Source organism: Engystomops pustulosus, chromosome 4 (genome assembly GCF_040894005.1).
Source record: "Engystomops pustulosus chromosome 4, aEngPut4.maternal, whole genome shotgun sequence".
NCBI lineage: Eukaryota > Metazoa > Chordata > Amphibia > Anura > Leptodactylidae > Engystomops > Engystomops pustulosus.
The window spans coordinates 208,418,481-208,661,552 of NC_092414.1; the positions used below are offsets into that span (position 1 = coordinate 208,418,481).

At 43.5% G+C, this 243,072-nt stretch overlaps 3 protein-coding genes and 1 pseudogene across 5 annotated transcripts; all 4 read left to right on the forward strand.

The window, feature by feature from the left end:
- Positions 1-10,418: 10,418 nt before the first annotated feature.
- On the forward strand, positions 10,419-188,340 carry LOC140128232 (A.superbus venom factor 1-like). 3 transcript variants are annotated; one of them, XM_072149786.1, is made up of 41 exons: positions 10,419-10,487; positions 126,848-127,034; positions 128,768-128,930; positions 129,861-129,931; positions 131,189-131,274; positions 131,380-131,462; positions 133,082-133,169; positions 133,309-133,411; positions 134,847-134,967; positions 135,290-135,405; positions 138,036-138,182; positions 138,583-138,789; positions 140,410-140,613; positions 147,223-147,384; positions 147,464-147,593; positions 147,697-147,771; positions 147,858-148,058; positions 151,413-151,524; positions 152,506-152,591; positions 159,487-159,626; positions 159,927-160,133; positions 161,310-161,370; positions 161,573-161,659; positions 161,796-161,999; positions 164,035-164,110; positions 165,826-165,985; positions 166,857-166,958; positions 174,747-174,897; positions 175,119-175,282; positions 176,203-176,361; positions 177,281-177,340; positions 178,109-178,199; positions 178,600-178,651; positions 181,019-181,106; positions 181,493-181,582; positions 182,458-182,563; positions 184,209-184,298; positions 184,435-184,518; positions 185,608-185,691; positions 187,333-187,468; positions 188,009-188,340. In XM_072149786.1, exons 1-41 carry the CDS (start codon positions 10,423-10,425, stop codon positions 188,151-188,153), a joined length of 4,944 nt encoding a protein of 1,647 aa, XP_072005887.1. In that variant the 5' UTR covers positions 10,419-10,422; the 3' UTR covers positions 188,154-188,340. The 3 variants fall into 3 exon arrangements, with proteins under 3 accessions (XP_072005887.1, XP_072005888.1, XP_072005886.1); XM_072149787.1 differs by lacking the exon at positions 10,419-10,487 and adding an exon at positions 125,265-125,356; XM_072149785.1 differs by lacking the exon at positions 10,419-10,487 and adding an exon at positions 125,283-125,356 and having other exon boundaries at positions 161,573-161,655; positions 161,792-161,999.
- On the forward strand, positions 20,529-78,388 carry LOC140125845 (venom factor-like). Its single transcript, XM_072144721.1, has 24 exons — positions 20,529-20,823; positions 20,929-21,011; positions 23,049-23,136; positions 23,271-23,373; positions 24,905-25,025; positions 26,027-26,142; positions 27,290-27,436; positions 27,834-28,040; positions 40,851-41,054; positions 42,174-42,335; positions 42,414-42,540; positions 42,644-42,718; positions 42,818-43,018; positions 44,141-44,252; positions 51,230-51,315; positions 55,413-55,552; positions 57,271-57,477; positions 58,502-58,562; positions 59,200-59,286; positions 59,414-59,617; positions 59,666-59,682; positions 75,350-75,451; positions 77,072-77,222; positions 78,270-78,388. Exons 2-24 carry the CDS (start codon positions 20,936-20,938, stop codon positions 78,386-78,388), a joined length of 2,913 nt encoding a protein of 970 aa, XP_072000822.1. The 5' UTR covers positions 20,529-20,823; positions 20,929-20,935.
- Positions 83,899-112,848, forward strand: LOC140125846 (complement C3-like). The gene is made up of 17 exons (XM_072144722.1): positions 83,899-83,998; positions 84,760-84,918; positions 85,454-85,513; positions 86,183-86,273; positions 87,178-87,229; positions 88,966-89,053; positions 91,384-91,473; positions 92,459-92,564; positions 93,748-93,837; positions 93,980-94,063; positions 99,007-99,090; positions 99,912-100,047; positions 100,924-101,056; positions 101,157-101,308; positions 112,458-112,542; positions 112,591-112,665; positions 112,732-112,848. Exons 1-17 carry the CDS (start codon positions 83,915-83,917, stop codon positions 112,846-112,848), a joined length of 1,686 nt encoding a protein of 561 aa, XP_072000823.1. The 5' UTR covers positions 83,899-83,914.
- A 6,072-nt stretch (positions 188,341-194,412) lies between the features above and the next one.
- Positions 194,413-211,685, forward strand: LOC140128562 (complement C3-like; annotated as a pseudogene).
- The last annotated feature ends 31,387 nt before the right edge of the window (positions 211,686-243,072 follow it).

Consider the following 243,072-nt stretch of genomic DNA (forward strand, 5'->3'; position numbering starts at 1 on the left):
AAATGCAAGTCCTGCTTGTTACAATTCTGAAAGTAGGGAACCCCATAGAGGCAGTCATCTTGTAACACAAAAATTCCCAGAGGAAAGGTGTCCTGTGACACACGGTGGTGCTCAGAGGCTCGGCAGGATATATGTTATATAAGATATCTTACTCTAAATGTTATACTTACTTTTAGTGTGACACAGACTAGTTTATCTATTGTGAAGTTAGAACTTAACAATATCTACTAGTATCACTACCCTATGCTGTACTAATATGCTGTACTGCAAAGCTACACTGCGGATCTGTTCAATTTGCTTGGAAATGTCATTTATCTTTTGTTTGCCCTCCAGATCCGGGGCCAGAGATCCCAAAGTGCAATTAACCACATCATTAACCACATCATAGGCCAATACTGTCCCCTGTAAAAGCAAATATTTAGCAGTACAATGGGGTAAAAGTCCTATGTGTATAGATATTGGGGCACATTTACTTACCCGGTCCAGTCGCGATCCAGCGGCGCGTTCTCTGCTCTGCATTCGGGTCCGGCCTGGATTTATGAATGTAGTTCTTCAGCCGTCCACCAGGTGGCTGCTGCGCTGAAAGTCATCTCATCGCGCTGGAATGCACCACCTCGGACCAGGTGAAGGTAAGCGCTCCCCAAGCGACACTTTTTCGGTTTTTAAATGCGGCGGTTTTTCCGAATACGGTTTTCGTTCGGCCACGCCCCCCGATTTCCGTCGCGCGCATGCCGGCGCCGATGCGCCACAATCCGATCGCGTGCGCCACAATCCCGGGGCAATTCAGGTACAATCGGCGCAAATCGGAAATATTCGGGTAACACGTCGGGAAAACGCGAATCGGGCCTTTAGTAAATGACCCCCATTGTGACAAGTCGTGAGGTCACTGTCCTGATGATCTCCTAGGTGATGTTATGGGATAGATCCCTGTACTGTATTAATAACGTTCATACATAAGACGTGTGATATTCCCTCCGTAGAGACAAGGAGGTGTCTCATAGCACTAAAAACTGAAGGTGTTTGGACCCACGAAATACAAAGAGAAATTGTCCCCTGTGGTGGTAGTTCTTCCATCAACCAAACATTTGGAGGAGTTTATGTCTATTCTAGAGTCTGAAGTAACTGGAGCAGAATAGTATCTATAGTATCCATCCATATAACAACAAGATATACAGTAGAGCCTATGTACTGTACCATCGATGATGGTCTGGAAGTTGGGTTATGGCACTTTGCATTGGGTTGGGTTCTGAACCTGCTAGAGAGGTGAAGCGCTAATCTGCACCACAATCCCTTCTTCTTAACAAAAGACCAACCATCTGCTTTAACTTTATATATTCTGTGTTCAACCACAATAGGAAATCTATCCATTACATTTTCTCGGGGGATGTCCCTTCACTTACTAAAATGGACAATGTAGCCAGTGACACTGGACAGTAGCCATCTAACTCATGTTTCTGACATAACACGTTATAACTTTGGTGGTGCGATTTAAAAAAAAAAATATATGGTGCTGGTTGCAGTAGTGGATTATAATACATGCAGTTTAGGGAATAGCCCGGGCCCAAGCATTCTAGGGGGCCCATGGCCACCCAAACCACCCATCAAATTTTATACTGAGAAAGTCCTTCACCCATGAAATTCTCTTATATCTGTTCATGTTCTCAATACACATGTGCACAAGAGCCATTTCAGGTCCTGAGACCTCAGATTGAGAGTAGGCTGAAGGGACACATCCACCATTGTCCAAGCTTAATTCTGGTACCATATGTAGGAAGTGATTCCAGACTTGTAGGGGCAATAATATTCATAGGGCCCAGGGCCCATGACAGTCTTAATCTGCCTCTGGCTGGTTGAAGTTCTTGAAGTGCCAGTGCATTTCAGTGACAGGTCTATTGTCCCCTTTTATCTGTGACTAGTGTTGAGCAGAACCCAACACACAAAGTTTAGGTGTGCAGAACTTCAGTAACTTCGGTGGTAACACCCAATGGTGACAAATTATGGGTGTTTATTAATGCTGAGCAGACCTGACTTTGTTGGGGTCCAGGTTCGGATGAACCCTCCCACTGGTAACGCTTTAACTCTTTAGATCTATGCAACGCGAGCACACTGGCAGAAGTATGATGTCATCGGGAGCAATGATCCTCACCAAAATGCTGAGCATAGCGCCACCAGCATATTCCCACCACATCATAACTGATCTTCAGAAATGACAAAGTCAGGAGTCTCGTACAGAATCCAGGTTCTCATGGCGACAGACCAATATCAAAGCCAAGATAGTGACGTCCATCTGCCACCACCAGCTTGGCCAGCAGCGATCGTGGGTGTTTGTTGCAATATGCAGCAAACACCCGGTCTGTATGTAGCGGGCTTAGCTGGTGAGCCCTCATAGGATTACATCCACATGGCTACACTCAACACTAACTTTTCAAATGCGGCTGACGTCATTTAAATCAATGTGCTGTATGCGTGTCACCACTTATATGCCAGCCACAAATTTGCACTATAATTTGAGCCTTCCAACAAAGGGCTCCCCCAAAATGGTGGTGACACCGCTGAGATGTAAATGCCACTGACAGGTTTGCGGCATTTACTGAGTAATCACCCGCGATCAGTGCCGAATATTATTGGGTCCGCTCATCACCATCTGTGAAGTTCCAACTTGCTGAGCCATCTGTATGAGCTGTACACAACAGCCAACAACTAGACCACCCCAGGAAGATGTGTTATTTTGGGATATGGACTGTGTAGCAGCTAATAATCTGCCTTCTGTTTTGGACTATACATTTCTATTCTTCAGGATCTCGCAAGCTTTACTACTGCACATATCACCAACAATTTCAGATTTCATTATATACTGTATGGAACAAAAATTCAATTTACTGAAGTCCGTGGTGGTCCTGTAAAGTTTTTCATCTGTTTTGGAAGGATCGGTTGTACATACCTTGCGGACCTCATCTTGGTTTGAAAACTACTGTTTTTAGTAGTACCCAGGTTCACACAGACACAGTAAAGCAGAATGTAAAACATTTTTTTTAAAAATCAGTGAAAAGAATTATACAAAACTTTACCTGGCTCCGTGCTAGCTTTCTTCCTTGAGTCCCAGGGGTGTGTTGAAAGAAATTCCCCTCCCCCTGTAAAACATTTAGCATTTACCGTCACCCCTGCCAGAAAAACCCACAATCGGTACCATTTTTAACCCTTTAGATGCCCACAGAATGTTCCCTAGTATCTTTGCTCCCCCAGTGATTTGGTATAGGGTCAAGTACCTGAACATGAAACAAACTTTGAGGTTTGGGAGCTGCCAAACTCGGCAAACCCAAACGGGTCTGCTCATCCCTATTAGTGACCAAGAGGTCCATTGAAGAGGCAAAAATCACTCTTGAAGCAGCAACATTAGGAGTAATTCATTAAGACTTAAAATTCCCCCCACTGGCACTGTGGAGCCCGTATTTACTAAGAGGCTCCATCCTCCTAGTAAATGGAAGTGCCGTCTCTGCCAAGTTAGATGTGCCTAAAACAGGTCTGATTTGCTCTTGTCTCCATTGGTTTTTCAGATCAGAGAAGCCAGAAAACGGATTGAGAGGGGGAGATTTATGTGCCTACCCTGCCAGTTTTCTGGCATAATAAATATCCTTTATTGTGTCTTTAGCCTTTAGGGAGCAGCTTTCCAAATCTTTCTCAGGTTTTAGGTTCCTGAACCAAAGTATAAGGAACATTGTCAGTCCTTGTGTGCCCTGCTGAGGACAATAATTGATATATTTGCTGGAACTTTCTGTCAGACACCCCCAAAAATTAAGGCTTTGGTCTAATAACAAAAAGAACTCTTCAAAATGTTGATAAAGGTGCTCTGAATACTGATGAATATTGAATTTTCCAAAGCCTTATCTTGACTTTAGAGAAGGAGATGGAGGACTTTTATAATACACAACTTCTCTCCTGTGGGTATAACCAGGGCCCTCAATGATGGCCAGAGATTTCATAATGAAACTTTCGCTGAGGAAAGGTAAACAAGGACTTTGGATCTAATCTTCAAATACACTCACCAGCCACTTTATTAGGTACACCATGCTTGTAACGGGTTGAACCCCCTTTTGCCTTCAGAACTGCCTCAATTCTTCATGGAATAGATTCAACAAGGTGCTGGAAGCATTCCTCAGAGATTTTGGTCCATATTGACACGATGGCATCACACATTTGCCGCAGATTTGTCGGCTGCACATCCATGATGCGAATCTCCCGTTCCACCACATCCCAAAGATGCTCTATTGGATTGAGATCTGGTGACTGTAGAGGCCATTTGAGTCCAGTGACCTCATTGTCATGTTCAAGAAACCAGTCTGAGATGATTCCAGCTTTATGACATGGCGCATTATCCTGCTGAAAGTAGCCATCAGATGTTACAGGGTACATTGTGGTCATAAAGGGATGGACATGGTCAGCAACAATACTCAGGTAGGCTGTGGCGTTGTACCAAGGGGCCCAAAGAGTGCCAAGAAAATATTCCCCACACCACCACCACCAGCCTGAACCGTTGATACAAGGCAGGATGGATCCATGCTTTCTTGTTGTTGACACCAACTTCTGATCCTACCATCTGAATGTCGCAGCAGAAATAGAGACTCATCAGACCAGACAACGATTTTCCCATCTTATACTGTCCAATTTCGATGAGCTTGTGCAAATTGTAGCCTCAGTTTCCTGTTCTTAGCTGAAAGGAGTGGCACCCAGTGTGGCCTTCTGCTGCTGTAGCCCATCTGCCTCAAAGTTCGATGTACTGTGCATTCAGAGATGCTCTTCTGCCTACCTTGGTTGTAACGGGTGGCGATTTGAGTCACTGTTGCCTTTCTATCAGCTCGAACCAGTCTGCCCATTCTCCTCTGACCTCTGGCATCAACAAGGCATTTCCACCCACAGAACTGCCACTCACTGGATGTTTTTTCTTTTTCGGACCATTCTCTGTAAACCCTAGAGATGGTTGTGCGTGAAAATCCCAGTAGATCAGCAGTTTCTGAAATACTCTGGCACCAACAACCATGCCACGTTCACAGGCCACAAATCACCTTTCTTCCCCATACTGATGCTCGGTTTGAACTGCAGGAGATTGTCTTGACCATGTCTACATGCCTAAATGCACTGAGTTACCGCCATGTGATTGGCTGATTAGAAATTAAGTGTTAACGAGCAGTTGGACAGGTGTACCTAATAAAGTGGCCGGTGAGTGTATATCACATTCTGCTTCAATTCTGACCTTGTCTAGACCTGGTGCTTTATCCTCCACTATTAGTTTAAAGAGATACTTATTAAAATGAGGTTATTAAATTATTGCAGACAATTATCACCTCCAAACACATCACTCGTCCTTCCTTCCTTGGTGAGAACTTCTGCACTGGTCGTGGGATCATTACTGGCTCTGGGGAATTGGTGGCTCAGTTCTTCCATACACCGTGCAGGTCACAAGATATTTCTAGCTCTCTGCCCTTCCATGTTGGCTGACCATGTAGAACTATGGGTCACTACTATCTCTATGTGTTATGTTTTTAGCAAATATAGGATCATGTGGGGTCTCACTTCAAATGTTAGGCTTAGAACAAAGACTTCACATTCGCCTTACCCAATAATACTACTTATTTGCTTTGAAAATGTTTATCTTCCATTTTCCCTTCATCCCTTCATTCATTAAGCAGGAAATAATGTTTTTTCTCCTTATTTTTTTAATATACTGTTCTAGTGACCTGCTGACCCTGCAAAAAATCCATAATGTGTTGATCATGGGACATAACACTGATCAAAAAGTGATCATACATTCTTCTCTAACTTTGGAGATATCATCTCCCAGGCAAGAGCCGGCTCCCATTGAAAAGAGTGGTTGGTCACAAACAACCCATCACTACTCTCTATGCTTTCACAAGGCTACAGTCAGGTGACTTTATTTAGTGAATTAATATATGTTAATTACATGATGTAAGGATCCAGTGATATGTGCTGTCTGAACTGAAATTCTTTAAAATGCAGTTTCCTTTTTGTATGTTTTTATATCCAACCTGGACAATTCCCGATAAAGAATGTGAGCAGATTATAGAGAAATCCAGGGAAAGTCTGGCTGGCTGGTTTTCTTCAGTCTGTACATCTAGTCAAACCTCTGCTCTTGGTAGTAAAGGTCAAACAATACAGGAAATTTTGTGACACTAAACTGGTTAGTTACTCACACTTCATCACTCAGGGCAGGGAAGAAGGGTTTTATTGGGTTGTCTTTGATGACCCCTTTCTTGAAACTGATTCCACGGATTTCTCCAGGTCAATACCAATCCAGGCGAAGGATACAAAAACATTGCAGCCAGCAACCATTTTTACACCCAGGAAGGCCAAAATACATACAGTAGTTGCAGGCACTACGTATTTCCTTCTCAATATTAGACATACTTTGACCTAAGTCTTGCAAGTGGTAGGAGGGAACCTTACATTTATGGCTACTACATCTGACAAAACGTTGATAGGTCGGTCAAATTTCCATGTTGGGTCTTACACATTTCATTGGTTTACCAATGTAAATGTCTCTGAATAAGTGCAAATGGTCAAATGAGTCTGAAAAGTAATGAGACAACAAAAACCAGGGCACAACTGCTTATCTCCACGTCCATTGCCCTGAGTTGATCTCACTTATCTGCACACAAACGTAGAACTTCGCTTTATGTACTGGGAGAAGTTCAAATAGGGATTGTTTGAAGAGAACCAAATTACATAAAACAGGTGACCTAAGTATAGAAATTTCAAACAAGTAGATTGCCAAATGTGTTATTGACACTAGATTATCACCAGATGTTGATAACAACCCACCCAATCCACAGCGGTAAAGAAATCATATCATACATGTCCATAACTAAGGTTATGGGTTACACTGAGAAATTACACATAGAACAAGTATTGAACACAGTTACTGAAATGTAATCATACGCTTGGTGTTTATTGCGGCATCCAGGAGTTCAATATTGGTCTCTGTATTGGATCTGATTATATTCTCTGTCAGGGCCATATTTGCCATTAAGCACATATGGACCTATGCCTGGGGCATCCAATTAGGGAGAGCAGAATGGTTTCCCCATTTATTCATTTTCATACTTGGATCTATTGATGCTACATAATGAAGCTTTCATAAACTAAAGGAGATTTGCAATCGGGGCAGAGGGGGTGTTACAATGTATGGGGCCATAGGGGAGTGGCAGTCTATATTGTGGACAGGGAGGTTAATGGTCTATTGGAAAGCATATTGGAGATATATATATATATATATATATATATATATATATATATATATATATATATATATATAAAAATTATGTTGCTAATTAATACTGTGCATTAATGCCAATATTGCAAAAATTCTATTTTCAGTGAATTGCATACGTACATACCAATAACATGCTCCTGCCATTTAATAGTGTGTACTAATACCTAGATCATAAAAGTTCAACTGTTATTAAACAGAGTGCACTAATACCTAGGTTGTAAGTTTCTGCTGTCAGTGAATAGCATGCACTAATTCTTAGATGATATAGATCCTAGTGTAAGTGAATAGTATGTTGTTATATGTGTGTCAGTCATGCTGTATGATGACTCTCCTGGCTGCGATTTTTGGCCCATTCCCCTACACCGGTCCCAGTAGCACAGATATGGTTCTACGATTCAGAAGAAATTTTAATGAAGGATGACTGTGTACACAGTGGACCATCAGAAGAGACCGTTGGCAAAGGTAAAACACCTGAGAAGGGAGGCAGCAGTGAGGGCTCCGTGGCAGAAGGGGTGATGATGAGGTAATAGACTCAACAAGCGTGGAAAACAGTGATACTTTGGTCAAAGAGGTGGTGATCAAGAAACCCCAGGCAGTCTGCAGAGCAAGCAGATGGGGGCAAGTTGCAGAGGTTAACTCATAGCGACATTGTCATTGCCCGCTACTGCCCACACTGAGAAATCAAGGAAATAAAGGCCATGCTGTGTGGCATTTCTTTTCACAGTAGGCAGATAAGGTGTTATTTGCACGATGTGTGTCACAAGTCCATAAAACATGACCAGTAGCTTAACAATCTGTGCACCTCATGCATGACCAGGCACCTGCGGAGTAAACAATAGCTGCAGTGGCTGAAACATGGAATTTGCCTGAAAACACAAAGTCTTCCCATGCATCTTCAGTTTAGGGTAGTATTGGGGTACTGGAAATAGTTGCGTTTGTGTGTATAATGGCCTTGCTTGTGTGTTGCTGAAAATCCCTCCTTCCAGCAAAAAGAGGCTAGATAATTTAGACCAGAGTTCCCCAACCACTGGTCTGAGGCCCAAGACCGGGCCGTGGAACACCTGGTTCAAGTCCGGGGCCACCTTCTGTAAAACAAAAAAATACTCCCCTTCCCTGTTCCCCTGCAGCAGTCTTCTCTTCCTTTACTTAATTTCCACGCTAATGCTCTGCTATATTAGAAGGAATAGAACACTACTGCAGTGGCATGAGTAAGGTAAGTTTTTTTTTTCTGACAGAGTTTGGCTTGGAAAGGGAACATTGGAAGCAGTGGGTAGGGGCAGTTAAAAGAAAGGGGATATGAGAGGGGCATGATGCAGGAAAGGTGACAATTGGGGGGGGGCTTCTTCAGGAAATAAGACAAATTAAACTAAGTACACAGGTGCCAAGGGTGGTCCCTCGATCCATGTCTTGGGTAGCGGGCTCACCCGTGCCCCTCCGTGTGCCGCGGCTCCGCGCCATAAAAAATTAACTGTCCTCACTCCTGCTTCTGGGTCCCTGGCTGTGTGCACCCATCCCTGTTTCCCCGCGCACTGGCTTCACAAGATTTAGAGGGCCAGCGCGCCTAACCCAGAATTCTATTTAACCCAGCCTCCCCCACACACTCTGCCACATCTTTGCTCTTTATGCCTTTGAGAAAGCTGTTATTGAACTGTGTTTTGACTTCCCGTTGTGACCCCGTACCTCTTCCCTTCTGCTCCATATCTGACCCCAAACCTTTGCCGCCTGTCTTGACCTCGGTAATGCCTGCTGACTTTGCACCTCGACCTTGGCTACCAAGGCGGACAAGTCGGACCTGTGGAACCACCTGGTGGTACCACGCCGCAGCAAGTCCAATAGGCTCTGGTGAAAACCACTTAGATTCTGGCCCCAGGTGTCGGCCTGCGTCACCGTCTGCGATGGTCCAGGGGGTCCACTACTCCAGAAGCCTGACAGCAGGGAGTAATGGTGGGACATGCTAACATACATTTTTGGCTATGAAACTGACGCCAGACCACATATCCCTATCCACCGGTCCCTGGAGAAAATTTATTTTTACAGCCGGTCCCTGGGCAAAAAAAGTTAGGGACCACTTATCTAGACTGCAAAAACATATCAAGATACAGTCACTCCTGCGCAGGAGTTGCTGTATCTTTATATTACCAGACATTGAACTTGAAATTTTGTGTTTTTCCGATACTTGAACTTGAATTTTTGACTTTTCCTATTACCCAATTTTATTTTAACAATCTGTATTGTTGGAAATTGAAACTTTAATTTTCCAATAGCTCAAACTTGAATTTGAAATTTTGACAGTTTGTACTCCAGGAACTGTAACTTGAAATTTTGGCTTTCTGTAAATGATTTTCTCTTTGTTTTTGTTATGTTTATTTTATTATTTCAAGTACTTTACCTTTCCAAATTTTGCAGGGAAACTGCCCTTTTTGGAACATTAAAATTGAGGTCCTGGTTCGTGTTCAAGTCAAAGTTTGGGCTCGAAGTTTGGCTCCCAAACCGGTTTTGTCACATAAATGCCCCTCAGACACTTTAGCATAATTTTAAAAGTTGATTTTAGAAGGAAGGAGGAAGGCCATGGATAGCAAGTATAAGAAGATTACCACAGTCATGGTGTCACGGGTGTCTCTGCACTCCACATCTCGGATAGCAGGCACTCCCGTGCCCCTCTCTGTGGCAGCATCCGGCTCACTTAATTCTCCACTCTCCTGCTTCCTGCTCATCCAGCGGTGTGCTGGCAATTTGAATCAAAGATAGAAAGGGCCAGCGCAACGCTGATTGGCGCCGGCCACTTCTGGGTTTTCCATATATGCCGGCTGCTTCCATCAACCCCCCACCGTATCTTTGAGCTCATAGCCCCCTAAGATCGGACCCCACACGGGATGTGGATCAATGAGTAAGCAGCAGGGTGGCTCCTACATTGGCTGCGATACATAGGTGTATTGCATGCAGTCTTTTCTGGTTTGCTGTAATATTTATAATCTATTAATATTGACTTTTTACTCCCGTGTCCCTGACCATCGGCCAATTGTTTCCAAAAATCAGCCTTTTATTCTCTCTGGTTACTGATTAAAGATGTAATTTATTCTAAAAACACACATAAATAAATTGAGGTCTACAAGGCAGCACATACTCCAGGCAGCATCATGAGGTTTGGAGCCTTGTGCCTTATTCTTCTATATGGACTCATTGGATCCTACGCAGATCAACCGTGAGTAGCACCGGACTCTGTGATCAGTTACTACATATGCAGGATTTACAGAGCCACATACATAACGTGATTGTTTATTACTCTGTAAAGCCAAGTTACACCACAATCTAGCTGGGACTAGAAAACATAAAGTGTAAGGCAAATAGCATTGTTTTTGCATTTTAGAATTTTTCTACCATTTAAAAAAATATATGTTTTTATTACGACAAAATAACAAAACAGAATCAGCAACATAGCTTAATGTTCTACATATATTTCCTGAACTCTTAGGTGAGAAGCTTAAGGATAGCACCAGCCCCTATTATTCTTTTGGATTGTGACTGCTGTGTTTTTCTCTTTTTATATCATTCCTCTATGCCATCATTATCTGTCCTCTATCATTATCTACCAGGAACAAAAGTTTGAACCCCGAGTCGCTAATACTTGTGTTTGGTGCTGTCTGCAATTAATGGTGATAAATTTTCAGATGCTGTCTACAGAGCCACTGATGGGATTTACATGCTATTGATAAGGTGCCTGTCATCTTCCTAGGATTGTTGCTTCCCTTGATATCATTGGGGAGCAATAATCATAGCGAAAATGGTGAAGTGCACGCCCCACTGCCATTTCAATGCTACCGGTAAAGTCGTTGAAGTGCTAACACCTGCAATCAGTGCTTTAAGTGGTACATGTGAAAAACCGGTTGATGGGTGACGCAAACCCAAACTTCTGGCTTGTGTCCCGGTATGGGGAACCAAACCCATAATGTTTTGCAAAGACCTGAACATTCTGTCTCGGGTCCGCTCATCACTACTTATAATCTTTACAAAGGATGTAGAATCCAAGGTACATTATTCCCATTAAATAATCCTTGGACAATACACTAAAGCTACATTTGCATTGACAATGGTAAGGCGCACACACCATGGCACGGGGAAGAGGAGGAGTGGATGAAAGCTGCTCAAAACTGCCCCTCGCAATAGACGAAATTAGCGCATGGCGCCGTATTTGATGAAAAGATAGGACATGTCCTGTCTTTTCACGGGGTACGGAATGATATGGCGCCGCACTTGTGCTACATTTGAATTACATTTAGGGGATGATGCAACTGTTTCCAGTTTAATACTGGGCTGCCGTAGTACCGAGAAAATGTACTCACCTGAGCGCCTCATGTCTCCTCCGCTCCTTAATTATGCACACCCTCTTTAATATTCACCCGTCTGTCTGGAAATCCTGCACAAGAGAACTTATCCGTTGCGCATGCGTCAGGTTACCAGGGCGGCTGCGCAAGGAATCTATGCATCTGATTCCCAGACAGCTGGATTACGTCACTGTCTGTCTGAGGAGAGGGAGTGGATTGGGGCTGAATATTAATGAACCGGGAAGGGGGGGGGCATAATTAAAGGGCGGGTGTCCAATGAGGCACTCAGTTGTCATGAGCCGGAGCACCTAAGGCTAATTTAAATATTTTAATTTTTTTTTTTTTTTCGCGGTACTACTGGGAGCTCAGGATTAAGCTGGAAACAGTTGGAACATCACCTAGAAGTAATGACCATCCATTATAGGACATCTGATAATCTGGGGGTAGATGTCCTTTAACACTAGAGCTCTGCTATTTCCAGGAGGACAACATCTAAACTTCTTCTCTGTGGACCTATTTTTCTTCCCCCAGATGCCTCCTGATAACACCCAATGTGCTCCGTCTAGAAAGCGAAGAGACCATTATAGTAGATGGACAGGGGGCTGAGTTTGAAGCGGACATCACAGTCCATGACTTCCCTCGGAGGACATACATTTTAGCTACCAGCAAAGTCTCTGTCAATCAAAATAACAAGTTCTTTGGAAATGTTAAGGTTACGGTAAGGTTCGAGTCTCATAAAAGTATCTTAATCACCCCAGTTACTTACGTTACTCTTCTGTTTATTTTGCTCTTAAAGTTCCCACCTTATAGGTTTCAATCTCTGAGTTTGCGCCGAGGACCAACTCGGTCAGAAATTAAATCGCCCCTTACTGATGGGGGGAGTAGTGTAGCTAATCCATCCGCAATCCATATTATGCATAGAAAGGGCAGAGGACTTCTATAGTGACCAGTCCGCCAGTGCTCCTCACACACATGGCTGGTGATGGGCCAACACAGAAAATGTTCTCCTGTGTCAGACAAAATTAAAGATGCAAGAACCCAAAGTGGGGATCAGGGTAACCAGTATTTTCAATTTGTATTAGTTAGAAGGCAAAATACTATGTAAGTCTTTAGCAAATATAACTTTCATTTAAACTGAAAAAAACTTAAAATTCCCAGCAGAACCACTGAAGGAATGATGGAACATCACTCACTTATCACTGAGAGACATCCCTATAACTTGCACCAGTAAAAATGTCATCATGATGGTTTTTATTTACTTCAATATGATAAAGTTTTTGTTTTCTACAGATTCCCTCCGATAATTTGGGAAAAGACCCAAATAAGAAGCAGTTTGTATACGTCAAAATGACGTCTCCAGTTTGCTCCCTGGAGAAAGTTGTCTTGGTGTCTTATCAAAGCGGATTCATCTTCATACAGACCGACAAACCAGTCTACACCCCAGGATCTAGAGGTACAGACACCTAACTAAGAGGGAGACAAGAATAGACAGAGGGAGATTGACTATCTCTTAAAGAGGACCTTTCACCACCCCAGACTTATAAAAACTTATCATACCAGCATCCTGATTCTGGGGCACTTGGAATTTTCCTCCTAGCCTTTGTTCCAGTGATATGAGCCCCGGGATCTGACGATTCCGAGGGCTGTATGGTCAGAAAGGAGGAGCTGCAACGCGGGTGGGGGTGTGTTACTATGCTAAAATCTTCTGATACCATCCAATCAGCGTCAGATAAGAGACTCCTCTGTAATGGGCTGATTATGTGCCGATCAGGGGCTACGCACTCCCGGCATCATGTGTCTGCAGTACACAGCACATGGGCACAAGCTTAAATTCTGTACTGTTAGGGATTGATAGTGAAAAAAGTTGGATGGTCCTTTATAAAAGCCATGCTCTTTAAAATTTAACCTTCCTTTGTCAGGGCAATTTTTTCTTTATATTCCCAACCCCATGCAATGTTGAAGGTGAATGGCACACATTCTCCTCTCTTTGGGATTAAGAATGGCACCAGCCAGGGTTGTCCTCTGATGCCAACCCTATTCATTTTAGTTGCTGAAACCCTGCTACAGCGTGTAAGAGAAGTTTCCTTACTTCAGGGGTTATGGGTAGGAGAGCGTCATATCAAAGCCACTGCTTTTGCAGAAAATGTGCTTTTTAGGTCTACCAACCTTGAGAGGGGTCTGCCCCATCTGGTGTCATTTCTCTCTTCATTTGCGACAAATTTCAAAGTAAATTTAAGAACTTCTGAATGTATCGATTCCAGTGGGGGAAATCTGCTCAATTAATCACACAGTTGACTTTCAAGGTCCAATCTAGCTTCCCGAAGTACTTGGGAATACAAATTCTTAGGTACATCTCTAAATTGTATAAATTGAACTATATCCACCTCTTTAGAGAAGTGGAAAGACTCCTCAAGACTCCTCAAGACTTATGATCTTCTACTTATCTCCTGGGTTTACTGAAAACATATATTTTACCTATTATATTACATGGAGATGATCCACGTTGCCTTATCAGATCTCTTTTTCTTGAAAACTCTTCTTTCCAAATTTCTATGGAAGCAAAAGAAACCCAGACTGGTGCATTCTCTTCTTTCAAGAGCAAGGAACAAGGGTGGTATGGGTCTCCCAGATCTAGTGCACAACTAAAAAGAAATACCAAAGCAATGGCTATCAATGGTTGATACACGTAAAAATAGAGAAACATTGACTTTGACTTCCCAGGCCTATGGACCCTTGTTCCTCAAGGTTTATGGTTTCCCTAAAAGTCCCATGCCTTGTAAAAAAAAATGGGGTGCATTAACCACTGGAGTACAAGAGATGTGGAGGACCTTAGCACATGTTTTGACATCCTCCCCCCCCTGGACCTGCAGCCACACTTTTAAGACCCAGAGACAATCCTATGTGAGACATCTTTGATACACATTTCTCTCATCTGAATCTAAACCTCCTTCATTTCCAACACCTTAAGCATATTCACTTCTCTAGGCCGAGGACAACAGAGAACCCAAGCGACCCCACAAAATTCAAAAAAGCTCCTTGGTCCTTTAACATTGCCAGCAGACATGGTACAGACCTATTTCTTCCACCATCCCCAATAAAGCAAATCTACCAGCGGCCAAATCTTTGATCCCTCAATTTCTTGCCATCTCATGAACTTTACTAGATGGATTACTAAAGTAAATGAAATCTGTAGCTTAGAGGATCCTGTATTTTTAGAGATGTCGGTATAGTTCTTATTATTCTCATACCTATTCTTTCTACACGCCCTCGGTTCTAGAGTGCACACTAGTTACATGCCCATTGGCTTGGAATTATTGCATATTACTTGTTTGGTTTTTCTCTCCGTGTTCTAACTTAGATCTAGTTTTTGCTTAGGCCTTAGTTGGTGACATGTTGGGTGGATTGACGCCACATGTGGTCCTTCACTCCAGGTGTTGGTGTTACAATTCCCTTCATATTGTACAAGGTTGTTCTCTGCTATACTGTATAGATTAATGTATATATGAATTTTTCCTCTTTAAAATAAATACAAATTTATTAAAAAAAAGAGGGTGGCAAGAAGTGAGGTGGTCCATGGTATGAATGAAATATATTGCCCCTGTGTAGTGCTGGGGGGCATGACATTTGTCATTATGCTTTCAGATCTACTGCCTCAACAAAACGTTTTGCATCATTTCTAAAATACAAAAAGAGGAAATATGTGCCTGTAGATCCACCTGCTTTGCACCGATGAGGGGCAGCAACCTCAAAATAGTTGAGTGGAATTTTGTTCCAGTGCTTTTGAAAGCAGCGATAGTACACTCTACATCTACAAAACCGAACAGAACAGAAATCGAAAATTGTCACATCATCCGTATAGGGCAAGAAAATGGAGGGAAGAGGAACAATCCAGATGACAGAATCCATGTCAGGAGTCCCATCTGCAACCGGCAAATTCACTGCACTTACGGAAGTATTAAAGTGGTTGTCCAGGCTTTTAAGAAAATGTATATGAGGCTTAGGAGTCTAATGAAAGTAAGAAAAATCTTATACTCATCTCCTCCAGCTCTCCTGTTTATCCAGGGCACTGCCCATCCCTGGCCACTGCCTTGTGCCTGCTACAGCAACATTTTCCATCTGTAGCAGGTGTACATCAGTATTTGGTACAGAAGCACCACATGGGTGAATGAATGTGCATGATGAAGTAAGTATAACCCCTCCTCTCCCCTCGCCAAGCCTTATATCAATTTTTCTAAATGCCCAGACAACCCTTTTGAGAGTAGGAGACAGGATATACATGGTATATATATATACCAGTCTCTTGTAGTACGATAGCTCTATCTCATGTTGCTCTAGGGATTTTAACATATCAATAAAGTGTTTTTACTCAGTATTCATTGCACTTCCTCTACTCTTGGTGGAACTTACTTCTCCATATATGACCATGTACGGTGGGCACTCACTTTACTTGACTTCTTCTCTTTTGCCCTGCAACAGAGGCCAAACCTCCTCATACTCACTGCCCCCATCTCTAGTATTTCTCTACACCATTTTACCCAGAGATCACTACAAAGAAATGTTCCCAGATCAAAAATTCCTATCAGAGGTTCTGCCATTAACTTACTGTATTTGAGGTCTGCAAAAGAGGCCCCGGTGCTACGTCTACGTGTCGGTGCACAACATGACATTATCTCTGAGAATCAAATTTACAAGAATAGAAGCGGATTAGGATCTGAGTTGATTATTCTACAATTATTAAGTTGGAAACCACCTGGAAGCCATTAATCCCAAAAACTTCTACATCGCTTGACCTGGACCTTAATAGTACAACCTCGAATGCTACAGAGGCACATTCCAACATAGACAACATGATACACATTAAATGCAAATATAAACCTAATGCCAAACCCTGGTGCCCAGGGCCCATAGAACCTTCTCTTACATTAAACACCATCATCTTTACATTGACACATTGTAGGTGAGAGAATGTTATAGATTTTGCATTGGGTCTTGGATATCTCAATATATTGAGTATTTTTAATTACAGAAGGAAGAATCTGAATATACTTTAACTAAATGGTGATAATATATAAATAAATATATAAACATATTTTTATACAATTATTTCTTCATTATTATTAAGTTTTATACAGGCTTTTTACTATGACCCCAAATCTTAATCCAACAAGCAAGTCAGTGATCGTCGAGTTCTGGGTAAGATATAATTTTTCTCCATTTTATGTTATATTAGTAAGATGTTTATACTGGGGGTTATTTATCATACGCCGGCAGTCGTAATATATACAGTATTAGCTCCACCGATTTACGGACTGGAGGGACTCACATGAGTAGGGTTTGCAACAGAAGTATTTGCCATAGTCTCTGAAATACCCATCTGGGAAACATTCAAATAAGTTTACCAGCATGGGATAAGGAAAACAATGCCTCTTATGCTACCTTATAAGGCAGCCCCTCACCATCAAGCATGACTTCCAGGAAGCCTAATGACATGATGTGGGATTAAAGACCAACCAGTATATCTTTTCCACAAGGATCTTGGAAAAGTGTCCATTAGGAGAGCTCTTACTCCCTGGTCCTAGTAAAAAGCCTCTCACTCTCCCAGCTAAACCTAATCCCATGTTGAATCTTAAACCTAATCCCATGGGAATCTGTTCCTGCTGGATAGATAATTGAGTTGGCTTTTATCCCACTTGATGTCATTAAACTTTGTGAAAGTCATGTTTGATGGTAAGGGATCTGCCTTACAAGGTAGCAAAGGAGGCATGGTTTTCCTTGTCCCTTCCTAGAAAACTTATTTGCTAATTTCCCAGAATCCACTTGTGGAGCATCAATGGCTTTAAGTCTCCACAGGCCTACAATGCAGTCTTAATTGTCAAAGTCTATATAAGGTGAGTGCTCCACAGCGGTACCCTTCTAACTGCCAAAAATAACATTGCTCTATGCTCTAGACCAGGGGTCGGGAACCTATGGCTCGCGAGCCAGATATGGCTCTTTTGATGGCCGCATCTGGCTCGCAGCCAGGGCTCCTATCCAGGGGCATTACTACAGCCGTGGCATCTGCTGCGCTGCCTGTCAAGACCAGGGGCCCTTACCTGGCTCCTGTTGTGCCCCTGGCTGTAGAAATGCCCCTGGATGTAATGGGCAGAGCAGCGCAGGGTCCGCGGGGTTAATTCTGGGGCGGCACCTCCGTCTCCCTCCCTGCAGCAGTCTCCTCCGTGTGTGAGAGAGGGAGGGGAGGAGACTGTGTGCCTGCAGCCAATCCCGGGGCTGGATGTAGCAGCGCGGGAGATTCAGACAGAGGAGACCAGAGAGCTGCATACTGAGGAGACATCCAGCACCTGAGGAGAAGGATTCAGCAGCCGGGGATCAGCCACAGATAAGTGCTCCCTCCCCCAGTGTCTCCTCACACTCTGCACTAACCCCTTAGTGTCCTGTGTGCAGGAGCAGCTATGAAGCTCCTAAGTGTCCCTTACAGACCCATCTGCATCATCCCCTCATATCTTCCCCCACCACTGCATTTCTACATTAATGTGAGGTTCTGCAGCAGCTGAGATACAAAATAGCTAGGACCTAAGACAAAATTGTGGTGCATGTCAGTAATAAATGTGGCACATGGTCCGGCTTAGCAGTAACAGCAGTCTAGCAGTCTTGTGGGACACAGAGCAGCCGCCACATAAAACTGGCGCAGACACTTTAACAAATGTGTATTGGGATGTTCTGCGGGGGGTGGCGTGTGTATAATAATGTTCTGCGGGGGATGGCGTGTGTATAATAATGTTCTGCGGGGGGTGGCGTGTGTATAATAATGTTCTGCGGGGGGTGGCGTGTGTACAATAATGTTCTGCGGGGGGTGGCGTGTGTACAATAATGTTCTGCGGGGGGTGGCGTGTGTATTATAATGTTCTGCGGGGGGTGGCGTGTGTATTATAATGTTCTGCGGGGGGTGGCGTGTGTATTATAATGTTCTGCGGGGGGTGGCGTGTGTATTATAATGTTCTGCGGGGGATGGCGTGTGTATAATAATGTTCTGCGGGGGGTGGCGTGTGTATTGGGATGTTCTGCGGGGGGTGGCGTGTGTATTATAATGTTCTGCGGGGGGTGGCGTGTGTATTATAATGTTCTGCGGGGGGTGGCGTGTGTATTATAATGTTCTGCGGGGGGTGGCGTGTGTATTATAATGTTCTGCGGGGGGTGGCGTGTGTATAATAATGTTCTGCGGGGGGGTGGCGTGTGTATTGGGATGTTCTGCGGGGGGTGGCGTGTGTATAATAATGTTCTGCGGGGGGTGGCGTGTGTATTGGGATGTTCTGCGGGGGGTGGCGTGTGTATTGGGATGTTCTGCGGGGGGTGGCGTGTGTATTGGGATGATCTGCGGGGGGTGGCGTGTGTATAATAATGTTCTGCGGGGGGGTGGCGTGTGTATTGGGATGTTCTGCGGGGGGTGGCGTGTGTATAATAATGTTCTGCGGGGGGTGGCATGTGTATAATAATGTTCTGCGGGGGGTGGCGTGTGTATTGGGATGTTCTGCGGGGGGTGGCGTGTGTATTGGGATGTTCTGCGGGGGGTGGCGTGTGTATAATAATGTTCTGCGGGGGGTGGCGTGTGTATAATAATGTTCTGCGGGGGGTGGCGTGTGTATAATGTTCTGCGGGGGGTGGCGTGTGTATAATAATGTTCTGCGGGGGGTGGCGTGTGTATAATAATGTTCTGCGGGGGGTGGCGTGTGTATAATAATGTTCTGCGGGGGGTGGCGTGTGTATTGGGATGTTCTGCGGGGGGTGGCGTGTGTATTGGGATGTTCTGCGGGGGGTGGCGTGTGTATAATAATGTTCTGCGGGGGGTGGCGTGTGTATAATGTTCTGCGGGGATGGCGTGTGTATAATAATGTTCTGCGGGGGGTGGCGTGTGTATAATGTTCTGTGGGGGGTGGCGTGTGTATAATAATGTTCTGCGGGGGGTGGCGTGTGTATAATAATGTTCTGCGGGGGGTGGCGTGTGTATAATAATGTTCTGCGGGGGGTGGCGTGTGTATTGGGATGTTCTGCGGGGGGTGGCGTGTGTATTGGGATGTTCTGCGGGGGGTGGCGTGTGTATTGGGATGTTCTGCGGGGGGTGGCGTGTGTATTGGGATGTTCTGCGGGGGGTGGCGTGTGTATTGGGATGTTCTGCGGGGGGTGGCGTGTGTATTGGGATGTTCTGCGGGGGGTGGCGTGTGTATTGGGATGTTCTGCGGGGGGTGGCGTGTGTATAATAATGTTCTGCGGGGGGTGGCGTGTGTATAATAATGTTCTGCGGGGGGTGGCGTGTGTATAATAATGTTCTGCGGGGGATGGCGTGTGTATTATAATGTTCTGCGGGGGGTGGCGTGTGTATTATAATGTTCTGCGGGGGATGGCGTGTGTATTATAATGTTCTGCGGGGGGTGGCGTGTGTATTATAATGTTCTGCGGGGGGTGGCGTGTGTATTATAATGTTCTGCGGGGGGTGGCGTGTGTATAATAATGTTCTGCGGGGGGTGGCGTGTGTATAATAATGTTCTGCGGCGGGTGGCGTGATCCCCGACAAAAATGTGGCCTCGGGACCCTCAGTAAATAAGCCCCATTGTACGGCTCTCGCAGAATTATATTTTAAAATATGTGGCGCTTATGGCTCTCTCAGCCAAAAAGGTTCCTGACCCCTGCTCTAGACAATGTATTCCAGTTGTGGAGGGTGGCCACATTGATTTGTGTAAAATTTGTGATGGAAATTTACTCCACTATGAAGCTATTTGGACAACTCTCATAAAGTGCATCTATATAGAAAATATGATTCTGATACTATAACTATGTGGTGGCATTACCTGTAAGATGTGGGTGGCATCAGGCGTGGTCAGTCACTACAAAGCACGATCTGTTACCTTAATTTACCACGTACTGTACTAGGAGGTAGTGCAACAGAAACTGGCCTATGCAGTTACACACAGCACAGTTATTAGCTACGTGGCCACCACCAGGTCCCGATGGCAGATGACATCATGCTAGGGTCTTCTGCTTGATGTGTCTTCTAATTGAACATTTATATTATAACCAACATGTTTGACCACTATCTAGACCAAAACTCTATGATTAGAATATTCTCTTTTCTTCATAGACTCCGGGGAATATATTGGTCAAAAAAGATCTCATTCGTTCGACTGGAATCACTTCCTTAACTTATGCACTTTCTGATCTTGTAAGGTGAGAGACAAACCATGGGAATAGAGGATCATATATTTTTCATGGGGACAGTCATTATAATGTTGCTAATTATAACAATTACTAATTTTTACCTTTATTTTTTAGTTTGGGAATGTGGACCATATCTGCAAAATTTGAGGACACCCTGATACAGAATTTTACTGCACAATTCGAAGTGAAGGAATATGGTAAGAATGGGACTTAAGTAAGTTGGGGTAATTAGGTGCAACAATTGAAAAATCTAGATTCTCACTTCATCCTCCCATCTTAGCGCTCAAACCAGGTGAATTATCTAGATTATCTCCAGTAGTCCTTTACAAGTGAGTGGAGAACTAGACATACAAGCACATTGATGATTACGGTAATTTGCAGAAGAAGTCAGGAGAACTTCTCCAGTGGTTGGATCCCCTGCAGTCTGATATTTAACCACTATCCTGTGGATAGAAGATCCTTGCGGAAAAACTCCTGTGTAGAGATTGTGATATTGATTTCACATCCTTTTTTATATCTACCTTCTCAAAACGAGTACACCTACTGCAAATCAGCTGTTACTTCACTAAAGACAGGTTGCAGAAGCTTATTACACCTGCAGTGCAAATCTGCCTTTCTGCCTTTTCTAAGCATTTGCATTTGCAATTGTGTGTTCTAACTTACTCTTTCATCCTGACAAAATCCTGGGGTAGTCACAGGGGTTGGGCTTTGGTTTGGATGCATTTCAAAAAACAACAGGTGACTTGTCTGTGTTACTCACTCCTCAGAGCTTTTCCCCCACCTTTGTGCTCCTGTACAGCTCCACCTCCTGCTCCTTCTCAGAGGTCACAGCCTTGCTAGCCTGGCATCAGTGGGAGAGGGACAGTGCTGTACAGGAGCACAAAGATGGAGGAGCCTGCAGCTCAGACAAGTCACATGTTGCTTTTGAAAATGCATCCAAAGCCCAGCCCCTGGGACTACCCCAGGATTTTGTCAGGGTGCAAGAGTAAGTTATAACACACAATTATGTTGTAATGCAAATGCTTAGAAAAGAGAGGCATATTTGCACTGCAAATGTAATGGGCTTTTACAATCTGTCTTTAGTGAAAATGAGGTCCCTGGTGACAGGTTTCCTTTAACCTACAGTTGTAACATCTGTCCTGGCATCATCCTCTCCCTGAAAAGTACAGTTGAGGATGCGCAGATCGGGTTATAATGTTTCACTCTGAAACCAGTAGTGTTAACTGTAGTTTATCTTTGCTGAATTGATTTGCACCACTCTCATGCAACTCTGCTTCTGTTTATGAATAGTTAATGCACTTCTACTGACAGGTTCTCCATCCACTCATATCACTCCTTGCTGTTCTGTTTGGTCTGGATGTCAGATTTCTGCTCCAGTTTTGGGGGTCTGGAATCTGGCATTCCATAAGCCATCTGCTCACACTTAGTTCTTATTCTCCTTCTATTCTCCTTGTATCTAGGTATCATGTTATTTCTCACCTCTGTATTCTGGTATCTTAAACTTCTGCTTGTATTTAGATTTATTTCTGCCTTGCGATTTGGTATTGCGTTTTCCTCTTTTGCTGTAACTCAACTCTGGTGACTATTCTTCCTTGTATGTTTTGTCTTTTCTTTGTTTTGATGTTTTGAACTTTGGCAAAGGAAGGGAACATCTTAAAGTTGTCCTTCTAACCTAAGCTAAGTGAGGCAAGTAGGTAGGGACAGTTGAGAAGAGATAAACCTCAGGGCACACCGTCTAATTTTGTGTCCTTAAGCTGTTACAGACCCTCTGATACATTGATATAGTTATTATACATGCTGACAACAACAACGATATGGCTGTTTTTCATTTCAACACTTCTGCTGCCTCAAAGAAACACAGATGACTGTTGCTCCTACCTTTGAATGACTTGTTAGACCTCCCTCCCACATGTGCAGGTCTTGTTTTCATTATGTATAATAAAATATACCATGGATTGAAGGGTCCTACAGAGGATGTGTGCCATTAATTTCTTATTATTATTATCTTGGACTTGTACATTCATTAGAGAATGATCCCTACTCCCTACTTCTATACCCTGTGCAGCAAACACCCCACCACTACCAAGGCCACTTTTGCTCTTGCAGTGCCTCTTCTATCTCTACTGTGATATTCTTGTGATATGTCAGCTATAATCTTCACACCCAGTGGTAACTTGTGGTACTGCAAACCATTACAAATCCTAATTTCATGCCATATTTTACTTTTATTTCAGTTCTACCAAGTTTTGAAATAAAACTCACTACAAGTAAAAAATTCTTTTACATAAAAGATGAAGAGCTAAGGGTGGACATAGAGGCAAAGTAAGTGGAGGAATTGGGTTGGGTTGGGCTTACGAATAGATGCGTCTGGGAAGTTTCTGTGTGGAGCATCGGTGACATATATGGAGACATCACTAATGAGACTGGTGGTAAAACATTATTATATTTCTCTCTAGTTATCTCTATGGGAAACATGTAAATGGCAAGGCCTTTATTCTCTTTGGAATCAAGAGAGACAACGTGAAGACCAGTCTAGCAGATACCCTAAGAAGAATAGAGGTAATGATGTTGTATCTCTTTGCCCATACGACAGGTATTTACCCATTAATTCTTGGAAAGCACATACAAAGCAGCTCTCCATTAAGAAGGAGCAACACTATTTTTAGGGGTTTCGAAAGTCCTTTTAGCATCTCACAGAATAAGTGGAGATTATAGTTGGAGTTTTCAAATTTTGACAAGAAAATGTTTATTTAGCTCTGAAATGCTGGATAAAGGGGAAAACAAATCTCAGATTGTGTTATATACTTCTTCTCTATATGAATGTTACTGCACAGCTGTGCACAGAAGGGACGGAGCACAATTAAGATTTTGGAGGGCAGATTTGATGGAATTGTTTTCACAAGCTATAACATATTTGAAGAGTCACGAAGATAGTACAACAGTGGAAATCCCCAACAAATGACCCGATTGTGGAAACTATATCCCTCAGTTTCATGAAGCTTGACTAACTTTGACTCAAGGGGGGTCATTTACTAAGGGTCCGCGGACCACACTTTCATCAGGTATTCCGACGATTTACGATTTGCATCGCATTTAAAAGGGGTTTGTGTCAGATTTTGGCGCATCGGCGCTGGCTTTCATGCAACACAAATTGGGAGCGGGCCGGTGGAAGATCTGACTGATTAGGACTAAGCACGAGATTTCACTTTTAAACTGCGCCACAGTCCCAAGCACTTACATGTACCGGGAAGAAGGTGAACTCCAGCGGACCTGAGCGGGGAAGCGACACATGCAGGATATCGGGCGCACTATCTACGTGGATCGCGCCATAGTGCATCATCGTCGGACAGTCCGTATCGGGGATCGCGACTCGGACAGCTAAGTAAATATACCCAAGATGTTTTGAATATGGAAATACCCCACTTTTGGTCGTCAACTGTTGCAGTGGGATGGAAAAGGGAAGGTGCGACAATTTCCATTTTCTAAGAGGAATACCATTTTTTTGTTGAAATAGCTGCTTAATGCTTATTTTTTGCTGGGGTGAGTTCCACTGTTTATTAGAATAATTCTTAGGTAAATGTGATTTTTTTGATCACTTTCAATCCTTTATTATGTAATCTTCAATTTTGATGGTTATTTTACTTATTTATGTATTTTTCAATGTTCACTGTGAGGGTTCATAAGTGATTTTTTATTTGATTGAACGGGTTGTTAGAGATGTGGCATTTCCAAATATGTTGGGTTTTTAGTTCCATGGAATTTTTAAATGGAATGGGGCATTTAGGGAACTTTTATTTTATTTTGATTATTTTTATTGTAAACTTTATATTTATTTTTTTTTTACTTTTTTGTCCCACTATGGGACCTGAACAAGTGATCAACTGAGTTACAGTTACACTTGGCAGCCAACACTCATTACACTCATTTGACCTGTGGGAGACATTTGGCACTCCCCAAACCTGGCGATCGCACATGCTCTGCTTCTGAGCCCGTATAATCTCTTATCTGTACATGGAAGGTGAAATGTGAAGTTTACATTAGACACCCATGTATATAGTAATTGTGATTGCTTAGTTCTTTTTCGATACAGATCACTGATGGTGAAGGTTTTGCTACATTGAGAAGACAAGACTTGGTGAACTATTTTAAAGAAGAATTGGACATGTTACAGTGCACCTTATATGTGTCTGTCACTGTCATTACTGATACAGGTAGGTGAGAGTAATACTGTATCTCCATAACCTTCCATTCATCCAGAATATATGTAATGCAGCATCAGTGGGACTTTATATGGGCCAAATGATGAAATATACTTACAAAAATTGATTTGTCCACATTTCACTGTATTCTTGCCCTTTTTGTCTAAAACGAAGAAGATGGATGTGATACTATCATTATACAACCCCAATCACAAACCAAATTATACCATCATATAGTGCCAAACACGATGCACACTCTCCGATCACGGGTTCACCCGTACTCCTCTCCGTGCTTAGCACACCAGCAGTCCAACTCACCTGTCCTCATTCCTGCTACTGCTCTGGCGTTCTGGCATGCGTGTCCCACCTCCCAGAGTGCGAGCGTGAGCTGGATCCCAAAGATTTAAAGGGCTAGCTCACCATTGATTGGTGCTGGCCATTCCCGGAATCCCTGATAAGCCAGCCTCTTCTTGCACACTCCGCGGGATCTTCATGCCTTGCATCCTATAGAAAACTTTGTTCCTGATACCCTGTGCTTATATTGTGATTTCCCATTATGACCCCGGTTCTGTTATTGACTTTGATCCTTTGTTGCCTGTCCTGACCCTCGCTATGTCCCCGACACTGATACTGTGCTGTCTGTCCTGACTTCCTGTCTGTCCCTGACTCCGATTTTGTTATACGATTTTGTACTTCACCATGGGCGCCACTGCAGACAAAGTCACACCTGTGGAGCGACCTGGTGGTACCACGCCGCAATAAGTCCAATCCGCTTTGCAGTGGGCTCTGGGTAAAATTGGGTGCCACTTACACTCCCCTCCCAGGTGTCGGCTTACATCATCGTCCCCAGTGGTCCAGTGGGTCCACTACTCATGGTGCCTGACACACACAGCCACATACTGGCAGTTGGATCCCCTGTGATCAGGCATTCATGCCTTTTCCGGTGAATAAGAAATAATTGTCCATAGAGGGAAGACCTCATTAATAATCCTCCACAATGGTTTCTCTTCCAGGCAGTGACTTGGTGGAATCTGAGCTGGAGAATATTTTTATTGTGACGTCTCCATACAAAATCCTCTACACAAAAACCCCCAAGTTTTTCAAGCCGGGCATGCCATTTGACCTTATGGTAAGTGTAAGGATTTTGTATTACAATATAATATTGTTCCCAACAAAATAACTGATCTCCAATTTTTCCAATTATTTTCAATACATCGACAAAGTTATCATATGTCAAAGGCCTCATGCAAAGGACTGTGTGCAGAAGGAGGCCAGAAAAATGGGCAGGAATGGGACCTGCTCTATATTTTACATTGTGGGTTGTAATAGGGCTGCCACATTTTGTGTGACTTGGATCTGAAGAAGTTAATCAGTACAGCTCTGCTCAGATATAATATATAATAAGGAAAAATATACATAAGTAAAATAAACCCAAGGGTCTCTTAACCCTTTAGCCCTCCGTGCCATACTAGTATGGTGCTGGCTCCCGCAATAAGCACTCAGCACAGCTATAGTACGGCTCAAGCTCACCCGGGCTCTTCCATGTCACTATGTCACATGACAGGGTGATATTGCGATGGGACGCAGGTAACTCCTGCCCACGTCACCCGACCAGTCTGATCGGTCCCACGCACCAATCACTGTGATTTGCCAGTCATTCCTGACTCACCAATTGCAGTGTTTTTCAGCTAAAAACATGTTTTTAGCTCCTTCATCTTTCTCCAGTGGCACCATTTTGGTTTGCTATCACTGGAGAGAGGAGCAGAGCGCTACAGTTTGCACCAAAACACTGCTGCCGACGTCACCTGACCAATCGGATTGGTCCTGATCGCTGCGATTGGCCAGTCAATACTGACTGCCCAATTGCAGCCTTTTTTGGCTAGAGAAAGGGTTGAATAATAATAGTTTTGGGATCTTCATCAATCACCACAGACAGTAATATGTTGGATCTGGGTGTGGAAAAATAATGGTTCTTGATACTATAATCCCATATAGGGACCTTGAGTCATTCACCTGCCCCTTAAGGTCTCTAGACCTCTAGACCTCAGGTCTCAGCGCACATTTGTTCATTCTTGACTTTTTCCAGTCTCTTCATGGTTAAATTTTTATTCGTGATAAGTGGACTCAAACACACAATTTAAGACCCTTAGGACACTTAGTCTATTAGGGCATTTTTAAATGCATTTCTGCTCTGCCAGTCCTTGTTAAAAGTATTGTTAATATCACATGATAGACTTGATGCTCCTCACCCTAATTTCTATCCTTACCCATCTTAGGTATATGTCACTAATCCTGATGGGTCTCCAGCTCATCGTATCCCTGTCGTAGCAGAACCAGGAAATGTAAGAGGAGTAACTCAGGAAGATGGAACTGTTCGTCTGAGCATAAATACTGCCTCAGACCTAAATCAGTTGAATATAAAGGTAATATTCCTGTGTCAGTAAGTCTCACCATTTAGAGTAGAGTTTAGTAGAGAGAATGGACGGTCTCATTGGTATGTGGTGTTGACTAATGTACCTTTACGCTTTGATCACACTTATGTTGGTCTTTTCTGCTAAAGTTTTTGTTACTTTTGATTCTTAAATAATCGAAGCTCCAATACAGCATCATCAGGCACCAATATAAGACAATGTGGCGTCAGACATTGTTTGTGTCCTACATAAAGCTTGACTTATTTATTCTACATGTGAGAAGAACTTAATTCAAACCAAAGCTGTGTGTTAATTTTAGACAGTTTTTAGATTTTTTTTTTCTATTTCACCACTATGTAATTATTACATCACTTTGTTGTAATGTGTAATTTCATCTATTTGCTTCTAGGTGTCAACCACAGTGGAACAATTAACCAAGGACCAACAAGCTTCTGCCTCCATGGTGGCCTCTCCATACAAACCCACTGGTGGTAACTACCTTCATATCGGTGTCACCGGAGGGGAATATAAAATAGGAGAAAATGTAGTTATCAACTTCATTATCAGGAACACCGACCCCGATGTCCAGACTCAGATCACCCATTACAACTATGTGGTAAGTGATGTGTGTTTTTGACTCTTATTTGTTAGATTAGGATCTAGGATTAAGATCTTTCTACTGCACGTAAAGTTCATGGAGGGGACCAAATGGGATTATATTAGGGGGCTCACATTTTAATATAAGAATGTTATTATGAAATATCACTAAATGGGTTCTTAATTCTGTGAAGTAATTTTTGGTAGAAGGATTCCCCATAGATAAGATGATCATTGATGTAATATAAAGATCTGCATATGGCTCTTTACAGTCAATGTGATGTCTTCAAAATAGATGGACATACATCATCTGGCCACCTTATAAGTTTGGCTGTTGAACTTCTGCATTATTTATTTTTAACAAAAATTCCCTGAAAGAATTTTCAAAAGTACAGGCTCGTAGGTCAGTCATTTTTTTTAATTTTTTTTTTATCCAAACTTTATTAATGACAAATTTACATTCCATATAATATAATATGCAGGGAAAGAAGGAGCCATGCAAATTTACTACAATAATATACATATAAAAAAAACAGCATGGTCAACATCTCGGTTTATCACAAAAATACATATATAAAAAACTTGGTTACTATCTTGGTCTACCACAGAAATATATTAATATTTTTTATATTTTTCAGAAAAGGGACCAACAATAAACCGTCAGAGGTTCCAGCTCATAAATTACCTCCCTCCTTCCCTACCTCATTCCTTCCCCCTCTTGCCCCCCCCCCCTAACCGTGTGGTCAGAAAAGAAAAAAAAAAAAAAAAAGAAAAAAGGAACATCTTTTCCTTCTTCTTTCCTTCCTCCCTCCTTTGATCTCAAACAATCCTCCGGTGGATCGGGCCATGCTCCGTTGCTCCATCAACCCTCATTCCCCCATACCTTCTCCCCATATTCCCCTTTCCCAATTATTTTATAATATGCAATCTCATACCTCCCAACCAGATTCTTAAAAATTGTTGGGTCTATACTTCCCCATTTCCTAACCACAAGTAATCTTCCCAGGAACAGCAATTTGTTGATCCCATTTTTTTTCGACTCTTGAAAGCTTCTCTGGACCGACCACCCCAAATAATGCTTCCATTATTGACACCCTCCTATCCCCAATACTTCTCTTTTGTACTTCGTCTATAACTTTTTCCCAAAATACTCTAATTTTCGGACATTCCCATATTTTATGAAGGTAGTCGGCTTCTGGCATTTGGCATTTCTCACAATTAGCGTTTTCCCTCAACTTCATCCTAAACATCTTTTTTGGTGTATAATGTAGCCTTTGAACAATATTGACCTGAACTATTCTATGGTTTCCATTTAATGAGGAACACTTTATATTCCTATACATCTGAGCCCACATCTTTTCTTCTATTTCTCCTAACTCTTGAGTCCACCCTTTCCTTGCTGGGAAGTGCTCACCACTACTTTTCTTTTTCATATTTTTATATAGCCGTGACATTACCCCTTTGTGCCTAACACCCATTCTAATTATTTCCACACTCTCGTGGGTCTCTACTCTAAGTCTATCTTTATTTATTTTCAGAGCTGCATGATATACCTGCAATGCCCTAAATATCCCCATCCTACTTACCCCCAGCAATTCTCCCAGTGATTCCATAGTTATCCTGCCTTCCCTATCTAATAATTGAATTATGTGTCTAATCCCTTGCTTTATCCAGAAACCTTGTTCTGGAATAGATGAGAATTCCTCAAAATTAAAATTGTGCCATATAGGAGAGAAAGAGAACACCCCCCTTATCTTCAACCATTTCTTTAGTGTACCCCAACAATTATGTAATAGTCTACAAATGTGCATTTTTCTATATACCCCATGTGCCAGTACGCCGCTCTCCAAGACTTCAAGTAACTCTGAATATCTCCCTTCCCCCATATAGACTAATCTGTTAAAGGCCGAGCAACCTTTTCTTAGGACCATCATGCTCAATTGTGATGCCAAAAAATATCCCTCGAAATTCGGAATGGCCAGCCCACCTTGGTCTACAGGATTATATAGATATGATAGTTTCAATCTAGACTTATTCCCCCCCCCCCAGATTAATTCCCCGAGGACCTTCTCTATGTTTTTAAATATTTTCTGTGGAATCCAAACAGGGGAGCAGCTAAGCGGATAAAGTGATTGGGGTAAGACCACCATCTTTATAAGGCTGACCCTATCTGCTTTTGAGAACGAAAGTTTTTTCCATCCCTTAACCCTATCTTTAATTTTTTCTATTGAAGGGACAATGTTTAAATCTGTAAATCTACTCAGATCCTCCGACACCACAATCCCCAGATATTTGTATGTTTCCCCCTTCTCCAATTTCTTAATTTTACAGTCCGTTAGATTAATTTCCTTCCCCAGTGGCAGTACAATAGACTTTTCCCAATTTATTGTCCACCCAGAGAACTTCCCAAATTCTTCCATTTCTTTTACCACTCTGGGGATTACTGTCTCTGAATCCTGTAGAGTGAACAGAATATCATCTGCGTACAGGGATATCTTATCCCTCTCCCCACCACTTTCGCACCCACGAATGTCCTCCGTCTCTCTCATCCTCATAGCCAGAGGTTCAATATATAATGCAAAAAGGAGCTGGGAGAGGGGACACCCCTGCCGCGTACCCCTAGTAAACACAAAGAAGGGAGAGCTACTTCCGCCTATCCTGACCCTAGCCTTTGGGGACTGATACATTGCCCTTACTCCTCCTATAAACCCTGGCCCAAATCCGCATCTCTGTAACACGGCCCATAGGAAGCGCCACTCCACCCTGTCAAACGCCTTAACCGCGTCAAGTGACGGGATGGAGCAGCACTCCCCACCCCCCAGCTGAATGTCAGAGAATACCCGGTGCAGGTTGTAACTAGTGCTCCTACCTGGTATGAATCCATTCTGGTCCGGGTGCACCAGTGAGGTTATCACTGTTTTAAGTCTATTTGCTATTGCCTTGGCGTATATCTTCACATCTGAATTTAGTAATGATATAGGTCTGTACGATCCTACATCTCTTAGATCCTTATCCTTTTTTGGAATTACAGTTATAACTGTCTCCTCCATGGAGTTTGATACTCGGCCCAGCCTCCTTACCTCCTCAAACACCCGGAACAGAAGGGGTCCCAAAACCTCTCAATACTCTCTATAGAGTCTATATGATATATTTTCCAATATATCTTCCGTAGCACCCTAATTTCAGATTATAACACTATATTATATAGAACAATATTAAGTCCCGTATACATCCAATTGATGAAGAGAAATCTTTAAGAGTGTAAAAAAAGAAAAAAAAAAAGGTCAGTCATCTTTAGTGCGCAGGCAGGTTTGTAACCCATCTACACATGTGGGGACTACGAACAAGCTAGTCCAACAGTTTATGATGAGGTCATGTCTTCTTCTATTAGGAGAAACCATTTCTTTGCCTCGGGATATGATATTTTTTATTATGTTAGAATAAGATAAGTGATTGTCTTTAAGTATAAAAGAATATAAATCTTCCACGCCAGGTTCATTCCAGTTTGAAAAGTCTTTTCTCGGTGAGATTGGTCGGGACTGTATGTATTGGTGCATTAGAAATGTGTGTAAATAGGGGAAATCAGAAGATACTAATTTAGACCATAACAACAAGCTCTAACTGTTGCCGTAGTAGGTCTACGTTTTTTTAGTGATACTGATAGGTCGAGGTAACATCTTCATGGAGGGAACCTTCATTAATTCTCAATTCATTTTCACCCAGTGTTTTGTATTATCATTTTGAGATTGGTCTGTTATTTGGATGTCAGATCAGTAGAGATGAGTGAGCACTAAAATGCTCGGGAACTCGTTATTCGAGACAAACTTTTCCCGATGCTCGAGTGCTCTTCTCGAATAACGAGCCCCATTGAAGTCAATGGGAGACTCGAGCATTTTTCAAGGGGACCAAGGCTCTGCACAGGGAAGCTTGGCCAAACACCTGGGAACCTCAGAAAAGGATGGAAACACCACGGAAATGGACAGGAAACAGCAGGGGCAGCATGCATGGATGCCTCTGAGGCTGCTTAATCGCACCATTATGCCAAAATTATGGGCAACAGCATGGCCATGACAGAGTGTCAGAATGAGGCTAGATAGCATCTAAAACATGCAATAATTGACCCTGACACTATAGGGGACGGCATGCAGAGGCAGCGGCAGCAGTGGCAGGCTGGAGAGTGTCATGGCGACATACTCTAAATGGACTCAGGTTTCACCAAAGGAGGTGAGCAAGAAGCGCAGAAATGATTTCCTATGTGAACAAAAGGTTGACGGTATATTTAGTCGATAACAGGCGACATAGTGACCAAGTTCCATAACATATCTGGTGAAACACCCGAAAAATGAGCCTGACACAGCTCGTTTGATAAAGGGACGACATGTGGAGGCAGCCATGGAGACGACTTCCATGATTAAGAGTAACTACTGGGGCATCCATATTGCTTCTATGCTTGAAACTTCAGGTCTCCACCACGGTGACAGATGGGCCGAGTTCCACTATGTATCTGGTGAAACACCTGAAAATTCTGCCTGACACAGCTCGTTTGATAAGGGGATGATGTGCTGCATATCCTCTCGTGCTCCAGCGTCTAGGGTATAGAGAGTTGAAATGAGACATTGGTGGACACTGTGGAGGATCGAGGAGGCAAAATGGACAGGAAACAGCAGGGGCAGCATGCATGGATGCCTCTGAGGCTGCCTAATCTTGGGATGAAGCTGGCGGTCCACTGCCAGGCGAGCTTTCGCCTGTCCAAGCCCCGGGCTCTCGGCTCCTCCCCACCCAAAATTGGCCTGGGGGCCAGAAGCGTTTACTTTGAAAAAATTATAATTTTCAAAGCAGGCCGGGTCATTTGAATATTTCACCCAGGAATAATGGAATAGCATAGTGGTTCTATTTTTAATTGTTTTTACGGAAATGGTTCCATGATTAAGAGCGACAGTATGGGGCATCCATATTGCGCTGCTATGATTGCAACTTCAGGTCTCCAGCATGGCGGCGACAGATGGGCCGAGTTCCACTATGTATCTGGTGAAACACCTGAAAATTCTGCCTGACACAGCTCGTTTGATAAGGGGACCATATATGGAGGCAGTGAACTAGTAGTAGATTAAAGGTGCTGCAGTTAAAACTATGTTAGTTGGATCTTGAGATGGAGCTGGCGCTCCGCTGCCAGGCGAGCTTTCGCCAATACAAGCCCCTGTCTCTAGGCTACTCCCCAAACAGCACTTCTAAGAACCTTTTGTATAAGATTAAGTGTAGTAGCGTTCTTATAAGTTTAGGATATGGCGGGTAAGGGGAATGTAAACAGATGCGCAAGAAGCGCTGAAATAATATCGGTAAATGATAAAAGTTTGCCAGTATATTTTGTGGATTACACAGCAGGGTGGCGACAAAGTTAACAAGTTTGATGTGGAAGCCATGAAAACAACCCAAAATTCTGCCCGACACAGTTCGTTTGATAAGGAGACCATGTATGGAGGCAGCTATATGGACGACTTTTGGAGGCAGCTATGGCAATGACGTGTGGAGGTAGCAATGGAGACAACGTGTGGAGCCAGCTAAAAAGACGACATGTGGAGGCTGCTATGGAGACAATTTAATTTGGATAGTGCCTGTATGTGGCAGTCCAAAAAAGTTTTCAAACCAGAGGAGCAGGTAGGTGGTCCTCTAGAAAAATTAAATAAATTGAGTGCCTGTATGTGGCAGTCCAAAAAAGTTTTCAAACCAAAGGAGCAGGTAGGTGGTCCTCCAGAAAAATTAAATAAATTGAGTGCCTGTATGTGGCAGTCCAAAAAAGTTTTCAAACCAGAGGAGCAGGTAGGTGGTCCTCCAGAAAAATTAAATAAATTGAGTGCCTGTATGTGGCAGTCCAAAAAGTTTTCAAACCAGAGGAGCAGGTAGGTGGTCCTCCAGAAAAATTAAATAAATTGAGTGCCTGTATGTGGCAGTCCAAAAAAGTTTTCAAACCAGAGGAGCAGGTAGGTGGTCCTCCATAAAAATTAAATAAATTGAGTGCCTGTATGTGGCTGTCCAAAAAAGTTTTCAAACCAGAGGAGCAGGTAGGTGGTCCTCCATAAAAATTAAATAAATTGAGTGCCTGTATGTGGCAGTCCAAAAAACTTTTCAAACCAGAGGAGCAGGTAGGTGGTCCTCCAGAAAAATTAAATAAATTGAGTGCCTGTATGTGGCAGTCCAAAAAGTTTTCAAACCAGAGGAGCAGGTAGGTGGTCCTCCAGAAAAATTAAATAGATTGAGTGCCTGTATGTGGCACTCCCAAAAATTGCTTAAAACAGAGGACCGGGTAGGTGGCCCTCCAGAAAAATTAAATACATAGAGTACTATAGCTAGAGCCAGAGCCAAAAAATAGCCAGTTTCCGATGCTTTAGTGTACAAATAGGAGGAGAAGGAGGACAATGAGGAGGAGGAGTGCATACATTATTCAGGTTGAGCTTCTTTCACCTGTTGGAGAAGGTAAATCCGGAGAAATCCAGGCTTTATTCATCTTGATAAGCGTCAGCCTGTCAGCGCTGTCAGTCGACAGGCGTGTACGCTTATCGGTGATGATGCCACCAGCAGCACTGAAAACCCGCTCGGACAAGACGCTAGCGGCAGGGCAGGCAAGAACCTCCAAGGCGTACAGCGCCAGTTCGTGCCACATGTCCAGCTTTGAAACCCAGTAGTTGTAGGGAGCTGTGTGATCATTTAGGACGATGGTATGGTCAGCTACGTACTCCCTCACCATCTTTCTGTAAAGATCAGCCCTACTCTGCCGAGACTGGGGACAGGTGACAGTGTCTTGCTGGGGTGACATAAAACTGGCAAAGGCCTTGTAAAGCGTACCCCTGCCAGTGCTGGAAAAGCTGCCTGCTCGCCTACTCTCCCTCGCTACTTGTCCCGCAGAAGTACGCCCTCTGCCGCTAGCGCTGTCAGAAGGGAAATACTGTTTCAGCTTGTGCACCAGGGCCTGCTGGTATTCCTGCATTCTCACACTCCTTTCCTCTCCAGGGATGAGAGTGGAAAGATTTTGCTTGTACCGTGGGTCCAGGAGAGTGAATACCCAGTAATCGGTGCTGGAATAAATTCTTTGAACGCGAGGGTCACGGGAGAGGCAGCCTAGCATGAAATCTGCCATATGTGCCAGAGTCCCAACGCGCAAGAATTCACTCCCCCTCACTGGCCTGACTGCCCATTTCCTCCACCTCCTCCAACTCCTCACTGAACAGTGAAGGACTGAACAATGGTCCCCTCTTCTGTCTCGCCAACATTCTCCTCATCTTCCTCCTCATCCTCCTCCACCTCCTCCGATATGCGCTGAGAAACAGACCTAAGGGTGCTTTGGCTATCAACAAGGGAATCTTCTTCCCCCGTCTCTTGTGACGAGCGCAAAGCTTCCGACTTCATGCTGACCAGAGAGTTTTTCAACAGGCCAAGCAGCGGGATGGTGAGGCTGATGATGGCGGCATCACCACTGACCATCTGTGTTGACTCCTCAAAGTTACTCAGCACCTGACAGATATCAGACATCCACGTCCACTCCTCATTGTAGACTTGAGGAAGCTGACTGACCTGACTACCAGTTCTGGTGGAAGTTGACATCTGGCAGTCTACAATCACTCTGCCCTGCTGGTAAACTCTGGATAACATGGTTAATGTTGAATTCCACCTCGTGGGCACGTCGCACAACAGTCGGTGAGCGGGCAGTTGGAGGCGGCGCTGCGCTGCCCTGAGAGTGGCAGCATCAGTGCTGGACTTCCTGAAATGCGCACAGATGCAGTGCACCTTCGTGAGCAAATCAGACAGATTGGGGTATGTCTTGAGGAAACGCTGAACTATCAGATTTAACACATGGGCCAGGCATGGCACATGTGTCAGTCTGCCGAGTTGCAGAGCCGCCACCAGGTTACGGCCGTTGTCACACACAACCATGCCTGGCTTCAGGTTCAGCGTTGCCAGCCACAGATCAGTCTGCGCCGTGATGCCCTGTAATAGCTCTTGGGTGGTGTGCCTTTTATCGCCTAGGCTCAGCAGTTTGAGCACCGACTGCTGTCGCTTAGCGACGGCACTGCTGCTGAGCCTAGAGCTACTGACTGATGGCGCCATGCCCACGGATGGTAATTCGGAGGAGGAGGTGGAGGAGGGGTGGAAGGAGGAGGAGGCATAGTTGGCCTTTGAGACCTGGACCGAGGTAGGCCCCGCAATCCTCGGCAGTATATGAGCAGCCCCAGGGTCAGACTCGGTCCCAGCCTCCACCAAGTTAACCCAATGTGCCGTCAGCGATATATAGTGGCCCTGCCCAACAGCACTCGTCCACGTGTCCGTGGTCAGGTGGACCTTGTCAGAAACGGCGTTGGTCAGGGCACGGATGATGTTCTCTGACATGTGCTTGTGCAGGGCTGGGACGGCACATCGGGAAAAGTAATGGAGGCTGGGGACCGAATACCGAGGGGCGGCCGCCGCCATGAGGTTTCGAAAGGCCTCGGTCTCTACCAGCCAATAGGGCAGCATCTACAGGATAAGCAACTTGGAGATGTGGACGTTGAGAGCTTGGGCGTGTGGGAGGGTTGCGCTATACTTCCTTTTGCGCTCCAGCGTCTGGGGTATGGAGAGCTGAATGCTGGTGGATGCTGTGGAGGATCGTGGAGGCGAAGATGGGGTTTTCGCACGGGAGGTGTTTGGGCCGTGGTCCTGGGCAGGGGGCTGACTAGCAGATGACACAGGGGAAGGAGCAGTGGTGTGCCCGGCCGGAGGTGAACGGGCTTGGTGCCATTGAGTGGGGTGTTTAGCATTCAGATGCCTGCGCATACTGGTGGTAGTTAAGCTAGTAGTGGTGGAACCCCTGCTGATCCTGGTTTGGCAAAGGTTGCACACCACAGTCCGTCGGTCATCCGGTGTTTCTTTAAAGAACCTCCAGACTTCTGAAAATCTAGCCCTCGCCACGGGCGCTTGACTACGGGCAACATTTGGCGCTGATGCACCAGCTCTGGCCCTGCCTCTCCGTCTGGCCCCACCACTGCCTCTTCCAACCTGTTCTGCTATAGGACTCACCTCCGTCTCAGAAGCACTGTGTTCACCCGGCCTATCAACCCGCTTGGGTCTGTCACCTCATCATCCTCCGATCCCTCAGTCTGCTCCCCCCTCGGACTTCCTGCCCTGACAACAACTTCACCACTGTCTGACAACCGTGTCTCCTCATCGTCCGACACCTCTTTACACATTTCTTCCACTACGTGAATAATGTCATCATCACCCACAGACTGCAACCAGTGGAAAACCTGGGCATCGGAAAATAGCTCAGCAGCAACCGGACAAGTGGTTTGTGACTGTGGGAAGGGTCCAGAAAACAGTTCCTCAGAGTATGCCAGTTCAAATGCCAAATTTTGCTGGGAGGGGGCAGACTGGGGGGAAGGAGGCTGAGGTGGAGGAGCTGGAGGAGTGCTGATTTCGGTGACATGGGGGGACTGCGTGGAAGACTGACTGGTGGACAAATGGCTAGAAGCATTGTCCGCAATCCACGACATCACCTCTTCGCACCTTTCTGACCTCAACAGTGCTCTACCACGAGTCCCAGTAACTTGAGACATGATGAACCTAGGGAGTGTAGCTCTGCGGCGTTCCCCTGCTCCCCCATCAGCAGGTGGTGTCTCACCCCACCCAGGACCACGGCCTCTGACCCCTGCAGTAGTTGGACGCCCACGTCCACGCCCTCGTCCTCTACCCCTAGCCCTCGGGTTAAACATTTTCAAAATTAAAGTGTAAACTTCAAATTTTTGTTTTTTTGTGTTTTTTTGTGTTTTTTTGTGTTTTTTTTAAAAACAAAACGATGCTATCCTATTGCTATGGCTAGTTTCTAACCTACACTGACAGCACACAACTGGATTTTGTGCTGTGCCTGATGACTTTGAGCTATAAAAAGAAATAAAGATAAAAAAAATAAATCAGCAGACTCTGCCTAATTCTAATCAAACCCCTAATAAATTGTCCTACTTCGTTGTTTGAGGTGGATATGCGTGTCACTAAGAGCTAAATACAACGGTCGCAAGTCTCCCAGCAAATTCCTCACAATATGGTACTAGCTGCACTACTAATGCCAGCAAGCCCAGCCACAAGCAAACAAAAGAAAGGAAAATATAACGCTATTGTAGGCCTAAGTAAGCCGTTGGGGGTCTCCTATGGCTATTTTCTAGCCTACAGTGAAAGCACACTGCTTTGCAATATGACTTTGAGCTATAAAAAGAAACAAAGGTAAAAAAAAATAAATCAGCAGACTCTGCCTAATTCTAATCAAACCCCTAATAAATTGTCCCACTTTGGTGTTTGAGGTGGATATGTGTGTCACTAAGAGCTAAACACAACGGTAGCAAGTCTCCCTGCAAATTCCTCACAATATGGTACTAGCTGCACTACTAATGCCAGCAAGCCCAGCCACAAGCAAACAAAAAAAAGTAAAATAAAACATTATTGTAGCCCTAAGAAGGGCTGTTGGGTTCTTGTAGAATCACTCCTGCCTAACACTATTCTAATAGAACACCCTAACGCTTTCCCTGACCAGCAGCAGCTCTCTCCCTGGCGGCATCCAGACAGAGAATGATCCGAGCAGCGCGGGCAGGGGCTAGTCTATTCCAGGGTCACCTGATCTGGCCAGCCAACCACTGCTATCGACGTGTAAGGGTACCACGTCATGCTGGGTGGAGTGCAGAGTCTCCTGGCTTGTGATTGGCTCTGTTTCTGGCCACCAAAGAGCAAAACGGCGGGAGATGCCATTTTCTCGAGCTGGCGAAATACTCGTCCGAGCAACGAGCAGTTTCGAGTACGCTAATGCTCGAACGAGCATCAAGCTCGGACGAGTATGTTCGCTCATCTCTACAGATCAGGGTTTTTTCGTGGCTTTGCTAAAGTAGCGATCGTTGCCTCTAGAATCTCAGGAGGAAACTCAAGTAAATTGAGTAACTTCTTTTAAAACTCTGTAACGGTGTAGTATTCTAGTATTATTCTAGCTCTATGGGCCGTGTAGGAATCATTTGTCAGACCATCAGGTCCTGGGAATTTGTTAAGTTTAAGAAAATGAATAGCCATGACTATTTTCTGTAATATCCTTGGATAAAATTTCTCGGTGATGAGCTAGAAGCTTTAGTAGAATGTAGAGAGGGGTAAATCCAGCAACCGGGCAGACATTAAGGAGTCTGTGTCTCGAAAACTTCACATAAATCTAAAAATGGTATCATGATTATGTAATATGTCTGACACATTTCTGGGTCCATGACAAAGAACTTTTTGTAAGTTCGAAATGCGTCAGTCTTTGCATTATCATGGTACCATTTTTAGATTTTTTTTTTTTCAAAGTGAAGTTTTAAAGACACAGATTCCTTAATGTCTGCCCGGTTGCTGGATTTACCCCTCTCTACATTCGATTGAATTGATTTGGCTCAGTATATTCGCATACATTATATGGCTACTACGGGCAGGTAAGCTGACACTCTTTTTTTCTCATTTTCGTAGAAGCATTGGTGGTCTGTCATCTCTAATAAAGGCTTCAATAGAGTTTGAAAAATTTGATCTGACCGGTCAGATCAAATTTGTAATTTGGATGACTGTTGTTTTTTTTTGAAGCTCTTGTCTTAGTTTGATTTATCCTTACAGTTCAACAGAGTTTATTTGGTTGTTGTATATTTGTGTTTTGGCTTTTATTGTAGAGTGAACGAATAGTATTTATTGAATTTATCTTCTATTCCTTGCGGGTCAAGGATCTTGGAAATTTTAGTTTTGAGAAACTGTGCTTTTAGTTTTGGGGCAGATAATGTTTCTTTGCCAGTACCGATTGAGTTTCAATCTTTTTCGAGGTCTACATAGATTTCACATAGATTTCAGAATTTTACAAATATATTCTGCTCTTTGATGGCAAAATTTTTTTTTTTAAGAAAAGTCTCCGGGTTACATACAACATAGGTTCCATAGGTTTGTTCTGGAGTTGAATTTGTATGTAAGTCAAAACTGTATATTTTATAATTGTAGTTCCAGACAAAAACATTTTTGTCTCAGTGACAACTGGATTTTCAAATTTTTTTGTGCTGTATTAGGACCAAGATTTATCAATAAAGCTTCATTACAGACCCCTTACAGCTGATCAATGTAGCCTGGGACTAAAGTAACATCCAGAGAGCTTCACCAGAGGTTACAGGGGGCAGAGGGGTCTGTATGTAACTAGGGGTCATCAATTTCTATTAGTTTGATATATAATGTGTTGATAATAAAAGTTTTTATTTGTAGATGAAAGCTTACTGTAAAATAAGATGGGTGAGACAGGGTCAATATATTACTTTGGCCATGTGTCTTACTCAACAGATCATCTTTTATCTACTGTGCTCCAACTATTTCCATAGGTTTTTGGAATGTGAATCCATATGAAGTAGAGGTCCATATATTTTTATTTGTAAGTGCATAGGTATTATATGGCTGTTGGCATGATTCTTGTCCATATAGTTACAGTATATGTATCACTAATTAGCATTTTTAGTGTAAGTAATGAGCCATAAAGGTCTTGAGCACTCACCCTCACTGATAACAACCTCAATTTGTTCTACAATCTGTGTGTAACCCTAACTTTCTGCCACCAGCCGGTGGCACCGGTTCTGGGGTTGTTAGTTTGTGATTATATTCGAAACCGAACTTCTGACTTTTTGGAACCCAACTGGTAATATTCACCACAAACCTGAGCATCTGGTCATCCCTAGCAGTAACCATTACGGCTATGCCGCTGATTTCCTCCTAGAAGGTAATGAAGAAATTTCCTAGATTCATCACTCATTTCTCTAATATTCTTGTATTTGTGTAGATAATGAACAAAGGTCGAATAATGAAGGTGGGGACACAGGAGAGGAGTAAAGGCCAGACTTTGGTTACTATGTCACTGTCGGTAACAGAAGAATTTATCCCATCCTTCCGCATTTTGGCTTATTATACCGTGACCACTGGATCATACCGGGAGATTGTAGCCGATTCTTTATGGATTGATGTAGCAGATACCTGTATGGGAACGGTAAGATGTGTGACTATAAGACTGTAGCAAACCCTACATTATTTTACTATGTGTCTACGTTATAGTACTATAATAATAATCGTTATCTAAATAGCGCCATCCAATTCCGTAACACTACTTATCATTGGGGACATATACAAATATAATATTCCATAATATTCCATTCCAACAGTCTTTTGGGATTGTTAGAGAGAGAGGATATTATAAATTATAAATTAGACCTGTGAAGGGCAAAGTTATAGGTTTTTAGCATAAATTTAAAGTGTAGAAAGTCTGCACGATTTTCTCCATAGACGTTCAGCAATCCTGGAGCACTGTACTATATTAGTCTACCTGAATTGCCCCTTCCATCTTCTTATGTTTCAAAAAATTTTGTCCAATCAGTTCTCCCTGCACATCCCTAGAGTTATAACTGCATAATGACGTCTGGAAAGGTGCATTTGACTTCTGACCTTACATTGAATAAAGAATGAGTATTGTATACATACATTGGGGGTCATTTACTAAGGGCCCGATTCGCGTTTTCCCGACGTGTTACCCGAATATTTCCGATTAGCGCCGATTTTCCCTGAATTGCCCCGGGATTTTGGCGCACGCGATCGGATTGTGGCACATCGGCACCGGCATGCACACGAAGGAAATTGGGGGGCGTGGCCGAATGAAAACCTGACGGATTCGGAAAAACTGCCGCATTTAGAAAAAAAAAACGCGAAAATTTCACTTACCTTCACTCAGCCCGGCTCGGTGTATTCCAGTGCATTCCGATGCTCTTCCTCCGGTGGACGTCGGAGGAACTACCTTAATAAATCCCGTCCGAACCCGAATCCACTGCAGGGAACGCGCCGCTGGATTGCGAATGGGCCGGGTAAGTAAATCTGCCCCATTGTTTAATATACCCTAATAAAAACTACCCTAATAAAAACTAAAATAAATGATTGCCCTCTGCCTCAGAGGATGTCATAATGACATCAATTCCTGATGAGGTGCATAGAGAGACATCACTTAACTGCTGTGGTCAACCTAACATATTCTTAAGTATCACAGAGAATCCACCCATTCGAAAAAGCAATGATGGAAGATAATTGGATTCTAAAGTTGACAAATGAATTATTTCTACAGCTGCGAATAACAGGTGAAAAAGACAGAGACAATGCGATTCAACATCCTGGATCCTCCGTAACGCTGAAGCTACAAGCAGATCATAAGGCTACTGTAGGACTGGTGGCTGTGGATAGAGGCGTCTATGTGATCAACAGTAAACTAAAGATCTCCCAGGGCAAGGTGAAATTTTGGAATTACAAAACAATATTTTAAAATGTTTTATTTACAGTTTTCACAGAGTTTTCTCCTTCTGTAAAGGTCTGGGAATCGGTGGAAAGATACGACATTGGCTGCACACCGGGAAGTGGTGCCGATACGCCAGGCGTGTTTTATGACGCCGGCCTTGCCCTACAGACAAATTCAATTACGACTCCTCAGAGATCAGGTGATCAATTGTAAATGTTTTGAAAATGATTGGGGATTGGTCACTTAGTGTCACCACTGATCAAAAAGTAGATCCTTATAATTTTTGTCACATTTTCTTACAGAGCCTTTATGTCAGCCTCAACTGAAGCGAAGACGACGTGCCTCAGCCATACTGATTCAAGAAAGGAACAAAAAAGGTAAAGTTTGGACAATAAGTGGTCACCTGCTTAAATTCCCTGCTTGTGTATGTGCTGGAGAAGTAACTATGTTCACAAGGATCTTCCTTCTCCCTCCAGCATCACAATACTCAGGACTGGAGAAGACATGTTGTATGGATGGTATGCATAAAAACCCCATGGGTCATACCTGTGAACGTCGAACACGCCATATTCAGGATGGACAAAAATGTATCGACGCTTTCCTGGACTGCTGCAAACACATCCAAAAGCAAATAGAACTTGAGAAAGAACTTCATAAAGATGATGACGATGCAAGAAGTAAGGATATTATACTCATAAAGCAGGAGATGTAAGCGAAGTGGCAGGTTTATTTTTAGCTGACTTAAGCTGATAATTTTTTATGTGGACAGCACATGTTTTATACTTCTCTATTTTGCTTCATTTTGCCAATTGTGCGCCAACCTCCTCCTCCATATTTAGACTGGTTCATGAGAGAAGAAATATGAAGGAAGAAAGATAACTTTCACCTCAAGAAACTCTCCTTTTTCGACAATTCATACTTTTTTTGAGTGGTTCCATAACAACAAATCGAGGACCTTTTGTCCTTGTCTGTAGATTTGACCTTGAATGCTACAGTCCGACTTGAAAGTTGGCCACTTAACCACGGCTATTGCCCATTCACATTTATGGAGGCACCAACAATAGTTGCATCTATTTGCTATGTTCAGTGCTCCCATATACTAAGATGAAGTGTCACGCATGCTTGGCCAACTCTAATTTTCTAGTCATCAGGAAAGGGTTCAAGGAGTATGGGTCCTGGAGTTAGGATCAACTTCTGCATTGTATTTATGACATATCCAGTCATTGGGGCTTATTTAGCAAGGTTCCTGCGGACGCACTTTGCTCGGATAGTCCAACGATTTCCAATCTGCGCCGCATTTAGCAGAGGATTTTGGCGCACGTGATCGGATTTTGGTGCATTGCCGCTGGGTTTCATGTGACGCAAATTTGGGGGGGGGGGTCAGGCCGTTGGACGATCCAACTGATTCGGACAAAGTGCGGGATTTAACTTTGAAATTGTGTCACAAGCCAAGCACTAACATGCATTGGGAAGAAGAAGGTGAACTCCGGCGGACCTGAGCGGGGAAGCGACACATGTAGGATATCGGGCAGAGTTCACGTGGGGGTCGGGTAAGTGAATGCGCCTCATTATGTCCATGAGATAACCCCTTAAGAAGTTCCTCTGTTGAGGAGCATTTGGTGTAGTAGTTTTCTAATCAAACCCATAATTTTCTCAAATTTCTAGTCTCATTGCTACTGTAGGAATGACCCTCACATTTATTGTCAAAATCGAACATGAAATTGAGTGGTTGCCATTTAATTTCTCTCATCTAACACACTACATGTACTTTTTTAAGGATAACTATTTTTGTCCATCAGGTGATGACGACAGCGATTACATTGAGGATGCGGATATTATGGTCAGGTCACACTTTCCAATAAGCTGGCTCTGGAAAATACAGACCATGAATGAGCGGCCAGATGATAAAGGGTGAGTATAACTTATGGCGTGTCAAGTCGTTAATCTAGGGATTATGAAATCGATGGGCTTTAGTTATGAAAGTTCATCATAATATTAAAATGTTGTGTGGTCCGGTCTTCAAAGCCGAGCAGCTTATTGGTTTCCCAGTTATATAAATAGTGATGAGTGGTACCAAATTTTGTGGCACAAACAGACCTATAACCTGAAAACACATCATTATTCAGGATCTGTGTTCATATTCAGGTAGCTACCAGCCCCTTTGCAACCAAAGAAATGACCTCTCTAGGCATGCCTGTTATTGAATGGTCTGGACATGCGACTTTGCATGCATGTCCAGATGCCATTACACACAGGAGTCAGCTAGAGAAAGCTTGCTACTCATCATAGGTTCAGTCATCTAGGCAGGGAATAGCAGAGGGGCACTGACGTGTATAGAAGAGGCTTCTATTATTAGGAACAGGTGGAAATCTGTAATAAGTGCCCTTGTCAAGGAGATATTAATTGTGAATGTATAAGATTGGTTTAACTACAGGGTAATTACAAACTTTGTAGAAATATATGGCATCCATTGAAGCGTCCAGGCCTCATTTACAACATCCTGGACATCCTTACAACCTGATAAACTCTGACCTGCAGAATGTTCTCTGGTGACCTCAAAAGCCATTTGGTCACCTCTCCCCTGCACCTACCCCCACCCCTGCATCTAGGAATTTGGAAACAAGGAACTGTTTAAATATTCCTGGACTCTCCCCCCTCATTAACACTTTGCCCAATTGTGAATGACCCTCTGGACTAACTAATGAATGGGAGGTTCTGAAATCTGAACCAAACTGTAAAGATATAAAACAATATGAAATCCAGGAATTGGTGTTCACATTTTGGGGGCTGCTTGACAAGCGGAATGTGTCCCTTATTTCTCCCACCTCCAGGGATCAGGATTTACATTAAGTTGTAAGTTTCTGTTATTTTTCTCCCTTTTTATTTTATAACTGTTTTGCCGTGTTGTGTGTCATTTTATTCTGTAATTCTTTTGTTTTTAATATCTTTTTTATGCACTGACCAACTTTTCGTGATTAAAGCTTTTCACTTTAATTTTGGTCCCTGTATGCTCTGCGAACTCATAGCCTTGTGAAGTGTGGTTAACTGTGTGACTGCTGGAGTGCTGAGTGTGACAAGGTGACTGCTTGAGAGCAAGAGTTGATGTAGAGTGGGATACTTATTGGTCCCGGTATAAATGCAATAAGTGGTGGCAGCGGGTCTGGTTCTGGTGCTGGAGCTGTATGAGGTGTGATTTAGGCTCAATTTGTGTCCTGAGTGAAAGGTGAGCGCAAGTTTGAGTAGGCTAAATTAACCCGTATAGTTGCACCCCACGTCACGTGACGAGGCGGCGGCGTCCTCGCCGTGACAAATTGGTGGCAGCGGTGGGATGAATTCATTTTTGTCAGAGCATTAAGTGTTGGGATTAAGTAACTAACCCCTGCACTTAAGGACTAGTGGAATCCTTGCGAGGAGTACCCTAGTTTTACACGGACCAATTCAGTGCTGTTCTAAGACACACGTGCAAACAGTTTCCCTTCCCCGTTTTTCTTTTCTATCTTTTATTTGGCAAAGTTTGCACTCAGTGATGGCAACCATCTACAAGAGACAGAGCGAGGAGGCTCTAGTCCACCTCTGTGAGCAGAGAGGTATCGACCCGGCTGACAAGTCCAAAGAGCTGCTGGTTTGTGCTTTGATGGAGCAAGATGCAGAGCAAGGATCTGGCACGGCTCAAGGGAGCCAAGATATGGACATTAATCCTGGAAAAGTTTCCCCTGAGGCTACCCACAGCAGGAGCCCTCAGGAAGGCATGGATGTGTCTCTACAAATGGCCCTACAGCAGCTAGGTGAATGTGATCCTAGCCTGCGCCTGCAGCTTATCCTTCAATTTAATCAGGCGGCCGCAGCGCGAGAGAAGGAGAGAGTGGCCGCAGAGCGAGAGAAGGAGAGAGCGGCCGCAGAGCGAGAGGAGAGAGCAGCCGCAGAGCGTGAGCGCCAGGCTGATAGAGAATTCAGGCTGGAAATGGCGCGTATTGAAAGGGGTATCAATTCTGTGCAACCCCAATCCCAAGATGTAGACCCCAAAAGACCTCGTCAAGAACGTTTTCCAGTACTGGACAAGGATGGGGACTTGGACATTTTTCTGCGGTCTTTTGAGAAGACCTGCAGACAATACCATCTGCCCCGTGAGCAGTGGGCACAGTATTTGAGCCCAGGGCTAAGAGGCAAAGCCCTGGAAGTATTTGCTGACCTTCCTCTTGAGCTTGATGAGGACTATGATGCTATAAAAGCTGCTTTGATTAAAAAGTACAACTTAACTCCAGAGGTGTATCGCAAGAAATTCCGGAGTGTAAAGCGAGAAACAACTGCGAGCTACGCTGATACAGTAGGCAACTTACGGACTACCTTTCTACAGTGGACCCGAGGACTTTCTGTCAACAGCCGTGAGGACCTGGAGGATCTCATGATAAAAGATCAGTTTCTGCACATTTGTCCTGTGGATGTACGACAGTTTGTTTGTGACAGGGAGCCTAAAACTGCGGATGAAGCTGCGCAGATTGCAGACTCCTACACCGCCAACCGGATGCCTGAAGCCAAGAGGGAAACATCCCCCCAAAGGTCCACCAGCTGGAAGGAGAAACAAGCCAGGACAACATCACAACCTTCTGTCTTCAAAGTGGGTGAGAACATTACACTGAGGGAGTCTATAAATCAGGGGGATATGCGCAAATGTTTTATTTGTAACAAAGTGGGTCATCTGAGGTCTGCGTGCCCAGAGAGAGGGGCAACTGTCTACTCTACAGTACCAGTAGTCATGCTGCTTTCTGGTGATATGGACAAGTTACAGCACCATATGCAGACTGTGATAGTGGGTGATAGAGTCACCCAGGGATGAAGAGACTCAGGGGCAAGTTATTCATTGGTTCGTCCTGAGGTTATAAACCCTAAGGACATCATTCCAGAAAAGACTTTGCCTGTGAAGGGGATAACCGGATGCCATCCAGGAGTGCCCGTTGCCAAGGTTTTTATGGACTGGGGTTCTGGTAGAGGTATCAGACAAGTGGGAGTGTCACAAGAATTGCCTGTGGATGTATTGTTGGGAAATGATTTGGGAAAAATGACAACTGTGTATGTGCCTGATGTACAACAATCATATGAGAAAATGGGCAGAAGCCCAAGGGGACTGGTCTGGGAAGGAGGACAGGATAGCAAGAGCAAGGCTATGCCTGCTCCAGAACCAGAGGTGTCCCAGTATGAGGAAGCTAGGGGGGAGGGGGTGGTGAATGGGCCCCCAGAGATAACCCTGCAGTCAGCAGATATGGTGAAGGGTGTGAGAGGCTGCCAAGATGGAGTCTCTGAATCTGCACCTCAAAGCTCTAAGGTCCTGAGTGTGGATCTGGTGGAGGCCATTACTCAAGGAGAGGTCCTAGAGCAGACAAGAGGTGTCAAGATGAGTAGGGCTCAGAGCATGAGCCACAAAGATGCCTCTACTCAGATTGGGGAGATGCAGTGTGTCTATGAGTCAAAGACAGCGTGTACACTAGAACCAGTGCTGAGAGAGGAGACTGGGGTCCACAGTGAGGTCGGGTTCCTAGTGATGAGTGTTGCCAGTGCAGTTTTGGGGAACGATCAGAAAGGGGAGCAGGGGCATAGGGATTCTCAGGAGAGCGTTCAGTCAGTGGTCCAACCTAAGCCCTGTAGTATAAATGATAAAGAGAGGGACTCTAATAGCTGTACAGTGGGAAAACCAAAACACAATGTAACTGGGTACAGTAGTCCTACACTTAACTCCATTGGCATTTCATCCAGCAGGGAGAGGGTTAACCATTTCACACTTGGTAGAGGGGACACAGAACTTAGTGTTTCTGCAGCGCAAAGCCATAAAGTCAGCAGGGGGACCCAGCACAGTGGTGTACAAGTGACCAGGGGAGATATTACTTGGCCTTATACACAGGACAAAGGACCAGATGGTTGATGTGCCCAGGTAATCACATCTTATGGCAATGATTCTTACGGTACTGAACTTCTGTAATGTATTATTGGTAATTGGCTTGGGAAAATTTAAAATGGCGTGGGTCATTTCAAATTTGCCCAATCTTGAAAGGGGGAGGTGTCAAGGAGATATTAATTGTGAATGTATAAGATTGGTTTAACTACAGGGTAATTACAAACTTTGTAGAAATATATGGCATCCATTGAAGCGTCCAGGCCTCTTTTACAACATCCTGGACATCCTTACAACCTGATAAACTCTGACCTGCAGAATGTTCTCTGGTGACCTCAAAAGCCATTTGGTCACCTCTCCCCTGCACCTACCCCCACCCCTGCATCTAGGAATTTGGAAACAAGGAACTGTTTAAATATTCCTGGACTCTCCCCCCTCATTAACACTTTGCCCAATTGTGAATGACCCTCTGGACTAACTAATGAATGGGAGGTTCTGAAATCTGAACCAAACTGAGAAGTTATAAAACAATATGAAATCCAAGAATTGGCGTTCACATTTTGGGGGCTGCTTGACAAGCTGAGTGTGTCCCTTATTTCTCCCACCTCCAGGGATCAGGATTTACATTAAGTTGTAAGTTTCTGTTATTTTTCTCCCTTTTTATTTTATAACAGTTTTGCCGTGTTGTGTGTCATTTTATTTTATAATTCTTTTGTTTTTAATATCTTTTTTATGCACTGACCAACTTTTCGTGATTAAAGCTTTTCACTTTAATTTTGGTCCCTGTATGCTCTGCGAACTCATAGCCTTGTGAAGTGTGGTTAACTGTGTGACTGCTGGAGTGCTGAGTGTGACAAGGTGACTGCTTGAGAGCAAGAGTTGATGTAGAGTGGGATACTTATTGGTCCCGGTATAAATGCAATAAGTGGTGGCAGCGGGTCTGGTTCTGGTGCTGGAGCTGTATGAGGTGTGATTTAGGCTCAATTTGTGTCCTGAGTGAAAGGTGAGCGCAAGTTTGAGTAGGCTAAATTAACCCGTATAGTTGCACCCCACGTCACGTGACGAGGCGGCGGCGTCCTCGCCGTGACAGCCCTTATATGGGCACTTTGAAGAATTGCACTGCGATTTTACCACTGCACTTTTTTTTAATGGATGCTTGAAATTGGAATATAAATCCATTCCACGAGGTTAGTTTTTGTTTTCTTAATAAGATTACTTAAAGAGGACCTGTCACTCCCATATTGGACACTAGGAGCTGCTTACTTAAGTGAGCAGCTGCTAGTGCTTAAACAAACGCTGCAGTGTTAGAGTGATAGCGTTACCGGAAACCTCCCGTAACACTATCTAACACTGCGGCGTTGTACAATGTAAACGCTGGACCGCTCGCAAATCGGTCCGATGTATTCATGAGGTGGCGGTCCGGGGCACTGCCTCTTCCCTGGACCACCTCACTCACTCCATAGGCTGACGGTGACTGCTTCGAGTCATGCAGCAGTCACCGCCCCTAATCATGCCCCAGCCCCGCCCCCTCATGAATACATCAGACAGCTTTGAGAGCGGTCCGGCGTTTACATTGTACAACGCCGCAGTGTTAGATAGTGTTACGGGAGGTTTCCGGTAACGCTATCACTCTAACACTGCAGCGTTTGTTTAAGCACTAGCAGCTGCTCACTTAAAGGGGTATTCTCGTCTGGGCATTCACATTCAGTTTCATTAATCTGCCATATGTAAACATTTCTTCAATTAGATGTTATTAAAAAAAATGTTTCTGTGTGAAGATAATTTCTCATAAATGTAGCCATGTTGTCCCTTAGAAACGAGATGGCTTCCTCGGATACGGCCACCTCTGATGGAGTGATTGCACAAAGAAACAAAAGTTTATTGTATATAAAATATCCGGGAGTTACTACATGTCGCACAGGCACTCTGTGGTAATGATTGCTGAATACTGGTGGTCCGGCCGGACTCTATAGCGCAAGTCTGGCCACCACTGCCAGAGTGTGACGTGGTCGTAACCGAGGAAGCTATCTGGTTTCTAAGAGACAACATGGCTACATTTATGAGAAATTATCTTCACACAGGAACATTTCTTTTAATAACATCTAATTGAAGAAATGTTTACATAAGGCAAATGAATTTAATTAAAGGTAAATGCCTTTATGGGAATACCCCTTTAAGTAAGCAGCTCCTAGTGTCCAATATGGGAGTGACAGGTCCTCTTTAAGTAATCTTACTAAGAAAACAAAAACTAACCTCGTGGAATGGATTTATATTCCAATTTCAAGCATCCATTAAAAAAAAAGTGCAGTGGTAAAATCGCAGTGCAATTCTTCAAAGTGCCCATATAAGGGCACTTATTACAGATTTCCACCTGTTCCTAATAATAGAAGCCTCTTCTATACACGTCAGTGCCCCTCTGCTATTCCCTGCCTAGATGACTGAACCTATGATGAGTAGCAAGCTTTCTCTAGCTGACTCCTGTGTGTAATGGCATCTGGACATGCATGCAAAGTCGCATGTCCAGACCATTCAATAACAGGCATGCCTAGAGAGGTCATTTCTTTGGTTGCAAAGGGGCTGGTAGCTACCTGAATATGAACACAGATCCTGAATAATGATGTGTTTTCAGGTTATAGGTCTGTTTGTGCTTTCCAGTAGCGCTATCACTGCTGAATTTGTTTAAGCACTAGGAGCTGCTAACTTTAGTAAGCAGCTCCTAGTGCCAATTTATGGGTGACAGGTCCTCTTTAAAGGGGCTACCAAATCGGAAACATTTGGAATAGGTCGGAGGTAATAGCCAGCCCATAAAAACAACCTCACATCTTTCTTTGTTTTTGGAGCCTTTGAAATTTCTGGTTTAATTTTCCCACCACCTATAACGTATCCAAGGTAAGAGGTTTTTTTTCTAAGCTATGGTGTGGTATGATATAAATAAAGCTTCATTATGAAATTATCATTATTAAGGTTTTTACATAGTGTTTTTTTTTTTTTTACTTTTTAACAGAGTTTCAAGCAAATCTTTTAAAATTCACCTACCAGATTCAATCACCACATGGGAGGTTCTGGCTGTAAGTCTGGCTGAAAATAAAGGTAAGTTACTTCTTTTTATTTTTTTTCGTACTCATTTCAATGTGATGATACATTATGGATTCTTACTAAAATGAATCTGCAAATTCTCGATGCTTTGAATGTACAGATCCGGTATCATCCTATATATGATATGGAAGAATAAACTGCTATAGACCATATACACTCACCGGCCACTTTATTAGGTACACCATGCTAGTAACGGGTTGGACCCCCTTTTGCCTTCAGAACGGCCTCAATTCTTCGTGGCATAGATTCAACAAGGTGCTGGAAGCTCCTCAGAGATTTTGGTCCATATTGACATGATGGCATCACACAGTTGCCGCAGATTTGTCGGCTGCACATCCATGATGCGAATCTCCCCTTCCACCACATCCCAAAGATGCTCTATTGGATTGAGATCTGGTGACTGTGGAGGCCATTTGTGTCCAGTGAACTCATTGTCATGTTCAAGAAACCAGTCTGAGATGATTCCAGCTTTATGACATGGCACTTTATCCTGCTGAAAGATGTTGCTGAGAGATGTTGGGTACGTTGTGGTCATAAAGGGATGGACATGGTCAGCAACAATACTCAGGTAGGCTGTGGCGTTGCAACGATGTCAATTGGTAGCAAGGGGCCCAAAGAGTGCCAAGAAAATATTCCCCACACCATGACAAAACCACCACCAGCCTGAACCATTGATACAAGGCAGGATGGATCCATGCTTTCAGGTTGTTGATGCCAAATTCTGACCCTACCATCCGAATGTCGCAGCAGAAATCGAGACTCATCAGACCAGGCAACGTTTTTCCAATCTTCTACTGTCCAATTTCGATGAGCTTGTGCAAATTGTAGCCTCAGTTTTCTGTTCTTATCTGAAAGGAGTGGCACCCGGTGTGGTCTTCTGCTGCTGTAGCCCATCTGCCTCAAAGTTCTACATACTGTGCGTTCAGCGATGCTCTTCTGCCTACCTTGGTTGTAACGGGTGGCGATTTGAGTCACTGTTGCCTTTCTATCAGCTCGAACCAGTTTGCCCATTCTCCTCTGACCTCTGGCATCAACAAGGCATTTCCGCCCACAGAACTGCCGCTCACTGGATGTGTTTTCTTTTTCGGACCATTCTCTGTAAACCCTAGAGATGGTTGTGCGTGAAAATCCCAGTAGATCAGCAGATTCTAAAAAACTCAGACCAGCCCTTCTGGCACCAACAACCATGCCGTTCATGCCGTTAAAAGGCAATCAAATCACCATTCTTCCCCATACTGATGCTCAGTTTGAACTGCAGGAGATTGTCTTGACCATGTCTACATGCCTAAATGCACTGAGTTGCCGTCATGTGATTGGCTGATTAGAAATTAAGTGTTAACGAGCAGTTGGACAGGTGTACCTAATAAAGTGCCCGGTGAGTGTATATAGAGGTCATTGTACAGGGAGGGGGAGGAGATAAGCTGTGACATCATCTATCATCAGTAGTGATGTAATGATGGGTCAGTGTTATCTATATAGAGGTCATTGTACAGGGAGGGGGAGGAAATAAGCTGTGACATCATCTATTGTCAGTAGTGATGTAATGATGGGTCAGTGTTATCTATATAGAGGTCATTGTACAGGGAGGGGGAGGAGATAAGCTGTGACATCATCTATTGTCAGTAGTGATGTAATGATGGGTCAGTGTTATCTATATAGATGTCATTGTACAGGGAGGGGGAGGAGATAAGCTGTGACATCATCTATTGTCAGTAGTGATGTAATGATGGGTCAGTGTTATCTATATAGAGGTCATTGTACAGAGAGGAGGAGATAAGCTGTGACTTCATCTATTGTCAGTAGTGATGTAATAATGGGTCAGTGTTATCTATATAGAGGTCATTGTACAGGGAGGGGGAGGAGATAAGCTGTGACATCATCTATTGTCAGTAGTGATGTAATGATGGGTCAGTGTTACCTATATAGAGGTCATTGTACAGGAAGGGGGGAGGAGATAAGCTGTGACATCATCTATTGTCAGTAGTGATGTAATGATGGGTCAGTGTTATCTATATAGAGGTCATTGTACAGGGAGGGGGAGATAAGCTGTGACATCATCTATTGTCAGTAGTGATGTAATGATGGGTCAGTGTTATTTATATAGAGGTCATTGTACAGGGAGGGGGAGGAGATAAGCTGTGACATCATCTATTGTCAGTAGTGATGTAATGATGGGTCAGTGTTATCTATATAGAGGTCATTGTACAGGGAGGGGGAGGAGATAAGCTGTGACATCATCTATTGTCAGTAGTGATGTAATGATGGGTCAGTGTTATCTATATAGAGGTCATTGTACAGAGAGGAGGAGATAAGCTGTGACATCATCTATTGTCAGTAGTGATGTAATGATGGTTCAGTGTTATCTATATAGAGGTCATTGTACAGAGAGGAGGAGATAAGCTGTGACATCATCTATTGTCAGTAGTGATGTAATGATTGGTCAGTGTTATCTATATAGAGGTCATTGTACAGGGAGGGGGGGAGATAAGCTGTGACATCATCTATTGTCAGTAGTGATGTAATGATGGGTCAGTGTTATCTGTATAGATGTCATTGTACAGGGAGGGGGAGGAGATAAGCTGTGACATCATCTATTGTCAGTAGTGATGTAATGATGGGTCAGTGTTATCTATATAGAGGTCATTGTACAGAGAGGAGGAGATAAGCTGTGACTTCATCTATTGTCAGTAGTGATGTAATGATTGGTCAGTGTTATCTATATAGAGGTCATTGTACAGGGAGGGGGGGAGATAAGCTGTGACATCATCTATTGTCAGTAGTGATGTAATGATGGGTCAGTGTTATCTGTATAGATGTCATTGTACAGGGAGGGGGAGGAGATAAGCTGTGACATCATCTATTGTCAGTAGTGATGTAATGATGGGTCAGTGTTATCTATATAGAGGTCATTGTACAGGGAGGGGGAGGAGATAAGCTGTGACATCATCTATTGTCAGTAGTGATGTAATGATGGGTCAGTGTTATCTATATAGAGGTCATTGTACAGGGAGGGGGAGTGGATAAGCTGTGACTTCATCTATTGTCAGTAGTGATGTAATGATGGGTCAGTGTTATCTATATAGAGGTCATTGTACAGGGAGGAGGAGGAGATAAGCTGTGACATCATCTATTGTCAGTAGTGATGTAATGATGGGTCAGTGTTATCTATATAGAGGTCATTGTACAGGGAGGGGGAGGAAATAAGCTGTGACATCATCTATTGTCAGTAGTGATGTAATGATGGGTCAGTGTTATCTATATAGAGGTCATTGTACAGGGAGGGGGAGGAAATAAGCTGTGACATCATCTATTGTCAGTAGTGATGTAATGATGGGTCAGTGTTATCTATATAGAGGTCATTGTACAGGGAGGGGGAGGAGATAAGCTGTGACATCATCTATTGTCAGTAGTGATGTAATGATGGGTCAGTGTTATCTATATAGAGGTCATTGTACAGGGAGGGGGAGGGGATAAGCTGTGACATCATCTATTGTCAGTAGTGATGTAATAATGGGTCAGTGTTATCTATATAGAGGTCATTGTACAGGGAGGGGGAGGAGATAAGCTGTGACATCATCTATTGTCAGTCAGTAGTGATGTAATGATGGGTCAGTGTTATCTATATAGAGGTCATTGTACAGGAAGGGGGGAGGAGATAAGCTGTGACATCATCTATTGTCAGTAGTGATGTAATGATGGGTCAGTGTTATCTATATAGAGGTCATTGTACAGGAAGGGGGGAGGAGACAAGCTGTGACATCATCTATTGTCAGTAGTGATGTAATGATGGGTCAGTGTTATCTATATAGAGGTCATTGTACAGAGAGGAGGAGATAAGCTGTGACATCATCTATTGTCAGTAGTGATGTAATGATGTGTCAGTGTTATCTATATAGAGGTCATTGTACAGGGACGGGGAGGAGATAAGCTGTGACATCATCAGAATAGTGAGTGCAGCTCTGGAGTTTTTTACAGGATGTAACTCAGAATTGGTAAAGGATGGATAATATCATATATGAACACAGTTTCTCAGCATTTGAGATAGGTTTTAAATTTTTCATCTGAGATTCTCTCCTGACTTCTCCTGGCAGGTATCTGTGTGTCCAAACCTCATAATATTCAGGTGATGATGAACTTCTTCATTGATCTGAGGCTTCCTTATTCTGTGGTGAGAAATGAGCAAATAGAGATACGAGCCATTCTCTACAACTACGGCAACAGTGAACTTAAGGCAAGTTATCCAGAGTAGTGATTTAAAAATAGATCCAATGTTCATGACACCATGAAAACTGCCAGATCAGAACATTTTAAATTATTCTTTATTCCGAAGCTTAATAACATGTGGGCTGTAGATTGTCAAGTTCAGGCCTCAACTGTCTCTTCTCTTAGTGGTTAAATCATGATAAGAACCATTGCTTAAAAACATATATAGAGGGAAACACCACAGTGAACAAGTTGGGTGACCTGTGTGTATGTTTATGGTGGTTGCATAATACAGAGATCTGCACCTAAACAAGAGCGGGAGCTTCTTACTCTACAAGTCAGTTTGCTGCCCAAAATTCCTAGCCTGACATATCTACAGATGCTTCACGAGAGGCACCAAAGGTTGATCAGAGGACACATCTATACTAGCAAAGAAGTACATTGAAGCAGTAGTCACAGGTGCCTTTCAGCACATCGGCACTGCAATGGCAGTGAGCACCACCCATGCACGCCAATGCTATAAACATGAAGCCCCACCTCTCCACATTGACAAATAAACCGGGCACATTGGACAAGGATAACTTAGTGACGGCAGCCAATAGTAGCCCTCCCTACGGGTGCTAGGAATCAAAGATGTACAGGTATACAAATAAGGGCCATATAGAACCCTGTGAACCAGATATAGGGTATTATTACAGATATAATTCTCTACCCTTATGCAGAGAGGAAGGGGTAGAGACAAATAAATGTAGACCTCCATAGAAGAAAGTCCAAGGATTCCATGAAAACAGCGTTGATCATATTGGGGCACATTTACTAAGTGTCTGCACACTGCATTGCCATCGGGTTTCCCGACTATTTCCGATTTGTGCCACATTTAACAGGGGTTTTTGGTGCCTGTGATTGGATTTTGGCACAATCGCGCCGACTTTCATGCAACACAAATCGGGGGGCGTGGCCGTAGGACAACCCGACTGATTCAGACTAAGCGCAGGATTTAAAATTCAAATTGTGTCGCAAGACAATGAACTCACATACAGCGGGAAGAAGAAGGTGAACTCCGGCGGACCTCAGCGGGGAAGCGACACATGCAGGATGTCGGGGGCACGATCTTAGTGAATCGCGGCAGACTTCATCCTCGTCGGATAACGTACCTCGTGGATCCCGACAGGACCGGATGAGTAAATGTGCCCCAATGTTTGTAGAACCTGGCACCAGAGTAATAGATCAACTCCTTGACCCGAGTCACAGCAGGTCCCTATATGAGGCCATCATAACTTCCCATCAAAAATATTGTATGGCAGGCATGCTACACCGAAACTTATTACAGACACCATGCGTAACTGATAGAGTCAACCAGTTTTTCAGTAGCCATCACAAGAATTTAACATTACTCTCTCTGGGTCACTACCCAATCAAATTGGAGGTGGAACCGATTCTATGCCCTGAAACGTAATACACATAAAGGGGGATATTTATCAGGGCCTCTGCACCACATCAGTGAATGTTGCAACTTGAAGCTTTGGGTTTTTATCTCATTGAGACTTTTTACGAAAACCCGCAAACATATGAAAAAGTCTCAAAAACAAACCACGAAGAATGAGCACATCTATCTAAGCAAATTTTCTCCACCAAACTCTTGTTTTTTTGTTTTTGGCTCTTGCTAATTATCTAAAACATTATATTCCCAGAAAATTCCTGTAAACACTTTCACTTCTCACACATCTTTTTTTTCTTTTGGTTAAGGCTCGTGTACACTGGACCTACAATGAAAAGTTTTGCAGTCTCTCCACGGCCAAGAAGAAGTTTCGCCAAGAAGTAGTCGTCAAACCTCAGTCTTCGGTGGCCGTACCCTTTGTTATTATCCCCTTAGAACTGGGAGAACATGAAATTGAGGTGAAGGCAGCTGGGCAATATGTAGATGATGGTGTGAAGAAAATGCTTAAGGTTGTGGTAAGTAACAAAGAAAGATATTACTCAGGGATTACATTCCTGCTTGCTCAAGGTCTGCTAGGTGTGAACTGTGTTTTTGTGTTTCTTTGTGACCCTTGGTCTGATTATTCCAATCTTTCTATCCTAACTTGTTGCCTGCCTGGATTTGGACCATGCACAACCGCTACCTATCCTGACCTCAGTATGCCTTCTGCTTTCATCTTCTGCCTTTAGTGATGCCTGCCGGCATCACCAAGTTAGTGTGGCAAATCGGTTGGACTCCTGTCCCCTTTACATAACCATTGATTCTCATGAGACTGGTTTGTAAAAGAGGAGTTATGGAGCATTGGAAGAAGAAGAACAGTTAGCTTTGATGTGCCCAGATGATTCTTGGTTCATGACATTCTCACCATTCTACCAGATATGACTAGGGATGAATGTATATGAACAACAATGGGGCTCATTTACTAAGGGTCCCTCAGAAACATTTTTGTTGGGTTTCCTGACGATTTACGTTTTGCGCCGAATTGCCCTGTTTTTTTGGCGAACACGATTGAATTGTGTCTCATTGGCACCGGATTGCACGTGGCAGAAATGTGGGGGGGCGTGGCCGACGGACAACCGAACGGATTCAAGCACTCACATGCACCAGGAAAAAGCAGGTGAACCCCGGTGAACCTCGGGACAGAAGCGACGGATGCAGGAACTCGGGCGCACAATCTTCCTGAATCGCACCAGACACGAATCCTCATAGGACAACACGCCACGTATCACGACAGGACCAGGTAAGTAAATCTGCCCCAATGGTTTGTGTCTATGCCGGTGGCTTTTAAAAAGGTAACAACCACGACAAGCGCAAGCACCAATCAAAGGTTTTTGGATTCAGGTTTGGTTCGAGTACCCGAATCACACATTTTCTCAAGGTTCAGTCGAACCAATTGAACCCTTATTATTATTATTATTTTTATTCAGTTGAACCCTTATTAGGTACACTCATCCCCGAACATCATTTAGTTTTCCATAAATTTCTTGTTTCTTTCTGCAGCCAGAAGGAAGACGTCTAGAACAAGCTCTGAAATCTGTCGTTTTGGATCCACAGTTAAAAGGTTTGTAAATTTTGTTCTTTAGACTCACTGAAAACTTTATTTTAAACATTTTTTTTAGATAAAAACAATGGGGTATATTTATTAAGTAGGCAAAAATTAAGTAACACTAAATGGTGTTAATCTTCCCCTGGTTTATCGCAGTGTCTGATTCTGAATTACACGTCACATATTTTCACCCTTAGTATTTTGGGAAGGATGGGGAATAAATATAGCAAGAATATAAATATCGTGTCACACATCTAAAAAACCACTGAAATAAGATATAAGACAAGAGATGTGCAAAATAGACACTAAGAATTTTATTGGGTACAACATTAAAATACACTTAAAAAGCCCAATGAAGGGTACACACCACATAACAATCCCCAGTACAAAATTAATAGATAGATCTAAAGGTAAGTAGATTAAAGTGCACAGTGTATATGTCACACATGAATCCGGACCATAAATATATAAATAGAATAGAGATTAAATATGCATAGGTAGCTGTCATAGACAATGATACATATACTAGATCCAGATCTGAATAAAGTGCAATGCATAGACATACAAACGGCTACATTACCAAATGAGCAATTGAATCTGGGGATGGATGAACGCCCATATTTTCACCCTTACAATGACTTGGTTTACACAGGAGGAGTCCAAGAAGAACGGGTCACAGCAGTCGATACCAAAAATGTGGTCCCCAATACAAAGGTTTCCACCATAGTTACCATTCAAGGTGAGTTCTGATTAAACAACCTACCTCTTATATAAACAGTGCATGTATAGTACTTACAGATTGGATAATAATCTCTATAAATAATCAGGATTGCCTCATCTCATGACTTCTTATCCCTAATAACCAGGAAGTACAATAAGTGAAATGGTAGAGAAAACGCTGGAGGGCAAATTCATGACTGATTTGTTTAAAGCCCCTTTTGGATGTGCGGAGCAGAACATGGTTAGAGTGACGGCCCCCCTGATAGCCGTACATTTCATGGATTCCAGTCAACAGTGGGAAAAAGTAGGAGTAGATCGTAGGGACCAGGCCCTTGAGTACATCAAACAAGGTAAGATATTATTTTACAATAATACTTTTTTTCTATTCTTGTTTCTAGGAAGTCACCATTATAGAGTATTTACTTGTGTATTTTGTACTGAAAGTCGCTATGTAATATATAAAGCTGAGTGTATGTTTGTGTGTGTATGTGTGTATGTCCGCTAAAAGAAATTACACCATTGCATTTATAATCACCAAATTTTGCACAGATGCTGATGCTGAGGCAGTTAGAAGCTGAGCCATGATTGGTTAACATTTTGCCACATGTCAATAATATAAGCTCTGAGCTTTGATTGGTTACTATAGGCAATGAGTATAAAAGCTTATGTGTGAGGTAAGATGGATAGAGACAGAGATAAAGGCAGGGAGAGTAAGCGAGTGAGAGAGAGACAGGCAGGGAGATTAAGAGAAAGGCAGGGAGAGTGAGTGATAAAGTGACAGGCAGGGAGAGTGAGCGGGTGAGAGAGAGACAGGCATGGAGTTTAAGAGAAAGCCAGGGAGAGTGAGTGACAGAGAGACAGGAAATGAGAGTGAGTAAGTGACAGAGAGAAAGGCAGGGAGAGTGAGAGACAGACAGGAAGAGTGAGAGACAGTGAGGAAGAGTGAGTGAGAGACAGTCAGAGAGTCAGGGAGAGTGAGTGAGAGACAGAAAGACAGGCAGGAAGAGTGAGTGAGAGACAGGATGGGAGAGTGAGTGACAGACAGAGAGACAGGAAGGGAGAGTGACAGGTAGAAAGAGAGGCAGACAGGGAGAGTAAGTGATTGATAGAGAGAAAGGCAGGGAGGGAGATTGAGTGAGTGACAGAGTGACAGACAGATGGGCAGGCAGGGAGAGTGAGAGACAGGCAGGAAGAGTGAGAGACAGGTAGGGAGAGTGAGTGAGAGACAGAAAGACAGGCCGGGACAGTGAGTGAGAGACAGGAGGGGAGAGTGGGTGACAGACAGAAAGAGAGACAGGAAGAGTGAGTGATTGATAGAGAGAAAGGCAGGGAGGGAGAGGGAGTGACAGAGAGACAGTCAGGGAAAGTGAGTGACAGACAGAGCGACAGGCAGGGAGAGTGAGTGATTGATAGAGAGAAAGGCAGGGAGGGAGATTGAGTGAGTGACAGAGAGACAGACAGGGAGAGTGAGAGACAGGTAGAGAGAGCGAGTGAGAGACAGTAAGGGAGAGGGAGTGAGAGAAAGAGAGACAGGCAGGGAGAGTGAGAGACAGGTAGGGAGAGTGAGTGAGAGACAGGAAGGGAGAGGGAGTGAGTGACAGAGAGACAGACAGGGAGAGTGAGAGATAGAGGGGCAGGCAGGGAGAGTGAGAGAACGGTAGGGAGAGTGAGTGATTGAGTGAGAGACAGAGATACAGATAGGGAGATTAAGAGACAGTTAGAGAGAGAGTGAGTGAGAGGCAGTAAGGGAGAGGGATTCAGAGAAAGAGAGACAGGCAGGGAGATTGAGAGAGAGACAGAGAAACAGGCAGGGAGAGTGAGAGACAGGTAGAGAGAGTGAGTGAGAGACAGGAAGGGAGAGGGAGTGAGTGACAGAGAGACAGACAGGGAGAGTGAGAGATAGAGGGGCAGGCAGGGAGAGTGAGAGACAGGTAGGGAGAGTGAGTGATTGAGTGAGAGACAGAGATACAGATAGGGAGATTGAGAGACAGGTAGAGAGAGAGTGAGTGAGAGGCAGTAAGGGAGAGGGATTCAGAGAAAGAGAGACAGGCAGGGAGAGTGAGAGAGAGACAGAGAAACAGACAGGGAGAGTGAGAGACAGGTAGAGAAAGTGAGTGAGAGACAGAAAGACAGGCAGGGAGAGTGAGTGAGTGAGTGAGAGACAGAGATACAGGTAGGGAGATTGAGAGACAGGTAGAGAGAGTGAGTGAGAGACAGTGAGGGAGAGGGAGTGAGAGAAAGAGAGACAGGCAGGGAGAGTAAGAGACAGGTAGGGAGAGTGAGAGAGAGACAGAGAAATGGGAAGGGAGAGTAAGAGACAGGTAGAGAGAGTAAGTGAAAGACAGGAAGGGAGAGGGAGTGAGAGACAGAGAGACAGTAGGGAGAGTGAGAGACAGAGAAACAGACAGGGAGAGTTAGTGAGAGACAGGCAGAAAGAGTGAGTTAGAGGCAGGCAGGGAGAGTTAGAGGCAGACAGGGATAGATAGATACATGGATAGATATAAAATATATTTTTGTTTACCGATTCTATTTTGTTATAGCTTAGGGGGCATTCACATATTTAGTTTTTCTGATGCAGTTTTCAAAGCCAAAAGCAAGCAGGTGTGAATGATGATGGCTTAGCACATACCAACGAAAGGTGCTGCTCCTCCTCCTTTTTGCAGTCAACTCCTGGTTTGGACATCAAAAACTGCATCTGAAAAACGGAATGATTGAACACACCCTAAAAGCTATTATTTACTATACCGGGCAATGACGGGATCTACAGCTAGTTTCAAATAAAAAAAAAAAACTGTCAAAACTTTTTGTGGGTTGACTTGTTGATCCAATAAGAGACTAAATAAGACTTAAGACTGCATAAGAGACTGTGATCCCCCATCTTGCTATCTGCCTATCAATATTTCTATTTAAGCTGTTATGGAGTCATGGCTAGAGATGAGCGAGCACTAAAATGCTCGGGTACTCGTTATTCGAGACAAACTTTTCCCGATGCTCGAGTGCTCGTCTCGAATAACGAGCCCCATTGAAGTCAATGGGAGACTCAAGCATTTTTCAAGGGGACCAAGGCTCTGCACAGGGAAGCTTGGCCAAACACCTGGGAACCTCAGAAAAGGATGGAAACACCACGGAAATGGACAGGAAACAGCAGGGGCAGCATGCATAGATGCCTCTGAGGCTGCTTAATCGCACCATTATGCCAAAATTATGGGCAACAGCATGGCCATGACAGAGTGACCGAATGAGGCAAGATAGCATCTAAAACATGCAATAATTGACCCTGACACTATAGGGGACAGCACGCAGAGGCAGCGGCAGCAGTGTCAGGCTAGAGAGTCTCATGGCGACATACCCTAAATGGACTCAGGCTTCAAACCAATAGGTGGCAGAGAGGAACCAAAGGAGGTGAGCAAGAAGCGCTGAAATGATTTCCTATGTGCACAAAAGGTTGACGGTATATTTAGTCGATAACACAGCATGGTGGCGACATAGTGACCAAGTTCCATAACGTATCTGGTGAAACACCCGAAAAATGAGCCTGACACAGCTCTTTTGATAAGGGGACGACATGTGGAGGCAGCCATGGAGACGACTTCCATGATTAAGAGCGACAGTATGGGGCATTCATATGGGGCGACAGATGGGCCGAGTTCCACTATGTATCTGGTGAAACACCTGAAAATTCTGCCTGACACAGCTCGTTTGATAAGGGGATGATGTGCTGCATATCCTCTCGTGCTCCAGCGTCTGGGGTATAGAGAGTTGAAATGAGATATTGGTGGACGCTGTGGAGGATCGTGGAGGCAAAATGGACAGGAAACAGCAGGGGCAGCATGCATGGATGCCTCTGAGGCTGCCTAATCTTGGGATGGAGCTGGCGGTCCACTGCCAGGCGAGCTTTCGACTGTCCAAGCCCCTGTCTCTCGGCTCCTCCCCACCCAAAATGGGCCTGGGGGCCAGAAGTGTTTACTTTGAAAAAATTATAATTTTCAAAGCAGGCCGGGTCGTTTGAATATTTCACCTAGGAATAATGGAATAGCATAGTGGTTCTATTTTTAATTGTTTTTACGGAAATGGTTCCATGATTAAGAGCGACAGTATGGGGCATCCATATTGCGCTGCTATGATTGCAACTTCAGGTCTCCAGCATGGCGACGACAGATGGGCCGAGTTCCACTATGTATCTGGTGAAACACCTGAAAATTCTGCCTGACACAGCTCGTTTGATAAGGAGACCATGTATGGAGGCAGTGAACTAGTAGTAGATTAAAGGTGCTGCAGTTAAAACTATGTTAGTTGGATCTTGAGATGGAGCTGGCGCTCCGCTGCCAGGCGAGCTTTCGCCTATCCAAGCCCCTGTCTCTCGGCTACTCCCCAAACAGCACTTCTAAGAACCTTTTGTATAAGATCAAGTGTAGTAGCGTTCTTATAAGTTTGGGATAAGGCAGGTGAGGGGAATGTAAACAGATGCGCAAGAAGCGCTGAAATAATATCGGTAAATGATAAAAGTTTGCCAGTATATTTTGTGGATTACACAGCAGGGTGGCGACAAAGTTAACAAGTTTGATGTGGAATCCATGAAAACAACCCAAAATTCTGCCTGACACAGTTCGTTTGATAAGGAGACCATGTATGGAGGCAGCTATATGGACGACTTTTGGAGGCAGCTATGGCGATGACGTGTGGAGGTAGTAATGGAGACAACGTGTGGAGCCAGCTAAAAAGACGACATGTGGCGGCTCCTATGGAGACAATTTAATTTCGATAGTGCTTGTATGTGGCAGTCCAAAAAAGTTTTCAAACCAGAGGAGCAGGTAGGTGGTCCTCCAGAAAAATTAAATAAATTGAGTGCCTGTATGTGGCAGTCCAAAAAAGTTTTCAAACCAGAGGAGCAGGTAGGTGGTCCTCCAGAAAAATTAAATAGATTGAGTGCCTGTATGTGGCACTCCCAAAAATTGATTAAAACAGAGGACCGGGTAGATGGCCCTCCAGAAAAATTAAATACATAGAGTACTATAGCTAGAGCTATAGGAGGAGTGCATACATTATTCAAGTTGAGCTTCTTTCACCTGGTGGAGAATGAAAATCCGGAGAAATCCAGGCTTTATTCATCTTAATAAGCGTCAGCCTGTCAGCGCGTGTACGCTTATCGGTGATGATGCCACCAGCTGCACTGAAAACCCGCTCGAACAACACGCTAGCGGCAGGGCAGGCAAGAACCTCCAAGGCATACAGCGCCAGTTCGTGCCACATGTCCAGCTTTGAAACCCAGTAGTTGTAGGGAGCTGTGTGATCATTTAGGACGATGGTATGGTCAGCTACGTACTCCCTCACCATCTTTCTGTAAAGATCAGCCCTACTCTGCCAAGACTGGGGACAGGTGACAGTGTCTTGCTGGGGTGACATAAAGCTGGCAAAAGCCTTGTAAAGCGTACCCTTGCCAGTGCTGGACAAGCTGCCTGCTCGCCTACTCTCCCTCGCTACTTGTCCCGCAGAACTACGCACTCTGCCGCTAGCGCTGTCAGAAGGGAAATACTGTTTCAGCTTGTGCACCAGGGCCTGCTGGTATTCATGCATTCTCACACTCCTTTCCTCTCCAGGGATGAGAGTGAAAAGATTTTGCTTGTACCGTGGGTCCAGGAGAGTGAATACCCAGTAATCGGTGCTGGAATAAATTCTTTGAACGCGAGGGTCACGGGATAGGCAGCCTAGCATGAAATCTGCCATATGCGCCAGAGTCCCAACGCGCAAGAATTCACTCCCCTCACTGGCCTGACTGCCCATTTCCTCCTCCTCTAACTCCTCCAACTCCTCTTCTTCTGCCCATACATGCTGAACAGTGAAGGACTGAACAATGGTCCCCTCTTCTGTCTCGCCAACATTCTCCTCCTCTTCCTCCTCATCCTCCTCCACCTCCTCCGATATGCACTGAGAAACAGACCTAAGGGTGCTTTGGCTATCAACAAGGGAATCTTCTTCCCCTGTCTCTTGTGATGAGCGCAAAGCTTCCGACTTCATGCTGACCAGAGGGTTTTTCAACAGGCCAAGCAGCGGGATGGTGAGGCTGATGATCTGTGTTGACTCCTCAAAGTTACTCAGCACCTGACAGATATCAGACATCCACGTCCACTCCTCATTGTAGACTTGAGGAAGCTGACTGACCTGACTACCAGTTCTGGTGGAAGTTGACATCTGGCAGTCTACAATCGCTCTGCGCTGCTGGTAAACTCTGGATAACATGGTTAATGTTGAATTCCACCTCGTGGGCACGTCGCACAACAGTCGGTGAGCGGGCAGTTGGAGGCGGCGCTGCGCTGCCCTGAGAGTGGCAGCATCTGTGCTGGACTTCCTGAAATGCGCACAGATGCGGAGCAACTTCGTGAGCAAATCAGACAGATTGGGGTATGTCTTGAGGAAACGCTGAACTATGAGATTTAACACATGGGCCAGGCATGGCACATGTGTCAGTCTGCCGAGTTGCAGAGCCGCCACCAGGTTACGGCCATTGTCACACACAACCATGCCTGACTTCAGGTTCAGCGGTGCCAGCCACAGATCAGTCTGCGCCGTGATGCGCCCTGTAATAGCTCTTGGGCGGTGTGCCTTTTATCGCCTAGGCTCAGCAGTTTGAGCACCGCCTGCTGTCGCTTAGCGACGGCACTGCTGCTGTGCCTAGAGCTACCGACTGATGGCGCCATGCCCACGGATGGTAATTCGGAGGAGGAGGAGGTGGAGGAGGGGTGGGAGGAGGAGGAGGCATAGTAGGCCTTTGAGACCTGGACCGAGGTAGGCCCCACAATTCTCGGCGTCGGCAGTATATGACCAGCCCCAGGCTCAGACTCGGTCCCAGCCTCCACCAAGTTAACCCAATGTGCCATCAGCGATATACAGTGGCCCTACCCGGCAGCACTCGTCCACGTGTCCGTGGTCAGGTGGACCTTGTCAGAAACGGCGTTGGTCAGGGCACGGATGATGTTCTCTGACACGTGCTTGTGCAGGGCTGGGACGGCACATTGGGAAAAGTAGTGGCGGCTGGGGACTGAATACCGAGGGGCGGCCGCCGCCATGAGGTTTCGAAAGGCCTCGGTCTCTACCAGCCTATAGGGCAGCATCTCCAGGCTAAGCAACTTGGAGATGTGGACGTTGAGGGCTTGGGCGTGTGGGTGGGTTGCGCTATACTTCCTTTTGCGCTCCAGCGTCTGGGGTATGGAGAGCTGAACGCTGGTGGATGCTGTGGAGGATCGTGGAGGCGAAGATGGGGTTTTCGCACGGGAGGTGTTTGGGCCGTGGTCCTGGGCAGGGGGCTGACTAGCAGATGACACAGGGGAAGGAGCAGTGGTGTGCCCGGCCGGAGGTGAACGGGCTTGGTGCCATTGAGTGGGGTGTTTAGCATTCATATGCCTGCGCATACTGATGGTAGTTAAGCTAGTAGTGGTGGAACCCCTGCTGATCCTGGTTTGGCAAAGGTTGCACACCACAGTCCGTCGGTCATCCGGTGTTTCTTTAAAGAACCTCCAGACTTCTGAAAATCTAGCCCTCGCCACGGGAGCTTAACTACGGGCAACATTTGGCGCTGATGCACCAGCTCTGGCCCTGCCTCTCCGTCTGGCCCCACCACTGCCTCTTCCAACCTGTTCTGCTATAGGACTCGCCTCCGTCTCAGAAGCACTGTGTTCACCCGGCCTATTAACCCAGCTTGGGTCTGTCACCTTATCATCCTCCGATCCCTCAGTCTGCTCCCCCCTCGGACTTCCTGCCCTGACAACAACTTCACCACTGTCTGACAACCGTGTCTCCTCATCGTTCGACACCTCTTTACACACTTCTTCCACTACGTGAATAATGTCATCATCACCCACAGACTGCGACTGGTGGAAAACCTGGGCATCGGAAAATTGCTCAGCAGCAACCGGACAAGTGGTTTGTGACTGTGGGAAGGGTCCAGATTACAGTTCCTCAGAGTATGCCGGTTCAAATGCCAAATTTTGCTGGGAGGGGGCAAACTGGGGGGAAGGAGGCTGAGGTGGAGGAGCTGGAGGAGTGCTGATTTTGGTGACATGGGTGGACTGCGTGGAACACTGACTGGCGGACAAATGGCTAGAAGCATTGTCCGCAATCCACGACATCACCTCTTCGCACTGTTCTGGCCTCAACAGTGCTCTACCACGAGTCCCAGTAACTTGAGACATGATGAACCTAGGGAGTGTAGCTCTGCGGCGTTCCCCTGCTCCCTCATCAGCAGGTGGTGTCTCACCCCACCCAGGACCACGGCCTCTGACCCCTGCAGTAGTTGGACGCCCACGTCTACGCCCTCGTCCTCTACCCCTAGCCCTCGGGTTAAACATTTTCAAAATTAAAGTGTAAACTTCAAATTTTTTTTTTTTTGTGTTTTTTTAGTTTTTTTTTTAAACAAAACGATGCTATCCTATTGCTATGGCTGGTTTCTAACCTACACTGACAGCACACAACTGGATTTTGTGCTGTGCCAGATGACTTTGAGTTATAAGAGAAATAAACGTAAAAAATAAATAAATCAGCAGACTGTGCCTAATTCAAATCAAACCCCTAATAAATTGTCCCACTTCGGTGTTTGAGGTGGATATGTGTGTCACTAAGAGCTAAACACAACGGTCTCAAGTCTCCCAGCAAATTCCTCACAATATGGTACTAGCTGCACTACTAGTGCCAGCAAGCCCAGCCACAAGCAAACAAAAAAAAGGAAAATATAACGCTATTGTAGGCCTAAATAAGCCGTTGGGGTTCTCCTATGGATATTTTGTAGGCAGATTACTGTGAGTTCTAAAAAGAAATAAAAGTAAAAAAACATAAATCAGCAGACTCTGCCTAATTCAAATCAAACCCCTAGTAAACTGTCCCACTTCAGTGTTTGAGGTGGATATGCGTGTCACTAAGAGCTAAACACAAGTCTCCCTGTAAATTCCTCACAATATGGTACTAGCTGCACTACTAATAGCAGCAAGCCCAGCCACAAGCAAACCAAAAAAAAGTAAAATATAACGTTATTGTAGCCCTAAGAAGGGCTGTTGGGTTCTTGTAGAATCACTCCTGCCTAACACTATTCTAATAGAACACCCTAACGCTTTCCCTGACCAGCAGCAGCTCTCTCCCTAGCGGCATCCAGACACAGAATGATCCGAGCAGCGCGGGCAGGGGCTAGTCTATTCCAGGGTCACCTGATCTGGCCAGCCAACCACTGCTATCGACGTGTAAGGGTACCACGTCATGCTGGGTGGAGTGCAGAGTCTCCTGGCTTGTGATTGGCTCTGTTTCTGGCCGCCAAAAAGCAAAACGGCGGAAGATGCCATTTTCTCGAGCTGGCGAAATACTCGTCCGAGCAACGAGCAGTTTCGAGTACGCTAATGCTCGAACGAGCATCAAGCTCAGACGAGTATGTTCGCTCATCTCTAGTCATGGCCATATTTAAATGAAATCTACCATCACAATCAATCATGAAAAAATAGGGCCTGGATCTAGGAGTTAGTGATCCTGTGATCTTCTTATATTTTTTTATCCATGGCCTCCTTCCTTCTAAAATTGACTTTTAAAATTATGCTAATGAGAAACAAGATCTCTGGGACATGTTTCGAGAGCACAACTGTGCTGTGGTTTCACAGGCTGTTACACTGTCTCCACTTCTACTTCTCCCTCAGCACTTCCCCCTCCCTCTGCCAGATGTAGCAGTCAAGTGTTTACCAGTCCTCCAGGGAAGTCCTCCTACAGCTCTCTATTGAGCCGATTCCTGCCCTTCCTCCCGTGCCTCCCTGTCCACTGCACTCTCGTTTGAAATCTCGGACTTGCGAGAAACGTGGACTGCGCATGTGCCGCAGACTGTGCACCTAAAAACTGCTCTTTTCGGATGTGGTTGGTTGATATAATGCAAAAAAAAATCAAATATAATCATATGCTTTCTTATGTAAATATAATAAGATAAAGATTACTATATAAAATAAGTGAGTGTATGTGATGTTTGCTATTTTGCTTGATTATAGTTATTATGATTATTTTATATATTTTTGTGAACAGGTGTAGAAAATCAATTGGCAATATCAAGAAGACATCAGTCATATGCCCTCTGGAACACTGATCGAACCAGCACATGGTATTAAAGAAGTTACCATTGGTTGTAATTTACCATATGAAAATAACTTAACCTTAAAATTTACTTGAGTATGAGTTATCCCCCACAGTGTGTCTTCTAATCTCCTACTGCTTTTTAGGTTTATCTAAACAAGACACAACCCTACATGAGTTTTGTGTTCAATGGCCATTGTCAGAGCCGAGAGAGACTGCATGGAACCTCAAGTGTTGTTCTTCTAAGCTGTTAGTGGCCAACACTCACCTCTGCTCTCTAGATGTTGCTGGTTATAAAGGTTTATACCATGAAGAGAGGTTGAATGATAAAATATCCTCCCCCAGTCTGTACGCAGTGGTCTCCTGACCAAACATGGTGACCTGGCATGCTCTGGAATCAAGACCAGGAGGGGGATGTACAAGGGAAGCTCCCAACTTAATTTCCTTAGACATTTGATGGTCACACATCCATAAAGATTTCAGAACATAGGTGCAAATTTACTTTACCCGGTCCTGTTGCGAACCCCGATCCGGACGGTCCAACAAAGATGAAGTCCGGCGCGATTCACGAAGCTCTTGCGCCTGAGTTCGTGCATCTGTTGATTCCCCGCCATGGTCCGCCGGAGTTCACCTTCTTCTTCCTGGTGCTTGTAAGTGCGTGTCTTGCGACACAATTTGAAATGTTAAATCTCGCGCGTAGTCAGAATCCGTCGGGTTGTCCGACGGCCCGCCCCCGATTTCTGTCGCGTGCAGGAAACCCGACAAAAATGCGCCCCCCGGACCCTTAGTAAATGAGCCCTATTGTCTTGTGCAAGGACTTTAAGGCCAAAAGCTACTCTGAAAACTGCCCCATAACAACCACAGATACATTGCCTCTGTTAGTACAGCACTGTACAGACCATTTATCTCGATCTTTTCATGGCCTCAATAATTTGACTAGACTTGAATGCTTGGCCCCTCACCTTCGGGTTACCATTAGATGTTTCTATTTCTCTTCTTCTTACTTTATCTTTAATTCACTTTTACTAACACCAATAAGACAGCCTATCACTCCCTATCCAGTACATCTTTAGTTTTTACATTTTACTAAATAGATGTATCAAGAAGAGAGAGATAACTATACTGTTATTAGGCCAACAACAAACTATAGGCAGGAAGAGTGCATAAAAGCTTATAAAGGAGTTAAAAATCAATAACAAAATCAATATAAAGATGAGTATACACAGTGAAAGCCGAGAAAAGTTGAAAATAAGCATTATACAAGAAGAATACAGGCTCACCTTAGCAACTTTTAGTAACAGTGTTGCTAAGGTGAGACAATAAAACCTATTTTATACAAAGTGAAGTAGAAAAAAAAGTTTTTAGGCTCCATTCTTGCTTATTATAATTTACATTTTGCTTGTGAATACTCTGGCTCCCTCTGTACTTACGAGACTCCTATATTTCAGGCTCACTGCGTATGTGGTCAAAGTATTTTCCATAGCATCAAGACTGCTCCATGGTGACACTGATAATATATGCGATCCAGTGAAGTGGCTGATTCTAAACAAGCAAAATCCAGACGGAGAATTCAAAGAGGATGCATACGTCTACCAGCAGGAATTGGTATTATGAGGCCCTAATAAATCAATTGTACTGTACCTGTTTTGTGTTCTACCAGAATTGACTCTTATACAAAATGTGTGAAATGTCTTTCACAAAGTTTAATGCAACTTAACATTTGAAAACGCAGGTACAAGTAAGTAACTCCAAAAAATAAATAAAATAATAGAACGAGGTAACACGGGTCATCCTCATTTAACCGGGAGCAGATATTATTCGAAGCACATAACACGTTATGTTGACAAAAAAATGTAAGGGGGCTTTCTAGTCTAAAATATTGATGTTCTATCTAAAGCTTAAGGATCAAATGGGTGATCCTTCTAGATCTTTGCAGCTGATACAAAACTGATCTTTGGGGACTTGGTCCAAAAACCGCTCAAAGGACAAAGCTTTTCTATAAAACAAAAAAAAGGTGAAAACGAGTTTACCACTTACGGCAGGTAGAAATATCCTATACTATGCTGATTTGAAAAATGCCTTTGTCAGAATTCTGAATCATTTCAGTAGTTTATATACGTTTTATTCACATCTTCCTGCCAGCAGCTTGTGGTGAGTCCCAGGGGAGGGGCAGCTGCATCCAGTGTGTGCCCATGTCAGTCTTCTCTCCTCCACATTCATCCAGTTCCCTCCTTCTCCCCACTTCCTGTCATGTGCATTGAGTAGGCGGGAGGAGGGGGATTGGGTGCAGTCGAGGACAAATACATGAGGAGACACAAGCTAGAGCGTCCACTCCTCTGGGACTTGCCACGTGCTGCTGGCAGGGAGCCTGGTAATGTAAATTAAACTATTATAAAGTACTGGAATGATTTAGAATGTTGACAAAGGTACAAAGGTACCTGTCACCAGCAAAAAATTACATTCCTGGTGACAGGTTCTCTCTAAAACAACATTGATATGAGAGGGAAAAAAATTTGCACATGGACAAACAGAAAAGAGGTGGCAAAAAAATAAATAAATGGGTAACATCTCTCTGACTTTTACATTGCGAGTAATACCTGAAAACTTCAGTGTAAGTGGCGTCTTAAATAAAGTGTATTAATGCACCATGCGGTTGAAGATGCCAGAAGTTTATGATTTATGCTGGTAAATCGAAAGGGATCATCGCAGGACTGATGACGTGGTAACCAGTCATTACTAGTGGGCCTTAGCCATAGACGTAGTTATATCTGTGGTGCCACTAGATGCAACCTGTGCCAGTATTTGCCCAAATGTACTACTTTTGTGTCAATTACTACATGTGGATGCTACAAAATTAGGTAATCTTGTAATTCTATATGTTGTGTGCACCACTAGGAAGCTTAAAACATGTATTAGGAAGCATATATCTGGAAGTAAACCAGCAACTATTGGTAATACTTGTAGCTTGTCAGGTGTATCAAGACATTTCGATAATGCACATCATAGTTCCATTCAGAGCATGACAGGTATTGCCATCAAACATGTCAGCCATCCCCATCAGGGTGGGAATTGGAAGAAAGCAATACTAGTATGTGAAGGGGATCTTCATATAGGGGGTATGGGCCTTTGGCTTCCCAGGGGCCCATGCCTGCCCATACCTGGGCCCTATATCAAGGTTCCTCTGCTGTGGCCATTTCATTAAAAGGGTGCTCTGCTGTTGCTATTTGATTAAAGGGGGCTCTGTTTTGGCCATTTCATTAGAGGGGGGCACTGCTGTGGACATTTCATTAAAGGGGTCTCTGTTGTCATCATTTCATTAAAGAGGGCATCTGCTGTGGCCATTTATTAAAAGGGGGCTCTTCTATGCTGATTTCATTAAAGAGGGGCATCTGCTGCGGATATTTCTTTGAAGAGGAGCTCTGCAGTGGACATTTCATTAAGGGGAGGCTGTACAGTGGCAATTTCATAAAAAGGGGCATCTGTTGTGGTCATTTCATTTATGGGGGTTAGGGCTCAGCTGTGACCATTTCATTAAAGTAGGGTTTTGCTGTGGACATTTTATCTATGGGGGGGTTGGCTCTTCTGTGACCATCTCATTAAAGGGGGGCTCTGCTGTGACCATTTCATTAAAGGGGGGCTCTGCTGTGAACATTTCATTAAAGGGGGGCTCTGCTGTGAACATTTCATTTAAAGGGGGCCAGTACTGGTTGCAGTGGTGTTGTCGGTCGGAGATGATAAGGCCTCGGGGCACTAGATTGGTTTGGATGCTGGGGGTCCCTAGTCACGATTTTCACGCTCAAGACACTGGGGGTCATTTACTAAGGGCCCGAATCACCGATTTGCATTGATTTTGCCTGAATTTCCCTGGGATTTTGGCGAACGCGTTCGGATTGTGTCGCATCGGCACCGGGTTGCACATGACGGAAATCGGGGGGCGTGGCCGTAAGAAAACCCGACGGATTCTGAAAAACCGCCGTATTAAAAAAAAATAAAAGTGTCGCTTGACACGCGCTCACCTTCACCCAGCAGAGGACGGTGAACTTCAGTGCATTCCGAAGGAATTCAGCGCAGCAGCGACACCTGATGGACATTGGGCGCACTACCTTAGTGAATCGCCGGAAGACCCGAATCCTCCACTGAGAACACGCCGATGGATCGCGACAGTAAATCTGCCCCATTGTATCCTAAGGGATTGAATTGCAAGCCTAATCTACTCTAATTTTATTAGTCTATGATAATGATACATAATTTATGATTTCATGTATTCTTTTTGGACTATGTCATTGGTTGATTGACCATCATTAATCATGTGACCGTCACTAGGGATGACTGATTACTGTCTAATGTCACCAGTTTCAGGTATGACTAAGGGCTTGTAATGTAAAAGTCTGAAACACACTACCTATTTTTAGAGTTTTTTGTCCATGTCTTCTTCATTCTTTTTTCCTTTGGAGTGCTGGACAATCCTCCAACATTTTTCAACAGAGTTTTACTGTTTCCTTTTCCATTTTCAGTTTATTAGGACTTAACCATGAAGAATCCAGTATCAGAAGTAGATCTGATGGTAGATGCCTTGTCTGCAATGTAATAATCCTGGAACCTAACTTGTTAAGAACTTTATTTTGTATTATGTAAATTAACTGCAGAGGCTACTGGGGTGTGTCGTAGCCACTGAGAGCTAAGACTACTCCACGCCCCAGTAGCCTCTGCAGTTAATTTGCATATTACTAAAATAACATTTTTAACAAGTTAGGTTTCAGGATTGTTAAATTACAGGTTAGGGCAGAGGCAGCAGGAGGAATCTACCATCAGATCCACTACTGATAGTAGATTCTCCATGGTTTCCCTTAAGGCAATCTGTAGTCACTACTCCTGTCCAGAAGTCAGTACTCCAGGAGATAACAAAATGGGAGGAAGAAATTGTAGTGGTTGATTCTATGTTCTGTTTGAAGGGCTCCTGTCCTATTGGTTATTGTGTGCCACAAGATGATTAACCTTTCAAAACATTAATGTTTTGCCATAGAGTCTCACGGAATGATTTGCTTTGTGTGCGGCCACTAGTGGTTGTGTTGTGTATTGCAATTTGACCAGGGTTTTATTAGCATGTCGTCATATTTTCTGGTGACCATATACCAGTTAATAGTGGACTAAAGTTGTGCAGATGGCCTCCCGCAGGCGGTTGTGAACTGAGAACTCAAACTAGGGCCAGTTCAACATCATTATTGACTTTTATTATGCACGGTCACAGTATGGAGAGCTTTGTCAGAGTGGCCTCCTGGTTCCCTAAGGAACTCACCCCTCTTATCTCCAATTGGCCGCCAGCTCCCCCCAGGTTTGTGCATTTAGCCTGTTCACCAAACACAGTTCTGATGTTAGACATATCTGTCTGTAGATGAGGAGTGGCTGTAAATATTCTTAGAAATTATATTTAGTTTATACTACGCCCGAAAAGTGGTGGTGATGACCTGGAAGGACCAGGAGCCCCCTCCATTAAAAAGATGGATACTACTTATTAACAGTGTCATTCCCCACTACCGGTCCCTGTATACCAACAGGAAGTGTCCCCAGAAGTTTGATCGCATATGGTCCAGATGGTGCGCGACTCCCCATACAGCCTTATAATCACATGTGATATACACTCCTCTCCATGATGAAGGAGACTGAGCGTGCTGGTATGTGTGTGTGTGTGTGTGTGACTGATTGTCTTTGTGTCAATAGTTATTTGTGTTGTATCAAGATGTCTGGCTGCAGTATCCTGCTGTTATCTACTGTGTAATATCCCTCAGGTAGTTTTGAAACACAGCAAGAACCTGACTGTTACCATGGCTGTTGTATAATAATCCTGTAATGGGGGGAAGGAAATATGTAACAGACAATCTTGTTTTCTGGTTTTGTTTATTATAATTGTATAAAATTTCAAAAATTGCAAAAATAAATACTTTTAAAAAAAAGAAATTATATTTAGTAACTTTATCTCCTCTTTATTTACATAGGGCGCTATAAAAAGAGGTTCTGCAGAGATGGATTCCAGTCTCACCGCCTTTGTCCTGGTCGCCCTCCTAGAAAGTAAAGATCACTGTAAAGATAACATTTCTGTACGTTTTTCTGTTCAATGTAACTAGTGGCATAACTAGAGTCATCTGGGCCACGAGGAAAAATTTCCAGTGGGGCCCCCCCTTTACTATGCCCCAAAAAACACTAAACCCTACTCCCCCATTTCAGTTTTTTTTTAGTGCAATACTGTATAAAGCTAAAGGGGGTTCTTTATGTGGCACATCTATCAGTGGTGAGTGCTCTATCATTTGTGGCTAGGGAATTAGCCCACAGAAAGTAACAAGGCCACGTGCCAGCCACTGAAACAATGGCAGATACTCACAGCCCCAAAGAGTGTTTGTGTGCATGAAGCCTTAGGTCGTGTCCTCATTTAAGTTAAGTGCCTACTTTTAGGCCCGTTCCACACTTACGAGTGTGATGCAATGAACTCGCATCACACTCGCAACTCAAGCTGCCGGGAACGCACGGCCCGAACGCTGCACCGCGGGAGTGAACTCAGCATGTCAGTTCACTCCAGGTTTGCAGCGTTCGATCCGTGTGTTCCCGGCAGCTTGCGTTGCGAGTGTGATGCGAGTTCATTGCATCACACTCGCAAGTGTGGAACGGGCCTTAGGGTTACTGCCTTCCTTCTTACATCCAACTGATCTCATGTGTAATTCACCCATTACCTCTCACAGCAGCAACCATTGGTAATATTTCCCTTCCCCCTCAGTAGACTTTAATAAGATTCCCCCAACAGCTATTAGTAATACCCCCCCCCCCAGTGACCATTAATAGTCTTGCCCCACAATAGTAATAAGGTCCGAATATGTTTAAGAAAAAAAAACACCTACCTTATTCCCCCTTCTTCGCGCTCTCTCTTCTTGGGAAGTTTTATCACACATCTGCGGGGTCACAGACCTCAGCAGACCCCCATCACAGGTGTCATTAAACACGCCTGCATCGGACTGCGTGTTGGAGGCAGGTGGGATTTGGTCCAGCTTTATGCCAGTCAGAGGACAGAGGACGGAGGGTGGGCCCAGGTAGTCACAAGTTCTGATTTTGAATAGACATGAGCGGGCCCCCATGATCCAGTGCGTGGACCAGATGCAGAACAGTCCATGCGTTGGGACAGTGGGGCCTGTGCCTTTTAAATAATTTTCCCCATGTGCTGCACCGAGTTATCAGCACAGCGCTTGAGTCTGGTGTGGGCCCATGTCAGACAAAGGGCCCAGTCATGGTCGCTCCCCCTGCGACCGTGATGGTTACATCATCTTTAACACAAGTCGCCTCTTCTTCACTTTATTATTTACTTATTTGATGGTTACGATGATACAATCTTTTTAATGGTCCCACACACTAAAAGAGCCAATGGGATGTAATGTAACTTGTTTATAGCTAAACACAATTAAACAGGGACTATAAACTATCTGTGTATGAAGGAAGATGGCGGCCAGGGTTTAAATACACAGAGAAATATATTTTTTTCCAACAGAAGGAAGATAATCCTTTTTGAGTATAAACCCAAGAATTGATTCCAATTCTAGTAGAAGCAACATTGAGTGGAGAAGGCAGAGGAGATCTGGCTGTGTAGTACTGTAGTACAATATGGATCATGATGGACATGATTGTAGAAGTACTACTACTTGGAACTATTTCTCATCATTTCTCTCTGGATACAGAATCTTCCTTTGAGCATCGGAAACGCCACCAACTATTTGAATGAGAAATATCTTTCCTTGGAGACGCCCTACTCCATAGCCCTCACCTCCTACGCGTTGGCTAAGGCCGGCAAACTGCAGGACACCAAGAAACTCATGGGTGCAGCTGCAGGTGGGGAACCGGAAATTGTACAAATTGATATAGATCCAATTATCGAATTGGTGTTTACTCTTTACTCATTATATGTTCATTATATCGTTATTAGAATTAATTTACTGTAGATGTTATCAACCATATGAGGGATATTATTATTATTATTATTACATTATGGACAGCATGGCGGCTCAGTGGTTAGTACTACAGCCTTGCAGCACTGGGGACCTGGGTTCAAGTGTTTGCGTGGGTTTCCTCCAGGTCCTCTGGTTTCCTTTCACACTCTAAGGCTACATTCACGCTAACGTATGGAGGACGTATATACGGCCAATATAGGTCCTCCATAGACGGCAATGGGCGCACGGCACCCTACGGGATCGGTACGGTGCAGCACACGTGCGGCACCGTACCGCTCCGTACCCGGAAAAAGATAGGACCTGTTCTTATCTTTTGCCGTAATACGGCGCCGTGCGCCATTAATTCTTATGGAGAGGGGCGGGGGTGAGCTGCGCTCACCTCCTCCTCCTCTCCCCGTACACTGCCATTGCCCGCTACGGTACGGGCGGGCAACGGCAGTGTGAATGTAGCCTAAAACATTCTGGTAGGTTGATTAGATTGTGAGCTCCATGGGTACAGGTACTAATTTGGCAAGCTCTGTGAAGCGCTGTTGAATCTGTGGGCACTATATAAATATATTATTAATTATTAATAATATTATTTATTAGGTTTTCTACATTTTTTCCAGATAACAAACACTGGGGTGATCCAGACTCCCGCATGTTATCTCTGGAGGCCACCTCTTACGCTCTTCTTACACTTTTTTTTTTTTTAACTTAATTTTTATTAAAGTTTTGTTTTTCATCCCATTACAAAATATTACATCACAATATAGAGACAATGAACAGTATAGCTCTTGATTTGCATATAAGTATAACTGTCTTTACAAAATGATATGGAATTAACATACAGTGTAAACTTATAACATTTAACAATGTCAACAATTGTTTAAAACTTTGTTCTTCCAATCCTCACTTGACTAGTGCACTTTATTATTTTACTCCAAAGGGAAAGACAAGATTGAGATATATATCATTCGCTCCAAGATGAAACAACATGACAAAAATGATTCATTTAACCTTTTGACCTCTTTACCCACTCGGTTTCTCAGTCGGATAATCCAGTAATACAGGGAGATAATGCTGGATATAGGGACAGCCAAGAATCCCATGTTTCATGGAAAGCCTGCGATGTTTGATTCCTTAAAGCTAGAAGTCGTTCGAAAGTACTATGCTCTGCTAACTTATCTAATAATATTGCACTTGTGGGTGCGTTTGGGGATTTCCAACTCCTGGCAATTAATAATTTTGCTGTCAGAATTATGTGCCCCACCATACATCTGGCTTTCCTGGGGATGGAATCTATATCCACTCCCAAGACCGCCAATCCAGGGTTAAGTGGAATATTGCATTTTGCTACTGCCATGCACATCTGAAAAACTTCCTTCCAAAATTGTGCTAACGAGGGGCAATTCCAGAATGTATGTAATAAGGATCCTTCCCCCCCACAATTTCTCCAGCATTGGCCGGAGGAACCTGGATATATCTTCGCTATTCTTGTTGGAGTCAGGTACCATCTTGTTAATATTTTATAATGAACCTCTAATAAATTTGCATTTTTGGTAGCTTTTTTGGCCCAGTAGCATGCTGTGTTCCATTTTTTTTGAGAAATTTTAGTATTTAATTCCATTTGCCATTTGGATATTGTCGGAATCTTATTGTTTCCTAACTCTCCTTGGCAAGCATTATATAAGTATCTAATCTTCTGTTCTTTCACCTCTACTGATTCTGTTATCAGATCATAAAGTGGAATTGGTAGTGTTGCTTTATGCACTCCTGTGTTTCTCAGTAAGTGTGTTACCTGAGAGTACAGGTACGCGTCTCTGCTGGATAAGAGGAATTTCTGGGTGGCTTCTTGATATGACATTAGGTTATTTTGGTTATATAAGTCTCCCACATATTTTATACCTTGAGACGCCCATCTATCCATAGAGATACCCGGGATGACATATTCCAAAACCTGTATAGGGACTTGGATGTCCCTACCCGGTGTTGAGGATGGGAAGGATTTTGTTAGGTTCTCCCATACATCCAATGTCACTTTAATTGTGGGAAAACTATATTCAGATATTTTTGTTAAGGGAAAACAGGCTCTAGCTAATAAAAGATTATGAAGGGATTTCCCTCCTGACATATGTGATTCGATCATCGGCCAGCTTGAGTTATTAGAATATGCGTTCCATTTCCTAATTTGATGACCAACTATTGCCCTGTAATAGTTGGAGAGGTTTGGTACCCCCATTCCACCTCTTTCTTTTGTGGCTGTGATTATTTTTGCTGCTACCCTCGGTTTCTTATTGTTCCATATGAAATTTGAGAGCATTTTCTGTAATTTATTTAGTAGGCTATTTGGGAGTGGTACTATAAGAGTTCGAAAAAGATAGAGTATTTTAGGTAAGGTCATCATCTTAAATAGTACTATGCGACCCATCCATGATGGTTCTTGCTTAGAAAATACTTCTAGTTCCTTAGTCAGATCTACTATTAGAGGATCATAGTTAATTTTTATTATATGTTTCAGCGGGCTGCAAAGTTTAATCCCTAGATAAGGCACAAATGAATCTGCCCATTGGAATTTAAACTCTTTCATAATGCTCTGTTTTACTTGTCTAGGACAATTTATTCCCAGAATCTGGCATTTGGTAATGTTTATCTTATAATAAGATATCTCTCCAAACGCATTTAAGACCTTTTGTGTCTCTCTCAGGGAGGTGTGTACTGAGGATAAGGTTAAAATGACATCGTCTGCGAACAGACCCAACTTATGTTGTCTCATCCCCGCTGCTATGCCTGAAATATTTGAGTTAGTTCGTATACTCTCTGCTAGAGGTTCCATGACCAGTACGAATATGATTGGGGATAGTGGGCATCCTTGCCGTGTACCATTTGTTATATGGAATCTGTCCGAGTAGTATCCATTGGCCAATACTTTTGCCGTGGGGCACGAGTATAGTGATTTAATTGCATTCAGTATGGGGCCTTGAAATCCGAATTTGTCCAATACCGAAAAAGCGTATTCCCAGTGTATCCTGTCGAACGCCTTCTCCGCATCCAAGGTGAGAAGCAGAGAAGGCGTCCCGGACTTTTCCATCACTGATATTAAATCAATTATCCTTCTAGTCCCATCCGGGGCCTGTCTCCCTTTCGTGAACCCCACTTGGTCATTGTGAATCAATTTAGGGATTATCTCGATAAGCCTCCCTGCTATTATCTTGGCATATAATTTGGTATCACTGTTCAATAGTGATATGGGTCTGAAATTTGGGGGGGAGGTGGGGTCTTTACCTGGTTTTGGCAGAGTGGTTATGGTAGCTTCTAGCATTTCTTGAGGCATGGACCCTGTTTGTCTAGCTTTGTTAAATATCAATGCCATATATGGGACTAGAAGATGATGAAATTTTGAATAGTATTCGTTGGAGAAACCATCTGGGCCTGGTGCTTTATGTTTTTTGGATTTTTTAATGGCTACTGTAATTTCTTCTACTGTGAAGGGTTTATTTAGATTATCCAATTGGGTAGCTGTAAGTGTTGGTAAAGATAACCTCGTAAGGAAATTATTTATTCCCTGCTTTGTGGGTTGTATAGTGTTCGACTCATGTTTCAAGTTATACAAAGACTCATAATAGTCTCTGAATAAATTTGCTATTTTAAGAGGATGCGTTTCTTTTTTGGGTGGATTTGTACTACTATATAGGAACGGTATTTTGTTTTTGACCCTTTTGGGTTTAACTCTATTTGCCATGTATCTACTTGGCCTGTTATTTGACGTGTAGTATGAGGCCCTCATATAGGTCATATTCTTATCATATTCTGACAACAAGGCTGCTCTCAAAGCTTGTCTGGTTTCCGTTATTTGAATGTGAATGGACGTCGTATTCGAGTGTTGTGCTTCTTTTTCAAGGTTTTTTAGTTTGTTAAGTATGCCTGATACTGTTTTTTCCCTTTTCCTGTTATGTTGTATTTCCATTTGAATTAATTTGCCTCTTACCGCTACTTTATGCGAATGCCATAAATTAAATATATCCACTTCTAGATTTACATTATGGTGGAAATAATCTAATATTGCTTGCGTGATCTTTCTTTGGAAGAAAGGGATATTATATAAAAATGGTTGATTCCGCCAACTACGTTGGTTGGGGATAAGATGGGAAAAAGACAGTGTGGTGAATATTGGAGCGTGGTCCGACCACGTTGTGGATCCTATTTTGGAGTTACATATTTGGGTCAATGCATCTCTGTCCGCTAAGCAAAGATCTATCCTTGTGAAAGACCTGTGTCTATGTGAATAGAAGGTGAATTCTTTTGCAGAAGAATTTAGACAGCGGAATGAGTCATATAGCCTTTCACCATGAAGCCAAGCCTTTAGGGATGGAGGGGGTAACCTGCCCTTGCCTGTTGTATCCATTAGAGGATCAGGGATAATATTAAAGTCCCCTAGAATTAGTAATTTGCCCTTCCCTCTTTTTCTTACTTTTCTAAGAGTTTTGCTTAAGAATTTTCTTTGCCCACTATTTGGGGCATATATATTCACAATAGTGAAGGGAATATTGTTTATATTGCAAACAAGGGCAATGTACCTTCCTGCTTCATCTTTTAAAACATCTATTATACTTAAATCAACATCTGATTTAATTGCAATTAAAACTCCAGCTTTCTTAGCCTGGGAATTGGACATGTAAATATGTGGGTAGTCCCTGTTTGAGAATTGTGGGAAGTTTCCTTCCATAAAGTGCGTCTCCTGGAGACATATAATATTGGCCTTAGCCTTTTTGGCATCATTCCATACTGATGCTCTTTTAAAGGGAGAATTGAGCCCCTTAACATTAAGACTCATTATGTTAACTGACATTTTGTTTTACTGGTAAAAGGCTACATGACTTTATATCTATTTCCTTGATATTGTTATTCATCTTATTTATTTTCCCTATGGTGTGCACTGACGGTATGTTGACTTGTGAGGATTTGAACATAACAACATTACAATTAAAACCATTTAGATTGTAAAACAACTTAGTGAAGGCCGGGATTATCTCATCCTGCTGCCCCCACCAATTAAACTTAACACAAACTTCTGACATAGCCAAGAGGGCTATTGTGAACAGTGCAGGATTACTGTATACCTGCATCGAATTTTGGGGATAAAGTCCACCTGTAAGTCCTTCCTGACCTAAAGGAAAAAAGACATTGAAAACCATATTGTGCACCAAACCATCATGCTACTTGCCAGTCCTTAGTAATTTCTGATATCTTCTGAGCTGCCGGGATCGCATCCATACCTTCTATTGTGAGGCCCCATGACTGGATAAGCTTGATTCCCTCTTCTGGCTTTGATAGCACATGCGTTGTGCCCTCTCGTCTGATGATTAATTTCGTGGGGAAGCCCCATTTGTATAGTATCTCGTTTTTCCGAAGAGTTGTTGTCACGGTTGCAAACTTTTTCCTTGCTAGAAGCGTCGCTTGCGATAGGTCTGCATATACTTTGATATGTGCATAAGGCTCTGGCAGCTTTTGCATTCTTTTTGATTGTAGCATTAATGCATCCTTTGTGTGAAAATAGTGCAATCTGGCAATGGCATCTCTAGGCAAATTATCTGGTACTGATTTCGGTTTGGGCAATCTATGTGCCCTATCTATAAGGCACTCTGTTAGTTGCAAAGCAGGGAGAGTAGTATGCAAGAGTTCTGTGAGAAAATTCTTCAGTTCTGACTGGGAAACTGACTCTGGGACGCCTCTGAATTTTACATTATTGCGCCTTCCACGGTCCTCCATATCAGCCATTTTTAACTTCATAACCTCTACTTCTTCTTCTAATGCATAATGGGCTTCAATTAGCTCGTTATGTGAGCTTGTAACTTCTCCCATTTTATTTTCTAGGTGATCGACCCTTGCTCCCAGTTCTTCTACTTCTGCTGTGGTTTGGTTAAGCATCAGTGTAAAGTCCTTATGTATAGAACCTCTAAGGGCTAGCATCATTCTCTTAATAAAGGTCTCAGAAGCTGGTTGTTCTGTAGACGGGAGATCTTGTAACGGGTCTTGCTCGTTCTCACCTGTTTCCTCCATGACATGAGCTTCCTCTCCATAAGCGTCTGACCACCGGGGTCTTTGTTTGTCCGGGCTGCTGCTGGGGGAGTATGACTGCCGCGTGTCGTCCGGCGCCATTTTGGAGCTTCCACCTCCAGCTTGTCGTTTCTCCCGCACCGTATCCAGTAGCCGTGTTGGTGCAATATCTCGGCTCTGCGGTGACTCCGAGCTTCTCTGTTGCCCCTGTGAGCCTGCCGAGGAGAACGATGTGGTTGGCGAGCCCGCTTTGCTTCTCATCTCCTCGTGCTTTGAGCTGTCATCGCCATCTTGGAGAACTTCCTGGGAGCCGTTTCGGGCCGAGAAGAAGTCTGTGAGACGCTTTGGCCCGCTTTTAGTGATTCTTTTTCGGGCCGGCATGTTCTCCTCTTGATCTCCGTCGCCCACAAGGTAAGTTTTTGGTTTGGTGACGCTTTAATTCGTAGCTTCTTTAGGTCAGGAGAGCGGAGCACTGAACTACACGTCTGCTCCCGATCTCATCCAGGCCACGCCCCCGCTCTTCTTACACTTTTGAAGATGAAAGACTATGACAAAGCTGGAGCCCTGGTGAAATGGATCACTGAGCAGAGATACTACGGGGAGGTTTGGGGATCAACACAGGTTTGTCATCCAATTCAATGAAAATACTGTGGGGTTTATTTACTAAGAATCTGCGGACGCACTTTCGCGGGAACTTCCCAGCGTTTTTGGGTTTTGTGCAGATATTACACAGGGAATTGTGTCACACGCTATTGTGTTTTGGCACAGCTGCGCTGACTTTCATGTAACAGAAATCGGAGGGGGGGCCTGCCGTCGGACCATCTGACTGATTCGAACTGAGCATGGGACAATGCACTTTCTGTTAACTCCTCCGGACGGGCAAGTACATGTGCCACTGTATGTTGACTCCAGTTCAGGTTTTTCAAAGTCATTGGCCAAGGGCTCTCATTTCTTTCTACTAGAACACAGTGAAGCAATGTTGTACCTGGAGCCTAAAGTGATATAGTGGACTTGTGAGTAGAGATGAGCGGACCCATTCTGCTTTAAGTTTGCTTACCTGTATGCACAGTATGGTGCCACAACACATTGTAATCCTCAGAAAACTGGTTCCTCTCCATACAGGACAAGTCCTTGTTTGAAAGAGATTCCACTATGTAACAGAACCTTACCCAAAAATGCTTTCTATACTAATTTTGTCCAGAGAAATTATAATTATCACTGTCAAAGCTCTGACATTAAGGAGCAGAAGAGGGCTGGAAGATGTCATACTCGTTTTTTTTGCAGTTTTTTTTTACTTGTTTTATATTTTGCATCATAATTGTGCTAGTGTTTGGTTGGTGTATTGACCATGTCAATGTTCTTGTCTAACCCCTGTCTTCCAGTCTACTATGATGCAGTTTGAAGCCCTTGCTCAATATCACATAGACGTGCCGACATACAAAGACTTGGACATGGATGTCTCCTTCATTCTTCCTGGGAGATCCCAGTCTGTAACGCATCGTCTCAACCTGAATAACGCCTTGTTGGCCCGAACAGAAGAGGTAAAGATCCAGGGATGTGATGGGTTCAGTTGCTGCAAAATCCTCACCATGCGTGGGGAAAAAATTCTCTGCATCCTCATGACTTTATTCATCTACCTAATAAATTTTATAAAAAAGAAAAAAAAATCGGAAAGCGCCAATATAGTGTCGCATGTACAGTGAAAAGGGTTTCAATAGTTGACTATAAATATATGCTCACCTTTTTGGGTTATGTTAGTAGTTACAACCAAATTTGATCGTTTTTAACTTGTCAAATCCACACGGCAGCCCTCGTTGAGACCACTGTCTCCAGACTTGTGGGTATAGTACACACGAAAGGTGTGAGCGCATATCTCATCACAAAAAATCCAAACTGTAGATTGTTAAAAATACAATAAAATTAAAGTTGGGATTTGCGTTTCGTACCCATACCGGGTACTTCATCAGCACGGTTGCGAAACACGTCTCCCAACTATAATTTTATTGTATTCCGATTGGAATTTTTTATGATGAGCTATACGCTGAAAAACGTTCTTGTTCATCTACTTTATTGCAGACATCTGTGGTTGGAGACTTTAAGGTCATTGCAAAAGGAAAGGGTCAAGGCACATTGAAGGTAAGAGAAGAATTTATTTCCCAATGTTTAAATATTGATGACCTATTATTTGACTAGATCATTATCTAAATCTAACTTTTTTGGCTTTAAAACAGTTTTTAGAGAGGTTTAGGGGTTCTAAATTGTATTTATTTATACTGTTCTGGCCAATCAGTAGCCACCTTAGACCACAGGATGTGACATCAGAATTAAAGAAGTGACGTCTCATGGTCTGAGGAGTCTTATGATTGACCAAATCAGGTCTCATGATCCCTGACACTTACGGCCAAGCCAAAGACTAGGGGACACTTTACTTTTTATTTGACATTATATCCACAGGGTTTTCAAGGATCCCTGGTAAAGCCGGCTGCACAATGATGAGATGTCTAATAACTGTGAGCCGGGTGAGGTCACCAGCTCTCTGGCTGGGAAAGCGGAGGGAGGGAGGTGGGCAGAAAGCTGGGATGGAGGTGTACCGATATCGGAGCCCGAAAGGCTCCCTAGAGGAATTCAGGCTCATTTGCTTCATTTTTAAAGCATTTTTGGTGTAAAAATAAGGGAATACTGACCTAAAAGTAAAGTAGATCCTGCTAGAGGGGGCAAACACTGTCATGTAAGTGCGCTTGGTTTACAATCCTTGATTCTGGGAGTAGATTTCTTTTAACATATTTAATTCTAATTTACCACCAGGTCTTATCTGTTTATTATGCTTTGGAGACCGAGAAGGAGAATAAATGCCACAATTTTGACCTGTCTGTGACTATAAAGGACGAACCGGATGGTAAGATACTCGCCTGGTGTTATCTGTGGTTATCTAGAGATCATTCATTTATAGTACAAACAATATTAATGGAGAAATGGAGAAAATCTTAGCAGTAGAATGACCCAATCCCGAGACAATCCCAATGTAAATACCATGTAAGATGACAGAGGAAATCACAGGGTCACAGGTCTGTATTGTGGAGCAGTAGATGGTTTGGATACTGGTATATGGTTATCAGAATGCATTCATTTTTTTTAATATCATCTTTTAACTTACTGGACCAAGGTTTGTCCACCAGTTTACCATTTGACTATGTACCAATCTTATTTTTGAATCTTCATTTATTCTTATGTACGAGCTACAATGTAGTAATGTATGTTAGGGAGGTTTCTTACCCCTTCACATATTTTTTATCACCATTATTTAGCACCTTCCCTTAGACATTTTATGTGATAGATATACCCTTCCATTTATCCTTATAATCAACCCTAATGTATCCACTATTTTCATCCCTTTTTTATATATATGTCTTTTGTTATTCACTGACCAACAGATCTTTAACTTCACTTCAAAAAGGGGATCCCCGTTCCCGAAACGCGTTGTGACCACCAGTTTTTTGGTCTTTTTATGCTATTAAAAAATATTTTGGAGAAATATCAGTCGAGCTGTGCGCCTTTCGTCTTTGAACCCCCCCTTTTTTTGAACCTATGGTTATCAGAAAGGACACAACACAAGTAAAGTTGTCTTAATCTTTGTCAAAAGATCTATTGACCTGAGTAAGAAAAATAGGCAAGAAAGACTTTACACCCAGAAAGGGAAACTCGAGTAGGATATGTTTTATTTTTTTCTCTCCCGTAAGCCGACTTTCCCTTTTAAATGCTAGAAAATAAAATGTCATTTTGATTTATAATTTCTCAAACAGCAAAGAAACCTGATGGAGCCAAGTCCACTGTGTCCATGACGATTTGTACAAGGTATGTGCAATAATGTGTTATTGAGGCTGCATCTCACATACCGATAATTAGCAATGATACTTATTTATGTGAGACACAAAAAGTCATCGCTCCCCCATGCACAATGATCTGCTTTTGGTTCTTGGTAAGGATTTGCAGGGAGTTTCCCCTTTTGGTTGATGGGTCATGAATCTGGGACTGTGCCTGATATCCACCATTGGTGACCTGAGAATTTAAAAACTAAAACACTGACCACATGTTGAAATAATGAAAACTGTATTCTGAGTGTGACATATTCATGAAATGTGGCACCCAGTCTGCATAAACCTGGCTCCCCATGCACTGCTCTGGAAGTGGGCACCTTTTTTTGGTGCCCATAGAGCATGAAACAAAATTCTGTCGAGTTGTGGTAATAAATGTGGGTCACGGTCCGACCCTGCCCCGAAACAGTCCTTTAGATACAGTGTTTCGCGGACACTTCTTAAATATATGTCTGATTTGAGATAAAACTTCTCTTAAAGGGGTTTTCCCATGAAAGAAAATTCTCACATTTCAATCCCCTAGTGATGTTAACACAATAAAGATAAATTTAACCCTTTACATTACAATTTTAGTGAGCTTTATTGCTGTTTTTGCTCCTATATCTCCCTCGGCTGCTCAGTGCAAAATCCCAAGGTGTGGGCAGGAACTCTCTAAGCAGACACATTATAATCCATCTAGTTCTGTGGGGTGACAATGTGGTTAGATCATCAGGGTACAGGTGTATATGCACTTTCATTTGGCTTCTGACATTGTACTAACACACTGACACATAGAAAGAGATGAGAGATGCATGAGATGATGAAACAGAGGCTGACAGACTTTTACCCCGTTACACTGTGAGCTCTGCTACATCTCACAGCTATGTGATTGCCTCCCCCTTACCCCGGATCACTTATCTCCTTGTAGCTTGCATTTTGCAGCCTCTCTCTCTGTTCACCATGTCCAGACAGGATGTGAATCAGTGTATATGACTCTGAGCTCCATGCAGGAGGCGGGGCTACAGCCACACAGCAGAGACAGACAGAAATCTCATCTGCACAATCTCATCCAAGATGGCGCCCAACCCTAAGTCAGAAGTTACTGGGTCATGTCTGGGAGCAACTAAAATTGTGTACAGCAAAACTGATAGAGACAAGTTGGACATATATCTGTAAAATGTTGCAATTTTTTTAATAACAATGAATGAGAGAATGTGTTATTTTGTTATTTTGTCTTCGTGGGAATAGCCCTTTAAGCTTTGGAAGATCACCCAGCCCTGACTAGTTGTGCCATGCAAATGTACCCACCTTTCACGACTCATCCACATACTATCATCATGAGAATATTTTACCCCCTTATCTTTCCCTTCCCTCATCCCCTCCACCCCTCCTTTCCCAATGCCCCCTTATACACCCGATCTCCCCATCCACAATCACACTCTGCAGTCATGGTCCACAGCTATATTTTGTGTCTAAGTATTGACCTGTTAGCATATTCGCCGATATATTCTTTACTTCCATGTTTTATTTTTAGGTATTTCTCAGCGCTATTATTGTACTTATATGAACAATTGCCTACTTATTTGTTATATAATTATATAAAAACACAACAAAAAGATATTTAATAAGAAAAGATAACATTGCATCCAGTATTCATCATTAAGAGAATAGAGTGATTTGATGTAGACATTGGTTCTTATATAACAAACTCAGATCAAATCTGTTTATGTCTTGCAGATTTCTTAAGACCTATGATTCCACCATGTCCATCCTAGACATTTCAATGATAACCGGTTTTGCTCCAGATATAAGTAATCTTGATAAGGTAAGTTCCAATCAAAATGGAGATTGACAAATCAAAATGGCACAAATCGAAATTTGTTAAAATGTCAAGTTCAATGTTTCGGATAGGACGCGTACAACCAAGGGAAAAAGTAAGGAAAGACACAGAGTGTAAGCCAGAACAGTAAACCCACTCAACTGTTCCTACCTACTTGCCAAAATCACACTAGATGATTTGTGACAACTGGGTGAAGTTCCCTTGCTGTGCCAAATTCAACCACAGGACTAAGCATAAGACAGGAAGAAGATGCAAATATGGGTGAAACTAAAAACTATTCAGAACAACATAAGAGTCAAATGAAAGCTAAAGAAAGTTCAGAGTAAAGCAATACAGCATATGCTAGACAGCTGCAGAGAAGACTTAGAGCAAGTACTAGGAAGAGGTTAAATTAACTGCTTATGGGCTATCAAGGTCCTGGTCCACATGTGTTTGGCCCCCTGACATCTAACCCAAACACAAAACAGACCAGCAATGGAGGATTGTGAATGGAGAAAGTATCTTTGCATCCCAGCTTGCTGGACCATGTGCAGCTCAGATCAAAATCAGCAGGAGACAAACAGCTCATATTTATCAAAATCAGCGTAGTGTGCAGAGGGCACCAGATGTAGGAATTCTGGTACAAGTTCTTCATGAATTTTGGTTCACCTTTAACATAGGGCATGTGACACAATTCTGTTGGACCTTTGATCATCAATTTTGGGCATGGTCCAACTGTGCACTAGAACAAACCTATTAGTGCTTAAATTTGCACCAGGACTTTGGGTGAGAACTAGTGTAACCGTGACACAAAACAAAAGTGCGACACATACTGTATGTGGCTCAGACACTTCTTAAATACATGTGCAAGTAGTTTGTACATAAAAGAACGTGCAAAGTCTGACATAAAACTGGTGCACAGGCTCTAGTAAATCGAGGCCAGTCAGTAGTGAAATAGGGAAGCATTCAGACTACTGCAAGACAGAATGCAAGGTTCTGTTTGGGTTGGCTGATCCTCATAAAAATGGCAAAGTGCACATGATGCCGGCATTGAAATGATGCCAGCAATCAAACAGTTAACATCTGCGATTGGTGTCAGGGGGATGAAAGGAAATCAACTAGCTCATCTTTATACTACCACAAAGAAACGGAGTTACAACGTTCTTATAAAATCAATACATATAATCTTTATTATACACAAAGGACAACACAAAATTGTATGTAATTTATGACAATACAATTTTGTGTTGTCCTTTGTGTATAATAAAGATTATATGTATTGATTTTATAAGAACGTTGTAACTCCGTTTCTTTGTGGTAGTATACTAAGTATGGTGGAGTAGTTCTAGATTCTGAACATGGCAGGCTACGTGCCGAGTCCCTAACTTCAGCAACATGAAGATAAGGTATTTATTAGCTCATCTTTATGTTGATCCCGCCGCTATCCATTATTAGTCTTGACATGCCGGGGTCACCTAGAAAAGAAAGTTATAATTAGCAGCACAGAGCATGGGGACAATATGTCCGGCACTCCAGGCTGCTAATAATTCATGCCTCTGCACCTCCCTCTCCCATGCCTCTAGTAGGAGGTGCAGGGATGTGCATGATTGTCCCTGCGTTACGTTCTGCAAATTATAGGTGATTTTTTTCTAGGTGATCCCGGCATGTAAAGACTAGTGCCTGGACAGCACCGGGATCAATATCAATAGGAGCGGGGATGAGTATTTGCAGGTTTTTTAATGTTTTTACTGATTGATTTCCTTTAAAGTCATTAGGTGACTTCTGACTAAAGTCTGGGCCCTCTAATCAATAAAAATAAGTACCAAATTCAGAGTGCACAGCACGTCCTCTGCCAAACTATAAGGACAGAGGGTGGTGCTGAAGCTCAACGGGTACAGATGTTGCAAAAAGTTTGTATTTTAACAAATTGTTTTCAGTAATTTGCACGCAAAGATCAGAACAAGGGAGAGACTGAGAGGACGGACATGACTTCAGAAATTGCCCGTAGCTTTTTCTCATACCAGCAATGTAGGTATCCAGAGAAGGCAGGGTAACTTCTGGGTTGTTATTCAATTTCAAATGATTAAAAAACTTAGTTTTTTAAATAATGATGATGTTTTAGTTTCTAAGAACTTGGGTATGTTCCACGAAGACCTCGGAGTCTCATACAAGACATTTAATGATGAATTTTCGTTAAAATCTGATGGAGTCCAACCTTCGTGAAAGGAATAAAAAGCTCTAAAATTATCCGAGTGCACACAGACGACATCGACCTTTAAATTAATATTTACTGATGGGATCCCAAAATATTTAAAAAGTGAACATCTTCTTTACAGCTGAAGAAAGGAGTGGACCGATACATCTCCAACTATGAGATCAACAAAGGAGCATTTGATAAGGGGACATTGATTCTGTACTTGGACCGGGTAAGAATTTTGCATGTGGTGGGGGGTTGGGGGAGTCTTGTCTACGACAACCTCTATGGAAGATGAACTTCTTCTCTGACTTATGATTTAGGAGACTTGTCCTTTTAAGCTGAGAATAGTCGATTATTTGTGATGTAATGCAGCTCAACAAATGACCCTTGGTTATTAAAAAATAAGTTTGTAAACTGTTCATTTATATTATTATATTAGTGCATTATTGGTTAAGAATAGACCAGCACAAGTCCTTCTGTATATCCACAGAAAATTCTGCAGTACGGTCTATACATTAGAACTGAGGTCCACAACAAATTATAACGTAGAGTCCTCAATCTCAACCCTCTCCAGCCATCTTGTTGCCCATCCATTTACTCTACAGTCTGTATGTGTGGATGAGTTGGAAAATATAATTTTGCGAGATTTGAGCTCCACCCCTTGGGCCAGGGGTCTCCTAATCCATCTCACAGGAAAGAAAAGACATTGGGGCTCATTTACTTATCTGGTCCTGTCATGATCCAGTGGCGCGTTCTCCGACGAGGATTCGGGTCTTCCGGCGATTCACTAAGATCGTGTGCCCGTAAATCCACCAGGTGTCGCTGTTGTGCCGACCTCTGCCGGAGTCAGCCATTTTCTCCCCGATGCATGTAAGTGCTTGATTTTGCAACACACTTCATTTTTTTAATTTCCTGTTTTTTCCGAATCTGTCGGCCACACCCACGATTTCTGGCGGCGCGATTGCACCAAAATCCGATCGCCTGTGCCAAAATCCTGGCGAAATTCGGCACAAAACGGAAAAAGTCGGGAAACCAGACAAAAGTGCGCCCGCGGAGCCCTTAGTAAATGAGCGCCATTGATTCAGCAGCATTTTAAGGGAAGAGATGAATCATTTTGAATAATGAATTGATGGTTTCCTCATTCTTTTTGTGGCCAATCCTCATCAGCCGCTACGTAAACATGTTTTGGGTTGTGTTCTCTTCTCTTCATTTAGATTTCCCATGCGGAGGAGGACTGTCTGAAATTCTACCTTCACCAGTTCTTTGAAGTAGGACTTATCCAACCTGGATCGGTCACAGTGTATGACTACTACTCTCCCGGTAAGATCCGACTCACAATATCTTCTTTAAAGGAAATCTACCATGAAAATCCATCTGATAGACCAGGGACATTACTCATAGATCCAGGTACCAGGACTGTGAGAATCTTCTTATATTTGTCATCCATGGCCTCCATCCTTCTAAAATCAATCACTATGATTATGCTAAAAGTCTGAAAGGCTACTCGGGTGGTTCCCACAAGCTGTTAGCAGAGGGAGGGGAAAAGTAGCCTTTGAGGCTCATTAGCATAATTATAAATGTTGATTTTAGAAGGAAAGAGGCCATGGATAGCAAATATAAGAAGAGACCACAGTCCCGGTGCCTGGATCTATTAGTAATGTCCCTGGTCTATCAGATGGATTTTCATGGTAGATTTCCTTTAAATACTTATAACTAGTGATGACTGTGGGTTCAGGAGATGGAGATGTCAGAATTTTCTTTTGTGGGAAAACCCCTTTAACTCTTCAAAGGCAGCATGTTATAGAGCAGGAGGAGCTGAGCAGATTGTACAGAGTGTCCTATCTGCAGGCAGCATGTCATAGAGCAGGAGGAGCTGAACAGATATGACATAGTGTCCTATCTGCAGGCAGCATGTTATGGAACAGGAGTTGCTGAGCAGATTATACATAGTGTCCTATCTGCAGGCAGCATGCTATAGATAAGGTGGAGCTGAGCAAATTGTACACAGTGTCCTATCTGCAGGCAGCATGTTATAGAATAGGTGGAGCTGAGAAGATTGTGCATAGTGTCCTATCTGCAGGCAGCATGTTATAGAGCAGGAGGAGTTGAGAAGATGAGTATATGATTATTTTTAGATAGGACTTGTATTTCATAGGTGTAAATCTTTGGTTTTTCCATGCTGAGATGTCATTGCTATGGTCCATGCAGTGATCAGTATATGTAGATATTGCCGGTCTCTCCAATAGGCAAAAGAAGATCGAAACTAAAATCTGCTGGACTGATTATTTGCTACTGTGGACCATTCATGTGATAGGTCATTGTTAATAATGTTGTAATGTTACATATGTGGCCGGGCTCACAGATGATATAATGAATGGGGGGGGTTTGGCTTTATTTTAAATCAGAGGTTTTTGTGACCCGATAGGAATATCAGTCGCCCTCTACAACGATTTCTGGAAATGGAATTCTAACTCCATTTAAATTAATTTTATTTACCCAACAGAAAACCGTTGTACTAAGTTCTACCACGTGTCTGAAGACAGCAAACTCCTGGGGAAGATCTGCACCGGAGAAGTCTGCCGCTGTGCAGAAGGTGAAGGGACACAACCATTTAGGGGAATTTCGGAGGAGCCATAAATGTTTTTGTTTCGCTACAAGTAATACATTCTAAATTATTTTTACGTTTTTCATCTTTTAACATTTATTTATTGTCCCTTTTCTCCTTATGTTTTCAGCAAATTGCTATCTACAGCAAAAACTGGAAAAACTGGATGCTGTTGTCCGGTTAGAAAAAGCTTGTGAAGTCGGTGTGGATTATGGTGAGACCCTCATAACTTTATTGACAAATAGTTCAACTTACAAAGGCCACAAGACTCTGGTATAAGCCATGTTCCAGATTTTTGTATTTTTTCACTATTTTATTTATGATTCGATATTAATTTCTGTCATTCTAATTACGGGTCACAATCTCATATATAAAGCTGAGTGTGTGTGTGTGTGTATGTGTATGTGGCTGTATATGTGTGTCTTATATGTGTGTCCGTATGTGTGTGTATGTATGTATGTGTGTATGTATGTGTATGTATGTATATGTGTGTATATGTGTGTGTGTATGTGTGTGTTTGTGTATCTATGTATGTATGTATGTATGTGTATGTGTGTGTATATGTGTGTATATGTGTTTGTGTATGCATGTATGTATGTATGTATGTATGTGTATGTGTGTGTGTATGTACATCCGCTAAAGGAATCTGCACAATTACAATCACCAAATTTTTCATAGCCGCTCTCTGTGACTCAGGGTTAAGAGTCAAATTTTTCACCCTGTACTTTCGAATTACACTTAGAAACCACCATATACAGGAGCCATTGGGGGTCATTTACTAAGGGCCCGATTCGCGTTTTCCCGACGTGTTACCCGAATATTTCCGATTTGCGCCGATTGTACCTGAATTGCCCCGGGATTGTGGCGCACGCGATCGGATTGTGGCGCATCGGCGCCGGCATGCGCGCGATGGAAATCGGGGGGCGTGGCCGAACGAAAACCCGACGTATTCGGAAAAACCGCCGCATTTAAAAACCGAAAAAGTGTCGCTTGGGGAGCGCTTACCTTCACTTGGTCCGAGGTGGTGAATTCCGGCGCGATGAGATGACTTTCAGCGCAGCAGCGCCACCTGGTGGACGGCGGAAGAACTACATTCATAAATCCCAGCCGGACCCGAATGCAGAGCAGAGAACGCGCCGCTGGATCGCGACTGGACCGGGTAAGTAAATGTGCCCCATTGTCTGCTGCTGCTGCTGCTGTTGCAGTTGAAAGTTGAGCCGTGATTGGTTGCTGTTCTGCCACAGGTCATTAACATGAGCTCTGAGCATTGATTGGTTACTATAGGCAATAAGAATAACACAGCTTATGTGTGAGGTAATATGGATAGGGATACAGAGAGAGAGAGAGAGAGATAGAGAGACAGTCAGACAGACAAAGAGAGACAGTTAGAGGTAGTCAGAAACAGAAACAATCAGAGACACAGACAGACAGAGACAGTCAGAGACAGGGACAATCCGAGACAGTCAGACTGTTATTATATAACAAATTTACATTTTTATTGAGAATTCATAGCAAACATCCAAAAAGGTGACGTTTTACTTGTAAAAGCGATTTTTATCGGACTCTGTGGATATATAGTATAAGATAAATACAGAAAAAAAAAATCAATATGACCGTACATGATACATGTATAGACAGGAAGAGAAAAGCTAATATTCTCTGTCTGAATGGAGATCAATCCGAATCAGGTAAATGTGGTGATAAAAAGAGTAACACAAATATAAGCTGCAGAGAACATGATGCTAGGGTAGAAGCAATAAATGCAATCTGTAGCCACAAAGTGCAGAGTTATAGAGTTCCCACTTCAGCACATTCATGCTATTGTTTGTATGATGAAAAATATCACAATTTTCCAATATATTTTCTGTATCAATGCCTCACAGTTTTCCATATCTCTGCTTGCTGTCATTCTACAAAAAGTTTCTATGTTTAGTTCTAGAGGAGATAAATCTGACCATGGTCAGTACAATGCGTTAGTGTCATATGGTGTAATCAATGTTGCGTGTTATAATGAGCCTTACACCTGTGTGACGTCACATGACTATGGTCCGATTCAGGGGCGTAACTAGGAGAGGCAGGGCCCCATAGTAGATTTCTGCATGGAGCCCCCTTTCCCCTTAAAAAACATCTTTACATATTTGTACACACACATTTATAAACTCATATATACACACACATTCATACACTTAAATACATACATTCAACATTCTGCACTCACTTTTATATACTTGTACAAATATACATACACATGTATACACTTATATGCACAAATGTATGTATTCATATACACATTTCTACACTAATACATAGAGTATATACAAACTTATACAGTATATACACATAAACAGTATGTACACATTCATGCATTGCATACATACTGTATATATGCATCATATACTTTTACATACAGTATACACCCACTGTGTATATATGTACATGTAGTATAAAAACACTATATACACACACATACCGTGTATACATATAGCATATACACACATACATAAAAATATACACACATACATACATATATACATACATACATACAACATATACATCATATATACACACATACAGTATATAAAACATAAACACACATACAGCATATACATACACCATACACATAAACACACATATAGCAGATACAATATATATATATATATATATATATATATATATATATATATATATACACATACAGTATATACAAACATACAAACATACACACACAGTATATATATAATGTTTACACACATATTGCACATATATACAGTATACGGAGCATATACACACATGCATACAGTATATACAGCACATGCACACAAATACATACAGTGTATACCCACAACATACAGTATATACAAACATACACACATAGTATATATATAATGTTTACACACATACTGCACATATATACAGTATATGGAGCATATACACACATGCATACAGTATATACAGCACATGCACACAAATACATACAGTGTATACCCACAACATACAGTATATATACAGAACATACAGTATATACACACATACATACAGTATATTCAGCATATACACACATGCATATAGTATATACAGAATATACACACATGTTTACAGCTTATGCACACAACATACAGTATATATACAGAACATACAGTATATACACACAACATACATACAGTATATTCAGCATATACACACACATAGATACAGTATATATGCACACATACAGTATATTCAGCATATACACACACATAGATACACTATATATGCACACATACAGCATATACAAACATACATATAGCAAATATACAGATATAGAATATATACATATAATCATAAACACATATTTAGGGTCTTACTTGCATTTCTGGCATGCAGGTGACTGGGTTGAGCAGGTGCCTGTGGGGGCCGGTGGCTGTGGCCGCAGGCGGGTGGAGAGGTGGCTGCTTTGTTGGGTTGGCCGTGTCCAGCTAGATGCGGGAAGCGGGTGGGCATGCAAGCAGGGTACAAAGGGGAGGGCCTGGTTGCTGCAGATAGCATTTATTGCTTCTCCCCTGCATCATGTTCTTTACATCTGATACTTCTATTACTCTTTACATCCTGTACACATCATAATATCACCACACTTACTTGATTCCGATTGATCTCCATTCAGACAGAGAATATTAGCTTTTCTCTTCCCGTCTATACATATATGATATTTGGTAAATTGGTTTTTGTTGTGAGTTCAGGCTCTTGAGTTACAATTTACCTACATTACAAGGGAACCTGTGACTGGACTTTTCCAGTGTGCAGTGGAAATCCTTACTAATAGTCAGAGACAGTCAGAGACAGTCAGAGACAGTCATAGAGAGAGAGGCAGTCATAGAGAAAGAGATAAATATAAAATATTTTTTGTTAACCCATTCCATTTTGTTATAGCTAAAAGCAGTTATTTACTATCCCAAGCAATGCCAAGAGCTACAGCTACTACAAAATAAAAGGCAATAATACCCCTCAGGCAGGGACTTATTTAAAAACATAAAACACAGAAAGAATCACATAGACATGGAAATTTTTTTTACGTGATAATATGTATTTATGACAATGTAAGGTAATGTTTACAGCCTGCGGCAGATATTCTCTGTGTTAACGTGTAATTCTTTTGGGATTCATGTAAAAAAACTTTTAAATTAAAATGATCTGATTAAAAAAAAAAAAAAACCATAATACAACCCTTGCATCTCTTGCTTAGGGCCCCAGAGATCAGAGTTAGCGATGAGCAGACCCAAACCCTCAATGTTAGAGTCTGTGGCCAACAAGGCAAAAAGTTTAAGTCGTCAGTTCAGACTCCACCCCCCACCCCCCAATGTTAACAACTGTGATCAGTGCTGGCACTATTGTGGTTTTTAACTCTTTAAATGCCATCAGCCATGCTGTCGATTAAATGCCATCAGTGTTGTCATTTTCCTGAAGACCAACAATCCCCAGGACATTATGATGGAGTGACAACCCTCTAGGGAAAATGGCACAATAAACATTTAAATGGCTAACACCCGTGATTGGTGCCAGGATGTCACCATTTTCATGAGGATCAACGCTTTTTTGTGACTGCATCGTCTTTGCCAGCAGCATTTCAGGGATAACACCCGCGATTGGTGAGAGTACCGATTGCAGGTGTTACAAGTAGAGGTGGGCATTCGGGTTTGGGTATAGAACCTTCAGGTTTGGGTTCAGCTGAACTAGACCAAACTGGAACCTTAACAGGTGTGCTGCACATTAATCAGAGAAACCCCAAGCTGATACCTCAGGAATCCAAAATAAAAGCTATGGCAAGGCAAGGAAACACCCAACAACTCATGTAGTAGGGGGCCTCTAGACATGTTACATCCATCTCTACCCTCAAGCTCAGGAGCTCAGGTACAACTACAACTTCTTCTCACTACAATGACACCGCCGCTTCCATTCAGCAACTATTTTTTACTAATTACAATTTGAATATGGTTGAAAAGATTTAGACTACACAAATAATATGTTCTGTGAAACCTCAGAAACGCATCAGTTTGCAGGAAAGCTGTAAACCTCAAAATGCAGTAGATTATTCACCCACATTTTTTTTGAAAACTTTTATTGATGTTTTATTTTAGATGAAGCTTGTAAAAACTTATTTATAACTATTTGTTTAATTTCTAGTCTTTAAGACGAAACTGATCGACATCCAGAAGGGAGATAACTATAACAACTATGTCATGGAAATTATCGAAATCATTAAAATCGGTAAGTAACACATTATATATAATAGTGAACATGCCGGAAACAAAGCTACATTAGAAACATTTTAAATTCAGCATCAAACTAAATGGAGTTCTCAGTAGTGTAATGGATACTTTGATATATAATAAGTTTTCTCCTGGGGGTGTGGAAATCTTTTTGTTAGTACATGAGTGGGGGGTTACTGGGGAAGGTAACAGCACAGTTCCCTCTGGGCTCATACGACCAAGAATCTCTGTATGCCGAAGGACAACCGGAGACCCAACATGATCCTGCCATCGATGGTGTAATACGTCTATGTGCAGTAAAACACACAATATAATAAAAAAATCTAAAATCTTAAAAAATAATATTGTTTGGTCTCTTCCTTTGAGCCGATCAAAGAGGAAGAAGTGTCCAGGCTCCTTTCCTCTGCTCGCCCCACTACCTGCATCAGTGACCTCATACAGTCTCTCTCCCCAGCAGTCACTTCTCACCTCACTAAAATTTTTGATCTCTCTCTTCTGGAGTCTTTCCCTCCACCTTTAAGCTCCCCATTACTCAAAAAAAAAACCTTTCCTGGACCTGATCCGTCTCTAATCTCCCTTTCATCTCTAAACTCCTGAAACACTTGATTTGTTATGTTATTAATCTATAATGTCTTATTTTATTAGTATATATACCCTATGATGTGTACAGCTCTATGGAATATGATGGTTCTATAAAAATAAAGCTTAACATATATATACATATATGATAAAGAAACTATAAGAAATATGATTGTTGTAGAAACTGAAAAATTCCTGTAGTTATATGTATATTATTATTCTATGCTCCTTTATTCTCAGGTACAGATGTAGTGTCTATTAATGATGAACGTAATTTTATTGCTCACATCAAATGTAAAGATGCCTTAAATCTGGCGATCGGCCGAGACTATGTGATCTGGGGAGTGTACAAGGATGTGTGGTACACCGGCTCTGGGTAAGTGGTTATAGAGATAAGAATATTATGATGGAGCATGAGAAAAATCTCAGAATCAGTATCTCAAATAGTCACATCCCATAGTCATGTAACATTTTATTTCTACAACTTATATTTTTTAAGTCTACAAGTGGTAATTTATGGAAATTCCCATCACAATCGTCACTCGTGACTTTCTATTTCTCATTGTATTGGACTAAAACATCACATATTTAGTAGAATATAAGAATAGAATTACCTCGGCAGGAATGGCAATAAAAGAGAGTGGGGCATATTACCTGTCTGATTCGTGATCCCCGAGGTGCGTTCCACGACGATCCTGCACTGTTCTGTAGATCGTGCGCCCGATATCCTGCATGTGTCGCTTCCCCGCTTAGGTCCGACAGAGTTCACCTTCTTCTTCCCGGTGCATGCAAGTGCGACGGCCCACCCCCCTATTTATGGCGCATGATAAAACTTTCCAAATACGGCGCACATTGGAAATCGACGGATATTCCAACAATAGTGTGGTCCACGGACCCTTATTTAAAAAAAACCAGTGTATTTACCCTGCCCTCGTCTCCTGCTTTGTATTGGACTTTGTCTCCAACACAGATTTCTTTGGCTAAAGCTGATACGTGACCTTAACACTTCTTGCCACCAGTGGTCTCCTTGACCAAGGTAGATAAGAGGAAATGACAAAGATACGTCATAGGAAGTAAGATCTTCATGTTGTGATATGGAGTCAGAGCAGGATACAGTAAATACACTTTCTTCTTTGGCACTACTGGTCTACATCCCATTGGATTGTCCAGAATTCCTAAAAACCCCTTTAATGCCACCACTGAGATATTATGGGTGTCCTTCTGACAATTCACATGTTTGATTCCCTTACAGATATTCCTACATCATCACCAGTGACACTTGGATTGAGATGTGGCCAACAGAACGGGAATGTCATGATGATGAATATTTTGAACTTTGTGAGGAATTTGCCACCTTTGCAGAAGAGTTGTCATTCCGTGGCTGTGTCAGATAGTAGAACCTATCTACCCATCTTATTTTTTTTACTTCTTTTTGTATCTGCTTTGTTTACTTTATAAAGAAATTACCTTTGTGTCCAATTGCAGATTTCTTTTTTTCCACATACCCCAATAGATTTCCTTGTGGCGGCGAATGAAGATGATTGTGACCTACTGATTGGTGCCACAAACATATGCAGCATTGTCAGCTTATATCTCATAAACAACACAAAACGCCATGGAAAAGGTTATGGTTGGCTGTAACTGTAGTCAATACCAATCTATAAGTGTGGGTCCAAGTGAGGTGGCTGCCACCACTATATAGTTTACAGTTGTTAGAAGTACCAACGATTTTATAAAGTGACCATATATGAGTAATTAGGCCATCATAAAATATCATCTTTTTTATTTTTTTTCCTGGAAATGGAGATTCACGCAGCTCTGTGTAAGCTTGGAACCTCAGCCGTGGCTTTATAGACACAGGGGTACACCAAGCCATTCTGCTGCTTGTGGCAAAAAAGTTATGATTCACTATGTCCGTGGGCCCCATATCCTGCTTCCCTGATGAGGTCTTCCCACTACATGTAAGTGCTTGAACTTGCAACACAAATTTAAAGTTAAATACTAAGGATTTCCCGAATCGTCCGACGGCCCGCCCCCCCGATTTCTGTCGCATGAGAGCAGTGCCAATGTGCCAAAATCTGATCGCGTGCGACACAATCCCCGGGGCGATACCTGAAAAGTCGGAAAACACAACAAAAATGTGGCCACGGGACCCTTAGTAAGTAAACCCCACAGTATGCATCAATTACTGCAACACTGATTTTTAACAGCCTAACTTTGACGTTGCAAATGTGCGATTGACAAAAAAACTCATAAGCAAAAACTCTGATGTCCCCAGTGCACTGGTCATGTAACTTCACAGCACGGTATATGAGTCAGATATGTAAAATCTTATGTACACTATGTAAAACATATGGCATTTCAGTAGAAATCATGCATCTGAGATCTAACCCCTCTCCACAGCCTATGAATTACTTAGTTACAGAGTTTATATGGTTGAAAAAAGATACAAATTCCAACATAAGTTCAGCCAAGGAATGAAAGAGGTTGGATGAGGAAGGGATTTAGGGGAAAAATTCTATTAAGCATAACTGTCAATGTTATTTAGATGTATAAAGGTATCTAGACCCTACTTGAATTAAAGTTCTGTTAAAAAATAGATGAGCGAGCACTAAAATGCTCGGGTGCTCGTTATTCGAGACAAACTTTTCCCGATGCTCGAGTGCTCGTCTCGAATAACGAACCCCATAGAAGTCAATGGGAGACTCAAGCATTTTTGCAAGGGGACCAAGGGTCTGCACAGGGAAGCTTGGCCAAACACCTGGAAACCTTAGAAAATTATGGGAACACCAGGGATATGGACAGGAAACAGCAGGGGCAGCATGCATGGATGCCTCTGAGGCTGCTTAATCGCACCATTATGCCAAAATTATGGGCAACAGCATGGCCATGACAGAGTGACCGAATGAGGCTAGATAGCATCTAAAACATGCAATAATTGACCCTGACACTATAGGGGACGGCATGTAGAGGCAGTGGCAGCAGCGGCAGGCTAGAGAGTGGCATGGCGACATACCCCAAATGGACTCAGGCTTCAAACCAATGGGTGGCAGAGAGGAACCAAAGGAGGTGAGCAAGAAGCGCTGAAATGATTTCCTATGTGAACAAAAGGTTGACGGTATATTTAGTCAATAACACAGCATGGTGGCGACATAGTGACCAAGTTCCATAACGTATCTGGTGAAACACCCGAAAAATGAGCCTGACACAGCTCGTTTGATAAGGGGACGACATGTGGAGGCAGCCATGGAGACGACTTCCATGATTAAGAGTGACAGTATGGGGCATCCATATTACGCTGCTATGATTGAAACTTCAGGTCTCCAACATGGCGGCGACAGATGCGCCGAGTTCCATTATGTATCTGGTGAAACACCTGAAAATTCTGCCTGACACAGCTCGTTTGATAAGGGGATGATGTGCAGTATATCCTCTCGTGCTCCAGCGTCTGGGGTATAGACAGTTGAAAGTTGCGCATGGAGACATTGGTGGACGCTGTGGAGGATCGTGGAGGCGAAATGGACAGGAAACAGCAGGGGCAGCATGCATGGATGCCTCTGAGGCTGCCTAATCTTGGGATGGAGCTGGCGGTCCGCTGCCAGGCGAGCTTTCGCCTGTCCAAGCCCCTGTCTCTCGGCTCCTCCCCACCCAAAATGGGCCTGGGGGCCAGAAGCGTTTACTTTGAAAAAATTATAATTTTCAAAGCAGGTGGAGTCGTTTGAATATTTCATCTAGGAATAATGGAATAGCATAGCGGTTCGATTTTTAATAGTTTTTTTTGGAAATGATTAAGAGCGACAGTATAGGGCATCCATATTTCGCTGCTATGATTGCAACTTCAGGTCTTCAGCATGGCGGCTACAGATGGGCCGAGATCCATTATGTATCTGGTAAAACACCCGAAAATTCTGCCTGACACAGCTCGTTTGATAAGGGGACGATGTATGGAGGCAGTAAAGTAGTAGTAGATTAAAGGTGCTGCAGTTAAAACTATGTTAGTTGGATCTTGGGATGGAGCTGGCGGTCCACTGCCAGGCGAGCTTTCGCCTGTCCAAGCCCCTGTCTCTCAGCTCCTCCCCACCCAAAATGGGCCTGGGGGCCAGAACCGTTTACTTTGAAAAAATTATAATTTTCAAAGCAGGCGGGGGCTACAAACAGCACTTCTAAGAACCTTTTGGATAAGATCAAGTGTAGTAGTGTTTTTATAAGTTTTGGTTATGGCGGGTGAGGGGAATGTAAACAGATGCGCAAGAAGGGCTGAAATAATATCGGTAAATGATAAAAGTTTCCCAGTATATTTTGTGGATAACACAGCAGGGTGGCAACAAAGTTAACAAGTTTGATGTGGAAGCCATGAAAACAACCCAATTTTCTGCCTGACACAGCTCGTTTGCTAAGGGGACGATGTATGGAGGCAGCTATATGAATGACTTTGGGAGGCAGCTATGGAGATGATGTGTGGAGGTAGCAATGGATACAACGTGTGGAGGCAGCTATAAAGAAGACGTGTGGAGGCTGCTATGGAGACAATTCAATTTGGATAGTGCCTGTATGTGGCGGTCCAAAAAAGTTTTCAAACCAGAGGAGCAGGTAGCTGGTCCTCCAAAAAAATTAAATAGATTGAGTGCCTGTATGTGGCACTCCCAAAAATTGTTTAAAACAGAGGACCGGGTAGTTGGCCCTCCAGAAAAATTAAATACATAGAGTACTATAGCTAGAGCCAGTTGGCCCTGGCAAAAAATAGCCAGTTTCCTCTGCTTTAGTGTACAAAGAGGAGGAGAAGGAGGACAATGAGGAGGAGGAGTGCATACATTATTCAGGTTGAGCTTCTTTCGCCTGGTGGAGAATGGAAATCCTGAGAAATCCAAGCTTTATTCATCTTGATAAGCGTCAGCCTGTCAGCGCTGTCAGGCGACAGGCGTGTACGCTTATCGGTGATGATGCCACCAGCTACACTGAAAACCCACTCGGACAACACGCTAGCGGCAGGGCAGGCAAGAACCTCTAAGCCATGCAGCGCCAGTTCGTGCCACATGTCCAGCTTTGAAACCCAGTAGTTGTAGGGAGCTGTGTGATCATTTAGGACGATGGTATGGTCAGCTGCGTCCTCACTCACCATCTTTCTGTAAGGATCAGCCCTACTCTGCCAAGACTGGGGACAGGTGACAGTGTCTTGCTGGGGTGACATAAATCTGGCAAAGGCCTTGTAAAGCGTACCCCTGCCAGTGCTGGACAAACTGCCTGCTCGCCTACTCTCCCTCGCTACTTGTCCCGCAGAAGTACGCCCTCTGCCGCTAGCGCTGTCAGAAGGGAAATACTGTTTCAGCTTGTGCACCAGGGCCTGCTGGTATTCATGCATTCTCCGACTCCTTTCCTCTCCAGGGATGAGAGTGGAAAGATTTTGCTTGTACCGTGGGTCCAGGAGAGTGAATAACCAGTAATCGGTGCAGGAAAAAAAATTCTTTGAACGCAAGGGTCACGGGATAGGCAGCCTAGCATGAAATCTGCCATATGCGCCAGAGTCCCAACGCGCAAGAATTCACTCCCCTCACTGGCCTGACTGTCCATTTCCTCCTCCTCCAACTCCTCCAACTCCTCTTCTTCTGCCCATACACGCTGAACAGTGAAGGACTGAGCAATGCTCCCCTCTTCTGTCTCGCCAACAATCTCCTCCTCATCCTCCTTCACCACCTCCGATATGCGCTGAGAAACAGACCTGAGGGTGCTTTGGCTATCAACAAGGGAATCTTCTTCCCCCGTCTCTTGTGACGAGCGCAAAGCTTCTGACTTCATGCTGACCAGATACTTTCTCAACAGGCCAAGCAGCGGGATGGTGAGGCTGATGATGGTGGCATCGCCACTGACCATCTGTGTTGACTCCTCAAAGTTACTGAGCACCTGACAGATATCAGACATCCCCGTCCACTCCTCATTGTAGACTTGAGGAAGCTGACTGACCTGACTACCAGTTCTGGTGGAAGATGACATCTGGCAGTCTACAATCGCTCTTTGCTGCTGGTAAACTCTGGATAACATGGTTAATGTTGAATTCCACCTCGTGGGCACGTCGCACAACAGTCAGTGAGCGGGCAGTTGGAGGCGGCGCTGCGCTGCCCTGAGAGTGGCAGCATCTGTGTTGGACTTCCTGAAATAAGCACAGATGCGGCGCACCTTCGTGAGCAAATCAGACAGATTGGGGTATGTCTTGAGGAACCACTGAACTATGAGATTTAACACATGGGCCAGGCATGGCTCATGTGTCAGTCTGCCGAGTTGCAGAGCCGCCACAAGGTTACGGCCGTTGTCACACACAACCATGCCTGGCTTCCGGTTCAGCGGTGACAGCCACAGATCAGTCTGCGCCGTGATGCCCTGTAGTAGCTCTTTGGCGGTGTGCCTTTTATCACCTAGGCTCAGCAGTCTGAGCACCGCCTGCTGTCGCTTAGCGACGGCACTGTTGCTGTGCCTAGAGCTACCGACTGATGGCGCCATGCCCACGGATGGTAATTCGGAGGAGGTAGAGGAGGGGTGGGAGGAGGAGGAGGCATAGTAGGCCTGAGAGACCTGGACCGAGGTAGGCCCCGCAATCCTCGGCCTCGGCAGTATATGAGCAGCCCCACGGTTAGACTCGGTCCCAGCCTCCACCAAGTTAACCCAATGTGCCGTCAGCGATATATAGTGGCCCTGCCTGGCAGCACTCGTCCACGTGTCCATGGTCAGGTGGACCTTGTCAGAAACGTCGTTGGTCAGGGCATGGATGATGTTGTCTGACACGTGCTGGTGCAGGGCTTGGACGGCACATCGGGAAAAGTAGTGGCGGCTAGGGACCGAATACCGAGGGGCGGCATGAGTTTGTGAAAGGCCTCGGTCTCTACCAATTTATAGGGCAGCATCTCCAGGCTAAGTAATTTGGAGATGAGGACATTGAGGGCTTGGGCGTGTGGGTAGGTTTCTCTGTACTTCCTCTGGCGCTCCAGCGTCTGGGGTATGGAGAGCTGAACGCTGCGCATGGAGACATTGGTGGATGCTGTGGAGGATCGTGGAGGTGAAGGTGTGGTATCCGCATGGGAGGTGTTTGTGCCGGGGTCCTGGGCAGGGGGCTGACTAGCAGAGGCAGCAGATGACACAGGGGAAGGAGCAGTGGTGTGCCCGGCCGGAAGTGAACGGCCTTGGATCCATTGAGTGGGGTGTTTAGCATTCATATGCCTGCGCATACTGGTGGTGGTTAAGCTGCTAGTGGTGGAACCCCTGCTGATCCTGGTGTGGCACAGGTTGCACACCACAGTCCGTCGGTCATCCGGTGTTTCTTTAAAGAACCTCCAGACTTCCGAAAATCTAGCCCTCGCCACGGGAGCTTCACTACGTGAAACATCTGGCGCTGATGCACCAGCTCTGGCCCTGCCTCTCCGTCTGGCCCCACCACTGCCTCTTCCAACCTGTTCTCGTTGAGGACTCGCCTCCATCTCAGAAGCACTGTGTTCACCCGGCCTATCAACCCAGCTTGGGTCTGTCACCTCATCATCCTCCGATCCCTCAGTCTGCTCCCCCCTCGAACTTCCTGCCCTGACAACAACTTCACCACTCTCTGACAACCGTGTCTCCTCATCGTCCGACACCTCTTTAAGGTGTCATAATCACCCACAGACTGCGACTGGTGGAAAACCTGGGCATCGGAAAACAGCTCAGCAGCAACCGGACTCTGGGAAGGGTCCAGAAAACAGTTCCTCAGAGTATGCCGGTTCAAATGCCAAATTTTCCTGGGAGGGGGCAGACTGGGGGGAAGGAGGCTGAGGTGGAGGAGCTGGAGGAGTGCTGATTTCGGTGACATGGGTGGACTGCGTGAAAGACGGACTGGTGGACAAATGGCTAGAAGCATTGTCCGCAATCCATGACATCACCTGTTTGCACTGTTCTGGCCTCAACAGTGCTCTACCACGAGTCCCAGTAACTTGAGACATGAACCTAGGGAGTGTAGCTCTGCAGCGTTCCCCTGCTCCCTCATCAGCAGGTGGTGTCTCACCCCGCTCAGGACCACGGCCTCTGACCCCTGCAGTAGTTGGACGCCCACGCCCTCGTCCTCTACCCCTAGCCCTCGGGTTCAACGTTTTCAAAATTAAAGTGTAAACTGTACATTTTTTTTGTGTTTTTTTGTGTTTTTGTTTTTTTAACAAAACAATGCTATCCTATTGCTATGGCTAGTTTCTAACCTACACTGACAGCACACAACGGGATTTTGTGCTGTGCCTGATGACTTTTAGTTAAGAATAAAAAAAGAAAAAAAAAGCAGACTGTGCCTAATTCAATCAAACCCCTAATAAATTGTTCTACTTAGATGTTTGAGATGGATATGTGTGTCACTAAGAGCACAACAGAACGTCGGCAAGACTCCCTGCAAATTCGTCACAATATGATACTAGCTGCACTACTAGTGCCAGCAAGGCCAGCCACAAGCAAATCAACCAAATATATATATATATATATATATATATATATATATATATATATATATATAAATATATATATATATATATAACGCTGTTGTAACCCTAAGAAAGCCGGTTGGGTTCTTGTATGCCTAGTTTCTAACCTACACAGAAAGCACACAACTGGATTTTGTAGTGTGCCTGTCACTTTAAGTTTTGAAAAAAAAAATCGGCAGACTGTGCCTAATTCAATCAAACCCCTAATAAATTGTCCCACTTAGGTGTTTGAGATGGATATGTGTGTCAGAAAGAGCTAAATAGAATGTTCTCAAGTCTCCCTGCAAATTCCTCACAATATGGTACTAGCTGCACTACTAGTGCCAGCAAGTCCAGCCACAAGCAAACAAAAAAAAAAAATAAATTAACGCTATTCCAGCCCTAACAAAGGCTGTTGGGTTCTTGTAGACTCACTCCTGCCTAACAGTAAGCTAATATAACAGCCTAACGCTATCCCTGCAGCAGCAGCTCTCTCCCTTGCGGCATCCAGACAGAGAATGATCCGAGCAGCGTAGGCAGGGGCTAGTCTATTCCAGGGTCACCTGATCAGGCCAGCCAACCACTGCTATCGACGTGTAAGTGTACCACGTCATGCTGGGTGGAGTGCAGAGTATCCTGGCTTGTGATTGGCTCTGTTTCTGGCCGCCAAAAAGCAAAACGGCGGGAGATGCCATTTTCTCGAGCTGGCAAAATATTCGTTCAAGCAACGAGCAGTTTCGAGTACGCTAATGCTCGAACGAGCATCAAGCTCGGACGAGTGTGTTCGCTCATCTCTATTAAAAAATATCCAAATTTGATCTTGGGTGTATGGATTCACGTCTATAGACAAGATGGAGGAATATTTAGTGTACTTTCTGCATATTTCATCAAGTAGACATTGACAAACGCAATTAATAAGACATTTTCACCACAAAAACAGAGAAAAAACATAGAACTGAAAATCCATCCTTTATTTTTGCAATTCTGTGATGGATACGTTATTCTGCTTCATGCTAGAAATGCGATGTGACTCGAGCCTTACTGAGGCAGGGCTTTTGCAATAGTCAACAACATCTGATATACTACCAGTATCTGCTACCTGATGTGCCGCCCCCTTAGAAATGTTACAAAGTGCCGCCTGAGGCAAGCATCACAACTGGGGGTATGGTAGGTGTGCCCATTCATAGATAAGAAGAATTATTTGTGTTTCAAAAGTTATTAAGCTCTAAATTTCACACCTGATTCAAACATTACCAAGAAGAGCAGCACCCACCATCTGCATTAATATGGAAACTCTTGACACCCCCGAGACTAGCAGGAGATTTCATGCTGCAGACCTGAGGGTGCATTTACACATGGGGCACATTTACTTAGGAAGTCAGAGTTCACCATCTCTTTTGTGGTGCACCTTTAACATACGGTGTGCGCTCATTTGAAAGTTAAATATGGCGCTCGGTCCGAATCAGTCCACGGGCCGCCGGCACGCCCCCTAGTCTGTGTCACATGGAGGCTAGTGCAGATGCGCCACAAAAGGGTCACGTGCATCACAATGGTGGCACAGGAAAAACCCCTGTGGGAAAACATGATGAGTAGTAACGTAAATTATCTTTGGAATGTTAACAGTTTAACCCAGGAAGAGGTACAGTGTTGAATCACAACAACTAAAATAGACAAATCACTGGAGCCAGATGGCATACACCCCGTGTTCTGCATGAAATATGTACCATGATACACCGTCAGACAGTTATTTTTAATATTTGAAGATTTAATATTTGAGGACTGGTGCACAGCAAATGTGGTACAAAGATACAAAAAACGGATCAAAAAGTGATGCTGGAAACTACAGACCTGTGAGTCTAACTTCTGTTGTAAGGAAAATATTTAAAGGGGTTTGTTAGAGATGCTATCCTGGAGTATCTCACTGTACACAACCTTATAACTAAGCATCAGCAATAATTTATGAGCTATCGGTCCTGTCAGAAGGAGATGATGTCACAATGAATTTGGGAGATGGAGGAGATATCATGCGAGGGGCTGTCACTCTCCCTAGCTCTCCCATACACTGGACATATCTTCCCCATGCTCCTTTTAATTGATTTTAACTTGTTTGCGCTGAATACCATTTGTATTTATTTCCCATGCCCATCTCCTTTTTCTTTAGAATGCGCAGTGGGCATATGAGGCAGGGGGTGGGCAGGCTAAAACTCCTCTGAACTACAGATAGGAAACTGCAGCAGCAGGGTGTGAATGTCAAAGATATGAACACACACCATGCACAGGACCTTCAAGATCTCACTGGATATATCAGTAAATGGTAACATTCATGTGTGGTCTTTCCCAGTGTTGCTGCATAATCCTCAATAATCAGTAAAATTTTTCCTTCACTTTAGTAGCCTATTAGTAGCATAATGCATTTCCCTTACACTAGTAAGGGAAATTATTTCAGCTTTCCACCTATCCCTAAGAAGAGTAGTCTCCTTTATGGACAGAAGTGCCCTGAAAAGGGTAATTACTAGAGATGAGCGAGCACTTAAATGCTCAGGTGCTCGTTATTCGAGACAAACGTTTCCTGATGCTCGAGTGCTTGTCTCGAATAACGAGCCCCACTGAAGTCAATGGGAGACTCGAGCATTTTTCAAGGGGACCAAGGGTCTGCACAGGGAAGCTTGGCCAAACACCTGGGAACCTCAGAAAAGGATGGAAACACCACAGAAATGGACAGGAAACAGCAGGGCACCAAACCAAGAAGTTAGCACAAAATTCAGTCGTGTCATTTGTTCGTAAATTTATGCGAACCCACTCTATTATACCTTAACAAAACCTTAAAAGAGCACATGAGTGAAATCTGGTTCATAGAAGTCTCATTATACCATTAGGTTAAAATTTAATTCCTTTTATTTAATCATTACATTTATTTAAAAACAACAGTATGACAACAGTAGTACAAGCAAGAAATAAGTTATCCTCGGGAGTTCCACTAAAGCGTCCACACTCCCCAGAAACACAGGAATATATCCAGGTTACTGTCCACATTTAAATTAGTCAAAAGAGTATTATAAAGTGCCAGTGCACCAATATCCATACATAAATTTATCGCAAAATATCCTGTAAAGTGCCAGTGCAACAAAAAATGGCAGTACAACCCAACATAAATATGTGGCTGGAATTTTAAGTGTTATATGCCTTTTTTTTACATTGTATGGAATGGCGAAATTGGCTTACCCATGTTCTGTTTGGTGTGGGCGCTGATACCCCGACGCGCGTTTCGCGTTGCCGCTTCCTCAGGGGGCCTGTGTGTGCATGTGTGTGCCTTCTTGTATTTAAACATCTCGGCGTGTCACGTGGGAGGGATGAGGTGACGCCCCACTTCGGCCGGAACCAGACAAGGCAAAGAAGCCACGCCCCCGACCGCCTCATCGCGGGAGTGGCAACTGCCGTGTCACATGATCCGCCCTAATGCTGACGTCATTCCCCACTCCGCCGCTGCCCCCATGATCCCCGCCCCCAGTGTCAAAACGGAGGATACAGCCCTGGACCCGAGAACATGTTACTCGGGAACAGTGGTGCACCTCCGCCGCACGGGAGAGCCGGTTACAAGGTACGCAGTTTTTTTTGGACACATCGTGTGCCGGAAAAAGATAATAAATGTCGAGGGGGAAATCAAAGTACAGAGAGATGGGGGAAAAAAAAAAAATTCATAGTTCGTGCGAGATGGAGCATGGTAATGTGAGCTGGTTGGAAATGTTGGAATATATATATATGTTAACTGGGATCCTATTATAAATGTAATATTGATTTGTGAAATATTATGAATGTGCATGATTATGTGTTAGTGATAACATGCAAGTGAAGAAAAATGACGATGTATATAAATGTGAATATTATGATTATTACTGTGTGGGAAATACTATAATGCAGAATGTGGTTGTGTAAACATTGTGAATGAAACTATATGTGTGGCACGCTATGTATTACATTTAAACTCCAATTGAGATAAATAAAAAGTGCTATTGCGGTGACTAAAAAAACCTATAAGTGAACTCTTATAATTGCAATAACCCATCCCTCCCACCTAGATCACTACCAAATCAATACAAACACACTAATCAATAACCCTACCACCCCATCCCCCCCCCCCCCCGGGAGCCACCACCCCCATCCTAATCCCCCATACCTCCCACACACTCCACTCACCCCCACCCCACCCCCAAAAAAACAACCACCACCCCTTATCCCACCCCTTATCCCAAACCCCACACCTACGCCCTTGTGAGTCCGGACCCCATTAGTTAATCCTGGGTAATGCCCATTTTATGCTACATTCCAGGTCCTACTTAGTGCCCATGCATGTCCATCAAGTACAAGGAGAATCAGGAGAGTCTCGTATGAGTCCATGTTCAGGGTTCCACATGGTAAGTTGTATATAAATCCATTTCTTATATTGTAATTTTTCTTTTTAGGTTTCCTCTCGTAACATCCACCCTCATCACGTCGATTTCCATCTCCGAAACCATCACACAGCGCAACACAGGAAGGTACGTCAAAACATCGTGTCTGTATATTCTATATTGGATCTTAATACGAAAAAATGCATATTTTAGTCATTCTGCTTTAAGACTACAAACAAGATAAAATTAAAAAACCGAGTAGGGGAGAGGGAAAAACAAGGGAATATAATTACATTTTACACTTTGTGTGAGATTATATTTGGAGATTAGAGATAGATTGGTTAGAACAGGACTACTTCGAGGGAAGCATCTTATAAAAAGGGAGAAAAAGTCAATGCTTCATTGAGGCCTTTTGGAACCTTTGTATCCAGGAGTACAATCCACTTGCACTCCTTTTGTGCTAGCAATTTCTTTGCATTACCGCCTCTGATGCCTAGATGGATTTGTTCAATTCCACGAACCCTAAAAGTTTTAGGATCGCAATTGTGGTGGGTTCTGAAATGTCTGGGTAATGTCTTTAATTGGCTCAGTTCTAATGGGGTGCTCACTTGTCGGGCCTTCATTATGTCTCTTTCGTGTTCCCTTGTGCGGACTCGCAGTTCCCTGATCGTCATCCCTATATAAACTAAAGGGCAGCCACAGGTTGCGTAGTAGATGACATTTGTGCTGCTACACGAAATATACTCACGTATTTTGAAGGTCCTACTCCCATCCGTGGTATCAAATTCCTGTGTCCTTAAAATATTTTGGCAAGCTATACAGTCACCACATGGGAAGCATCCCTGCTTCCTGTCTCTCGCACCAAATGGTCTCTCAATTTTGGGTGTGTAATGACTGCTAACCAGTAAGTCTTTCAGATTTTTACTCCGTCTGGCGGTTAATGCTGGTCTATCTTGTAAAGTATCTTTCAATGCGGTATCAGTCTGTAATATTGGCCAATATTTAGTTAAAATAGCCCTCATTTCAGGCCATTTGTCATTATATGTTGCGAAAAAAATCTCACGCAATTGTCCTCAACTGCCCTCTTTTTACATGCGGAGCCAGTGATCAGTAGGTCATTTCTTGATTGTTTTCTGGCTCTATCAAAGCTAGTGGGTGGGATAAGGGGTGGTGGTTGTTTTTTTGGGGGAGGGGGGGGGTGAGTGGAGTGTGTGGGAGGTATGGGGGATTAGGATGGGGGTGGTGGCTCCCGGGGGGGGGGGGGGGATGGGGTGGTAGGGTTATTGATTAGTGTGTTTGTATTGATTTGGTAGTGATCTAGGTGGGAGGGATGGGTTATTGCAATTATAAGAGTTCACTTATAGGTTTTTTTAGTCACCGCAATAGCACTTTTTATTTATCTCAATTGGAGTTTAAATGTAATACATAGCGTGCCACACATATAGTTTCATTCACAATGTTTACACAACCACATTCTGCATTATAGTATTTCCCACACAGTAATAATCATAATATTCACATTTATATACATCGTCATTTTTCTTCACTTGCATGTTATCACTAACACATAATCATGCACATTCATAATATTTCACAAATCAATATTAAATTTATAATAGGATCCCAGTTAACATATATATATATATTCCAACATTTCCAACCAGCTCACATTACCATGCTCCATCTCGCACGAACTATGATTTTTTTTTTTTTTCCCCCATCTCTCTGTACTTTGATTTCCCCCTCGACATTTTTTATCTTTTTCCGGCACACGATGTGTCCAAAAAAAACTGCGTACCTTGTAACCGGCTCTCCCGTGCGGCGGAGGTGCACCACTGTTCCCGAGTAACATGTTCTCGGGTCCAGGGCTGTATCCTCCGTTTTGACACTGGGGGCGGGGATCAGCGGCGGAGTGGGGTATGACGTCAGCATTAGGGCGGATCATGTGACGCGGCAGTTGCCACTCCCGCGATGACGCGGTCGGGGGAGTGGCTTCTTTGCCCTGTCTGGTTCCGGCCGAAGTGGGGCGTCACCTCATCCTGCCCACGTGACACGCCGAGATGTTTAAATACAAGAAGGCACACACATGCACACACAGGCCCCCTGAGGAAGCGGCAACGCGAAACGCGCGTCGGGGTATCAGCGCCCACACCGAACAGAACATGGGTAAGCCAATTTCGCCATTCCGTACAATGTAAAAAAAAGGCATATAACACTTAAAATTCCAGCCACATATTTATGTTGGGTTGTACTGCCATTTTTTGTTGCACTGGCACTTTACAGGATATTTTGCGATAAATTTATGTATGGATATTGGTGCACTGGCACTTTATAATACTCTTTTGACTAATTTAAATGTGGACAGTAACCTGGATATATTCCTGTGTTTCTGGGGAGTGTGGACGCTTTAGTGGAACTCCCGAGGATAACTTATTTCTTGTTTGTACTACTGTTGTCATACTGTTGTTTTTAAATAAATGTAATGATTAAATAAAAGGAATTAAATTTTAACCTAATGGTATAATGAGACTTCTATGAACCAGATTTCACTCATGTGCTCTCTTAAGGTTTTGTTAAGGAAACAGCAGGGGCAGCATGCATGTATGCCTCTGAGGCTGCTTAATCGCACAATTATGCCAAAATTGTGGGCAACAGCATGGCGATGACAGAGTGACCGAATGAGGCTAGATAGCATCTAAAACATCCAATAATTGGATGGAGGCAGCCATGGAGACGACTTCCATGATTAAGAGTGACAGTATGGGACATCCATATTGCGCTGCTATGATTGAAACTTCAGGTCTCCAGCATGGCGGCGACAGATGCGCCGAGTTCCATTATGTATCTGGTGAAACACCTGAAAATTCTGCCTGGGGATGATGTGCTGTATATCCTCTCGCGCTCCAGCGTCTGGGGTATAGACAGTTGAAAGTTGCGCATGGAGACATTGGTGGACATTGTGGAGGATCGTGGCGGCGAAATGGACAGGAAACAGTAGGGGCAGTATGCATGGATGCCTCTGAGGCTGCCTAATCTTGGGATGGAGCTGGCGGTCCACTGCCAGGCGAGCTTTCGCCTGTCCAAGCCCCTGTCTTTCGGCTCCTCCCCACCCAAAATGGGCCTGGGGGCCAGAAGCGTTTCCTTTGAAAAAAGTATCATTTTCAAAGCAGGCGGGGGCTACAAACAGCACTTCTAAGAACCTTTTGGACAAGATCAAGTGTATTACTGTTCTTATAAGTTTTGGTTACGGCGGGTGAGGGGGATGTAAACAGATGCGCAAGAAGCGCTGAAATAATATGGGTAAATGATAAAAGTTTGCCAGTATATTTTGTGGATAACACAGCAGGGTGGCGACAAAGTTAACAAGTTTGATGTGGAAGCCATGAAAACAACCCAAAATTCTGCCTGACACAGCTCGTTTGCTTAGGGGACGATGTATGGAGGCAGCTATATGGACGACTTTGAGAGGCAGCTATGGAGATGATGTGTGGAGGTAGCAATGGAGACAACGTGTGGAGGCAGCTATAAAGACGACGTAGGGAGGCTGCTATGGAGACAATTTAATTTGGGTAGTGCCTGTATGTGGCAGTACAAAAAAGTTTTCAAACCAGAGGAGCAGGTAGGTGGTCCTCCAGAAAAATTAAATAGATTGAGTGCCTGTATGTGGCAGTCCAAAAAAGTTTTCAAACCAGAGGACCGGGTGGGTGGCCCTCCAGAAAAATTAAATACATAGAGTACCTGTATGTGGCACTCCCAAAAATTGTTTAAAACAGAGGACCAGCTAGGTGGCCCTCCAGAAAAATTAAAAACAGAGAGTACTATACCTAGAGCCAGTTGGCCCTGGCAAAAAATAGCCAGTTTCCTCTGCTTTAGTGTACAAAAAGGAGGAGAAGGAGGAAAATGAGGAGGAGGAGTGCATACATTATTCAGGTTGAGCTTTTTTCACCTGGTGGAGAATGGAAATCCTGAGAAATCCAGGCTTTATTCATCTTGATAAGCTTCAGCCTCTCAGCGCTGTCAGTTGACAGGCGTGTACGCTTATCGGTCATGATGCCACCAGCTGCACTTAAAACCCGCTTGGACAACATCTTTCTGTAAAGATCAGCCCTACTCTGCCGAGACTGGGGACAGGTGACAGTGTCTTGCTGGGGTGGCATAAAACTGGCAAAGGCCTTGTAAAGCGTACCCCTGCCAGTGCTGGAAAAGCTGCCTGCTCGCCTACTCTCCCTCGCTACTTGTCCCGCAGAAGTACGCCCTCTGCTGCTAGCGCTGTCAGAAGGGAAATACTGTTTCAGCTTGTGCACCAGGGCCTGCTGGTATTCATGCATTCTCACACTCCTTTCCTCTCCAGGGAAGAGAGTGGAAAGATTTTGCTTGTACCGTGGGTCCAGGAGAGTGAATACCCAGTAATCGGTGCTGGAATAAATTCTTTGAACGCGAGGGTCACGGGATAGGCAGCCTAGCATGAAATCTGCCATATGCGCCAGAGTCCCAACGCGCAAGAATTCACTCCCCTCACTGGCCTGACTGTCCATTTCCTCCTCCTCCAACTCCTCCAACTCCTCTTCTTCTGCCCATACACGCTGAACAGTGAAGGACTGAGCAATGCTCCACTCTTCTGTCTCGCCAACATTCTCCTCCTCTTCCTCCTCATCTTCCTCCACCTCCTCCGATATGCACTGAGAAACAGACCTGAGGGTGCTTTGGCTATCAACAAGGGAATCTTCTTCCCCCGTCTCTTGTGGCGCAAAGCTTCTGACTTCATGCTGACCAGAGAGTTTTTCAACAGGCCAAGCAGCGGGATGGTGAGGCTGATGATGGCGGCATCGCCACTGACCATCTGTGTTGACTCAGCACCTGACAGATATCAGACATCCATGTCCACTCCTCATTGTAGACTTGAGGAAGCTGACTGACCTGACTACCAGTTCTGGTGGAAGTTGACATCTGGCAGTCTACAATCGCTCTGCGCTGCTGGTAAACTCTGGATAACTGGTTAATGTCTGGTTAATGTTGAATTCCACCTTGTGGGCACGTCGCACAACAGTCGGTGAGCAGGCACTTGGAGGCAGCGCTGCGCTGCCCTGAGAGTGGCAGCATCTGTGCTGGACTTCAGAAATGTGCACAGATGCGGCTCACCTTCGTGAGCAAATCAGACAGATTGGGGTATGTCTTGAAGATCCGCTGAACTATAAGATTCAACACATGGGCCAGGCTCTGCCGAGTTGCAGAGCCGCCACCAGGTTACGGCCGTTGTCACACACAACCATGCCTGGCTTCAGGTTCAGCAGTGCCAGCCACAGATCAGTCTGCGCCGTGATGCCCTGTAATAGCTCTTGGGCGGTGTGCCTTTTATCGCCTAGGCTCAGCAGTTTGAGCACCGCCTGCTGTCGCTTAGCGACGGCACTGCTGCTGTGCCTAGAGCTACCGACTGATGGCGCCATGTCTACGGATGGTAATTCGGAGGAGAAGATGGAGGAGGGGTGGGAGGAGGAGGAGGCATAGTAGGCCTGAGAGACCTGGACCGAGGTAGGCCCCGCAATCCTCGGTGTCAGCAGTATATGACCAGCCCCAGGGTCAGACTCGGTCCCAGCCTCCACCAAGTTAACCCAATGTGCCGTCAGCGATATATAGTGGCCCTGCCCGGCAGCACTCGTCCACGTGTCCGTGGTCAGGTGGACCTTGTCAGAAACGGCGTTGGTCAGAGGAGGAGAGGTAAAAGTTGGGAGGGATTATCTAGAGCCAGGCGCCAAAATGGTATGCACAAAATGGGGGAGGGGGATATTGGAGTGGAGTTGCAGCGTCACGCCCCGGAGCTGGATGTGGATCCAGATGTATCGTGCAGAAATATAGAAAAAACGGGGTCAAGGAGTGAGACGCGCTACATCCAAAGTGTATTGTTGATTATTTTTATTGGAATTATGACTAGTCATAATTGTCATAATTCCAATAAAAATAATCAACAATACACTTTGGATATAGCGCGTCTCACTCCTTGACCCAGTTTTTCTCTATTTCTGCACGGCGTTGGTCAGGGCACAGATGATGTTGTCTGACACATGCTGGTGCAGGGCTTGGACGGCACATCGGGAAAAGTAGTGGCGTCTGGGGACCGAATACCGAGGGGCGGCCGCCGCCATGAGGTTGCGAAAGGCCTCGGTCTCTACCAGCCTATAGTGCAGCATCTCCAGGCTAAGCAGTTTGGAGATGTGGACGTTGAGGGCTTGGGCGTGTTGGTGGGTTGCACTGTACTTCCTCTTGCGCTCCAGCGTCTGGGGTATGGAGAGCTGAACGCTGCGCATAGAGACATTGGGAGGTGTTTGGGCCGGGGTCCTGGGCAGGGGGCTGACTAGCAGAGGCAGCAGGTGACCCAGGGGAAGGAGCAGTGGTGTGCCCGGCCGGAGGTGAACGGCCTTGGTTCCATAGAGTGGGGTGTTTAGCATTCATATGCCTTCGCATACGGATGGTAATTAAGCTGGTAGTGGTAGAACCCCTGCTGATCCTGGTGTGGCACAGGTTGCACACCACAGTCCGTCGGTCATCCGGTGTTTCTTTAAAGAACCTCCAGACTTCCGAAAATCTAGCCCTCGCCACGGGAGCTTCACTACGTGAAATAATTTGGCACTGATGCACCAGCTCTGTCCCTGCGTCTCTGTTTGACCCCACCACTGCCTCTTCCAACCTGTTCTCATCGAGGACTCGCCTCCATCTCAGAAACACTGTGTTCACCCGGCCTATCAACCCAGCTTGGGTCTGTCACCTCATCATCCTCTGATCCCTCAGTCTGCTCCCCCCTCGGACTTCCTGCCCTGACAACAACTTCACCACTGTCTGACAACCGTGTCTCCTCATCGTCCGACACCTCTTTACACACTTCTTCCACTACGTCAACAATGTCATCATCACCCACAGACTGCGACCGGTGGAAAACCTGGGCATCGGAAAATAGCTCAGCAGCAACCGGACAAGTGGTTTGTGACTCTGGGAAGGGTCCAGAAAACAGTTCCTCAGAGTATGCCGGTTCAAATGATAATTTTGCTGGGAGAAGGCAGACTGGGGGAAAGGAGGCTGAGGTGGAGGAGCTGGAGGAGTGCTGATTTCGGTGACATGGGTGGACTGCGTGGAAGACTGACTGTTGGACAAATGGCTAGAAGCATTGTCCGCAATCCACGACATCACATGTTTGCACTGTTCTGGCCTCAACAGTGCTCTACCACGAGTCCCAGTAACTTGAGACATGAACCTAGGGAGTGTAGCTCTGCGGCATCCCCCTGCTCCCTCATCAGCAGGTGGTGTCTCACCCCACCCAGGACCACGGCCTCTGACCCCTGCAGTAGTTGGACGCCCATGCCCACGCCCTCGTCCTCTACCCCTAGCCCTCGGGTTCAACATTTTCAAAATTAAAGTGTAAACTGTAAATTTTTTATGTGTTTTCTTGGTGCTTTTTTTGGTGTTTTTTTGTGTTTCTGTTTTTTTAACAAAACGATGCTATCCTATTACTATGGCTAGTTTCTATCTACACTGACAGCACACAAGTGGATTTTGTGCTGTGCCTGATGACTTTAAGTTATAAAAAAAAAGAAAAGTAAAAAAAAAAGAAAAAGCAGACTGCCTAATTCAGTGATGGGCAACCTTTTGAGCTTGGTGTGTCAAAATTTGCCAAAAAAACGAGCATAACTCGGGTGCTGTGTCACCTTTAGGAAAAACCTAATTTTGTAATAACATGTCCAGCAGCGGCCTCCCCTTATTAATAACATGTCCAGCAGCGGCCTCCCCTTATTAATAACATGTCCAGCAGCGGCCTCCCTTTACTACTAAAATACCCCTAGCGCCCTCCCTTTACTACTAAAATACCCCTAGCGGCCTCCCTTTACTACTAAAATACCCCTAGCGGCCTCCCTTTTCTACTAAATTACCCCTAGCACCCTCCCTTTACTACTAAATTACCCCTAGCACCCTCCCTTTACTACTAAATTACCCCTAGCACCCTCCCTTAACTACTAAAATACCCCTAGTGCCCTCCCTTTAAATATAATATAATAATAAACTTACATACTTACCCAGTGATGTCTTCTTCCCAGTAGCTGTACTGCAGGCGGCTCGGCTCCTCCAGGTTGCACCACGCGCCTCGGGTCACGTGACTGACGTGACCTGACGTCAGGTCGCCTCAGTCACGTGACGAGCAGCGCGCATTGCAGCCTGGAGGAGCCGGAGGAGTTGCAGAAGGTGGGCGGACCAACGCGGCGCCGGACAGGTAAGCAGGGGGCAGAAACACAGGGACGGGGGCGGGACATTAACACAGGGGCAGCACATTACACAGGGACATTAACACAGGGGGAGCACATTACACAGGGACAGAAACACAAGGACGGGGGCGGGACATTAACATAGATGTAGCACATTACACAGGGACATTAACACAGGGGGAGCACATTGCACAGGGACAGAAACAAAAGGACGGGGGTGGGACATTAACATAGGGGTAGCACATTACACTGGGGCAGCACAATACACAGGGAGGGGGGAGGACAGCGGGCGCTGGGCGGCAGCGTGTCAGCAAAAATGACTACGCGTGTCAGTGCTGACACGTGTGTCATAGGTTCGCCAACACTGGCCTTATTCAATCAAACCCCTAATAAATTGTCCCACTTAGGTGTTTGAGATGTGTGTGTCACTAAGAGCTAAATAGAACGTTCGCAAGTCTCCCTGCAAATTCCTCACAATATGGTACTAGCTGCACTACTAGTGTCAGCAAACCCAGCCACAAACAAACAAAAAAAAAGAAAATATAACGCTATTCTAGCCCTAACAAGGGCTGTTGGGTTCTTGTAGAATCACTCCTGTCTAACAGTAAGCTAATAGAACAGCCTAACGCTTTCCCTGACCAGCAGCAGCTCTCTCCCTAGCGGCATCCAGACACAGAATGATCCGAGCAGCGCGGGCAGCGGCTAGTCTATCCCAGGGTCACCTGATCTGGCCAGCCAACCACTGCTATCGACGTGTAAGGGTACCACGTCATGCTGGGTGGAGTGCAGAGTCTCCTGGCTTGTGATTGGCTCTGTTTCTCGCCGCCAAAAATAAAAACGGCGGGAGCTGCAATTTTCTCGAGCGGGCGAAGTATTCGTCAGAGCAACGAGCAGTTACGAGTACGCTTATGCTCGAACGAGCATCAAGCTCGGACGAGTATGTTCGCTCATGTCTAGTAATTACTGTCCGTGCCTATCTGACTGACATTATGAAGCAAACTCTCTCTAACTCTGTCTCCTGTGTGTAATGGTGCCTGTACATGTAACTCTACTGTTATACTGTCACAGTTTCAGTCCGACCAATCACATGTATACCTACAGAGGACATACCTATGTTTGCAAAGGGGCTGCATGCTGCTTGATTGGCTTTTGCAGCTTGGTTCTTTTCCCTGACTCAGAACCGAATCCCAAACAACAGTTTGATTGGTCTTCACATCAATGTGTGCAAAACCCCTTTAATTCTTTACTGATCTGAACTGTTCATCACTAATCACTGTTTTTTAATGTACCATATATACTCGAGTATAAGCCTAGTTTTTCAGCACAAAAAAATGTGCTGAAAACCCAAACTCGGCTTATACTCGAATAAAAAAAATATAGGTTTTACCAGGTTTTTGTGGTAAAATTAGGGGCCTCAAAAGACTCAAAAGAGTATGAAAAGTTATGAGACAATGAAAAACAGGGCACAGCAGCTTATCTCCATGTACATTGCCCTGAGTTGATCTCATTTATCAGCACAAAAAGGTAGAACTTAGGTTTATGTACAGGCAAAAGTCCAAATTGGGATTTGTTTAAATGGAACCAAGTCACATAAATCAGGTGAACTAAGTATAGAACTAAATAGATTTCTAAATGTGTTATTGGCATGAAATTATCAGTAGATGTAGATAACAACTAATCTAATCCTCGCTGGTAAGAAATCACATCATAGATGTCCATTAATTAGGTTATGTGTAATTACATAGAACAAGTATTGAACACAGTTACTGAAATGTAATCATACGCTTGGTGTTTATTGTGGCATCCAGGAGTTCAATACTGGTCTCTGTATTGGATCTGATTATATTCTCCCAGTCAGGGCCATATTTACCACTAGGCACACAAGAACCTGTGCCTTGGGCGTCCAGTTAGGGAGGGGAGTCTTTGGGAAAATGTTTTTATTCACCTCTTTATTTTTATTTTATACTTGGACAGATTAATGCCACCTAATGAAGGTATCATAAACTAAAGGAGATATTTGCACTGGGTTAGAGGGGTGCGGTAATGTATAATAACACAGGGGATTGGTCGTATATAGATGTAGGGACAGAGAGATTATTGGTACAAGGTTCAGATAAGACTGGTAGATCTGCTCTTTGTTTTATTTGGTACTGTCAGGGTCGGTGGTGGTGGACCCACTGAACCACAGCGAGCCATGATGTAAGCCTACACCTGGGAGTCTAAGTGGCACCCAGTATTTACCAGAGCCCGCCACAAAGCGGGTTGGACTTGCTGCGGTGGGATACCACCAGATCGCTCCACAGGCGCAGCTTTGCCCGCAGTGGTGGTCCAGTCGAGGTACACAATCGGCAGGCAGAATCAGAGTCGAGGTCAGGCAGGTGGTCCGGACAGGCGGCACAGGATCAGAGTCGGGGTTGAAGCTAAAGGTCAAGACAGGCGGTAAGGAATCAAGGTCAGGAACGAAAGCAGAGGTCACAACAGATAATCACAAGAGGCACACGGGTGCGCCTGCAATGAAAGACATGAGCTTTATTTACGCTTCAATCTTTTTTAGGCCCTTACTATATAACCTACTTAAATGTGATATATGAATCTATCCACAGGACTGTGTTTTTATTACATAGAGATGGAGAGGATGTGGTCTCAAACCTAAAGGCCATCCCACTTGCATTTTTGTACTTTTTTAAATTCTTTTTTGCATAGTGAGTATGAATACAAGCCATGGAGGGCATGTGCATTATTGTCACGGGTGGTACTGCCACACATGTCCCGGTTTGAAGGCGCACCCATGTCCCTCCCTGTGCCCCGAGAACCAGCCTCACTTACCGTCCCTAGCTTCAGCACTGGTCCCCGCACTCCAGCATACGCATCCCCACCTCCTAGTGCATGAGCCGGCTCTGTTACATTTAAAGGGCCAGCACGCAGATAATTGGTGGTGGCCGGCTGCCTGCCCTGATAGATTTCCAGCCTCTTCCTGTGTCCCCTGCCAGATCTTTGCACCTAGGGCCCTAGAAAAAGCTTGTCCTGTGCGTTTATAGTGATTTCCCGCTGTGACCCCGATTCCATTTCTGACTTTGCTTCTCTGCTGCCAGCCCTGACCTTCTGCCTCGTACCTGACTCTGTTCCTGTGCCACCTGTCCTGACCTCCTGCCTCTTCGCCTGTGGAGTTACCCGGTGGTACCCAGCCGCAGCAAGTCTAACCCGCTTTGCAGCATGCCCTGGTGAAAACCGGGTGCCACTTAGACTCAGGTGTCGGCTTACGTCCGTGGTGGTACAGTGGGTCCACTGACAATTACTTTGTATTGTCCCTGTTGATTCCAGATCTTTCCGGCACTCTCCACATGAAGTCCTTGGTTCTTCTGATAATTCTTTTCACTCCTCTGTATGAAGTCTTGTGGGGAGAAACAGGTAACTGATTTTAGATGTTTCTTTTGTAGCACCTTGGTAGGTACGACAAATAAGCCACCACATGTACCAGCCCACTAAGAGGAAGGATTGTTTTCTAATCACTGATAGATTTAAGCTGGCGTCATGATTTTCCAACTAATGGTGTGTTCAATGATTTTTCCATCTATTTGATTTATTTTCCAGAGTGAATTGGATTGGTACTTTAGTGAACCTAAAGGGGCACTAAAGGGGGGAAGTTGATCCAGAATGAAGTTCAAGGTCAGGTCCGGGCTTCGGGTCCACTCAAAACTAGTTATCAGCTAAATATATGCATACTTAGGTGAAATATACTCAGCTGGAATTTGGAAAATTTAATGGGCTGAATTTTTTTCATTTGCAAAAAATAGCCCACACTTGTAGCTTCCATGTAAGGCAGTGAAGACAATTGGCATAGCTGGTGTAGTCATGAAGTATCCGACTGTGCATGCTCCAAGGCGCATAGCAAAAGCGGAAGCGCTCCTCAGTTAACTGGCTCAAGAACACTCCCTGCACAACTGCTGATGGAGCAGAGGGGAAGGTGAGACAGTGTAACAGTCTGTAAGCCAGATCACAGAAAGGCTCAGACAGCCCCTCAAGCTCATTAGCATAATTTTACAAGTTGATTTTAGAAGGGAGGAGGCCATGGATAAGAAGATACCACCGTCACTGTACCTGGATCTACATTGATCTATGAGTAATGTCCCTGGTTTATCATGATGGATTCTGCTGGTAGATTTCCTATAATACTGGTGGACCCCTCTATTGTTACAGCTCTAGGGTGGTTCCTATAGCTATTGGTTTCTGCATTGGCTGTGATATATAGGTATATTGCACACTGACTTTTCTGTTTTGCTGTAATTTTATATATTCTATATATTTTGCCTTTTTACTCCCTCTGTATTATGCAATGACTTCTGATGCGGGAGCTGTGTATTTGCCTTTGAAATAAATATCCGTGTCCCTGACCATCAGTCAATTGTTGCCAAACATCAGCCTCTAATTCTCTCCTGTTACTGATTAAAGAGGTAATTTATTCTAAATACGACTCAATAAATACCCCCCTCTGAGGTCTACAAGGCAGCACATCCTCCAGGCAGCATCATGAGGTTTGGAGCCTTGTGCCTTATTCTTCTATATGGACTCATTGGATCCTATGCAGATCAACCGTAAGTAGAGCCGGACTCTGTAATCAGTTACTTCATATGAAGGATTTACAGAGCCAGATACATAAATTTCTTATTGCTCTGTAAATCAAATTTACACTACACATCTAGCCAAGAGCACATAACGTGTAAGGGAAATAGCAATGTTTTTGTATTTTGGAATTTTTCTATTGTTTTGTTCTTCATAACAAACAAAATTAAAAAAAAAACAATAGAGCTTAAGGTTCTACAAATATTTCCTGAAGTCTTGGGTGAGAAGTTCTTTTTCCTTTTTCTTTTCGCATGCTGATCTATCTTTTTATCTCAAGCAATCAATAAGGCTGAGTGGCCACTGCCAGCATTTATACAACCATGTAGTATTTTATGTCCCTGATATGCACAGGTAACAGAGGAGCTCAATAACTAACTTTTGTGATCTGATCCACAAACAGTGATACAGGTTCAAGCCAAAAAAAATCCATAGAAAGAGCAGTCGGAGTTGGACTCACCCTAACTGGTCCAATGTTCTTCTTTATTTTGTAATCTTACATGAACAAATAAGTACATCAGGGTGGGGAGGGAAGACTCACAGGACATCACAAAATCCTCAACGGGCGTTTCATGTTACAACGCTTCCTCCGGTTTGTGTGTGCAACGCGTTGTAACATGAAACTGTCGTTGCTGATTTTGTGATATCTGGTAAATCCTCCCTTCCCATTGTAATGTACTAACTTGTTCATGTAAGTTTACAAAATAAAGAAGAACATTGGACCTGTTATGGTGAGCGCCGCTCCAACTACCGTATTTTCCGGGCCATTAGGCGCACTGGACTATAAGGCGCATTAATAGTAAACGCCTTATATATGGAATAATTCCATATATAAGGCGCACCGGACTATAAGGCGCAGGGTCCGGGGGCATGGCGGAGGTCCGGGGGCGTGGCAGGTAAACGGAGCGGAGACCGACCCGGCAGGAGGTGAGCGGTCTCCAGGGAAGGGGGTCCGTTCAGGTGGAGGAGGGCAGCGGACCCTACTTACATAGATCCACGCTACCGGAGACAGCAGATCTCCAGCGGAAACTGCAGACCGACGCGGCAGAAGTTGGTTTGCGCTATGGCGCCTGTTGTTCGTGCCGCGTGGTCTGCAGTTCCCGCTGGAGATCTGCGGTCTCCGGTAGCGGGGACCTATGTAAGTAGGGTCCGCTGCCCTCCTCCATACATAGGGCGCACCGGGCTATAAGGCGCACTTTGGATTTCTGAGGAAATCCTAGGTTTTTATGTGCGTCTTATAGTCCGGAAAATACGGTACTCTTTTTATAGATTTGTTTAAATCTATCTTTCACACAGTGATGCTTCAAAGTTTTCTATAGAAATGTTGGCTCATGACATGTTATATATGTTTAAAAACTTTTCTTCTTGTTCAAGGGGAGGTTTGGGATAATACTTTCAATACCAGAGTTCTGCTATTTCTAGGAAAACACCTAAACTTCTTTGAGGACCTGTTTTTCTTCCACCAGATGCCTCCTGATAACACCCAATGTGCTGCGTGTGGACAGTGAAGAGACCATTATAGTAGATGGACAGGGAGCAGAGTTTGAAGCGGACATCACAGTCCAGGACTTTCCCCGGAGGACATATTTTTTAACCACCAGCAAAGTCTCTGTGAATCAAACTAGCAAGTTCTTCGGAAATGTTAAGCTTACGGTAAGATCTCAATTTCTTGAGAAAAAGTAACATAATCATTGCACCTCACTTACCTCTACTTGCACTTGTACAATGATAACATGTGGTTCCTTATGGTGGCCACCAGTCATGATTATCTCTACCATAATGGGAGACACTTATTATTCCATGACATGATCACTCTACAACTACTTCTACTTCTAACATGAGTTTCCAAATCTAATTGATCTTCCATGACTAATACCCAGACCCAATCTATTAATCTGATTCTAGGAAACTTCCATCACTCTCTTATTGCTCTTAAAGTGTCCACTTTCAATCTCTGAGCTTTCACCTAGGAACACCTTTTTAAGCAACAAAGCCCCCCCACTACCGATCTTATGCCAAGGTTAAATCAAGCCTATGGCAACGTATCTATGATTCAGAGCTGTGTCAAAAGTATCTTCTACAGAGTTCATAACAGACCAAATGTGTTCATGCTGATGATTCTTTTAGTCATGTATTTTTCAGTTGTATATAAGCGCATGGAATTGCATAATGAGATTAGTATAAATGGATGGGCGTGCATTAAAAGACAATCTATCGTCAGATCTACTGATGGTAGACGCCCTCAACAAAATGCTCAATACCTTGTCTAGAGGGATGATATTTTTTTCCTGGGAGGACTTTATAAAAATATGTAAATGAGTCTGAGGCCCTGTGGCCAACTTCTCCCCATATTCTTGGCTCCACTTCCTTATAATATATTCACACCCCTCGCTCTCACTGTTCTCCCTGGTCCTGCTCACAGAGCGCTGTCTTGCAGACAACCGGTGAGGATGCTGGCTGCCTGTGGCTCTGCAGGTAGGATGAGGGAATATTGGAGAGCGAGGGGTGTGAATATATTATATCGCTGTGGAGCCAGACGTCGGCTGGAATGCCTCAGACAAATTTACATAATTTTTATAAAGTTGTATTTATGTAAAATACAGACAGTCCAGGATTGATCAAATAGATATTCCTTAGACAGGGTAGCAAGCATTTTGTTGTTGGCATCTATCATTAGTATATCTGATGGTAGATGTCCTTTAAAAGAGTTCTGATTCTCGACTATTGTTTTTATCACCCTGGTTGACCGGTATGTTGTCAGGTAAATGGAGGAATTTGGTTTGTGCAAAAAATAGAAAAAATTAAGCATTTTTATAATTCTCACACTTCACACCATGTGCAAAATAGCTCACATGTCACAAGTCTCCTTAGATGGCTCCCATAAAGCCTATTGTTCTTTCTTGGGACCTGCGGATGGGCTTAACTGAAGGAGAACATAATCTGCGTTAGTATGTCGGGGGGGGGGGGGCAACCGATAGGGGGGTAGTGTAGCTAAACCATGCGCAGCCCATATTATGCATAGAAAGGGCATAGAAAGGACATTGATCAGTCATCCAGTGCTCCTCACACACATGGCTGGTGATCGGCCAACACAGAAAATGTTCTCCTGTGTCAGACCCAAAATACAGATGAAGGAATTCATAGTGACCAGGGTAAGCAGTATTTTTACTTAATCATAAGGTAGTAAGCAAAATACTATATACTATATACTTGAGAAAATGCAATTTTCATTTAAACTGGAAAAAACTTTTAGATTCCCAGCAAAATCACCATAAATTATGGAGTATGACTCGCTTCTCATTGAGAGACTTCCCTATAATTTGTACCTCTAACAATATCATCAAGATATCTCTACCGCAACATGATAACGTTTTTGTTTTCTACAGATTCCCTCCGATAATTTGGAAAAAGACCCAAATAAGAAGCAGTTTGTGTACGTTTCTATGAAGTCACCAGTTTGCACCCTGGAGAAAGTTGTCCTGGTGTCTTATCAAAGTGGCTTCATCTTCATACAGACCGACAAACCCATCTACACCCCGGGATCTAGAGGTACAGACACCTAACTAAGAGGGAGACAAGAAGGGAATGAGAGTGACATATGAATGAAATATATTCCCCCTGTGTAGAACTTGTGGCCAAACAGGAGGGCTTTCTATTGAGGGAAATGGCTTGAAGATCGGCAGGGGGATTGATGGGAGCCGCCGGATTAAATGTAGGCCTGGAAGTGGCCAGTGCCAATCACCTGTGTGCTGGCCCTTTAAATCTTGAAGTACCGCCGCGCAAGGGGCCTAGTCCGGATGGGAGCAGGAGCATGGAGAGTTAAGTCAATGGGAGCGGAGCCGAGGCATCAGAGAGGGGCACGGGTGCACCTGCGATCCGGGTTATGGATCGCGGGGGTGCCCGGGACACAAAATTTATTAAAATCGTAAACGAATTAATATTATTAAGAGAATGTTATAGATGAATCCTCATATTCTTATAAGCTTGATGTCCTAATTATGGTGGGAAACTATGGGGGGGATTTGTCATACACTGGCATAAAGACCTGTGGGATAGAGGTATAAAGGTAATAATAGAAGTGAGCTTTCCCCATATATACAGGATAGGTGTAGTGGTGGAGACATTTTCTGTTTTCTGGCATAGAAGCAGTAAAATTAAAGCTGCAAATGTGGGCAGTCAGGGCCGGAGCAGCAGGTGGAGTGGGTGGACATGGGTAGGGCCTCTTTCGAAAAACGGGCAAAAAACAGGTTGTTGATACAACTTTGAATACTACAGAGCCTTGTCCTTAGAAGTACATGGTAAAAATTATATAGAAATGTACAGTAGGTGGGAGAATGTTAGGATATTGCATTGGGTCTAGGAAATATCAAGGTATATACAGAATTTTCACTTACAGAAGGAATAATCAGAATATACCTTAACAAAATGGTGATAATATATAAACATATTTTGTATAATTATTTCTTCATTATTATTAAGTTTTATACAGGCTTTTTACCATGACACCGGATCTCAATCCAACAAGAAAATCAGTGATCATCGAGTTCCTGGTAAGATGGAATTTTTCTCCTGTATATGTCATAGTAGTAAGATGTACATGTTGTGTTCTTAGCAATTTAGCTTTACCCCAAATAAAGAAGTGAAAATTGTGCTCACCCCCATATATCAAAACAGCAAACAGTTACACCCATGCAAAAAAGAGAGCAAAGGTAAAGGGCGGCACTGTGAGAAAGTGGATTAAAGCCAATGTAGGTGCAGGCGGCTTGCAAAGGTCCAGCTCAAGACCCAAAATCTAACGAATCCAATACAGAAAAGCAGCACTCCCTACCATTGAAATGTTTATTCACATGGATACGGAGTGCTGCTTTCTTTGTAGAACAAAGATTGATATCTGTTGTAACTATACAGAAATTTATCAACCATTTATATAAATATCCTTCTTTTCTTGTTGGCATTGATATCTCTTTCGGATATGTGGCATATTTATTCTTTGTTCTCGGCTCATTTTCTGATACTGCTTCATGTATTGGATTCATGCAAAAAAATACAACAAAACATATGCAGATTTGATATTGAGAAATCATAACGACTTATCCCAAAAATTACAGTAAGTCATTTTATGCCCAATTTAACAGCTATAGAAATAAAACTAAAAAATAATGCTGGGAAAGTATCTGAAAGATGTTGTCACATGTGCAGTATTGGCTGTTGAGTCAGGGACCTCTTTTCCATATAGAAGTCCCATGGGTGGGATTTTCATCAGAGGTCTATGTAACATCCAATGTCTGCCAAAAATTACACTTCTTTATGGTCTAACCAAAGTTTTCCAGTTTTGATGGGGGGGACCACATTGATTTGTATAAAGTCTGAGATGAAAATTTACTCCACTATGAAGCTATTGGTTCCACACTAACATAGTGCGTCTATATAGAGAATATTATTTCGAATAGTCTAATACTTTATCTAGAAGAATTATTTGTCTTAGGTGCTAGGATGCACCTACTGTGGTGGTACAATTTCTAACATGTGGGTAGCATCAGGCGTGGTCAGTGGCTACAAAGCAGCACTGGCCACCTTAGCGTACCACGTATTGTACTGGGAGATGGTGTGGAGGATAGTGGCCCATGCACTTACACACAGCACAGTTATTAGATATATGGCCACCACCAGGTGCCAGTGGCAGTTGTCATCCTGCCTGGTTTTCGCCTTGATATGTTTTCTAATTGGACATTTCTATTATGACCATAACGCCTGACAAACAATCTTGACCAAAACTATATGATTAAAATATTCTATTTTCTTCATAGACTCCAGAGAATGTATTGGTCAAAAGAGATCTCATACAATCAACTGGAATCACTCCCTTAACTTACGCACTTTCTGATCTTGTAAGGTGAGAGACAAACCATGGGAATAGAGGAACAAATATTTTTCATGAGGACAATGATTGTAATGTTGATAATAAAGGCAATGACTAGTTTTGCCCTTTATTTTCCAGTTTGGGAATATGGACCATATCAGCAAAGTTTGATGACAGCGCAGTACAGAATTTTACTGCCCAATTCGAAGTGAAGGAATATGGTAAGAATAGGATTGAAGTAATTAGGTGTAACAATTGAAAAGTCTAGATAATCACTTCATCCTCCTGTTTTGATGCTCAAACCATGTAAATTATCTTGATTATGATATCCAGTTTTCCTATGAAAGTGAGTGGAAAAATAGTCATATAAGAACATTGGTCATTACTGTAATTTGCAGAAGGAGCCAGGAGAGCGTCTGTCTTCCAATTCTCATAATTACTGGAGGTCCCAGTGGTGGGATCCACTGCAGTCTGATATTTAACTACTATCCTGTGTATAGAAGATAAGGATCTGTTGTGGAAATACCCCATTGTAGAGATTTTTATATCAATTTCCCATCCTTAAATACATCTAAAAAAAGAAAGCAGATACTGTTGATACCAGAAGAGTAATGACTGCTTCTGCAAGCCACCTGTTATTTCCTATAGAAAAATACGAAGAATATTCTAGAGTTTGTCAGGACAGAATACCTAAATAAAAAAAACATTATCAAATTATAATTCTCTTTAATGTTATTGGAAAATATTTTCTTTACCCACGAAAAGCAAAACAAGCAGTGTAGTACCTGGAAAACACTTTTAGTGTCAAACTATAAAATCCTGGTAGTGGAAAGACTTTGTCCCTAAGTCTTTTTACTAAGAAGAAGTAATTGGTGCTCACCCCTTTAGGAGTCTTCAATCCCTGGTCGGCGCCATCCTCTCTCCATGATGTATAGCTGAGGATGTACTGAATTCTTTCATAAGTTTCACTCTGAAACTTGTACTGCGATTAGTATTTTATGTTTGCGAAATAACTGGATTGATGTGCAGCACACACTCCTGCTAATCACCTCCGGTTTATTAACAGTGAACACGCTGTTGCGGACACATTCTCCATCCATTCATTCCACTCCTTTGCTGTTAGAGCTGTGTTCCAATCGTTTTGGGGACCTAGACTCTGATCTCTGTATTCTGGTATCTTGACCTTATGCCTGTAATCAGACTTCCCTTCTGCCTTGAGATTCTGTACTGCATTAGCCCTTTTGTTGTGACCCGAATCTGGTGAATATTCTTCTTTGTTTGTTTTGTTTTGTCTTCATTTCCATGTTTTGCATTTTGGCACAGAAAGGGAACATCTTTCCCCCTACCATCTAGGGTGAGTGAGGCAAATAGGTAGAGGGGACTGGGAAAGGCACAATGTCTCTGTTTCTGCATTTATAGCCTAATAAGATGTTCCAAAGGTAGTTGGCCATTTAGAATTTCAAGACTTCTTCTGATTCCATGAAACACAGATGGCTGTTGCTGCTACCTTTGGAATAACTTGTTATTCCTCCCTTCCCCATGTGCAGATCTTGTTGTCAGTATGTACAATAAAATATATCATGGGTTGAAGTGGCCATATGATTTTTAATTATTATTATCATTGAACTTGTCCATTCATTGATTAGAGCTAAATCCCCACTTCCTGTACCCATTGCAGCACACACCCCACCACTACCAAGGCCACTTATCAGTGCCTCTTCAATCTCTACATTGATATTCTTGTGATATGTCAGCTATAATCTTCACACCCAGTGGTAACTTGTTGTACTGCAAATCATTACAAATACTAATTTCATGCCATATTTTACATTTATTTCAGTTCTACCAAGTTTTGAAATAAAAATCACTACAAGTAAGAAATTCTTTCACATTAAAGATGAAGAGCTAAGGGTGGACATAGAGGCAAAGTAAGTGGAGGAATTGGGCTGGTTCGAAATTTGGTTACAAATAGATGCGTCTGGGAAGTTTCTGTGTGGAGCATCGGTGACATCTATGGAAACATCACTAATGAGACTGGTGGTAAAAGATTATTATATTTCTCTCTAGTTATCTCTATGGTAAACCTGTAAATGGCAAGGCCTTTGTTCTCTTTGGAATCAAGAGAGACAATGAGAAGACCAGTCTATCGGATACCTTAAGAAGAATAGAGGTAATGATATTGTATCTAATTATCACTGAAGAAAAGAGAAAAAATGTAGGGGCACTGCTCATATCCTCGAATTCCTATATACACTTTTTACACCCTCTAAATTGTGGGGTTAACGATGATATTTTTACATGGAGTCCATCCGATCTGGAGAAAAAACATATACGGTGCTCTGACTTGATCAACAAAAGAGAAGGTCTTTCATCTGGCATACATCAAAAGAGTAGAGAAATAGTCGGCACTCACTGTTTTTTCATTAAAATTTCTTTTTCTTTTATTTCATATTCTTTAAAAAATATTTTGTTTCACAGGGAGAGACAGCTGACAGCAGGAAAAAACGGGGGTGAGGATTAGAGGGACGAGTCGTTTCGCGCTATCCTAGCGCTTCATCTTGCCTCGAAAGAGATATTGTATCTCTTTACCTATATGGCAGATATTTATCCATGTATTCAGGGCAGCACATGCAAAGCAGTTCTCCATGAAGTAGGGCCACCCCCTTGAAGTCTATAGTAGGCACCCAGCATACACTGTATATCAGATACCTGTCCAAAAAACAGCACCACCACCTGGGCTGGGTAAGCAGTGGCAAACCCACCCTACAGTGTTCCTGCAGGCTATGACCCTGTATACTCAAATATACCGATAAATATACCTGATAAAGGCACATCTAGGAACCTGCTAAATAACCCTGAGAGACTCTGCAAGTTGATAGGGAAAACGTACTTCGTTTGGCAGCTGCTAGATGCTGCAGCAGACGGGTAACATGAAGCCAGAGACCAAAAGGCTTACACACAAGGATACAGAGGGACAAACAATAGACACAGACAAACAAGCAGGCTTGGACAGAACTGGGTCAAAACCAAGATGGTGGCAAAGCACAGAATCTAATTGAATCAAAGAGATTAAGTAAATGTAACAGATGTTGGAAACATAAGTAAAAATAAACAGAAATTTGGAGAAGCTATGAGGAGGTTTAATAGAACTGGGCAGCTATATAAAAAAGGTTCCTGGACACCACCCCCAGCAGTTGCCTGGATCATCCCTGTTGGATAGGGCTTGGTGTTGAGGAACTATGAGGAAGCTACGAGGAGGTTTAATAGAACTGGGCAGCTATTTAAAAAAGGTTCCTGGACACCGCCCACAGCAGTTGCCTGGATCATCCCTGTTGGATAGGGCTTGGTGTTGAGTAACTATGAGGAAGCTACGAGTAGGTTTAATAGAACTGGGCAGCTATTTAAAAAAGGTTCCTGGACACCGCCCCCAGCAGTTGCCTGGATCATCCCTGTTGGACAGGGCTTGGTGCTGAGGAACCTACAGCAGAAACCTAAGCTGCTGTTCACACATACAAAACACAGAGTAAAATTAATATCACCTAATCCACATTCTGAAAACTTTGGCACAATGTCACATGGTATTTGTTATTTCTATTTTGAAACAGATCACCGATGGTGAAGGTTTTACTGTATTGAGAAGACAAGACTTGGTGAAGTATTTTAAAGAAGAATTGGACATGTTACAGTACACCTTATATGTGTCTGTCACTGTTATTACAGATTCAGGTAGGTGATACTAATACTGTATCTCCACAATCTTCCATTTATCCAGAATATATCTAATCCTGCATTATTGGGAGCCAAATGAGAAAATATTGTCTTGCTTATTTTGTCTAAAAGGAAGAAGATGGAATCTTATATTATCATAAAACCCAAATTACAACCCCATGCATGGTCTAAATAATACCACTATGTAGTGTCAAACACCATACACAATGGCAGTTGGCTCCCTGTGATCAGACATTTACGCCTCATCTTGTGGATAAGAAATTCCCTAAAGGGAAGACCTCTTTAATAATCCTCTACTATATAATCGTTTCTCTTCCAGGCAGTGAGTTGCTGGAGTCTGAGCTGGAGAATATTTATTTTGTGACGTCTCCATACAAAATCCTCTACACAAAAACCTCCAAGTTTTTCAAGCCTGGCATGCCATTTGACCTTATGGTAAGTGTAAGGATTTTAGTTATAATGCCGTGTTTTACAATATTATATTGTGTTATTATCAGAGAAAGTCCCGAGCAAAAAAAATAAAAATTCCCCTTTTTCCATTTTTTTTTCATTACATCAGTTCTCTTAACTCTGACATATATTTTTTTGTTAGAAAAAACTATTTTCCACATTGGAATGATCCAGATTTCATATGTACGTGGATCCAGTGTTTTCCAACGATCCTAAAATTCTTCTGTTTGCGCCTTGAACTGTCATATCAGTATTTTTACTGCTTAAAAAATTAGAGATCCGTGGATAAGATGATTGGGGATATTATAGATCTTAAACAACCACTCATTTACTAGGGGTTGCAGAGGGCACTTTTGTTTGACTTTTTTGGAATGAGTGCCGGATTTAACTTTCAAATTGTGTTGCACCACAAAAAAGAAGGGGAACTCCGTTGGACCTGAGGGGGATTCCGGATATCGGGCGCATGATCTTAGTGAATCGCGGCACAGTGCATGATCGTTGGACAATGCACTTTCTGTGAACTCTACTGTGCCCCATTAGTGTAAGATGAACAGTTTCAAAACAGTTGCAATTAGAGAAATTCTGTATTTTATTGTTCCATGTGCAGAGAAAAATTAAGCATGTGCCCTGAGGGAAGGTCGAAAAAAAAATCTAAATTCCAAGAAAATCCACTCTTGAGCCATCTTCTAACATGGCTAGGGCATATTTAATATGCCTTCTCGACCTCTTCTCTGCCTCTTTGGGTGTGTCGGGGAATGGAAAAGGCAGAAATCGGGACAGGCTGGGGCAGGCAGAGGCATGAAATCTGAGGTAGAGAATTTTTTACTGTGTGGTCTCCATACAAAATCCTCTACACAAAAACCTTCCAAGTTTTCCAAGCCTGGCATGCCATTTGACCTCATGGTGAGTGTATGTATCTATATTAGTGCGGAGACGATAGAAAAAAAACTCCCCCAGATTAGATCTGGTCTTAGGTCCAAATTGGTGGAGTTTGCTTCCGATCTACTAAGGGGACATTCACGCGGTCAGGTGCTCGCACCTCATGCACCCAGATGTTAATGAGGCCTAAGAGAACAGAGCCACTTAGTATATACAGGTGCTGAAGGGCTAAGGGGGAATTTTAAGATGGCTGTTCAAGACTGCTGTTTTAAGGCTTCTAGTTATTCAGTTCTGAGAAATATGTTACTCAAGAGCAGTTTTTGTCCACCAGGCCAGGGCCTGTTTTAAGTAGAGATTTTTGAACGCCCTCAATGTAGATATAATTTCATTTTAATTTTCTTCCTCAATGCTCACTGCTTGGAACACATTTTAAATATCAGCTTGTTGTTTCGAATATCTTTCCCTGAGTGTGTCCTCAATGCTGCGGCTTACCATGAGTCTGATATGAACGTTGGACAGTACAGGCAGTCCCTGACTTACAGGACACCTGACTTACAACAAAAAGTGTTAAAGTGTTGTCACTGGGGAAAAAAAAATTCTTTGACGTTACTATTTGAAAATATACAGTTCCGACTCAAATACAAATTCAACTTACAGTATATTCTCGAGTATAAGCCTATCACAATATAAGCTGAGGTATTTAATTTTACCACAAAAGACTAGGAAAACTATTGACCAAGACATGAACTGCTTTTAACTTCTTAACTTATCCTCAGAGCAAGCTTTTTGCCCGTTTCTACATTTACCCCAACTAGGAATGAGCAGACCCAAACATTGGGATTTAGCCAGAAGAACGGGTTTGGCATTCAGGCTCACCCCCAGCAGCCCAGCAGTAACACCTGACCTGAGCACTTAGTGCTAACACTCGCGATCGGTGCTGGGACTGATCTTGGATGTTCACCCATCCAAGATGGCACCACCATCTTGGATCAGTTCCTTGCTCCCAGTAACCTCATTGGGGAGGGTTAATCTGTCTCCATGACAGTCCGGGTCTATGTAAAACACCAAGGCTTGTCATTTCTGGAGATCTAATACAGTGTGCCAGTGGTAACGGTAAGACCTCCTAGGGTTATAGGAAGTCTGCAAATACAGTATCAAAATTAAAAAGTTTAAAAAAAATGTTATAAACATACTTTCAAAAAAGTTTAATAAAAAACTTTAATAAAAAGTTATAAAATGGACGTACAGTCCAAAAAATATGTAAATATCAAAACTTTATCAAAATGTTACCTTACACAGCTTTGTACGTGATAAATATGCAAGAAGATGGCAAAAGATAGAAAAGGTTTAACTTTTTTAAATCTATCAAAAGCTTAAATGAATTCTAAATTTGGAATCTCTCTGATCATACCAACCCAAAGAATAAAGGGGAATGTTTAATTTTCAGTGAACAATGAAAGTTGTAAAAACAGAGTCCAAAAGAAAATGGAACAAAAGTGTTTCAATTTCTCAACATTTGGAAGTATAATTTTCCAGGACCTTTGGGGAATTTAGCATGAATTCAATTTTTTTTGCACTGCCAGCCAATTCTATAGAATATTTTTGGAAATGTTCTTACCTCACACTATAATATTACCAAGGCTTTCATTAAACTTGACAAATATTTTCCAGTATTGTCAATATGACATAATAGGGTGAGGGGATCCAAGTCTAATTTCTGCCCTTATCCATTTTAGGTCTATGTCACCAATCCTGATGGGACTCCAGCTGATCGTGTCCCTGTTGTAGCAGAACCAGCAAATGTTAGAGGAGTAACTCAGGAAGATGGAACTGTTCGTCTGACCCTAAATACTGCCTCAGACCTAAAGCAGTTGAATATAAAGGTAATATTCCTGTGTCAGTAAGTCTCACCATTTAGAGTAGAGTTTAGTAGAGGGAATGAGTGGCCTCATGGGTCTGTGCTGTTACCTAATGAACATTTAGGGTTTGCTCACACATATGTTGGGATTTTATGTTACTTTTAATTCTTAAATGATAGAAGCTCCAATACAGCATCACCAGGCACCAATGTAAGATAATGGGGCATCAGATATTGTTTGTGTCCTACATAGAGCTTGACTTGTCGTTCTACATATTCTAGATGTGAGCAGAACTTCACATAAACCAAATCTGTATGTTGATTTTCCCCAGGAATATTATATGTTAGACTGTTATCACATTATAATTATTACATTACTTTATTGTAATAATAATAAATAACTAATTTTATCTTTTTGCTTCTAGGTGTCGACCACAGTGGAACAATTAACCAAGGACCAACAAGCTTCTGCCTCCATGGTGGCCTCTCCATACAAACCCACTGGTGGTAACTACCTTCATATCGGTGTCACCGGAGGGGAATTTAAAATAGGAGAAAATGCAGTTATCAACTTTATTATCAGAAACACTGACCCAGATGTCCGAACCCAGATCACCCATTACAACTATGTGGTAAGTGATGTGTGTTTTTATCTTTTAATACTATACACAGAGTGGACCATGCACAACCACCAAAACAAGGGAAATGTCAGCACACAAAGCAAGCTATAGAATATTCAAAGAGATAAAGAGGTGTGCCAATAGACAAAATTATGTAAAAAAGTAATAAATCTTTATTTCAACAATAGAAAAACTCCATCAAGGCATGAAGGGCAAGTTAAAAACAATTAATAAACATACATGAGTCAAAATGTTTGGCACAACCAGGTAAGGTTCACCAAACAAACACCTCCTCCATACAGTGGAACCTGGCCCCTAGTATGATACAAGTACAATAGAAAGATGAATAAGGCCCAAGCTGTCTAATGACCCTGAACAGATGAAGATAAATCTGCCATAACAATCATAGTGCGGCTGTAGGATAAATGGGTAAGTATACATTACGAGTCAGTGGTCAGCAGGCAGGCATCAGTACAATCAGTCAACAGGGCGGCTCAGCAGTAATGGAGGACGTGGAGGACTCCCCACGCGTTCCGTCTCCCAAGTGGAGACTTCCTCAGGGGTGAAAGTGTCCTCAATCAAGCCATGCTCCCTTAAGTACCCCCCCCCCGTTGTACCTTACAACAGATGTATCTCCAATCAATGGTGCCGTGTGTTCAGCGCCAAAACCGGATACGTCGTCCAAACCGGAAGTGACATCAAAAACGGAAGTGAAACCAAACCCGGAATTGACGTCAAAACCGGATGTGATGTCAGACTCTGCTGACAAAGATCGCGATACCAGGGTGCTAGGTAATGAAAAGGCGTCATGTATACAATAGTGTCAATGTATACAATTGTGAAATTTCACTACTGGGATTTTTAGTTTTGTGCAGTATTAGCATCTGGTCACCCAATACTTTTGGCTAATGAGCTTCATTCTTATTTATTTTTAACCAAAAATTCCATTATAGAGTTTTCAATAGTGGGTTTGTAGGTCAGTCCCTCAGTGACCCGGCTGAGGATCATGAGCTACTCGAACATTTTATGATGAGGTTTCTCTGACCAAGGTCTTCTTCTAATACCGGGAACCCTTAGCAAAGCTTCCTGTAACTTAAGGTTGTTAAGATCAGGTCAATGTATTACTTGAATACTAGTAGTGTCTTGCTCAACAGATCTTCTTAAGGACATGTCCCATATGAATCCATATGTAGTAGAGGTTCATATATTTTAATTTGCATTTTGTATCACTAATGAGTATTTTTTAGTGTTATAAGTGAGTCATAGTAACCAAGGATAAGCGGATCCACAAAGGTCTTGAAATGTAAACCCCAATGATAATATCCACAATCTGTGTTGTCACCAATCACGGTTGTTGCCCTTTAAATGCCACGCCACCTCCGATTAGATCACTTGGAGGGTCACAAGGCTTTGCCTGTGGAATCCGATCATTGGCATTTCTGGGGTTGGGAGTGCGGCTGGTTTAAGCTTAATGTCGAAGCCAAAGTTCTGGCTGAAAACCAGGCTTGAGGACTCACAATGTTTAGTGTTTTGGTCCGTTCATCACTAGTTATGCCACTGATTTCCTCCTAAAAGGTAAAGAAAAAAAATTCTAGATGCATCATTCATCTCTCTAATGATGTATTTATGCAGATAATGAACAAAGGTCGAATAATGAAGGTGGGGACACAGGAGAGGAGTAAAGGCCAGACTCTGGTTACTATGTCACTGTCTGTAACAGAAGAATTTATCCCATCCTTCCGCATTTTGGCTTATTATACCGTGGACACTGGATCATACCGGGAGGTTGTAGCCGACTCTTTATGGATTGATGTGGAAGATACCTGTATGGGAACGGTAAGATGAAATTTATGGCTATAAGAGTGCAGAAAACCCCAAGTAGTTTTATTGAGAGGTTGTATCATTTTAGTTTGGGTATAGTTATAGTACAATAGTTCATGCAAATGTATGCCCGCTGGGCCTTAACCTGTACCTTCACCAAGTTGGAGTGGAGTGGTCATACCTCCCGTCTCCATTGTGATGCATGGTGCATGGCGCCATGTGCTACACCATATCGCTCCGTGCACGCATTGCCGTATATGGGGGACATACGTAAGCTTGCGGCCGTACAGATGTGCCCCTGATGGTCGTGTGAGTGCAGCTTCAGTCTTCCTGAATTCCCATATTCAGCTTTAAAAAACTCTTCCAAGCTCTTTGGTAATAAACCTCACCTATTAGGGCACTTTCATATTGAAAACAATACAGTCATACATTGAGATAATTGCTAAATAATGTTAAGCATTCAATAGTCCAAAATTGATTTTACTATAATGACTGCTTGCCAAATCCCAACACTCCATTCAATTCTATTACATTTCTTCCCCTCCTGTCTTTTTATTTTTCATAACTTTTTGTCCAATTGGTTCTTTCTCCCTGGTGATCTATTAGTACAACATTATCTTGGAAGATTCATTTGCACTAACAATGAATGAGTACTGTATAAATACATTGGGGCACATTTACTTACCCGGGCCGGTAGTGAACCAGCGGCGGGTTCCCCGGCGCTGATCCGGGTCCACCAGGTGTCGCTGCTACGCTGAAGTCCGCTGAAGTTCACCATTAGTTGCTTGGTGCAACGCTGAAAAAATTCAGCGTTTTTTCTAAATTTGTTGGGTTTTCCGATGGTCACGCCCCCCGATTTCTGTCACATGCATGCCGGCACGGATGTGCCACAGTCCGATCGCGTGCGCCAAAAACCCAAGGCAATTCGGCGCAAAACGGTAATTTTCGAGAAACGCAGAGACAAATAGCGATTCGGGCCCTTAGTAAATGACCCCCATTGTGTAAAATATCGTATTAAACCCTGAGATAAGTGACATCATGTGACACAACATGCCATGCTGAATGGGTGTCCTCTTCTGCCACAAATTATGTCAATTCAGGAAGTCACCAACACGAATTATCATAGATATTCCACCCATTCAGAAATAATAATGGAAGATGACACATAATTTTGGTTAATGGATTAAATTTCTAGAGATGAATTAATTCCCTGGTGCTGTACAGTCAGTAAGGGGTTCAAATACATTACATAAAGAAAAGAACAAATGCAAATACAAATACAAAACTAAAGAGATCAAGAGACAAGTGGGAGGAGGACATTTACGGTGAGGGCTCATAATCTATATGGCAGGGTAGAGGGAGCAGAGCAGTGGAAGGTGGGTGATAGACATATTTTGGTAGAGAGTTCCATAGCATGGGAGATGCACCGGAGAAGTCCTGGTTATGGTTGTGAGCAGAGCAGATGGTAAATGATTGAAGCTGAAGATGCTGTAAGTAACGGATATTATGTGTAGGAAGATATTAGCTGATATGTTCAAAGATAAATGGAGGGGGTAGGTTACAGATGGCTTTATAGGTCATGGTCAGTATTTTAAATTAAATTTGCTGCGCAATATGTAACCAGTGGAGAGACTGGCAGAGAGGAGAGGCCAAGAAGAAGCGAGGAGAGGAAAGGTCTAGGCAAGCAGCAGAGTTAAGAATAGTTTTAAGGGCGTTAGAGAGTTTGCTGTGAGGCCACAGAGAAGAATGTTGTAGTAAACTAAGTGGGAGATAATAAGGGCATGGACTAGCAATGTTGTAGACTATGGATTGAGGGTCAGTTGCAGGAGACATTCTTGAGGCGTCAGTTTGTGGTAAGATCCTGTATGTGAGGCTTCAAAGATAAGGCAGAGTCAAAGATGACTCCAAGGCAGCTGACTTTAGGCACTGGGAAAAGTGTGGAGCCATTAATTGTGTTGGCTCGGTGTTCCGCCTCTGATCGTATTCCCTGTCACAGGGTTACCTTCAGCCACCATGTCCGGCCATGCTCTAGCTCCCTCAGGGGAGCAGCGGTCTCTCTCTTTCTTAAAGGAGCAAGACATTTCCCAACTAGGCTATCCCAGCCTATTAGCGTGCACTCCCAGCCAAATACCCCAGCAAATACCCATTTCTCCACACCTGAGTAAAGGTTCCTAGCTTGCTAGTCTTGCTGTATGGTGTTTGTTTCTGTCTGCTACCCGTATATTACCCCCAGTTGTTCCTGACTCTGATTTGATCTGTGCTCCCTGCTTTACCACCCCAGATTGTTTATTGAGCCTGAACTGCCTGCCACAACCCTCTGCCTGCCCCTGGATTCTGATTGAATGCTGCCTTCCTTCACTACGGACTGTTACTGACTATCCGCCTTGCCTGACCTCTTGGTAGCACATACCAGTGTCTCTGTGCCCGCTGGGCCAGCTGCTATCTATACTTGGACCACAAGAGGTGGCAGCGTTACGATCTCTCCGCAAAAAAAGTCCAGATCCCTGTGTAGGGGTAAAAGGCTGAATACCGGAGAGGTCCAGGGATAACGCCCAAAGTCACACCAGTTATATAGCACAGGGGTTTCACAACCCTCTTCTTGTTATAGTTTGCTCAGGTCATGGACCCTGCTGGACAAGCCAAGAAACCTGTGCAAGCTTTGCAAGAGGACATGTGTGATCTGCACCAGAATCAGGATCAGCTTATGCAGGCTATTGCTAATCACCTACACTCTGCAGCATTCCCTGTAGTACCAGAGGTCCCAGCCACATCAGCTCCTCAGTCTGGCAGCTTCTGTCTGTTCTGCTGACCAGCTTCCACTTCAACCACATTATGATGGAAGTGCTAGAGCCTGCCATGGATTCCTGAACTAGTGTCTAATCCATTTAAGCTGCATGCATATCTGTTTCCTACTGAGCGGTGGCATTGATTGATTCCTTTCTTTCTGGAGAAGCTTTATCCTGGGATAATCCTTTCTGGGAGCATGGCAACCTACTTCACTCTGGGAGCTGTATCCAACTTCATTCAAGAGTTTTACAGCACAAACTCCCTGTGACTTGCCTTGAGAAGCCTGTATCCTTACCTCTCTAAATTGCAGATGTTTTCCAGAGAGTTGATCATTGAAACCCTGTCACTGAAAATAGAGGCAATGCACTCAGAGAGAATCTGGTTTTTCGTTCTGCCCAATGCCTTGGACCAAGTTCTTCTGGGCCTCCCCTGGTTCCAACGCCATTCCCTGGTCTTCTACTGAGACACTGGTGAAGTCCTGCAATGATGGTACTTGCTGCCAAAGTAACTGTATGTGCAAGGTCCTTACTGTCTTTCTGTGAACTCTGAGCTGCTACCTTCCAGCACAGTATGCTGCCTATGCAGATTTATTCAGCAAAAAGGAGGCTGAGATTCTCCCACCACATCGCCCATTTTACTGTCCGATTGGTCCTCCTCATGGACAGGATTATCCTCTGTCTATGCCAGAGACTCTGGACATGTCTGAATATATTAAGGAGAAACTATAGAGAGAGTTTTAAAGGATGTCTTCTTCTCCAGCTGGAGCTGTTTTTTTCTTTGTACAAAAGAAGAATGGGTCCCTTCGACCTTTTATATATTTATGCAGTTTGAATAAGATCACCATCAAGAACAAGTATCCCTTGTCTCTTATCTCTGAACTCTTTTATAGGATCCGTAGAGCTAAAGTCTTCTCTAAGTTGGATCTCTGAGGGGCCTACAACTTGATCCTTATCTGTGAAGGTGACGAGTGGAAAACTGCATTCAACACTCAATATGGTCACCACCAGTATCTGTTGATGCCCTATGGTCTGTGTAATTCTCCAGCTGTGTTCCAAGAGTTTGTGAACAACATCTTTCAACATCTTTTGGTTGAATATAATTGGTGGTACAGCATCTCAACTACATTCTGATCTACTCTCCCAATTGGATGATGCATCAGAGGCATGTTCGCCTCCCTTTTCTTGGTTATATTGTGTCTGTTAAGGGTCTTCAAATGGACCCAGAAAAAGTAAATTCTGTCCTGGATTGACCTCGTCCTCTGGGTCTCCGTGCTATACAACGTTTTTGGGGATTTGGGAACAAATTTCTCTTCGCTCACTGCCCCCCTCTCTGCTCTCACTAAGAAGGGGGTGAATGCAAAGAATTGGGCTCTTGAGGCTGAATCTGCATTTTCTGAGTTGTAAAGGTCATTTACTTCAGCCTCTGTTCTTCATCATCCTGTCACATGACAATTCTTCCTGGAGGTTGTTGCCTTGTCCATCAGTGCCAAAGCTCTTCTGTTCCAAACAAAAGCTCAGGGAAAATCCCTGTCCTGTGTTTTTTCTCCAAGCTCTTCTCCTCTGCAGAAAGAAACTATTACATTGGGGATTATGAACTTTTAGCCATCAAGTTTGCCCTGGAAGAGTGGAGACATCTCTTGGAGGGATATATGTACCCTCTAATTATTTATACAGACCACAGATTACCTACCTATAGTCTGCAATGCGGCAAGCCAGATGGTCCCTGTTCTTTGCCAGATTTGCTTTTGAACTTTATTTTCATCCTACTGACAAAAACATTGATGCTGATGCTCTCTCCAGATCTTTTGAGACTATGAAGAAGGAAGAAGACTATTGGCACATCATAAAACATTCAAGAGTTGTCTTGCTGCTCCACTGGGCACACAATTCTAAGTTTGCTGGTCAATCTGGAACTTGTAAGACACTGGACTTTATTTCATGTCAATACTGGTGGTCTATGCTTCCTAAAAATGTGCGGGAATATGTCTCTGCATGTGCTAATAGTGCACAGAACAAAAGTACCAATTCCAAACCCACAGGCTTACTTCTACCCCTACCAGTTCCTGATAGGCCTTGGCAGTATATCCCCATAGATTTCATCACAGACCTGCCTCCTTCGTCCCGGTTGTACTACCATTTGGGTTGTGGTGGATTGCTTCTCCAAGAGAGAACGCTTCATTCCTCTGTCTCGTCTTCCGTATGCTTCTTGGTTGACAACTCTGTTTGTTCATCACATATTCCATTTGCATGGACTTCCTCTTCATATTTTCTTTGATTATGGTATCCAGTTCTCATCAAATTGCCAGAGAGCTATGTGTAAACTTCTGGGATTAAAATTAGATTTCTCCAGCAATTCCTTGGTCACGTTGGATTCGTCAATCCTATTCTTGAGGGATACCTCCAACACTTTGTCTCTGCTCTACAGGATAACTGGGTGCAGCAACTTCTCTTATAACAATCATACTAGTTGAACTACTGCTGCATCTCCATTCTTCACTGTTAACAGCCTACATCCTCCTGTACCTCTTCCTGTACCGGTTCTTCAGCAAATAAACTCTGTGTCTTACAAGCTCTGTGTACCTCCGTCCCTCGGAATACCTAACTTCTTTCATGTTCCCCTTTTCAAACCATTGATTCTCAACCGCTACAGTAAAGATTCTGTCCCTGCTTCTGCTCCTGGTGGTACTGGTGATGTTTATGAGGTCAAGGAGATTCTGAACTGCATGAAAATAGGAAGATGAAACTATTATCTGGTAGACTGGAAGGGGTTTGGTCCATAAGAGAGGTTTTGGGAACCTGGGGAGAACATTGATGCCCTAATCAAAAGATTCCTGTCCGGTTCAGGTCCCAAGCAGAAGGGGCATGGTGGTTGGGGACTATGATGCTTGTAACAGCTTAACAGCTGGTAACAGCCTCTGGCCACACTACCCTTCGCAGACTTACCTTCAACCGCCATGTCCGGCTATGCTCTAGCCCTCATAGGGCGTGGGCGGCGTCTCTCTCTCCTTCTTAAAGGAGCAGGGTGTTTCCCAACTAGACTGTCCCAGCCTATCAGCGTGCACCTCCAGCCATATACCCCAGCAAACCCTTTTCTTTGCGCCTGAGCAAAGGTTGCTAGTCCTGCTGTATGGTGATTTTTTCTTTCTGCAACCTGTGTGTGACCCAAAGTTAAACCAGTTAGATAACACTGTGGGTTCACAACCCGCTGCTTGTTACACTAGGTCTCATTGGAGGGATGTGTTATGTGGAGGGAAAAAAACTTTGTCCATGTTAAGTTTTAAAAAACTGGTTGACCAGTTGACTGAATTCTCTCTGGAATTCTGTCTAGAAGAGAGAAAATATCTGGACCAGAAATATAGATCTTTGTGCCATCAGGACCTGTCAGCAATAAAAAGGGCAATGAAGCTGCTTACTAAAGTAGCATCTCCTAGCGATACCCCATTGATTGATAAACTGGCATTGATAAACTGGTAGCTGTATCGGACCCTCCGATAAAGCTAGCAAACACTGCCACGCTGTCCAATAGGAACGCTGGACCATGCTCAAAGTGGTCGGGCGTATTCATGAGGGGTCGGTCCAGGCTTCATGCGGCAGTCATCGCCTCCTAGTCCCATTCCCTCATGAATACTTTAGTAAACAGCTACTAGTGCCTTTTTGTGGGTGACAGGTCCTCTTGAATGAGCTGTCCTAGGCCAGAGGTGTAGGTGGAGAATAGTAGGGGTCTCATGACAGAACCTTGAGAGATGCCAATAGGGAGGGGCTGTGATGAAGAGGTGGTGATAAGATCCACATTCTAATGGGAAGATAAATTATGTTAACAAATGCATCATTTCTACAGCTGCGAATAACAGGAGAAAAAGACAGAGACAATATGATTCAACAACCTGGATCCTCCATGATGCTGAAGCTACAAGCAGATCATAAGGCTACTGTGGGACTGGTGGCTGTGGATAGAGGTGTCTATGCGATCAACAGTAAACTGAAGATCAACCAGGGCAAGGTGAAACATTGGAAGAGAAAAAAAGGTTTATCAAAACTTAGTTTACAGTCTTCACTAAGTATTATCTCCTTCTGTAAAGGTCTGGGAATCGGTGGAAAAATACGACATTGGTTGCACACCGGGATGTGGTGCCGATACACCAGGGGTCTTTTATGATGCCGGCCTTGCCCTGCAGACAAACTTCCAGATAACAACTCCTCAGAGATCAGGTGATCAATTGTAAATGTTTCCAAAATGGTTGGGGATTGGTCTCTTAGTGTCACCACTAATCACAAAGTAGATCCTTATAATTTTTGTCACATTTTTCCACAGAGCCAATATGTCAGCCTCAACTAAAGCGCAGACGACGTGCCTCAGCCATACTGATTCAAGAAAGAGACAAAAAAGGTAAAAAATGGACAATAAGTGGTCACCTGCTCAAATTCCCTGCTTGTGAATGTACTGGAGAAGTTACTACTTCCCTTTCCTTCCAGCATCACAATACTCAGGACTGGAGAAGACATGTTGTAAGGATGGTATGCTTAAAAACCCCATGGGTCATACCTGTGAACGCCGGACTCGCCATATTCAGGATGGACAGAAATGTATTGATGCTTTCCTGGACTGCTGCAAACACATCCAAAAGCAAATCGAACTTGAGAAAGAACTGCATAAAGATGATGACGATGCAAGAAGTAAGGATATTATACTCATAAAGCAGGAGATGTAACCAAGGTGGCAAAGATCCAACTCATAAAATGCAGAGCAAATTGAAATATCTCCCCGATTGTTGTAAGAGGGAAAGTTGCAGGTTCAATATCAGCTGACTTCAGGATCATAAACTGATTATTTATTGGCGGACATCAGGATTTTATGTTATATAATCCACAATTTTTGCTTCATTTTGCCAATTTTGTGCCACTCTCCTGCTCAATATTCAGATTTTTCCATGATAGAAGATCTGAAAGGAAAGAAGGATACATTTTAATTGAAGAACTTCTCCTTTTCAGACAATTCCTACTTGTTTCAGTAGTTCCTTAACACTAAATTGAGTCATAGGGATCCTCTGACCTGATATATGACTAGAGATGAGCGAGTATACTCGTCCGAGCTTGATGCTCGTTCAAGTATTAAGGTACTCGAAACGGCTCGTTGCTCGGACGAGTATTTCCCCTGCTCGAGATCGAGCATTTAATTAAAAAAACACAGTGAAGAACAATGAAGAATAGAATAAAAACAGTGAACAATGTATCATTTAAGTGAAAAACACAGTGAAAAACACAGTGAAGAATAGATTACATCTGCTTACTTGTCGGAAGATACGTGTGAAACGGTGCAAACAAAATAGTATGTGAAGAACAATATATATGTGTGAAGAACACATTGATGAACATGGTGAGCAGGACAGAGACATCGGGGAACAGGACAGAGACATCGGGGAACAGGACAGAGACAACGGGAAGCAGCACAAAGAGACATCGGGGAGCAGGATAGAGACATCGGGGAGCAGCACAGAGACATCGGGGAGCAGCACGGAGACATAAGGGAGGACAGAGACATCGGGAAACAGAACATAGACATCGGGGAGGAAGACAGAGAAATCAGGGAACAGGACAGAGACACCGGGGAGGGCAGAGACATTGGGGAGTAGCACAGAGAGATCGGGGAACAGGACAGACATAGGGAAGGGCAGAGAAATCGGGAAGGGCAGAGAGATCGGGGAGTCTTCAGTGGAAGAAGAGGAGCAGATCCCGGGACAGAGTATCTCCCGACAAGTAAGCAGATGTGCCGAACATCTGCAATCTATTCTTCACTGTGTTTTTCACTGCGTTTTTCACTTAAATGAGCCTGTGTTCACTGTGTTCACTGTTTTTATTCTATTCTTCACTGTTCTTCACATCTGCTAACTTGTCAGGAGATAATATACGCGCGGAACAGTGAAGAATAGATTGCAGATGTTTGCATACATCTGATAACTTATCAGAAGACATTCTTTTTCAATTAAATAACACATTTTATTCCCGAACCATGGTCCCTTTGAAAAATGCTTGAGTCTCCCATTGATTTCATTGGGGCTCGTTATTCGAGACGAGCACTCGAGCATCGGGAAAAGTTTGTCTCGAATAACGAGCACTCGAGCATTTTAGTGCTCGCTCATCTCTATTTATGACCTTTAAGGCTACGGTCTGAATTGAAAACTGGCCATGTATCTGTGGCCACTGCCCAAGCAATTCAATTGTATGGAAGCACCAAACTTAGTTGCGTCTAGTTGCTTGGCCAACTCTCCATTTGTCTAGACATCAGTTTCTGTTGCTTTTAATAGGTCAAATAAAGTAACTTTCTTGAGATTGTGATACTTTTAAATGGCTAACTAAAAGATAAGATGTTACAATCAAGCTTACGGAACAGCTTAGGTCCCTTCATCAGGTTTCACAATCTCAAGAAGGTTACTTTATTTGACCTATCAAAAGCAACGGGTATTACTTCAGCCGGCTAACTGGGTACAAGCTTTTTTTTCTTATGTCTCGGCATCAGAAAGGGGTCCTGGAGTTGGAATGAGCTTCTGTCTAGGACATATCCTGTCATACTGTCCAGGACATAACCCTTTAACCCCTTAACGCTCTGCGCCGTAGCTCTACGGCGCAGAGGTATAAGGGATGTATGAAGAGGGCTCACGGGCTGAGTCCTCTTCATACAGAGGTGGGGGTTTTTGCATTTTGCACAAAACCCCCACCGCTAATAACCGCGGTCGGTGCGTGCACCGATCGCGGCTATTAACCCTCTAAACGCCGCCCGCAAAGTCGCGGGCGGCGTTTAAAAGACGGCGGCGCGCGGGCGCCGCCATCTTTTTTTCGATCGCCACGCCCCCGAACGTCATCGGGGGGCGGCGATCAGTTACCATGGTAGCCTCGGGTCTTCTCTTGACACGAGGCTACATGGTTTATGCAGGTTCGTTACAATGAGCCAGTGGCTCATTGTAATGTAAGACCTGCAAAAACGCCATATATTGCAATACTGTAGTATTGCAGTATATGGTAGGAGCGATCTGATCATCTAGGGTTATTGTACCCTAGATGGTCTAAAAAATAGTGAAAAAAAAAAGAAAAAAAAAAGTTTAAAAAATAAAAAAAATTAATAAAATATTAAAAGTTCAAATCACCCCCCTTTCCCTAGAACGGATATAAAACATAACAAACAGTAAAAATCATAGACATATTAGGTATCGCCGCGTCCCAAAATGCCCGATCTATCAAAATATAAAAACGGTTACGGCCGGCGGTGACCTCCGAGGCGGGAAATGGCGCCCAAATGTCCGAAATGCGACTTTTACACCTTTTTACATAACATAAAAAATGAAATAAAAAATGATCAAAATGTCGCACAGACCTCAAAATGGTAGCAATGAAAACATCGCCTCATTTCGCAAAAAATGACCCCTCACACATTTCCGTGCGCTAAAGTACGAAAAAGTTATTAGCGTCAGAAGATGGCAAAAATTTTTTTTTCTTTTTTGTACACATTCGTTTAATTTTTGAAAATGTAGTAAAACACAATAAAACCTATATAAATTTGGTATCACCGCGATCGCACCGAACCAAAGAATAAAGTAGGCATGTTATTTGGAGCGAAGAGTGAAAGTCGTAAAAACTGAGCCCACAAGAACGTGACGCACGTGCGGTTTTTTTTAAATTTTTCCACATTTGGAATTTTTTTTCAGCTTCGCAGTACACGGCATGTTAAAATAAATAACATTACGGGAAAGTAAAATTTGTTACGCACAAAATAAGCCCTCACACAGGTCTGTACTGTGAAAAAGTTATGGATTTTTGAAGTTGGAGAGCGAGAAATGAGCCGGAAAACCCTCCGTCCTTAAGGGGTTAAACAAGAGTTCCTCTATTGAGGAGCATTGGGTATGGTAATTTTCTGGAAGAAAGACCCTCATATTTATTGTCAAAATCAATCATGAAATTGAGTGGTGACCATTTCATTTCTCTCATCCAACATTCTACGTGTACGTTTTTAAGGATGACTATTTTTTTGTCCATCAGGTGATGAGGACAGCGATTACATTGAGGATTCTGACATTATAATCAGGTCCCAATTTCCTGAAACCTGGCTCTGGGTCACAAAGACTATGAGTGAAATCCCAGATGATAAAGGGTGAGTATAACAACCAAACAAAGCGGTGGAGCGGCACCGTGGGAAAATCGTAGGGTGCAGGTCTTCTACGGGGTCCGACAACCCCTTCAACAGTAGTACAAAGCAAACGGATGAAGCAGCACTCCAAGGAAGATAAAGTGAAGACGTTTTTTAATTCCACCATAGATGCAACGTTTCGTCTTTTCTATAAAGACATTCTCAAGCATAGTGAGGCAGCGGTCAGCTGACTTAAATAGGCGGTGATGCAATCACCAACATGTGTGATAGTGAATACAATGAGATTAAATACAAAGGATTAAATACATTACAAAAATCCCAATGTGTTTCTTTAAGACACACATATAATTGATGAAAAAAACGTGCAGGGATAAATACATCAACTTTGCCTTCTCCATGAGGGAAGAAATGTGAAAAATGCATTGCATTGCCTGAGTCCTTCCCCAGACACTCTTTTTTGTCCAAGAACTCCAAGCTGTCAGTACATTTATTGCTGTTATATATTTATGTGTAGTACATTCACTGCTGCTCCATATGTATGGGTGTGGTATGGTTTTAATGGCACATTAGCAGGACACCCACTACAAGGGGATATCAATATTTCTGGTAAACTCACTTCCGGTACATCTATTTGTATGCAGTATATTTGCTGCTGGTATTTATTTTATTAATAGTCCTGATTGTGAATGACTCAGCAGCAGCTGACTGCTTAGATTTCTTTCTTATGATCTTTAATAGCAGAAGCACAATTTGATCTTCTGTTTTAGACAGCTGAAAGTCTGGGTAACCCATCCCCCCTCCTTAGATAAGTCTTTGCATCTTTTATTGTGGCTTTGTTTAATTCGAAGCAAATTCTGTAGAAATCTTTTGCCAGGCACAATCCATGGGCAAGGGAGGTGCTGTTTTTGGAGAGAAAAAAAAGATCATTTTAGAATATATATATATAAGTTTTCACATTATGGTTTTATTTTGACTTTTTAACAGAGTTTCAAGCAAAGCTTTTAAACTTCACCTACAAGATTCAATCACCACATGGGAGGTTCTGGCTGTAAGTCTCTCTGAAAATAAAGGTAAGTTACTTCTTCTGTTGTCCATACTTTTATAGTCCACACTGTATATCCATGTGCTGGACAGGGAGCGGCAACACAGATGGCTGTATATTAGTAATCAGATTTTTTTTTCTTATAGATAAGGGACAGTAGATTATAGATACTTTACAGTACTCCAGTGTTGCCAAAATGCATCCACAGATTCCCGATGCTTTGTGTGTACAGATCCGATATAGACCTATATGTGATACTGAAAAATAGACTATAGACCATATATATAGACTATATATATTGTCCTGCAGTGATGCATCACTCTCTCCACTCATCTTCATTATATCTGACACATTGGGGCACATTTACTTACCCGGTCCATACGCGATCCCGCAGCGTGTTGTCCGATGTTGATTCGGGTTCTGCCGGGATTCACTAAGATCCATGTGCCCGATATCCACTAGGTGTCGCTGCTGCGCCGAGGTCCACCAGAGTTCACCATCCTCTTCCTGGTGCATGTAAGTGCATGTCAAGCACATTTTTTTTACTTTAAATACAGCAGTTTTTCCAAATACAAAAACCGGGGGCAAAACACCGCAAACCGGTAATTTTCGGGAAACTCGACTAAAATTACCTATTCGGGCCCTTAGTAAATGAGCCCCATTAGCTCGTAGTCTGTAATCATGGAGACACAAGGTAAGTTATGTTGTCCGCTATATGATATTACCAAATATGATAACAGGTCAGTAACACTTCTAAATATATCAAATTTGTAAAACATTTTTGTAAACTTGATTTGCATGTTGAAAACACTTTGCTGAAAAAAAAATAATTTTATTATTGAACTAATGGGGATGAGTTTGGGTCTATTTAATTTTGGAAAAGGTGTCTGTTTTTAGCGATGCCAGTTGGGAATGTTTTAAAACATTTTTAATCATTTATAATAAATACGAATCAATCTTATACCAAACCGTGCTTTGGTAATTTATTCCTGGTTACAAGCGCACCCATCCGTAGCACCAAATTCTTTATTCCGCCTTACCCATATGCTTACGGTTCCGTTGGATACCGGTTATTGGAGCGTTTGGGAGCTGCTGAGGTAACCCTAAGGAGAAGTTTCTACTAAGGGTAATTGATACCCCCACATTTGTTTTCTGCAACCTTACAAGTGGCCACCAGGTGAGCACCTATTAATACTTACCTGGCTACCAACTACCCTGACGTTATCACACGAGGCGCTGTCACCTCTCGTTGTCTTTTTTGTTTTCTCTTTCTGTTTTAGGGAAAAACTAGGGAAGAGCTAAGGGTAGGAAAGAAAACATGATGGGCTGAAAACACAAAATGGCTACCACTCACCGAAGGCTCAGACAAACAGTGCCACATAATCTGGTGTGCCCTTAAACAGAAACCACGGTTGCCAGATCCTAGGGAATTTTTCCATGATGGGATTTAAACTCTTAAAAGTTATTTAACCGCAACCATATATATATTTTTTTTATAATGAAGTAAACAGTAGTGATGTAATGATGGGTCAGTGTTATCTATATAGAGGTCATTGTACAGGGAGGGGGAGGGGATAAGCTGTGACATCATCTATTGTCAGTAGTGATGTAATGATGGGTCAGTGTTATCTATATAGAGGTCATTGTACAGGGAGGGGGGAGGAGATAAGCTGTGACATCATCTATTGTCAGTAGTGATGTAATGATGGGTCAGTGTTATCTATATAGAGGTCATTGTACAGGGAGGGGAAGGAGATAAGCTGTGACATCATCTATTGTCAGTAGTGATGTAATGATGGGTCAGTGTTATCTATATAGAGGTCATTGTACAGGGAGAAGGAGGAGATAAGCTGTGACATCATCTATTGTCAGTAGTGATGTAATGATGGGTCAGTGTTATCTATATAGAGGTCATTGTACAGGGAGGGGGAGGAGATAAGCTGTGACATCATCTATTGTCAGTAGTGATGTAATGATGGGTCAGTGTTATCTATATAGAGGTCATTGTACAGGGAGGGGGAGGAGATAAGCTGTGACATCATCTATTGTCAGTAGTGATGTAATGATGGGTCAGTGTTATCTATATAGAGGTCATTGTACAGGAGGGGGAGGAGATAAGCTGTGACATCATCTATTGTCAGTAGTGATGTAATGATGGGTCAGTGTTATCTATATAGAGGTCATTGTACAGGGAGGAGGAGGAGATAAGCTGTGACATCATCTATTGTAAGTAGTGATGTAATGATGGGTCAGTGTTATCTATATAGAGGTCATTGTACAGGGAGAGGGAGGAGATAAGCTGTGACATCATCTATTGTCAGTAGTGATGTAATGATGGGTCAGTGTTATCTCTATAGAGGTCATTGTAAAGGGAGGAGGAGGAGATAAGCTGTGACATCATCTATTGTCAGTAGTGATGTAATAATGGGTCAGTGTTATCTATATAGAGTTCATTGTACAGGGAGGCGGAGGAGATAAGCTGTGACATCATCTATTGTCAGTAGTGATGTAATGATGGGTCAGTGTATCTATATAGAGGTCATTGTACAGGGAGGGGGAGGAGATAAGCTGTGACATCATCTATTGTCAGTAGTGATGTTATGGTGGGTCAGTGTTATCTGCAGTTGAAGTCAGAAGTTTATATTTATATAAGCAATACCCCATATGCATGTTTATCAGAATTAACCTTTCCTGTTGAAGTCAATTAGGATTACCATAATAATTTCTATTAGCCAAGTCCCAGAATATTGAGAGAGAGCAAAGTTTTAAGGCATTATTACTAGTTAATGCAAATTCAAAAGTTTACATACACTAAGATTACTAATGCCTTTAAACATTTTAGGACAGTCTGGACTGATGGTGTAATGTTTTTGAAGCATCCAGCAATACCAGAAAAGACACCAGTGTATGTATTTGAAGGGACACCTCAAACACATCATGATGTGACATCTTGTAAACCGATGACGTAAACCGACACCTGGGACCGGAATCTAAGTGGTACCCAGTTTTCACCACAGCCCACTGCAAAGAGGGTTGGACTTGCTGTGGCGTGGTACCACCAGGTCTTTCCACAGGTGCGACTTTGTCCGAGGTACAAAGCAGTATCATAGTCGGGGACAGGCAGGAGGTCAGAGCGGGCAGCATGGGATCAGAATCGGGATGTAGCAATAGGTCATGGCAGGCAATGTAGTCAGGAACGGAACCGGGGTCACAACGGGAAATCACAATAACAGCACAGGGCATGGAACAACGCTTTCTCTTGGGCACAAGGCTCGAAGATCTGGCAGGGAACACAGGAATGGGCTGGGAATTTATCAGAATTACCAGCCGGGCAGTGCCAATTATTGGCGCGGTGGCCTTTTAAATCTCAGAAAGCTGGAGCATGTGCACCCCTTGGAGGTGGGGACACACACACCGTACCACCGTAGTCAGCGCTGGCGAGGTAAGTGAACCAGTGGGGGACCAGGGCAGCGAAGAGGAGTATGGGTGTGGCTGCGACCCAGTAGGTGGGTTGCAGGAGCACCCATGCAATGAGGGTGCCTTGGTAATCTGTATCTATTTGCCGAGAGGAACTTGGAGCAGGCAGTGTCCGAACACATCCTCTTCCAGCAGCACTAGCTCTATAGCTACCAAGCCATGTCCCTGTTCCTAAATTCATGCTTTCCTCCTTTTTAAAGACCTGCAATACTAAACTATACTTTGAAAGCACTTTTACAATCAAGGTATTACCGCACGCTATTCACTGGGAGGAGCACTTTTATGATCCACATCTACTTCACACTTTTCACTTTTATGGCCCACCGCAGACAACAGCGTAAGCTGACACCAGTGGTGTCGCAAAGCGTGTTGGCGTGTTGGACTTGCTGCAGTGTGTTACCACCAGGTTGTTCCACTTTTATGATCAATTTATTACTGCACTATGAAGAGCACTTTTATGGCCCACTTATTACTGCTCACTATTTACTAAGAGGAGTACTTTCTTGATCCATGTATTACTGTCCACTTTTCACTCTGAAGAACACCTGGATGGTTCATGTATTGCTTGCTATTCACTAAGAGGAGCACTTTTATGATCCACATCTACTTCACACTTTTCACTTTTATGGCCCACCGCAGACAATAGCGTAAGCTGACACCAGTGGTACCCGGTTTTCACCAGAGCCCGCCGCAAAGCGTGTTGGCGTGTTGGACTTGCTGCAGTGTGTTACCACCAGGTTGTTCCACTTTTATGATCAATGTATTACTGCACTATGAAGAGCATTTTTATGGTCCACTTATTACTGCTCACTATTTACTGAGAGGAGTACTTTCTTGATCCATGTATTACTTTCCACTTTTCACTCTGAAGAACACCTGGATGGTTCGTGTATTACTTGCTATTCACTAAGAGGAGCACTTTTATGATCCATGTACTGCATACTATTCACTGTGAATTTTTATTCACTATTCATTTTATTCACAATTTTTTTTAGAATTCACATATTACTATGTGCTATTTACTATGAGGTACATTTTTAAGTTTGGTGTATTACTTGGCAATATTCATTATGAAGAGCACTTTTATGATCTACTTATTACTGTGTGTTATTTACTGTAGAGAACACTTTTATGATCCATGTATTGCTTGGCAATATTCACTATGAAGAGCACTTTTTATCATCCACATATTACTGTGCACTATGGATTATGAAGAGCACTTTTATGACCAATGGAGGATTATAATATTGGCATTTAGGGTAGCCACCCAGGGCCACCGGAATCACCCATATATTAATATAATATATTTTTAATATAATATACCTTCTCTGAATTGGACCATTCTCCCTGGATCTTCTGAATACACTCCCTGCTCTGCTATTAACCACAGAGCACTTGGCATATCGGCATCCTGGCACAAATGGCACAGTGGCACCACACACTGCGACGCCTGCAGCAGATGTCTGAGATATGGAAGAAAATAAGGCTGTGCTAAGCTGCTAAATATCGTTTGGCTGCATCCCAGCTGCTATATACTGGTTGGCTGCAGCTGCTATATACTCAGGGCTGCAGCTGCTATATACTGTGGGCTGGAGCTATATACTGAGAGCATGGAGCTACTATATACTGGGGGTCTGGAGGTACTATTTACTAGCGGTCTGGAGCTGCTACATACTGGGGATCTGTAGATGCTATATACTGGGGTCTGAGGCTGCTATATACAGGAGGGGACTGGATATAGTATATATTGAGGACTGGATATAGTTTATACTGGGGGCTGGATGTAGTATATACTGGAAGGCTGGAGATATATACCGGAGGGGGCTGGCTATGTTAATTATTGGTTTTGCATATAAGTAACTATATAAGCTGCATATCACTTTGCTGAATATGATACTATTTTAATTTATAAGGGGGTGTTTTATTGTGTATTTTAGTTATACGTCGTATTGAGTGAATAAATGAATAAGCATGTGCTATGTATAAATTATACAATAAATTGAGGGTGCTGTATTTATTATTAATCAAGGAGGTTATATATTACACTATTTTTATTATTTAAATATATTCATGAGATATAATAATTTCCTATTAATAATATGGTAGTAATATGGTGACAGTGAGGTGAGTTATGGTGTGAGGTGACTGTAATCCAGGTGATATTATATTGTGACCTTGGTTTTGCCTGTTACTGATGAGTAATGTACTCACTGACTGACCTTCTAGTATAACTCTCATAATATGTTGAGCCAGTGAAAATATTCCATCCAAATATGACCCATGGGCAATGTTTTAGTTGTCAGTATTTTTCTGTTAGGTTGGTTTGGTTGGTTGCTTTAATGTGTTAAAAGTCCATTTTAGGCTTTACCAGGTAAAATTGGTTGATGTGATGTAGGGTTATAGGGAGTAGGCTGCATCTGTATTTAAAGAAACTCCAGACAATCTCTCTATAGCTCGGGGTACATGGTAGTCTTAATTTGTCACTGTTTATAACCCGCATATTACTGCATGCTATTCACTGAGAAGAGTACTCTTAAGATCCATGTATTAATGTGCTCTTTTCACTGAGAATGGCACATTTATGACCACACATTACTGTGCACTATTCACTATAAAGAGCACTTTTATGATATACCTATTACTGCACATTTATTCACTATGCTGAGCAGTTTTATGAACCATGTATTATTGTGGGATATTCACATGAGCAACTTTACAAACAAGGTATGATGATGATGATGATAATTTATGATTTTTCTGGATCTTTCAGATATTTCAGATCTTGCTGAATGATGCAGTAAAAACAAAATTTCTTGTAATTTCAAGCATTGCTATATTCTATATAATGAGTAAGAATATCCATGCACTCTAGCAGCCTATGAGTAGCCTAAAACAGATTGTCTCTGATAAGGACATTATTTTACATTTCCACATTATTCTAATAATAACAACCTCCTATATACACTGCAGTGCCCTAAAAGGGGCAATGGCTTTTTTTTCAAAAGTCCCTGCTAGTCTGATTGACCCTACAGTAAGCTGCAAACTCTCCCTAGCTGTCTGTTGAGTGTAATGGCATCTGGACATGTGACCCTGCTCTTGCCTATGCTAAGGGGCTGTAAGCCGCTTGATTGGCTGCTTCAGCAGTTAATTAAACAGAATGGCACTTTTTTCCTAAACATAGACCCAAGTTAACCCATGTATGGGCAATGGAACCAAATACTAATGAATTAATGGAATACAAATACAACAATTAATAAAGAATACTTAAATTCATTATTCTGGCACTTGGCAAATATAAATAAATTTGGTAATCTCAAATTACCTCAAATGGATGCATTTTGATGTCATTTCTTGTCAGGATAATGTCATATATGAACGCAGATTCTCAGCATTTTAGAAAGAACATCAGATCAAAAATTTATACCTATCCTGACTTCTCCTGGCAGGTATCTGTGTGTCTAAACCTCATAATATTCAGGTGATGATGAACTTCTTCATTGATCTGAGGCTTCCTTATTCTGTGGTGAGAAATGAGCAAATAGAGATCCGGGCCATTCTCTACAACTACGGCAACAGCCAAATTAAGGCAAGTTATCCAGAAATAGTCACAATAAATGTGTTATCCATAAAGGAGAGGTCTGGGATTATTCACTTTTAGTTTATTAGCTTATAGACTGCTAATGTTCAGCATAGTCATTTCCATAAATTCTGTCGGTATATAGTGGATGTAGTGATGACATCATGTCGGCAGATAGATATAAGCTCCATTTTTTTGTCAGTAATTGGCTCTTGTTTATTATCTAAAACATTATATTCCCAGAAAACTCCCGTAAACATTTTCACTTCTCACACATCCTTTAAAGCCAACTTTTTGTCTTTGGTTCAGACTCGTGTAGACTGGACCTACAATGAAAAGTTTTGCAGTCTCTCCACGGCCAAGAAGAGGTATCGCCAAGAAGTAATCATCAAACCTACCTCTTCGGTGGCTGTACCCTTTGTTATTATACCCTTAGAACTGGGAGAACATGAAATTGAGGTGAAGGCCGCTGGGGCAATTGTGTCTGATGGTGTGAGGAAAACACTAAAGGTCGTGGTAAGTAACAAAGAAAAGATATTTCTCGGGGATTACATTCAAATTATTAGAACAATCTTTATGTGCAGGGTGCAAGGTGTTGTTGTGTTCCTCTAGTGACCCTTGGTCTGCTTATTTGACTTCTGCATCTGCAACTGTTCTTACTTGTCCAGTGGTAGAAATGGGGAAAATTGGGGTAAATTTATAGGGGTTTTCTGAAAATTTGTTTACAGAGGCACGGGGAGCTTCCAGATGGCCCGGCCACTCCCATCTGTTACCATATCCCAGCGCCTACAACAAGATTGGGATGGATGGGAGTGGCCGACGACCTCTTCCTGCCGGAAGCTCCCCGAGCACAGCTTCTGTACCCCTGTAAACAAACATGGGCACGGATCAGACAGACCAGGATACTCCTGGGTAACTCCTTTACTGATAAGGTTGGAAAAGATTGCCCACAGGAAAAGAGGAATATTTGAAATAACATGATATACATGGATAGAGTTTGATAGGTTGGAATAGACAGAATGTTTTGTTTTATTTATTTTTTGTTTCTCTGTGTGACCTTATCCGCCTCACCGGTAAGGTTGTGCTTATAGGGTGGGGGAGAAGGGGGAAGAGGCTATTGACTTTATAGCCTCCATGTCTAAAAGAAAGAAGGGTACAAAGAAAGTTTTTTGATTATTTTGCTTATATGTATGACAATAATAGGGAAAGAGAAATATGATATTGAGCAGTTGTTGTAACATTGTAAGTTACTGATTTATGGGTCACTATAGAAAATGTCTTTCCAGCTCACCCAATTGGCCACTTGCTGTTTTGTAAAGTGTAACGTTCTCTAGCAGAACCCAATATTGACATGAAAATGGTTGAAAGATCCAGTTCCAAAAAAACAGCTCACCGATTTGTAGATACAGTACACTGTAAAAATCCAACGCGTTTCCGGTATAGGAGATACCCTTACTCATGGCTGATTTATGGGTAGAGTATAAAGTATAATGAACTTTAAATGTAATCTTTTTGTATCTAGTTGATTTTTTCCTCGTCATATCTTGACCGGTAATTTATTTTGTAAATTTATAAAGAATTATTTATAACAATACATATATCCTCTTAGTTTTCTCGCATTAAGTCCATTCATCCCTAGATATGACCCCAACATCGTCCAGTTTTCTATGAATTTCCTGTTTCTTTCTGCAGCCAGAAGGAAGACGCCTGACCCAGGCTCTGAAATCTGTCATTTTGGATCCACAATTAAAAGGTTTGTAAATTTTGTTTTTTAGATTTCGACAGTACAAAGTTACACTAAACAGTCTTGATCTTCACCTGGTTTATCGCAGTGTCTTATTCTGAATTACACGTCACACATTTTCACCTTTTCGATGACTTGATTTACGGCAGAAAAAAATTGGTGGCTTTGATAAGTTGCCAATAGTCTGTACTCACGGCTATTTCTCACGCAGGAGGAGTCCAAGAAGAACGGGTCACAGCAATAAAAACCAAAAATGTTGTCCCCAATACAAAGGTTTCCACCATAGTTACCATTCTAGGTGAGTTCTGATGAGACAACCTACCTCTTATATACACAGTGCATGTATAGTACTTAGAGATTGGATAATAATCTCTATAAATAATCAGGATGTTCCTTGCCTTATCTCATGACTTCTTCTTCTCCCTAATACCCAGGAAGTCCAATAAGTGAAATGATAGAGAAGACCCTTGATGGCAAATTCATGACCGATTTGTTTGAAGCCCCTAGTGGATGTGCGGAGCAGAACATGGTTAGAGTGACGGCCCCCCTTATAGCCGTACATTTCATGGATTCCAGTCAACAGTGGGAAGGAGTAGGAGTAGACCTTAGAGACCAGGGCATTGAGTACATCAAACAAGGTAAGATATTCTACAAAACAGATTAGCTTGTCATGTAACTTGTACTGAAAATTATGCTATTCAACCCCTTACGCACCAGGCCATTTTCGTTTTTTTGCATTTTCATTTTTCACTCCTTGTCCTTAAAAATCTTTAACTTTTTTTTTTTTTTTAAAAATACATTTTTTCCAGTTTTTCAGTGATAAATGTTACAAATGTGAGCAAATAAAGTACATCGTTATAATTCGATTTCATATGTATAAGATACCTTCATCTTAAGGAATATTAAATGCGGCATATTTAATATAAGATGAAAAACACAATCAGTTTGGGGAAAATATAGGGAAAAAATAACAGGCAAAGTCAACAACAGGGTGACCTATTATGTTGCAGTGGTATTTTCTGTGTATAGAGTTGTATGAGGGATTGTTTTCTGCCTAATACATTGCACTTCCTACTATGGCCGTTATGGGGGTTCATCATTGTCAGGATCAGGACAAGATTTCTAACATGTTTATGATTTTTTTTCTTTTATATCAGTTCTAGGGAAAGAGGGGGAATAGAATTTTTAGATTTTTTAATGAAAGTTTTTTATTTATTTATTTTATCTAATATAATGTTTTTTCTTTACTACATTTTAGACCAGACCCCCAAAGGTTAAAGTACCCTTGGAGTCTGATTGTTCCTACCATATACTGCAATTCTACAGTATTTTTCTCTGTGACATTGTTATAGATACTGCCAAATAACAGGTCTTGGAGTCTCCAGTCTGCCATGGAAACAGATAGTCGCTCCCCATTTATGACAGAACAACATCAGAGCAGTCAATAAATAGCGATCAGTGCAAGCACCGTTAAAGGGTTTCAGCGGTGGGTGTTTGCAGCATAATGCAGCCAATACCCACCATATATGTATATGGCTCAGCGCATGATCCCTCTTCATACATCATTATGCACTGACTAAGCCTACAAGACTGCGGAAGAGACTGTGATATCCCATCTTGCATTCGGCCTATTGATATCTATAAGCTATTATGGGGCTATGTTCAAATTATAGAAAATCTACCTTCACAATCCAGTATAAAATACCAGGAACTCTTTGAATATATGTAAACAATACATTCCTTTGTTTAAAAACAACTTTTACAATTAAGCTTTTGAGCCAGAAGGTCTGAGTGTGTTACCAGAACAACTCCAATTATAGCTTCAAAGGCTGCAACATCCCCCCCCCCCACCCACACACACACCTTCTACTTTCTCAGCACTTCTCCTCCCTCTGTCTGATGATCAAACACAGTGGGAGCGGGAAGTGCTCCTGCACAGTGTAACAGCCTGTAAAGCTACAGAACGGAAAGGCCCTGGTAACGCCTTCCAGAGCCCTTCTTGCTCATTAGCATATATTTAGAAGTTGATTTAGGAAGGAAAAGATTTTCATGGTCCCTGGTTCTATAAGTAAGTGTCTCTGGTTTACACTATTCTCTATGACAGTGGTGGCGAACCTATGGCACTGGTGCCAGAAGCGGCACTCTGAGCCCTTTCTGTGGGCACCCAGGCCATCACCCCAGCATGAAGTTCCCCAGACAGAACTCAAAGAATCTGCCTGCAGAATCTTCCTACAATGATAGGCGAATTTGCCCTCCTCCTTTCAACTGCGTTGGTGTCTTTAGGAGGCAGAACGATTGAAAGTTGTCAAAGAACATAAGAAATAAATAAAGAAATAAATTATAGCTTAAATTGCTGTGCTGGCACTTTGCAATAAATAAGTGGCTTTTGGTTGAAGTTTGGGAACTCAGGCTCTAAAAGGTTCGCCATCACTGCTCTATGAGGACATGGGGGAGCCAGAACAAAAGCTCCTGGCGACAGGTTTCTTGAGATTTGCATTTCCTTTTCTCTCATATTTCTTTAAACAATAGAGAAAGATATATTATATTTCTATATGTTGTGTACATAGACACACCTCCTTTTGTACACGTTTGGTTGATTTCACTAAAGAAAATTATTTCATTGTCTGTTAGTTATTATTATTGTTGTTATTATTTTATATATTTTGTTGACAGGTGTAGAAAATCAATTGACAATCTCTAAGAGAGACGGTTCATACGACTCATGGAACACCTATAGAACCAGCACATGGTAATAAAGACATTTACTATTGGTTCTAACTTCAACCATTATTAATTTGTTATAATCTACAATATGAAAATAGTTTTCAAGTTTTAAAAATAGACATAGAACTGATCCAAGGGGCGGCCTAATGATAAATATACCTCCTCATGTGCACAAACTTAAAGTGTAACTTTAAAGCTATAGTGATTTTGCCAAATTATTGTATGTGATTCCTCCTTTGATGCCTACTTTTTGTTGCTCACGGTTTTCTTTCCAATGTTCAGGCATTTCTGTTCTGAAAGTGTTTGACAAAAATCTTTCTCACCAGAGGTGAAGTGAGTGGAGACTAATGTCTGTCAGTCTATGCCCTCAAGTGGAGGACAGTTAGCTTGCCCACAGATCCCATGATGTCTTGTGTTCTCTCTCAAAGTATTTTATCATTAAATCTATTTATTTGCCCACAAGTAAATCCAGTGAACACTGCACAGTGCACATACAGGATGTATATAGTGACCAGCCTGGCAGGAGCAGGGAACATGTACATTACATATAGGATGTCTATGGTGACAGCCTTGCAGCTTCCATGACATGGAGGAGCAGGGAACATGTAATAAGCGGTAGAAATCATAAGTAAACCAGTTACATGAAGTCTATAGTCTTTGCTGTGGGCCCACTAAGGGTTAATAGCTTCTCTAGACAGCCGTGATAGTTCCGATGGCAAGGTGGGGGAGGGGAAAAGCATGAGGCTCATAGTGTGACAAAGAAAGTTCTGTAGAATCAGATTTGGATGGTCGGACTATTAGGGAACAGGGGAGATCTTTTACCTCACTATTCTGTGCAGGAGACATCTGTATAAACTGTTCTGAACACATCCAGCTCTGCTACATACACAGAGAGAGCTCTGTCACATGTCACAAGCTTATCAGCACAGAGAGAGGAAACAGTTACTGCAGCTCTGAGGTAATCTAAGGGGTATAGCAAAAAAACTGCTGGAATTTGGTAACAAAGATAATAGGCAAAGTTGTTTTACATCCCAAGAGTTGTTGAGTTGTAGAAAAAAAACCCCTTTACAGTTACTCTTTAAGGCCCTAAGCTGTTTTCATAAACTGCCCTATATTGCTGACATATACATGGCCTTTGTAACTACACAACCCCACAGTGACTGCGATAGTTTTTTATTTATATTTCTATGACCCTTATTGCCCTTTTAATTCCAATGGTCCATAGCCTTCCATGTTTTTTTTTTATGATCTCCATTTCTCTTGGTCTTTTCCTGGCCTTGATAATTTGGCTAGACTTGAATACTTGGCCCCTCACCTTCGGTTACCATTAGCTGTTTCTATTTCTCTTCTTCTCACTTTATCTTAAACTCAATTTTACTAGCACCAACAACACAGCCTCCCTATCTAAATAGATGTGAGAGATAAACTACGCAGTTAACAGGTCACCAACAAGCTATAGGTAGGAAAGTCCAAAAATCTATCAAAATCAATATAAAGATCGGTCTACCCAGTGAAAGCTGAGAAAAGTTGAAAATAAAAATCATACAAGAAGAATACAGGCTCACCTTAGCAACCTTTAGTAACAATGTTACTAAGGAGATACTATAAAACCTATTTTGCACAGACTAAGCAAAATGTGTAGTAAACAAATTAGCTTTAAGCTCCTTTCTTGCTTGTAATAATTTATATTTTGCTTTTGACTATGGCTCCCTCCGTACTTACCAGACTTCTATCTTTCAGGCTCACTGCGTATGTGGTCAAAGTATTTTCCCTGGCTAAACGTCTGATCGATTTTAACAGAGATAATATATGCAAACCAGTGAGGTGGCTGATTGAAAAAACGCAAAATAAAGAAGGGAAATTCACAGAGGATTCATTCGTCTACCAACAGGAATTGGGGGTATGTGTGCTCCGCCAGAACTGAACCTTATAGAAAATGTGTGAAATGTCTTGACAAAGTTTTAATGCAACGTAACATGTGAAAACTCAACAACAAGTAAGTAGCTACAAAAGGTAAAAACAAAATAATAGAACGAGGTAACACAGGTCATCCACATTTTACTTGAAACAGTTACCGTATATACTCGAGTATAAGCCGACCCAAGTATAAGCCGAGGCCCCTAATTTTACCAGAAAAACCTGGTAAAACATATAATTATTTTACTCGAGTATAAGCCGAGTTTGGGTTTTCAGCACATTTTTTTTGTGCTGAAAAACTAGGATTATACTTTAGTATATATGTATGTATTTCAGTAGTAGTGAAGAGCCCAATTGAGTTGGTGGGACTGACTTATGTGATTTTTTTTTAAGCACATAGAGTTACGTAGAGTTGAAGCACATAGTGTTACGTTGACATTAAAAATGTAAGGAGTTTCCTGGTCTAAAAATATTGATGACCTTTCTAAAGAGTCAGACTAGTGATACTTCTAGATGTTTGCAGATGATACACAACAGATCTATAGTAACCTGGTCCAAAAACATCATACTTTCTGGAGGCCAGATACCAGTTACTAGTACATTGAAGTAGTGCAGATATCACAAATGGGCCACACAAACTATGACAGCTCAATGCTGCTGTTGACTTGCATTGTCCATGGTTACGGTACTACCGGCCATGTCTGAGTGGCCTTCCGGCACCCTTCCATCTCCAATATGCCGCAACCTTCTTCCAGTTTATGACCAGAGTTCTGATCTTAGACACAAATCCGTCTGCAGATGATTGTTAATATTCTTAGAAATTATTTTGTATCCCTATTTTTTCTTTTACATAGGAGGGTATAAGAGAAGGTGCCAAGGAGCTGGATTCCAGTCTCACCGCCTTTGTCCTGGTCGCCCTCCTAGAAAGTGAAGATTACTGTAAAGACAAAGTTGATGTAAGTTTTCCTGTTCAATATAACACAAGTCTTCACTTTAATATCTACTTCTGTGGTGGTAACGATGATACAATCTTTTTACAGATTGCACCGGCTACCAGGTCTCACATAATAAGAGAGCTAATAGCCTCTAAAGTAACTTTGTTGTAGCTAAACAAACTTAGTCAAATTTTATAACAATTGCATCCTCTTTGCCTATTTCAATTATGGCAAGGTCATTAGTCCTAGACCTCCCATTATTAACATGTGAAACTCCTACCAAGTATATTAGACCAACTAGAATGGAGTCATAGATACCCAATGATAAAATAGTATATCTTTGTGGTAATAACTAAAATAGGTGAACAATAAAAGTTTTCAAGATTCCAATACAAAAATGGCCATCAGACGGGTGAGTCATCAGAATAGTATCAGGGAAACGTTTAGAGTGAACACAAGGAATTTCCACATATAGACAAATATAGAGCAAGACGATCCCGTCACTGCACTCTCTGTGCTTCTCATATATCTAATCCCATTATAGCTCGATTATAGCTCCCTTACCCATGTTCAGCGACCGCACCGCCAGGGGCCCCGATGCACGTTTGGCAGGGGATTTCTGCTTAGTGATGACACTTCTTAGTAAGAGAGCTGGACGCTCAATCATAACATTTTGCATTCATTGGAATAGATATAAAGTACCCGGTACTAGCTCTGAGTGACTCCAATATTGCTAGTAGGTGCACACTAGCTACTACTACACTTCCTATCTATTCCCAATGCTGGTAAACCTGAGTAGCTCCCCCCCTCCACATGTTTTGCCACCTAAAATGGCGTCCTCAAGGGTATTGGGGCTATAAAGGTGATCATTGTGAATCACCATTGGGGAAAAAGAGCTTTATTTAGTTAAAACTTAGTGATAAGGAAGGTTAAATTAACCCTTTTAGTTTATACTTTGTGAATTTGTCTCTCAATTCTGTGTATGAGCAAATGTATCTTCATTAGAGATGAGCAAACATACTCGTCCGAGCTTGATGCTCGTTCGAGCATTAGCGTACTCGAAACTGCTCGGACGAGTATTTCGCCAGCTCGAGAAAATGGCATCTCCCGCCGTTTTGCTTTTTGGCAGCCAGAAACAGAGCCAATCACAAGCCAGGAGACTCTGCACTCCACCCAGCATGACGTGGTACCCTTACACGTCGATAGCAGTGGTTGGCTGGCCAGATCAGGTGACCCTGGAATAGACTAGCCCCTGCCCGCGCTGCTCGCGTCATTCTCTGTCTGGATGCCGCTAGGGAGAGAGCTGCTGCTGGTCAGGGAAAGCGTTAGGCTGTTCTATTAGAATAGTGTTAGGCAGGAGTGATTCTACAAGAACCCAACAGCCCTTCTTAGGGCTACAATAACGTTTTAATTTCCTTTTTTTTGGTTTGCTTGTGGCTGGGCTTGCTGGCATTAGTAGTGCAGCTAGTACCATATTGTGAGTTATTCTGCAGGGAGACTTGCGACCGTTGTGTTTAGCTCTTAGTGACACACATATCCACCTCAAACACCGAAGTAGGACAATTTATTAGGGGTTTGATTTGAATTAGGCAGAGTCTGTTTATTTATTTTTTTTTACGTTTATTTCTTTTTAGAACTCAAAGTCATCAGGCACAGCACAAAATCCAGTTGTGTGCTGTCAGTGTAGGTTAGAAACTAGCCATAGCAATAGGATAGCATCGTTTTGTTTAAAAAAAAATATATAAAGTTTACACTTTAATTTGGAAAATGTTTAACCCGAGGGCTAGGGGTAGAGGACGAGGGCGTGGACGTGGGCGTCCAACTACTGCAGGGGTCAGAGGCCGTGGTCCTGGGCGGGTTGAGACACCACCTGCTGATGAGGGAGCAGGGGGATGCCGCAAAGCTACACTCCCTAGGTTCATCATGTCTCAAGTTACTGGGACTCGTGGTAGAGCACTGTTGAGGCCAGAACAGTGCGAAGAGGTGATGTCGTGGATTGCGGACAATGCTTCTAGCCATTTGTTCACCAGTCAGTCTTCCACGCAGTCCACCCATGTCACCGAAATCAGCTCTCCTCCAGCTCCTCCACCTCAGCCTCCTTCCCCCAGTCTGCCCCCTCCCAGGAAAATTTGGCATTTGAACCGGCATACTCTGAGGAACTGTTTTCTGGACCCTTCCCACAGTCAAAAACCACTTGTCCGGTTGCTGCTGAGCAATTTTCCGATGCCCAGGTTTTCCACTGGTTGCAGTCTGTGGGTGATGATGACATTATTGACGTAGTGGAAGAAGTGTGTAAAGAGGTGTTGGACGATGAGGACAGTGGTGAAGTTTTTGTCAGGGCAGGAAATCCGAGGGGGGAGCAGACTGAGGGATCGGAGGATGATGAGGTGACAGACCCAAGCTGGGTTGATAGGCCGGGTGAACACAGTGCTTCTGAGACAGAGGCGAGTCCTATAGCAGAACAGGTTGGAAGAGGCAGTGGTGGGGCCAGACGGAGAGGCAGGGCCAGAGCTGGTGCATCAGCGCCAAATTTTTCCCGTAGTCAAGCTCCCGTGGAGAGGGCTAGATTTTCAGAAGTCTGGAGGTTCTTTAAAGAAACACCGGATGACCGACGGACTGTGATGTTCAACCTTTGCCAAACCAGGATCAGCAGGGGTTCCACCACTACTAGCTTAACTACCACCAGTATGCGCAGACATATGAATGCTAAACACCCCACTCAATGGCACCAAGCCCGTTCACCTCCGGCCAGGCACACCACTGCTCCTTCCCCTGTGTCATCTGCTAGTCAGCCCCCTGCCCAGGACCCCGGCCCAAACACCTCCCGTGCGAAAACCCCATCTTCGCCTCCACGATCCTCCACAGCATCCACCAGCGTTCAGCTCTCCATACCCCAGACGCTGGAGCGCAAAAGGAAGTTTAGTGCAACCCACCCACACACCCAAGCCCTCAACGTCCACATCTCCAAACTTCTTAGCCTGGAGATGCTGCCCTATAGGCTGGTAGAGACCGAGGCCTTTCGAAACCTCATGGCGGTGGCCGCCCATCGGTATTCGGTCCCCAGCCGCCATTACTTTTCTCGATGTGCCGTCCCAGTCCTGCACCAGCACGTGTCAGACAACATCGTGTGTCAGACGGACACGTGGACGAGTGCTGCCGGGCAGGGCCACTATATATTGCTGACAGCACATTGGGTTAACTTGGTGGAGGCTGGGACCGAGTCTGACCCTGGGGCTGGTCATCTACTGCCTACCTCGGTCCAGGTCTCAAAGGCCTACTATGCCTCCTCCTCCTCCCACCCCTCCTCCACCTCCTCCGAATTACCATCCGTGGGCATGGCGCCATCAGTCGGTAGCTCTAGGCACAGCAGCAGTGCCGTTGCTAAGCGACAGCAGGCGGTGCTTAAACTGCTGAGCCTAGGCGATAAAAGGCACACCGCCCAAAAGCTATTACAGGGCATCACTGCACAGACTGATCTGTGGCTGGCACCACTGAACCTGAAGCCAGGCATGGTTGTGTGTGACAACGGCCGTAACCTGGTGGCGGCTCTGCAACTCGCCAGACTGACACATGTGCCATGCCTGGCCCTTGTGTTAAATCTCATAGTTCAGCGTTTCCGCAAGACATACCCCAATCTGTCTGATTTGCTCACGAAGGTGCGCCACATCTGTGCGCATTTCAGGAAGTCCAGCACAGATGCTGCCACTCTCAGGGCAGCGCAGCGCCGCCTCCAACTGCCTGCTCACCGACTGTTGTGCGACGTGCCCACGAGGTGGAATTCAACATTAACCATGTTATCCAGAGTTTACCAGCAGCGCAGAGCGATTGTAGACTGCTAGATTTCAACTTCCACCAGAACTGGTAGTCAGGTCAGTCAGCTTCCTCAAGTCTACAATGAGGAGTGGACGTGGATGTCTGATATCTGACAGGTGCTGAGTAACTTTGAGGAGTCAACACAGATGGTCAGTGGCGATGCCGCCATCATCAGCCTCACCATCCCGCTGCTTGGCCTGTTGAAAAACTCTCTGGTCAGCATGAAGTCTGAAGCTTTGCGCTCGTCACAAGAGACGGGGGAAGAAGATTCCCTTGTTGATAGCCAAAGCACCCTCAGGTCTGTTTCTCAGTGTATATCGGAGGAGGTGGAGGAGGATGAGGAGGAGAATGTTGGCGAGACAGAAGAGGGGACCATTGTTCAGTCCTTCACTGTTCAGCGTGTATGGGCAGAAGAAGGAGGAGGAGGAAATGGAGAGTCAGGCGAGTGAGGGGAGTGACTTCTTGCGCGTTGGGACTCTGGCGCATATGGCAGATTTCATGCTAGGCTGCCTATCCCGTGACCCTCGCGTTCAAAGAATTTATTCCAGCACTGCTTACTGGGTATTCACTCTCCTGGACCCACGGTACAAGCAAAATCTTTCCACTCTCATCCCTGGAGAGGAAAGGAGTGTGAGAATGCATGAATACCAGTAGGCCCTGGTTCACAAGCTGAAACAGTATTTCCCTTCTGACAGCGCTAGCGGCAGAGGGCGTACTTCTGCGGGACAAGTAGCGAGGGAGAGTAGGCGAGCAGGCAGCTTTTCCAGCACTGGCAGGGGTACGCTTTACAAGGCCTTTGCCAGTTTTATGTCACCCCAGCAAGACACTGTCACCTGTCCCCAGTCTCGGCAGAGTAGGGCTGATCTTTACAGAAAGATGGTGAGGGATTATGTAGCTGACCATACCATCGTCCTAAATGATCACACAGCTCCCTACAACTACTGGGTTTCAAAGCTGGACATGTGGCACGAACCGGCGCTGTACGCCTTGGAGGTTCTTGCCTGCCCTGCTGATAGCGTGTTTCCGAGCGGGTTTTCAGTGCGGCTGGTGGCATCATCACCGATAAGCGTACACGCCTGTCGACTGACAGCGCTGACAGGCTAACGCTTATCAAGATGAATAAAGCCTGGATTTCTCATGATTTCCATTCTCCACCAGGTGAAAGAAGCTCAACCTGTTTAATGTATGCACTCCTCCTCCTCATTGTCCTCCTTCTCCTCCTCTTTGTACACTAAAGCATAGGAAACTGGCTATTTTGAAACTGGCTCTATGTATTTAATTTATCTGGAGGGCCACCTACCCGGTCCTCTGTTTTAAACAATTTTTGGGAGTGCCACATACAGGCACTCAATCTATTTAATTTTTCTGTAGGACCACCTAACTGCTCCTTTGGTTTAAAAACTTTTTTGGACTGCCACATACAGGCACTCAATCTATTTAATTTTTCTGGAGGACCACCTACCTGCTCCTCTGGTTTGAAAACTTTTTTGGACTGCCACATACAGGCACTATCCAAATTAAATTGTCTCCATAGCAGCCTCCACATGTCGTCTTTTTAGCTACCTCCACACTTCATTGCCATAGCTGCCTCCAAATGTCGTCCATATAGCTGCCTTAATACATGGTCCCTTTATCAAACAAGCTGTGTCAGGCAGAATTTTGGGTTGTTTTCATGGCTTCCACATCAAACTTGTTATTTTTGTTGCCACCCTGCTGTGTAATCCACAAAATATACTGGCAAACTTTTTTCATTTACTAATATTATTTCAGCGCTTCTTGCGCATCTGTTTACATTCCCCTCACCCGCCATAACCCAAACTTATAAGAACACTACTACACTTGATCTTATACAAAAGGTTCTTAGAGGTGCTGTTTGGGGAGGAGCCGAGAGACAGGGGCTTGGATTGGCGAAAGCTTGCCTGGCAGCTGAGCGCCAGCTCCATCCCAAGATCCAACTAACATAGTTTTAACTGCAGCACCTTTAATCTACTACTAGTTCACTGCCTCCATACATCGTCCCCTTATCAAACGAGCTGTGTCAGGCAGAATTTTCAGGTGTTTCACCAAATACATAGTGGAACTCGGCCCATCTGTCGCCGCCATGCTGGAGACCTGAAGTTTCAATCATAGAAGAAATATGGATGCCCCAGTAGTCACTCTTAATCATGGAAGTCGTCTCCATGGCTGCCTCCACATGTCGTCCCTTTATCAAACGAACTGTGTCAGGCTCATTTTTCGGGTGTTTCACCAGATATGTTATGGAACTTGGTCACTATGTCGCCACCATGCTGTGTTATCGACTAAATATACCTTCAACCTTTTGTTCACATAGGAAATCATTTCAGCGCTTCTTGCTCACCTCCTTTGGTGAAACCTGAGTCAAATTAGGGTATGTCGCCATGACACTCTCTAGCCTGCCACTGCTGCCGCTGCCTCTGCATGCCGTCCCCTATAGTGTCAGGGTCAATTATTGCATGTTTTAGATGCTATCTAGCCTCATTCGGTCACTCTGTCATGGCCATGCTGTTGCCCATAATTTTGGCATAATGGTGCGATTAAGCAACCTCAGAGGCATCCATGCATGCTGCCCCTGCTGTTTCCTGTCCATTTCCGTGGTGTTTCCATCCTTTTCTGAGGTTCCCAGGTGTTTGGCAAAGCTTCCCTGTGCAGAGCCTTGGTCCCCTTGAAAAATGCTCGAGTCTCCCATTGACTTCAATGGGGCTCGTTATTCGAGACGAGCACTCGAGCATCAGGAAAAGTTCGTCTCGAATAACGAGTACCCGAGCATTTTAGTGCTCGCTCATCTCTAATCTTCATCCTTCCTATCCTGTAACCTGGAGCAGGTGGAGGTTGATTACCAGAGGAGACGATCAGCCGCCATGCATATCTTTTCTCAAGGCGCTGACTTATGCAAGAGTCTCAATTGGCTTCCTGTATTAACTTTACTGTATTACACCATGGTTTGTTTCCTCTTGTGCTCTCTCAAACTTTATTTTTATGCAACTGGAGGACCTATCCATTGGATTTGGGAAACTGCATCCGCTTGTAACATTACATCAACTTTAACACAACGGTGGTCACACGGGCTAATACTTTCTATTCTAGACTATAATACATAATACACAAGCCCCAAATAGTGGAACATATATGAAACATTCTACTTTTACTGTACAGGCAGCCCCCGGGTTACGTACAACATAGGTTCCAAAGGTTTGTTCTTAAGTTGAATTTGTATGTAAGTAACTGTATATTTTATAATTGTAGCTTAAGACAAATACTTTTTTTTGCCCCAGTGACAATCAAAGTTTAACATTTTCTTCCTGTAATGGTACCAAGGATTCTCAATAAAGATTCATTACAGACACCTTAGAGATGATTATTGCAGCCTGGGACTATAGTAAAATCCAGAGACTTCAGTCTGTCTTTAACTAAGGGTCGTCTGTGAGTCGGGTGTCCTGTGAGGGGTATTCTCGTATGAGCATTCACATTCAGTTTTATTGATCTGCCATATATAAATATTTCTTCAATTGGATGTTATTAAACAAAATGTTCCTGTGAGAAGATAATTTTTTATGTAGTCATTCTGTCCCTTAGAAACGACACTGTGTCCCAGGATACGACCACCTCTGCTGGAGAGATTGCACAAAGAAACAAAAAGTTTTTTCATATGAAATGTCCGGGAGTTTCTACATGTCCCACTCTGAATCCAGGAGGTCAGGCAGGACTCAATAGCGCATGTCTGGCCACCGCTGCCAAAATGTGAGGTGGTCGTATCCGAGGGACAACATGGCTATGTTTATGAGAACTTGATTAACTATGAGACTATGACTAACTTCACAGGAATATTTTTTTAATAGCATCCAATTGAAGAAATGTTTACATGTGGCAATGAATTAAATTAAATGTAAATTTAAGTAGGGGACCACCTGTATACAATCTATAAAACCTTGATGTTCAGAATCCTAACTATTTCTTATCATTTCTCTCTGGATACAGAATCTAACTTTATGCATCGGAAACGCCACAGACTATTTGAATAAGAAATATCTTTCCTTGGAGACGCCCTACTCCATAGCCCTCACCTCCTACGCGTTGGCTAAGGCCGGCAAACTGCAGGACACCAAGAAACTCATGGGTGCAGCCACAGGTGGGGAACCGGAAATTGTACAACTCTATATAGATCTAAGTTAATTATGGAATAAGCATTTACTCCGTGTGTGTGTCTTTAGATGTTCCTTATATTATAATTAGAATTCAGTTATTGTAGATATTATGACCGATGTGAGGGATATTATTATTATTATTATTATTATTATTATTATTATTATTATTGCATTTTGGGGGTTTTCTTTGTCTCATTTTTTCCAGATAACAACCACTGGGAGGAATCAGACTCCCGCATGTTATCTCTGGAGGCCACCTCTTACGCTCTTCTTACACTTTTGAAGATGAAAGACTTTGAGAAAGCTGGAGTGCTGGTGAAATGGATCACTGAGCAGAGATACTACGGGGAAGTTTGGGGATCAACGCAGGTTTGTCATCTGATTCAATGGAAAATGCTGTATGTTGAATTATAGAATACAGTGAAGCAATTCTGAGATCACTCTTGGGCTACTTTACCCAGAGCCAATCAGGGAAAGTGATATTATGGACTTATGAATATTGATGAGTGGACCTGTTCAGGTTGGCCGAGTTCAACCAAAGCTCGAACAGAGGTGTTTCTAATGTTACCCTATTCGAAAACCTGCCGGTAACACCTGCGATCGGTGCTGGCACCAATCGAGGGTATTAACATACCAGTGGCATGTAAAGAGACAAGTCCGCTCACCTCTATTTAACACATTCACAATCAGTGCCAACACTAATTAGGGGTGTTACTGCAGGGGGTAAACCTGGACATCAAACCCAAACTTCTGGCTGAACCATAATATTTGCTATGGATCGAAATACTTATACCTACTTGTTAATACATATAAACATCTTTATTCCAATAAGACACAACAGCACATTGTAAGCTCAGTCATCCAGACTGGTTCCTTTCCCCACAGGAGAGGTCCTTATTTGTAAGAGATTCCACTCTGGAACAGAATCCTACACAAAAAGACAAATCAGTGACACTTTCCATACGCGGTGCTAATTTTGTCCAGAGAAATTTAATTGGCACTGTCAATGCTCTGACCTTGAGAAACACAAGAGGGTTGGAAGATGTCATACTTGTACCAAATAAATAATTGTGGAAATTCATGATCTTTTTTATTAGAAAACATTGCAATTTTGGAAAAAAATAAGTTATTTTTATATTTTACATATTTTTTGGTATTCTGTTTTTTTCAGCAAAAAAAAGTATATACAAACTTTAGAATAGAAACTTTCTCCTTAAAACAAGATCATTGTCCTACAGTATGTGCTAATATTTGGGGTATTGACCACATCTATAACTCTTGTATTCCAGTCTACTATGATGCAGTTTGAAGCCCTTGCTCAGTATCACATAGACGTGCCGACATACAAAGACTTGGACATGGATGTCTCCTTCACTCTTCCTGGGAGATCCCAGTCTATAGTTCATCGCCTCAACCTGAATAACGCCTTGCTGGCCCGATCAGAGCAGGTAAAGATCCAGGGATGTGATGGGTTCATTAGCTACACTTACTTGTCTCTCCTTTTTAGTCCGGTGGCCCGATCATGTGACTGGTCATGTGATTCGGATACCTCCGATCATGTGACCGGTCGCGTGACTTGGATTACTTCCGGACATGCGTGGTACTATGCATTACACGCTGATTTTACAGGTATACTTTGCTTATCTGCAGGTGATTCGGCTATCTGTGTGTTGGGTCGGGCTTGTCTTTGTGGGCGGGGGAGCTGCATATAAACAGGACCACTCACCTATTGAGCCATATACCCCTGAGGAAGTCACCGGAGCAGGTGACGATACGCGTGGGGTTCGTTCCTCCTCCTCTCCCCACTCTGACCTAGCCCATCTGCCTCCCTATCCTACTATGTGGATTCTTTCCGGGTATTGTATATTCTACGTATTTAGGCAGACATCTATAGGACTGTTCTCTATCTTATAATCATTTTGCACTGGTCACTTTATTTATGCACGTACTTCTTGTCACAGTCCTATGTGCTTCAGATATTCAATATTGTTGTTGAGACCATCTTTTCATCTGTTCTAAGTGGTCAGCTGAGGGTTGGGGAGCCCTGGACACACCGGTCCAGGGAGGCTCAGTGCACCCCCGGGTGCTCTGTTTTTAGTGTTTTTAAATTTTTTTGTGTGGTTTTCTGTCATGATTATATGTTTCTTGGTACTAATAAAATAATTTTTTTGATACCTTAGTCCATTATACGTATCTCCTCTCTTCTTTGTTTTGGGTACATGTACTTATTGGATACGTGGACTGTAGCACCGCATTGTATATTGGGTAGTGCCTGTCCTATCTTTTTGTTTGGTATTAGCTACAAAATCCTCACCATGGGTTCGGGAAACAAAATTCTACATTCTTTATTCATCTTTTTCATTGCAGACATCTGTGGTTGGAGATTTTACAGTCATCGCAAAAGGAAAAGGTCAAGGCACATTGAGGGTAAGAGAAGAATGTATTTTCCAATGTTTAAGTATCGATGGCCTGATTATTTTTGGCTTTTAAAGGAGTTTTCCTAGAATCCTTAATAGCCCATGAGATAGGTACAGGAGTGCTAAAATATATACTGCTCTGGCCAATCAGTGGCCACCTTAGACCACAGGATGTGACTTCAGAATATCCTAGTCTATGGAGGCCACTCATTGACCAAATCAGGTCCCATAATCCCTTCCACTTACGGCCAAGCCAAAGATCGTAAGACTGACTTGATGTGGAAACCAGGAACTGTAGCACTCTGTTGAGGCAAATGGTTCCTTTTTCATGATTGTGGCCTAACAACCACCACTTAATTAGTTCTTGTACACCTCCATACCATCCATATGAATAGTGTTGAGCTGCAATTCCTGAGCATGCGCAGTTGTCTCAGCCTGATGAACATTGTTGAGATGATCAGATTGATGATGATCAAAAAAGACATCACTGGCTCTTTGGTTGGAGAGTGGAAGGAGGAGGCAGGCAGTAAGTCTGGATGGGGGTGTGCATAATTAACAAACAACAAAGCCTGGAGGTGCCCTGGTGATGTGTCCTAGAGCCCCTCAGACTCATTGCATGATTTCAAAAGCTTTTTGTAAAAAAAAGAACATAACTAGCTAAAAGAAGAGTAGATCCCGCTAGAGGGGGCACACACCTGCATGTAAGTGTGCCTGGTTTACAATCCTCGATCCTGGGGCTAGATTTCCTTTAACGTGTGTAATTCCAATTTACCACTAGGTTTTATCTGTTTATTATGCTGTGGAGACAGAGAAGGAGAAAAAATGCAACAATTTTGACCTGTCTGTGACAATAAAGGAGGAACCTGATGGTAAGATACTCGCCTGGTGTTATTTGCGGTTTTCTTTTCCTTTGATTTCATAGTAGAGAGAGTGATGTAGAGATGGATAGAGAGAATGGCCCATGCACACGACAAACTTTAATGCAAATACCATTGCAAGATCGGAGAGGAAGTCAGAGTCACGGATCCATATTAAGGACAATAAATGGTTTGGATACTTGCATATTGTTATCAGAAAGGTCAACCTGAACACAAGACAAGAAAAGTCGTCTTAATCAGAAAATCTATTGACCAGAGTAATAAAAATAGGAAAGAAAACAGGACTTTGCACCTAGAAAGTGAAGCTTGAGTAGGACATGTAATTTTTTTTCTCACTTCAGCGTCTCCCCCTTTAAATGCCTGTAATTATTATTTATAATTTCCCAAACAGCCAAGAAACCTGAAGGGGCCAAGTCCACTGTGTCCATGACTATTTGTACAAGGTATGGGCTATAATATGTTAAATTGAATATGTTCTACTGTTGTATAAGGGGCTACATGCTGCGTACAGAAAATTGCCAATGATACAGTGAGACACAAAAGTAATTGTGCGACATCGCTCCCCAATGTACAATGATCCGCTTTTGGCTCTTTGTGATCATTTGCAATTCTCGAAGAGGATTACGTAAATCTCCAGTGCTGGGACTTTTCCTGTTATCCACCATTGATGACCTGAAAGTTTACAAACTAAAGACTGATCAAATGTTACAATGTAGTGTGTACCCTATTACAGCGTTACAACAAAGAGAGAAGAATGATCATTTTTTATTTAGATTTTTTAAATTTATTTTTATTTATTTTGATGATTTTTAAAATTTTCATTTCCATTTTCTCATTTATTCCAACCCTTCACCATGGGGGCCATTTATTATTGACTTTCAGACAGAAAACTGGCAGATTTTTTTGGTGGAAACTTTAGCACACTCCCTGCGTCCAAATTGATGAATGCCCCACAATAAATCTCAGTAAATGGCACCAATTCCCAAACATACCAATTGTAATCCATAAGGATAAAAAATAAGGAGAAAAACCGCTACAGCTTACCCCTCTTCTATATTACTGTGCTAGTCAGAGATGTTTGCCACAGTGCAAAGTACCAAAGAATGGCTAGACTCCAAAAATAGAAGCATAAATCCAATAAAGGACAAGAAAATCGAGCACCGTGTGAAAAAGTTTTTCAAGCTTTATTATTCCAATGTGAATAGTTACATAAAATTAGCACGTTTTACTAACATGTTTTGAGTCTTTGTATGGCCATGAGTCGTAGTCTTAGTCAAATTGGAAGAATAAAGCTTGAAAACTTTTGCATACAGTGCTGGATTTTCTTGTCCTTTTTTCTGGATTCTTGGATTTAAAATTCCCAAACACTCCAAATTTCCAATGTCACTAGACAGGGTTGCCCTCTTTCCTCTTTTGTTTGTGCTATCCATCAAAACCATCATTAAAATACATCAGACATCATAACTCAATAGCATAATATCTGTTAAGAGGTCCTACCCATAACCTGGCAGCTTTCATGGATGGCCTACTCATTCTAGCCTTCAATCCATCTAATAAATTTCCAGTACTACTCTCACTTTTCTCCAGGTTCTTAGACCTTTTGAACTTCAACATTAATGTCACAATGTCCGTTGCCATGTAGGTGCCAGGTCCTCTGATCACACCAAATCCAAAAGATAATGGGGCACATTTACTTACCCGATCCCTGCGCGATCCCCGATCCAGACTGTTCGACGAGAATGAACGTTGCCGCGATTCATGAAGATCTTGCGCCCGATATCCTGCATGTGTCGCAACCCTGCACAGGTCCGCCGGAGTTCACCTTCCTCTTCCTGGTGCATGTAAGTGCTTGGCTTGCGACAAAAGTTAAATCCCACAGTTTGTCCGAATCCGTCGGATTGTCCGACGGCCCGCCCCCCGATTTGTGTCGCATGAAAGACGCCGCGATTGCGCCAAAATCCGATCGCATGCACCTAAAAGCCCTTTTAAATCCCTGTCCCAGCAGCACAAAACGGAAATCATTGTGATGTCCGACGAAAGTGTGGTCCGCGGGGCCCTCAGTAAATGAGCCCCAATGTCTCACACTTCCCATGGAGTAGCTCATCCAGTTAATAGCTAAGTAATAAGTAATAACATCACACCCACCCTGTCCTCGTGGTATGACCTAAACTATGTACCTCCCAACTAATGGACAGATTCATTCTATTGAACATTTACAAACGCCTCCCCACACTTGCTTCAACAGACAGCTCTGGATGCAACTGCGCCTCACCACAAAAACCCTAATCCTCCTCCACTCGCGATTGGAACAACCATCCTCCTGCCTTCACTAGAAAAATAAAGCCTCTTAAATCTGTCACCTTAAAGAATTTTCATTACTGCATTTATGCAAATACCAGTAGTTCCTCAAGATCTGGTCCCCAAAGTTGCATTACTTGAGGCCTCCTTGTACTTTCCCAATGCAACCTTAATCTTATTCACTAGAATTCAATTGCAAAAATCTCCACTGGATACAAATTCAGTTAAACTCTGAAAGATCTCCCAGCCTTAACTAGTTCTACCAAGCAATTATTCACAATTATCGCCACTCATGCACATACAGGCATCAGGATAACACTGAGAATGTTTCACCCCAGTATCTTTGCCTTCACTCATCCCCTCCACCCCTCCTTTCCTAAAGCCCCCAACACACCCTTTCTCCAACCATAACCACACTCCTTTCCTATAGATGTTTGACATGAAGCTATCATTTGCCAAAATAACCCCTAAAATTCTCACATAACAAACTAAAATCTATTTATGTCTTGCAGATTTCTTAAGAACCATGATTCCACCATGTCCATCCTAGATATTTCTATGATGACCGGTTTTGCTCCAGATACAAGTAGTCTTGATAAGGTAAGTTCCAATCAGATAGCACACGTTGCCTGCATTCACATGACGTTGTCAGTCAAAGGGTTAACATCCACTATTGGTGTCAGGGAGGCTAACGTTGGGGGTGACTTCTGGCTGAAGGCAGGGTTACTTAAAACACTTTTGGTGCATTCTTACCAGCGACCACTGTTGATATATAGTAAGAAGACCTCTGGGTTTCATACAAGACTTTCTAAGACAACTGGAATCATTTTCATTCAAATTTGAAAAGAAAAATCTTATGGCAAATTTGATTCAGACAAAGTGAATTTTGAAAAATGTGCCGTAATGCGCACAAATGTATCCAAATTTACATTGACATCTAATGATGGGAATTGAAAATATTTAAGAAGTGAACATTTCCTTTACAGCTAAAGAAAGGAGTGGACCGATACATCTCCAGCTTTGAGATCAACAAAGGAGCATTTGATAAGGGGACATTGATTCTGTACTTGGACCGGGTAAGAATATTTCCATGTGGTGGGGGGTTGGGGGAATCTTGTCTACAACAACTTCTCTAGAAGAATGAACTTCTTGTCTGACTTATGGTTTAGGAGACTTGTCCTTTTAAGCTGAGAACGGTTGCTCATTTAGCATGTAAAAGTTATCCAGGCAGCTTATCAAGTGTCTTGTCTATTTAAAATTACGTTTCTGAACTCGGCCCTTTATATTATTAAATTTTATTTGTGGCATGAATATCTAAATAGTGCATTGTTGGTTTAGAATAGATCAGCACATGGTTTTCTGTAAATTTACTGAAAATTCTGCAGTACGATCTATATAGACTGTCAAGGGTGGCCCTGCAACCCATGTCTCCCAATGCAGGCGCACTCGTATACCTCGGTGTGCCCCTCTGCACCCGTTGCCTCACTCATCTCGCCGGGTTCCAATATGTCTCCCGTGGCTCTGTCAAAGTTAAATGGCCTGTTCGCTGATTATTGTACCAAGCCGCAACAAGTCAACCTGATTTGCAACGGGCTCTGGTGAAAACCAGGTACCACTTAGACTTCGGTCCCAGGTGTCGGCTTACGTCATCATTTGCGGTGGAACAGAGGATCCAGCCATCTTGTTGTGCATCCATCTATTCTCCAGCACTGTATGGGTGGATGAGTTTGAAGATACCAATTTGATAGATAGGAGTTCCACCTCTTGGGCCAGGGGTCTCCTAATCCATCTCACAGACAAGAAAAGACATTCATTCAGCAGCATTTTAGGAGGATAAATACATTTAATAATTAACAAATTTTGATTTTCTCATCCAGCATGCATTCTTTATGTAGTCAATGCTCATCAGTCATTACATAGAGACGTTTCGAGTTGTGTTTTTTCCTCATAGATTTCCCATAAGGAGGAGGACTGCGTGAAATTCTACCTTCACCAGTTCTTTGAAGTTGGACTTATCCAGCCTGGTTCGGTCACAGTGTATGACTACTACTCTCCAGGTAAGATACGATTTACAGTATCTTCTTTAGGTACTCATAACTAGTGATGAGTGTGGAATCAGGTCCCAAAACCCAGATGTCACAAACCTGACTCACCGGAGTCCACACACGGGGATACCTACTCTATGGATTCCCAGAATTTAGCCCTTAAGCTCCGCCCACTTCCACAAAATGGCGTCCTAACGCTAAATTTACTCCACGCAATCTCAGCCTCCAGCCAATCCACTGCCACCACCCACGAGTTACTTACGCAAAGAAGGCCGTAGGCACCTCAACCACACAGACAATGCACCCTGATGATAACTCAGCACATGCACTCACTACTTACACGATATTACAATGATAAATTCACACAGAACATGCAATCGCTTACTACATGGACTATGCTAACATTGACCTCTGGTAAGGTAATTCCCTTCAGAGACTCAGATTCTTTAAGGCTACAAGCAGAGAATAATTAAAAGAATTTAATTTACATAAAAATGCAGTACACTCAAAGAATAAAATTGTCAGATAAAATGAAAAAGATTAAAAACAATACACATACGATACTTACAAACAGTGAGGGAAGAAAGAAACAAAAAATTCTTCATTCTTCTAGTGAAATAGGAAGAAATTCTTTGGCCCGAGGACAGGGCATAGACATCGATCCAGACTTCTAGAGTTATATAGAGTCCTCAGAACTGAACAACTTTATGTGGCTGCTTCACTAATATAAACCCAGGGGATTTTTGACCCCCACCCCTGGCTGTAATGTCATTGTGAGGGGGAGTTTTTCTATCCCCCTCCCATCAGTGGGGTACTTTTTGGGTCTGGGTTTTTATCAAAACCCCATAACTTTTGAATGGAAGATGGCACAATTGTACCAAACGGGCACGTTATTCCTATCTACCACATACCAAACTCGGGGTGTCCTAATATCAGGGGTGTTCTGCTATTGGCTGCCTTCCCCTGTATCTAACATTCTGATTTTCGGTCCAGGAGTGTGTCTAGACCCCATAACTGCCCTGTGTAACTGGGGATCCATAATTATGAATTATGCCCCAGTTATGGACAGCTATGATAATACCTTTGTCTGAATTTGGAGGGAAAAACTACAGTCTGCTGCTTCTTTTCATCCCTCACTTCCTGGACCACTCTGGCCTAAAGTGTCAATTTCATCACCTGGGGAAGTGCGCGTTTCTCGCGTTTTCAAACAGAGACTCCCTGGGGTGCTAGGCACACACTGCCAGGTTCCTCTTCCTGGCAGATTGTAAAACTGGTCAAATGGAGTCTAATGACTCAGAACAGAACAGAATGAAACACCACAAAAAAAGGAAAAATAAAAAAAAAATAAAACAAACAAACAGTAGAGTGGTAATAGTATTATCACACCAGACTTCAGGCAAAAGTTAACTCTTGAAAGGCAGGTTGTAACAGAGCAGGAGGAGCTGAGCAGATTGTACATAGTGTTCTACCTGCATGCAGCATGTTATACAGCAGGAGGCACCGAGAAGATGAGTGTATGATTATTGTTTAGATAGGATTCCATATAACTTGTATTTCATAGGCTTTTTCAACCCCATAGGAATATCAGTCGCCCTCTGTAATGAACCCTGGAAATAGGATTTTAACTCAATTTTAATTAATTTTATTTACCCAACAGAAAACCGTTGTACTAAGTTCTACCATGTGTCGGAAGATAGCAAACTCCTGGGGAAGATCTGTAGCGGAGAAGTCTGCCGCTGTGCAGAAGGTGAAGGGACACAAACATTTAGGGGAATTTTGGAGGAGCCATAAATGTTTTTGTTTCGCTACAATTAATACATTCTAAATTATTCTTACATTTCTAAATATTTATTTATCATGCATTTTCTCCCAATTTTTTTAAGCGAATTGCTTTATGCAGCAACAACTGGATGAAGTGGATTCTCTTGTTCGGTTACAAAAAGCTTGTGAAGCCGGTGTGGATTACGGTGAGATCCCTATAATTTTTTTTAAAAAAATAGTTAGATCTTCAAAGTCCACGATGGTCTGATATTAACTTCATTCCATATTTTTGTATTTTTCAAGATTTTATTTATAATTTCATATTAAAATATGTAATTCTAATTAAAGTTCCCAATCCTAAAACAAGTGCTCGTGCCCGAACCTACGTTGTTGGAACATTGCAGGCTCAGTTCCCAGAACTTCATCCAGAAGTTTTGGTTTGTTGTTTGAGCTCCCCCAGATTGCAACCAGTGATATCATCAATAGCAGGTGTTACTTATTTGAATTTTGTTGGCAAAGCCATCGGCGGCGGTTAAATACCATTGGTACTGCCATTTTCCCTAAAATCACTGCTTCCTGTAATGTTGTTGGGCAGTGAGGACCCCTAGGGAAAATGGTGCCATCAGCATTTAATCGGTAAACACTTGGAACCAATGCCACCATTTTCCTGAGGATTGTCGCTCCTCATGATGTCATTGTCTTTGCCAGCAGTATTTAACGACAGCACCAATTGCAAGTGTTACAAGTTGGGGTGAGCGTTCAGGTTCCAATAAAGGTTTGGGTACAACAAAACACGCCCAAACCTTTACCTTAATGTGTGTGCTCCTCCCTAATCACAGAATCCCCACTCTGATACCTCTGGAAGCCAAATTAAAATTTATGGTAGAGCAAAGCTCTTATCCTTCTAATCCTGTAGTACGAGGCCTCGAGACATGTTACATCCACCTCTACCCTCAAGTTCTAGAACTCATGTATAACAACTACATCCTGTCACTACAATGACCCAACCGCTTCCATTCAACAACCATTTTGCTCTATTACAAATAGAAGGCAGATAGAAAGAAGTATGACAAGACTACACCGCTGACCCGGTATTGACACGAGTTTCGGGAGTGAAGTATTATGCTGACTATGTTGTCTAAAACCCCAGAGACACATAGCTTTGCATGGGAGCTGAAAACACAACAGATTATACACTAAGTTTTTAACAAAGTTTATTCATTTTTTTTTATTTTTGATTAAGATAAAATGTGAAAATAATTCATAATTATTGATTACATTTGTTTTATTTACAGTTTTTAAGACTAAACTGACTGACATTCAGAAGGGAGATAACTATAACATCTATGTCATGAAAATTATCACAGTCATTAAAATCGGTAAGTTACACGTTGTATATATTAGTAAACAGGAAAAGCAGGTGTGGGGAATTGCTCTGGTAGATGATTTGTAGCAGTGCAGGAAGCAGGGACACATGCAGAGTTAAAGTCCAAAAATCAAGTGTTTATTCACACTTCCTTGACAAAACACAAATTTAGCCTTGGCTTAGGCACATACAAAGTACCAAAAGTAAACCCTGCCCGGCTGGGCACTGCCTAATACAATAACAGCACCTAACTATACATGTACCAGGCTGCCTGGCACACACTCTTAGCCAGAAATATTACAAGAGGCACTCAGTTACCTTTGCTGTGTGAACACGGTCCAGCCTCCAGCTCTCCAGGTAGTGCCTCTCCTACTGCTTCTGGCCTGCAGACTACATCAGGCTCTAACGAGGCCTGTGCCCCGCACCTGTGGGCTATACAAAAGCCCAGGACTGAAGCCCGGATGGAGTAGGAGTCCCACTACCAGCCTACCCCTACTCCATAATAAGCAGGCCCAGTATGGACATTACAAAGGTGTCTATGCTAGCGAGGCCAACATAAACCAAACAGACTTTTCCTGCTCACCTCATGTCTGCTTTAACCCTTGGTTTACTGCAGACAAATCCAGGGCTTTTACCACCTGCATATTATCTGCCTGTAAGACAGATAGCGGTTTTCCCAAATGACACCGCTCACTTTCTCACACAGGTAAGCAGGAGAAAGAGGCCACATAACAAACACTTTAAATAATCAAACTAAATGGTGGTCCCTTGAGTGTAATGGTTACCTCAATTTATAATATGTTAAAGAGGACCTGTCACCCCATTTATCGGCACTAGGAGCTGCTTACTAAAGTAAGCAGCTCCTAGTGATTGATCAAATGCCGCAGTGTTAGAGTGATAGCGTTACAGGAAATCTCCGGTAACGCTATCAAACACTGTGGCGGGGTATAGTGTAATTGTCGGATGTATTCATGAGGGCAGTCAATGCCGGCCTATGGAGCGAGTGGGGCGGTCCGGGGTAGAGGCAGCGCCTCGGACCGCCCCACTCGCTCCATAGGCCGGCATTGACTGCCGCGCGCTAGGCTGCAGTCACCGCCCCTAGTCACGCCCCAACCCCGCCGCCTCATGAATACGTCGGAAAGCTTTGCGAGCTGTCCGACAATTACACTATACCCTGCCGCAGTGTTAGATAGCATTACCAGAGGTTTCCGGTAACGCTACCACTCTAACACTGCGGCGTTTGTTCAAGCACTAGGAGTTGCTTACTTTAGTAAGCAGCTCCTAGTGCCGAAAAATGGGGTGACAGGTCCTCTTTAAGTCCTGGGAGACTGTGGCAATAATTTGGTGATTAAATGAATGTGGGATTATTAGGGGAAGGAAACAGCAGATCTTAAAGACAACCGGAGACCCTACCTGACATGGAGGACAACCGGAGACCCCACATGTTCCAGCCATCGATGCTTAAAGATGTCTACGTGACAATAGGACACATAATTTCTTAAGAAATTGGGCAGTCTTTATTGGTTAGGGCTTATTTTGAAGATAATGAAAATCAAGAATTATTTGAAAATAATTATATTGTAGAAACTGACAAATACATGTTATTATATTTATATTTCCAGTCTATGCTCCTTCATTCTCATTATATCTGCAGGTACAGATGAAGTGTCTGTTGATGATGAACGTAATTTTATTGCTCACATCAAATGTAAAGATGCCTTAAACCTGGTGATTGGCCGAGACTATGTGATCTGGGGAGTGTACAAGGATGTGTGGAACACCGGCTCTGGGTAAGTGGTTGTAGAGATAAGAATATTATGACGGCGCATGAGAAAAATCTCAGAATCAGTATCTCAAGAAGTCACATCCCAAAGTCATGTAACATTTTATTACTACAACTTTTTAAGTCATCAGTTGCTAATTTTAAGAAATTGACATCACAATCGTCACTCGTGACTTTCTATTTCTCAATGTATTGGACTAAATCATCACATATTTAGAATATGAGAATAGAATAACCTGGGCAAGAATTTCAAAAATAATAGAAAGAGTTCTTGCCCTGCCCTGACCTCCTGCTTTGTGTTGGACTTTCATCACAGAATTTTATCCTAAAGCTGGGACGTGTCCCCAAAACTTCTAGCCAACAGTGGCCTCCTTGACCACAGTACATAAGAGGAATTACATAGATACGTAGGAGGAAGTAATGTGGTCACAATATGGTAATATCGATGCAATTTGGTTTTCCAGAATTCCTGAAAACCCCTGCAATGCCAGAACTTAGATATTATGGGCGACCTTCTGATAATTTCACCTGTTTGATTCCCTTACAGATTTTCCTACATCATAACTAGGGACACTTGGATTGAGATGTGGCCGACAGAACGGGAATGTCAGGATGATGAATATTTTGACCTTTGTGAAGAATTTGCCTCATTTTCGGAAGAGTTAGAGTTCCGTGGCTGTGTCAGATATTAGTACCCATCTCTATTTTCACATTCTCTCTGAATCCGCTTTGTATTAACTCATAAAGAAATCGCCTTTGTGTCCAATTATTGCAGATTATTTCTTTTCCCTCAAAGCTTCATTTCCTTGCGGTGGCAAGTGAGGATGATTGGTGACCTTCTGATTGGATCAACAAACATATGTAGCAATCAACATCTTAGAGCGCCTTGTGAAAGTATTCAGCCCCTTGAACTTTTCTAACTTCTGCCACATTTCAGGCTTCAAACATAAAGATATAAAATTGTAATTTTTTGGTAGAGAATCAACAACAAGTGGGACACAATTGTGAAGGGGAAATAAATGTATTGAATATTTAAAACTTTTGTAAAAAAAATAATACACTGAAAAGTGGGACATGTGATATTATTCAGCCCCTTTACTTTCAGTGCAGCAAACTCCCTCAGTCAATCTCTGACTGATCCAATGTCGTCCTAAATGACAATCCACCTGTGTGTAATTAGGTCTCCGTATAAATCCCCCTGCTCTGTGATGGTCTCAGGGTCTGCAGCATGAGGGAACACACCAGGCGGGTCTGTGATACTGCTGTGCAGAAGTTTAAAGCCGGATTTGGATACAAAAAGATTTCACAAACTTTAAACATCCCAAGTAGCCCTGTGCAAGCCATCATATGGAAATGGAAGGAGCATCAGACCCTGCAAATCTACCAAGACCAGGCCGTTTAAACCTTCATCTCAAACAAGGAGAAGACTATTCAGAGATGCAGCCATAAGGCCCAGGATCTCTCTGGATGAACTGCAGAGATCTACAGCTGAGGTGGGAGAGACTGTCCATAGGACAACAATCAGTCACTGCACATATCCTCCCTTTATGGAAGTGGGTCAAGAAGAAGCCATTTCTCAAAGATATCCATAAAAAGTTTTGTTTAAAGTTTGCCACAAGCCACCGAGGAGACGCCAAACATGTGGAAGAAGGTTTTCTGGTCAGATGAAACCAAAATCCAACTTCTGTCCACATTGCTAAATGATATATTTGGTGTAAAAGCAACATAGCTCACCCCCCCCCCCTGAACACACCATCCCCACTGTCACAAATAGTGGTGTCACTATCCTCACTTTCACACATGGTGGTGGCACCATCCCTACTGTCACACATGGTGGTGGCACCATCCCCATTGTCACACATGGTGGTGGCACCATCCCCATTGTCACACATGGTGGGAGCACCATCCCCGCTCTCACGTATGGTGGTGGCACCATCCCCACTGTAACACATGGTGGTGTCACTATCATCACTGTAACACATGGTGGTGGCACTATCCTCACTTTCACATATGGTGGTGGCACCATCCACACTGTTACACATGGTGGTGGCACCATCCCCACTGTCACACATGGTGGAGGCACCATCCCTGCTGTCACACATGGTGGTGGCACCATCCACACTGTTACACATGGTGGTGGCACCATCCCCACTGTCACACATGGTGGATGCACCATCCCCGCTGTTACACATGGTGGTGGCATCATCCCCACTGTCACACATGGTGGTGGCACTATCATCACTGTAACACATGATGGTGGCACCATCCCCATTGTCACACATGGGGGGAGCACCATCCCCGCTGTCACACATGGTGGTGGCATTATCCGCACTGTCACACATGGTGGTGGCACTATCCCCATTGTCACACATGGTGGGGGCACCATCCCCGCTGTCACACGTGTTGGAGGCACCATCCGCACTGTCACACATGGTGAAGGCACCATCCCCACTGTCACACATGGTGGTGGCACCATCCCCACTGTCACACATGGTGGTGGCACCATCCCCGCTGTCACACATGGTGGGAGCACATCCCCACTGTCACACATGGTGGTGGCACCATCTCCACTGTCACACATGGTGGTGGCACCATCCCCACTGTCACGCATGTTGTAGGCTCCATCCCCACTGTCACACATGGTGTGTGAACATCCCCACTGTCACACATGGTAGTGGCAGCATCGTGGGTTGGGCTTTTCATCCGCAGGGACAGGGAAGATGGTTAATATTTATGGGAAGATGGATGGAGCCAGATACAGGACCAGTCCGGAAGAAAACTTGTTGGAGTCTTTAAAAGATCTGAGACTGGACAGAGATTTATCTGCCAACAAGACAATGATCCCAAACATAAAGCAAAATCTACAATGGCAGGTTCACAAATAACATATCCAGGTGTTAGAACGGCCAAGTCATAGTCCAGACCTGAATCCAATCGAGTGTCTGTGGAAAGAGCTAAAAACTTCTGTTCACAAACGCTGCAACCTCCCTGAGCTCCAGCTGTTCTCCAAGAAAGAAGGGGCACCCCAAGCCTGATACCTGAGACCTGATACCCCAAGCGACTTGTAGTTGTAATTACAGAAATGGGTGGCGCTATAAAGTACTAACTTAAGGGTCCAAATAATATTGCACCACCCACTTTACAGTTTATAATTTTTTTACAAAATTTTAAAATATCCAATAAATTCTGTTTCAAATCAGGTGTTTGCTATCACTATACAGATGCTAGAAATACAGATGATGCCATAAAGTGACCATATAGCGGTCAGATACTATAGATGAGCCATAGGGACACTTCCTACGATACAAGAGAATAAGGCACTGATCAGACGTGTGCTGCCTATAAAATCTTATTTGTTCATATAACTGGAAATGTAGCAGCACTTCTGCTTCCTGAGACTGCAAAGAAAAATGGTGCCTCCCCTCCGATGTAAAGCCATGGTCTCTAAGGTCACATACACATGTTGCATTGAAATTGTGTTTCGAAATGAAATTCAGGGGAATTTCTCATGAACGGCACTGATTTCACATTGCAAATAGTGAAGTTGTCACTTTTAAGAAGCAAAAACTGACGTAGGACCGAGCAGCTCCCGGATGTGCCCCTTAGTGATACCACAAAGTGCCGTCTGGGACAAAGTTCTCAACTGGCTGTATGGTATGTGCAACCCTGCATAGATAAAATGGATTGCTTGGGTTTCAAAAATTCTTAAACTCTAGATGTTAGGGCTGATTTGAACATTGCCTAAAAGAGCAGCATCCCACATCTACAATAGTAAGGAAACCCTTCACACCTTACTGAGACTGGCTGGAGCTTTCATCCTGCAGGTTTGAGTTGGCATTTTCAGTGAAATGCATGTGATTGGAGTTCCAGCAGGAAAAAATTGCATGCCGCACCAGGTATGGATAAAACCATGAAAAAAATTTTATTCCAAAGACTTCTTTAAAATGACAAGGAAGGTGTGAATGAAAAAAGACGGAGCATCCTGAATGACAGAGAGTGCATATGCTGACAAGTGGCCTACGCGTTTCGGGCGTACACGTCGCCCTTACTCATGGCTGGTTTCTAAGCAAATGAAGCATGGGTATATATAGTCTCATTCACCTGTCGCCTCATCGTGCTGATGATATGCACATGGTGGAGAAGGTGAAATACAACCTTACAAACATGATATAAAACCTTTACACAAGATTACAGAAAGTTACCGACAAATATGTTATTCGTTCCTATATCACATATATCACATAACTATATATTCTCGTTACCAAAGAAAGTGGTCACTCACTTGGATGAAACATTGACCCGAGACTAATCCGGAAGTGTATCCCGGAGGCGTAACAGGAAGTATGACTCCAATGTCTCCATGGTAACATGATGCCAAGATTGTAAGGGATCTGGCTTCGTTCTGCGAGATCCGTGAGAATCAGGGCAGAACGAGGAAACACAGATCTTTACAGGTAAAAAAATATTGATGAGGACCTTCTAGTGATACAAATTCATTAAGGTTATTATTTAGAATAAGGGGATAAGAAGGGCAAAATATTAATCAGTAAATGGTATATGCTTTGACAAGAGATGATAATCAGAGCACAGAAAAAGGAAAAGAAATAACTACAGAGGGTTACAGGGAATTTGAGTAACGACTTAAATGTGGTATTCCGTATGTAAAAGACACGTGTATTGGAGATATGATCTAATAGCGATCCTATACCCTTATGTATCCTGAAGGGAAAAAAGGGATCAATAATGAAACATTAGTTCCCTTCTAAAATTCATGCCTACCGGGAATCTGGTATTGAGGGCAAAGATCCAGTATGCCTCCCGATCTAGTAGCATTTTGTGTCTGTCCCCTCCTCGTTGGGGAAGATGCACCTGTTCTATAGCGAATGTTTCCAACGAAGCGACTCCTCCCTGGTGACGCTCAATAAAGTGTCGTGCCGCTCCAGAGAGGGATCTCTTCCTATCCATTTGTTGAAAAGCATTAAGCTTGTTCCAATTACGTATATCTCTAAGATGTTCCAGGAATCTTTGTTTGAATTTTCTGGTGGTGCACCCAACATAGAACTGGGTGCAAAGGGTACATTTGATTATATATACCACATGATCAGAGTTGAAATTTAAAAAATCTTGTATATCATGTGATTGTGTGTTTTCAGAGTTGGAGAAAATTTTGGTGGGCGCAACAAAGGAACAGGTCTTGCATGGGTGCGAGCCACATCTAAAGAAACCTTTGTGGTGTAACCACATGCGTTTATGTCTGTTTCTTGTACCAAAGTAACTTGGAGATATTTTATTACCAATTGTAGATGATTTTTTAGCTATGACTTTGACGCCATTACTTAATAGTCGTGATAGTTTTTCATCACTCTGCAAAATAGGTAAATATTTTTAAAAAATATTTTTAATGTCTGAGAATTGATTGGAATATTGTAAAGTCAGACATGGGATGTCTTGTTTGTATTGTTTGTTGGTGGACTTCGATTTCTCTTGCGTTTAAGCATGTCTTTTCGGCTTCTATCGGAAATGGCAGTTTCTGCCCTACTTAGCATCCAGTTGGGATATTTTCTGTCCCTGAGCCTACTTTTAATTTCAGAGACCTCTCGTGTGTAATCCGCAGTATGGCTACAGTTCCTGCGTGCTCTGTTCATTTCTCCTATAGGAATCGCCTTAATGACATGTGTGGGATGTGCACTATGCGCATGTAGAATGGTGTTTCCTGCGTTTTTTTTGCGATAGGTGCATGTGGATATGGTTCCTGATTCATCTACCTTTAACTTTAAATCAAGAAATTCCATGTAAACCTTATTTGTGGAAAAGGTGAATCTTAAATTGTATTGGTTGTCATTAATGAAATCCATGAACACTGGTACGGCAGACACATCTCCGACCCACAGAAGTAGTAGATCGTCGATGTATCTGCCGTACCAGTGCACAGCATCACAAAAGAGGTTATTGGTTGAGAAGATAAATTCCTCCTCCCACATCGCCATCACTAAATTCGCCAAAGAGGGGGAGAACTTTGCCCCCATCGATACCCCCTGTATTTGTAAATAGTGGATATCGTTAAACATGAAAAAGTTATGTGTCATCAAGTACCAAGTCATCTCCTTAAGAAGCAGCTGTAGATTATCTCCATACCCACTATATTTAGTAATATGAAAATCCAAGGCCTGCATGGCCACATGGTGGGGTATGGAGGTGTACAGGGAGAACACGTCGCACCCGACCCACGAGAAGTCTGGCTGCCACGTGATCCCCTGAAGGCCCCTTAACACATCCCCTGTATCCTGCAGGTAACCAGGTGTTCTTTTGACCAGGGGCTGTAGGAATGTATCTAGCCATTGGCATAAACGTTCGTTAAGGGAACCTATCCCCGAGATTATGGGTCTCATGGGAGGGGGATTAATCCCTTTGTGTATTTTTGGCAATGCGTGCATGATCGGTGTGATGTGGCTTTTATTTTTTAAAAATTCAGCTTGTTTGTCAGTCAGCACCCTTAAGGCCACACCATCGTCAATGATGTTAAACATCTCTTGCGAGAATTTTTTAGTGGGGTCTGCCGGTAAGATGCGATAGGCTTGCCTATCCTTCAGTAGATTTTCTACCTGAGTTTTATAGAGGTCACGCTCCATCACAACGACCGTGCCCCCCTTATCTGCCATTTTTATGACTTTACTGTCATCCTCCTTCAAAGACTTTAGTGCCATGCGTTGTTTAAAGCTAAGATTGGATGGGGCACGTGAATTATTGGCATGGAGTTCCTTTAGGTCACGTTCCAGGACCTCCTGGAACCTATCCATAACATCCACCCTCGCCTGTATAGGATAGAAATCAGGGTTAGGGACATTAAAAGTACATGAATCAGCAGTAATATTTAATCTATCCTCTGTATGGTCATTAATGTCCGACAATGTGATCATTGTGAGTTGATCTGCAAAGTTCATGTCATTGAAGATGTTGCCATATGATGAAAATTCGTCCCTATTGGTCTGGGTTCCAGTTTCCAGGCCATCTGGTGTGGGGTGTGTCCGAAAAAAAGTGATTTCTTACTGTAAGGCCCCTAATAAACTTATTTACTTGAAAAGATCAAAGTTTAAGATCAAAGATCTTATCTTTCCCTTCCCTCATGCCCTCCACCCCTCCTTTCCCAATGCCCCCTTATACACCCGATTTCCTCATCCACAATCACACTCTGCAGCCATGGTCCACAGCTACATTTTTTGTGTCTAAGTATTGACCTGTTAACATGTTCGCCAATATATATTTTACTTCCATGTCTTATTTTCAGGTATTTCTCAGCGCTATTGTTGTACTTATATGAGCAATTGTCTATTTACTTGTTATATAATTATATAAAAACACAATAAAAATATATTTAAAAAGAAAAGATAACATTATAATCATTTATTCATCATCAAGAGAATAGAATGATCTGATGTAGACATTAATTCTCATATAATGACCTAAGAATAAAATCTGTTTATGTCTTGCAGATTTCTTAAGACCTATGATTCCACCATGTCCATCCTAGACATTTCTATGATGACCGGTTTTTCTCCAGATATAAGTTGCCTTGACAAGGTAAGTTCCAATCAAAATGGAGATTAACAAATTAAAATGGCACAAATCGAAATTTGTTAAAATGTCAAGTTCAATGTTGCGGATAGGACGCGTACAACCAAGGGAAGAAGTAAGGAAAGACACAGAGGGTAAGCCAGAACAGTAAACCTACCCAGCTACTTGCCAAACCTACACTAGGTAATTGTTGACAACTGGGCGAAGTTCCCTTGCTGTGCCAAAGTGAAACACAAATTCAACAGCAGGACTAAGCATAAGACAGGAAAAATATGGGTGAAACTACGGACTATTCAGAACAACACAACAGTCAAATGGAAGCTAAAGAAAGTGAAGCAATACAGCATATGCTAGACAGCTGCAGAGAAGACTTAGAACAAGCACTAGGAAAGATTAAATTAACTGCTCATGGACTATCAAGGTCCTGGTCCACATGTCATTGTATGGTCCGCTGACATCTAACCCAAACAGAAAACAGACCAGCAATGGAGGAATGTGAATGGAGAAAGTATCTGTGCATATCTGTGATTTATCAAAATCAGTGTAGTGTGTAGAGGACACTAGATGTAGGATTTCTGATGCACGTTCTTCATGAATCTGGCGCTCCCTGCACTGCTACGACAGAGTGCACTAACTTTTTTTTCGGTGCACCATTAACATAGGGCACGTGACACAATACTGTGGGACTTTTGATGATAAATTTGGGGCCTGGTCCAACTGTGCACTGGAACACCCCTATAAGTGCATACATTTGCACTAAGACTTTGGGGGGCTAGGACTTTAGTGCAACCGTGACACAAAAGGGTCAGGTGTGACACATACTGTATGTGGCTCAGACACTTCTTAAATACATGTGCAAGTAGTTTGTACATAAAAGAACGTGCAAAGTCTGACAGAAAACTGGTGCACAGGCTCTAGTAAATCTAGGCCAGCCAGTAGTGAAATAGGGAAGCATTCAGACTACTGCAAGACAGAATGCAAGGTTCTGTTTGGGTTGGCTGATCCCCATAAAAATGGCAAAGTGCACATGATGCCGGCATTAAAATGCTGCCAGCAATCAAACAGTTAACATCCGCGATTGGTCCCAGGGAGATTAAAGGAAATCAACTAGTTAGAAAACAAAAAAACCTACAAATTCTCCCCCCCCGCTCATCTTTTTGTTGATCCCGGCGCTATTCGTTGCTAGTCTTGACACGGCGGGGTCACCTAGAAAAGAAAGTTCTAATTAGCAGCATGGTGTACGGGGACAATGGGGGTCATTTACTAAGAGCCTGAATCGCAGTTTTCCGTCGGGTTATCCGAATATTACCGATTTGCGCCATTTTTCCCTGAATTGCCCTAGGTTTTTGGCGCAAGCGATCGGATTGTGGCGCATCGGCGCCAGCATGCATGCGACAGAAATCGGAGGGACGTGGCCGTCGGAAAACCCGATGGATTCAGAAAAAACATGGAATTAAAAAAAAAAAAAAGTGTGGCTTGACATGCACTTACCTGCACCCAGCAACAGATTGTGAACTCCAGTGAACTCCGACGGACTTCAGCGCAGCAGCAACACCTGGTGGACATCGGACGCACTACCTTAGTGAACCGGAAGACCCAAATTCTCGACAGGGAACGCGACGCTGGATCGGGTAAGTAAATCTGCCCCAATATGTCTGGCGCTCTGGGTTACTAATAATGCACACACCTCCCGTGCCTCTCGTCTCTCGCCAGCATGAGAGTAGGAGGTGCGGGGACGTGCATGATTGTCTCTGCGTTCCGTGCTGGAAATTATAGGTGATTTTTTTCTAGGTGATCCCAGCATTCAAAGACTAGCACTGGATAGCACCGGGATCAACATTAATAGGAGCGGGGATGAGTATTTGTAGGTTTTTTAATGTTTCTAACTGGTTGATTTCCTTTAAAGTCATTAGGTGACTACTGACTGGACTCTGGGGCCACTCATCAATAAAAATAAGTAGCAGAGTGGACAGCAAGTCCTCTGCCAAACTACAAGGACAGAGGGTGGTGCTGAAGCTCAAACGGGCACAGATTTTTCAAAGAGTTTGTATTTTAACAAATTATTTTCAGTAATTTGATCGCAGAGATCAGACTAATGAGAAAGACTGAGAAGACTCACATGACTTCAAAATTGCCCACGTTCTATATCAGCAGTTTAGGTATCTGCAGAAGGCAGGGTAACTTCTGGGTTATTATTACATTTTAACTGGCATGAAAAGCTTTAATAGGCTTTTTCTGACCCGAGGCCACGGTCCATTTCCCCATAGTCATGGGGAAACTATGATCCTGTCTTTATGACAATAGTGATGATGTTTTCGTTTCTAAGAGCTTGGGTATGTTCCATGCCTCGGAGTATCATACAAGACATTTAATGATAAATTTTCGTTAAAATTTGATCAAATCAGATGGCAAATCTAATGGAGTCAGACCTTCATGAAAGGAGTAAAAAGCTCTAAAACGATCCTAGTGCACACAGACGACATCGACCTTTAAATTAATATTAACTGATGGGATCCCAAAATATTTAAAAAGTGAACATCTTCTTTACAGCTTAAGAAAGGAGTGGACCGATACATCTCCAACTATGAGATCAACAAAGAAGCATTTGATAAGGGGACATTGATTCTGTACTTGGACCGGGTAAGAATATTTCCGTGTGGTGGGGGGTTGGGGGAGTCTTGTCTATGACAACCTCTTGTTGCCCATCTGTTTACTCTACAGTGTGTATGTGTGGAAGAGTTGGAAGGTACCGATTTGATAGATTTGAGCTCCACCTCTTGGGCCAGGGGTCTCCTAATCCATCTCACAGAAAAGAAAAGACATTCGGGGTCATATACTAAGGGCCCGATTCGCGTTTTCCTGACGTGTTACCCGAATATTTCCGATTTGCGCCGATTTTCCCTGATTTGCCCCGGGATTTTGGCGCACGGGATCGGATTGTGGCGCATTGCACTGGCATGCACGCAATGGAAATCGGGGGGCGTGGCCGAACGAAAACCCGATGGATTCAGAAAAACCACTGTATTTAAAAAAACCAGTGTCGCGGGACTCTCGCTTACCTTCACCAGGAATAGGCCGGTGTACTTCAGTGCATTCCGGCATGCCTCGGGGAACTTCAGCGCAGCAGCGCCACCTGGTGGACATCGGAGGAACTACCTTAGTGAATCTCGGCCGGACCCGAATCCACCGCAGAGAACACGCCACTGGATAGCGAATGGACCAGGTAAGTAAATCTGCCCCATTGATTTAGCAGCATTTTAAGGAAAGAGATGATTCATTTTGAATAATGAATTGATGGTTTCCTCATTCTTTTTGTGGCCAATCCTCATCAGCCGCTACGTAAACATGTTTTGGGTTGTGTTCTCTTCTCTGCATTTAGATTTCCCATAAGGAGGAGGACTGCCTGAAATTCTACCTTCACCAGTTCTTTGAAGTAGGACTTATCCAGCCTGGATCGGTCACAGTGTATGACTACTAGTCTCCCGGTAAGATCCGACTCACAATATCTTCTTTAAAGGAAATCTACCATGAAAATCCATCATGATAAACCAGGGACATTGCTCATAGATCCAGGTACCAGGACTGTGGTATATTCTTATATTTATTATCCATGGCCTCCATCCTTCTAAAATCATTTGCTATGGTTATGTTAATGAGTCTGAAAGGCTACTGGGGTGGTTCCAGCACCTCCCCCTCCCAATGTGTGATGGACTACCTGTGCTGCAGGGAGATTACATCCAGCAGAGGGAGGGCAAAAGTAGCCTTGAGACTCATAAGCATAATTATAAAAGTTGATTTTAGAAGGAAGGAGGCCATGGATAGCAAATATAAGAAGAGACCACAGTCCCGGGGCCTGGATCTATGAGTAATGTCCCTGGTTTATCAGGATGGATTTTCATGGTAGATTTACTTTAAATACTTATAACTAGTGATAACTGTGGGTTCAGGAGATGTGAGAATTTTCTTTCCCTTAAGAGCAGGAGGAGCTGAGCAGATTGTACATAGCATCCTATCTGCAGACAGCATTTTATAGAACAGGCGGAGCTAAGCGGATTGTACATAGTCTCCTTTCTTCAGGAAGCATGTTATAGAGCAGGCGGAGCTGAGCAGATTGTACATAGTGTCCTATCTGCAGGCAGCGTGTTATAGAGCAGGAGGAGCAGATTGTACACAGTATGCTATCTGCAGGCAGCGTGTTATAGAGCAGGAGGAGCTGAGCAGATTATACATAGTGTCCTATCTGCAGGCAGCATGTTATAGAACAGGATGAACTGAGCAGATTGTACATAGTGTCCTATCTGCAGGCAGCATGTTATAGAGCAGGATGAACTGAGCAGATTGTACATAGTGTCCTATCTGCAGCTAGCATGTTATATAGCAGGATGAACTGAGCAGATTGTACATAGTGTCCTATCTGCAGGCAGCATGTTATAGAGCAGGAGGAGCTGAGCAGATTGTACATAGTGTCCTATCTGCAGGCAGCATGTTATAAAGCTGGAAGAGCTGAGCAGATTGTACATCGTGTCCTATCTGCAGGCAGCATGTTATAGAGCAGGAGGAGCTGAGCAGATTGTACATAGTGTCCTATCTGCAGGCAGCATGTTATAGAGCAGGAAGAGCTGAGCAGATTGTGCATAGTGTCCTATCTGCAGGCAGCATGTTATAGAGCAGGAAGAGCTGAGCAGATTGTGCATAGTGTCCTATCTGCAGGCAGCATGTTATAGAGCAGGAGGAGCTGAGCAGATTGTACATAGTGTCCTATCTGCAGGCAGCATGCTATAGAATAGGAGGAGCTGAGCAGATTGTGCATAGTGTCCCATCTGCAGGCAGCATGCTATAGAGAAGGGGGAGTTGAGAAGATGAGTATATGATTATTTTTTAGGTAGGACTTGTATTTCATAGGTGTAAATCTTTGGTTTTTCCATGCTGAGATGTCATTCTTAGGGTCCATGTAGTGATCAGTGTATGTAGATATTGCCGGTCTCTCCAAAAGGCAAGAGAAGATCGAAACTAAAATCTGCAGGACTGATGATTTGATATGGTGGACCATTCATGTGATAGGTCATTGTGTAATGTTACATATGTGGCCGGTCTCACTTTCCTGGCTCAGAGATGATGTTATGAATGGGGGGGTTTGGCTTTGTTTTAGAACAGAGGTTTTTGTGACGGCATAGGAATATCAGTCGCCCTCTACAATGATTTCTGGAAATAGAATTTTAACGCCTTTTCAAATTTCATTTTATTTACCCAACAGAAAACCGTTGTACTAAATTCTACCACGTGTCAGAAGACAGCAAACTCCTGGGGAAGATCTGCACCGGAGAAGTCTGTCGCTGTGCTGAAGGTGAAGGGACACAAACATTTAGGGGAATTTCGGAGGAGCCATAAATGTTTTTGTTTCGCTACAAGTAATACATTCCAAATTATTTTTACGTTTTTCATCTTTTAACATTTATTTATTGTCCCTTTTCTCCCTATGTTTTCAGCAAATTGCTATCTACAGCAAAAACTGGAAAAACTGGATGCTGTTGTCCGGTTAGAAAAAGCTTGTGAAGTCGGTGTGGATTATGGTGAGACCCTCATAACTTTATTATCAAATAGTTCGACTTACAAAGGCCACGAGAGTCTGATGTAAGCCATGTTCCAGGTTTTTGTATTTTTTCACCATTTTATGTATGATTTGATATTAATTTCTGTATTTCTAATTACAGGTCACAATCTAATATATAAAGCTGAGTGTATATGTGTATGCGTTGTAGAAAGGCACAAGGTGTTGTGGTGGATGGTAGATACGTGTCACCGTGGTGCCTGGCCTCGGTGAAGTAAAAACCAGTATTGCTGGTGTCGGGGGCGTTCGGCCACTGACACACTTTGGTTATTTTAGCATAGCTGCAATGCAGCTGATCCGGGACGGGTTTTTTCTGGAGCAGTCACAGTGCTGGGTGGGATGGCTGCTCCCACGTTCCAGGCCAGGGCTTGCAGCCCTATGTAAAGCCACCTGTGTCAGGAGAAGGGTGGGTGGTACCTACCTGTGTGTAGCTGAGTGGAACACAGGGAATAGCAGAGCCAGAGCTGAGCCTTGCTGTGTGGGGAAGTCTGAGGACTGAAAAGGTGCTCCTAACCCAGGAGGGTGAAGTACAGTCCTGTGTCTGTGAATGTGAACTGTGCTTGATAACACGGACTGAGATTTATCATATGGACTATGCATTTTGTTTTGCCGGCTGCAGCAAGCCCTTTTCCCTGTTATTTTTAAATAAAGACACCTGTTGTGTTCACCTGAAAGACTGCTGCCTGGCGCTTCTCTAAAGGCTACCATTTGAGTGAATCCCTACAGCGTATATATATATATGTATGTGTGTGCGTGTATATGTGTGTATGTATGTATGTTGGCTAAAGGAATCTGCACCGTCACAATTACAATCACCAAATTTTTTTATAGCCATTCTCCGTGACTCAGGGAACGTCATAGACTTAGTTATGAGTCAAAATTTTCACCCCGTACTTTCCAATTACACTTAGAAACCACCATATACAGAAGCCATTGTCTGCTGCTGCTGTGGCAGCTGGAAGCTGAGCCGTGATTGGTTGCTGTTCTGCCACAGGTCATTTATATGAGCTCTGAGCTTTCAGCATATACAAACATACATACAGCAAATACACAGATATAGCATATATACATGTAACTAAAAACACATATATATGGCCTTATTTGCACTTTTGGCATGCAGGTGACTGGGTCGAGTAGGTGGCTGTGGCCGCGGGTGACTGTGGCTGCGGGCGGGTGCCTGTGGGGACTGGTTGATGTGGCCGTGGGTGGGCGGAGAGGTGGCTGCTTTGTTGGGTTGGCAGCGTCCAGCTAGATGCGGGAAAAGGGTGGGCATGCAAGCAGGGTATAGAGGAGGTGCGTAGGCAGGCCTGGTTGCTACAGATAGCATTTATTGCTTCTCCCCTGCATCATGTTCTTTACATCTGATATTGCTATTACTCTTTTCATCCTGTACACATCATAATATCACCACACTTACTTGGTTCTGATTGATCTCCATTCAGACAGAGAATATTAGCTTTTCTCTTCCTGTCTATACACATATGACATATGGTAAATTGGTTTTTGTTTTGTCTGATGAAGGTCGATTTTACAAACAAAACATCACATGTTGGATGATTGCTAATAATTCTCAATAATATTTCAATTTGTTACATAATAACAGTGTGACTTGAGTTACAATTTACCTACATTACAAGGAATTTGGTCTCTCTCCAGAGCACCTGTGACCTCCCTTTTCCAGTGTGCAGCAAAAAATCCTTACTAATAGTCAGAGACAGTAAGAGACAGTCAGAGAGAGAGAGAGATAAATATAAAATATTTTTTCTTAACCCATTCTATTTTGTAATGGCTAAGAGAAGTTCTTTACTATCCCAGGCAACGCCGAGAGCTACAGCTACTGCAAAATAAAAGACAATAATACCCCTCAGACAGGGGCTTATTTAAAAACATAAAACAACCCTTCCATCCCTTGCTTAGGGCCCCACAGATCAGAGTTAGCGATGAGCAGACCCAAACCCTCCATGTTAGAGTCTGTGGCTAACAAGGCAAAAGTTTGAGTTGTGAGTTCAGGCTCACCCGCCAATGTTAACAACTGTGATCAGTGCTGGCAGAATTGTATTTTTTAACTCTTTAAATACCATCAGCAATGCTGTCGGTGTCAGTTAAATGCCGTCAGCGTTGTCATTTTCCTGAAGAACATTGATACCCAGGACATCATGAAGGAGTAACAACCCTCTAGGGAAAATGGTGCAATAGACTTTTAAATGGTTAACACCCGCGATGCCAGCATGTCACCATTTTCACGAGGATCAACGCTTTTTGTGGTGGCATTGTCTTTGCCAGGATTGGCCATTACAGTTTGGGTATAGAACCTTAAGGTTTGGGTTCAGCCAAGCTAGATAACAGCAATAGCAAAAAATATTTGTAACTTAGTAACCTCCAATTTTACATCAGAAATAAACATGTGGGGATACACAGGAGGGATTAGAATAATAAAAAATAACTTTTAATCGAAATATATTAAAAAAATGTTTATCCATAATGTAAATCTGGCCAAGAGGTAGACAATTTGAACTGCATGGCCATTTAACCCGCAGAAGTGAAATGCAAGTGTATGTACTTAGCAAATACGCCTAAAAACCACAGGTATATCTAGAATATAATGGTTCAGTCTTACCAGGATTCAGACGTATCAAGGCTTAATTCAGGTGGGTGTAAGGGGCACACGGAGCATTCTGTCCCTAGGTCCACCCCTTTTAACTCCCGCCCTTACAAGGGCAGTCCACAGCTGTCCTTGTCAGCAATCACGCATGCCCCCTGTTGGCGTCACCTTCCCTGACGCGTTTCGTCTCCCGACTCTTCAGAGGGATGGTTGGTGAAAAAGCATTAAGTGGCATGCAAAAAGAGTGAAGTACCCTGTGCGTCAAACTTCACAAGTATATATAAAGAAACCGCATATCTCCTGTCCTAGTGATGGACCCGGGGATCTCGTGTGCGGGCTGGCCGTATGTGTCACGCCAGACTGCAGACACTTCCGCCAATATAAATCCTAGACTCCGCCTCCGCTAGTCCATGATTGGGCGCACCTCCTTAGCCTGTCATATCTGTGAGCCAATCACAGCCCTCCTCAAGATAACGCGGCTGGCCGTAATGAAAACACCTGTTATAGCGGACTGCAATGTAAACAGGCTGGCGCACGGCATAGCGGAGGTGCGCATGCGTGAGTGACATGGAGAGGATCATGTAGACGCGTCGCTATAGAGACGCTGCATCAAGCCCATCCCCTTATGGGCAAATACACCAATAGCCGGTATTGCAGGGTAAACCTGCCGACACACGGTAGACAACTGGCTCAAGGTTATTTTGGGCACACTAGCCAGCATAACGGTGGAGGGGGTAAAGAATAAATGATTTTAGAACGATGTAGGGGAGGTAGGCAGTATTAGCAAGCCGCAATCCCGACTATCATCAAGGCCGAACCGATGTATGGGCTAAACCCGTGCAGGAATAACTTCCACTATACTGAGTTACAAAAAGGATGTAAAAATTAACTGGTCATTGAGGCCCTTTGGTAGAGTGGTGTCTAGTTTAAATATCCACCGAGCCTCTCTTTGGAGTATCAGCCTATCCCAGTTACCTCCATGTTCGGGATAGGGGACCCTGTCAATCCCCATGAAACGTAACGCTGTTGCATCACCTTGGTTTTGCATCCATACATGATTGGGGATAGGTTTATCTCTTCTGTGGGTGATGTCCCCAAGATGTTCCCCTACCCTTCTACATAACTCCCTGAATGTTTTCCCTACATACTCCAGTCCACACCTACATGTGATTTTATAGATAACACCAGTGCTCTTACAGTTTATGTAGTCCCTGATAGTGAATTGTTTGCCCGTAATGTTACTTGTAAAGCTTTTTCCTGTCTGTATGTACGGGCATGCTATACATCCCCCCATTTAAAACATCCCACAACCCATCTGTCCAGCCATGTGCCTTTCGGTTTAGGAGTTGTAAAATGGCTTTTCACAATACGGTCCCGTATAGACTGGATTTTGCAGAAGGTGATTAAGGGGTGATACACCAAACAGTATGTGGGGGTGGCCGTAGGGCAAAACACACCACCTCCCTTCCTTAAGATATACACCCCTATCAAATGTGAGTAAATAATCAAATACCAATAGATGGTTATCAAATTTCAATAAACTTTATTAGATAGTCAAAAAAGCTTCCCGTAGGGATAAAATATGGGAACACAAAGACAACAAACAGACTAATATACAATGCACAAAACCCGGATAATGGTATGTTAAGAAGTGGTATTATCACTCAAGATACATCGCTACTGTTAGCAAGGACTTGATCCGTCCTAACAAATTGCATACAGTACATAAGTACAGAAGGTGATTAAGGGGGTTTGATGTACCAAGTCTTTCACATCAGAGTCCATCAGTAGAATATGCCAGTATTTCTCTAGGACTTTACGAGCTTCATCAGTCCCATTGTCAAAGGTAGCTATGACCCTCAGTTTATTATCTGTTAATTTCTCTTTGGGCGAGTTACGTAATAGATCCAATCGGTTTCTTTTCCGGCTCTCCTGGTATGCTTCTCTCAGTACTCTATCAGGGTACCCACGTTCTTGAAACCTGTGTCTCAAGTCCTTAGCCTGCAGGCGAAATGCACTCTCTGAGCTGCAATTCCGACATATGCGCAGGTATTGACCCTTTGGAATACCTCTACGCAGGGGGAGTGGGTGGTGGCTATCCCACAGGAGTAGAGAATTTGTTGCTGTAGGTTTGCGATAAACCGAAGATTGTAAGGAGCCATTCTCGGATTTTTGAATTAATACATCAAGGAACGGAAGATTGTCATTGTGGATTTCTGACGTAAATCTTAATCCCAGATGGTTATGGTTAAGGGATTGCACAAACTTTTTAAAGTCTTCTGGTCCCCCCCTCCATAGTACAAATATATCATCGATATATCGATAAAACATCTCAACCTGTTCGATGCCTACTGGGGGGTTATCACCAAATACAAGGGTGGCCTCCCACCAGCCCAGGAGCAAATTAGCATAGGAGGGAGCACACGGGCTCCCCATTTCTGTGCCCCTGAGCTGGTGGTAGATACGGCCATCAAACAAAAATATGTTCCTGGTCAGAGTGAAACGTAGAAGGTCCTGCACAAATTTGTTGTGTGCCCGATATTGTAGGCCTCCAGTGGAAAGGAAGAACTCCACTGCCTCCAACCCCTTGTCATGGGGAATGTAGGAGTAGAGCGCCTCCACGTCTATACTCCCTAACAGTGTGTCCTGGTCCACTGTCACCCCCTCTAGGTGACTCAAGAGATCAGCAGTATCCCTTAGATAGGAAGGTAATGAGAGGACAAACGAGCGTAACACCCGATCAATGTAAATACCAATGTTTTGACATAAAGAGTTTACACTTGACACGATCGGTCTTACCTTCAGAGGTGACGTACCTTTATGTAGTTTGGGCAGGCAGAAAGTTGCCATAACCGGAGCGGCAGGGGTCAGGAAGGCAAACTCATCATCACTGAGCAGTCTTTGAGTTTTGGCTTCTGTTAATATTGCTCTTAATTCAGCCAAAAATTCCCCAGTGGGATTAGATCCTAGGATCTCATAAGCAGTTCTGTCACTTAGTAACTCTTTACACATCTGAGCATATTTGGATGTGTCCATTACTACGATGTGACCCCCCTTATCTGAGGGTTTTATGGTCACCCCGCCCTCTCTCTCAAGATCCCGGAGTGCCATTATCTCATCCCTCATACAGTTATGTGACGTATTGGTGGGTCTGAGTTGTTTAAGTTCATTACAAACCCGTTCCACGAACACGTCAATACATGAGATGTCCCCTTGGGGGGGCATCTTTGTACTCTTATTTTTAAGTGTAGTGAAGGGGCCCTGTCCAGCTGGTTTAGGGTCAGAATCCTCTAGACCCGCCAATAATGTGACATCATCCACCAAAGCAGGTGGTACACCCAGTTCCCTACCTAACTTTTCTTTCTGTTTCTTAAAGAATTTTTGCCAGTTCAGTTTCCGGGCGAAGAGATTGACATCCTTCGTCCACGTAAAGGTGTCATAATCCGAGGTTGGGACAAAGGAGAGACCCTTCGATAGAACAGCCATCTCACTTGGACTCAATATTCTTTGTGACAGATTCACTATTTGGGGGGAGCGGTTGGATTTTGTATCGTGTTCCGGTTTCTTAGGGGATAGGGGTTCTCTAAAAAACGGGTTCCTAAACCTCTACCTGCCCCCCTTCCACCTCTTTGGCCCCCTCTTCTCGTGTTGCGTCCCTTTCTCTCCTTATAGGGTCCCTCACTATCTGATAACTCCGCCTCAGTGGATGAGGCTTCTGTATCAGTAATGCGAGAGTGTGGACGTTGGTTCAGAACACAGTATACCTTATTGTCCTTAAAATCCTGAAGGTCTCTTATGAATTGCCGGTGTTTCCTTTCTTTTAGAAAGTATTGGTATTTATCAATGGTATTTTTCAGGGTGGTCTCTTTACTAATAAAATCTGTCTCCGTCTCAAATTTTTTGACTACCTCCATTTGTTCTTGTAGCCTCTTTTCAAGTTTATCCAAATTGAGCTTTTCTTCATCAAGAAGAATGTTCATAAACCTTAATGAGCTGGCCGGTGCCTCTTTCTCCCATTTTTTAGTCAGGGTACTATTTTTTAATCTGTTACCTGGGGTTAAGGTTATGCGAAGGCCCCTTGGTACTATATTATTTTTTAGGTAATTTTCCAAACTCTGGACCTCCCACCAGGATGCAAAATGAAATGAGGGTTTGAAATGAGGGTATGTATTTCTTCTATACAAGGTCTTTCTCAGAAAACACATCCCTCACTTCAGAGAGCCATTGTTGCCTATCGATGCCGGCTGATAAAAATCCTGCCATACCGTGGTGTGCACAAGTCAATACTGAATAACAGCAATAGCAAAAAATATTTGTAACTTAGTAACCTCCAATTTTACATCAGAAATAAGCATGTGGGGATACAAAGGAGGGATTAGAAGCATAAAAAATAACTTTTAATCGAAATATATTAAAAAATGTTTATCCATAATGTAAATCTGGCCAAGAGGTAGACAATTTGAACTGCATGGCCATTTAACCCGCAGAAGTGAAATGCAAGTGTATGTCATTAGCAAATACGCCTAAAAACCACAGGTATATCTAGAATATAATGGTTCAGTCTTACCAGGATTCAGACGTATCAAGACGAAATGCGTCAGGGAAGGTGACGCCAACAGGGGGCATGCGTGATTGCTGACAAGGACAGCTGTGGACTGCCCTTGTAAGGGCGGGAGTTAAAAGGGGTGGACCTAGGGACAGAATGCTCCGTGTGCCCCTTACACCCACCTGAATTAAGCCTTGATACGTCTGAATCCTGGTAAGACTGAACCATTATATTCTAGATATACCTGTGGTTTTTAGGTGTATTTGCTAAACACATACACTTGCATTTCACTTCTGCGGGTTAAATGGCCATGCAGTTCAAATTGTCTACCTCTTGGCCAGATTTACATTATGGATAAACATTTTTTTAATATATTTCGATTAAAAGTTATTTTTTATGATGCTTATTTCAGCCAAGCTAGACCAAACTGGAACCTTAACAGGTGTGCTGAAAAATAATCAGAGAAGCCCCAATCTGATACCTCAGGAAGCCACAATAAAAGCTATGGCAGAACAAGGAAACACCCATCCACTCATGAAGTGTGTGTGTGTGGGGGGGGGGCTAGACATGTTACATCCATCTCTACCCTCAGGCTCAGGAGCTCAGGTACAACTACAACTTCTTCTCACTACAATGACACCACCGCTTTCATTCAGCAACTATTTTTTACTAATTACAATTGGAATATGGATGAAAAGAGTTAGACTACACAAATAGTATGTTCTGTGAAACCTCAGAAACGCATCGGTCTGCAGGAAAGCTGTAAACCTCAAAATGCAGAAGATTATTCACCCAAAATTTTTTGAAAACTTTTATAGATTTTTTTATTTTTTTATTTTAGATGAAGCTTGTAAAAACTAATGTACAACTATTTGTTTAATATATTTAATTTCTAGTCTTTAAGACTACACTGATGGACATTCAGAAGGGCGATAACTATAACAACTATGTCATGGAAATTATCGAAATCATTAAAATCGGTAAGTAACACATTTTATAGTGAACATGCCGAAAACAAAGCTACATTAAAAACATTTTAAATTCAGCATCAAACTAAATATAGTTCCCGGTGTAGTGGAATGGATACTTTGATATATAATAAGTTTACTCCTGAGGGCTGTGGAAATCTTTTTGTTAGTACATGAGTGGGGGGTTACTGGGGAGGTAACAGCACAGTTCCCTCTGGGCTCATACAACCAAGACTCTCTCTATACCGAAGGAAGCCAGGAGACCCAACATGCTCCTGCCATCAATGGTGGAAGATGTCTATGTGCAATAGAATACACAATATAATAAAAAATCTAAAATCTTAAATTTAAATATTGTTTGGTCTCTTCCTTTGAGACCAGAAGTGTCCAGGCTCCTTTCCTCTGCTCGCCCGACTACCTGCATCAGTGACCTCGTACAGTCTCTTTCCCCAACAGTCACTTCTCACCTCACTAAAATTTTTGATCTCTCTCTTCCTTCCCTCCACCTTTAAGCTTCCCATTGCTAAAAAAAAAACCTTTCCTGGACCAATCCAGTGTTGTTAACTTCTGATCCGTCTCTAATCTCCCTTTCATCTCTAAACTCCTGAAACACTTGGTTTATTATGTTATTTATCTATAATGTTTTATTTTATTAGCATATATACCCTATGATCTGTACAGCTCTATGGAATATGATGGTTCTATATAAATAAAGCTAAATATATATATACACTCACTCACCGGCCACTTTATTAGGTACACCTGTCCAACTGCTCGTTAACACTTAATTTCTAATCAGCCAATCACATGGCGGCAACTCAGTGCATTTAGGCATGTAGACATGGTCAAGACAATCTCCTGCAGTTCAAACCGAGCATCAGTATGGGGAAGAAAGGTGATTTGAGTGCCTTTGAACGTGGCATGGTTGTTGGTGCCAGAAGGGCTGGTCTGAGTATTTAAGAAACTGCTGATCTACTGGGATTTTCACGCACAACCATCTCTAGGGTTTACAGAGAATGGTCCGAAAAAGAAAAAACATCCAGTGAGCGGCAGTTCTGTGGGCGGAAATACCTTGTTGAGGTCAGAGGAGAATGGGCAGACTGGTTTGAGCTGATAGAAAGGCAAAAGTGACTCAAATCGCCACCCGTTACAACCAAGGTAGGCAGAAGAGCATCTCTGAACGCACAGTACGTCGGACTTTGAGGCAGATGGGCTACAGCAGCAGAAGACCACACCGGGTGCCACTCCTTTCAGCTAAGAACAGGAAACTGAGGCTACAATTTGCACAAGCTCATCGAAATTGGACAGTAGAAGATTGGAAAAACATTCCCTGGTCTGATGAGTCTCGATTTTGGATGGTAGGGTCAGAATTTGGCGTCAACAACATGAAAGCATGGATCCATCCTGCCTTGTATCAGCGGCTCAGGCTGGTGGTGGTGGTGTCATGGTGTGGGGAATATTTTCTTGGCACTCTTTGGGCCCCTTGGTACCAATTGAGCATCGTTGCAACGCCACAGCCTACCTGAGTATTGTTGCTGACCATGTCCATCCCTTTATGAGCACAATGTACCCTGTAACATCTGATGGCTACTTTCAGCAGGATAATGCGCCATGTCATAAAGCTGGAATCATCTCAGACTGGTTTCTTGAACATGACAATGAGGTCACTGGACACAAATGGCCTCCACAGTCACCAGATCTCAATCCAATAGAGCATCTTTGGGATGTGGTGGAACGGGAGATTCGCATCATGGATGTGCAGCCGACAAATCTGCGGCAACTGTGTGATGCCATCATGTCAATATGGACCAAAATCTCTGAGCATGGTGTACCTAATAAAGTGGCCGGTGAATGTGTGTGTGTGTGTGTATATATATATATATATATATATATATATATATATATATATTATAAAGAAACTATAAGAAATATGATTGTTGTAGAAACTGAAAAATTCCTCTAGTTATATGTATATTATTATTCTATGCTCCTTTATTCTCAGGTACAGATGTAGTGTCTATTAATGATGAACGTAATTTTATTGCTCACATCAAATGTAAAGATGCCTTAAACCTGGTGATCGGCCGAGACTTTGTGATCTGGGGAGTGTACAAGGATGTGTGGAACACCGGCTCTGGGTAAGTGGTTGTAGAGATAAGAATATTATGACGGCGCATGAGAAAAATCTCAGAATCAGTATCTCAAGTAGTCACGTCTCATAGTCATGTAACATTCTATTTCTACAACTTATATTTTTCAAGTCTACAAGTGGTAATTTATGGAAATTCCCAGCACAATCGTCACTCGTGACTTTCTATTTCTCATTGTATTGGACTAAAACATCACATATTTAGTAGAATATAAGGACCCTTAGTAAATGAACCCCAGTGTATTTACCCTGCCCTGGTCTCCTGCTTTGTGTTGGGACTTTGTCTCCAGCACAGATTTCTTTGGCTAAAGCTGATGCGTGACTTCAACACTTCTTGCCACCAACACTTATGTGACCACGGTACATAAGAGGAAATGACAAAGATACGTCCATGTTGTGATATGGAGTCAGAGCAGGATACAGTAAATACACTTTCTTCTTTGGCACTACTGGTCTACATCCCATTGGATTGTCCAGAACTCCTAAAAAACACTTTAATGCCACCACTGAGATATTATGGGTGTCCTTCTGACAATTCACTTGTTTTATTCCCTTACAGATATTCCTACATCATCACCGGTGACACTTGGATTGAGATGTGGCCGAAGGAACGGAAATGTCAGGATGATGAATATTCTGAACTTTGTGAGGAATTCGCCAACTTTGCAGAAGAGTTGTCATTCCGTGGCTGCGTCAGATTGTAGAACCTATCTACCCATCTTATTTTTTTACTTCTCTTTGTATCTGCCTTCGTGTCCTATTGCAGATTTTTTTTTCCACATACCCCAATAAATTTCCTTGTGGAAATTTATGATTGGTGACCTACCGATTGGTGCCACAAACATATGCAGCATTGTCAGCTTATATCTCATCACTTCTCACTGTGATAACACATAAACAACACAAAACTCCATGGAAAAGGTTATGATTGGCTGTAACTGTAGTCAATACCAATCTATAAGTGTGGGTCCAAGTCAGGTGGCTGCCACCACTATATAGTTTACAGTTGTTAGAAGTACCAACAATTTTATAAAGTGACCATATATGAGTAATTAGGCTGTTATAAAATATCATCTCTTTTTATTTTTTTTCCTGGAAATGTATGTAGTTGTAGTCCATAAGATTCAGGCAGCTCTGTGTATGCTTGTAACCTCATCCATAGCTTCATAGACACAGGGGTGCATCAAGCCATTCTGCTGCTTGTGGCAAAAAAGTTAAATGGTGCCCCTCTTCATGCATCCAGCCATGTTCTCTAAGGCCTCATACACATGCTGCATTAAAATTGTCGATAGAAATGAAATTCAGGGATATCAGGGGTAGTAACTCATGATGCTTGTGTTGGGGAATCTTGAGTAGCTCCTTCCCAATGTGCTTGATATTTGTTTGCAATTCAAGGTCAAGGTGAGAACGTGGCCTCAGGGATCAATGTTTAATTACTATCTACAAACATGCGAAAGGAAACATGTGCTATTCCAAAATATAAGAAATCTTTATTTAATATAGGCAAGACATAGAAATTACACACCAAACCAAAAACCAATAAAAACATTTAAAAAGGAATAAGTCCTCTATACAAAAACCAAAGGGAGGTTAGGACCCGTGATACGGTCCATGAAAGGACAACCCCTCCCTACCCAGCCCCAAAGCCCTCAGCCCGTCAAATAGCAACTATATACCAAGTAGTATACGATCAAAATATCTATAGTAAGAAAGTGTGGTAAATGTAATCAACATAATTACCAGGCAAGGAGGGAAAGGGGCTGGGAGAGCCCCACGCGTATCGCCACTCACAGTGGCTTCCTCAGGGGTCTCCCAGCCCCTTTCCCTCCTTGCCTGGTAATTATGTTGATTACATTTACCACACTTTCTTACTATAGATATTTTGATCGTATACTACTTGGTATATAGTTGCTATTTGACGGGCTGAGGGCTTTGGGGCTGGGTAGGGAGGGGTTGTCCTTTCATGGACCGTATCACGGGTCCTAACCTTCCTTTGGTTCTTGTATAGAGGACTTATTCCTTTTTAAATGTTTTTATTGGTTTTTGGTTTGGTGTGTAATTTCTATGTCTTGCCTATATTAAATAAAGATTTCTTATATTTTGGAATAGCACATGTTTCCTTTCGCATGTTTGTATCTAGTTTTTCATGTGCCCAGATTGCTACCTTTGTGTAGTTCCCCCTTATTTACTTTTAATTACTATCTACCACCAATCACAAGAACCAGGGTTTATGTGCTGTAATGAAGTGGCCAATTGTTCATGCGTCCTGCTGCTCCATTCATTCATTCTCTATGATGAAGGAGAGTACAGGAGTGTGCAGGAGATGACTTAGCGGGACCTAAAGCTATTTCCACCAATCCAATAAACACTAAAGGATCTGGATTGTTAGGAGACAGTTTATCGCTCTGGGACACACAGGGGTAGATTTACTTACCCGTTCCTGTGTTACCCCCGAGGTGTTTTCCCCGACTCAAATGCACTGCTAGTGTGATTCACTATGTCCCTATGCACCCAATATCCTGCATATGTCGCTTCCCCGATGAAGTCTTCCCGCTGCATGTGAGTGCTTGAACTTGCGACACAAATTTAAAGTTAAATCCCAAGGTTTGTCCGAATCCGTCCGAATCGTCCAACGGCCCTCACCCCGACTTCTGTCTCATGAAAGCAGAGCCAATGTGCCAAAATCTGATTGCGTGTGACACAATCCTCGGTGAGTACCCTGAAAAGTCGGAAAACACTACGACAATGCGGCCACGGGACCCTTAGTAAGTAAGCCCCACTATTTGAATCAATTACTGCAACACAGATTTTTCACAACCTCACTTTGATGTTGCAAATAGTGCGATTGACAAAGAAACTCTGAAGTCCCCAGCCCACTGGTCACGTAACTTCACAGCACAGTATATGGATCAGATATGTAAAATCTTATGTACACTATGTAAAACGTGTGGCATTTCAGTAGAAATCAAGCATCTAAGATCGAGCCTCGCTCCACAGCCTTAAAATTACTTAGTTACAAAGTTTTTATGGTTGAAAAAAGACAAAAATTCCAACATAAGTTTAGCCAAGGATGGGAAGAGGTTGGATGAGGAAGGGATTTACGGGAAAAATTATCTATTAAGCATAACTGTCAATGTTATTTAGATGCAAAAAGGCATCTAGACCCTTCTTGAATTGAGTTTCTGTTAAAAACACAATTTAAAAGCTACAAGTGAATGTATTTTTGTTTTGCAAACAACCAATAAAAAATATCCAAACGTGAGATTGGGTGAATGGATTCACGTCTATAGACAACACGGTTGCACATTTAGTGTACTTTCTGCATATTTCATCAAGTAGACAATGACATAAACAAAAGGAATAAGACAGATACACCACAAAAACAGAGACGTAGAAGTGAAAATCCATCCTTTATTTTTGCAATTCTGTGATAGATACAGCATTCTGCGTCATGCTAAAAATGCAATGTGACTCACGGGGCAGGGCTTTCGCAATAGTAAACTACCAGTATATACTACCAGTATCTGCTACCTGATGTGCCGCCCCCTTAGCAATGTTACAAAGTGCCGTCTGAAGCAAGCGTCACAGCTGGGGTATGGTAGGTGTGTCCCTGCATAGATAAAATGAATAATTTGTGTTTCAAAAGTTCTCAAACTCTAAATTTCAGGCCTCATTCAAACATTACCAAGAAGAGCAGCACCCACCATCTGCAGTAATACAGGAACTCTTCACAACTCCACGAGACTAGCAGGATATTTCATGCTGCAGGTCTAAGGGTGCATTAACACATGGGGACACATTTACTTACGAAGTCAGAAAAAGCACTAAAAGCTATTTCCGTGTATTATGCTTAGTGCAGCAATTTATTAACCCCTTCACGCTCCGTGGCGGATATATCCGCCACGGAGCGCAGTGACTTAGCGCTCAGTGGCGGATATATCCGCCACGGCGCCTATGCCGGCTCGGCTCTGGATCAGAGCCGAACTGGCATCGGGAAACACAGGGTGCCGGCTGTAACTAATAGCCGGCACCCCAGTGTAACAACCGCGATCGGAGTTGTCTCCGATCGCGGGTGCTTAACCCGTTAAATGCCGCGGTCAGCGCAACCGCGGCATCTAACCTGCATCTGGGGGGTCTTTCCCCCACAATCGGCCACAATCGTTGCTATAGCAACTCTGGGGTCTGATCTGGACCCCAGAGTTACTTGCAAGAATTGCCGGTAAGATGGCGTCTGTGACGTCATCTTACTGGCACAGTGCCAGCCTATGCAAGTGTATAGGCTGACACTGATAATACTCTGCAATACATCAGTATTACAGAATATTATCATGAAGAAGCAATCAGAAGATTGCTTGTTCATGTCCCATGGTATAAAAGTGAAAAAGTAAAAAAAAAAAGTTATTCAATAAAAAAATAAAGTCATAAATCACTAAAAATGCCCCAAACCCCCAAAACATATAAAGAGACATATAACTCAAAAAAAAGTCTAAATCATAACACAAACCCCACATATATAGTATCACCGCGTCCATATTTTTTAGAAAGAAAAAGAAGTGTGCTATACTGGACCCAAATCCAATTTAAATACAATTTAATCTTTATTATGCAATATATGAAATACACAACTGTAAATTTAAAATCACTTAAAATGTCAGAAGAAGACACAGGATGGAGTGGGCAATAGCTCTACTCCAACCACCACCCCTAACCACAAATGTATGGACAATAAACAAGGTAAAGTAAATATCAAAGTATGCAATACAAAAGTAGTAATACGTTGCAGTGGCTGGAATAAACAGAAAAGTACTACCAATACAAAAGATGTATGGATCCAACTAGTATATAGGTGGAAACACCTGCCAGAAAGAGATCCAAAGTTCTCAAAACATGTGCAGCATAACCTGTAGGGCAAAGTGCAAGTGCCATGTGAAGGTACAATATAGGCAGCAACCAAGTAAAACTGGGCCTGGCCAAGCACCCAGGTATTTCCACTCACAAACCTCAGCCACAATGCACACCATACAAAAAGCAATGGTAGGGGTGGGAGGCTCTCCACGCGTATCGTCGCTGTTAAGCGACTTCCTCAGGGGTATGAAGCCTCTATGGTGGATTGCTCACCTTTTATGCGCTGTACTCTGGCCTGTAATGATGTGGTCCCGGGGTGTTCGTGACCGGAAGTGACGTCCCGATGAAGCGGAAGAGACAAAAAAAATTTTGTGTCGCATCGGTAAAAATTTTGTGGCGCACGCGCATCCTCGGCCGAGGAAAAAAAGGGTTCTTTGGCGCAGCAAATAACGCAGGCAACAGGCACAGAGTATGCAGCGCTGACTATATCTTAGCGCTGCAAGAATGTAAAGACTATCAGAGAAAAACCTGTGGGACATACAGTAGATATAAATAAATGTATGAGTATCACCAAGTTTTAAATACTTCATAATCGCCCATAGGGAATGTGCCTATGTAAGGAGAAGCTATCCAAAATATCACGTCTAAAACAATACATACAGTTTATGCATACAGGGTAACACATATATTGTATTCTCATAATATGTATATACATGTCAGATGATTTCAAAGTATTGCCATGGACTAAATGTCCGGGAAGCAAGTCTAAAGGTACATCTTTTATGATCTAATTGATAAAAGTAATAAATACACACGATGATACATCTAATATACAAAGCTCAAAGGACACAGAAGTAGAACAATATATCTGACTAAGCATGTGGTGGACCTCGGGACCGGGACAAATATACATACACATGCAGGGAAACAAGAAAGCATGCTAGAAGAGAACATATGTCATTTCAAAAGATATTCCAATTTCAAAGTAAGTTCATTCGGATGTTCTGCTCATTGGTCGTATTCTGCTAGGCTAGAGAAAAAGAATCGTCAAGTACAGTAAAGTCCGTGAACCAAAAGGGGTTCCCAGGGCGGGTGGAAGCGGACCAGGCTGTATGAAAAGAAGGATATATCCAATATTAACACCAATATCAAAAAATATTGAGAAGCAGTGATAAATAATAAACGTGAAAGATGTGTTAACCCGTGCAGAGTGCCAGTAGCCATGTAATAAGTCCGGAAATATAATAAGACCCAGTGAATGGAGGTGAGATTAGTAGGGGGGAAAGGTGCTCAGTGGGGTGAGAACCGCTATATGTGCGTGAAAGGAGTGGAAATAGGAAGTGTTAAGGGGTCAAAAGGACCCAGACTAAAAGAGGTCCCAAGGGAACCATACTATGTGATAAAACAAGAACGCTATGATCCACTAAAAAGTGCAAAATTGTGCTATTGCTGGAGCTGTGAGGACACGACCCTAGGAGTGCTGGAGTGAAACTATGGTGTATGCAATGACTAATGACTAAGGCACAGAAGCGTGCAAATGGAAAACTAATGAAGAAAGGGGGATTGCATACTCACTCTTCAGGTACGGAGGTCCTATCTCTTTTTGTAGAAACCCGAAAATAGAAGATCTTCATTTAAGCCTAGTGGAGAGAGGGCCCCTAGCTCATAGATCCACTTCGCCTCCCGTCTCAACAATTCAGGTGTGGTGTCACCACCTCTGATGTTTGTAAATATTCTGTCGAGGCCAACCACCCTTAGACCCTTGGGTTTACCCCCATGGTGAAGCCTAAAGTGTGTGGCCACAGTGGAAAGAGTCTTGCCTTGATAGAAGTGAGATTGGGCATTAATGATACTGGAAATGTGTTGTTGAATCCTCCTCCTCAGTTGTTGGGTAGTTTGTCCGACATACAATTTGTCACATGGGCAAATGAGGGCATATATTACGTTCTTGGTTTTGCAATTGATAAAATGTCGTAATATATGGAGTTTTTGATTCTTTGGGTTCACCAGTTGTTTTGTCTGTTGCACAAAGGGGCACACAGAGCATTCTCCGCATGCAAATGTGCCCTGAAGTCTGATGCCCCTTCCTAATTTTTGGGTGGGTCTGCAGAAGTGGCTGTTGGACAGTTGATCCTTGAGGTTTGGGGCACGTTTAGCCACAATCTGTGGTCGCTGTGGAAGAAACCCAGATATTCTTGGTTCCGATTTAAGAATGTTCCAGTTCTTGCTCACAATTCTCTGGAGATCAGCCCACTGATTATTGAATCTCGTAATGATCCTCAACTGTTCAGTGGTTTGTCTTTGTCTATTCTGCAGTAACTCCTCTCTGTTCGTATCTCGCGCCCTACGAAAAGCTCGAGAGACCACCTGTTTCGGATATTCTCTAGATCTAAAGCGTTGTGTCAGATCTCTTGCATTTCTCAAGAAGTCCTCATCTTGCGTACAGTTACGTTTAATTCGTATAAATTGGCCCGTCGGAATTCCAACCTTTAAATGATACGGATGGAAGCTTCCAAAATGCAGGAGGCTGTTAGTCGAGGTGGTTTTCCTGAAAAGGTCAGTATTCAATCTGTTATTCTTCATGAAGATTCTTAAATCAAGAAACTCCACCATCGTCTGGGAAAAAGTAGAGGACAATACAATATTCAAGGAATTTGCATTCAAAGAGGTGACAAAATCCTGGCATAGTTCCAAAGGACCCTCCCATATGACCAAAATGTCGTCTATAAATCTATGCCAGTATCTGACATGTCTATGGAACAACTCCGACGGGTACACGTGCACGCCCTCCCACCACCCCAAAAATAGGTTGGCATAGGAGGGCGCACATCGTGCACCCATCGCCGTCCCCGAGACCTGTCTGTAGTACCTGCTATCGAAGACGAAGTAGTTGTGCCTCAGAACGAAGTTCAGTAAGTCCAATAGAAACGAATCATGCCTCCTATCACCAGTGGAGTGTTTGTCCAGAAACGTGGAGACCGCAAATACACCATCATCATGTCCTATATTTGTATAAAGGGCCTCCACATCCAGGGTGACCAACCAGACTTCAGTGGATAGTATCGATTGGTCCAATTTCTGAATCAGGTCCGTAGAATCCCTTATGTACGATGGGAGTGATGTAACTAGAGGCTGAAGAAAATAATCTAAGTACATGCATGCCTTTTCCCCTATGCTCCCAATGCCTGCAACAATGGGCCTACCTGGTGGGGCCTCCAAAGATTTATGGATCTTGGGCAACATGTAGAATGTTGGTGTCACAGGTTGTTGTACAGACAAAAATCGATGTTCTTTTGATGAGATAATTCCGTGGTTCAAAGCTGAGTCGATCAGCCGTTTAAACTTCTGCAGAAACACTTCAGTGGGATCTGAGGGGAGAACCATATAATACACAGTGTTGTCAAGTTGTCTCTTGGCCTCTTTCAGGTACATGTCAACAGGCCATATAACAATGTTCCCCCCTTTGTCCGCCTCCTTTATTAGGAGGTCTCGATTTTCTCTTAAGTGCTTGATTGCGTATCGCTCTTCCCTGGACAAGTTCTCGGCCCCACGAGGATTGATATTGAGGGCCTCGATGTCTAATACCACACTATTAAAGAAAACTTGAATTGCTGGTACAACATTGAAATTTGGCGTAATTTGTGAAGGTGTCCGTAATGGACAATTCTGCCTACCTCCAACTTGGGTGCGTTCGTTTTCCGATAGCAGGTCTAGTAGGTCACGAAGATTTTTTATCCGCAGACAGCAGCGAGAGCGAAGCCAAATCCGACGGGGCAAGAGAAAGCGATTTGAATCACAGAAAAAGGACATTACGACACAAAGGGGGCTCCCCAGTCTACAAGAGGGGCAAACAACGCAACAACAGCAGAAAATAACAGAACATCACCAAACAGAGGAGGGTAAGGACTCTAACTTACAGATAGTGAATTTATCGGATTATGTTTTATCTCCGGCTGAGATATCTGTCCTCAGGAGAGGTCTGACCTTCTCACCGATGAACAAATTTAATAAATTTGAATGTATCAAAGATATTTTCCTATTTTGCAGGCAGCTGGCCTTCAAGGCCCTATATCACCAACCCTCTCTGATTGATCATATTCCTGAGGCTGATCGCCAAACCTTTCGTGACCTACTAGACCTGCTATCGGAAAACGAACGCACCCAAGTTGGAGGTAGGCAGAATTGTCCATTACGGACACCTTCACAAATTACGCCAAATTTCAATGTTGTACCAGCAATTCAAGTTTTCTTTAATAGTGTGGTATTAGACATCGAGGCCCTCAATATCAATCCTCGTGGGGCCGAGAACTTGTCCAGGGAAGAGCGATACGCAATCAAGCACTTAAGAGAAAATCGAGACCTCCTAATAAAGGAGGCGGACAAAGGGGGGAACATTGTTATATGGCCTGTTGACATGTACCTGAAAGAGGCCAAGAGACAACTTGACAACACTGTATATTATATGGTTCTCCCCTCAGATCCCACTGAAGTGTTTCTGCAGAAGTTTAAACGGCTGATCGACTCAGCTTTGAACCACAGAATTATCTCATCAAAAGAACATCGATTTTTGTCTGTACAACAACCTGTGACACCAACATTCTACATGTTGCCCAAGATCCATAAATCTTTGGAGGCCCCACCAGGTAGGCCCATTGTTGCAGGCATTGGGAGCATAGGGGAAAAGGCATGCATGTACTTAGATTATTTTCTTCAGCCTCTAGTTACATCACTCCCATCGTACATAAGGGATTCTACGGACCTGATTCAGAAATTGGACCAATCAATACTATCCACTGAAGTCTGGTTGGTCACCCTGGATGTGGAGGCCCTCTATACAAATATAGGACATGATGATGGTGTATTTGCGGTCTCCACGTTTCTGGACAAACACTCCACTGGTGATAGGAGGCATGATTCGTTTCTATTGGACTTACTGAACTTCGTTCTGAGGCACAACTACTTCGTCTTCGATAGCAGGTACTACAGACAGGTCTCGGGGACGGCGATGGGTGCACGATGTGCGCCCTCCTATGCCAACCTATTTTTGGGGTGGTGGGAGGGCGTGCACGTGTACCCGTCGGAGTTGTTCCATAGACATGTCAGATACTGGCATAGATTTATAGACGACATTTTGGTCATATGGGAGGGTCCTTTGGAACTATGCCAGGATTTTGTCACCTCTTTGAATGCAAATTCCTTGAATATTGTATTGTCCTCTACTTTTTCCCAGACGATGGTGGAGTTTCTTGATTTAAGAATCTTCATGAAGAATAACAGATTGAATACTGACCTTTTCAGGAAAACCACCTCGACTAACAGCCTCCTGCATTTTGGAAGCTTCCATCCGTATCATTTAAAGGTTGGAATTCCGACGGGCCAATTTATACGAATTAAACGTAACTGTACGCAAGATGAGGACTTCTTGAGAAATGCAAGAGATCTGACACAACGCTTTAGATCTAGAGAATATCCGAAACAGGTGGTCTCTCGAGCTTTTCGTAGGGCGCGAGATACGAACAGAGAGGAGTTACTGCAGAATAGACAAAGACAAACCACTGAACAGTTGAGGATCATTACGAGATTCAATAATCAGTGGGCTGATCTCCAGAGAATTGTGAGCAAGAACTGGAACATTCTTAAATCGGAACCAAGAATATCTGGGTTTCTTCCACAGCGACCACAGATTGTGGCTAAACGTGCCCCAAACCTCAAGGATCAACTGTCCAACAGCCACTTCTGCAGACCCACCCAAAAATTAGGAAGGGGCATCAGACTTCAGGGCACATTTGCATGCGGAGAATGCTCTGTGTGCCCCTTTGTGCAACAGACAAAACAACTGGTGAACCCAAAGAATCAAAAACTCCATATATTACGACATTTTATCAATTGCAAAACCAAGAACGTAATATATGCCCTCATTTGCCCATGTGACAAATTGTATGTCGGACAAACTACCCAACAACTGAGGAGGAGGATTCAACAACACATTTCCAGTATCATTAATGCCCAATCTCACTTCTATCAAGGCAAGACTCTTTCCACTGTGGCCACACACTTTAGGCTTCACCATGGGGGTAAACCCAAGGGTCTAAGGGTGGTTGGCCTCGACAGAATATTTACAAACATCAGAGGTGGTGACACCACACCTGAATTGTTGAGACGGGAGGCGAAGTGGATCTATGAGCTAGGGGCCCTCTCTCCACTAGGCTTAAATGAAGATCTTCTATTTTCGGGTTTCTACAAAAAGAGATAGGACCTCCGTACCTGAAGAGTGAGTATGCAATCCCCCTTTCTTCATTAGTTTTCCATTTGCACGCTTCTGTGCCTTAGTCATTAGTCATTGCATACACCATAGTTTCACTCCAGCACTCCTAGGGTCGTGTCCTCACAGCTCCAGCAATAGCACAATTTTGCACTTTTTAGTGGATCATAGCGTTCTTGTTTTATCACATAGTATGGTTCCCTTGGGACCTCTTTTAGTCTGGGTCCTTTTGACCCCTTAACACTTCCTATTTCCACTCCTTTCACGCACATATAGCGGTTCTCACCCCACTGAGCACCTTTCCCCCCTACTAATCTCACCTCCATTCACTGGGTCTTATTATATTTCCGGACTTATTACATGGCTACTGGCACTCTGCACGGGTTAACACATCTTTCACGTTTATTATTTATCACTGCTTCTCAATATTTTTTGATATTGGTGTTAATATTGGATATATCCTTCTTTTCATACAGCCTGGTCCGCTTCCACCCGCCCTGGGAACCCCTTTTGGTTCACGGACTTTACTGTACTTGACGATTCTTTTTCTCTAGCCTAGCAGAATACGACCAATGAGCAGAACATCCGAATGAACTTACTTTGAAATTGGAATATCTTTTGAAATGACATATGTTCTCTTCTAGCATGCTTTCTTGTTTCCCTGCATGTGTATGTATATTTGTCCCGGTCCCGAGGTCCACCACATGCTTAGTCAGATATATTGTTCTACTTCTGTGTCCTTTGAGCTTTGTATATTAGATGTATCATCGTGTGTATTTATTACTTTTATCAATTAGATCATAAAAGATGTACCTTTAGACTTGCTTCCCGGACATTTAGTCCATGGCAATACTTTGAAATCATCTGACATGTATATACATATTATGAGAATACAATATATGTGTTACCCTGTATGCATAAACTGTATGTATTGTTTTAGACGTGATATTTTGGATAGCTTCTCCTTACATAGGCACATTCCCTATGGGCGATTATGAAGTATTTAAAACTTGGTGATACTCATACATTTATTTATATCTACTGTATGTCCCACAGGTTTTTCTCTGATAGTTTTTACATTCTTGCAGCGCTAAGATATAGTCAGCGCTGCATACTCTGTGCCTGTTGCCTGCGTTATTTGCTGCGCCAAAGAACCCTTTTTTTCCTCGGCCGAGGATGCGCGTGCGCCACAAAATTTTTACCGATGCGACACAAAATTTTTTTTGTCTCTTCCGCTTCATCGGGACGTCACTTCCGGTCACGAACACCCCGGGACCACATCATTACAGGCCAGAGTACAGCGCATAAAAGGTGAGCTATCCACCATAGAGGCTTCATACCCCTGAGGAAGTCGCTTAACAGCGACGATACGCGTGGAGAGCCTCCCACCCCTACCATTGCTTTTTGTATGGTGTGCATTGTGGCTGAGGTTTGTGAGTGGAAATACCTGGGTGCTTGGCCAGGCCCAGTTTTACTTGGTTGCTGCCTATATTGTACCTTCACATGGCACTTGCACTTTGCCCTACAGGTTATGCTGCACATGTTTTGAGAACTTTGGATCTCTTTCTGGCAGGTGTTTCCACCTATATACTAGTTGGATCCATACATCTTTTGTATTGGTAGTACTTTTCTGTTTATTCCAGCCACTGCAACGTATTACTACTTTTGTATTGCATACTTTGATATTTACTTTACCTTGTTTATTGTCCATACATTTGTGGTTAGGGGTGGTGGTTGGAGTAGAGCTATTGCCCACTCCATCCTGTGTCTTCTTCTGACATTTTAAGTGATTTTAAATTTACAGTTGTGTATTTCATATATTGCATAATAAAGATTAAATTGTATTTAAATTGGATTTGGGTCCAGTATAGCACACTTCTTTTTCTTTCTAAAAAATATTGTCTCCCTTTGGTGTGCGGACCAGTGTATACCGTAGCTGTGCACGCCCCATTTCATTCATAGTATCACCGCGTCCGTAACAACCCGTAGAATAAAAGTAAATCATTATTGAACCCCCACGATAAACGCCGTAAAAAAAAAACTGTTATAAACCCTCCAAAAATTATGATTTTTACCTTTTCAATCCCACAAAAAATGCTATAAAATGCGATCAAAAAACCATGTGTACTCCGACATGATACTGGTGCAAAGTACAACATGTCCCGCAAAAAACAAGCCATCAACCAGCTCCGTAGCCAAAAAAGTAACAATGTTATGCCACTTGGAAGACGGCAATACATAAATGATAGATTTTCCCCCACATTAGGGTTTTGTTTGACAAATTTAGTAAAACGTAAGAAAATATATTCATGTCTGGTATCCCCGTAATCGTATCGACCCATAGAATAAAGATAACATGATTATTAGTCTATACGGTGAACACCAAAAAAAAAAAAAGTAAAAAATCCAGTACAGAATTGATGCTTTTCTACTCCTGCCCTCAAAAAAAGTTCCTAAATTTTCAACAATAGGTGATACCAACCCCAAAATGGTAACAATGGAAAAAGCATCTCATCGTGCAAAAAAAATGCCGTCACATGGCCCCAATAACGAAAAAGCGAAAATTTTATAGCCTTCAAAAGGGGCCAATGAGGAAACTAAAATCCTGGCAGCTGCAGGGCGCTCCTTCCCTTCTGCAACTCGCTGTGCGCCCATAAAACAAGTAACAGCCACATGTGGGGGGTCTTTGTACTCAGGAGAAATTGCAGAACAAATTGTATGGTGGGTTTTCTCTTTTTATATTTTGGAAATGTGTAAATTTTAGTGCTAAATGAACGTATAAGGGAACAATATGACCATTCTAAATTTCACCTCCATTTTGATTCAATTACTATGAAGATCTCAAGGGGTTAACAATCTTCGTAAAAGCTGTTTCTGATAGCTTGAGGGGTGCAGATTTGAAAATGGGTAGATTATATACGGGGGTTTTGATGCTAAATATGTAAAATTTCATTCAAAACTGTATTTATCCCCAAAATAGTCAATTCTGAAAATCCGGAGAAGCGATATTCTATTTGTAAGCCGCGTGACATCAAAATAAATTATCCAGACATTTCAGAAATTATGAAAATGTAAAGTAGACAAATGGGAAATGTTATTCAGCAACTTATTTAGGTGGTAAATCGATCTTCCTGAAAACGCAATGATTTAGAATTTCGAAAATGGCAAATTTTTCAAAAAATTTATTATATTTTCTTTTTTTTTGTAAATAAACGCAAAACTTATCAGCCAAAATTTACCACTAAAATGAACTACAACATGTGGGGAAAAAACAATCTCAGAATCGTATTGATAAGTAACAGTGTTCAAAAGTTATAACCATATAAAGCGAAGCAAGTCCGAATCCAAAAAATCGGGCTGAGCCTTAAGCTACAAAATGGCTGCGTCCTTAAGGGGTTAAGATCGTGCACCAGAAAACATGAATCTGACACTTCCACACAATGGTCTGACAGAGTTCACCATATTTTCTGTGGTGCACCTTTAACATAGGGCAAAGGTAAATACAGCACTTGGTTCGAATCAGTCGTACCGTCCTCCGGCAAGCCCCCTAATCTGTGTCACATGGTGGCAATCGCAGCTGCACCACCAAAGGGTTAAGTGCAACACAATAGAGGCGCAGACACTTCTTAAATACCTCTGAAAGCCGATTTCCACCAAAAGAACGTGCAAAGTCCAAAAAAAGTGCGGAAAAAGCCCTTAGTAAATGTGCCCAATGGCGTTTGCTTTACACTTACAAATGCAATGCAAAGGTCCGGGGTGGGGCTCAGCATCTGCATTTCCATCGAAGTGCACGTGATCAACAACAACCACATGGATTGTGTACATGGAAGACACTGCTTGCTGCTTACTGATCTCTTGCGTTTCGCTGGAGATGCAGATGTGATCGGCCTGAGCATTTCCCATGGAGGATCCCAGAAATTTAGTGTTTTAGTGAAAAGTCTTTGTATGTTGCAAATACGAAAGAATCCAAAAAGTATTAAACTAAATATACATTGTCTATTAGGCTTCAGGATACAGCAGGTACATTGCCCGGTGTTGATTTTGCTTATCAGGTCAACAGGAATAGACAGGAGCTGGGCCAGACATGGGCTAAATACATGACCTTACAGGTGAAATATCGTGCAGCATGTTTGGAAAACTGCTAACATGTAAGTCTATGGCTGTGTTCACATGAAAATGAAAGACATTCCAGCGTTCTCTTCTTAAGAAAAATACTTTTTTTCAAACATCATTAGAATAACTGTGGTTCATGAGGTGGGAAAGCTAAAGAAAAAAAGCAGCGCCTTCTGTGACGCGTTTCACACTCAAATCGTGAGTTTATTGTCGAGCACAGAGATATAACACCCCTTAAATCTAAAACCAAGGGTAACAGTCTTGAGCCAAGACACACCTACTTCCTTTCCACAAGGGAAGCTGGCAATCACATGACCGGAAAAGAAATGACCATATCATTATTCACGTCACTGCATTTTTCTCTCTCATTTTTTGCTCCTCACTTTCAAAAATCTATGACCCTTTCCATTTTTCCGTGTACAGAGATTATTTTTTTACTTCACAATGGCGTTATTTATTATTTCATGCCTTGTACTGGGAAGCTGTAAAAAATTCCAAATGTGGTGAAATTGGCAAAAAAATGCATTTGCGTCACTTTCTTGTGGGCTCAGTTTTTACAACTTTCATTGTGTGCTCCAAATAACACGTCTGCTTTATTCTTTGGTTCAGTACGATCACAGTGATAATTACTTTCTACAGGTTCTATTGTTTTTTAATACACTTTTAAAAATTAAACAAATGTGTACGAAAAAAAAAATGTAATGAAAACATGTGGCATTTCTGTAGAAATCATGCATCTGAGATCGAGCCTCTCTCCACAGCCTTAGAATTACATAGTTACATTTTTATGTAACTATGGTTATATGGTTGAGTTTATATGGTTGAAAAAAGACAAAAATTCCAACATAAGTTCAGCCAAGGAAGACTGGGAGGTAGTAAACATTACCCATTTAGCTACACATTAAGGCACTTTAGTAAAGATTAGAGATGAGCGAACATACTCGTCCGAGCTTGATGCTCGATCGAGCATTAGCGTACTCGTAACTGCTCGTTGCTCGGACGAGTATTTCGCCCGCTCGAGAAAATGGCAGCTCCCGCCGTTTTGCTTTTTGGCGGCCAGAAACAGAGCCAATCACAAGCCAGGAGACTCTGCACTGCACCCAGCATGACGTGGTACCCTTACACGTCGATAGCAGTGGTTGGCTGGCCAGATCAGGTGACCCTGGGATAGACTAGCCGCTGCCCGCGCTGCTCGGATCATTCTCTGTCTGGATGCCGCTAGGGAGAGAGCTGCTGCTGGTCAGGGAAAGCGTTAGGGTGTTCTATTAGCTTACTGTTAGGCAGGAGTGATTCTAAAAGAACCCAACAGCCCTTCTTAGGGCTACAATAACGTTATACTTTTTTTTTTTTTTTATTTGCAGCTAGTACCATATTGTGAGGAATTAGCAGGGGGACTTGCTACCGTTGTGTTTAGCTCTTAGTGACACACATATCCACCTCAAACACCAAAGTGGGAAAATTTATTAGGGGTTTGAGTAGAATTAGGCACAGTCTGCCAGTTTCTTTTTATTTTACGTTTATTGTTTTAATAACTCAGCGTCATCTCATCTGGCATAGTAGTGTGCTGTAATACTTGACTAGAAAATAGCCATAGGAGAATACAAACGGCTTACTTACGCCTACAGTAGCTTTATATATATTTGATTTCTGGTTGATCTGCTGGTGGCTGTAGTTGTTGCAGTGCATCTACTAGCAAATTGTGAGCAATTTGGAGTCAGACTTGCGACCACTGTGTTTTGCGCTTAGTGACGCACATATCCATCGCAAAGACCGAAGTGGGAAAATTTATTAGGGCCCGGGGTTGTATTTCAATTAGGCACAGTCTGCCATTTCCTTTTTTATTTTACGTTTATTTTTTTCATAACTCAGCGTCATCTCATCTGGCATAGCAGTGTGCTTTCATACTTGGCTATAAAATAGCCATAGCAATAGGATAGCATTGTTTGGTTTTAAAAACTAAAAAACACAAAAAAAAAACAAAAAAACAAAAAAAAAGTTAAAAAAAAAAATTCAAGTTATAACTCTCATTTTCAAAATGTTTAACCCGAGGGCTAGGGGTAGAGGACAAGGGCGGGGACGTGGGCGTCCAACTACTGCAGTGGTCAGAGGCCGTGGTCCTGGGCGGGGTGAGACACCACCTGCTTATGAGGGAGCAGGGGAACGCCGCAGAGCTACACTCCCTAAGTTCATGTCTGAAGTTACTGGGACTCGTGGTAGAGCACTGTTGAGGCCAGAACAGTGCGAACAGGTGATGTCGTGGATTGCCGACAATGCTTCGAGCAATTTGTCCACCAGTCAGTCTTCCACGCAGTCCACCCATGTCACCGAAATCGGCACTCCTCCAGCTCCTGCACCTCAGCCTCCTCCCCCCCAGTCTGCCCCCTCCCAGCAAAATTTGCCATTTGAACCGGCATACTCTGAGGAACTGTTTTCTGGACCCTTCCCACAGTCACAAACCACTTGTCCGGTTGCTGATGAGCAATTTTCCGATGCCCAGGTTTTCCACCAGTCGCAGTCTGTGGGTGATGATGACCTTGTTGACGTACTGGAAGAAGTGTGTAAAGAGGTGTCCGACGATGAGGAGACACGGTTGTCAGACAGTGGGGAAGTTGTTGTCAGGGCAGGAAGTCCGAGGGGGGAGCAGACTGAGGGATCGGAGGATGATGAGGTGACAGACCCAAGCTGGGTTGAGAGGCCGGGTGAACACAGTGCTTCTGAGACGGAGGAGAGTCCTCGACCAGAACAGGTTGGAAGAGGCAGTGGTGGGGCCAGACGGAGAGGCAGGGCCAGAGCTGGTGCATCAGCGCCAAATGTGTCAACTAGTGAAGCTCCCGTGGCGAGGGCTCCTGCGGCGAGGGCTAGATTTTCAGAAGTCTGGAGGTTCTTTAAGGAAACACCGGATGACCGACGGACTGTGGTGTGCCACATTTGCCAAACCAGGATCAGCAGGGGTTCCACCACTAATAGCTTAACTACCACCAGTATGCGCAGGCATATGAATGCTAAACACCCCACTCAGTGGCAACAAGCGCGTTCACCTCCGGCCGTGCACACCACTGCTCCTTCCCCTGTGTCAGCTGATAGTCAGCCCCCTGCCCAGGACCCTGCCACAAAAACCCCATCGTCGCCTCCACGATCCTCCACAGCATCCACCAGCGTTCAGCTCTCCATACCCCAGACGCTGGAGCGGAAACGCAAATATAGTGCAACCCACCCGCACGCCCAAGCCCTTAATGTGCACATCTCCAGATTGCTAAGCCTGGAGATGCTGCCCTATAGGCTAGTAGAGACCGAGGCCTTTCGCAGCCTCATGGCGGCGGCCGCCCCTCGGTATTCGGTCCCCAGCCGCCACTACTTTTCCCGATGTGCCGTCCCAGCCCTGCACCAGCACGTGTCAGACAACATAATCCGTGCCCTGACCAACGCCGTTTCTGACAAGGTCCACCTGACCACGGACACGTGGACGAGTGCTGCCGGGCAGGGCCACTATATATCTCTGACGGCACATTGGGTTAACTTGGTGGAGGCTGGGACCGAGTGTGACCCTGCGGCTGGTCATATACTGCCGACGCCGAGGATTGCGGGGCCTACCTCGGTCCAGGTGTTTGAGGCCTACTATGCCTCCTCCTCCTCCCACCCCTCCTCCACCTCCTCCTCCGAACGACCATCCGTGGGCATGGCGCCATCAGTCGGTAGCTCTAGGCACAGCAGCAGTGCCGTCGCTAAGCGACAGCAGGCGGTGCTCAAACTGCTGAGCCTAGGCGATAAAAGGCACACCGCCCCAAGAACTATTACAGGGCATCACGGCGCAGACTGATCTGTGGCTGGCACCGCTGAACCTAAAGCCAGGCATGGTTGTGTGTGACAACGGCCGGAACCTGGTGGCGGCTCTGCAACTCGGCAGACTGACACATGTGCCATGCCTGGCCCATGTGTTAAATCTGATAGTTCAGCGTTTCCTCAAGACATACCCCAATCTGTCTGATTTGCTCACGAAGGTGCGCCGCATCTGTGCGCATTTCAGGAAGTCCAGCACAGATGCTGCCACTCTCAGGGCAGCGCAGCGCCGCCTCCAACTGCCCGCTCACCGACTGTTGTGCGACGTGCCCACGAGGTGGAATTCAACACTGACCATGTTATCCAGAGTTTACCAGCAGCGCCGAGCGATTGTAGACTGCCAGATGTCAACTTCCACCAGAACTGGTAGTCAGGTCAGTCAGCTTCCTCAAGTCTACAATGAGGAGTGGACGTGGATGTCTGATATCTGTCAGGTGCTGAGTAACTTTGAGGAGTCAACACAGATGGTCAGTGGCGATGCCGCCATCATCAGCCTCACCATCCCGCTGCTTGGCCTGTTGAAAAACTCTCTGGTCAGCATGAAGTCGGAAGCTTTGCGCTCCTCACAAGAGACGGGGGAAGAAGATTCCCTTGTTGATAGCCAAAGCACCCTTAGGTCTGTTTCTCAGCGCATATCGGAGGAGGTGGAGGTGGAGGAGGATGAGGAGGAAGAGGAGGAGAATGTTGGCGAGACACAAGAGGGGACCATTGTTGAGTCCTTCACTGTTGAGCGTGTATGGGCAGAAGAAGAGGAATTGGAGGAGTTGGAGGAGGAGGAAATGGAGAGTCAGGCCAGTGAGGGGAGCGAATTCTTACGCGTTGGTACTCTGGCGCATATGGCAGATTTCATGCTAGGCTGCCTATCCCGTGACCCTCGCGTTCAAAGAATTTATTCCAGCACCGATTACTGGGTGTTCACTCTCCTGGACCCACGGTACAAGCAAAATCTTTCCACTCTCATCCCTGGAGAGGAAAGGAGTGTGAGAATGCATGAATACCAGCAGGCCCTGGTGCACAAGCTGAAACAGTATTTCCCTTCTGACAGCGCTAGCGGCAGAGTGCGTAGTTCTGCGGGACAAGTAGCGAGGGAGAGTAGGCGAGCAGGCAGCTTGTCCAGCACTGGCAAGGGTACGCTTTACAAGGCTTTTGCCAGCTTTATGTCACCCCAGCAAGACACTGTCACCTGTCCCCAGTCTCGGCAGAGTAGGGCTGATCTTTACAGAAAGATGGTGAGGGAGTACGTAGCTGACCATACCATCGTCCTAAATGATCACACAGCTCCCTACAACTACTGGGTTTCAAAGCTGGACATGTGGCACGAACTGGCGCTGTACGCCTTGGAGGTTCTTGCCTGCCCTGCCGCTAGCATCTTGTCCGAGCGGGTTTTCAGTGCAGCTGGTGGCATCATCACCGATAAGCGTACACGCCTGTCGACTGACAGCGCTGACAGGCTGACGCTTATCAAGATGAATAAAGCATGGATTTCTCCTAATTTCCAATCTCCAGCAGGTGAAGGAAGCTCAACCTGAATAATTTATCCACTCCTCCTCCTCCTCCTCATTTTCCTCCTTCTCCTGCTCTTTGTACAGTAAAGCAGAGGAAACTGGCTATTTTTTGACAGGGCCCACTGGCTCTACCTATAGTACTTTATGCATTTAATTTTTCTGGAGGGCCACCGACCCGGTCCTCTGTTTTAAACAATTTTTGGGAGTGCCACATACAGGCACTCAATCTATTCAATTTTTCTGGAGCTCCACCTACCTGCTCCTCTGGTTTGAAAAATTTTTTGGACTGCCACATACAGGCACTCAATCTATTCCATTTTTCTGGAGGGCCACCTACCTGCTCCTCTGGTTTAAAAACTTTTTTGGACTGCCACATACAGGCACTCAATCTATTCCATTTTTCTGGAGGGCCACCTACCTGCTCCTCTGGTTTAAAAACTTTTTTGGACTGCCACATACAGGCACTCAATCTATTCCATTTTTCTGGAGGGCCACCTACCTGCTCCTCTGGTTTGAAAAATTTTTTGGACTGCCACATACAGGCACTATCCAAATTGAATTGTCTCCATAGCAGCCTCCACACGTTGTCTCCATTGCTACCTCCAAAAGTCGTCCATATAGCTGCCTCCATACATCGTCCCTTTATCAAACGAGGTTTGTCAGGCCGAAATTTGGGTTGTTTTCATGGATTCCACATCAAAGTTGTTAACTTTGTCGCCACCCTGCTGTGTTATCCACAAAATACACTGGCAAACTTTTACCATTTACGGATATTATTTCAGCGCTTCTTGCGCATCTGTTTACATTCCCCTCACCCGCCATATCCCAAACTTATAAGAACGCTACTACACTTGATCTTATACAAAAGGTTCTTAGAAGTGCTGTTTGGGGAGTAGCCTAGAGACAGGGGCTTGGATTGGCGAAAGCTCGCCTGGCAGCGGAGCGCCAGCTCCATGCCAAGAACCAACTAACATAGTTTTAACTGCAGCACCTTTAATCTACTACTAGTTCACTGCCTCCATACATGCCCGCCTTATCAAACGTGCTGTGTCAGGCAGAATTTTGGGTTGTTTTCATGGCTTCCACAACAAACTTGTTAACTTTGTCGCCACCCTGCTGTGTAATCCACAAAATATACTGGCAAACTTTTACCATTTACGGATATTATTTCAGCGCTTCTTGCGCATCTGTTTACATTCCCCTCACCCGCCATATCCTAAACTTATAAGAACGCTACTACACTTGATCTTATACAAAAGGTTCTTAGAAGTGCTGTTTGGGGAGTAGCCTAGAGACAGGGGCTTGGATTGGCGAAAGCTCGCCTGGCAGCGGAGCGCCAGCTCCATGCCAAGAAACAACTAACATAGTTTTAACTGCAGCACCTTTAATCTACTACTAGTTCACTGCCTCCATACATGGTCCCCTTATCAAACGAGCTGTGTCAGGCAGAATTTTGGATTGTTTTCATGGCTTCCATGTTAACTTTGTCGCCACCCTGCTGTGTAATCCACAAAATATACTGGCAAACTTTTATCATGTACCGATATTATTTGAGCGCTTCTTGCTCACCTCCTTTGGTTCCTCTCTGCTACCCATTGGTTTGAAGCCTGAGTCCATTTAGGGTATGTCGCCATGCCACTCTCTAGCCTTCCGCTGCTGCCGCTGCCTCTGCATGCCGTCCCCTATAGTGTCAGGGTCAATTATTGGATGTTTTATATGCTATCTAGCTTCATTCTGTCACTCTGTCATGGCCATGCTGTTGCCCATAATTTTGGCATAATGGTGCATTTAAGCAGCCTCAGAGGCATCCATGCATGCTGCCCCTGCTGTTTCCTGTCCATTTCCGTGGTGTTTCCATCCTTTTCTGAGGTTCCCAGGTGTTTGGCCAAGCTTCCCTGTGCAGAGCCTTGGTCCCCTTGAAAAATGCTCGAGTCTCCCATTGACTTCAATGGGGCTCGTTACTCGAAACGAGCACTCGAGCATCGGGAAAAGTTCGTCTCGAATAACGAGTACCCGAGCATTTTAGTGCTCGCTCATCTCTAGTAAAGATACATAATCCTACCCGTAACATTAACCCCATAAACCATTTATAACTAAACATAACTAAGAAATGATGGCACGAGATTCCTGTTGGGCAGAAAAGGTCACAGCTATTTATTGCTGATAAACACAATTATTATTATTTTAATATTCTCAAAATCAACCGCAATCTCTGTTCGTCTCTTTGGAAACCATAGCTGCCGAAGTGGTTTGTTCATCCGGACTCCCGAACCACCACTTCGACTTCCGAAAAAATCCACATCAATTCTCTTTTCCGCCAGCTGTGACTTGAGATGATCACCGAAAACCATTATTACTTTAATACTCAAAATTAACCACAATTTTCATCCATCTCTTTGTAAACCATAGCTGGCCGAAGCGGTTTGCTCAACCGGACTCCCGAATCAGCACTTCGACTTCCGGGCAAAATCCACATCAATTCTCATTTTCCGTCAGCTGTGACTTGAGATGATCACTGAAAACCGAAAATATCAAAACACAAAAACCAAGTAACAGTAAGGAGGGAGGGAGGGAGGGACAGCTTGAAGATGGCGCGGGCAAGAGGAAGTGCAGGCCCAGTGCCTGCCCTATAAAGGCTCAGCTATGGGAGGGGTTGAGCAGCAGTGTTAGGATCAGTGGATCCTCTGGACCACCGCGGGAGATGTAACTAGCCAACACCCGGAACCGGAGCCTAGCGGCACCTGGTATTCACCAGAGCCCGCCGCAAAGCGGGTTGGACTTGCTGCGGCAGGATACCACTAGGTCGTTCCCAGGTGTGACTAGCCCACAGTGGCAGCCGAGGTCGAGGCACCTTAGCGGATGACAATCTCGTAGACAGGTCCAGGCACAGGGTCAGGGCAGGCGGCAGAGGCGCAACGTCAGGTCCAAGTCCGGGGTCAGCAACAGGAGGTCCAGGCAGGTGGGAACGGGAACACAGCAACACGGAGGAACTCGGGTAACACAGGACACAGGAGCGGGAACACACAGGAATACACGGGAACGCAGGAATACACGGGAACGCAGGAATACACAGGAACGCAGGAATAATCGCTAGGAAGCTTTCTCTAAGGCTATGAGGCACAAAGATCCGGCAGGGGACACAGGAAGAGGCAGGATTCTTAAAGGTGAGGTTCAGCACCAATTAGCGGTGCGCTGGCCCTTTAAATTTTCGGCAGGAGTTGCGCACGTGCCCTAGGAGGCGGGGACGCGCACGCACGGCAGTCCGGAGAAGAGCAGGAGCCGGGAGAGGTGAGTTCAGCGACCGGCCTGCAGCGGGGGCAAACGGGGGTGCACGGATGCGCCCACGATCCGAGACAAGCAGCAGCGAGGAGAAAGGAAGCAAATACCACCCCTATTTAAAGTGCAAATGTCCCATGTAATAAATTGCAACACTAGGACACCCCCAGTCAGAGGGCACCCTCCTTATACAGTCGGGGGCACCCTTCAGGAAAGGGATTGGATGAGGAAGGGATTTAGGGGAAAAATTCTATTAAGCATAACTGTCAATGTTATTTAGATGTAAAAAGGCATCTAGACTAGAGATGAGTGAGCACTAAAATGCTCGGGCACTCGTTATTCGAGACGCACTTTTCCCGATGCTCGAGCGCTCATCTCGAATAACGAGCCCCATTGAAGTCAATGGGAGACTCGAGCATTTTTCAAGGGGACCAAGGCTCTGCACAGGGAAGCTTGGCCAAACACTTGGGAACCTCAGAAAAGGATGGAAACACCACGGAAATGGACAGGAAACAGCAGGGGCAGCATGCATGGATGCCTCTGAGGCTGCTTAATCGCACCATTATGCCAAAATTATGGGCAACAGCATGGCCATGACAGAGTGACAGAGAGGCTAGAAAGCATCTAAAACATACAATAATTGACCCTGACACTATAGAGGACGGCATGCAGAGGCAGCGGCAGCAGTGGCAGGCTAGAGAGTGTCATGGCGACATACCCTAAATGGACTCAGGTTTCACCAAAGGAGGTGAGCAAGAAGCGCTGAAATGATTTCCTATGTGAACAAAAGGTTGACGGTATATTTAGTCGATAACACAGCATGGTGGCGACATAGTGACCAAGTTCCATAACGTATCTGGTGAAACACCCGAAAAATGAGCCTGACACAGCTCGTTTGATAAAGGGACGACATGGGGAGGCAGCCATGGAGACGACTTCCATGATTAAGAGTGACTACTGGGGCATCCATATTGCTTCTATGATTGAAACTTCAGGTCTCCAGCATGGTGACAGATGGGCCGAGTTCCACTATGTATCTGGTGAAACACCTGAAAATTCTGCCTGACACAGCTCGTTTGATAAGGGGATGATGTGCTGAATATCCTCTCGTGCTCCAGCATCTGGGGTATAGAAAGTTTAAAGTTGCGCATAGAGACATTGGTGGACGCTGTGGAGGATCGTGGAGGCAAAATGGACAGGAAACAGCAGGAGCAGCATGCATGGATGCCTCTGAGGCTGCCTAATCTTGGGATGGAGCTGGCGGTCCGCTGCCAGGCGAGCTTTCGCCTGTCCAAGCCCCTGTCTTTCAGCTCCTCCCCACCCAAAATGGGCCTGGGGGCCAGAAGCGTTTACTTTGAAAAAATTATAATTTTCAAAACAGGCCGGGTCGTTTGAATATTTCACCTAGAAATAATGGAATAGCATAGTGGTTCTATTTTTAATTGTTTTTTCGGAAATGGTTCCATGATTAAGAGCAACAGTATGGGGCATCCATATTGCGCTGCTATGATTGCAACTTCAGGTCTCCAGCATGGTGGCGACAGATGGTCCGAGTTCCACTATGTATCTGGTGAAACACCTGAAAATTCTGCCTGACACAGCTCGTTTGATAAGGGGATGATGTGCTGAATATCCTCTCGTGCTCCAGCATCTGGGGTATAGAAAGTTTAAAGTTGCGCATAGAGACATTGGTGGACGCTGTGGAGGATCGTGGAGGCAAAATGGACAGGAAACAGCAGGAGCAGCATGCATGGATGCCTCTGAGGCTGCCTAATCTTGGGATGGAGCTGGCGGTCCGCTGCCAGGCGAGCTTTCGCCTGTCCAAGCCCCTGTCTTTCAGCTCCTCCCCACCCAAAATGGGCCTGGGGGCCAGAAGCGTTTACTTTGAAAAAATTATAATTTTCAAAACAGGCCGGGTCGTTTGAATATTTCACCTAGAAATAATGGAATAGCATAGTGGTTCTATTTTTAATTGTTTTTTCGGAAATGGTTCCATGATTAAGAGCGACAGTATAGGGCATCCATATTGCGCTGCTATGATTGCAACTTCAGGTCTCCAGCATGGTGGCGACAGATGGTCCGAGTTCCACTATGTATCTGGTGAAACACCTGAAAATTCTGCCTGACACAGCTCGTTTGATAAGGGGACGATGTATGGAGGCAGTGAAGTAGTAGTAGATTTAAAGGTGCTGCAGTTAAAACTATGTTAGTTGGATCTTGGGATGGAGCTGGCGCTCCGCTGCCAGGCAAACTTTTGCCAATCCAGGCCCCTGTGTCTCGGCTCCTCCCCAAACAACACCTCTAAGAACCTTTTGTATAAGATCAAGTGTAGTAGTGTTCTTATAAGTTTGGGTTATGGTGGGTGAGGGGAATGTAAACAGATGCGCAAGAAGCGCTGAAATAATATTGGTAAATGATAAAAGTTTGCCAGTACATTTTGTGGATTACACAGCAGGGTGGCGACAAAGTTAACAAGTTTGATGTGGAAGCCATGAAAACAACCCAAAAGTCTGCCTGACACAGCTCGTTTGCTAAGGGGACCATGTATGGAGGCCGCTATATGGACGACTTTTGGAGGCAGCTATGGCGATGACGTGTGGAGGTAGCAATGGAGACAACGTGTGGAGGCAGCTAAAAAGACGATGTGTGGAGGCTGCGATGGAGACAATTTAATTTGGATAGTGCCTGTATGTGGCAGTCCAAAAAAGTTTTCAAACCAGAGGAGCAGGTAGGCAGTCCTCCAGAAAAATGAAATAGATTGAGTGCCTGTATGTGGCGCTCCCAAAAATTGCTTAAAACAGAAGACCGGGTAGGTGGCCCTCCAGAAAAATTTAATACATAGAGACTATAGCTATAGCCAGTTGGCCCTAGCAAAAAATAGCCAGTTTCCTCTGCTTTAGTGTACAAAGAGGAGGAGAAGGAGGACAATGAGGAGGAGGAGTGCATACATTATTGAGGTTGAGCTTCTTTCACCTGGTGGAGAATGGAAATTCTGAGAAATCCAGGCTTTATTCATCTTGATAAGCGTCAGCCCATCAGCGTTGTCAGTCGACAGGCATGTACGCTTATCGGTGATGATGCCACCAGCTCGGACAACAAGCTAGCGGCAGGGCAGGCAAGAACCTCCAAGGCGTACAGCGCCAGTTCGTGCCACATGTCCAGCTTTGAAACCCAGTAGTTGTAGGGAGCTGTGTGATCATTTAGGACGATGGTATGGTCAGCTACTTACTCCCTCACCATCTTTCTGTAAAGATCAGCCCTACTCTGCCGAGACTGGGGACAGGTGACAGTGTCTTGCTGGTGGGACATAAAACTGGCAAAGGCCTTGTAAAGCGTACCTCTGCCAGTGTTAAACAAGCTGCCTGCTCGCCTACTCTCCCTCGCTACTTGTCCCGTAGAAGTACGCCCTCTGCCGCTAGCGCTGTCAGAAGGGAAATACTGTTTCAGCTTGTGCACCAGGGCCTGCTGGTATTCATGCATTCTCACACTCCTTTCCTCTCCAGGGATGAGAGTGGAAAGATTTTGCTTGTACCGTGGGTCCAGGAGAGTGAATACCCAGTAATCGGTGCTGGAATAAATTTTTTGAACGCAAGGGTCACGGGAGAGGCAGCCTAGCATGAAATCTGCCATATGCGCCAGAGTACCAACGCGCAAGAATTCCCTCCCCTCACTGGCCTGACTCTCCATTTCCTCCTCCTCAAACTCCTCTTCTTCTTCCCATACACACTGAACAGTGAAGTACTGAACAATGGTCCCCTCTTCTGTCTCACCAACATTCTCCTCCTCTTCCTCCTAATCCTCCTCCACCTCCTCCGATATGCGCTGAGAAACAAACCTGAGGGTGCTTTGGCTATCAACAAGGGAATCTTCTTCCCCCGTCTCTTGTGATGAGCGCAAAGCTTCCGACTTCATGCTGACCAGAGAGTTTTTCATCAGGCCAAGCAGCGGGATGGTGAGGCTGATGATGGCGGCATCGCCACTGACCATCTGTGTTGACTCCTCAAAGTTACTCAGCACCTGACAGATATCAGACATCCACATCCACTCCTCATTGTAGACTTGAGGAAGCTGACTGACCTGACTACCAGTTCTGGTGGAAGTTGACATCTGGCAGTCTACAATCGCTCTGCGCTGCTGGTAAACTCTGGATAACATGGTTAATGTTGAATTCCACCTGTTGGGCACGTCGCACAACAGTCGGTGAGCGGGCAGTTGGAGGCGGCGCTGCGCTGCCCTGAGAGTGGCAGCATCTGTGCTGGACTTCCTGAAATGCGCACAGATGCGACGCACCTTCGTGAGCAAATCAGACAGATTGGGGTATGTCTTGAGGAAACGCTGAACTATGAGATTTAACACATGGGCCAGGCATGGCACATGTGTCAGTCTGCCGAGTTGCAGAGCCGCCACCAGGTTCCGGCCGTTGTCACACACAACCATGCCTGGCTTCAGGTTCAGCGGTGCCAGCCACAGATCAGTCTGCGCCGTGATGCCCTGTAATAGCGCTTGGGCGGTGTGCCTTTTATCGCCTAGGCTCAGCAGTTTGAGCACCGCCTGCTGTCGCTTAGCGACGGCACTGCTGCTGTGCCTAGAGCTACCGACTGATGGCGCCATGCCCACGGATGGTAATTCAGAGGAGGACTCTCCATTTCCTCCTCCTCCAACTCCTCTTCTTCTTCCCATACACACTGAACAGTGAAGTACTGAACAATGGTCCCCTCTTCTGTCTCACCAACATTCTCCTCCTCTTCCTCCTAATCCTCCTCCACCTCCTCCGATATGCGCTGAGAAACAAACCTGAGGGTGCTTTGGCTATCAACAAGGGAATCTTCTTCCCCCGTCTCTTGTGATGAACGCAAAGCTTCCGACTTCATGCTGACCAGAGAGTTTTTCATCAGGCCAAGCAGCGGGATGGTGAGGCTGATGATGGCGGCATCGCCACTGACCATCTGTGTTGACTCCTCAAAGTTACTCAGCACCTGACAGATATCAGACATCCACGTCCACTCCTCATTGTAGACTTGAGGAAGCTGACTGACCTGACTACCAGTTCTGGTGGAAGTTGACATCTGGCAGTCTACAATCGCTCTGCGCTGCTGGTAAACTCTGGATAACATGGTTAATGTTGAATTCCACCTGTTGGGCACGTCGCACAACAGTCGGTGAGCGGGCAGTTGGAGGCGGCGCTGCGCTGCCCTGAGAGTGGCAGCATCTGTGCTGGACTTCCTGAAATGCGCACAGATGCGACGCACCTTCGTGAGCAAATCAGACAGATTGGGGTATGTCTTGAGGAAACGCTGAACTATGAGATTTAACACATGGGCCAGGCATGGCACATGTGTCAGTCTGCCGAGTTGCAGAGCCGCCACCAGGTTCCGGCCGTTGTCACACACAACCATGCCTGGCTTCAGGTTCAGCGGTGCCAGCCACAGATCAGTCTGCGCCGTGATGCCCTGTAATAGCGCTTGGGCGGTGTGCCTTTTATCGCCTAGGCTCAGCAGTTTGAGCACCGCCTGCTGTCGCTTAGCGACGGCACTGCTGCTGTGCCTAGAGCTACCGACTGATGGCGCCATGCCCACGGATGGTAATTCAGAGGAGGACTCTCCATTTCCTCCTCCTCCAACTCCTCTTCTTCTTCCCATACACACTGAACAGTGAAGTACTGAACAATGGTCCCCTCTTCTGTCTCACCAACATTCTCCTCCTCTTCCTCCTAATCCTCCTCCACCTTCTCCGATATGCGCTGAGAAACAAACCTGAGGGTGCTTTGGCTATCAACAAGGGAATCTTCTTCCCCCGTCTCTTGTGATGAACGCAAAGCTTCCGACTTCATGCTGACCAGAGAGTTTTTCATCAGGCCAAGCAGCGGGATGGTGAGGCTGATGATGGCGGCATCGCCACTGACCATCTGTGTTGACTCCTCAAAGTTACTCAGCACCTGACAGATATCAGACATCCACGTCCACTCCTCATTGTAGACTTGAGGAAGCTGACTGACCTGACTAACAGTTCTGGTGGAAGTTGACATCTGGCAGTCTACAATCGCTCTGCGCTGCTGGTAAACTCTGGATAACATGGTTAATGTTGAATTCCACCTGTTGGGTACGTCGCACAACAGTCGGTGAGCGGGCAGTTGGAGGCGGCGCTGCGCTGCCCTGAGAGTGGCAGCATCTGTGCTGGACTTCCTGAAATGCGCACAGATGCGACGCACCTTCGTGAGCAAATCAGACAGATTGGGGTATGTCTTGAGGAAACGCTGAACTATGAGATTTAACACATGGGCCAGGCATGGCACATGTGTCAGTCTGCCGAGTTGCAGAGCCGCCACCAGGTTCCGGCCGTTGTCACACACAACCATGCCTGGCTTCAGGTTCAGCGGTGCCAGCCACAGATCAGTCTGCGCCGTGATGCCCTGTAATAGCGCTTGGGCGGTGTGCTTTTTATCGCCTAGGCTCAGCAGTTTGAGCACCGCCTGCTGTCGCTTAGCGACGGCACTGCTGCTGTGCCTAGAGCTACCGACTGATGGCGCCATGCCCACGGATGGTAATTCAGAGGAGGAGGTGGAGGAGGGGTGGGAGGAGGAGGAGGCATAGTAGGCCTTTGAGACCTGGACCGAGGTAGGCCCCGCAATCCTCGGCGTCGGCAGTATATGACCAGCCCCAGGGTCAGACTCGGTCCCAGCCTCCACCAAGTTAACCCAATGTGCTGCTGCCCGGCAGCACTCGTCCAAGGTGGACCTTGGTCAGGGCACTAGTGGCCTGACCAAGGATGATGTTGTCTAACACGTGCTGGTGCAGGGCTGGGACGGCACATCGGGAAAAGTAATGGCGGCTGGGGACCGAATACCAGGGGGCGGCCGCCGCCATGAGGTTTCGAAAGGCCTCGGTCTCTACCAGCCTATAGGGCAGCATCTTCAGGCTAAGCAGTTTGGAGATGTGGACGTTGAGGGCTTGGGCGTGTGGGTGGGTTGCACTATACTTCCTTTTGCGCTCCAGCGTCTGGGGTATGGAGAGCTGAACGCTGGTGGATGCTGTGGAGGACCGTGGAGGTGAAGATGGGGTTTTCGCATGGGAGGTGTTTGGGCCAGGGTCCTGGGCAGGGGGCTGACTAGCAGATGACACAGGGGAAGGATCAGTGGTGTGCCCGGCCGGATGTGAACGGGCTTGGTGCCATTGAGTGGGGTGTTTAGCATTCATATGCCTGCGCATACTGGTGGTAGTTAAGCTACTAGTGGTGGAACCCCTGCTGATCCTGGTTTGGCATAGGTTGCACACCACAATCCGTCGGTCATCTGGTGTTTCTTTAAAGAACCTCCAGACTTTTGAAAATCTAGCCCTCACCACGGTAGCTTGACTACGGGAAACATTTGGCGCTGATGCACCAGCTCTGGTACTGCCTCTCCGTCTGGCCCCACCACTGCCTCTTCCAACCTGTTCTGCTATAGGACTCGCCTCCGTCTTAGAAGCACTGTGTTCACCTGGCCTATCAACCCAGCTTGGGTCTGTCACCTCATCATCCTCCCATCCCTCAGTCTGCTCCCCCCTCGAACTTCCTGCCCTGACAACAACTTCACCACTGTCTGACAACCGTGTCTCCTCATCGTCCGACACCTCTTTACACACTTCTTCCACTACGTCAATAATGTCATCATCACCCACAGACTGCGACCGGTGGAAAACCTGGGCATCGGAAAATTGCTCAGCAGCAACCGGACAAGTAGTTTGTGACTGTGGGAAGGGTCCAGAAAACAGTTCCTCAGAGTATGCCGGTTCAAATGCCAAATTTTGCTGGGAGGGGGCAGACTGGGGGGAAGGAGGCTGAGGTGGAGGAGCTGGAGGAGTGCTGATTTCGGTGACATGGGTGGACTGCGTGGAAGACTGACTGGTGGACAAATGTCTAGAAGCATTGTCCGCAATCAACGACATGACCTGTTTGCACTGTTCTGGCCTCAACAGTGCTCTACCACGAGTCCCAGTAACTTGAGATACGATGAACCTAGGGAGTGTACCTCTGCAGCGTTCCCCTGCTCCCTCATCAGCAGGTGGTGTCTTACCCCGCCCAGGACCACTGCCTCTGACCCCTGCAGTAGTTGGACGCCCACGTCCACGCCCTCGTCCTCTACCCCTAGCCCTGGGGTTAAACATTTTCCAAAGTAAAGTGTAAACAACTGGATTTTGTGCTGTGCCTGATGACTTTGAGTTCTAAAAAAAAATAAATCAGCAGACTCTGCCTAATTCTACTCAAACCCCTAATAAATTGTCCAACTTCGGTGTTTGAGTTGGATATGTGTGTCACTAAGAGCTAAACACAAGTCTCCCTGCAAATTACTCA

Coding starts and splice junctions, on each gene's coding strand:
- LOC140128232 (XM_072149786.1), top strand. CDS start 10,423: ATGAGGTTTGGAGCCTTGTGCCTTATTCTTCTATATGGACTCATTGGA. Junction 175,283..176,202: donor AAGTTTGGGGATCAACGCAG/GTTTGTCATCTG, acceptor CTTGTATTCCAG/TCTACTATGATGCAGTTTGA. Junction 185,692..187,332: donor TATCACAGTCATTAAAATCG/GTAAGTTACACG, acceptor TTATATCTGCAG/GTACAGATGAAGTGTCTGTT.
- LOC140125845 (XM_072144721.1), top strand. CDS start 20,936: ATGTGGACCATATCTGCAAAATTTGAGGACACCCTGATACAGAATTTT. Junction 42,336..42,413: donor TAAAGATCTCCCAGGGCAAG/GTGAAATTTTGG, acceptor CCTTCTGTAAAG/GTCTGGGAATCGGTGGAAAG. Junction 58,563..59,199: donor TTTGGATCCACAGTTAAAAG/GTTTGTAAATTT, acceptor TGGTTTACACAG/GAGGAGTCCAAGAAGAACGG.
- LOC140125846 (XM_072144722.1), top strand. CDS start 83,915: ATGAAAGACTATGACAAAGCTGGAGCCCTGGTGAAATGGATCACTGAG. Junction 91,474..92,458: donor TGATTCTGTACTTGGACCGG/GTAAGAATTTTG, acceptor CTCTTCATTTAG/ATTTCCCATGCGGAGGAGGA. Junction 92,565..93,747: donor GTATGACTACTACTCTCCCG/GTAAGATCCGAC, acceptor TTTACCCAACAG/AAAACCGTTGTACTAAGTTC.